We start from the raw sequence: 265,096 nt of genomic DNA on the forward strand, positions 1-265,096 counted from the left end.
GACTCTTAACAGGGACACAATTATCCTAATTTTTCTGACACAGCAAACGCTGTTCTACTTGAAAACTACCATGTGCTCTGTCAGCACATGGCCTTTCTCCATCTAAGTAGTGGCCATTAAATATTCAGAATATACCTCCTCCCCCCCACCCCAGCTTCTTGACCCTGTCCCCCATTCAAAACTGATGTGCAGTTTGAGGCTACCCATCAATGTGCACAGTAAATAGCTCACGGTCTCCAAAGAAACAATCTCTGCCAAGGTAGGACATGAGAGACGCAGGAGAAAACATCTTTTATTCCCTCTGGGCCCAACCTAAATCATACCTTTGTGGTGACAATTTTAGAGGCAGGCTGTTAATTTAGCAAGCCATTCTCCCACTTTCTCTCTTCCCTCCCCTACATGTTTACCCTCCATCAAAGATATCTCTAACCCCCTTCCTTCACCCCCAAACCAGTGTATGATGGCCAACAAATATTGAGGAAAGAGTCGTAGCCAAGGGAGAGACTCATCAAAGAGTGGCCGTCTTGTTCTGATCATTCCAAACTGTGAAGGGCTGATGTGACCAAACAGGGGCCCCTGTGACATGCACTAACAGTGGTTACATGTCCCCACCATTTCCTTTTGAGACTTTGAAGTTCCAACAACATTCTTGATCGTCTTCATTTATTCAACTTTAAACACTTAAATGCTTCAAAGAGCATGTGCATGTGCAATGAGACATTGTTAGGCTGAAAATCGAAGGCCCACCTCTCCAAGGCCAAGTTGTTTTGGGCATGATCACAATAATCAGTTTGATTCCAAGTACAGCCAGAACCAAGCAGAACAGAAAGATTTCAGAGATGATAAAAAGGGCTTAAAAAAATTAAAATGAGACAATGTGAAATCTCAATTTCTGAAGACCAATGAATTACTAAAAACAGTGAACTGGCTGTAGAAGCAGTAATGAAGTAATTCCTCTTCTGAGGGAAACTATTTTAAGGTCCCCATGACAAAAGGCAGTAAACAATGAGTTGCGGGTCATTTAAAAAAGCTCCAGAACCAAAGATTTCAAATATCTGTCCTTCTGTGCCTGTATCCTGCCCAACTCATTTCCAAAAGGAACCAGAATCAGATTCCCACCAACATAAGATTTCTAAGATGCGTCATGTTGGCTTCTGCAGAAACTGCACCTTGTGAAGTAGTCTTTAAAAATTAAAATGAGAAAACCAGAGAGTACAACGATAAGCCACTTTCTCCTCCCACCAATTTTTCTTTGATTTTCTGAGGATTCAAAACAAACACAAAATCATTCGTCTCAGATTCCTGAATTAACCTGACCTCACTTGGTGGCTAATGTGGCCAAGAGCAGATGTTTTTGTACAATTAAAACAGGAAGACTTTTTATCAGCAGGACTTTAGGGCTGTGGTTCCACTGTATCTACTATCAAATACACTAATGGTAGGCTGAAGGTTAGATCAGGAAGTGGAAACATCCACTACAAGGTAACATGACAGATGGTGGGACCCTCGCTAGACTTTAAGGTAGAGTGATTCTATTCTGGCAGGGGAAACCCACATAATCAAGTTTCACACTTATAAAAGTATCACTCTGAATTCAGGAATCAGAGGCATTTGGTTGTAGATACAATTCCATCTGTAGATACTAACTTTAAATTGAGAGAAGAAAAAACACTCACTGCATTAATATTATGGGTTGGGGTTTCTTATGCGATTCCTAAATCCACCTACTACTTTTCTGTTTTGATACAATTGACAGCTGTGATAAGAAGACTACCACAGCTGTGGCTCAGATGCGGGCTTTTCAGCTTCAGAAAGTCCATCGGTCGTGTAGCTGGCTGTCACTGCTATATCTGTTGCTTGCAGAGGCCTCAGAGTTCTGGGTTTGCCGAGTAGAGTCCTCACCATTTAAGCTCTTCCTACACACAGGACACGTGTCATGCTGCAACAGAAGGAAATCGGTCCATGTAAACAGCCTGACCTGAGAAGCCAGAGGTGCTAAACACTTAAGAAACCCTAAGAGCTGGCAGGCCGAAAGACAAAAAGGGCATGCACTCTCGCACAGTACACACTGGGCTCAAAGATGGAACACCAGCACATGTTCAAATGGACCTTGAAACAGAAATGACAGAATTCCAGGCCAGGAGCTTAACAACAACTACCACACGTCACCAAACAGAACTAACCACATACGGTGACCTGACATGGTCTACAGCAAGGGTTAGGAAACTTTTTGTGAAGGAACTGGTAATAAATATTTTAGACTTGGCAGGCCATACACAACCACTCAACTCTGCTGATGCAGCACAAAGGTAGCTGCAGACAATTGGTAATCAAATGAGCGTAGCTGTATTCCAATGAAACTTCCTTTACAAAAACAGGTGGCAGGCCCGAGACCTGTAGGCTGTGGTTTGGTAACCTCTGGTCAGAGAAGTTTCCAAACATAAGAGTGATCTAAAAAACAGTGACGGCACCAGCAGGAGTTAGGAAGGGACTAAAATCTGCTCTCCTTGGCTCTCTGTTAACCCGGGACCACCTCCCGCCCTGCCCTGCCCCAGAAGATGTGGCTGGCAGAGACAGCCCATCACACATGAGAGCCGGCTGTACTCACCAGTTCTAACCACGGCACAATACAACTGCTGTGGAAAAAGTGGTTGCAGGGTAACTGCCGGACTTCCTCTTCAACTGTGTAATCTTCTTTGCACACTGGACACTCTAAACCCATATCTGTTGGAGGAGGAAATGCCTTCTAAAGTAAGCGAGCAAAAAGAAGGAAGAAAAAACTAGTCCAGAGGAATGCGTAAGAAAAGATACAAAGTGTACCCTAGGTGGAGGTAGGAAGCACAAACTGCGCTTCACCACGGGGGAGGAGCTGGGAGTAGAAAGGGACTTTTGTGAAAAGGAGGATCGACGAACGGGCTTAGTCCAGAAAGGCCTACTTTTCAACATCAAGGCTTGCAAAAAATAAACCGGGGCTTGGATGATCTGTTAAGTAAAACAGGGAAAGCATCTTCCCAGACGTGTGATATCCTTCTGGCAGTTTCTACTCAGGAAACACAGGCAATCTGTCCACTACAACCACGGGATATATCTGAGCAATCTCAGCAGTTCCCAGTCAGTGTCTCAAGCCACTTTAACCCTGCCATTTTCCACATTTCGCGTCCTCTTTCAGAGTGGTTGTCCTAAAGCCCTCTGGACAAGTTAATTAAAAGCTGCACCAGGAGGTGGTGCTGCAGAATTGCAAAGCCCAAGGACAGCTCAGGCTCCAAGTCCAGAGACAAGAAGCCCTCTGTGAGGAAATGGCTACACACTAACCTGGGAGTACCAGGCAGCAAACTCGGGGTCTCCCAAGTCTGGCTAATGATACCAGCTCCTCCTCTCCAATGGCCAGCATGTGCTACATACATGCCCATAGCACTCAAGGGCCCGGAATAATAAGACTACCAAGAGTCACTCCTTCCTCTCCACTCTTATCTAACACCTTTACCTCAATTCCACCTTTTATTTCTTATGACTGGTCCACCGGAACAGCCTCCCAGGAAGTAGGTACCCTTGACCCCAGCCTTCAACCCTCCAAATTTATCCTATGCTTTGCAAGCAGCTCACTTCCCCTAATACTAGCTTCAGAGCACCCCCCCAGCTGGCACCTCAAAATCACCAAATTCAAAATGAAAACCATCACATCACTTCCATCCCCAAACCCCACTAGACCAGGGGTGGGGGTGGGGGGGTGGTTACAAGCCTCCACCCCGATAGATGGCAGCACCGCCTCTTGTAGTTCCTGAGCTGCAAAATCTGACAGTCATCTTTGACCCTTTTCCCTCTTTTATCCCATTAGGCAATCGGTGATGAAAGCCTTTCTTCAAAGTGATATTGAGTCTACCCTTCCCCATCTGTTAGCATTGCCACTGTCACCTGCACCCCGCCTGGATGTTGCAGCAGCCCCCTGAATCCCCGTTTCTGCTTTCTTTGCCTTCCAACTATTTGAGATACTACCTCCAGCCGAATCTTCCCTAAAGAGCACCTAAATTCCCCCAATCCTCCATTTGGGGACCTATAAAACTTGCCTGCTACCTAAAACATCCAGCCCTAACTACTCTGCCAGTTTCAACGTCCGCTCAAACAAGGCCTTTCTACCCAATCATACCTCCCATGCTCCCAAACCAGACTGCTTTCCCTGGTCCAGACACTATGCCCATGCTGACATTCTCACACTGGTTCATACTCTTCCTTGAACAGAATGACCTCTCTGAGATGGCCTATCCTGTCTTTTAAATCTTCTGACTCTAAACTGGAATTTGTAGTGCAAGAAACTCCCAGTTCGAAATAATGTTCCTTGTCACTAAATTCCTTCAGTGCTTAAAAGTAAAAAAACTGTATCTAACGTACCTGACTGTATCTGACAGAATAAATGTGAAACAAATTCTCAGCCTCCAATTTTTTTTCTCTTCCTCAGTATCATCCACTCAATACTATTTTTGATACTGTTTTTTATGTGTATCCACTCAATACTATTTTTGATACTGTTTTTTATGTGTATTCATTTTAAAGAGAGAGAGAGAAAGAGAGAGAGAGAGAAAGGGAGAGAGACAGAGAGGGAGGGAGACAGGACCCAAGCAGGTTCCGGCTGTCTGCCCCGAGCCCAATGTGGGGCTTGATCTCACCACTGTGAGATCATGACCTAATCTGAAATCAAGAGTCAGATGCTTACCTGACTGAGCCACCCAGGTGCTCCTGTACCGTTTTCTAATCATTTAGTTGAGTTTTGCTTCCCCTAGTAAGTTCTTCAAAAAATCAAGTCTTGGGGTGCCTGGGTGGCTCAGTCAGTTAAGCGTCTGACTCTTGATTTCATCTCAGGTCATGATCTTACAGTTCATGGGATCAAACCTCATGTCAGGCTTGGGATTCTCTCTCCCTCTCTCTGCCCCTCCACAACTCGTGCACGTGCGTTCTCTCTCTCTCTCACAAATAAACTTAAAAAAAAAAAAAAAAGACTAACCCTAAATGAAAAGGTAGGCCCTATCTTCCACTTATGGCACCAAGTAGCAATTTTAGTTAGGAGTGCTACAGCTTCACCTGAAGATCCTTAGTACAGGAAGGTGCTGCGATTTTGAACGGAGATCAGATTTGACAGAAGAAGTATGGAAATGAACCTACCAACTTGTTCCTGAGTTACTGTCACTGTTGGAAGAGATGTGATCTTTTCTTTGTCAGCCGGGGGAGGCCCTGTGTTTTCCAGTTGTCCTAAAAGCTACAAAAAAGGAAAAAGAAAAAGAAGAAGAAGTGGCAGACATCCTACCATCCCTGGGAAGGAGCTGCTCCAGCTGAGAACAAACAGTGCATATATTAGAAATGTTAGTTGCTCTTACTTCTGCAAGGCTCTGAGAGGCTTGGGTTTCCCCTTTCCTGCTGCCGGAACACTTGTAATTGCTTTACAATTTCAGAGTGACATCAGTATAACCCTACAGACAAACCCATCATTGCAAGGCCCACCTTTGGGCATAAAGCAATTTCAGAGGCAGCATAAGGGTTGTGATGTCAGGAGTAAAATTAAAACTGAACAAAAGGTAATACTTAACTGGTCTAAAAACTTCATTCTGCTGGAAGAAATAAAAGGGTGAGAGTATGGAAAGTAGCATCAAGTAAGCCAAGAAATAGGTAAATTACTGCCTATGAGAAGATTTGGATATAAATGACATGCTTTCTATTCTCAGCAATCCACAAGGGAAATGAAAACTATTTAAACTAAAATAAACATAAATAAGTGGAAGCGATTATATATGTCATGGGAATACCTTTTTCTCTGCTTCCTTCCCCTACTTTGCTCCATCTAGCAGAAATCCCTGCTTCAAACATGTGAGGAGACCCTCCTTTTTTGTGAAGTAGTTGTTAACAGGATCCTCACAGGACTGAACAAGAGGCCAAAAATACAAAATACTGTTTGTTACAGGAGAAGTCTTTTCTTCCTATAGAGGTGAAACCATCTTCTAGAAAATCCCTAGGACCTCGAATGTACATGGATGCTAAACTAAACCCGTAAACCATTCATCCCTTCAGTAAAATGGAAACCCACAAGCTCAAAATATTAGGGAAAGCAGAGTGACTGCCATTCAGAAAGTAGCAGAAGGAAAGCAGGAAGCCTGTGGAACCATGAGACACACTGAACAGACACCCTCAAAAGGCAGCTCCTCACCTGGGTTACAATGGCATCAAGCCCTGTCTGACCCCAGGCATAGTCCCCAGGGTTGGAGTGCAGCATCCCGCTCCTATACATGAGATGAGACAGACAGCATTAGACGGAGTGACCAGGCTCTGCCTCACACCACAGAAAAAACTGGGAGATCCCGTTCTCTCTCAGAGCTGCAAAGTCACTAGTTCTCTAAAATCAAGTGGCAAAGAACTTCTCGGTATTTTTAAGGTCAAAGAGATTATCCAGAAGTCGTCTCTTACTCTCTTTAAGGAATTTTTACTTAATCGAATAGAACATAAAATGTGAAGCTACCTAAAATACCACATGACACACCAGAGCGAAAAGAGTGACTCATTGCCTATTGGCTAAGAAAAGTTTGTCTTCTCTACGCCCATGTAGAGTAAATATAGATGGAGCTGCTTTTTAAGGAGACTTTTCCCTCTGTGACTGGCCAAAATCTGTAGCAGACTTCCCTCATTCGAAGAGGCTGCCCACGGTCCTGGACAATGAGGAGCTTTCAAGGAGAGAAGCGGCCACAGTGGTCTCTGAATCACAACCTAGAGCAATTACAAAAGGGACTCGGCAGCCCCTCTTTTTGGAGCTGCTGGTGCACTACCCTGGATGACAGATGTCCAAGCTCTTTGGCTGGAACGTGTTAAAAGAAACTAGAGGCTGGAAAATAGGGTAACTGAGTGGAAGGACCGAGGACCCTCTGAGCAAAGGAGGCTTCCGAGGCGGAGTCGGAAGTGGTATGTGATTGCCTAGACAAGAAGAAATTCCATCTTAACTTCTATCATACTTAAGTGACACTCTGATACTGAAATACAGCCTTTTATTTCTCCTGAGATACCTTCTTACTTTAAGAATTTCGGCAATTCTTAAGGAATAAAATCTTTCCATACAACCTAGAGAAGAAACTTGCAAGTCAGATACCAGCTTGGCAGGGACCATCTCATTCCCCTCTCAACACAACTCTCAAACCAGAATATGAACCAAACCCGACACATCCAGTGCCCAGACATCCTGGGGGACCAGGATGGTCCTCAGGAGACTGAACAATAAAAAAATAAGTTCTGATTAAGTTTGGGCTCAGCAAATAAAGGCAATCTAACAGTCTGCCAATCAAATCTATATACTCACCTATTCAGCTCTTTCTCTTTCTCACAATGGTACATATACCTAAAATGCTGCTGCTCCAGCAAAGTAAGACAGAAGGCAATTCGCTACTTACCAGGAAAAAGGATGTGAGGATCCAGGAATTGCAGAATTTGCAAAGAATCCTGCAAATATCTGCTGTATTATGCTGTTGCAGGGGGAAAAAAAATTAGGTAAGACAAGAGACTTATGAAAGTACTCTACAGATATCTATGGCTGACAATCAGCAACTCCTCCAAATACCATGGGTCCTCACTTACCATTGTACAAAAGGTAGCACCAGAAATCAGTCAACTACCTGGTAAAGTGCTATTTTGCTATTATGGCTATCTTCCTGAGCTCTGTGATCTTATGTATTAATAGATTTTTGTGAACTAGGCTTGAAATGAATCTGATTACATGGTGTAGTTTTCCAGCTATGTTCCTTGGACCTCTGGCAACAGTATTAGGCTGAAAAGGATGCTAAACCACTGGGATTTAGGCCCAGGCCATAAACAGTAATGCCATTTTTATGTGTTTTACACATTGGGTTTCTACATGAGATATTATTTAAAGAGCCCTGTAAAAAATTTTTTCAGAATAATTCCATTTTACAAACATTTAGCAACATACTACATTAGCCCTCAAAAGGTGTTTCAATTGCTTCTAACACAAACACAATCAAATACACACACATCTGACATTTGTCATTCTGAATACTTAAGATGGCGCATCTACTCAGTCCTTTATACTGGTGAACTGATCTTTGTTACCCAGAGAATATGGGCAAAAGAAAAAGACTGAAGAAAGATTTGTTTTGTGAATAATATGCACATTTTTCTTTCTTTCTTTTTAATGTTTGTTTATTTTTGAGAGACAGCGTGCAAGTGGCGGGGGAGAGGGCAGAGAGAGAGGGAGACAAAGAATCTGAAGGAGGCTCCAGGCTCCAAGATGTCAGCACAGAGCCTGACATGGAGCTCAGACCCATGAACTGTGAGATCATGACCTGAGCTGAAGTCGGATGCCCAACTGACTGAGCCATCCAGGTGCCCCTTCTCTTTTTTTCTCTGGCTTTATGGAGATATAATTGATATGATACATACTTTTAACCCCTTGGGTCCCACTTTTCTTATTAGGCCAGTCAATACAACAATGGCAGTAGCCAATATTAGACTCTCCCTATCCTAAAGTTCAACAGTAGATAACTAGACTATGTGCTTGTTTTAAAATAATTGTCCACATATTATTTTATGTTCCTCCTTTGAGTGTATGGACTTAGTGATTTAATTCTTTTTTTATTGAGGCATACTTCACATGAACATTATATTAGTTTCAGGTGTATAACATGATTCAATGTCTGTATATATTGTAAATGATCACCACAAAAAGGCTAGGTAACGTTCATCATCATAGTTACAACACATTTTTCTGTGTTTATAAGTTTTAAGATCTATTCTCTTAGCAACTTGCAAATATGTAATAATTATTAACTATAATGCTGTAATTACCTATAATTAGTATAAGGAACTATAATCTCTTTGCAGTTTTGACTTGCATTTCCCTGATGATATAGTCACGATGCTGTACATTACATCCCCATCATTTATTTTATAACTAGAAGTCTGTACCTCTGGACCTCCTTCACCTATTTCACCCACACCCTACCCCCTACCTCTGGCAACCACCTATCTATTCTCTTTATCAATGAGCTTTTCTTTCTCTTTTTCTTTCTTTTTTCTTTTTTTTTTTTTTACAATTCCACATATAAGTGAGATCATATGGCATTTGTCTTTTTCCATCTAACTTATTTCGCTTATCACAATATCCTCAAGGTCCATCCATGTTGTTGAAAATGACAAGATTTCATTTCTTTATGGCCAAATAATATTCCTGTGGGCGTGTGCTGTGTGTGTGTGGTATATATTTATACAAAACACATTTTCTTTAACCATATCCATCAACAGACACAGGTTGTTTCCATGTCTTGGCTATTATAAATAACACTGCAATGAATACAGGAGTGTATATATCTTTTTGAATTAAGATTTTCATTTTCTTTAGATAAATATTCAGAAGCGGAATTGCTGGATCATATGGTAGTTCTATTTTTAACTTTTTGAGGAACCTCCATACTGTTTTCCACACTGGCTGCACCAAATTTACATTCCCACCAAGAGTGTACAAGGGCTTCCTTTTCTCCACATCCTTGGCAACACTTGTTATTTCTTGTCTTTTCGATAGTAGCCATTCTAACAGGTGTGAGGTGACATTTCACTGTGGTTTTGATTTCCAATTCCCTGCTTACTGATGTTGAGCACACTTTCATGTACGTGTTGGCCATCTATATGTCTTCTTCAGAAAAACAGCTATTCAGGTCTTCTAATCCATTTTTTAATCAGATTGGTTTTCTTTTTCTTTTTTGCATTGTATGAGTTTTTTCTATATTTGGGTTATTAACTCCTTATCAGATTTGCAAATATTGTCTCCCATTCAGCAGTTTGCCTTTTCATTCTGTTGACGGTTTCCTTTGCTGTGCAGAAGCTTTTTAGTTTGTTAGCCTGTCTATTTTTGCTATTGTCGCCTTTGCTTTTGAAGTCAGATCCAAAAAAAAATCATTTCCGGATCAATGTCAAGGAGCTTACTGCTTACACTTTCTTCTAAAAGGTTTATGGTTTCAGGTCTGACAATCCATTTTGAGTTAATTTTTATGTATGGCGTAAGATAGTGGTCCAGTTTCATTCTTTTGCATGTAGCTGTCCAGTTTTCCCAATGTCATTTGTTGAAGAGACTGCCTTCTCCCCACTGTATATTCTTGGCTCCTTTGAGTTTATTTCTGAGCTCTCTATTCCATTCCACTGATTTAGATGTCTGTTTTTATACCAATACCATACTGTGACTTACTTCTTGACAATGGAGTATGAGAGGACAACTTTCAAGATTAGTCATAAAAAGCATTGTGGCTTCCTCCTTTCACTCTCTCTTAAATCACTTTCTTGGAAAAGTGCCACGTAAAGCAGTCCTGTGAAGACCCACATGATAAGGAACTGAAGCCGCCTCCCAATGGCCAGAACTAACTTGCCAGAATATGAGTAATTCTCAGTTGATCCTTCAGATGACTGCAGTAACAGCCAATGTCTTAACTGTAAGCTCATAAGACACTGGGCCAGAACCACTCAGCTAAGCTGTCCCAAATTCCTGACCCAAAGAACTTATGAGATGATTAATGTTTATCTTCAGTCACTAAGCTCTAGTGTAATTTATTATACAGCAATAGATAACTAATCCAGATTTTGATGCCTAGAAGTATGTTCTGTTGTAACAAAAACCTGAAATGTGGGAGTAGATTTAGAACCCAAAAGAAGGTATAAGTTAGGACTGTGAGATGAGTATCAGTGAAAGTTTGAACAGCCTTGAAGAAACAGTAGAAGTATCATGGCCTTTGAGGAAGTTATGAGTGAGAGCTTAAGTGAGAAAGATCTTGGAAACTGGAGGGAAAGTGATCCTTGTTATGTAGTAGCAATAACAATATGTAAAGTAGAAGTTGTAGGGGCGCCTGGGTGGCGCAGTCGGTTAAGCGTCCGACTTCAGCCAGGTCACGATCTCGCGGTCCGTGAGTTCGAGCCCCGCGTCAGGCTCTGGGCTGATGGCTCGGAGACTGGAGCCTGTTTCCGATTCTGTGTCTCCCTCTCTCTCTGCCCCTCCCCCGTTCATGCTCTGTCTCTCTCTGTCCCAAAAATAAAATAAAAAACGTTGAAAAAAAAATTAAAAAAAAAAAAAAAAAAAAAAAAAAAAGTAGAAGTTGTGGCTCATGAACTGGGTGACAGTCTAGCCAGTGAGATGTCCAGGCAAGAAGGCAGAAGGTACCTCTTGGCTTCTTCTTGCTGCTTACATTAAAATGCAAGAGAGGGATAAATTAAAGGGAAAGATGGTTAAAGTTTATTTTATTTTTTAGTAATCTCTATACCCAACACAGGCTCAACCTCACAACCCGGAGATTAAGAGTCGAATATTCTTCCAATTGAGCCAGCCAGGTGCCCCTAAAGAGGAGGATAGTTCAACAAAAAGGAGTTAAGACTAAATAATTCTGAAAATTCCCAGCCTCTCCAGATGGTTAATGATACTAAAATTAAGAAATGGCTTCCAAGCAAAGATCAAATCTATCCAGGGCATGGCCAAAGAAAATGGTTAATGAGGAAGTCTAGCATGTGGTTACCAAAATTCTTTGTTAAGGCCTCAGTAAGATCTACATAGCCTAAAGAACTATTCAATCAAACAACTGGGCTTCCAAGAGGCCTAAGGGTGTTGTATTAGTTCCCAAGGACTACTATAACAAATTCCCACAAATATACAGCTTAAAAAGAAAGGAATTTATTCTCTCATAGTTTTGGAAGCCAGATTCTGAAATCAAGATGTTGTTAGGGTTAGTTCCTTCGGAGGCTCTCAGGGAAAACCTGTTCCATGCCTCTCTCCTAGCTTGTGGTGGTTCCCAGCAATCCTTGCTATTTCTTGGCTTTTAAACACTTTAATCTCTGCCTTGGTTGTCATGTGCCTTTCTTTCCTGCGTCTTCTGTATCCAAATTTCTCTAAGAATACCAGCCACTGGATTTGGGCCCACTCTAACTCATTATGATCTCACCTTTAACTTGATTACATTTGTAAAGACCTTATGCCAAATAATACCACATTCACAGGTAGTGGGGTTCAGGACCTAAACGTATCTTTTTTTTTTTTTTAATTTGTTTATTTTATTTATTTATTTTCATCTTCAGTTATTTTTGAGAGAGACAGCAGACAGAGTGTGAGCAGGGGAGGAAGAGAGAGGGAGACACAAAATCCAAAGCAGGCTCCAGGCTCTGATCTGTCAGCACAGAGCCCAACGCAGGGCTCAAACTCACAAACTGAGATTATGAGCTGAACTGAAGCCGGAAGCTTAACCAACTGAGCCACACAGGCTCCCCTGGACCTAAACATGTCTTTGTGGAGAATACAATTCTACCCACTACAAGTACTGTCCCTTAGCAATACCAGCAGAAGCCCAAAGCAGAAAGGAGATTATCTCTGGAAAAGATATGTGGGTGTGGCTTTTTCCTAAAGGCATGAATCTCAGTAACATTCATAAGAGACTCTAAGTTTTAAAAAGAAAACACTGCCAGCTTAAATTAAAAGGTACAGAGGCAAAACTAAATGAAAAGAAGCCTCTTGGGCCCTTAAAACTCTAGTGGCAAGAAACAGACTAAGAAAACTATGCAGCTGCAAACCTGGACTACTTTTCATGGAAAAGAAAAGATAACTCACAAGGTGAAACCAAGAGCCTAGGAGGAGGAAACAAGAGCCACAGAGCAGCATTCCTGGGCAAAAGGAGAACTAAGTCCTAATCAAGGAACTGCCAACATTTATACAGATAACATCAGAACTGCTATAAATCAGTGACTTCTTGGTGCCTCTCATTTTCTCCCTTTTTAAATAGGAATCTCGGGGTGCCTGGGTGGTTAGTCGGTTAAGCATCCAACTTCCATGCAGGTCATGATCTCATGGTTCGTGGGTTTGAGCCCCATGTCGGGCTCTGTGCTGACAGCTGAGAGGCTGGAGCCTGCTTCGGATTCATTCTGTGTCTCTCCCTCTCTGTGCCCCTCCCCCGCTGTCACTCTGTCTCTCAAAAATAAACAAACATTAAATAGGAACCTCCAAACCTGTTTATTGTATACCTATCCCATCACTGTATGTTGGGTGTGTGAGGAGTAGAAAACTTGTCTCTTTAATTTATAGGTGTTCACATCAAAAGAAACCGTTCTTGAGGAACTATACCCAAGGAGCCTCATCCAAGTGTGGATTTCAACAACCTGGATTTCCAGTGGGAAAAGGCTTTTGTGGATCTTGGGAGGATGCGAGTATATTTTGCACATGGGAGAAATATAAGTAATTTGTGGCCAGAGAGTGAAATACAGTAGTTCTAAAATATGTCTACAAATCTTTAATACTCCTCCTTTCAAGGGGTGGAGTTTAATTCTCCTCCCCTTGAATGTGGGCTAGATCCAGTGACTCATTTCTTACAGAAAAAATATGGCTGAAATGACAGTGTTTGGCTTCCAAGATCAGGATATAAAATGCATTATGGTTTATTTCCTTTTCCTTTCTCTCTCTTGGATCACATACTCTGGTGAAGTCAGCTGTCAAGTCATGAGGACACTGAAAGAGCCCTATGCAAGAGGTCCACGTGGTAAGAAATTAAGGCCTCCTGCCAAGAGCTATGCGAGTGACTTATCTTGGAAGTAGAGCCTCCAGCTCCAGTTGAGTGTTCAGATGCCTAGAGCCACAGCTGATATTTTGAATATAACCTCATGAAACCCTTTACTAGAACCACTTACTTAAGCTGCTCCCAAGTTTCTGAACCTCAGAAACTGTGAGACAGTGTCTGCTAAATTCTGAATAATCTGTTACACAGCAATAAATAATATACCCTCCTTGCTGCCTAAGAACTAGAAGAGCAAATTACCGCATGCTTGAACTAACCAGTAAGTGAATAGCAGATATCAACTTCAAGAGAAAGCCTCGTGCCTTGCTCTAACGCTGACCCTGCACAAATGCTTGTGGTTGCCAGGGATGTTTTCAGCTAATGAGCTGCTGATTCCCCTTTCTTGGCTGCTTGTTTCCTGGAAGTCAGATGTTGGTTCCATATCTCTGCAGCAGAAACAGAGAGGCTGCTCAGGGTAGCTTCAGCAAGTCTAAGAGCTATTGTGAGGAGATTATCTTCAGCTGATACATGCAATATTTACACTGAATTCTGCTGTTAAAAACATAAAATCTTGGGGCACCTGGGTGGCTTAGTCAGTTGAACATCCGACTTCGGTTCAGGTCACAATCTCACGGTTCATGGGTTTGAGCCCCACGTCAGGCTTTGTGTTGACGGTGCAGAGCCTGCTTCAGATTCTCTGTCTCCCTCTCTTCCTCTGTCCCTCTCTCTCTCTCTCTCAAAAATAAATAAACATTAAAAAAAAACACATAAAATCTTCTCTTACTAAAAAAGTAATAGGTAGCTAAAATGGGGATGGGAGGGAGTGTGATGTGTGTGTTTAATCCACAGATGATAAAAAAACAATCCACAGAGTGCAGAAGGGAAGACACAGCTAAGAGGAGGTAAGAGTCTTCACCTTGTTTCCAGAGCTGTCCTTTCTCGAGGTTTTCCTCCTTGTTCTGGGGTTGTCCTTTCTGTCTCCTCTGCTTATTCCTCCTTATCTTCCAAATTTCTAATCCATCAGGCTTGGGCTCAATTCTCTGAGCTCTTCTATTTACTGTCTTGACTCTTTTGACAAATTTCACCCAGTTTTATAATTTTAAATACCATATACAAGCCACATTTCCAAATTTTACCTCCATCCAAGACTTCTGCCCACTCAACATCACCACTTGAATGTGTAATAAGCACCTAAACTTACCATGTCCCAAGCTGAACTCTTAAATTTTCTCCCCCAAATCCATTCCTCGTGTTCCCCATCTCCGCTGATAGTGACTCCAGAGTTGCTCAGACCAAAAACCTTAGTGTCATCCTTAACTCTGTTTTACCTCATATCCAATCTGTTAGCAAATCCTATTATGCCCATTGTCAAACTATATCTAGAATCCAACCATTTTTCACTACCCTCATCCAAGCCACTGGCATCTCTAGCTTACATTAATGCAACTGCCTCTTAAATGATTTCTCTGCTTCTGCCCTTGCCCTTATACTCTTTGCAGCCCCCCATTCTATTCTCAACATAGCAGTCAGAATGATCATTTTAAGACACAAGTTAGACTATGTCATTTCTCTGCCCTAAACTTTCCAATGGGTTTCCACTGCACTCAGAATAAAAGCCTTTACGGTAGTCTGCCAGGCTCTACAGGATCTAATACTCTTCTCCCCATCCCCACACCCAGCCTACTTCTCTGTGATCTTACCTCCTACTCCTCCTCTCACTTACTCTGCTCCAACTGGCCTCTTCTTATGGGCACATTCCTGGCTCATTACCTCACTTCATTTATGTCCATTCAAATGCCTTCTCAATAAGGCCTTGTGCTGACTACGCTTTTTGAAACTTTACACTCCATAATCTCCCTTCCCCTTTTTTCCCACAGAATTTACTACTATTTAGCAGTCTACTGATTTAACTTATTTTGCTTGTCTGACTTTCCCATTAAAAGCTCCACAAGGACAATAAACTTTTGACTGTTTTGTTCACTACTGTACAGTCACTACCTGGAATAACATTTGGCAAAGTAATATACAAGTGTTTGTTGAATTAATTCAATGACTCCAAGATGGAGCCCAGAAATATACTGAATGACATACACAATCTATTAAGATTAAAAAAAAAAAAAAAGAGGATTATAAAATAGGAAAATAGGTACAGAATGATTCCTTTTCAGTTATACAGACATAGGTATGATATTTAAAAAGTTCCACAAGATTATGCATCAAGGTGTAACTGTAGCTATTTCTGGGTAATGCTGCCTTTTTAATCAAAAAAATAATAATAAACCCCACCCTAATATTTTTAAATAACCAAAAAAGCTAATTTTTATTTTATTTTATTTTTTTTTAATTTTTTTTTTTTCAACGTTTATTTATTTTTGGGACACAGAGAGACAGAGCATGAACAGGGGAGGGGCAGAGAGAGGGAGACACAGAATCGGAAACAGGCTCCAGGCTCTGAGCCATCAGCCCAGAGCCCGACGCGGGGCTCGAACTCACGGACCGCGAGATCGTGACCTGGCTGAAGTCGGACGCTTAACCGACTGCGCCACCCAGGCGCCCCAAAAGCTAATTTTTAAAATGTGAGTAGTGATCAGTGGTCAGAAAACTATGGTCTCAAAACCTAGGGTTAACTTCATGAGAACTTATTTTTAAGGAAGCAAACCTTAGAAGTAATGTGCCCTGTAAAGTGATTCAGAGATAGCTGATCAAAACACTAGGCTAAAATGTAACCATAAAAAAACAAATGTTAAAGGAGTACAACACACTAAAAGACAGGTCTTACTATAATAAATGTAAAGTAATAGGCAGTAATCCCTAGGAAATCTGGAAAGTGTGATTGTGTGAGTGCTGATCTAATACAGACAAGGAAAAGAACAACTGACAAGTATAAATATTTTGCCATCCTAAAAAAATAATCTTTAAAGGTGAATAATTCCTTATACTTGTCACAATGAAATGTGAATTTCTCATTCACACTGAATGAAATTTCTCCTGAAGACTATGCAATCTCCCTTGTTTATTCTACACATACCATGCAACCACCTAATTGCTTTTGATTTCTTGTTATCAGAGAAATTCAAAGACAGCACTATGCTAACAAGCAGAAATGAGTTTTCCAGTCACTGAAACATAACACCCCCAGGAGCAAATTAATAAATTAGTCTTCTGGCACAGGTCAGATTCATTTAAGGTTAGATAAGAAGAGCTAGTCTATTCAGCACCTGATTACAACTGGATAAACTATCATTTGAAAGCTGCAGATTAGAGGAAAGAGCACACACTTTAGGCATGCTCAACAAATATCTGCAGTATGAATGAACAAAGTGAGATCTACCCTTCTTTACATTTGCAAAGAGGTTCCACTCATGTCATTGAAAAAGCCAAAGGAAACATCTCACTTCAGGCTAACTCCCTAAATTGGTGTGAGGAACACATGAATAATCCTACAAAGGCTAATTAATCTCTGAGATCTTATTTTTTTTTTTTCAACGTTTTTTATTTATTTTTGGGACAGAGAGAGACAGAGCATGAACGGGGGAGGGGCAGAGAGAGAGGGAGACACAGAATCGGAAACAGGCTCCAGGCTCCGAGCCATCAGCCCAGAGCCCGACGCGGGGCTCAAACTCACGGACCGCGAGATCGTGACCTGGCTGAAGTCGGACGCTTAACCGACTGCGCCACCCAGGCACCCCTGAGATCTGATTTTTTAAATGACAAATACTCTGTCTACAGTGGAATCAGTGGAATGAACAGGAGCCTGAGATGTAGCCCACAGAAACCCCCAGTTGAAAACCTGATGAGCAAAATAAAAAGTTATACTCCTCTCAAATCAACAGGACAAACCATCATCAGGAAGAAACCAAGCTAAAATCTAACCAAAAAGAAATCTATAAAATAACTAACTGTAATGTGTTTTCAAAACACAGGGTGACATATAATGACAACTATGGCAATGGAGTAATAATCATGTAGAACAATCAGGGTACACCTGCTAAGATGGCAGAATAATAGGACCCTAGATAATACGACCAACAAAGATATGTTGTGCTCCATTTACGTTTACATGAAGGAAAAGAAAGTGAACGAAAAACTTTCAAGTACTACTTACTGACATATTGGTATGTATGCTTTGGAAGGAAAGTTTCTGAGCAAAATATGGAAATGCCTAATTCTTTTCTTAAAAAAAATTGGGAAGACTACAGAATACTGTTAGATTTGTTTATATATTATAATATACTTATATATATAAATATATATAATATATAATATATAAAAATATATATAATATATATTATATTTATATATAAATATACTATGTATATAATATATATTTTTGAACATATATAATCCTACCAAATACAAATATCATCACTTCTGCAATATTCTGGCTTCAATATTTAACTGGCCTTATAACCTCATGCAATTTACCTAACCTCTCTATGCCTCAGTTTCTACTGTAAAATGGAGTCTCAAAGTAACTTCTCCATGGGTTATAGTGAAGAGTAAACAAAAAAATACCTGTAATGCACTCAGACTAGCACCTGGCACAAACTCTTAGTCATACTTACTACTAATGCATGTATTACATATACCTCTTAGAAACATAATTCCAATTATCCACTCATTCAACACAAATATATTTAGTATCCACTATAAAACAGACACTACTCTAAAACCTGGGAACAGAGATGAATAAAACACCACCCTAGACCATTAGCCCCAGAAGTATCTGAAAAGGTTGTAAGAGATCTATCTGGTCCCTGAAAAGATGCCAGGCTCAGACGGAACTACAGGTAACTTCTATCAAACCTTTAAGGAACAGATAATTCCTATGTTATTTAAACTATTCCTAAGCATAAGAAAACAGCAAAATTTTCCAGGTCATTTTATCAAACTAACAAAATCTTGATACCAAAATGTAATAGAAAGAACACACAAAAAATTACCACCCCCCCTTATGAACAGATGCAAAAATCAAAATACATAAATAAATGGAACAAATTAACTCCAATAATGTATTAAGAGATTAATGCTTCTTGACAAAGTAGTTTTTATTCAAAGCTTGCAGTGTGGGTTCAACATCAGAAAATCTATTAGTTAATAAAATACATTAATTGTTTAAAGGTGAAAACTATAAAGTCACTTTGATAAGATCACAAAGGGCATTTGATAAAAATCACTAATCATTCCTTTTTTTTTTTTTTTTTTTTTTTTTGAGAGAGACCAAGCGTGAGCAGGGGAGGGGCAGAGAGAAAGAGACACACAGTCCAAAGCAGGCTCCAGGCTCTGAGCTGTCAGCATAGAGCCTGACATGGGGCTCGAACTCTCAAACCACGAGATCATGACCTGAGCCGAAGTCAGATGCTTAACCGACTGAGCCACCCAGGTGCCCCTATCACTAATCATTCCTCATTAAAAGCCCCTAATAAGTTAGGAATAAAATAAACCTTTCTTAACCTGCCAATGTATATGTGAGGAACCAGAGGTATATATGCTTCACAAATAAACATGCACTCCCAGTGAAGTCAGGAATAAGACAAGGATGTCTACTATTAGATAACTTTGTTGTGATAACATAGCCAATGCACAAGATAAAAAATAATGAGGCATAAATAGGGAAAAAACACAGTATCTGTGGGTGATACAACCACAAATCTAGAGAAATCAAGGAAATAAAATGAACACTATTACACCTAATAATAGAAATCAATTAAATACAAAGGGGTTGGGTAACAAAAAGCTTTCCAGCAATAATCAGTTAAAGGGGTGCCTGGATGGCTCAGTCGGTTAAGGTCCAACTCTTGATTTTAGCTCAGGTCATGATCTCATGGTTATGGAATTGAGGCCTGCATTGGTCTCAGCACTGAGCGTGGGGCCTGTTTGGAACTAACTCTCTCTCACACTCTCTCTCTCTCTCTCTCTCTCTCTCTCTCTCTCTCTCTCCCTCTGGCCCACTCATGCTCTCTATAAAAGAAAAAAAAGTTAAAAGAGGGGAGCCTGGGTGGCTCAGCTGCTCAAGCGACTGACTCTTGATTTCGGCTCAGGTCATCATCTCAGTTGTGTGATCAAGCCCTGTGTCAGGCTCGCCACTGAGCATGGTGCCTGCTTGGAATTTTCTCTCTCCCTCTCTGCCCCTCCCCAGTTTGCACACACTCTGGCATGCTCTCTCTCTCAAAATAAATAAACTTCAAAAATAAATAAATAAATAAATAAATAAATAAATAAATAGTTAAAAGAAAGTATAAAACTTTGCTGAATAACATCACAACAGAACCAAATAAATTGAGACATGAGCTGCAGACCTAGATGAGAAGTTTTAATATTATAAAAAATGCCGACTGTCCCCAAGTTAATATATAAATCCAATGCACTACCAATCAAAATCCCAATGGGATGGGAGAGGGGGTAGAGATTGACAGATTGCATCTGAAATCCACGTGAAAGGGTAAATGTAAGAGAAGCATCAGGACATTTTTGGAAAAGGACAATAACGAAATGGACTTTCACCAGTAGATACCAAATCATACTATAAAATTATAAAAAGTAAATCAGTAAGGTACAAGCAAAGGAACATAAAGATCAACAGACCATAACAGACAATCCAAAGGCAGGTAAGTATGAAATGTATATACAATAAAGATTTCATTTTAAATCAGATGGATGATTCAATAAATTATGCTCCAAATAACTAGATATTCATATGGGTGCGTCAGGGGGTAGATCCTTAACTCAAAAAAAAAATGCATAAGAATATTGCCCCTACCCACTAGAGGTGTGGGCACAAAACCCAAGCCAAGACAAGTGCCCTCCCTGAAGGGTGATAGATGGACATATCCTCTGGGATGAATGCTGTAATGTTCTTGTAAACTTGGAGCTACCACCAGCCATCTTTCATTTTAAATCGGGGCAACTATCCAATAATGATGCCAACACAAGAAAGCAGAGGACAGAGAGACAGAAAAAAGGAGACAGCTTAAAATAACACACTAACCACTGAGATCCATCTAAGGACTTCTAATTCACATCAGGAGTTCTCAACATTGCTCCTACATAGTGATTTAGAAATCCAAGGAGACAGTTTTGTTAGTTGCAATAAGTGGGGAGGTACCATTCATATTTAGTAGATAGGAACCTCCCAAGTGCTTATCATCTTGCAAAAAATCAGAGGATAGCCAGGCCCAACAAACAATTATCCTCCAACACGCATAATCTTTGAATGTCCTGCCTGGACATTCCCTTGGGGAAAAAGTGCCTACAATTTACTGAGCCCAAACTCAACTCCATTCTACACATAAAGTATTTCACACGTGGTTTTAAAATATACTGAATTTTCAAGGAATGCAACTATTGTGAAAATCAAGGAAAAAATTATACATTTCTGCCTCCCAGAATTTTCCCAAGCGCTCTTTAACATTTTTGAAAATCTTAACACTTTAGGAGAGGACTTAAGATGGTAGAGGAGTAGGGGGACCCTAAGCTTGCCTTGTCCCTTGAACACAGCTAGATAAATACCGTATCATTCTGACACGCAAGAAATCGATTTGAGGACTGAGAGAGCAAAACTGCACAACTAGTGGGAGACAAAATGGCCACACTGTAGAAGGTAGGAGCTGCAGAGTTGATTTGGGGGAGAAAAGAAGTGCAGGTGCTGGGAAGGGGAAGGAGCCCTGATCACAGAGAGAGGCAAGAGAGAGACAGAGTGAGAGCGCACACAGGGGACTGCACAAGAAAAATGCTTCCCCAAAACCAATGACTGGGAATAGGAAAGGGGCTGATTACTACAAGTTATTCTAAACAGTGGAGCACCAAGTCTGAAGTTTTAGATGTTTTTGCCATCACCAGGGTCATTCCTAGTGGGCTTAGGGGTGCTCCTGTGGGGAAAGAGGGTGGAGACCCTGGAGTGGGCAGCGTGGTCTGAGAATCCCCTGGGTTCCATGGAGAGAAACAGTCTCCCTGCTTGGAGCTCCTTTGGGAGTGGCAGCTCAGCCTCCCCAGGGACAAAAAGAACTGGTGGCATCAACGTGCTGCCCTGTTCCCTAGCATAGGAACAAAGACACAGGTTGAGGGCAGCAAACCTTGGTGCCAGCTTTGTGCTTCACTTTACCATAAACTTTGAACCACTGCACAGTTATGGAACCACTTTCCTGGGACAAAACGTCAAACGCCAAAAGCTCTAAGACCCTCCCCCAGAGGATCAGTGAGGGTCTGTGACTGGTAGGTCCCTAAAATTTGTAGTTTGGAGTTTTGAAAATCAGCCACATGTCTGAAATAAAACACAAGAGAACTGTGCCGCCTGGCAGGCAGACACGTCAATCGCAAGCAGGGTAAAAGTAGGTTTCTGGCAGAAGCAGGGGACACAAAAGAGGTGGTTGTTTGCTCTTCTGTGAGGGCTTCCTGAAGAGTGGTGGGCACAAACTCCCCACTCCAGGGAGGAGACAGTGGGGCAAACACCAGTCCCCTCCACACTGCCCACCAGCTCACCGACTTCAGTGAACAAAACAGCGCCACTCAGTGGAGGCCATACTACTTACACCAAGCCCCCTCCCCTAGCCCTGCACCCTGGAGGTACATACTCTCCACTAGGGCAAATCATCCTGAGAATCAGTGCAAAAGGCCCTACCCCCGGAAGACCAGGACAAACCCCTTGTGTGCACCATGTCTACTGATCATAGAGTGCTGCAAAGTTTCAGCTCTAAGGGAAAATAGGATCTAGCTTTTTTTTTTTTAATCTTTTCTTAATACAGCCATTACTCTAAGGAGCAGAAATACAACAGGCTTTCACACAAAAAGTGTGAATCACACAAAACAGTCACACAAAAAGTGATTCAGACAAAAATGACAAGATGAAGGAATTCATCCCAAAAGAAAGAGCAGAAAGAAGTCATGGCCAGGGTTTATACAAGTAAGACATACCAACCAGAATTTAAAACAATAATCATAAGGATACTAGCTTGGCTTGAGAAAAGCAAAGAAGAAACTAGAGGATCCCCTACTGAAGGCATAAAAGAATAAAAACTATCAGTCCAAAATAAAATGCTATAACCAAGACACAAAACTGAATGGATGAATGACAAGGATGATGAAGCAGAGGAACAAATCAGTAATACAAAAGATAAAATAATGGAAAATATTGAAGCTGAAAAGAAGACAGAAAAAAAGGTATTGTTTCATGAATGTAGACTTAGGGAAATCAGCAACTCCTTAAAGTGTAATAACATTTGTATCATGTTATGATACAAAAGAGAGGGGAAGAGACAGAAAAAGAAGCAAAAGATTTATTGAGCAAACTATAGCTGAAAACTTCCCTAATCTGGTAAAGGAAACAGATACTGAAATCCAAGAAGCACAGAAAACTCACAATAAATTCAACAAAAGCCAGCCATTACTAAGACAAATCACAGTCAAATTCACAAAATACTCAGAGTAGGAAAGAATCCTGAAAGCACCAAGGGGGGAAAAAGTCCTTAACCTACAAGACAAGACAGATCAGGTTCACAGCAGATCTATCTACAGAAACTTGGAAGGCCAGAAGGGAGTGGCAGGATATATTCAACATGCTGAATGGGAAAAATATGGAGCCAAGAATATTTTATCCAGCAAGGCTGTTACTCAGAATAGAAGGGATAAAGAGTTTCCCAGACAGACAAAAACTAAAGGAGCTCATGACCACTAAACCAGCCCTACAAGAAATATTAAAGGGGACTCTTTGAGTGGGGGAGGAGGGGAGACAAAAAGCAACTAAGACCAGAAAGGAACCAAGAACATCACCAGATATACCAACTTTACAGGTAACACAATGGCACTAAATTTGTATCTTCTAAAAATCACTCTGAACATAAATGGACTAAATGCTCTATCCAAAGACATAGGGTATTTAAGGTACAAAAACAAAAAACAAACACACACAAGATCCATCTATATGCTGCCTACAAGAGACTCATTTTAGACCTAAAGACATTTGCAGATTGTAAGTGAGGGGATGGAGAACCATCTAACATTCATTTCGCTAATGAATGGCAAAAAAAAAGCCAGAGTATCTATACTGATATTAGACAAACTAGATTTCAAACCAAAGACTAACGATAAATGAAGAAGGGCATTAATCACAATTAAGCAGTCTATCCCTCAAGAAGACCTAACAATTGTAAATATTTACGCCCCCAAGTTGGAAGCACCCAACTATATAAATCAATAACAAACATAAAGAAACTAACTGATAATAACACAATAATAGTAGGGGACTTTAACACCCCACTTACAGCAATGGACAGATCATCTAAGCAGATCAACAAGGAAACAATGGCTTTTGACACGCTGGACCAGATGGACTTAACAGATATATTCAGAACATTTTATCCTGAAGCAGCAGAATACACATTCTTTTCAAGTGTACATGGAACATTCTCCAGAATAGATCACATCCTGGGTTACAAATCAGCCCTAAACAAGTACAAAAAGACTGAGATCATACTATGCATATTTTCAGAACACAACACTATAAAACTTGAAGTAAGTCACAAGAAAAAACTGGGGAAGACCACAAATACATGGAGATTAAAGAACACCCTACTAAAGAATAAATAGGTTAGGGGCGCCTGGGTGGCTCAGTTGGTTAAGCATCCAACTTTGGATCAGATCATGATCTCACGGTTTGTGAGTCCGAGCCCCGCGTCGGGCTCGTACTGACAGCACAGAGCCTGGAGCCTGCTTTGGATTCTGTCTCCTTCTCTCTCTGCCCCTCCCCATGTGTGCTGTTTCTCTGTCTCTCAAAAATAAGTAAATGTTAAAAAAAAAAAAAAAAAAAAAGAATAAATAGGTTAACCAGGACAATACAAGCAAGCAAATAAAAATGAAAACACAATGGTCCAAACCCTCTGGGATGCATAAAAGACTACTAAGAGGGGAATAGATTGCAATACATATCTACCTCTAGAAGCAAGAAAAGTCTCAAACACACAACCTAACCTTACAACTTAAGGAGCTAGAAAAGGAACATCAAATAAACCTAAAGCCAGCAGAAGAGAAAAGAGAAACAATAAAGATCAGAGCAGAAATAAACAACATAGGCGAAAAAACCCACTAGAACAGATCAACGAAACTAACAGCTGGTTTCTTGAAAGAATTAATAAAACTGATAAACCCCTTGCTATACTTATTAAAAAGAGGAAGGACCCAAATAAAATCACAAATGTAAGTGGAGAGATCACAATGAACACCACAGAAATATAAACAATTATAAGAAAATATTATGAAAAACTACATGCCAACAAATTGGGCAATCTGGAAGAAATGGACAAATTCCTAGAAACATAAAAACTACCAAACTGAAACAGGAAGAAAAAGAAAATTTGAACCAGATAAGAAACTGAATCAATAATCAAAAGTCTCCCAACAAACAAAAGTCCATAGCCAGATGGCTTCCCAAGGAGAATTCTACCAGACATTTAAGGAACAGTGAATACCTATTCTTGTCAAACTGTTCCAAAAAACAGAAATGGAAGGAAAACTTCCAAACTCATTCCTCAAGGCCAGCATTACCTTGGCTCCAAAACCAGACAAAAACTCGACTAAAACAGAGAATTACAGGCCAATATCCCTGATGAACATGGACGCAAAAATTCACAAGATACTAGAAAATCAAATTCAACAGTACATTAAAAGAATTATTCGCCATGATCAAGTGGGATTTATTCCTGGGCTGCAAAGGTGGTTCAATATTCGCAAATCAATCAACATGATATACTACATCAATAAAAAAAAAAAAAAAGGATAAGAACTATATGATCCTCAGGGGCGCCTGGGTGGCTCAGTCGGAAAAGTGTTCAACTTTGGCTCAGGTCATGACCTTGCGGTTCATGGGTTCAAGCCCCATGTAGGGCTCTGGGCTGACAGCTCGGAACCTGGAGCCTGCTTTGGATTCTGTGTCTCCCTCTCTCTCTGCCCCTCCACTGCTCATGCTCTGTCTCTGTCTCTCTCTCTCTCAAAAATAAACATTTAAAAAAAAGTTAAAAAAAAAAAGAACCATATGATCCTCTCAATAGATGCAGAACAAGTATCCATTCTTGATTTTAAAAACCCTCAACAATGTAAGAATAAATGGAACATACTTCAACATCATAAAAGCCATATTCGAAAGAAGTTAATATCATCCTCAACAGGGAAAAACTGAGCACTCTTCCCCTATGGTCAGGAATAAAAAAGGAATGTCTACTCTCACCAGTACTATTTAACATAGTACTGGAAGTCTTAGTCTCAGCAAGCAGACAACAAAAAGAAATAAAAGGCAACCAAATCAGCAAGGAAGAAGTCAAACCTTCACTATTTGCAGATGACATGATATTCTATGTAGAAGACCCAAAGACTCCACCAAAAAATTGCCAGAACTAATACATGAATTCAGCAAAGTCACAGGATATAAAAGTCAATGTACAGAAATCTGTTACATTTCTATACACCAATAATGAAGCAGCAGAAAAAGAAACCAAGGAATTGATCCCATTTACAATTGCACCAAAAAATGTAAGATACCTAGGAATAAACTTAACCAAAGAAGTAAAAGATCTGTACTCTAAAGACTACAGAACATTTATGAAAGAAATTAAAAAGGAAACAAAGAAATGGGGAAAAACTCCATGCTCATGGACTGGAAGAACAAACATTGTTAAAATGTCTATACTACCCAAAGTAATCTACACATTTAATGCAATCCCTATCAAAACACCACCAGCATTTTTCACAGAGCTAGAACAAACCATCCTAAAATCTGTATGGAACCAAAAAAGATCCTGAATAGCTAAATCAATCCTGAAAAAGAAAAGCAAAGCTGGAGGCATCACAATTCTGGACTTCAAGCTATTGAAGACTACAAAGCTGTAGTCATCAAGACAGTATGATACTGACACAAACACAGACACATAGATCAGTGGAACACAACGGAAAACCCAGAAATGGACCCACAACTATACAGTCAACCAATCTTCAACAAAGCAGAAAAGAATATCCAATCAAAAAAAAAAAGACAGTCTTTCAACAAATAGTGTTGGGAAAACTGGATGGCAACATGCAGAAGAATGAAACCGGACCACTTTCTTATACCATACACAAAAATAAATTCAAAATGGATGAAAGACCTAAATGTGAAACAGGAAACCATCAGCATCCTCGAGGAGAACCCAGGTAGCAACCCCTTTAACCTGAGCTGGAGCAAATTCTTACCAGACACGTCACTAGAGGCAAGGGAAACAAAAGCAAAAAGGAACTGCTGGGACTTCAACAGGATAAAACGCCTCTGTACAGCAAAAGAAACAACAAAACCTTTTAAAAGGCAATCCATTGAATGGGAAAAATATTTGCAAATGACATATCTGATAAAGGGCTAGGATCCAAAATCTATAAAGAACTTACCAACTCAACACCCAATAAACAAATAATCCAGTGAAGAAATGGGCAGAAGACACGAACAGATATTTTTCCAAAAAAGATATCCAGACGGCTGATACATGAAAAGATGCTCGATGTCACTCATCATCAGGACAATACAAATCAAAACCACAACGAGATGCCCACCTCACACTTGCCAGAATGGCTAAAATTAACAACACAGAAAACAAGAGATGTTGGCCAGGATACAGAGAAAGGGGAACCCTCTTACACTGTTGGTGGGAATGAAAACTGTTGCAGCCACTCTGGAAAACACTATGGAGGTTTCTCAATAAGTTAAAAATAGAACTACCCTACAATCCAGCAATCGCATTACTAAGTATTTACCCAAAGGATACAAAAATACAGATCTGAAGGGAAGCAGGCACCCACATGTTTACAGCAGCATTACCAACAATAGTGAAGCTATGGAAAGAGCCCAAGTGCTCGACTGACGAATGGATACAGAAGGTGAAGCACATACACACAATGGAATAGTACTGAGCCATCAAGAAAAAGTTAAATCTTGCTATTTGCAATGACATGGATAGAGCTACAGTATTATGCTAAGTGAAATAAGTCAATCAGAGAAAGACAAATACTGTATGATTTCACTCATGTGGATTTTAGGAAACAAAACAGATGAACAAATGGGAAGGGAAAAAAGAGAACGGGGGAGCAAACCATAAGACACTCTTAACGATAGAGAACTGAGGGTTGGTGGAGGAAGGTGGGTATGGGTAGGCTAAATAGGTGAACGGGTATTAATTACAGAGGGCACTTGTTATGATCAGCACTGGATGTTTTATGTAAGTGATGAATCACCAAATTCCCCTCTTGAAACCAGTATTGTACTGTAAGTTAACTAATTAGAATTTAAATAAAAATTTGGAAAACAAAACAAAAAGAATATTTATATTGACTATGTGTTGAAATGTTAATATACTGGGTTACATAACATATATTGCCCATTTCTTCACTGGATTATTTGTTTTTTGGGTGTTGAGTTTGATAAGTTCTTATAGATTCTGGATACTAACCCCTTATCTGATATGTCGTTTGCAAATATCTTCTCCCATTCCGTCCATTGCCTTTAGTTTTGCTGACTGTTTCCTTTACTGTGCAGAAGCTTTTTATCTTGATAAAGTCCCAATAGTTCATTTTTGCTTTTGTTTCCCTTGCCTCCAGAGACGTGCTGAGCAAGAAGGTGCTGTGGCCAAGGTCAAAGAGGTTTTTGCCTGCTTTCTCCTCTAGGATTTTGATGGCTTCCTGTCTTATGTTTAGGTCTTTCATCCATTTTGAGTTTATTTTTGTGTATGGTGTAAGAAAGTGGTCCGCCAGGTTCATTTTTCTGCATGTCTCTGTCCAGTTTTTCCCGGCACACTTGCTGAAGAGACTGTCTTTATTCCATTGGATATTCTTGACTGCTTTGTCAAAGATTAGTTGGCCATACGTTTGTGGGTCCATTTCTGGGTTCCCTATTCTGTTCCATTGATCTGAGTGTCTGTTTTAGTGCCATCAAATTTTTTTTTTTTTAAGAGAGAGAGCACGAGTAGGGGAAAAGGGCTGAGGGAGAAAGAGAGTCTTAAGCAGGCTCCATGCTCAGTGCAGAGCCCAATGCAGGGCTTGATCCCATGACCCTGGGATCATGAGTCAGATGCTCAACTGACTCAGCCACCCAGGCGCCCCTATCCATTCATCTATTGATGGACACTCAGGCTGTTTCCATGTCTTAGTTATTATAAATAATGCTGCAATAAACACAGGGGGTGGTGCTGTGCATATATCTTTTCAAATTAGTGTTTTCAGATAAATACCCAGAAATGGAACTGCTGGATCAAATGGTAGTTCTATTTTTAATTTCCTGAGAAACCTCCATACTGTCTTTCATACCACCTGCAGCAATTTACATTCCCAAAAACAGTGCACATGGGTGCATTCTCTTTTCTCCACATTCTCACCAACATTTGTTATTCTTGTCTTTAATGATAACAGCCATTCTAACAGGTGTGAGGTGACATACTGTGATTTTGATTTGCATTTCCCTGATGATTACTGATGCTGAACATCTTTTCATGTACGTGTTTGGACATCTGTATGTCTTTTTGGGAAAAATGTCTATTCAGATTCCCTGCCCATTTTTAATCGGATTATTTGGAGGTTTTTGGTGCTGAGGTGTATAAGTTCTTTCTGTATTTTTTTTTTAATTTTTTTTTCAACGTTTATTTATTTTTGGGACAGAGAGAGACAGAGCATGAACGGGGGAGGGGCAGAGAGAGAGGGAGACACAGAATCGGAAACAGCCTCCAGGCTCTGAGCCATCAGCCCAGAGCCCGACGCGGGGCTCGAACTCACGGACCGCGAGATCGTGACCTGGCTGAAGTCGGACGCTTAACCGACTGCGCCACCCAGGCGCCCCGTGTATTTTGAATATTAACCCCTTATGAGATAATGTTGCTTCATTTTTAATACATTTACTTTAATGGTTACTTTCTACTAATGGCAAATGTTTTTCCATCTATATAGTCAATAATGTTTACATGGGTAATAATAGGAAGCTTCTTTTTGCGGTATGTCTGAGTATGGTAAAAAGCAGGTAGGTTTCTTAAATGAAAACTTTAAATGATAATAATAATTATAGAGAGGGGGAGAAATCAACAAGGTAAGAATTAAATGACTAAAATATAGAAAACACTGATTGAGAACCAAAAATCACTGAGTTCATGACACTCACCAAAAAAAAAAAAAAAAAAAAAAAAAAAAGGCTGCATTGAGGGAAGAGAGTGCTGATGGTTAACATGTTTTGCAAGAATAAGGTCAAAATCTTCTGAAGACTGCTGAAACATTAATGTAAAATACATGTTAACTGCACTATAATTACTCTGAAATAACATGTTACTTTTTCTATTTGCTAATAAAACAGCTAATTAGGGGCACCTGGCTGGCTCAGTCAGCAGAGCAGGCAACTCTCAATCTCAGGGTCATGAGTTCAAACTCCACATTGGGCATTAAGCCTAAAAAAGGAAGGAAGGAGGGAGGGAGGGAGGGAGGGAGGGAGGGAGGGAGGGAGGGAAGGAAGGAAGGAAGGAAGGAAGGAAGGAAGGAAGGAAGGAAGGAAGGAAGGAAGGAAGGAAAGAGAGAGAGAGAGAAAGAAAGAAAGAGAGGGAGGGAGGGAGGGAGGGAGGGAGGGAGGGAGGGAGGGAGGGAAGGAAGGAAGGAAGGAAGGAAGGAAGGAAGGAAGGAAGGAAGGAAGGAAGGAAGGAAGAAATGGGAGAGAAAAGAGAAAGAAAAGAGAAAGAAAAAGAAAGAAAAGAAAATAGCTAATTAGCAGACACTGGCTGTCTGACCCCAAATCCATTCTGAACACCCTTCTCCCTTACCACCTCCTACTACAAAGGATTCAAAAGCTAAATCCACACTCTCCCAGTTTTCTTTACAGCTGGGGATGGGGAGCATGTGACAAAGTGCCCGGTGAGTGGAATTTTCTTGGCAGGGGATATAGAGGAGGGAGTGGGAGAGTAGAAAAGATTTTCCTTTCCTTTAAAAAAAAGGAACAGGGGCGCCTGGGTGGCGCAGTCGGTTAAGCGTCCGACTTCAGCCAGGTCACGATCTCGCGGTCCGTGAGTTCGAGCCCCGCGTCAGGCTCTGGGCTGATGGCTCAGAGCCTGGAGGCTGTTTCCGATTCTGTGTCTCCCTCTCTCTCTGCCCCTCCCCCGTTCATGCTCTGTCTCTCTCTGTCCCCAAAATAAATAAAACGTTGAAAAAAAAAATTAAAAAAAAAAAAAAAAAAGGAACAAATAAGCTGATACTATCCCCTTTCCCTTTCTTCTTTCCTGAGGCTTTAAGGCAGTTAAGCATGACAGAAAGATCAAGAGGATCACAGAGATCCAACCCTAACATGGTTAAGATACTGAACTATCCTACTGCCACCCAGCTACAGATATCTTGTTATGTGTTTAAAAAAAATTCTTATTTAAGCCATCATTAAGTCAGGTTATACGTTACTAAGGTAATATGATTAGCTGTAAAGGACGTATAAGAAAAGGAAGCTTACTTCTTTCTCTTTCCTCTATTAGTTAAAGGGACAATGTGATAATAGAGTAGACCACAATTTCCAATGGAATAAAGAAACAAAGCAACCAAGGAGGACTGAATCAAGCCTAATATGTTCACATTGATATTTTATTAATCTGGCAAGGAATTTTTGAGCAAAAGATATTAAAATCTGACCCCTGCCTATTTTAACTGTACATGGCCCAGCTCCAGCACTCTGTGAGAAGAGTGTATATAGCCTAGTGCCTGAAAATTCTAGGCATTAGTAAATGCTAGTTAGCTTCTCCTCTTCTCTCAGATTGCAGACAAAATATAAGGCTGCCCAAGGGCATTCATACTGTGTTTTTAAGCATTCACACAGTAGAAAGGACAAATTAGAATAAGTCTCCCCATTCCTATTTAACAACTAAAAGAATCTTCTTGAAAGAATTTTATTCCCATTACAGGAACCCCAGCAGAAACTGTGTTCATCCAGTCGGCCAGATATTATCAGCTAATAATGAGAGAAACACAAGCGGATCACATTACCCTGACACCCCAACTCTCTTATTAACTTAAAAGGATGTGTTGGGACACCTGGGTTCAGGTAATGATCTCGTAGTTAGTGAGTTCGAGCCCTGTGTCGGGCTCTGCGCTGACAGCTCAGAGCCTGGATCTGCTTCAGATTCTGTGTCTCCCTCTCTCTCTTTCTCCCCCACACACACTCTCTGTTTCTCTCTCAAAAAATAAATACAGAATTTAAAAAAAAATTTTTTTTTTAAATAAAGGATGTGGCTGGCTGCCTACCATGCTTAGATCCAATTCCTCTGGAGAAACTGGAATTATTTGAGCATCAAAATGAATAATAATTAAATAAAAATAAAATCCATGAGTCCACTCTAAAATAAACAAGTACACTGGTGATAGGGCAAGGAAAAGAACAAATCTTTTACAGTAGACTGATATCTGTAGGATGAATCACAGAAATAGAAAAATCATTATTTTATAGCTATTATGGTAATAATTCAGGCAAGAATCATCAATAGATTTTAATATCATTAAGTAAAAAACTATTAGGAACTAGATATTTAATATTCAAGTATCACTCCAGATTATTAATTACAGAGGAAAAGGGGTATAATTTTTCTTTATAAGAAAAATTTGGCAGACACTGCCTTAACCAAATGGTCATACTTAACATTACCCATGATGGGACAAGTTAACATCATGTGCCCCCTCTGTTATGAAACAGTGAGAAAGATACATCATTTATTTGATATTCTTGTCCAGATATTTAATCTGAATGAAGAAACACTCAGACAAATAAAAACGAATGGACATCTTGGGGGGAAAAAAAAAACAAAAAAAACTAAACTTGACTGAAAACTAAGGAAGGTCAAGGACACCCGGGTGGCTCAGTCAGTTGAGCATCTGACTCTTGGTTTTGGCTCAGGTCATTATCTCAGTTTATGAGTTCAAGCCCCGCCTTGGGCTCCACGCTGACAGCACAGAGCCTGCTTGGGATTCTCTCTCTCCCTTTCTTTCTCTGCCTTTCCTCTGCTTGTGCTCTCGCTCTCAAGATAAATAACTTAAAAACCAAAAAAACAAGGAAGGTCATGTGTGGATTTTCCAGCCGACAGCATGAACTAGATGCCCAGCCACCAGCTAGCACTACCACCAGACACGTACACAAATAGGTGTGCAAAGGATTTCAGCCCTCAGGTTTTAAGTCTTCTAGCTGTGGTCCTAGATATCACACAGCACAAACTATCTCCTGCTCTGTTTGAATTCCTGACTCAAAGAACTGTGAGTGATAATATGTGATTATTACCCTTCAAGTCACCAAGTTTTAGGATAATTTGTTATGCAACAACAGAAAACTAACATATACTCTAATAAGGTACAATCTCAATTTTCCTCGACAGTACCTACTTCACCTTGTTTTGGGGAACATTAAATGGGCTTATGAATGTCAAGCCTGACATGGTATGCTTCCTGCATGCTAGCTAGTATTAACAGAACTTCAACTGACACAGTTAGAACTATATTAGGGGAGTACGTGAGGTGCCTTAGGAGAGCACAAAGAAGGGTATTTGATATAGTCCTGAGGTCAGATGAGGTTTCTTAAATTCACCAGAAGATTAATTGGGTTAAGAAAGCAGTAAAAGGGGGCACCTGGGTGGCTCAGTCAGTTAAGCATCTGACCCCTCCAGTACTGGGTTCTGTGCTGACAGCTCAGAGCCTGCAGCCTGCTTTGGATTCTGTGTCTCCCTCTCCCTCTGCCCTCCCCTGCTTGCACTCTCTCTCTCAAAAATAAATAAACATTAAAAAAAATTAAAGAGAAAAAAAGAAAGAAAGCAGTAAAGGTATTTCTGCCAGAGGAAACAGATTAAGCAAAGATAAAGAAGCTAGAAACAGCATGGTGTATGCAGAGAATAAGCTTTATATTGGCAGAATAAAAGAAAAGCAGGAAGTGACAGGGAACAAGGCTGCAGAGGTTGGGAGAGTCCAAATACACAGAGGACCTTGTATGTGAAGTTATGAACCCTATGAGAATGGATGTTATACACGAAAGTGATACAGACTTGAAAGTTTAGGTATATGATCCTGCAAGGGTAATGCGGGAGAGCTCTGAAGGAGAAGGAAGAGGCAGGAGGCTAGTGCAAGAGTGCAGGCAAGTAAGAAAAGATGTGGATGTGAACTACAGGGGAAATGGCTGTGCAAAACAGGAGTTGAGAAATAGGAAATAAAGATCAGGAAGAATTAATGACTGGAGACTTGAGTGAGACAAAGGAAAGAGTCCAGGTTAATGTCTGAGTTTCTAAACTGGGTAGAGAATGGTACTTCCAATCAAAATCAGATAGAGAAAAAGGATCAGGTTTGGAAGAAAAGAATTTCGCTTCCATCTTGGTGAGGTTGGAGCATCTATAGACTATCCAGATGGGAATGTCTAACAAGAGGTTATATATTCAAGTCTTACATTGGGGGAAAGGTCAAAATAGAAATACAGCTCCGAGAATCTTTAGTATGTAATTATTAGAATTATGAGAGAACCTAAAAATTGAGAGACAAAAATTTTGCTCCCTCAAGGGACATTTGGCAATTTCTGAAGACATTTCTGGTGGTCATAAATAAATGGAGGGATGGGGGGGGGTGGTTACTACATGTAGTAGGCAGAAGTCAGGAGAGCCCCCATACGACGAAGAATTATCTAGTCCAAAATGTCAGTAAGTTCCAAATCTAAGAACCCTGCTACAGACTAAAGAAAATCAGAATAAAGAAAACACCTTGGGAAAACAAATATTTAGGAAATATCCACAAGAAGGAAAAGTCTGAGAAGAGGTAGATCGAGAAAACTTACTGTCATGGAAATCAGAGAAGTAGAGAATTTCAAGAGGGAGGAAAATGTTGAATTCAGTAAGTTAGAGCCAAACAATAAAGATTTCCGAGTATCCACTGGGTCTGCAACTAGAAGGTCACCAGCGATTTTAGTGATAGGAGGGCCAAATTATAGTACCACAGTAATAATGAGAGATGAGAAAGTACACAAAATAAATGCAGAGTCCTCTTAGGAAATTTTATTGAAAAAGAAAGGAAGTAAGATTGGGCAGTAATTAAAGCGATGGTTCTCAACTCTGGCTAAAATCAGAATAACCTCAGAAGGTTTTAAAAATTACCAATGCCTGGATCTCACTCAGAATACCTAAATCAGAATCCTTGGGGACCGGGACCAGGCATCAGTGTTTCTTAAAATATCCTCAGTGACACTAATGTACAGCCAGTGTTGAAAACCATGCTGTGGAAGTGTGGGGGGGTGGGGAGTAGCAAAGGGGAAAAGGGGAGCAAGGAGAAGAAAATGGATGAAACTAAATCTCAGAAGAAGCTGGTAAAGAATGAATCAGAAACATGGGCTGGTGGAGTTACTTTGAAAACAAAGGATACCTCATCTCAGGAGACTGGAAGGAGAAATAAAATATTAGGTACAGAAACTGGACACAGGGTTTTTGGGAGTTCATGTCTAAGGCCTCAATTTTCAAAATGAAGAATATAAGTCAGCTGCTGAGAATCAGCCTACCAGATGGGAAATCTGGAATGAAATTTGGTGAAAGATCAAAATATTTCCTGAGGGGAATGCAAATTAAAAGACTAATCAAAAGCACTGACAGTCTAATGAAGATTAAATATACTTTGCCAGTTGCAGGGGCATCGACGGGCACACTTAATGATTTTCCTCCAGCAGTGCTCAGCCATCCCCCAGGGGAGGAGCAAGGAAAAGCAGACCACAACACGGATCCAAAATTGGCAGTTTAGTGGGTGGGAGAAAAAAAAAGTACATAGGAAGTAAAATTTGAGAAGAACTAGCTAGGTTCAACAATGCAATCCACACTAGGTAGAGCAGCTAAAGTAATCTATATGCAGTTTAACTGGCACAGATTTACCTCTAACTGGCACAGATTTACCATAAATTCTCATAATGGTCTAAGATTTTTTGGTTTTTGTCCTAGACAATGCCATTAAATTAGATTTCCTATATTCTATGACTGTCCTAAGAAGAAATGTCTACAACTAACTTTGAAATTTATAAGATATAATATGAACTAATGGACAAACAGATGGATAGGTAGGTGATAAGTAAACTATTAATAATAAAACCTAGAGGTTGTGTGTGTGAGGGAGTACAGGCTCTAGAACAGCATTGTCCAATAGGACTGAGATAATGGAAATGTTCTATGAGTGCTGTAAAATATGGTAACTACTAGCTATCTGTAGCTACTGAGCCCTTGAAATATGGCTGTGTGAAGAATTTTGAGTTTTATTAACTTTTAATTAATTTAAATTGATATAACCACATGTGGCTAGTGGCTGCCATGCAGCACTAGATTTATATATCCTTGGGTTCAAGTAAATCCTGGCTCTACCACTGATCCAGGTTATTTTATTTATCTGAGTCTCAGTTTATTCTTATATAAATGGAGAACAGCAATAGCACCTACTAGTCCATATGGATTAAATAAGATAAGCAGAGAAAGCATTAAGCACAGTCCTATGCACATGGCAAACATTTACAAAATCTATTATTCCTACATGAGATCAAGCGCCAGCATCTGTTTTGCTCACCACTGTAACTCCAGTGTCTAATACAATTAGACAAGACTCTGCATTTATTCCTAGTAAATTTCATATTAAGTCCACTGCTCCAACTTGCTGAGGTCTTTTTGAATCCTAATGTCACCCAATATATTGGATATCCCTCTCCATATCTTCTGAAATTTTGATAAACAAATGTATCACCTATATATTAATCTGAGACACTAATAATAAAATTAACCAGAGACCTATAGCATTAGTTTCATCATCCTTTAGTTTATCATCACTCGTTAACTGGTAGTAGTTGAGTACAGACATTCAATTTATCTTCATCTTCATTCTTTCCATAGATCTCTATCTTAATCCATAAAGGTAAGAAGTATGAGAACCTATAAGGATTAGATTAAGCCAATACGTCTTTCACTGAAACTACCATTAAAGAGAACTTAAAAACACTCACTCACCCTTCAATAGCTGGGGATCTATCAGGACGAGTACTTCCCCGCGATCTATATCTTCGAGTCATTGGCAGCCGTGGAGGCCGACTTGGTCCCCAGAAGTCAGTATGAGTTTGGTGACCCCTCTCATTGGCTCTATTATCTTGGTCCAGTGGACTGCTACTTAGAAATGGTCTAAAGTCTGGGAAAAACATCGTGTGGTCCAAATGTTCCCAGAGCTAGTAAAAAACAGAAATAAAGAACACATTACTCGTTTCAAGACCAGAGGAAAGAGAAAATGGTAAGAACAAATACTGAAAAAAGAGAGGAATAATTTTTAACACTTTGAAATTAAGCAGCTCCAAACTAAAGAAGTATATGTTGGGGCGCCTTGGTGGCTCAGTCAGTTAAGCATCAGACTCTTGATCTAGGCCTAGGTCATGAGCTCATAGTTCATGGATCAAGCCCATATCTGTGCAGATAGTGTAGAGTCTGCTTGGGATTCTCTCTCTCTCTCCTTCTCTCTGCCCCTCCCCGACTCGCATGCATGCTCTCTCTCAAAATATAGAAATAAACTTTAAAAAATTAAAGAAGTATACGTTTCCTCAAGTCTATGGAGGAGAAAAGAGATACCTTTCAAATGCAAGCATGGAGGCTGGGGTTTACATACTAAGAAACTTCATTTCCTTCATATAGAAACAAACCAAAAGCTGGACCCCTTCCTTAACACTGAGCTCATATCCACAGGCCTCTGACCAGTTCCCCTTCTGAAGTAAAAATGTGAGCCAGAAATGATCATGGACTTCTGTCCTGAGCATAAGCAACCATTTAGATCAATGTTATATTCTTCTGTTTTATCACAAATGACATCCATATTTCTACTATATAATAATCTAAGATTTAAATAAAATGGCTGTATTTACATACACTTGTAAAAAAGCACCATCACCACAGAGTGGAGACAGAGGTCTATAAAATACTTCCCTTGGATCTAGAAGCTACATCAGAAAGGGGTATTGTCAAAGCTGTAACAAGACAGTGCAGAAATATCTGTTAAGACTGTTCTGTTGTATATACTTTTATTTTATCATTAAAAGGGTGTTGTTGGGGGTATAGGGAGAGGACCGGGGGTGGGGATGTGTGTTTGTTGGGTTTGGCAAAGGGATTATTCAACAAAGAGTGAATGGAAAAAACAAACCACCACTAAAATAATTTAAATGTTATTTACCTGTACACCAGATACTTTAAGAGTTCCATAGAACAACACTACTTATTTCACTCCATCCAACCAAGTACATAATCCTGGTCACATCCTGTCTTTTTGTTTTGTTGCAAAGTTTTAAATCAAACAAACTTATTATTTAATGTATATATAATAACAGGGACACAAAACTGCTCGGCACATGACCTTAGGTCTTAAAATCCTCACAGCTCATCTCCAGACTAAACATTTCCTCCAGAGACTCATACTAACAACGGCCTCCTCTACAAACAGAGAAAGGGTCAGCAGCACAGCTGCGTGTTAAAGCTGAGATGATTCTCGGGGCGCCTGGGTGGCTCAGTCGGTTAAGCATCTGACTTCAGCTCAGGTCCTAATCTTGCAGTTCGTGAGTTCGAGCCCTGCGTTGGGCTCTGAGCTGACAGCTCAGAGCCTGGAGCCTGCTTCGGATTTTGTGTCTCCCTCTCTCTCTGCCCCTCCCCTGCTCATGCTCTGTCTCTGTCTGTCTCAAAAATAAATAAAAACATGTAAAAAAAAAAAATTTGAAAAAAAAAAAAAAAAAAAAAAAAAGCTGAGCTGATTCCAGACCCCACTCTAGTCTCAACATACTCAATTCTTGAAATTAAACAACTCTTGATTAGGTTTGTCAATAATGTTATTTTTTGCTATTTTTTCAAGTTTACATTTTGCTTCTTGATTTTCAAAGATGTTTCCTTCCTTTTTAATTAAAAAATACACAATCAATGTTACAAAAATGCAAACGCAGGATATAAAATATGAAGTGCAATCCAGTCTCCATTCAGCCATGACCAATTCCTACCCCTAATTCTACTCTCCTACCCAGAGGTTACTTTGGTGTATAGAATTCCAATCTTTAAATATAAGTGTTCACACACATGCACACACACTCCCTCCCCCTCCCCCTGTCTCTCTCTCTCATTCAACAAATGTTTGTTTAGCATGTACTCTGTCCCAATCACTTTCTGGGAACTGTTAAGATGCAGAAATGAATAAAATTTTTAAAAGAAAAAAAAGAACCTCTGCCCTAATGGATTTCATTTGTAAGTGGGAAAAGACACTACCCCTCCCCCCAAAGGAAGACAAACTGCAAACGTTACATAAGGGATAAAAGCCATGGAGGGGAAAAAAGGCTTGCACTGACTTAGAACACACACAGTCATATCATTCTTTTCAACAGTAGCATAGCCTGGATGTTTTGTATTTTATCTAGTCTTTACCATTTTTACTATGATCTCTAGTATTTGATACATTTAAAATAACATAATAAATGAGGTATAAGAAAATAAAATATATACCCATGTAACCATCTCTTAGTTCAGGTCACTAAAGCCACCGAAACCCTGTGTGTCCCTCCCTGCCCCAACCTCCAGAGTTAACCACTACCCGTAATTTTTTATCATCCCCTCTTCTTCATAGTTTCACTAGAAATGCATATACCCCTAATAACATGGGCCTTATGGATTATGAAAGTGCTTTATGAAAGCACTTGCTTTCTTGGCTGCACATGTTGGTGCATTCATTTTCACACACACTTTATACCATACTTTTTTTTTTTTTTAATTTTTTTTTTCAACGTTTATTTATTTTTGGGACAGAGAGAGACAGAGCATGAACGGGGAAGGGGCAGAGAGAGAGGGAGACACAGAATCGGAAACAGGCTCCAGGCTCTGAGCCATCCGCCCAGAGCCCGACGCGGGGCTCGAACTCATGGACCGCGAGATCGTGACCTGGCTGAAATCGGACGCTTAACCGACTGCGCCACCCAGGCGCCCCTATACCATACTTTTTAAAATCTTTTCTCTTCTCAATAAACATCTTACTGTTTCCAGGTTTTTGCTATAACAGCCAGCGTGAACATTCATGTATGTGTCTTCGGCTACAGAGGCAGAAAAGTCTCTCCGTTGGTGGTCTATACAACTTTATATGGTCTATATGTCTTTACTTTACAAGGCAATGCCAAATTGTCTTCCAAAGTAGTTGTGCCAATTCACACATCCACCAAGAGTTTCCACTGCACCAGATCCTGGCAAGCACTAGATATCATAGGTCTTTTTTCTTTTTAGTTTTTACCAACCTACTAGATAGAAAATGGCATCTCACTGTAAGATTTTTGTTTCTGTTTTTGTTTCTGGTGTGTAAGAATAAATAGGAGGGTTTGTTTAAAATGTATATTCTTTGGCCCTACTCCAGAAAGTAAATTCAATAGGTCTGTAGTGAGCCTGAAAGACTCCCTTCAGCATATCTTATGTAGAAGGTCTATCTATTAGCAACGAACTCCCTGAAACGTTGTTTATCTGGGAATGTCTTAATTTCTCCTTCATTTTTTTTTTTAACTTATTTATTTTTGACTGAGAGAACGCACGTGCAAGTGATTGAGGGGCAGAGAGAGAGGGTGAGAGAAAGAATCCCATGAGGGGCAGAGAGAGAGGGAGAGACAGTGCAGAGCCCGGTGCGCAAGCTCACCGAATGCGGGGCTCAAACTCACGAACCGAACCATGAGATCGTGATTTGAGCCAATGCTGATGCTCAACTGACTGAGTTACCCAGGCGTCTCTCTCTCCTTCATTCTTGAAGGACACTTTTGCCAGATTTTGAATCTGGCTTGGTTGGCAGGTTTTCCGTTCAATACTTTAAAATGTTATCACTGCTTCTAGCCTTTAATATTAACCCAACCTTGAATTCTTAGGATGAACACAGTACATTGCTGGACTCTATTCTGGGGTTTTCTCCATCTACATTCAAGTGAATTGGCTTCTGATTTTCCTTTTGTGTCCTATCCTTGTCTGGTTTTGCTATCAGGTTATCCTAGCCCCATAACATGTAGTAGGAAGCATTCTTTCTTTCTTATGGAAAGCCCAGAAATAAAATCACGGAGTATTTTAAATTTTGTTAGATAGTACCAAACTACCCTCCAAAGGGCTATACCAATCTATACTCCTACCAGAGTAGAAGAGCTTACATTCTCCATACTCTTGCCAATACTATTTTTTAACAACTTTTTAAAATTTCTAATGTCCAATATGATAAGAAAAACATAAATAAGATTTCTCTAAATACTAATGAGATAAAGCACCTTTTCATTTTAAATGCCATTTGTACTTCTTATCATATCAGATTTATTTCCTTTTGTTTTCTAGGGACAGCCCCCTCTGGTAAAGATCACTTGCTTCTAGTCTGAAAAGTGGTTTACAACACAAAGTTTTTCTTGACTCCAAATTCCAAGGTAAATGCAACATTTAAATATCCAAAACTACACTAGCCTTTAATAAGTGAAAAAGTATGACCTCCTCCATGTTCTCCAACATCCAACTCACATAAACTATAGGAAATGTACAGTTCCTGTACTATACGAATAAAATTCCATAAAGTTTGCTCACAGAAAACTCTCCAAATGATCATTATAATTAATGTAAAAACTAAGTAGGGGGGCACCCGGGTGGCTCCACTGGCTGAACGTCCGACTCTTGATTTCAGCTCAGGGCATGACCCCAGAGCCTCATGTTGAGCTCTACACTGAGCATGGAGCCTACCTGAGATATTCTCTCTCTCTCTCTCTCTCTCTCTCTCTCTCTCTCTCTCTCTCCGCCCCCTCCCCTGCTCAAGCACACATGTTCTCCCTCTCTCAAATAATAATAAAACTAAATATGTGAAAATTTGAATAGAAGAAAAATCAAGCACCAAGACCATAATATCAATAATATGCATTGATAATTATATACAAATTGTTACCACATCTAACACGTGTAAAAATTCTGAAGGAACCCAAGTTCAGAAGCAGCTTCAACATCAGCATAAGGCATTTTGTTACTTGTTTGGAAACCACAAATTAGTGCAAACAAATAATATCAATGTACCTGTCCCAAAATAATAAGTGTACCCTGACCACAGAACACTGGATAAAAAATGCATTACACAAATGTATACCAAATCAACACCAAGATAAGAACAGTTTCAGGTCATTTGCCTCTGAGCAGACTTAGACAAGCATAAGAGGAAAAAAATAGCTCATATACAAAACTGGGTATTCAGAACATGGCTTACACAAGTAAAAACAGAGAACACTATTACAAAGTTTGGGTGAAACATTTAAAAGAATCACAGAGACCGTTTGTTTGACAAGTTTTGCTTGAAAAAGTGAAATGTTGGGGCGCCTGGGTGGCTCAGGCAGGTGAGTGTCCATCTTCAGCTCAGGTCATGATCATGGGTTCAAGCCCTGCGTCGGGCTCTGTGCTGACAGCTCAGAGCCTGGAGCTTGCTTCAGATTCTGTGTCTCCCTCCCTCTCTCTGCCCCCTCCCCCACTCATACTCTCTCTCACTCTCAAAAATAAACAAATATTTAAAAAAAAAATTTTTTAACTGAAATGTTATTCTGAATGGAGGTAAAAAGACAATGCTTCTGAAAATACATGGACTGAAATATTTATGTATTTCAATACAAAAAAACAGGATGTGGGGCACCTAGGTGGCTCAGTCCGTTGAACTCCAATTCTGGTTCAGGTCATGATCTCACAGTTCAGGAGTTCGGGCCCCAAGTGGGGTTTGCTGCTGTCAGTGCACAGCCTGCTTCAGCTCCTCTGTCCCTCTCTCTCTCTCTGTCTCTCTCCCCCACCTGCGTGCTCTCTCTCAAAACAAAAACAAAAACAAAAACAAAAACAAAAACCAACCCAGAATGGACAGTACTTTCCATTTAGTGCAATCTGCTATACGCTAACCATAGTCGGATGAGCACCTTTTAAAATACTATGGTCTGTTCCTCAAAAGTTAAAGAGTTACCATATGACCCAGCAATTTCACACCTAGTCATATACCTAAGAAAACTGAAAAACATATGGTCACACAAAAATCTGTACACAAATATTCATTATTCATAACAACTAAATAGTATAAACAACCAAATGCCCACCAACTGATGAATGAATAAATGAAATACTGTTTTGCCATACAATTGAAATATTATGCAGCCATAAAAAATTTAAAAAAAGAATAAAGTACTGATACATGCTACAACATGGATGAACCTTGAAAACATTATAAGTGAAAAACATCAGTCACAAAAGTCACATAATGTATGATTTATATAAAATGTCCCAAATACGCAAAGCCACAGAGAAAATAAATTGGTGGTCTTACCTAGGACTGAGGGAGCTGGGGAAAATAAGGAGTGACTACTAATGGGTATAGGGTTACTTCTTGGGGTGATGAAAAAGTTCTAGAATTAGTGGGGATGGTTGTATACTATGAACATACTAAAACCATTGAATTGTACACTTTAAATGGGTGAATTATGTGGTATGTGAATTAGATCTTAAAAAATACTAGTCCCACAGAGATAAATCAATTTAGAGTACAATTTTGAAAAAGTGTACAACTTTATGAAAATATTAAATCAAGATAAGGAATACAACCATCACCTCCAAATGTATTCTAATGCCCCTAGGTAACCCCTCCTCCTACCCCTCCCTAACCCTAAGCAACCACTGATCTTTCTGTGGTTTGTATTTTCTAGAATTTTATATTTTCTGGAATTTTATTTAAAGGGGATATTGTGTATACTCTGGCTTCTTTTTTTTTTTTTTTAATTTTTTTTTCAACGTTTTTTATTTATTTTTGGGACAGAGAGAGACAGAGCATGAACGGGGGAGGGGCAGAGAGAGAGGGAGACACAGAATCGGAAACAGGCTCCAGGCTCCGAGCCATCAGCCCAGAGCCCGATGCGGGGCTCGAACTCACGGACCGCGAGATCGTGACCTGGCTGAGGTCGGATGCTTAACCGACTGTGCCACCCAGGCGCCCCAACTCTGGCTTCTTTTACTCAATTATTTTGACATTCGTCCACATTTTTTTTTTTCGTCCAAACGTTTATTTATTTTTGGGACAGAGAGAGACAGAGCATGAACGGGGGAGGGGCAGAGAGAGAGGGAGACACAGAATCGGAAACAGGCTCCAGGCTCCGAGCCATCAGCCCAGAGCCCGATGCGGGGCTCGAACTCACGGACCGCGAGACCGTGACCTGGCTGAAGTCGGACGCTTAACCGACTGCGCCACCCAGGCGCCCCAACATTCATCCACATTTTTACATGTATGTATCAATGGTTTATGCTCAGAAGTATTCCATAATATGGTTACCATAATGTGTCTAACCTTTTACCTGTTGATGGACATTTAGATTGTTTCTAATTTTTAGCTATTAGAAATAAAGTCACTATGAATATTTGTATACGTATTTATATATGCAGATACATCTTTGAAAAAAAAAAAAAAAACCCAGCTAGTGTGTTTTCTAAAGTGATTGTGCCATTTTTATATTCAATTTCAGTTGTTCCACGGCCTCACCGAGTTATATGGTAAGCCTTTCAAATTTTAGCCATCCGGAGAGTTGTGCAGTGGTATATTTCACTGTTGTTTTAACTTGCATTTCCCTAATGGTTAATGACGTTGAGCATTTCTTTTTTTGATGTTGAGCATTTTTCTACATGTTTATTTGCCCTATGTAGATCTTTTTTGGTGAAGATTATTTCATTTTAAGAAGTTCTTTATATAGCTGGATACATTTTTCTGCATGTTTATTTGCCCTATGTACATCTTTTTTGGTGAAGATTATTTCATTTTAAGAAGTTCTTTATATAGCTGGATACATTTTTCTGCATGTTTATTTGCCCTATGTACATCTTTTTTGGTGAAGATTATTTCATTTTAAGAAGTTCTTTATATAGCTGGATACAAGTCCTTTATGAAATAAATAATCTGAAGATATTTTCTCCCAGACTGTGGCTTGTCTTTTCATTCTTATGAAGAAGAGTAGAAGTTTTTAATTTTGATGAAGTCCAATTTATCAGCCTTTTCTTTTATGGAGCATACTTTTGGGGTCATATCTAAGAAATCTTTGCCTAACCCAAGGTCATAAAGATTTTTTCCTATGTTTCCTTCTTCAAGTTATCAAAAGTTTTACATTTAGGTCTACTATCTATCTTGAGCTCATTTCTGTATATGGTTTAAAGTCTGTATCTAGGGGCGCCTGGGTGGCTCAGTCGGTTAAGCGTCTGACTCTTGATCTTGGCTCAGGTCATAACATTACAGTTCTTGAGTTCGTGCCCCATATCAGGCTCTGCGCTGATGGCAAGAAGCCTGCATGGAATTCTGTCTCTCCTTCTCTCTGCTCTCCCCCCATTTACGTGCTCGCTCTCAATCAAAATAAATAAACTTTAATGAAGTATGTATCTAAGCTCATATTTGTGTACTGTGACTATCCAAATGTTTCAGTACCATTTATTTATTTATATTTTTAATTTTTTTATTTTTGAGAGAGAGAGAAAGAGCACGAGTGGGGAAGAGGTAGAGGGGGAGGGAGGAGGGAGACAGAGAGGGAGAGAGAGAAAGGGAGAGAGAGAAAGGGAGAGAGGGAGAGAGGGAGAGAGGGAGAGAGAGAGAGAGAGAGAGAGAGAGAGAGAGAGGGAGGGAGGGGGGGGAGAGAGGGAGAGAGAGAGAGAATGAATATCCTAACAAAGCTGCACACTCAGCGAGGAGCAAAACACAGAGCTCGATCCCACAACCCAAGGATCATGACCTGAGCTAAAATCAAGAGTTGGACGCTCTGGAACCAGAAAAGGCCCTGAATAGCCAAAACAATCCTGAAAAAGAAAACCAATGCTGGAAGCATCACAATCCCAGACTTCAAGCTGTATTACAAAGTTGTGATCATCAAGATAGTATGGTACTGACACAAAAACAGACACTTAGATCAATGGAACAGAATAGACAACCCAGAAATGGACCCACAAACATATGGCCAACTAATCTTTGACAAAACAGGAAAGAATACCCACTGGAAGAAAGATAGGCTCTTCAGCAAATGGTGCTGGAAAAACTGGACAGCGACATGCAGAAGAATGAACCTGGACCACTTTCTTACACCATACACAAAAATAAACTCAAAATGGATGAAAGACCTAAATGTAAGACAGAAAGCCATCAAAATCCCAGTGGAGAAAACAGGCAACAACCTCTTTGACTTGAGCAACTTCTTACTTGAATGTCTCCAGAGGCCAGGGAAACAAAAGCAAAAACGAACTATTCCTTTTTAAAAGAATTTTTTTTAACATTTATTCATTTTTTGAGAGACACAGTGTGAGTGGGGAAAGGACAGAGAGGGAGACACAGAATTCAAAGCAGGTTCTGAGCTGTCAGCACAGGGCCCAACACGGGGTTCGAACTCATGAACAGTGAGAACATGACCTGAGCCAAAGTCGGACGCTTAACCTGCTGAGCCACCCAGGCGCCCCAAAAACAAACTATTCCCCATCAAGATAAAAAGCTTCTGCACAGCAAAGGAAGCAAACTAAAAGGCAACCAACAGAATGGCAAAAGATATTTGCAAATGACATATCTGATAAAAGGTTAGTATCCAAAATCTATAAAGAACTTATCAAAATCAACACAATCCAGTGAAGAAATGGGCAAAACATGAATAGACACTTTTCCAAAGAAGACATCCAGATGGCTAACAGACACATGAAAAAATGCTCAACATCACTCATCATCAGAGAAATACAAATCAAAACCACAATGAGATACCACCTTACAGTGTGGCTAAAATTAACTCAGGCAACAACAGATGTTGGCGAGGATACAGAGAAAGAGGAACGCTTTGCACTGCTGGTGGGAATGCAAACTGGTTGCAGCCACTCTAGAAAACAGTATGGAGGTTCCTCAAAAAGTTAAAAATAGATAGGGCTCCTGGATGGCTCAGTCAGTTAAACGTCTGACTTTGCCTCAGGTCATGATTTTGCAATTTGTGGGTTCAAGCCCCACGACGGGCTCTGTGCTGACAGCCTGGAGCCTGCTTGAGATTCTGTGTCTCCCTCCCTCTTTGCCCCTCCCTGACTCATGCTCTGTCTCTCTCAAAAATAAATAAAGGTTAAAAAAGTTAAAAATAGAACAACCCTATGACCCAGCAATTGCACTAGTAGGCATTTATCCGAAGGATACAGAAGTGCTGTTTCGAAGGGGCACATGCACTCTAATGTTTATAGCAGCACTGTTGACAACAGCCAAAGTATGGAAAGAGCCTAAATGTCCATTGACTGATGACTGGATAAAGAAGATGTGGTATATATACACAATGGAATATTACTTGGCGATCAAAAATAATGAAATCTTGCCATTTACAACAACATGGATGGAACTAGAGTGTATTATGCTAAGCAAAATCAGTCAGAGAAAGACAAGTATCCTATGACTTCACTCATGTGCAATTTAATATACAAAACAGATGAACAAAAGGGAAGGGAACCAAAAATAATATAAAAACAAAGAGGGAGATAAACCATAAGAGGCTCTTAAATATAGAGAACAAGCTGAGGGTTGCTGGAGGGGTGTTGGGTGGGGCAAATGGGCTAAAGGGGCAAAGGGGCATTAAGGAGGACACTTGTTGGGATGAGCACTGGGTGTTATATGTAAGTGATGAATCACCAAATTCTATTCCTGAAACCATTATTACAATATATTTGAAAGGCTATCCTTTTTCTCCTGAATTGCCTTTGTTCCTTTGTCAAAATCAGTTGTCCATAGTGTATGTCTGTTTCTAGACTCTGGATACTCTGTTCTTCTGATCTGTCTTCATGACAATACCACTGTCATGATTACTGTAGCTTTATAATAAATTTTGAACTCAGGTAGTATTGGTCCTCCAACTTTTTTCTTCTTTTTCAAAGAAGTTTTAGCTATTCTACATATTTGCATTTCCATGTGAATTTAGAATCTGCTTGTCAATTTTTTAAAAAAATACTTTTAATGTTTATTTTTGAGAGAGAGAGACAGAGACAGAGACAGAGCATGAGTGGGGGAGGGGCAGAGAGAGGGAGACACAGAATCCAAAGCAGGCTCCCAGGCTCTGAGCTGTCAGCACAGAGCCCGACACGGGGCTCGAACCCACATGCTGTAAGATCATGACCTGAGCTAAAGTCGGACACTTAACTGACTGAGCCACCCAGGCACCCCTTTGCTTGTCAATTCCCACAAAAAAGCTGACTGGGATCTTCACTAGAATTATACTGAATTATAAATGACATCCCAACAATATTAAGTTGATCCATGAGTGGTACATATTTCTCCACTGGTGTTCTTCAATTTCTCTAAGTAACATGTTATAGTTCTCCATGTTCAGATCTTAGACATCTTTCTGAAACTTAAAATATTTAATATTTGTATACAATAGTAAATTTTTTTTAACTTCAATTACCAACTGTTGCTAATATGTAAAAATATATTTGATTTTTGTTTTTCTTATATCCTGCAACCTTGCTAAATCCACTACCTCTAACAAGGGCTTTCTTATAGATTCCATCAGGTTTCCAACATAAAAGACCATGTCAGTATGTCTTCACTTCCAATGTGGATGCCATTTATATGTGTGTGTGTATCTCTCTATCTATCTTAACTTATTACACTGGCTAGAACCTCCAAAACAACACTGAACACGGGTGATGAGGGAAGACATCCTGGTCTTGTTCCTGATCTTAGCTAGAAAACACTTTGTTTCACCATTAATTATGACGTTAGTTGTAGGATTTTATTAGATGCTCTTTGTCAGATTAAGGAAATTACCATCTATTTTAGTTTGCTGAGAGTTTTTATCAAAAATTAATGTTAGTGAGCATCTGGGTGGCCCAGTTGGTTGAGTGTCCAACTTTTGATTTTGGCTCAGATCATGATCTCACAGTTAATGGGATCAAGCCCCGCCTCGGGCTCCACCCTGATGGTGCAGAGCCCGCTTGGGTTTCTCCCTCTCTTCTCTTCTCTCTTCTCCTCTCCTCTCTCTCTCTCTCTGCCCCTCCCCTACTCAGACGCTTACTTTCTCTCAAAATAAATAAACATTTTTTAAAAACTGATGTTAGAGGGCGCCTGGGTGGCTCAGTCGGTTAAGCATCCGACTTCGGCTCAGGTCATGATCTCGCGGTCCGTGAGTTCAAGCCCCGCATCAGGCTCTGTGCTGACAGCTCAGAGCCTGGAGCCTGTTTCAAATTCTGTGTCTCCCTCTCTCTCTGACCCTCCCCCATTCATGCTGTCTCTCCCTGTCTCAAAAATAAATAAACGTTAAAAAAAAATAAAAAAAAAAAAAACTGATGTTAGATTTTGTCAAATGCTTTATTTGCATCCATTAAGATGACTGTATGATAGTCTTACTATGGTGAATTATGTTGATTTTCAAATGCTGAACTAACATTCAAATTATGAACTAACCTTGTATTCCTGAACTGAAATAAATCCCATTTGAGTATGATGTCTAATCCTTCTCATAGTGTTGGGTTCTATTTGCTAAAATTTTGTTTAGAATTTTCACATCTATGTTCATGTTCATGAGGGGATATGTCCATAGTTTTTCCCGACTCATGGTTTTTAGATATTAGAAACCTAAACTATATATTCATCCTGAGAAAGGTAGTAACTGTTATTAGCAAGTAGGCAAAGAAGTACAGGGATCTCACTTATCATGGAAATAAAGCTTCTACTTAGAAGTAAATGGAAGGATGAATAAAATTATTGCAAACCTCAAAGCTAAGAGGACAATTTAAAGACCTATACTTTAAAAGGTCTGTCTCCAGGAAATAGATTTGTTCAATAAATCAAGGAAAAATTAGAATAGTTTTTTTTTTTTAAGAATAATAAACAACAACAACAACAAAAAAGAATAATAAACAGGGCATGTGGGTGACTCAGCTGGTTAAGCAAGGACTCTTGATTTCAGCTCAGGTCATGATCTCGTGGTTTGTGGGATCAAGCCTGCTGTCAGGCTTTGCACTGACAGCTCAGAGGCTGCTTGGGATTCTCTCTCTCCCTCTCTCTCTCTGCCCCTCCCCAACTTGTGCTCTCCCACATGCACACTCTCTCTCAAAAATAAGTAAACATTAAAAAAGAAGAAGAAGAAACATTAGAATAATTACGAGGAGCAGTAATTACGAGGAGCAGAAAGAAAAGTAAAAAAAGTGTGCTCAACCTCAAATCAACTCAGGGGTGTGTGGAATATAAGGTTTAAAAGTAAATGGATGGGGCACCTGGGTGGCTCAGTCAGTTAAGTGTCCGACTTCAGCTCAGGTCATGATCTCACAGTTTGTGGGTTCGAGCCCCGCATCAGGCTCTGTGCTGACAGCTCAGAGCCTGGAGCCTGCTTGGGATTCTGCATCTCCCTCTCTCCCTGACCCTCCCCCACTCACACTCTTGGTCTCTCTTTCAAGAATAAACATTAAAAAAATAGGGGCGCCTGGGTGGCGCAGTCGGTTAAGCGTCCGACTTCAGCCAGGTCACGATCTCGCGGTCCGTGAGTTCGAGCCCCGCGTCAGGCTCTGGGCTGATGGCTCAGAGCCTGGAGCCTGTTTCCGATTCTGTGTCTCCCTCTCTCTCTGCCCCTCCCCCGTTCATGCTCTGTCTCTCTCTGTCCCCAAAATAAATAAACGTTAAAAAATAAATAAATAAATAAAAAATTAAAAAATAAGTGAATAGAAATTTGGGGCACCTGGGTGTCTCCGCCAGTTGAATGTCCAACTCTTGGGTTTCGGCTCAGGTCATGATCTCATGGTTCATGGGATCAAACCCCACACTAGGCTTTGTGCTGAGCTGCTTAGGATTCTCTCTCTTTCAAAATAAATAAATAAACTTTTTTAAAAAATAGTAAATGGAGATTCAGAGGTTTGTAATACACTGGCTGGGCAAGAAAAAGGCCCTCAAAAAGAAATCTTAAGACTATGGTTGCAACCATGACAAATTCCTAAATTTTACTAAAATACAGAACTCAAATACTATTCATAAAGAAAAATTATGATGTACAATCCCCTATCCCCCAGTAATATAAACACTGTCATAAATAGTCTCTGGAAAGGCCCCTCCTCCCAAATGACTTTAAATTTACAGGCCATGGACTCTGGGCAACTGGCACACACTGAACAGAAAACTGGCAAGGCTGACACCAAGAATATGTTATTTTACCCTTCTTCCTTCAGTTACCATTAAGTTTGTCGTCTTTGCTTGACAACAGTGTTATGGGTGTGAACTGAGTAAGCACTGAATTATCGAAAGTTCTTTTTTGAACAACTGCTGAAAAGCTCAGGAGCTTTACTTGACATTTCCAAACCGACTGGATGTGAAGCAGGTACCATGAAATGAGCTTTACGTCTTCACACTAAAAAGTGAGACACATGGAAAGATCTGGTTGAATTAATTCAAACTTTAAGATTCAATCCAGGCTGCAACTGCTCAAAGAACCCAAATTCTACTGGTCAAGTGAGTGCAAGCCCTCTGGCTGAGACTAAGCAAACAGGTAAAGGATGGTTAACCTGGAGAAGGATGGCTTAAAATCTTAACTCCTTTTTTACTAGGTTAAATCATTTAAAATTGCCATTTCTGTAGGTCAGAAATAGAATATCGACAATTTTATTTAGTTCAATGTAATTTAATTCTACACTGTTTTTTATTATTTCGGAGTCTTCTCCACAGGTCCCAAGAGCACACACAAAGAACATAAGTTGGTATTGGAGAGTCTTTCTTCATGGAGGTAAAAGCGAAACTTATCTCACATATCACTAATCTTCTCCCCCAGCTGCCACAGTCACTACTCCTACACCCCTGCTAATTTCAGGCTTAAATTACTGAACCCAAAAGTGAAGAGGGAAGAATCAGATCTCCCATTTCCATCTCTGACCCCTTCACTCATCCTTCGTTATTCTTCTCTACCAGAGGAGTGATGTATCTTACTGGTGAGTGGCAAGAGCCTAACATTGGCTGATTCATTTCTCCAATGGATGGAGTTCACATTTTAGGACGCTATAAAAATGCAGAAGGAATGGTTCTGAATATGAATGCCTGTTCTGCAACCTCTAATTCTTAGGTTAGTCATCCTATGTAAACTAAGGATGTCGACTTGGCCATGGATCAATTATGTTCTCCAATATGGCTGAACAAGACTAAATTTTTATTTCCATCTGTCTGGCTTCTGTGGTTTATTTCTCAAGGTGTTCTAGACTCAGAGGTTAAGGGAAAAGATACAATCAATGATCAACCATCACATATAACCAGACATGTTTAACACAAGGTAATAGTTTAATAAATACAGGGTAGATGTGAGATAATATAATCTCAAAATATGTAATTCTTTTAACTACAAAGAGACAAAAAAGATTTTTGACGTGATCCTAAATAAATTTTAAAAAGCAGAAATACTCGGGGCGCCTGGGTGGCGCAGTTGGTTAAGCGTCCGACTTCAGCCAGGTCACGATCTCGCGGTCCGTGAGTTCGAGCCCCGCGTCAGGCTCTGGGCTGATGGCTCAGAGCCTGGAGCCTGTTTCCGATTCTGTGTCTCCCTCTCTCTCTGCCCCTCCCCCGTTCATGCTTTGTCTCTCTCTGTCCCAAAAATAAATAAACGTTGAAAAAAAAATTAAAAAAAAAAAAAAAAGCAGAAATACTCTGTGAATGCCTCTGAAAACAGTTATAAAGCATGCATATGAAAAATGTAAGATATTATGCAAAGAAATAAAGCTAAAATAAGGTGATGAGAACACAGGAGATTTTTTATTTTTTAAAAAATCTTCTTAATGTTATTATAGAATCTTTCGGTGCCTATGCCTCAAGATAAAACCTGAAAGGAAATGTATGGAAAAAAGGAGCTCTTGGAATAGCGGCACTCCAGATGTTTTTTAATATCTCTTAATTGTCGTTATAATGCCACATCATGTACCAAAAGAAATTTTATTCAAATAAATATAAATCAGAATGCTCAGAGCACCCCACCCTCTTGTGTATACCTGGGAGTTCTGTTTCCAGGAAGCCATCTATCTTATTTTCTGCTAATCCGAGGCAGCAGTCACAGCCACTCTTGCACTGAAGTGATCTGTTTAGGTAAGCTGAGACTCTCAGATCAGATGTCTCACTGGTACCAGGTCATGGTCAGCTTTCAAGTAATCAATGAAACCCTCATGTAGCCATGGGCTCAATTCCCCAGGTTACCACCAGGAACCTCACTACGGCAATGTCCTTCCTCTCTCCAAACTGCTAGCAACATTTTTAGGTTCATTGTCCACTGACCTTCGCGCAATACTCAAACAAAGCTCCCATTTAACTGGCAACCCTCCTCCCACCCTCACTCCATCTTTACCCTCTTTCTGTCTTCCCCACCCCAGATCCACTTAATTAAAAAAAAAAAAAAAAATCAATACCGATCTTGTTGAAAGTTTTGCTTGGACTAAGTCTCTTCTAATATGTCTAGTATTTTAAGAAGTCAGCTATTAGTAAAGGCTAATTATAGAAAATAGCCTCTGTCTTTCTTTGTACAAGCAACTCTGGCTGAAGAAAAACAGAACAAAATTGAGCATAAGTTTTTGCTGAAATATCAACTAAAATCTGGAAAAGGAAAAAAAACTTTGGTTGCTATTTATAATTTTCTACGTTTTTTTATCCAGGGACAAGAGTATAAAACCCTACAATTTATGAATACTATTTTGAGATAATTTTTCTCACCTCATCGCTTTTTTAAATACCATCTACCCTGTTTTAACTTCTCTATGAAGGAATTTTACCTTCCTTCACTCATGCATGGCGGGCACATTGGCCTGCACATCTAGCATGTATTAATTCATTTAATCCCTGTGAGGTAGATGTTATCCCCAATTGACAGGCGAGGAAACGAGGCACTGAGAGACCCTAAGTAATTTTGCCCAGGTTACATACCAGTTACATACCAGCTCAACCCAGGATGAAGCTGAGGCAATCTTGTTCCAGGCATACTACTATGTTGTCTGACCTTTCCTGCTAGAGACTGCAGCCCCCCAATCTCTCCCTTCTCCTGTGCTTGTTACATACACCCCACAATAAGCTTATCACACTCTGTATACTCTGTTTTCTTATTTGCTTCATATGTGTTTGTACTTGTTCCCCAACTAAATTATAAGTTCCTGGCAGGCAAGGCAACCATGACATTTGCTTCTTGCCCCTACTTCCAGCAGATTGCTATTTATAAAACATTCAATACATCCTTTTTAAGCTGATTGATTTAAATCCCTGGCAATTTCTATAACATTATAAAAAGAGATTTTTTTCTATTTTCTAAATTCAAAAAGGAGAAAACTGACATATTCAAGCATGATGACCAGAGAGTTCTACAGAGGGAAAGCTGGGCATAATCCTGCCCTTGCTACAACCCTAAGGGACATGAAGCCACGGGCTATATGACTCAGCAAAATTACTTTAACACCTGAAGGATAGCTCATGCCATCAATGACAGATTTAGCATTACTAAAGTTAGGAAACTGACTACCTATATTTATTTTTCTTCTTAATGCATCTCCTCCTGGTGAGTCATATCTACAAAACTGACAGACTGAAGTTTTTCCATTTCCTAAGAGAACTAACATTTAAAGAAAATCAGATGAAGTTTCTTCAGCATATGTATAATCAGTAAGTGACAATCTGTGTTAGCAGGAATAGCACACACAGGGAAAAACATACTAAAATCAGAAAGGCTTCCAGGCCTGGCAAGCATACTAAATTTTAAATAATGTTTTTTAATCCATCAAAACAAGAAAATAAAAATGGGTGTTCAAAGACATGAAATGTTTTAAAGCACACGCTAATCAGCCCATGTACTAAGGCACTTCAGAGTTAACCAAAAACCTTAAGACTGGATATTAAGAAGTACACAGACCATAAGTAAAAGAAAATACCCTTAGTAAAACAGGACTTTTACTCAAACATTTCATCAAGCTTCTTGACTGTAATTCTACAACATAAAAATCTGGGGGACTACAGGTCTTAAGAGAAATTTCAGAGGATAAAGGAGAGAAGCTTAGGGTTTTATGGGCTTCTTATTGAACACCAATTTTCCAATGCACGGCTAACAGCTTTAATTTACACACAAATAAATATCAAAAAATTGTGCTAGCTCTCTAATGCAGCTGAGCTATCTCTGGAAAAGGCTAATGTGATCCTGAAATACACACAAAAAATTCTGATTATGGGATTTAACTTTTTTTCTTTTAGCATCTGTTAGCTTTCTAAAGCCAACCAAGTTGTGTGGCAATAGAAGCAAAAGCAAACCGGTGTTTCTTGTAGGCTGAGACAGATGGTCTGTTCCTTATGCGCTACAGTCTCTAAATTATTAAAAACAAAGAGCCACTTACCTATACACTTAAAAATGGTTAAAATGATCAAAATAGGTTAAATAGGTAACATCACTTACCTATACACTTAAAAATGGTTAAAATGATCAAAAGCAAACAAAAAAGGAATTTTAAGCCAATGAATAAAGTGAAAAAGAAAATTACTCTGAATTTAATGTAAAATGGTCTTCCAAGATGCAGACTAATGCGTTATTTTCAAATCACAGTTGTCCCCAAAAATATGGACACTACATTCTATAAAGAACTATAAATTAATTATAGGTCCACCTTGAGATCTGGAGGCAAGTAAATACAGTATTCTTCATCTGGCCCCCTAATTCCAATCACACCAAACCACCACGTTCATTAGAGGCAACCTCTAAAAAGCAGTACTTCTGTGTACAGTTGAAGATTGTGCCTCGTTGTGACTTCAATTACAACTCATTCTGCCTGCTCTTTACTGGGCTGTCACATCACCAAAGCAGAGTATACAGCACTGTTGTTTCACAAACAACACAGCTTTTTTTCTCACACCACCAGGTTTAAAACAGCACAGATGAAGGAGGTTACTCTCTCTTCATCAAGGGTTTACCAAAAGTAACATGCCAAAGGCTGAACTACTAAAACACAAGTATCTTCCTGAGGGCTACTCTTGCACACATCTTTCTTATAGACTCTGATGTTCTGCTGCACTGGGAAGTGAAAATCCATCAAGATTTTAACACCCACCCACTCCCTACAGAATCCCTACAGCCAAAGGAAAACTTACCTCTGCAAAGTGTGTTGATGTGCTATTGTCTATCCGGCTGCTGCCACCACCTACAAAACTGAAGAGAAAAAGGAATGAGTACCGGTTCTATTCCTAGGAACGAGCTTCCCTCCCAGAAGCTAAATATAGAATGGTACAATGAGAACAAAGCCCAATAAGGAAAAATAACTCATCCCAACGTGACACCTACGAAGGAAATTATGAAGAACTGACTTGTGGCTTAATCTATGAAAAACATTTTAACAAACTACAAAATCAAGCATAAATCAAGTGAAAAACTGAAAAGAGGGGCCACCACAGAGTGGGAAGAAGGACCCACAGCCAGCAATGCAATTCAAATTTGACCCAGCAAGAGAAGAAAAACATTTATTCTCAAAGAGGCGAAGAACTAAAACAAGATTCTCGAAACGTTTCACTAAAAAATCATTCAACCACCAGATGAACACAACATGTAAGCTATTTGGGAATGATTAAATATAGTACTGCAAGGGGTCTGGTACGATATTTAGCACATTATAAAAGAACTCAATAAACATTTTTTCTCCTTCTGACAGTCTTCCCTATTCTTTGATTATCCTATACATCCTTCAGGGCCCATCTCAAATGCTACCTCCTTCATGAAGTCTTTTCTGAGCTCACCAACCAAACGAGGATCCTCCACACCCCTCTGCACTTTGACTTTGATTCTAAATTCTACCTTTTTTATAAATATCTAGTATTTGTCTCATCCATTTCTTATCCTTCCCTCCTTTCATAAATATAAATTCAGAGGGTAAAGACTGTATTAATACCACAAATATATGTAAAGTGTTTACTGTGTTTCAGACATTATACAGAGCACTCATCATTTTTGAAAACCTGAAACGCTGTATCTTATGTTGATAACTTGCAAATAAAAGTTGAGTTAAAATTGAATGTGGAAACAAAATAACTACTCCTAAAGATTAGGGAGAAATATCAGATCCCACTGTCCCATGAAATTTGCAAAAAAAAAAAGAGAGAGCGGAAAATGGCCAACACTTTGTGGGGCAGAGAGGGATAGAAAGAATCAGAAGAACTGCTAGATACCACTTTTACTTCAAGAGACACAAGCCTACAAACATGTACACACAGTCACTCCAATGATACAAGTCCACAAACTACAGTAGCTTTCAGTTTCAGAACACCAATCCAGGCACTGAGCTCAGCTCACTGAGGAAACAAACACACCCTGGTTAGCCTAGAACCAAAAGTGAAAAAGTAAAGCTAATGCCATCCCCTATACAGCCATGCTCAGGCCTTATTCGCTAATTAGAAGCCATTTAACACTTACATTTGTTTCAGAAGTTAAAAACACTTTTACAAAAACATTTCAAATGTAGAACAAGCCCAGAAATACTAGTACATTTATGCTAAATTACGTAAATAATTCAACTACCACCATCTACCCATTTTATTGCTCAAGCCTAGATAGGCCTCCAGGGCTCTTTCCTGCCTTTACTATCCGGTTTCAGAGATTCAAATATCCTTGGTAATTAAAGCTATCAACTCTATTTTTTTATAGTTCTGCCCCCTTGAAACTCCCTCAGCATTCCCTTTCCTTAAAATTCCTCCATATTTTAAGAGTGACAGGGCTAATCATAGAGAAGGGACAACCACATCTCCTGAGAAATGTTCTCACAAATGTTACAAATGCCCCTCTGACGAATGTCTAGTAGCATCTGGAGCCCATTATCCAGTACCTACATGTAAGGACCTCTTCTCATTAATTTTTACCATCCACTACTTACACTATAATTGCTAAGTATGCAAACCAGCAAATGTTTAGGAACTTCATAAAAGGGAATATCATGCTAGCTCTAAAATACTGATTCTGAGAAAAAGGTTTCTTCAACCATTTAAAACACTGATCTTTCAGGGGCACCTAGGTGGCTCAGTCAGTTAAGACTCTTGATCTCAGCTCAGATCATAACCATGATCTCACGGTTATAAGATGAAGCTCCACGTCCAGCTCAGCACATGGAGCCTACTTGGAATCCTCTCTCTCCCTCTCTGCCCCTCCCCTGCTTGCACGCACCAAGGCACACACTCTCTCAAAATAAACAAACATTTAAAGAATAAATAAGTAAAATACTGATCTTTTAAAAGACATAATCTTTACATCTGAGTATTTGCTACCAATAGCACTTGCACAAGATAACCTTTGACCTACAAAGGCACAAATAAAAGAATTAAGTCAAGTGAAAGCAGGATCCATAAAATTCATAGTTCCCTGCTAAAAAAAAGATTCATCCTGCAGTTGATCACCATCTGCACTTAGAACCGTACTTTGTATACAGGGCTAAAGAAACCAAGGTTACTACTTAGAAAATTTAGAAAAAAAAAAAAAAAAAAAAAAAAAGCCAATTAATTGCTTCCCAACAACCAATATGCTCCTTACTTAACACATGCACAGCATAAGTGTTTGCAGTAAGTATGTGATGCAATTTTAACAGCACAAATAAAAAGCTACCCCAAGTTAGCATGCCATTCACACAAAATTGCTACTTTCGCTGTCATGCTAATCTCCACAGGTTTAGAGCTAGTATTATGTTATTTAAAACCAAGGCTATTAGATCAACATGTAAGTGTTTGTACCAAACTTGATCTCATGCCATATACTGCCCCAAGAAGCTCCAGTTCATGTACACATATAATCGCCAATCGTTAATAAAGTTAAACTAATAGTACATACTGTAAAATGTGTAGTTTTTCCTGGTTGTGGAAGGGACCTTCAACTTTAGAGTCTGCCAACAGCAACAGTAAAGACATTATTTACTGCCATTAAAACCTCCAGTAAAGGAATTACTTACTGCCATTAAAACCTCCAAAGTCACTCCAAGATTAAAAGAAGCTTCAAATTACAGGTTCTTTTTATCCAGTCAGTATTTCTTCATTTGTCCAGCCACTGTCTAACCACATAGCCACAAAAGAACAAATGTGCCATTATGTTTAGCCAAAAAAGGCCATCATCCTATCAACGCTATTCTTTTTATTTTTTACAGTTTTATTCATATTAACCAAGATGTACTATAAAATACTGTCACTCAGAAATAGTTTCTCTTTTTACAGGTTTTAGATCTTTAATAAGACCAATTTCAAGCATTACAAACCCAAGTATTAACATTACAGTGACAAGATGGCATAGGCTTGACGGCAATGATTTTAGTAAGAACAGGGAGCTAAGGCTTCCTCAAGGCAGACTAACAGCTTGGCTTCTCTGGCTGGAACAGCCTATTTACCTTATTAGATATCTTTGTCAGTTGCTCCCCAGCCCACCAAAGAAACGTAATTCACCTGCAGGCAACAGAATGGCCACTAAAAACCACCCAATAATCTAAAGGAACACCAAAGTCTCAGAAAATAAATGAACACTTACCAGATTTACTCTGATACGGATATAGAGGTTTCCAAGGAATGCCACATACACACAATCTGAAACAGCGCCTCTCATCTCATCACATCCCAAATTTTCCCATTTTTATTACCCTTCCCCCTGCCACTTTTCCTCCCTCTTTCCCTCCCTCTCTCAGCAGAGTGTAAGTTATAAAACCAATTTCTTTCTATTCATTCAGTAGATGCTGAAAGAAAGTAATTTGGATAACTGAATGCCTGATTTATTCACGAGCTTGTACAATACCTGGAATCATCTGTCACTTCTTCAATAAAGCCTGATTCACATCTGGGACAAATATATTCCTATAAAAGAAAGGAAGAAATAATAAAAGTCTTTCATTAGAAAGCCAAGTATGTCGTTTCAGAATAATAAGCTGTACACACACTGAAGCTCTGAAATGTTACATGTACTTGCTGACTACAAGGACAGTTTTTTTTCTATCACACTCTGGCAAATAAAGAATTCCTTAAGAAATTTGCAGAATGTCTTCCTAAGAGGTTCCCCCTGAGAACTCTGAGAGGGAGAATGTCAGATTTTTTTTTTAATTTGGGCTGAATTTTTAAAAAACTGGAATCAATCCATGATCTAATATTCTCTTCAAATCTAATGAAAAATCTCCACTAAATATCAGAGCAGTAAGATTATAATATTGATAGGTACAAAACTGCCATTTTTTTGCTATAAACATATAGGAGACACAAACTGAATCACAGTATAAATCAACTGGTAGACTAGAAATTCACAATGAAATTTTACAATATTTCTATTTTTTGACTACCAATAATTCCCAATAAAACTTAACATTCTCAGGTATTTAACAGAAATGTTAATTTATGGCCACCTTGGGTGGCTTACTCAGTTGAGTGTCTGACTCTTGATTTCAACTCAGGTTGTGATCTCATAGTTTGTGAGACTGAGCCCTGCATTGGGTTCATGCTGACAGTGCAGAGCCTGCTTGGGATTCTCTCTCTCCCTCTCTCTCTCTGCCCCTCTGGAGCGCGCGCGCGCGCTCTCTCTCTCTCTCTCTCTCTCTCTCTCAAAATAAATAAATAAACATTAAAAAAAAAAGAAGTGTTAATTCAAATAACTAGAACAATTCCATTAAATCAGCCTCTATTTCCTTTGGTACCTTGAATCTTTATTTTTTATTTTTTAAGGTTTTTATCTTTGAGAGACAGAGTGTGAGCAGGGGAAGGGCAGAGAGAGAGGGAGACACAGAATCTGAAGCAGGCTCCAGGCTCTGAGCTGTCAGCACAGAGCCCAACGTGGGGCTCGAACTCACAAACCGCAAGATCATGACCTGAGCCGAAGTCAGTTGCTTAACCAACCACCCAGGCACCCTGAATCTTTCTTTTAAATAAATATCAAGCATTGATATTGATAACAAAGAATACACATTAGAGACTGTCTTATCATAGTTTTAAAAAATGTATTTTAACTCCCTATTAAAATAGATCTAGGAAAGACATTTTCAACTATTTTCTTGCTCCCTGTATTTTCTAAACCTTAAATAAACTTTGTCTTATCAGAAAGCGACGTAAGCCATATTGGGTTACTCAAAGACAGAATGGCAATTCAAACATTAAAATGCTTTCTTAAAAGAGATATAAAGAAAAAAGACCAATCCCCTCCATCAAGGAAATTAGCTGGGTGAGGATACAATCTACCAACGAAACAGTAAAATTTAATAAAATAATTGCTATAATCAATGCACACTGGGAATATAAGGAAAGGCCAAAGTTTGCCTAAGAGAATCAGGAAGGCTTTCTCTAAAACAGAGACTTAAATTATTAGTCTGTTTGCTCCATGAAAAAGGAAATTATGAGCTTAGGATCATAACAACAGAGTATAACACACATGGAATTTGGGGGGGAGTGGTTGCCACAGGAGCGTGGATAGGCAGGCAAGGGTAAGACTGTGGAAAACTTCAGATTAACTATGAACTTTAACCTGTGGATCAGAAGCTCTCACAGTTTTTTCTCGGCTACCCACATGAAGGACGAGAAACACTCACAACTGGCACACTGTAAACTACTCCAGAAATAAAATAATCTGGAAATCATATAAATCCCTAAGCCCCTCCCTCTACTCCTTCATCCTCCAACCTCCCAAGTAGCAGTAATTCTATCCCTTTGTCTCCCACTAAGAAAGTTTATCTGAGTGCAAATGAGATTGATTTCAGAAGGCTAACCTTAAATCTATTCTAAGGTCTAATGTTAAAAAGAAAGACAGGAATCAATTACGAGACACCTGGGTGGCTCAGTTGGTTGAGCATCTGACTTCAGCTCAGGTCACGATCTCACGGTTCATCAGTTCAAGCCCCACGTTGGGCTCTCTGCTGTCAGCACAGAGCCGCCTCCAGATCCTCTGTCCTCCTTTCACTGCCCCTCCCCAGCTTGCACTTTCTCAAAAATAAACAAACATTAAAAAAAGGAATCAATCACAACCATAGTGCTGGCTCCTATGATTTCCTCCCTCTCCGCTCACTCATTCCCAATGTTTAAATATCTTCTGTATGGAACAATTCCCAAATGTGTATCTCCACCCCAGACCATGTTTCTGAACCCTCTTTCTTACTTACACACACACCTGATGAGCTGGCACACCAGTCTGCTCATACTGGAAACCTGGGAGCCATTCCTGATACCTCCCTTTCCGCTATCTTCCAACATTCAACAATCAAATCCTGGCACTCCTAGTTTGAACACATTTCTCAAATCTGCTTCATGCCCCACTGCCACACTATCTTAAGCCAGGACTGGACCTAGACACAGAAATACCTTTCCTCTTAAGTGTCACAGCCTTTCCATATCTTCTGCATACTGAAGTCAGAATGATCTTTTTCTAAACATAAAAACAGCCACGTCATTTCCCAGCTTAATACCCTTTAACTATTTCCCAAAACACTTTGTATAAAATCAAACTCTTAAACATGACTTACAAGGCCACGATTCAGCTAGTTTCTATTCAACTGGCCCACATCACTTCAGGCTACTCTCCCTCCCTCAGTACATTCCAGCTACATGGGCCTTCTTTCATTTTTTCTGACTCATCAAGCTCGCCCTGCCTCTAAGCTTGCATATATACTGCATATATATATACGTATATATATACATAAACACTATATATGTACATACACATACATACATATACATACACATACATACATATACATACATATATAAAAAACACTATTCCCCTAACTGTGTGCATGGCAAGGAACTTATAATTCTTTAGCCTCCTTTTTTTTTTTTTTTTTTTTTTTTTTCAGAGCAAGTTGGGATCCAATCTCTTTATTGTCAGGTTTTGCTTTTTGTTTTTTGTTTTTTTTCCAGAGCAAGTTGGGATCCAATCTCTTTATTGTCAGGGTTTTTTGTTTTTTTTTTCTTGCCTCCATTTTAGTATCATGTCAGAAAATCCTTCTTTCATCACCAAATCTAAAGTAGTTTCTTCTTATTCTTTTCTTTTTTAATTGAAGAACAATTGACATAAGATACTGTACTGGTTTCAAGGGTACAACATAGTAACTCAATTATTTATATACATTACAAAATGATCACAATAAGCGTAGTTACCATCTGTCACCATACAGAGTTGTTACCATATTATTGACTATATTCCCTATGCTGTACTTTTCATCCCTGTGACTTATTTATTTTATAACTGTTAAGACTGTACCTCTTAATCCCCTTCACCTATTTCACCCATCTTCTGATCCCCTCTTATTATTATCCTCTACAGCACCTTTATTACTTTATAGCACTTATCAAAATTTGTAAGTATATATTTTTAAATGTTTTTTTTAATGTCTATCTCCAGTAAACTTAAAGTTTCATAATGGCAGGGTGCAGATCACTTCTGATTACCTCTATATGCATAGAAGAGACAGGTGTTCAACAAATACTGACGACACACACCCCACAAATAAAAGTCAAAGTACCAGAATCTGATATAATCAGAGAATAGGTAGAGTAAAGTAAAGAATATAAGAGCTGAAAACTTAAGTTATGGTTGGACCATGAGATAGTGGAGGCTGAGGTTTCAGAGGTAGAACAGTTCTGGGTGATCACAAAATCCAAGATATAGCAATGGGAGTAGGTGGCTAAAGGGGAGTAGGGATGAAGGTCTTCAGAGTTAAAGGGTCATCTACATTGATACTAAACTTCCAAAATGATGTTAAGAGGTGTTATGGAGAGAAAATAATTTCAAAAGGCAGATATCACAATTGGGAAGACAAAAAGACTGATGCAAGAATCATGCTGACTTAGAGTAGAGAAATATACAAGTCTTCTCATCATGATCCCAGGCACAGTTCTAGGAACCAGGCTGTCAGCCACCATAGCTCCTTTACAGAACAGGGACAAACGAAACTGACAAGTACTATGGTGTTCCTCCTATCACTAGGTACACCTTCCATTTACAGATAATCTAAATAATTCTATTTTGATTACAGGGATGAGAACCAAAACTCTTTCCAAATGCTCTGTAAATTATTCTTGATAAAAGTGGCTTGTTTTATAATTATAAAACAAATACTCAGCCATGGATTCTCTCTCCTGCAATCAACATTAGAGGAGAACTTTTTGGAATTCATAAGCTTGTCATCCTCTAATTATCAAAGTAAAAAATGTACACTTGTCTCTTGCATACTTCAGTAGTCTGTTCTTAGAACAAAGGTCTGTTCTTAGAAAATTATCTTTCATTCTCTTGGAAGCCTGAAAACCCCAGTATAACATTCTAAAGATGTTATAGTTCAGTTTCTAGATTTTCTTTTTAAAGGCCTGATAGCACTCGACTTATACTACCGTTTTTCTTCTCGAGTGACTCTAGTCACATTTCCTGACTCCCAGCTACACCAAGGTGCCACTCCTTCACTCTAAGGACTAAAACGTTGTGGGGCACCTGGGTGGCTCAGTCAGTTGAGTGTCCAACTCTTGATTTTGGCTCTGGTCATGATCCCCTCTCGCATTGGGCTCTACACTGAGCATAGAGTCTGCTTAAAATTATCTCTCTCTCTCTCTCTCTCTCTCTCTCTCTCTCCCCCTCCCTCCCTCTGCCCCCTGCCTTGCTTACACACACTCTCTCTAAAATAAAAAATATAAAAAACAACAACAAAAAGAAAAAATAAATAAAGACTCAAAGATTGTAACAATTGCTTCAAACTAATCTGGAGACATGATGTTGACGGAGGGTGGAGATGCATGAAATAAGATCGGCTTGACTTAATAATTATTAAAGCTGGGTACATGTGGGCTTCTTATACTATTATTTTATACTAGTATACTTCTTTTACTATTATTGATATGTTTAAAATTTTCCAAGATAAAGTTTTTTAAGTTATATCAGTCTGAGAAACATAGGTCAGGAAAATGGTAACCAAACCATGTACTAAACTGTGACCCAATGTAAAAGTAGATTAGAAATAATCTATTAGCTAGAACAAACAATCCTAAAATTTGTATGGAACCAGAAAAGACCCCGAATAGCCAAAGCAATCTTGAAAAAGAAAACCAAAGCAGGAGGCATCACAATCCGAGACTTCAATATGTGTTACAAAGCTAATCATCAAGATAGTATGTTACTAGCACAAAAACAGACCCTCAGATGGAACAGAATAGAGAGCCAAGAAATTGACCCACAAATGTATGGCCAACTAATCTTTGACAAAGCAGGAAAGAATATCCAACGGAATAAAGAAGTCTCTTCAGCAAATGGTGCTGGGAAAACTGGACACCGACATGCAGAAAAATGAACCTGGACCGCTTTCTTACACCATACACAAAAATAAACTCAAAATGGATGAAAGACCTAAATGTAAGACAGGAAGCCATCAAAATCCTCGAGGAGAAAGCAGGCAAAAACCTCTCTGACCTCAGCCGCAGCAACTTCTTACTCAACACATCTCTGGAGGCAAAGGAAACCAAAGCAAAAATGAACTATTGGGACCTCATCAAGATAAAAAGCTTCTGCACAGCAAAGGAAACATTCAGCAAAACTAAAAGGCAACCAATGGGAGCGCCTGGGTGGCTCAGTTGGTTAAGCTTCCGACTTCAGATCAGGTCATGATCTCATGGTTCATGGGTTCAAGCACTGTGTCTGGCTCTGTGCTGACAGCTCAGAGTGTGGAGCCTGCTTCGGATTCTGTGTCTCTCTCTCTGCCCCTCCCCCACTTGTGCTGTCTCTTTCTCTCTCTCTCTCAAAAAAATAAACATTAAAAAAAAATTTTAAGGCAACCAATGGAATGGGAGAAGATATTTGCAAATGACATATCAAATAAAGGGTTACTATCCAATATCTATAAAAAATTTATCAAAATCAACACCCAAAAAACAAATTATCCAGTAAGAAATGGGCAAAAAACATGAATAGGCAGTTTTCCAAAGAAGACATCCAGATGGCTAACAGACACATGAAAAAATGCTCAATCTCACTCATCATCAGGGAAATACAAATCAAAACCACAATGAGATACCACCTCACACCTGTCAGAATGGCTAAAATTAACAACTCAGGCAACAACAGATGTTGGCGAGGATGTGGAGAAAGAGGATCTCTTTTGCACTGCTGGTGGGAATGCAAACTGGTGCAGCCACACTGGAAAACAGTATGGAGGTTCCTCAAAAAGGTAAAAATAGAACTACCCTACGACCCAGCAATTGCCCTACTGTGTATATAACGAAGGGATACAGGCGTGCTGTTTCAAAGGGGCACATGCACCCCAATGTTTATAGCAGTGCTATTGACAATAGCCAAAGTATGGAAAGAGCCCAAATGTCCATCAACAAATGTATGGATAAAGAAGACGTGGTATATATATACGATGGAATATTATTTGGAATCAAAAAGAATAAAATCTTGCCATTTGCAACAACATGGATGGAACTAGAGGGTATTATGCTAAGCGAAATAAGTCAGAGAAAGGCAAATATTGTATGACTTCATGCATATGTGGAATTTAAGATACAAAACAGATGAACTTAAGGGAAGGGAAACAAAAATAATATAAAAACAGGGAGGGGGACAAAACAGAAGAGACTCATATACAGAGAACAAACTGAGGGTTGCTGGTAAGGCTGTGGGTGGGGGGATGGGCTAAATAGGTAAGGGGCATTAAGGAAAACATTTTGTTGGGATGAGCACTGAGTGCTATACATAGGGGATGAATCACTGGAATCTACTCCTGAAATCATTATTACACTATATGCTAACTTGGATGTAAATTTAAAATAATTAATTTTTAAAAATAAAATAAGATAAAATTGGAACAAAAAACAAGAAATAATCTATTAGGCTGGAGAATTACAGGAGAAGAGTACTTATGTTTGTGAAACACCTATGATTTCTCTTAACCAATCTGTGAGGTGAATATTATTTTTATTTTACAGATAAAAACATGAAATAAGCTGTCTGTAGCAGATCTGACTTTCCAAACACAGTCCCAACAAAATCTCCCAATGCACATCACATTTTTCTGCAACGTGACCTTCTATTCCACCCCGTTTGAATGGGGGGTGGGGGGGTTGGGGCTTCTTTGACAGAATATTGGGATATTGGGCCAGTTCAAGAGAAAGCCATTAACTGCCTAACAGCTCCTGAGCAGCCACATATGTCCAGGCTACTCTGCTGGAGAGAGAAGCCATGTGGAGAATACAGAGACATCAGACAAGAATTGGACTGTAAAAGGAAAACAACAGCTTGGACATCCAGCCCAGGAGAGCCTTCGGATGGCTCCATCATAAGGCACTATCTGAACACAACTACATGAAAGATCCCAAGTGAGAACTGACCAGCTGAACTATGTAAATCCACAGAAACATAAGAGATAATAAATTAGTGTGTTTAAGACACTGAATTCTGGGTGATTTGTTAGCCAGTAATAGAAAGCCTGAACACTGCGCAAGTGTTAAAAAAGAGCTGTGAATCCTGGTCTTTCTCTTATGTTCTTTTCATTACACATTGATTAACAATAACTATGCTTTTAGAGAAAGGAATAGAAACTATAATTTCCTGAGGACTGGATGGAAAAGTTTATAGCAAGGCCAAATGAGGCACTGGGAATTTCAGCAGCCATTCAGCCCCCTCCCTCTCTTATAGGGGAGCATTATCCTGATAAACACACAATCCAAGGTCTGAAACCCTCAACCTTACAAACTCAGAAATCTAACTTAACAGACCAAGAGATCTGTCTCTTAGGAAAAAATTCACATAAGACAAATTCAGAGGCCATATACATAAAACCTGAAATGCCAACTTACTTAATTTCAATGACAAGAGAGTTATCAAGTGGCCCATTTACTTTTACTACCAACAGTCTTTCTCAACAAGCAAGTCAGCCTGAAAAGCCTCATGGCACAGAGGAAGGAGTTAAAATCAGAGACCTACATTTCAATCTCAGGGCTCTACTAATTAGATATACAGTATTGCGGAAGTCACATTACCTTTCTGAGACTCAATTTCCTCGTGTAAAATGGAGAGGCTTGCTTCACTGCTATATATTAGAAAGATTAAGATGTCTGCAAAATACCTAATTCAGTGACTGGCACATTAGATAGCAGACATTTAATAAATATAGCTATTATAATTATTAGAGATTATAATCTTGTGCTAAATAAGGAGAGAATCAGAGCACTAAGACGAGTGGATATATAGCTTGTGCCATCATGCTACTATAGCCTAATATACCCATCACCACTCTGAGCATAAACCAGATCCTCAAAATCAAGGACCTGGGATTCCCCTCCCCTTGGGCAGTACCAGGAAGAGCACAGCTGATGTTTGCCTCTGACTTTCCTTTCTACCCTTTCACTGCTGACCTCCAATTCCCATACCTTCTTCTAAGAGACACACTGTTTCTCCTGACAGACTACATAATACAATTACTTGTCTATGTTGTTTTCTTAGTTACAATCACAGTTTAGTCTTCTCTATAATGAGATTACGAGACTGGATTTTAAGTGCTTATCTCTTGGGTCACTTCTAAAAATGGTTACTTTACAGTTTAATTTTCCCAATTTGTTTTTCAGAAGTAATCTTAACTCTAATTTGGAGGAATATCGTGAATTAAGGTAAATTTGTAAAAAGTTCAAACGGGAACCAAACACAGTCTCTATCTCTATACTCCCTTGGCCTTAGTATCATCCTGATATATTCATATACTCAGACAGAGAGTTTTGAATTTTAAGCATAAGGGGTTTATGTTGGAAGAAAAGAGGAGGGGTAATGATGCCTGGGTGGCTGAGTCGGTTGAGTGTCCAACTCTTGACTTTGGCTCAGGTCATGATCCCAAGGCTGTGGGACTGAGCTCCACACCAGGCTCCACCCTGAGCGTGGAGCCTGCTTAAGATTCTTTGTCTCTTCCCCTTACCCCCTCCCTTGCTTGCACATGCACACTCTCTCTATAAAATTAAATTAAATTAAAACAAAACAAAGCAAAAGGAAGGGGAAGCCAAGGTAATGATAAGCGTCCACTATACATCTGGCACTATGGAAATCTCTCTCCTCTGCTTCAACATTAATACATCAAATCATCACACAAACCCCACCAACCAAAATACTGCCAGCCTATATAGTTCCCACAGTCACAAAGTTTTATTAAAAAAAGTTCATTAGGTCATTTCTATCTTTTCATCTATAAAAGAGAAGTATAACAAACCTAATTACCCAGAATCATTGGAAATAGGAACCCAATGGTTTGTACCAAACTAAGCTGCTTTCTCCTTAGGGTCCAAAAGTTTATTGTATAAAACCCAAGTGAAGATACTCAGTAGCAGGTACACTTGAATAAACTGCTTTAGATGTTCCACTGCCTGTTCCATCTAAAAATACCCACAAGCAGAAACATTTTTCACCATTAATAGTCTGAACCAGGAACAACTCCCTAAGTATAGCTTAGCCCTGAGGCTTACCCACTTAGAAGAACAGCCCAAGAGTGAACAAAGCACTTGAATACTGAATAGAAAAGGAAAGGGTGGTTTTAATTCATCATTTTCTTTTCTTTCTTGTATTTCAAGGGATCAATTACCAAAAAAATGTGAGGTTTTGGCAGGACAATGAGCTACAAGCCAAGACTTATTTATATTAAATCCCATCTTGAATTAGTATCTAATATTTATTCAGAACATGAAATAGGAAGCCTTTCTATTTATTTTCTAATTCCCACAGCTTTGCTCTTCTACATGATCACTATCAGCATAGCATCTACTAAGTGGGTTTTGTTAAATTTTATCTAAAACAGAAGCCTATTTTCTGTCTTGTTTAACAGAATCAAAACGTAAGATCACAATATTTAGTCATATCCTCTTGTTCATATTCTCTTTGAGTATCACCTAGCAAATCTATTCAGAAACTCCTAACTCGAAGGATTAGGAACACAAACTGAAACACAGCATAGCTCCTAGGCCAGACCCACCACACCCAGAATTTCATGCCAGCTCACATCTACAGGTAAAAGACACTGCTTTTTTTTCTAGAGACTTTATCCATAAATCCCTTATGATTATTTCTTTTCAAACCAAGGTACACTTCCTCCCTTTTCAAAAGCATCAAGTGTACCCTAAAACAAAGACAACAGGGGCACCTTGGTGGTTCAGTCAGTTAAGCATCTGATTTCCGCTCAGGTCATGACCTTGCAGTTCATGGGTTCAAGCCCCACGTCGGGCTCTGTGCTGACAGCTCAGAGCCTAGAGCCTGGAGCCTGCTTCGGATTCTGTGTCTGCCTCTCTGCCTTCCTCTCTCAAAAAATGAATAAACAGGGGCGCCTGGGTGGCGCAGTCGGTTAAGCGTCCGACTTCAGCCAGGTCACGATCTCGCGGTCCGGGAGTTCGAGCCCCGCGTCAGGCTCTGGGCTGATGGCTCAGAGCCTGGAGCCTGTTTCCGATTCTGTGTCTCCCTCTCTCTCTGCCCCTCCCCTGTTCATGCTCTGTCTCTCTCTGTCCCAAAAATAAATAAATGTTAAAAAAAAAAAAAATGAATAAACATTAAAACACACACACACACACACACACACACACACACACGGGCGCCTGGGTGGCTTAGTAGCTTGAGCATCGACTTCGACTCAGGTCATGATCTCATGGTTTGTGAATTCGAGCCCCGTGTCGGGCTCTGTGCTGACAGCTTGGAGCCTGGAGCCTGCTTTGGATTCTGTGTCTCCCTCTCTCTCTCTGCCCCTCCCCCACTCATGCTGTCTCTCTCTGTCTCAAAAATAAGTAAGTATTAAAAAAATTTTAACAAAACACACACACACAGACAACAGAACTTTGGGGTTCTGTTTCCAATCCCATCATTACCTTCATGGTCTTCGTAAGACCTGTTTCTCCTTCTGTAAAACTAGAGCACAAATGCTGTCCTCATTGACTTGTCTCCCCCACCTCTCCTTCAGGGAAACAAGAAAGTTTCACTCATTCATGTGGCCAACTACTCATTTAAAAAAAAGATGAAAGTATTTTGAAGCATTTTGAGCATTTTGAACTCCAAAAATCTTAAATGATTGTTCCCTTGGTTATTAGAAAGAAAACCAGTACAAAAAAAAAAAAAAAAGAAAGAAAGAAACAAAGAAACAAAGAGAAAGAAAAAGAAAACAAGAAAACATCAGGCTACAGTTTTACAGTTTTAGTGTTATACAAAGATACCTATACAATTTAAATACTGTTTGAAGAGCTGTAATCCAGTTCCAGGCCAATAAAATTGCTTTGACTTATGGTCTTACTCCCTAAGAACAGTAACATACACAACTTTTACCATTTTGTTCTTTCATTCCAGGCCATGACTGAACATTGACATTATCGGGGACTCCAAACAGGAGTGGTACGTATAATCAACCAAACTTCTTTAGTGCATTGTATAACAAGGCAGAAAATCAGGTCACAGAACAAAACGTTACTTAATAAAAGCTTGATCAGATGAACAAGAAGCCAAATTTTCTAAGAAAAAAACAGACTAAACTACAAAAATTACCAGAGGAAAAGTTAAGTTCATAAAACACAATATAACCACAATAGATTTAGTTATAATGTTCTTTGCTCACACTAAAGGCAGCAAGAACAACCCAGTGGCATAGATATAAAATAGTAAATGACCCAAAAAGTTTGTCTTTAGCTCTGATGTGTACCACCAGTTTGGAGGACAACATTTATCTTCCTGCATTCAGCTTAGGCTGATAGAATCTTCTTACATAAACTGACAACATTTATTCTCCCAGAAAATACATTTGAAGCTCTACATTCCAAGCATGGTGCAGAAATAAAAGCATGCTTAGTAGAGAAAGAAAAATAACTTGGGATTAAAAACTAATGAAATGATGTACAAAGTGTATGTTATAATGAAATCACACTTAGGGAAGTAAAGGCCCATAAAACAAACTTCTCTGAATATCCTAATATTTGGTTACTTAGCCTCAAAATAAGAACTGAGCAATATTTCAGAAGAGCCTCAGTGGTTAAAAGCAGTGAATCTGAAGCTTAAACAAAACTGGACTAGAAGCACAAAGAAACAAACCAACTGTGTGATGTTGGGCAAGTCACACTTCATCAATGAAATAGTATCTAGAACATAACATTTTCAACAAATTGTAGATTCTAATAAATTCCTCTCAGCAATTTTAACGTGGAACATTTCCCAAACCATGTAGTCTATAAAGTCTATAAAGAAAAAGAAAAAACATCTGGAAAAGGCTGGATTAAATAATATTATTAAGTGTGTTGCTTCACTGAATGATTTTTCAGAACCATTAATATGCCACTCTGTGTCAGAAAAGGGGAAATGGAGGAATGGAGACAAGATGATGATTCAGTATGTAGCATTTTACCAGGATTCTGAATGCACAGTTAAGTCTCCAGGCACACGGTTTTGAGAAACACTGACTTAGACTGATTTCCAGATTTTGAGATTCCATAAAGCAGTTCAATTTTAAAACTGAAAAGTTAAGAACTCACACCCAGGACTGTCAACTTTTCTATTTTGCCAAGTAAAATCATTTTTAAAAAATCATCAGCTACTATCACTGTCATTTCATTTTAAAAGTATCAATTTAGGGGCGCCTGGGTGGCTCAGTCGGGCTCAGGTCATGGTCTCATGGTTCGTGAGTTCAAGCCCTGCGTCGGGCTCTGTGCTGACAGCTAGGAGCCTGGAGCCTGCTACAGATTCTGTGTCTCCCTCTCTCTCTGCCCCTACCCCACTCACGCTCTATCTCTCTCAAAAATAAACATTTAGAAAATTTAAAAAAATAAATAAAACTATCAATTTAAAACTAAAAATATAGGAATAAAGATTTATAATTTTTAATTTAACATTTATTTATTTTTGAGAGACAGAGAGAGAGAGATAGAGCACAGTAGAGGAGGGGCAGGGAGAGAGGGAGACACAGAAACCAAAGTAGGCTCCCAGCTCTGAGCTGTCAGCACAGAGCCCAACACGGGGCTCCAACCCACAAACCGCGAGATAATGACCTGAGCTGAGGTCGGACGCTTAACCACTGAGTCATCCAGGCACCCCAGGAATAAAGATTTAGATTACATTTTTAAAAAAATTTTTTTAACGTTTATTTATTTTTGAGACAGAGCATGAATGGGGGAGGGTCAGAGAAAGGGAGACACAGAATCCGAAACAGGCTCCAGGCTCTGAGCCATCAGCACAGAGCCCGACACAGGGCTCGAACTCACGGACCGCGAGATCATGACCTGAGCCGTTTAACCGACTGAGCCACCCAGGCGCCACTAGATTATGTTTTTAAAAGATTTTAAAAAATATTTTTAAGATTAAAAGATTTTTTAAAAGATTTTAGATTACATTAAATAAGAGACTTTTAAATAAAATAATTTAGCACTGCCCTCCTTTCTACCATGTACCCACAAAGCAATCCCAGAACCTCTGATGCAGACCTCTTTATCAAAATATAATAGTGAAGACACTCCATCAATGAGATAAGAGAACTTTACAAATATGATTAATTTACTACAGGAAATATCCTAGGACAGGAAATATCACATACAAACTGGTTGATAAAAGTAGTCACTGACCTTTAGAAAGTAAGAAAATAATGAGTTAACTGAAGAACTTTAAAAATAAAAGAAACAAAGGCGCCTGGGTGGCTCAGTCGGTAAAGCGTCCGACTTCGGCTCAGGTCATGATCTCGCAGTTTGTGAGTTCAAGCCCCGCATTGGGCTCCGTGCTGACAGCTCAGAGCCTGGAACCTGCCTCAGATTCTGTATTTCTCCTCTCTGCCCCTCCCATGCTCATGCTCTGTCTCTCTCTGTCTCCCAATAAATAAACATTAAAAAATTTTTTCTTTTTAATAAAAGAAACAAAGAAAGATTTTATAAAATAGTCCTAATAAAGAAATTATCCCAGGCCAAATTTACCTGTCACTGAATCAAAAGTCTTCAAAAAGGTTTTACTTTATTCAATCAACATTACCAGCGTTAAGATGTGTTCTGTTTCATTTAACAAAGAAAAATCTTGGCATTGCTTTATATTATGATGTCCTCAATCCTAACATTTTCAAGATTGTTCATTATCATAAAACAAGAGAACATAGCTTATAGCTTACAAAGGAGATTCAATTCAGAAGTAAAATCTTTATCCCAGTAAGAATAATTCAGTGGATATCACATGATCTAAGTGGAAAAATTACAGAACAAAATTCCTTCATACAAAATCCCAAAATACCCAAAAGCTCAAATCACTAAACCACAGAGAGGAATAAACACAACTGCTTCATTTTACAAGCAAGGAAAATTAAGGCTCTTGAAAGATTCAGTAATTTGTTTAAAGGTTAAAATAAAACTTTTTTCCCCCACAGTGCTATAATATTTTTTACACATAATAAGTTAAACCACTTATAGAAAGGTCTGATAACAGTTGTAAAAGGAGAACTAATGAATGGTTAGTTCTATAGTTTACACCAATTTGTTTATTCTGAAAACCCTATCCTTTTAAACAGATCTCAGACCTAAAATGGGCAAAAACATTTGCTCTAATCTTAAGATGTCTACCTTATTTTAATCTTTAAACATAAAGTCAAAGGGAGGAGGAAATATTTAAATCCTAATTCCACTACTCACTTATCCCAACATTTTATGAATTTCCTTACTTCTGGACACAGTCTTCCTAGTACAGTTCCGAAAATATAGTAGGCACCAATGAATAGTTCTTGAATGAATGCAAATAGAGTACTGCCATTACTGCATGATATAGTGCCTATATATTTTGATGTTATTATCAAACACAAACCAATTTCTAAGTGATATTCTTCACAGAATATACGTGTAGTCTCAAAGAAAACATCCAAACTCGGGGCGCCTCAGCAGGTTAAGCATCGACTTCAGCTCAGGTTATGATCTCACAGTTCGTGGGTTCAAGCCCCATGTCAGGCTTTGTGCTGACAGCTTAGAGCCTGGAGCCTTCTTCAGATTCTGTGTCTCCCTCTCTCTCTGCCCTTCCCCCACTTGTGCTCTGTCTCTGTTTCTCAAAAATAAATAAACATTAAAACAAAAAAAATTTTTTGAAAATATCCAGACTCAATTACACTCAGGAAGAGAATCAGACATACTTCCCTTTTATTTTATAGCAATAGTGTTACAAGATGATAAACCTATCTATTGGACTTATTAAAAACCATGGGAACTCTCAATCTGCTCATCTTTTATTTTTTAAGATTTTTTTTTTAAGTTTATTTATTTTGAGACAGAGAGCATGTAGGGAAGGGGCAGACAGAGAGGGAGAGACAGAACCCCAAGCAGGCTCCGCATAGACAGTGAGGAGCCCAATGCAGGGCTCGAACTCACCAATCATGAAATCGTGACCTGACCTGAAATCAAGAGTCGGATGCTTAACTGACTGAGCCACCCAGGCACCCCTTAAGATTTTATTTTTAAATAGTCTCTACATCCAACGTGAGGCTCAAACCCACAACCCCGAGATCAAGAGTCACACACTCCACCAAGTGATCCAGGCACCCCTCAATCTGCTCATCTTATATTGACCGTATGTTAAAAAGAATGCCAGTATAATCTTAAAACAAGTCTCCCTCATTGAATCAGCACCTACACTTGGCGCAGAATAACCAGTAATTTTAGTGATTGGTAAGGTTGAAAAATTTAGGGAATTCAACACTTTAATGATTCTCACTTATAAACATTACCTTTGACCACTTTTTAACCTAAAACATGCAAATTAAAACTAGCAGTGAAAATTAATTTGCTGTATTTTCTATTTACATGTTATTAAACAAAAAGTAATTGTACCATTATAGTTTTCACACTACACCAACAATCAAAATTAACCACAATTTTTTCAAACCAACAGGCTTAAGGTACAAAATTTCTATTGCTCAAACTTATCTTAACTAGGAATACTAATGCCTCTAAACATTCAACAGTGACCATAACAAGATCAGAACGTAACAGCTGACACTATAGATGAAAATCAGAGAACCAATTAGCTTAATAACTTTGAGAATAAAGTACCTCACACTACCACTTAAATCACAGAAGATTCACTAGAAGCAGCTAAATTCCATTCAACAAATTCCGTGACAAATAATTACTAAAGGGCATCTGGTGGCTCAGTGAGTTAGGCATCTGAACCTTGATGTGGGCTCAGGTCATGACCTCAGAGAGCAGCATCCAGACCCACACAATGTGGCATCCAGCCCCAAATCAGGCTCTGTGCTGACAGTATGCAGCCTGCTTGGGATTCTCTCTCTCCGTCTGTCTCTGCCCCTTCCCCACTTGTGCTTGCTCACACACCCTCTCTCTCAAAATAAATAAATAAACCTTAAAAAAAGGCCAATCAGCTATTCATATGTATGGTAGGTAACTATGGGAAGTTCTTCTGTTTATAAGCTGTCAGATATAAAAACAAAGCTACATTCAAAAATACAAGAGGCTCAACTCTGCCCTCCCCCTAACTAATGGTAAGTAGTCCGTTAGACCGCTGCTTTGAGTCAAACTTTTATTCATTAGTTGACACGTCTGTGCTCTGTTTTAGGGTATTTTATGAACATTAGTATCCCCATGATTTTCAACATGTACACAAAAGCAAAGAGTAGTAAAAAGAAAAGGCCTACAATTACAATTCCTTCATTCAACAAATACTTATTGAATGAATACTACGCACCAGGCACTGTTCTAACCACTGATGAACAAGGAAGCAGCAATATTAACAGTGGTGAGGAAAAGAGAAATCTAAAGGTATAAATGAAGAATTGTCTAAAAGTAAACCAAATCTAAAGGACAAACTCTGAATCTTTCAATATGTAGAAAATATTGCACTAACATAGGAAATTATAAGCAAAAGAAAAGTAGAATAAGTGATAAAATGGGAAAATGTTTTCCTGTATGACTAGAAGGCATCCCAATGAGGAGAATACAATCATCTAGGGGACATTTCAAATATCTATTGAAGTGTTTCAGCTGTCAGAGCAATTTAAAAAATGCTACTGACATTTAATGGATAAGAGGCAGGAAAACACAGGAAACTTCAGCACAAATATTTTTATTCTCAAACTTCATATGGATAGTTAAGGAGATTAAAAAAACATCTTTATGAAAGCCTAGGTCCTACCTCCATTCTATATATAAACACCAAGTCTTTCTGCATAATTTTAATATGCATTAAATGTCCAGAAAAACAACAACTGAGTAAAAGCAGAGAAAGATATACTTTATTTGGGCCTTTTCTAAGAATTGCTCACCATTCTGGTGGTTTGCATATCATGGTATTAAAGTTGCGAATACTCTTGGGGCACCTGAGTGGCTCAGTTGGTTAAGCATCCGACTTTGGCTCAGGTCATGATCTCACAGTTCTTGAGTTCCAGCCCTGATGGGGCTCTGTGCTGAAAGCTCAGGGCCTGGAGACTGCTTTAGATTCTTTGCCTTCCTCTCTCTTTGCCCCTCCCCTGCTTGCTTGTGCTCTCTCTCTCTCTCAAAAATAAACGTTAAAAAAAATTAAAGTTGCAAATATTTTTAAAAAATTTTAACGTTTATTCATTTTTGAGAGACAGAGAATGAGTGGGAGAGGGGCAGAGAGAGAGGGAGACACAGAATTCGAAGCAAGCTCCAGGCTTTGAACCGTCAGTAGAGAGCCCCATGTGGGGCTCAAACCCACCAACCATGAGATCATGACCTGGGCCTAAGTCAGAAGATCAACCGACTGAGCCACCCAGGTGCCCCACAAATATTCTTTTAACGTCTACTCAGGTAGTTGTTACGTCTACGTTTGGTGCCAACATCCAGTATATTATACATACCTTCATTATGGACAGCTGAGTACTTACATACTGAAATATGTATCATTTTATCATGAATTGTTTTCTTTTTATTTATCCTTTATCTTACAATAAGAGAATTATTTTATCTTTTAAAAAACTGTATGTGTAGGAAATTGTACTATATGAATTTCATTTCATTAAAGAGCATTTCAAAATATTTATTATCAAAAGAGGGCACTGAGTCTGATAGGTTTGAGAACCACGAGGCTAGAAGATCAGCATCACTGTAGGATACCTGCAGATCTCAGTTAACCCAGAAAGAGGTAGAAAAGGGCATGTAACTATGAAATGTTCTCTTTATTTTGAGAATATATATTCGAAGCATGGTGAAAAGTAAACATAATGGAATCTTTATTGGAAGATGGTTCTCTAGGTTTAAAGTCATTTCAAATCTAGACAACATCAGAGTGAGTGACAAAGAGGTGAATACAGGATACACTGTCTATAAGAACTTCTCTGTGACACTTGCTGAAATTGTCAAGGAGAGAGATGACCCACCTTAACAGATTTTCAAGGAAAACAAAACTAACTGGCCTATTCGGAAAAAGAGGCTGCACAATCTATTTAACATGCAAGAAAAGTATGCTCAGTTTAAATAATGAAAACCATTTCTTTTTTTTTTTTTTAATGTTTATATATTTATTTATTTTGAGAGAGAGCACTTGCACATGCATGCGAGCACACTCAGAGAAGGGGCAGAGAGAGAAAGAGGGAGACAGAGAATGTCAAGTAGGCTCCATGCTCATAGTGCAGAGCCCCACATGGGGCTGTATCTCATGAACCTGAAGATCATGACTTGAGCTGAAATCAAGAGTCAGAGGAGGGGTGGGCCTAGGTGGCTTAGTCAGTTAAGCATCTGACTGGCTCAGGTCATGATCTCATGGTGAGTTCAAGCCCCATATAAGGCTCTGTGCTGTCAGGGCAGAGCCTGCTTCAGATTGTCTCTCTCCCTCTCTCTCTCTGCCCCTCCCCCCGCACACAATTTCTCCCTCTCTCTGTCTCTCTCAAAAATAAATGAATAAACTTTTAAAAAAAAAAAAAAAAAGGAGTCAGACGCTTAACTGACTGAGACACCCAGGCGCCCCCAGAACCAATTCACTTCTATTTGATATACATGCACCTGCAGACCTCTAAGGAATTCTGACTTGCTAACAGCTGAACTTAAAAAAAAGGATTTAAAAATCTTTCAGAATCTAACCTAAACTTCTGCAAGTGAAACTGTGAGAAGAACTACCCAAAATGTTTCTACTAAGGGGCACCTGAGTAGCTCAGTTGGATAATCGTCAGATTCTTGACTTTGGTTCAGGTCATGATCCCAGAGTCATGGGATCAAGCCCCCACCCACACTCCCATCGGCTCTGCACTGAATGCTCAGAGCCTGCTTGGGATTCTCTCTCTCTCCTCTCCTCTCCTCTCCTCTCCTCTTCTCTTCTCTTCTCTTCTCTTCTCTTCTCTTCTCTCTCTCTCTCTCTCTCTCTCCCCCTCCCCTGCTCAGGCAAGCTCTCTCCCAAAATAAACATATTTTTTAAAAAACATTTATACTATGGTAGGGTCCTATTTCTCCACGAATAACTATTGCTCATTCCTACACTACCTTTCAATCCAAGACTACATACCTCCATTTCTCTGAATGCTCAGGCTTCCAAGAGGCACATACCAATATTATTTTACAGTCATATATATGAAGGTAAACTGAGAGGGTCTGGTGTTTCAGCTGTGGTCAGCTGAGTGAATTAGTATCAGAACAAAGATTGATAATTCAATTCACCCTCTCTGCCAAGAGTTTAAAGACACTAAAAGTTTAGGGGCGCCTGTATGTCTCAATCAGTTCAGCGTCCGACTCTTGGTGTTGGCTCAGGTCATGATCTCACGGTTTAGTGAGTTCAAGCCCCACATCAGGCTCTGCTCTGGCATCATGGAACCTGCTTGGGATTCGATCCCTTTTCCTCTCTGCCCTCCCCCACTCACACTGTCTCAGTCTCTCTCAAAAAAAAAAAAAAAAAAAAGACACTAGACGTTTAAACACAAAATCTCCTGAGCTCATAAAACTTCTAAGAGAGCTGTAAGAGAATGAGAGAAATTAAAACTTGAATGATGGTAAGATGAGCTATAAAGAACCTAAAAGTTAGGCTTGTTGTCTGCTTTTTGCTTTGTTTTCAAACTGGAATTTCCAGGTGTCTTACTAAGTTACAAGTCGTGTTACTACCTCAATTAATTCCCAACTGACAAAAAATGTGGATACTTTTCTTTTAGAAGTTACCCTACAGTGTGTAACTTGAGAGGAGTAATCCAATTCCTCTGGTCTCAGTAACCACAAGGAGAGAAAGTGACCCCAACAGATACAGCTATAATGGAACAGCATCACTAATTGCTGTCCTAAATAATCCCTGTCATCAGGGCTTTGGCTAAAATTATATGGTCTCAATTATCTTACTGAAAATTCTCATCAGGATCCTAAAATTAGGGAGAAAAAAAGCCACATCAGAACAAAACCGTAAGCACCATGGACACAAGAAGACAATCTCTTTATCCTTCTACACCATGGTTCTTCAACCTCCACTCTCTTGCCATTTTGGGCCCAATAATTCTTTGTTGTAGGGAGCTGTCCTGTGCACAGCATGTTAGCAGCATCCCAAGCCTCTATCCACTAGATGCCAGGAACAACTCTCCCCCTCTCTACAATTGTGACAACCAAAAATGTCAATAGACACTGCCAAATGTTCTCCTGGGAGGCAAAACTGCTCCCAGTTGAGAACCACTGCTTTACACTGTCTCCTTTATTGCTCATTATTAAACTGTGAAGAGATTAAAAAGAAGTCAGCATGGAACGCCTGGACGGCTCAGTAGGTTAAGCGTCAGACACTTGATTTCAACTCAGGTCATGATCTCACTGATTGGTTTGTGAGTTGGAGCCCCACCTCTGGCCTGCACTGACAGCATGGAGCCTGCTTAGAATTCTCTCCCTCTCTCCCTCTCTCTCCCCCTCTCTCACATGGGCTCTGGCACATACTCTCTCTCTAAATAAATAAATCAACTTAAGAAAAAGAGAAAGAAGTCAGCAGTCACAGGCTTATTCTTAGACCCCTTCTAATTTGAGTATATATAAAGAATTAGAAGCAATCCACGCCTTCTTTCCTCTTCAAAATAATATGACTATAGCATTTTCTCCCTGAGTGTACCTAAAGGTCATAAAAAGCCAAATAAACATAAAGAAACACAAAGTATTAGAATCCAGTTGGTACTTCCCAAAAAAGTACAAGGGATTTTATCTGCAGTAAGTTTAATATTTTTGTTTTTCCTCATACTGAAAAAAATCCCAAGATTTCCCCAATATATACATGCCTACATATCAGTAAGATTTCAAGGCCAGAGCTAGCCTTCTACTTATAAGAATACGTATTTCTTATTTCTAGATCCTGGCAGGGACTATATTTACTGACACTGTATACTGAAACTTCACATGGTAGTATCTTATAGCACTGGCACCTTTTTGATAAAGACCTCAGAACACTAAAGCCACTACTTTTAAAACATTGGGTATTCAACTTATCATTCAAGCAATATTTATAAGCAACTGCTACATAGTACTAGATAATCAAGCAGACTTTTTAGCTGGTGAGTCACCAATGGCAGAATCCAAGATATCTAGTAATTAAAACTTCACAGGGTACCTGGGTGGCTCAGTCAGTTGAGCGACAACTCTTGATTTCAGTTCAGGTCACAATCTCATGGTTCACAGGATGGAGCCCCCAGTGGGGCTCTGTGCTGACAGCACAGAGCCTGCTTTGGATTCTCTCCCCCTCTCTCTCTGCCCCTCCCCCCACGTGCACGTGCATATGCACACATGCTCTCAAAATAAATACTTAGAAATAAAATAAAATAAAATAAAAATAAAATAAAAATAAAATAAAATAAAATAAAATAAAATAAAATAAAATAAAAATAACCTCTCAGGGGCATCTGGGTGGCTCAGCTGGTTAACTGTCTGACTCTTGATTTCACCTCAAGTCATGATCTCATGGTTCATGGGTTCAAGCCCTGCGTAGGGCTCCACACTGACAGCAGGGAGCCTGCTTGGGATTCTCTCTCTCCCTCTCTGACCCTTCGCCAATCTCTCTCAAAAATAAATAAACTTATAAAAATAAAAATATAAAAATAAAACCTCTCCGGCCCAGCTCGTATCACTAAATTCCTTTCCAAAGTTCGGTAACACTACTAACATTACATGGACACTGCTCTGGGATCTTTGTATGAATCATGCAACTTAAATAGCAAAGTCAGTAGGCTTAGAGTTTTAAGAGTCACAAAATCTTTAAGAAATGTACTTTAAAAAAAATTTTTTTAATTAAAACAAGAACTGTACTCTTTAGCTACTCTTATTATGGAGTGGTTAGAAAGTTTTCCTGTATTAGAGTTATTATAAGCACACAACGATAATCCCTCGTATAGTACCTGGTAAAGAACCAAAGAAGGTAACATTACTTATTGACAAGAATGACATTTTATTAGAGCAAAGGTGATATAATAAGGAGATGTGAGAGAAGCCTGTTAGTTCCTTCAGGCAGAGTCTCAGAGGGAATACACTGGCAGTCCTTAATTAGACTGGTCTCTTTCCGGATTTGGATACTCTGATCTCCATAAAACACTTAAGAAACACCCTCATTTCATCAATACCAAAAGGAGTTTACTCTGCATATGATTTCTCTCACCTGTTTAATGAAAACCCTACCAGATTCCATCTCAGGTAATACTGTCTGGCCTTGATTTAAAAGAGGGGCAGGGTAATGTGCGGATGGAATGACACCTTTACATTCCATGACACAGCCCTATATGGTACTACTCAGTCATCCCTCAATGTAGCATAGTATCCCCATTAGCCTCGGCTTCACATGGTCTCTCGATAGGACATCAGGTGAGGTAGAAGCTTCTGCTGTGACTTGAAAATAATTTTAAATTACCCAAAAATACACAATGCCACTTACCCAATCATATGTAAACTTGAAACCTTAAAGGCTTTAAACCATATAATCAAATTCTCTTATTTTAAAATCCAAATTTCACTGAAATTATTTTCACTGTAAACAGGGAAATACTTTTCAGTAAGAGAAGTTCCTAAATCCATAGTCACTTCTTGAATAGAGACTCTTTGATGAAGTCTAACGATAACAGTACCATTGAATATATTTTCATTCTAAAATTCTCTTTTTTTATTTCTCCTCATTTCTTTGTATCTTTTTTCTAAACGAATCTTTTCTTCTCTTATCTGGGAGTATCCAAACCAAAGACACACAAAGCTAAAATGGATGGATCAGGGTTAGCAGTAAGACGTGTTATTTCACCAAATTTATTCAACTAAATTTGGTTTAACCTATAGAACATTAGGCATACTCCAATCTCTCTCAGACGTTATCACCAAAATTATTTTAATACAGACATTAAAGTTAGCTGGGCTCATGAATCTTTCATAGTAGTAGGTCTGACAAGAAAAACAATAAACAAAAACCTAAGGGGAGTTTCAGGGCTAAACCGTTTGGGTAAGCTATTGCTATTACCTGCACACACTTCCAAATGAATAGAAGTTCTGTACCCTAGGGGCACCTGGGTGGCTCTGTCGGTTAAGCATCCGACTTTGGCTCAGGTCATGATTTCACAGTCTGTGGATTCGAACCCCACGTCCGGTTCTGAGCTGTCAGCACAACTACTTCAGATTCTGTGTCTCTCTCTCTCTCTCTCTGTCCCTCCCCCAACTCATGCTATCTCTCTCTCAAAAATAAATAAATATTTAAAAAAATTATTTTAAAGAAATTCTATACCCTAGAAATTGGGGAAGGCAAAAGAAATGAGTTCCAAAACCTTGCAACTTAGTCCCACTGAACACCATTATGATTCTACAGGGTGAATAAATTGGCAAGAGATGAGGTGGTTCTGAAGCAGGCCTTCTTCCCACTGACTGGGTCAAGAAACCCACCTAGCACTAGCTCATTAAAAGCTGACAATAAAACTCAATAGTCCACTTCTGGTGTTCAGAAAGGACAGCACTCAGGGATGACTGTTCTTGTGATCCAACTAGCACAAGAGTAAGTACCCTTTTGAGATGCAAACTAAATCTAGACAAAGTAGAGCTTTATTCCAGAAAACCTGGCTCTGTATACCCTCAGAAAGACATCTGGTTTCCCATAACATTCGTCCAGTTCAAGAAACAACGCATGCCGACTGTATGCTAAGTACTTACAATGAAAGGAATCTCAAGTTTACATTAAAAAAATTACTTTTAAAAAACTTTTCAATGTTTTCCTATGTATATGGAAATCAGATTAGTGACTTACCAGTGTTTGAGTTGGTTTTTCAGTAGCAGAGTCAAGTTTGTACTGAATCAGATACTTACTGACCTGATCGTTCTTACAACCAACATGTTCAAGGTGACAGTCTAGGGTTAAGGATATAGAAATGGCCAGGAAACAAGATGAAACTCGCTGGCTCATCTGTGAATCAAAACCACACCCCTGACTACACTGCACCTTTTTCTAAAAATGAATGACAACAATGATTTACTAAGCGTTTCTTCCTTCTTCCTCAATTTACTCTTTTCTACTGCAGTCCAGCTACTCTCCTCAATCTGAATTCTACCAATCCTTCAAAACTCAATCTAAATGCAATCTCAACTGTCGCTTCTTCCCTGACTTCACATCACCAACGCTCCCGTATTCCCCTTCTCACTGAATTCTAAACCATGAACTATCCATCCTCATTCACCTATGTTGTTACTTTTTTCCATGTTTGTCTGGTCTTTCCAACAAAACTGTGAGGTCCTTAAGGGCAGGAACCATGTATTCCTTGGTACTGCCCCCAGGACTTTCAGCTGAGAAACTAATATGTACACCGGAAGTATTCAGTTATATTTAATTGCATTGGGTTTCAACTTACAAATCGGGTATGACAGAAAATAAATGAGACTAAAAAGTCATCAAACTAAGACTTAAAAAAACACCTACTAAGTCTTTCAAACTATCTCTTTTCAAGAGCACGAAGTGGGGACTTGAGAAGAGAAGAAATTGTGGCAAGTTAGACTGTTTTCTCATTTTTAAAGGCAAACAGCAAACAGCACTTAAACATTGGAAGACCCCAATGTTCAACAAGGCATCACATTCAGCCTGTCACTGGTCACACATACCGGCTGAATCCCAGGCTCCCTCTCTGTGGTTAAGAGAGATTTCTGGAGGCTCTGGTGTCTGCTGGCAAAAAGAGGAAAAAAAACAAAAAACAAAAACAAGCAAAAAAGAAAAAAAAACAAGGCATCGGCTCTTCTTAGCACTGAAATATGGCAAAAAGTGTGCACACACATACACAACCCAATCAGCAAGCAAAAGTGAAATACCACATAGATGCAACTATGACCCTGGAGTTATTGGGGGTGGGGCAAAAACAGAGGAAAGAAAATGCCATAGAAGCCTGAAAAGTGCCAACTTTTAGGTGAAAAGGCTAAATACCCTTTAGGCCCTTAATACCCTTAATTCACTAGACTTCATTTGTTTCTAAGAAATAAGACAAGCAGACATACTTTAGCAGGCTTTCTCACAGACTGCATCGGAGACACTATAAACACGGAGGTGAGTCCTGATGTAGCCACCCTGTCTTAAGGCTGAACCTGGATACTGCCAAGGAAAAGAACGACCGTAACTGATTCTAAAGATGGCTGGCGAAGGGCAGAATTACCATTCATCCCTGTGGGTCCCCTTGCAGTAGCTTATAACCCAACCCAAAAGAGCTGGGTTTGAAGGGTTGTAGCCGGCTCGCCTGCTGCAGAAGCACATTCTTTACAACCACAGCACTACCTCTCTAGAGGCTAACAGACAGTCTGGCAGAAAACTGGTGAAAACCAATTTTATGTCAAAGGATGCGGTCCCCAGCATTCTGTCCTGGATCTTTTTATTAAGTAAATAGGCAGGATTGGAGAAGGGGACAAGTAAAGGAGGTGATGCTATAAGACACGGGCAACAGGACAACCAAAATAACCAAGCTGCAACAATATGTCCTGCCTTCTTCCCAAAGCCATTCCCTTCAATAGTGACAGGGAGCACAGGCCGTCTGCAAGTCATTAGCACACTTGTTTTCACTTTCACAAGAACCTCGGAAACCAATGAAGAGCAAATCCCCCCTCACCTCCCCAGAGCTACCTTCCAACCCTCTTTTTCTCTCTGTGCTTGATTCCTTCCTTCCCTAGGGACAACCGAATAGGGACAATCCTCAGCAATCCGCTATTTGGCTCCACTGGAGAAGGGGGGGATCTGGTTAAAAGTGGAAAAGGCCACAGAGGTAGATGAGAAACAACTGCAGAAAGAGTACCGAGAGGGGGAAAGAGAGGTCATCGTGGGAAGGAGACAAGGTGAAAAAGAGGGAAAGAAAATTGAAGGAAGAGTTGTCAGAGAACTTGCTAAGACAGACAAAAAAATGGAGAGGAGAGGGTCAAGAGACGAGAGGAAGCGAGGGGCAGGTGGAGCATCCGAGGGGGGAAAGGGCTGGGCGGGAGCTCCGGAGCCGGGGCCGGGACGCCCGGGGTCTGTGACGAGCCACCGGAGAACAGTGAGCAGCGGGTATTTGGGAGACGGGTGTCAGAGGAATCCGGGCTGTGCAGGAAGCTTAAGACCCATTCGGGGACTTCGGGGCGAGGAATCCACGCGGAGGCCCAAGCGCAGAGGGCACGGGGCTCTTACCGGTAGTTTGGGGCTGACCTCGCCCTTGCAAAAGTGGCAGAAAAACCGGTGCGCGGCAACAGCGGCGCCCGCGCCCGCCCCGGCTGCCGAGGCCTCCGCCATCTTTCTCTTCCGCCGCGGCTGTCCGAGAGGGCAGCGGCCCGTCCCTCGTCAGGCCGCTACCTCCCGGCTGCGGTCGCCGCCTCGGCCGCCGCCGCTTCCTCAGGGCGGCCCGCCGCTCCAGCGCCCGCGTCGGTCACGTGAGTCCGCCGGGCCCAGCGAGCCGGCGGCGCGGACGGCGACCCCGCGGCCCGCCTCCCGGCACCAGAGAGGCGCAGGAAGGAGAGTCCGCCCGCCGCGGCCCGCCCGCCGGCTCTTCAGACAGCAGCTTGCAGGTCCTCCAGCCTTCCAGCGAGAATAAAGAAAGAGCGTCACCGGAAACCACTGAAACTCTGGGGTAGAGCGGCACGCGTTGTTTCCCTTTCCCTCCTACTGGTCATCCGCGCGCTGGCGTGCGAGGCCGTGGGCTCCCCCTCTGCTCCGGCGGCCAGCGGGAGCCGCAAGAAGCCACCGTGGGCTACGCGGCGGCATTAGACTGCATTGACCCGGAGGTTAGTGGGCGAAGCGGCCTTGTCTCTGGACCAGGGGACCAAGTCCGGAACGGGAAGCTGCATGAAGGGTGTGCAGAGTCAGGAGCTGAGCTCCTTGGAAGTCCTTTTGTGAGGATGCTTGCCTGAAGACGTGTGGGTGGGAATACTGAGGCAGAGAGGCAAAGACTTGATCTCTGGGGATTTGGGAGAATAAATGAACAAACCAGTGTTTGGTAGCACTTGGGATAATAAGGAAGTAATCATACTGTATGTAGAGTCAACTATGTCTGTTTCTGTTTGTGTCTACTTTGTCAAGAAGTAGAAATTTCAGAATTAAATACTGCCCTTCAGACAACATATTTCATCTATTTGAAACACCCAGTTGAGAAGTTTTCCTTTATTTTTCTAAGTTGTCATTTCCTTGATGGACTGGGAATGCCATTACCTGTTCACTCCCAGTGGGCTGTGAACAGTGGCCTTAATTCTCCCAAGCAAATGAAGTATAGATAGAATTTAAGGTCTATGACATTGCAATACCATCTACAACAATTTTTGAAGAACATTAGAATCACACATAATCCCATCAAGGTCAATTTGACATATAGTCTTCGAGTCTTTTGTCTTTTTTTTTTTTATGCACACATATTTCTCTTTTTTTGTTTTTCATAATAATTGAGTTTTCCTCTACATTTTGCTTTGTAACCTGCTTCTTTCACTTAATGAACAATTTTCTATGCTCGTACATAAACTTTGTTTTAAATGGTGGCGTAGTATTCCATTGTATGGGTGTGCCATCATTTACTGAATTAACTCCTTATTGTTAGACATTAGGTTGTTTCCAGTATATCAGTATTCTAAGGAGAAGTACAGTGACATCTTTTATTTATTTTCTTGAGACAGAGTATCTAAAACGAAATTATTAGGTTGAAGGTATGCAAGATGTTAATTAAGCCTTTTGATATGTAATGTCAAAATTGCCCCCAGAAAGTACATGAATTTGCACTCAGCAGCTCTGCTTCCAGCATAAAAGAAAAACTTTCCATCATATAGCTTTTTTCCCCCCTAGCTCTGAGACTCCTTGGTACAATGACTCAAGCAGAAATTAAACTTTGTTCTTTGTTGCTGCAAGAGCATTTTGGAGAGATTGTAGAAAAAATAGGAGTCCACCTAATCAGAACTGGCAGCCAGCCATTAAGAGTAATTGCCCACGACACAGGAACATCGCTGGATCAGGTATGTGTAGATGACATTAATTTGCTTTCATTCGTTTACCTACCTTTAAATATTGTTGCTCCTTACCCCACAAAATAGAAAAGGGAGAGAGTCTCCCCTAGGTTCAAAACAGTGTTATTGGTGGGGGCGGGGGGTGGGAAGAGATATAGGCCTCAAGGTTCTTCTCAAGGTGGCTCATCACGGCTTCTTAGGCAAATCTTTGCTCTTATTATGTCAGACCTCATTTTATTCATAATGAGTCTATTAATCTCAGTGCTACCTTTAAGGAATGAGTACAATGGAAGGAAAGTACATTGTACTTTGAACGATCAGAGGAAATATGAGCATCACAGGGAGAAATCTTGCTGGTTTCTTCCATTGACATGTGATTCTTTTTTTTTTTTTAATTTTTTGATGTTTATTTATTTCTGAGACGGAGAGAGACAGAGCATGAGTGGGGGAGGGGCAGAGAGAGAGGGAGACACAGAATCCAAAGCAGGCTCCAGGCTCTGAGCTGTCAGCACAGAGCCCGACACGGGGCTCGAACTCACAGACTGCAAGATCATGACCTGAGCCGAAGCCGGACGCTCAACCGACTGAGCCACCCAGGCGCCCTGACATGTGATTCTTTATTTATTTATTTATTTATTTTTTTTTTTTCAACGTTTATTTATTTTTGGGACAGAGAGAGACAGAGCATGAACGGGGGAGGGGCAGAGAGAGAGGGAGACACAGAATCAGAAACAGGCTCCAGGCTCCGAGCCATCAGCCCAGAGCCCGACGCGGGGCTCGAACTCACGGACCGCGAGATCGTGACCTGGCTGAAGTCGGACGCTTAACCAACTGCGCCACCCAGGCGCCCCTGACATGTGATTCTTAATAACTGTTCCAGTGGAGGGAAGGAAGAAGCACAGAGGTTCTTAGCCAGCTATCTCCTAATACTTAGTAAATTGTTGGACAAAAATTGGCAACACAAATGAGCTGTGTCTTCAGATCTTTCCTTTCTTTCTTTTGGGTCCCAACTAGGTCAAAAAAGCCCTTTGTGTGCTCATCCAGCACAACCTGGTGATATATCAAGTGCACAAACGTGGCGTAGTGGAGTATGAAGCCCAGTGCAGCCGAGTGTTGCGAATGCTTAGGTATCCCCGGTACATCTATACTGCCAAAACACTGTACAGTGACACTGGAGAGCTCATTGTTGAGGAGCTGCTGTTGAATGGCAAAATGACAATGTCAGCTGTTGTGAAGAAAGTGGCAGACCGGCTTACAGAGACTATGGAGGGTCAGTACTGTATCCACAGCTGTTAGCAAAAACATAGGTTAGCTGACTACAGGAGTGGACCCGCAGCTAACTTAGGCCATCTCACCTGCCTCTTTCCTCCTGTTGTACAGATGGCAAGACCATGGACTACTCTGAGGTATCAAACACATTTGTGCGACTAGCAGACACACACTTTGTGCAGCGTTGCCCCTGGGTGCCTGTTACTGAGAATTCAGACCCTGGGCCGCCACCACCTGCCCCCATTCTTGTCATCAGTGAAAAGGACATGTACTTGGTTCCTAAACTGAGCTTGATAGGTAAGGAATTTTGACCCCTAGAACTGTGATATGCCCTAATTGTAGATTCTTCCTCAATGATCACTAAATGAATGAATGAATCCATCGAGCAGTTACCAAGGATTTATTCTGTGGTGTAAAATGATAAACAAGTCCCTGACCTTTTGGGCCTTAAGTCTAATGTAAGAGACTTACGTTAATCAAATAACCACATAGATATGTAACTAACGGTGTTAAGTATTATGAAGGAAAAGTATGTGGTGTTATGAAAACATATAACGGGACCAGATTTATCAAGGTTTAAAACACATGCTTCTTTAAGAAAGTGGCATTTGAACTACTATTTGAAGCAAAAGTAGGAACTAACCAGTGATGTAACGTACGAAGGGGTACAGAGGACAAACATTGTTAGCAAAAGGAATAGTATGCAGTGAGAGGGAAAAAATAGGTTATTTGAGGAAGTAAAAAATGGGTCAGTGTAGTTAAATCATGGTGAGCAAAGGTAAGAGAACTATGAGATAAGGATAGAAAGGCAGGGAGGCACCTGGGTGGCTTCTGACTCTTGATTTCAGCTCAGGTCATGCTCTCACAGTTGGTAAGATCAAGCCTCACGTCAGGCTCCATGCTGACAGCACAGAGCCTGCTTGAGAGTGGTTCTCTCTCCCTCTCTTTCAAAATACATAAATAAACTTGGGGCGCCTGGGTGGCTCAGTCGGTTGAGCGTCCGACTTCAGCCAGGTCACGATCTCGCGGTCCGTGAGTTCGAGCCCCGCGTCGGGCTCTGTGCTGACGGGCTCAGAGCCTGGAGCCTGCTTCCGATTCTGTGTCTCCCTCTCTCTTCCCCTCCTCTGCTCACACTCTGTCTCTCTCTCTCCTTCAAAAATAAATAAACATTAAACATTTTTTTAAAAAATACATAAGTAAACTTAAAAAAAAAAAAAGATGAGCAGGGGCTAGATCGTGCAAGACCTTCTATAGCAACTTTTTTATCCTAAGAGCAAAGAAAAACCACCAAAGGATTTAAAGGAAGTGACATGACCTTATTTGCATTTTTAAAAGAATTTTCTGCCTGCAGAAAGGATGGGGCAAAAATAAATGTTGACAAACCCATTGAAAAATTATATCTAGAAGGGGTAAAGAGGACAGAAGTACCAAGAATGACATTTGTGTGTCTGACTTGCATATGGGGGAGGAGGATGGTCCCGCTTACTGAAAGGAAGCATTGGAGCAGGAGCAGTTTGAGGGAGAAAGATTAAGACTTAATTTTGTGACTATATGGAGCCTTCAAATGGCTTCATCATTAAGTTGAATTTCTTTTTTTTTATTATTATTATTTTTTAATGTTTATTTTTGAGACAGAGAGAGAGCATGAACGGGGGAGGGTCAGAGAGAGAGGGAGACACAGAATCCCAAGCAGGCTCTAGGCTCTAAGCTGTCAGCAAAGAGCCCAATGTGGGGCTTGAACCCACAGACCACAAGACCATGACCTGAGCTGAAGTCAGACGCTTAACCGACAGAGCCACCCAGGCACTCCAACTTGAATTTCTTGTAGCTCCTCAGCAATTTTAGCCTAGAGGCAGCTGGAGGTATCTTGGGATGGAGGGACACCTGCTCTTACGTTCAGTGATTTCCTGTCTTCATATGAGATGAGCCTCACTAGTCACCTGTTTTATTTGGCAGGAAAAGGTAAAAGGAGAAGATCATCTGATGAAGATGCTGCTGGGGAGCCGAAGGCCAAAAGACCAAAACATGGCACAGATAACAAAGAGGTAATGGGGCTTCTTGATCAGGAGTCCTCACCCTGATGGGCAGAAAGAGCACAAAGATAACAAGCCCCAAGAGAGTTGACAAGGTCCTTGGTTGAGAAGTAGGAGGATTACGAACTTCATTAAATATTGGCCAGGAATAAACTAGCAGTGTGAACTCCATTGCCGTCCCCTTCTGAGGCTTCACTTCAGTCATTGGACAGTGGTAACAGCTTATGCCAGAAAAAAGGCTGCCTGTTTTCTCTCTGAAATAAGAGGCAAGGTCATATGCTGAGAGCAGGAAGAGAGGGGTAAATGGGAGACTTAACGAAGAGTTCAGACAGAGAAAGATTAGAGGTGAGTTTAGAGAATCTAAAGTTGGGTATCATGAGTTTGTCTTGTCAAGGCACTATGCCACACGATTGGATGATTTTTGTCCAGTCCACGTAGTTGCTACTGAATAGGAAAAGAAATAGTGAACAGCTAAATCCAGTTCTTCCCCCGCAAAATTCTTCACCATATTTTCTGTATCGAAATGTTTCTCTTTAATCCTTTTCTCCTCCTCAGCCCATTCCAGATGATGGGATTTATTGGCAGGCCAACCTTGACAGATTCCACCAGCACTTCCGTGACCAAGCCATTGTCAGCGCAGTTGCCAACAGGATGGACCAGGTGATATCTGAGTGGGTGGGACAGTGGCCTGGATCAGGAACATTCACTTATTTGCCAGATGTGGCCATTGGCATGTAGCCAGAGCCAGCACAGCAGAGTGAATTCTGAATTCCAGTTCACTTTTCAAACCCAGACCAGCAGCGAGATCGTGCGGACTATGCTTCGGATGAGTGAGATTACCACTCCCTCTACTGCTCCCTTCACCCAGCCGTTGTCTTCCAATGAGGTGACTTTCGTGTTCTTGTACTAGTTTTCTGACACACCGTGGGATATTATAATTCTTCTACATAGAGCCTGGGATTAGGTTGAGGTCTGAGCCTTTGAACGAGTTTTTATTGTTTCAGGTAGGACAGGGATTCTCTTCAGATGGTAGCTGCTGAAATATTTGGCCTTGGGGCTCCTGGATAGCTCAGTTGGTTAAGCATCCAACTCCTGATTTCAACTCAGGTCTGATTTCATGGTCATGAGATCAAGCCCTGGCTCTTGCACTGACAGGGCTCAGCACTGACAATGCAGAGCCTGCTTTGGATTCTCACTCTCCCTTTCTCTGCCCTTTCCTTGCTCTCATGCATGCACACTCTCCCTGTCTCTCTCTCTCTGTCTCTCTCTCTCTCTCCCTTAAAATAAATAAACATTTAAAAAAGAAAGAAAGAGGGACGCCTGAGTGGCTCAGTTGGTTAAGCATCCGACTTTGGCTCAGGTCATGATCTCACGGTTCATGAGTTCGAGCCCCACATCAGGCTCTGTGCTGACAGCTCAGAGCCTGGAGCCTGCTTCGGATTCTGTGTCTCCCTCTGTCTGACCCTCTGCCACTTGCACTCTGTCTCTTGCTCTGTCTCAAAAATAAACATTAAAAAAATTTTTTTTTCTTAAAGAAAAAGTATTTGGTCTCTAGGGATCTAGCCTTTAAAAACCTAAACCATTACCTTGGTCAAAGTACAAGCTATTCCTAATTGTTCTTAGACTCCACTATTTGGAATCTGAGAACCTTTGTTGGTGCTCAAACATTATTTGGTCCCTTACATTTGTTTTGTTGAGTATATTCATTTTGTGTATTTCAGATTTGTTTTTAATATATGTCTTTCTTAAAACATGAAAAATTTAATGTATCAAATAACATATTTAATTTCATAACAATATGTATCCATATTAAATATAATTATATTTTCATTTTATATTACTTAAAATTTTTTGAACTTGTTACATAAAGATTTCAGGGTTTTTTCTTTTGACAAAAATTATTACGTGACCTATATTCAGACAGCATAGAAATGCATAATTTTTTTTAAGTTGTAGCCCCCCCTAAACTTTTAGGAACAATGGACATGTTCTATATCTTATTGTGGGTATAATTGTCAACACTCATCAAACTGAACCTCTAAGATCTGGACTTGTTATTATGTATAACGATACCTCAGTTTAAATATATAGTTTTGTATGATCCCAGCCCCAGGGATTCCTGTTAATAGTTGGTACTTATCTTTATTGTCACATTTATGTAGATAGATAGATAGATAGATAGATAGATAGATAGATAGATAGATAGATATAGAGAGAGAGAGAGCAAAAAAAATAGGATTTTACTTTACATACTGTTCTAAAGTTGCTTTTTTCATATGACAGTATATCTAAGCCACCTTTTTCATGTCTATATATTTAAATCTGTCTCATTTTTCATAATGGCAGTATCATATTCCACTTAGTAGCCATGCTGTACTTTATTTTAATGAGTTGCTTATTATTGTGCATTTGGATTGTTTCTAGTTTTTTACTCTTACAAACAATGCTGCTATACATTTGGACACATTTATACTTCTGATACCTAAAATTAAAACATATTTATCTCAGTAATGTCAGCAATTCTAAGTTCCCAAACCCATTTTCACCATCTCTTTTGCTCCATAGATCTTTCGATCCCTGCCTGTTGGCTATAACATCTCTAAACAAGTTCTCGATCAGTATCTCACTCTACTGGCAGACGATCCAGTAAGTCTGAATTTGCTTTCTTTCTGGTTTTTTTTGTTTGTTTTTTTCTTTTTTCTGCTATGTTTACGATTTATTTCTGCCACTGAAACCTGGTATCCTGTGGGAGCCTCATTTTCTACCTGGCCAGCTCAGACAGATAGGAGGGCTACCTGCTGCAGACTCTTGGCCAGATTTGCTCCTTTGGAAACAGAATCACTGGACTTTCCATTCAGTTAACTCTCTCTCTCTCTCTCTCTCTCTCTCTCTTTTTTAATAGCTAGAGTTTGTTGGAAAGTCTGGCGACAGTGGTGGAGGAATGTATGTCATCAGTATCCTTACCAGTTATTTCCTTACTGTTGGGCAACCTGAACTATGAAACAGAATAGTGACTTATGAAAGAAGAGACTGGATAATATTCAGTATACTAAATAATTCAGAAAACCGAACTACTACATTAGATGATAAAGAAGTAAAAAGGACTTTTAAATAACCAAATTTTAGTTCCGCAAAACCCTGACTTAAATCCTAGTAAATGAAGGTATTGAAATACTTTCATACTATAAGTGAGACCAATGTGAAAGATAAAATTGCATTTAAATTTTAACTTAGAGACTTAGGAATAAAACTAAGATCCCAGTGACCAGGCCAGAACGTTACTGACCTTAATCCTCTATGTGAAGACCTGCATAAAGCTCTGGGATCCCTAGCCACGGCCACTCTGGAGTCTGTCGTACAGGAGAGGTGAGGAGATCACCCTGCTCAGGGTTGGGGTCTGACACTTCCTTTCCACACTCCATTTGAATAAGCAATTTGATCATTCTGTAAGCAAGCAATGTAGATACATCTTGGTGCATCTTGCCCCATTTTTCCACTGGACTGTTACAGATCCCACCCACCACTACTCTTCACCCTAAATATGCTCCTGCTTAATTCCCAGTGATGCCAATTAACCAGACTTCCTAAAGCCTTTCCTTACAAATGCAGGAACTGAGGTACTCACGGGAGTCGGCAGTGTGGTCAGCAGTACCGTCACCAGTCTGGAGTTGTGAGAGAACTCCCTGACCACTGCTCCTCTCTCTGGCCCTGGCCCCACACATGGAAACAGAGCAGCCGCCATTTGTGACTCGGAGCTAAAACTTACCTATGTTGGTATGCCATTTACTCTCTTTATTCTTTTCCAGATTTGGGTCTCGCTGTGCCAGAATATTCCGTCTAGTTTTGCAAAAGAAACACCTGGAGCAGAAACAGGTAGAAGACTTTGCAATGATTCCAGCAAAGGAGGCAAAGGATATGCTTTATAAGATGCTCTCAGAAAATTTCATATCACTCCAGGTAACCAGTGGCATAATGGTCACCAACCAGTGGAGCTGGCCTAGGGTGAAAGAAACTTCTGAGGCAAACATCCTGAGCCCCAAGCAAACTCTCTGTCCAGCTGTGAGATGGAAAAAAAAAAAAAAAAAAAAAAAGATTAACCAAGACATAGTAAGGACTTGAAAAAGAATTGGGGAGCTTTAAGTGGCCTAGTTGAAAAGAGGCACAGCCAAGAAATCACCCCAGAATCACCCTTTATTCCTCAGCTCTTAGTCCCTGCGATTTGTCCTTTCTTCAGGCATTAAGTTTATTATAGATTAAATTTCTCAGCAGCATCTTCTGGGTCTTCACTACGTGCAGAGCCATGTAGTATACCCTATGATGAAACAGAATCTCAATTCTGCCCCTGATTCAGTTACATTGAGCAAAGTACCTACCGTCATTTTTTCTCATCCTTAATGTGATGGATGGTGGTAATAAAAATAATGTGGTTTAGCTTAAAGATCAAATACAATCAGTAAGCATTAGTTGCCTTCTCTTTCTTCCCCACTGAGGATGCCAACAATCATATAGACAAATCTCTTCATGTGGCCGATTTTGCCATAAACCCAGATGCTGAATGACTGGAGAAGAGAAGAGTATAAGTGAAAGAAAGGGTTGAGTAGCTCTGGATGGGACAGGCGTTTACTCTGCCAGTTCTAAAGAAGAGTCTGATTTCTCTTTTCTGTCTTTCTGTGGACAAATAGGAAATTCCCAAAACGCCAGACCATGCCCCATCCAGGACCTTCTATTTATATACTGTGAACATCCTGTCAGCTGCCCGAATGTTGCTGCACAGGTGCTACAAGGTAACTGCTTCTGGACCTTCTCCCCATTCCTTCCACCGGACAAGTCTCACCCTCATGCCCCCTTTAGCTATTCTACTTGAGCTACTTAAATAGAACCATGTGCATTTCTGTGTTTCTTCTCTCCCCTCAGAGCATAGCCAACTTAATAGAAAGGAGACAGTTTGAAACCAAAGAGAACAAGTAAGTAGCATTTTCTATTGAGTGATTACATTTTTCAAGGTCAAAGTCTTGAAGGGAAATTTCCTGTAGAAATAGAAACCAAAAGAGACAATAACCAGTCTAGTCGCATTGAAATATTGTCTTGGGTTGACATAAATCATACATTAGTCTAAACTGCTCTAATATACCCCCAGTAAAATAATTTGGCAGATTAAATTTATGAGAAACGTACAAACTGGCATTAAACAGATGAGAGGCAGTAAGAGTTTGAGGAGTGAAGTCGTATATTTAGTTAAATTTGTAAAAACTGTGGTTAGTGGGTGACAGTATCTATTTGATCAGGAACGTGGGAGATGGGGGAGTTCTGCCATAAGGCTAACAGGTAAGAGAATCTCCAAGGCTAGGGGACATACCTCAGAGTTGTGTTTGTCTGACAGGCGTCTGCTGGAAAAGTCACAGAGGGTAGAAGCCATCATTGCATCTATGCAGGCTACAGGTGCAGAGGACGCACAGCTACAAGAAATAGAGGAAATGATCACAGCCCCTGAACGCCAGCAGCTAGAAACCCTGAAGCGTAATGTCAACAAGTAAGTATCATAAAGTTCAGACCTGTGTTTCAAAATACCTTTCAGAAAAATCCACCTTGATACCCTGCTAACACTCCAACTTCACCCAAGCAATCCTAAACTCACTGTCTTCCTCCCCAGCTCGACTGGCAGAATTTAATCCACCTGTTTTCCTAAGCTAAGAACTCTGAAAGCATCTTCAGCTTCTTCTCCCTTACCACACTATTATTCACCAAGTCTGTTGATTTAAGCTCAGTAGTGTGCCTCAATCTGGCCTTTCATCTTGGTCCTCATGCAGGCCTCCATCACTTATTTTCTAGACCTTTGCCGTCACCTCTGCCTTCAAACTATGTCTTAGAGTGCCTTCAAGTCCATTTTCCATGGCCTCCGATCTTAAATATGCTCATGAACGTTCAGTCTGGAAAACGCTTTCCCTTTTTCACTCAGGTTGGATGCCAGTGAGATCCAAGTGGATGAAACCATCTTCCTGCTGGAGTCATATATTGAGAGCACCATGAAGAGACAATGACCTGGAAAAAAAGCCTTCCTCAAAAAGTCTGAGGAGATTGGAAGGAAAAATAAAGGCAGTGCCTGATGCATTCTTTACAGTGGAATATGTTGCAGATTCTTATACTGGAATGCCCTCTCCATCCCTCCTGCCTAGAATACACCAGAAAGTTTTTTAAAATATTTTTTTTTAACATTTATTTATTTTTTTTGGGACAGAGACAGACAGAGCATGAACGGGGGAGGAGCAGAGAGAGAGGGAGACACAGAATTGGAAACAGGCTCCAGGCTCTGAGCCATCAGCCCAGAGCCTGACGCGGGGCTCGAACTCACGGACCGCGAGATCATGACCTGGCTGAAGTCGGACGCTTAACCAACTGCGCCACCCAGGCGCCCCAAAAGTTTTTTAAAGTTTGCTGAAACTGTCTTAGCCCCATCACTGTATTCTCCCTTCATCAGATTTTGACAGAGGAAAGGACCTTAAATCAACTAGAGTAATCATCTATCAGATGCATCATTTCTCACCAGGAAATCAGCCACGCCTGTGTTTGAACATCCCTAGCAGTGGAAGAAACTTTTTCCTGAGTAGTTCATTCCATTCTCAAATTACCCCTGTTCTCTATTTTGTTAAATTGTAATCTTACATACACACAAACACACGCACACAGTAGGCGATGGGCCAGCAGGTGGATTGGCCCCAGCATTCACAGCAGAATCTACAGTTTGCCATCTCCAAGCTTCTAGCACATCTGAAACTGTGTAAGACACAGCACAATGCCTGGCATATGGTAAACACCCAAGAAGTCATTGCCTTCGTCTTCTCCATGGTTTCTTAAAAGTAGCAATTCTAAGTTTTCTCTCAGTACCATGGGTAGATGATTCATCTCAATGTAATTTGTCCCAGTAGCTTCAGTTCATTTAAAGCAGGTAGGTGTCGTTACAATCTCTTTAGTTTCCTCTTACCAGTGTCCGTTCTAATTCATTAAGATTAATGAATTAGTCTAATTCAACAGTCAATTGCCAATTCATTGCTAGCCATTATACTGGATATAATATACAAAGATAAATATGATACCGTCCCTGCCTTCGAGCTACTCACCATCCTTTACTGAGCACCTGTCAGTGCCCAGGACTGGGCCAGGCTCTAGGGATACAAAGATGAATATGCCAGTATAGCCTAGTGGGAGGAGACAAATAACAAGGAAATAATGAGGGCTCTAGTAGAAAAGTATTTTACACAAAGAGGTAAGGAAAGGAACCACAGAGAAAGTCACAATCTCTTTTGAATGATGAGGGTTTGCCAGGTGGAAGGGGAAGGGGGTCCCAGAGGGAAGCAGAGCTTGGTTCCAGGAAGAACTGCAAATAGGATGTGACTAGAAAATAGGGCATAAATCCTGCCAGAACTGAGGCTGGAGAAACGGGCAGGAGCAAGGGGTGGTGGGTCCTCGCTATACTGTGCTTAGTAGGTTACCTTCTGAGCCATAGGAAGCAAGATGATTAGCTTTGTGTTTGAGAAAGATCACTCTGGAAGCAGCCTAGAGAATGAAGTAGGGGAAGGACTGTTTTGGAGATGGGATAGTATCTCAGGCAGAACATAAGGAAGGCTTGGACTGGAACAATGGAGGCTGGAGAGAGAGACATGGATTTGAGAAAGTTTAAGGAGGTAGAATCCGCTGCATTGGGTTGGCATGTGAGTGAGAAGAAAAAGGGAGGTGTCAAAAATGTTTCCTGAGTGTCTGGCGAGGAGTCTTACGCAATTAATTCGTGGTGGCACCTACTATGGGAGGTAGGTGCGCGCAGAGCGACCGCGGGCGGCTGATGGTTCAGCCCTTGGCCGGCGGGATTGGACACGTGAGTTGAGAAATCAGTCTGGGATCACTCTTCTAAACAGAGAAGAGGGGAAGAAAAGGGAAGCTGAGATTGAGAGGTTTTCTTCTTTGTCTCTTAGTAACTAACATTGCACCCGTGGCTCATCCCCCAGGGTTCTGCCTAAACGTCCTGGGGCATTTGGCGGAAGCTTTCTAGGTCCCGACCCTGCGAACGCTAGACCAGCAGAGGGCGCCAGGTGGGCCGCGGCCCCAACCCCAGGGCGGCGTTATGGCCGCCGCGCGGGTGCTGCTGCTCCTGTCCGGGCGCGCGGAGTCGCCGAGCTTCGCCCAGAGTGTGTGTGGCCTCCTGGGCGCCGGGCCAGGGCTCGGGCCGTGGCCCACGCACTGCGGCTTGAAGCGAGGACGACTCGTCCTCTCGGACGGGCCATTCCTTGGCTCCTCGGCCAGGCTTCCGCTCCAGGTCGGGGGAAGGGGGACCCGGGGGAGGAGGGGGCCCCAGGAGGGGGGGAGCGGAGCAGGAGTGAAGAATCGAAGGAGGAGACCGGGGTCGGGCGGGAGCTGGCGTGAGAGGCCTGGGGTACAAGTGTCGCCCCGACTCAACCTCCTGCCCCATCGCGCGCTGTCGCCCGACTTTTGCCCCAGTTCTGAAGCCTTAACCCGAACGGCTCCCTCCCGCCAGCGACCCCCTTTCTGCCCTTTTGCGGCCCTGGACCAGCAGCTCAGGACTCCGGGGGCTGAGCTGCCCAGCAACCGAGGTGTGGATCTGGGTGTGGCCGTCCTTCTGCAGTCCAGCGACCAGTCTGTCTTGTTAACGCGCAGGACACGCACCCTCAGCGTTTCTCCCAACCTCTGGGTACCCCCAGGTGAGTGCCCCGAGGACAAGATCCCAAGTCCAGGGAAGAAAGTGGCCCTTCACCCAACAGTGTTATTCCCAGTTTCCAAAGGACAGAGAAACAGGCCCAGAAATGTGGTCGGTCCCCTTTTCACGAAGGATCACAATGGCATCAGCGCCCATGGGAGGGAGTAGTGTAAATAGTGTGTGTGGGGTGGGGGGGGGGTGTCCCCGGCCAGGAACACCACCACTTACCTATCGGTCCCACTGTTGTCGCAGGTGGGCACGTGGGACTTGATGAAGAGGTAACCGGACTGCTGGCCCAACCTTCACCCTGCCCTGAAACCCGAGACTGGGGCTGCCTTGGGTGTGGGCCGAGGGGCTTGGAGGAGTCTGGCACCTGCCGCTGTGACCTGCCCTTTGTTGCTCCCAGCTGTTGGACGGAGGGCTGCGAGAGCTTCAGGAGGAGACTGGACTACAGCTGCCCCACGGCCAGTTCTCTTGGGTCCCTCTGGGGTTATGGGAGGTGAGACAGGAAGGTGGCAAAGGTCCCTTCCTATTTAACTAAGAGCCCTTAACAATTTCTTCTTAGTCCTACCTGCCTTGGCCCAGGGGAAACATTGGGGACCGGGGGGAGGGAATTGGAGTCCCCAAATCCACAGTCTCCACCTGGGTCCCTCCTGCACCATCTCGACCCTGCGCTTCCTCAGCTGTATTTACAGTCTCAGAAAGAGACAGGAAGTTCTCACTTTTGCTGTATTCTTCTCTTAGTCTGCCTACCCTCCTAGGCTGAGCTGGGGTCTCCCCAGATACCATCACATCATTCTCTATCTACTCGTGGTCTCCTGGGAGTCACAGCAGCAGCTGCAGGTAGGGCTGGTGGTGCAGGAAGGAAATGGGGGCTCAGGAGTCCATGCAGACTGGTTCTGTGACTAAGATGGGGGGGGGGGGGTCAGAGATAACCAAGAAATCCAACAGCCCCTGTCCCTGCCCCAAGTCTGTCTCCTTTCCACCTGTGGGTAGGCTGCAACCAAGAACAGGCCTCCCAAGAGAGAGGCCATGGCTAAGGGACCTACATGTCTGGCCCCAGGCCCGGATCCAACCAAACCCAAGTGAGGTGAGCGCCTTTATGTGGCTGGGACCAGAGATAGCAGCTGCCGTGGCTGCTGCAGAGGATGGGACAGAGACACTCACACATCTTCCCCGGGACCTACCACCCTCTGTCCTGTAAGTAAGAGCTTCTGCCTCACCCCCCAAATACCAACACATACGCCTTGAGAAGTTCCACTTCTCTCCCCTCCTCAGGAGGGAATGTTGCGTGGTGAGAGAGATTGAGGGAGTGGGTTGGTCAACTGATCATGAAGAGAGCACACAAGATCAAAGACACTGTCCATCCGAGTCCAAGGGTTCCTGCTCCGACTGGTTAGCACGGACTCCCACTCTCCCGAGGGTTCAGGTCCTTTACCCCCCCCTTGAATCTGTTCCTTCCTGTAAAATGAGGTCAACACCCACCCACCCACCCAGCCCTCTCCTGCCATGGCGGGAGGATTCGGTGAAGTGGGCTAAGCCACAAGGCACAGCCCAGACAGGAGCTGTCACCATGCAGTACAGTGGAACTAGGGGAGGACGAAAGAGCTCGACCCCTGGCCTTGCCCACATCCACGCTACTGCGGACGACCCCGACCACAGCAGAAGGCAACGAGAGGGTCAGCGCTGGGACCAAGTTTGCCCTCAGGCTCTGGCTGCAGCATCTGGGCAGGTAAGAGTAAAGCACTTGGCCCCGCAACATTGGGCCGAGGGCTCCACGGGGGACAGGAGGGAGGAGCTGCTCCTGGAAGTCCTCTGGGGGACACCCCCACCACCCACCCCCACCAGGGCCTGCAAGCAAGAACGGAACCTGGGACCCCTTCCCCCACTTGCCCCAAACCAGGGATCTGGAGAGTGAGGTGTGGAACTCCCTCCCCAACCCCCCTCCGAGACATTCACAGAACATTCACAACCTTTATTGTGGATAAGAACTTTGCTACAACTTTGGGAATAAAAAGTAAAATTACAACGTAGGTCTTAAGCCCCAGAGGAGCCTGAAAAAGGAGAATGGGGACAGCATGAAGTCCTCCCACCTCCCAGAAAAGGTGCAGAATGAGCCAGACCTAACCCTGGGGCCACGGGCCTTTAGAAGCTCATGGCCCAAGCTGGTCAGCATAGGAAACACTGTGCACTTAAATATATAAATAGAGAGAGACCCAGGCAATAGGCCAGGCCCTGCTCCCAAACCCCTGGGGATCAGAGCTAAGGCCTTATCTCCTCCGCAGTCACACTGGGAAGTAGGAAGCAGGGGAAGTCATCTTTGGAGTATTTTGGTTTTTCTTGTTTATGTACAAAAAAATCTGCAACCCAAAATAGAGTTCTCTGTCCATGTGTCGGCCTGTCTTAGCTTCTCCACTTGTCTGTCTGGCCGAAGAGAATGGAATGGACATGAAGAGACCATGGATGTGGGGAAGGAACAGAACCATAGGTTTGGGGAAGAGAGGGCTCTAGAGAACAAGAGAAAGGCCCCTGCCCTCCACCCCACCCCCAGGCTCTAGTGGATTCAGCCCTTCCCCCAACTCACACCCCATCACACACGGGGGCCTCCCCGCTGCCTAGGTTAACATACCCAAAGGAATGTGCCAACCATCTAAAGAACATTTCCAAAAATAGAACCCAAATGTCCTTAAAAAGAGGTTAAATATTAACCCTTTGGGTGCTGGACTTGTCAGGCAGAGATAAGGCCCAAAACAGGCATCCATGAAGGTCTTTCTGGCCTTTGGCCAAAGCCCCCTGAGGGGTTGGAGTGGCCAGGGGTCTGGACCCCACAGCACACTTGCTCAGTGAAGTTTCCATAATCCAAGGGACTCAGTCCAGGGAAATGATGTCTGACCGGCATCCAGTCAAAGAGGGACCCGAGGACAGGGGTCCCGCATGCCCCTCCCTCAAGGCCCCCCCAGGGGCCACAATGCTACTGACGCGGCCTGGAGGGGGTGCTGGAGTGGTGCTGCGGTGAGAGCTCCCCAGTGTGGGGGCGAGTGGGCCCAGGAAGTGGGAAGGGGTCCCTCGGTACTGGAAGAAGTGGCCAAGGGCATCCTGTTCGTCTAGCGAGGTGATGACGGAGGGACCATAGTGCTGGGAGGAATCAAGGGCACAGTTTAAGATTTTCTCCTGACTTCACCCGGCCTCCCAGTCACTCATCTCAGAAATAGCCGGGGATAATTCAAATCCTCCGGATCCCAAGGTACCCTCTGAGAAGCAGGAGAGATTCTCTTTCTTTCCCCTGCTTCCCCATACCCTACCCGATTCCCTGCCCTGAGACAGCCTCTCCATCTTGCTAGGTTCTTGGCCTTGTGGGCGTCTGAAATGTGTGGAATGTCCGGCCGGGGCAGGCATGGCGCTCAACTGCACGTGGGTGTGGGGGGGAGGTTGTGTGTGAATAGTCAGGGGCAGGATTCTAAAAACTCCGGAGACAGGACGGTAACAAGGAATCAAAGAAGACATGGGTGAGAATCTGAAGAAGCACCAGTGGGGCCTGGGAGGGAAATAAAGTGCCCACACCCTCCTTAGGCCCCCCAGCTCCCACCTTCCCTCACAGAGAGGCAGATTTAGTTCTCAGGGGAAAGTGAGGGGGAGGGGACCCGTCAGTGCCTAGATAGGAAGCTTCAGAGATCTGAGATCTTCATGGGACAAGGGACCACTTACCTGACTCTCAGTCTGAAGGAAAGAAAATAAATCTAAACCTGGTAGGAAAAGAAAAATCAAAATCAGCCTCCTGTCTGACCCCTTCACGGCCCCCCCCCAAAAATCCTTTGGATTGTAGCCCTTTGCAAGACAGCCAGAAGGCTTTGAAAAGGAGCAGGGGTTCTGATCTGCTTTCAAGGGCACATGGGGCAGGGCAGAGCCCACCCTGTGGTCAGTGTCCTACCTTGGATATCCGCCCCCAGTGGGAAGGCAGGTGGGTACTCATGTAGTGGGAGACTGGACAGGAAGTCCCCGCCCAGTGTACCCACGGCAGGGCTCCGTAGCACCGAAGATGGCTGGTGACCAGATGTCAGGACTCTGTGAGGAGAGAGGAGGAGCTGGGCAGCCAGCGAACGACAGACGCCCTCACCCAGCTCGGCTTCCTGAGTCCCCTCTCTGCCCTGGGGTTTGTCCAGTGATCAGAAAGCATTTCTGACTTCTTTCTCTGCCCCTTCTGCTGCGGACTCAGCCTATTTCCTCATACCCTTTGCTTCCAGGTAGAGCCGGAATGGCAGCCGAGGTGACAGGACAGTGCTTTTTGGTCGGGGGCAGGTCCTCCTCATCTGATGAGCTCTCTATTGTCAAGTCGATAACTTCAACCTTCTTCTTACTCTCTGATGGATTGCCCTCTTGGACTGGGCTGTACTGGAGGCCTGTGGGTGGTAAGAGGACTGTGTCTCAGAGAAGAGGCCATCCAAGACTCAGTTCGGCTGGGGGACAGGGGGTCACTCACCATCCAGCCCATACCCTGGCGGGGGGCAAACCTCAGATGCCTCCTTCTTGGGTTTCATTGGGCACCAGGATCCATCTTCCATGAACTGTATCTCATCACAATCCGAACAGGAATTAAGTATCTCCATGAATAAGCTGGGGGGAAGGGGAGATACGGGAATTCATGAGGCTGGGAGATAGCTGGGAACAGTACCCAGGGAGTTCTGGGACTCACCTTCCTGAACCTCAGTTTCCTCATCTGTGAAACAGGGATATTATTCACCCCTACTCACCTCTCTTGAGTTGTCAGAATCAAGTAAAGTATGTAAAAGAGCTTTGCAAACTTCAAATGCTACGTTTTCAAAAAAAAAAAAAAAAACATTCTAAGCATGTGTTTCACATAGTACTTGTGACAAGACAAAGGAACAGAGATATAGAACTTCATAAGTCTTCTCGATGAGGGCCATAATTTAGGCTCTGGAAGGGGGTTAGGACTAGCTAGATCTGCACATCCAAATCTTCAAAAGAACGTTTTGCCACGCTCAGTGAGAGGTCAGGTAGTTGTTATAGGTGTTATATTGTAACAGTTCAATACATTGACGCCGCCACTTACTAACAATTATAACTTTGAGCAAGATAATCTCTCTAGGCCCCAGCTTCTTCACCTGTAATGACAATATCCATCTCACAGGGTTAATTATGAGGATTCAATGAGATGAGATATGCAATGTGCTCAGCATGATACCTCATGCAATAAATCCTCAGTGGTGGAAATATACACAGTCGACCCTGAGCAAAACGGGAGTTAAAAGCACTCACACGCAATCAAAAATCCATGGACATGACCTCACACACAATCAAAATTCCATGGACAACTTTTGACTCTCCAAAACCTTAACTACCAATAGCCTACGGCTGACCAGAAGCCTTACCAATAGCATCAAGGGTCAATTAACACATTATTTGGTATATTATGTGTATTACATACTGTATTCTTACAATACAGTAATCTAGACAAAAGAAAATATTAAAATCATCAAAAAGAAAAATACCATTTATATTTACTGGACTGTATTAAAAAACCCCATGTATAAGTGGACCTGTGTCGTTCAAGGGTCAACTGTATATTATAAAGAGGATAAATTATACGTATACACATAAAGGGGTGGATAGGTTAAGAGCTGGGCTTTGTGGAGGGGAAGGAAGCCATCTTCATCTGTCGATGGGGGGGGTTCCTAGTGGATGTCGAAGGTAAAAGGAAGCAGAATGCAGAGCGGCCCTACCCATCAATGATAAGAGATTCATAAGGAGCCTTCTTGTCGCACACAGGACATGTCCACGTTGGCTTCTTCTCATTCATCTGTAGATAAAGGGCAGCATCGAAGCTCTGCAGGTGGGCGCAGGTGAGGGCACGACAAGGGACTGTCAGGCGCATCTTCCCTAGCTGGGAGGAGACAAGCGCTCTGGTCACAGTCCCTACATCCCGGGAAGCCTCACTCTAGTAGCCCCAGGAGCCCTCATCTGGGTCCAGAGTTTAGCCCCACCCTCCTCCCTTCTCATCTCCCTTGTACCCACCGGGCACATGAGTGACACCCGGAGACTTGTGGTGGCCACCTCACTGTCCGGGTCAGCGGTCAATTTCTCCTTGACTGAAACAAGAATGGGGCCAGAGCCATGGGGTCAGCAAAGCTGGAGATGAAGCCTGGGAGGTGGTGAGGCCAGAAGCAGATGGTTCTGGCTAAGAGGCAGCTGGGCAGAGTGCCTCTGGGGACCCATGGGATGTCACATGGGGGTGGTCTTTGGAGGCCAGTGGAAGATCACATGAAGACTGAGTGTCAGGGAGAGATTTCCCCGACCCCAAAGATGCTTAAATATAACTGGGTGACACTTTGGCAGAGATGACTTAGAGGGAACTGAAACATCAAAAGAGCGTTAGATTAGATGATCCTTAAGACTCTTCCCACTCTCAAGCAGCCATATTCCAGCAAGGCTGGAGGCAGGGTCTGTGAGGTGCAAAGCAAATGTATAACTGAGAGTGAGAGGGTGTCACTCAGTGCCTGGGAGTGGTCTGACTTCTCAACCATGAAGATCGGTAAGGGGATGAGGGGAGGGTTAGGGTTCACATGAGAGGTGAGGTATATTGTCACAGGTCAGGTATGGGTTTGGCGATAAAGGCTGGAGGACCAGGAAAACTTGGATCCAAATCAGAGTGGTAAAGAGGGGCAGGACATTACTCACTCAGTGCCCGAGAGTGGTCTGGGTTCCGGATACCCTTTGCTCTGAGTTTTTGTAGGAGGGTCCCTGCAGTCAACTGCCTCACCAGGTACACAGACAAGGAGTAGTTCTACTTGGAGGCAGGGGGAGGTAATTAGCCTTTGCTCTGCACATCATCACCACCACACCACCACCATCATCACCATCATCATCACCACCACCACTCCAACCCTTTGTCCCGTGAGGACCAGAGACAGCGGGTTAAGACAGAACGACCCATAAAGAGGAAGATGTTTCCCTAAACCCAAGACACTGGATGATTCCCCCTCACGCCCTGCAGGCTTCTCCAGGCTCCCTGCCTCAGCCTTGCTCACCCGTCCAAACTCAGATGACCAGTTGACCACGATGGTGTTGGGAACAGTGGCCGAGAGTCGAGCCAGGGGTGTGATGTTGATGGGGCGGCTGGGCCTCTTGGGCTCAGCCCCATTCTTGGTAGGGGGAAGATAACCCTGGAGAAAGGAGGGACTGGTCAAGACATCTTATCTCTCAGGTTACTCACGTCTTGGAAGGAAGGCCAGCTCACTCGGTGACCAAGGAGATGGGGGCCCATTTGGTGACTCCCAAACCCAGAGCACTATCTAGGGCTGTGTGTGGGGTTTATTCCTGGGGAGGAAGGAGAGCTTATTCATTGGCCAGGGAAATAGGAACCCACTCATGAGTTCCTGAGCAGAAAGAATAGGGACGCCCCACTTCTTCCAACTCTCAGCTCTGAGATCATCACTCCAGAGAAGTCTTCCCTGTCCTTTGGGTTGAATGAAATGTCCCTCCTCCAAGTTCTCCATCAGCCCTGTCTTAGTATCCTCTAGATTATATTGATCCATCAGTAAACTGAGTCCCTATGATGTACCAGGCACTGTGCTAGGCATGTCTCTTTCATAATAGGTTTGCAGTTACCATTCAAGAACTGAAACAGGGAAGAGAGAACTGCTAGAAGAAGGGGAGAACATTTACCGGCAGGGGGCACAGTTTCCCATTGACCTTGACAAAGAGGTTGGGGGGGAAGTAATCTTCCTGGGGGCAGCTGGTCTCACAGAGACAGAACCTGGTAAGAGATGAGAAAAGATGAAACAGCAAGGGAGGCGGTTTCTTGAGTTGCAGCTGGTGGAAAGGCAGGGGACCTCAGTCATTCAGTCATGGATCCCTGTAGCCCTCAGCATCCGACAAAAGTCCCAGGGTTGGGGTGGACACAGCAGAGCAGGGCCATCCTCTAGCAGGATCTATCATACCCTTATTTCATTCCCACCCCCCAAGAGGAGCCCAGCAGGGAGGGATGGAGAGGATCAACTCACCTTAGCTGCACCTGTATAGTGTAGTCACATTTGGCTCCTGGCAGAACCTCTCTGTGACAAGAAGGAGAGGGAGACATGTCAGGATGTGGCCCCCGGAAGGCAGGGCTGAACAGAGACACAGAAAGTTAAATGTCCCAGGGACAGAGAAGAGACACACCAGAGAATGAGAGACAAAGCAGGTGCAGAAGGATGGACAGGCAGAATGGGACAGAAGAGGAGAATGTCAGGGGGCAGAGTCCGGGGGTAACACCCAGGATGCTGGGAGAGATGTACCTGGAGGTGAGAATCTGCTGCACTTGTTGGGGTGTGAGGGCAAAGGTAAAGTGTGCCTCTTCAAACCGCTGGCTGGAAGTGGACGCTGGGGACACAAAGGGGCAGTTATTCCCCAGCCCATGCATAGGCAGCCACGGAGGCTGCCCCCGTCCCAGGCTGCCAATCCCATGGAACTAAAGCCTAAGAAAGGCCCGGGCAAGAGGCATGGAGTCAGGAGGAAGGCGGAGGAAGATAGAGCCATACCGAGGGTGGTGGGCCGGATGAGCTCCCCATAGACTTCATAGAAGGGCAATGGTTTCATGGTGACGTCAGGGTGCACGGGCTGGGGCAGAGGGGGGTGAATGTCCACTTCACGCTTGGGGCCCAGCAGGGGGCCAGGGGCCAAGAGGGCCGGGGGAATGGGAGCTAGTGGACCAGGGGAGCCGACAGGAGGGGTGCCGGGGGGCAGAGAGAGCAGGGAGAGATCAGAGGGCCCCAGGGTCTTCCGGGGAAAGCGGCGGCGATATAGTTCTTTGATCTTCATCTGGACACTGGGGGCACAGCTGGACTTGAGGAGGTGCAAGGCCTTGGCCAGGAGCTCGTGCTTCCGTCCACTCTTGTTCCGGCCAGCAAAGCCGAGCAGCACCTGAAGCTCAGACACCCGGAAGCTCATCACCATGTGCTGTGGACAACACAGACACTTGAGAATCCTGCTGAGGATGCTGGGTCTGAGCTCCCAAATAGGCAATGCCTCTTTCCGCCCCCCGCACTCATCTGAGAGACACTCCGCAGCCAGTGGGTTACTGCCAGACAACCACCCTGGCCAAAGGGACACCTCAGTCCCATTTCAGCAACCCTCAGGTCAACCTGACCCCCAGTCCCCCAGAGCTGCAGTAACCCTACCTCCCTATGCCTGTAAGTTGGCCAGGTGGCGCAGGGGGCAGACAGCAAGTCATCCACAGGCACACCTCTGAGTCCACTACGGCCTCCTATCTCCATCCCCGCCTTGAGCCTAGACACTCCTTTAAGCTGCTTATCTCCTCTCCTGCTCTTTCTCAGAATCTCAGACCCATCCTAGCTTCCTGGGAAGAGGCTAGGAGACAGGGAGAAGGAGGGGGAGGAGAGGATTCAGGCCAGACAGCCCCACAGGGAAGAAAGGGGGCAGGTGGCTGGAGGATTGTGCCCCATGGTACGCCCCTCCCAACACCTCAATCCACCTCAGCTGTTTTCCCCAAGCCTCTGAAGCTTCTGTGGCCAGGGTTTCCAGGTCAGGGTTCAATGACTGTAACTCCCCCAAATCCTTTCTAAGCATCATTTACATAACCACTGCTCTCTCGGGCCTGTTTTTCAGGGAGGCAGATGACAAAATCTTGGGGCAAAGGGCTTCCTAGTAAATCACTGAGTCCAGGCTGCCTCCTTGTTTACCTGTTTACTCCATCTGCCAGGAACTAATATCCTGTTTCTCTCCTACATAGAGAACGTTAAGTGATCCCCGCCCCCCTGCCTAGTGGTGGAAGAGGAGAGGGCAGAACTAAGCAGAGGCCCAGGGAGGATGAGGAGAAGCCGTGGGGCTCCTGAGCCAGGGTGCAGAATCCAAGTTCCCCTAAAGACAGCTGGGCCCAGGGGACTAGACTTCAAGCCCGCCAAGGAGTATGGCTCCATTTCAAAAGGCAGAACAAAGCCAGGAGGCAGGGGGATGAACCCAATGGTTTTTTAAGGTTCTGTGACATGTCCTCGGATATGGTTACCCTCAAAGACCGTGTGGCAGCAGGAGGGCACAAGAAGCTTTCTCCTTAAAGGACGCCCTCCCGTGAATCTCTGGAAGACCTTGGCATGGGCAGGCCTTGCTAGCCTTCCACAATTCTCCCGCTCACGGGGGGTTTTATGGTTTTGGACCCCTTTTGAGGAGTGTGATGAAAAACTTGTTCTTATACCCTTCTCCCACCCTTATTTCCTCGGTACCGTTTTTATTTCTCCATTTCCATTAGCTTTGTCAAGGACCCCCCCACCCCCGTTCCTATCGCATAGTTTCACACTCCTCTACGCCTCGGCCCGGCCCGAAGCTTCGATTCACCCAGGCAGCACCTTCCCCTCAGCCTCCGGGATGCTTCGGCCCCACCCCTCGATCCAGGCGCTCGCACAGCCCCGCCCCCTAGGTCTCAGCCGCCTACTGGTACTGCCAAAGGCTCGGAACCCAGGAGCAGCCCCAAACCTCCATCCTCTCCGCCGCACCTCCCCGAGGAGCCTCCCGTGCATCTATCTGCCCCCCAGTCCCATCCCCACATCTGCCCCCTACTGTCGCATCTCCTGGCCTCGATCGGCTCGCCCCCTAAGCCTCTACAGCAGCTTTTACCCCTGGCCCTTCTCCCACCTCTGCCCCTACTGCCAAACCCGACTTCTACCCCACGTCCCCGCCCCCTGAGCCTCGGCCCCCAACAGCTGCAATTCCCCTCGGCCCCACCCCTACATCTGCCCCGCGGCCCCGCCCCCGGAGCCCCGCCGCAGCCCGGTCCTCGCCCACACCCACTTCTCTCCCACCCCCAGCAGCCAGTCCCCGCCACGTCTCCAGCCCCCTCCCGAGCCCTCAGCACCCAGTCTCGGTCGCTCCCCTGACTCGGCGTTCCGCCGGGCTCAGTCCAGATGGGGATGGGGGAGGGGGCCGGTACCTTTAATTCGCCCAGCTCCGCCATCTTGAGACATCGCAGGCGCCGGAGCCCGAGCCCGAGCTCAGGCCCAGGGACCGGCGCGCAACTCTCCACCCCGGCGCCGGCCGCAAATGCCGCCTGCTCCGCCCCGTCCGGCCCCCTTACACCTCCCCTTCCCGGCCCCGCCCGCCCGGCTCCGGACAGGCCCCAGCCTCAGCCCCTCCCTCCGCGGCTGGACCCAGCCCCTGCACGTCTTTGGCCCCAGTGCAAGACCGGAGGGAGCGGAGCCTGAAAGATCGCGGGGTTCCCGGGGGTACCGAAGAGGAGGCGGACCCGAAGTGCCTGGGGGAGGGGGCTCTGCCACGCCAGAGTTGGGAGGGGTGAGCTTTTAGAGAGCCAACACTACTTGAAATATGGAGGGAAAGTATCGAGAACTGCTAAATCTAAGAGAAATGGGGGAGGGGTGAAGAAGTTGGAGCGAATACCCTCATCTCTCTCTCTACAAGTTTAACCAGCTAAAGTCAAGAGTTCTACCAACTCGGGAAATGGGCGAGATCTGATCCATTCCGGAGAAGCTATGACTAGTTGTGACTAGTTCAGTTCCAGACGGCTATTCTCAGTACTTCGCCCCTACCCCCACCCCTCCACCAGCCAACTGCAGTGTTGCTCGTGGTTCTGCCGTAGGACTCCGGCTCGGCAGCAAAAAGTTTGGTTCGATGAGCGGGACTTACCAGCACAGTTGCAGGGAGCGGGGAGGGGGCTCGGGAAGCTCGGAGGGTGGGCTGGGGAGGTGGGGGGAGGGGGCCCCGCGCCGCTCCCGCGGTCTACAAGGCTGGAGGTCGGTCCGGCAGCTGGACGCTGCAGCCGCAGCTCCGCCCGGCCGGGAGCTCCGCCCGGCCCAGCACTGGGGCTCGGGCCGCCCCCTCCGGAGCGAGCCCGCCAGGGCTGCCGAGACTGAGGGAGGGGGCGGAGTCTGAGGCGGGAGAGGGAGGGACTCCCAGCGGGCGCGGAGAGATTAACTCCTCGAGTGAGTGGATCCGAAGGTAGGACTTTCTTGAATCTCATCCTTCTCACTGTTGCTCTGACCCCTTGCCCCGGTGTACCGGGGTGGAGTCATGCTGCAAATAAGACCGGGGCGGAGGGGGACCGGGATCTGCCTGCTTAAAGAGGTTTGTACTTGGAACGAGACTCTTCTCCCTGGGGGAAAGCCTGAGCTACTAGAACCCAAAGTGTACCTGAGCCCTAACTCTCCCTGTAGCCCCTCACCCCCTACCCGAATACGCAGACTGTCACCAGAGACCCCACGCCCTTGGTGTAGCTGAAGGTAAGCAGCGGGGAGGATTTCTTACCCAAAAAAGTCATCTCTCTTCCCCTCTCTAAACTACTTACTCTTCTTCAAAGCCTCTGACCTTTCAGAGACTTCCATGCTCAACCAAGCTAATCACTCATGCAGGTACCAAGAAAGCACCAATTTTAGGGCCATTTACCCAAATTAGATACTGGGGGAACTCATAGCATATTATAGTGAGTTGGCTGGGACCTAAGCGACAATGTCATTTGTTCAACAAACATTTGAATGCTGTTCAGAGGTCGTTAGGTGCTGAGGACATAAAAAGCCTTGCAGGACCTCTCAGTCTAGCAGCCGCAGCAAGACAGTTAAACCTATAATTGGCAAGGGGCGGCAGCGAGGCTCAGTCAGATAAGAGTCAGACTCCTGATTTTGGCTGGGGTCACGATCCCAGGGTCATGAGATGGAGCCCCGCATTGGGCTCCACCCTGAGCATGGAGCCTGCTTAGGATTCTCTCTGCCCCTCTCCCCTACTCGCACTTGCTCTGTCTCTAAAACAGACAACAAAAAACACCCATAATTGGCATAAAATAGTACTTTAATAAATAATATAAATAATCCTCTCATTTAGATTAAACCTTCAGTATAATCATTCCCATGAGACCCAACCAAACCACAAGAATCAAGGTACCAGCCTACCAATATCCCCCAGATACCTGTTGAATTGGACCATTACCGACTACTTTGTGGATTTCGTTCTTAGGGAAGATGTGCACCCTCTCCTGACACTCAGGTTCTTTCCCTGCTGTTTGCTGCCAGCAATGGTAAGACCTCAAGCTGAACTCAAGCTTAAGTGCTTGGTTCTAAATTCCAACTGCCCCTTGGAACAGTTGAGTCTTCATCAGTCCCTGAGCTCATTTTTTGTTCTGCTCAGTCATATAGATCAAAAGTTACTATGGGGACACTTGGGTGGCTCAGTCTGTTAAGTACTGACTTCGGCTCAGGTCATGGTTCTGGAGTTCAAGCCCCGCATTGAGCTCTGCACTGACAGTGTGGAGCCTGGTTGGGATTCTCTTTCTCTCTCTCTCTCTCTCTGTCCTTGTCCCTCTTGCGCATGCTGTCTCTCTCTCTCTAAATAAACTTTTTTTAAAAAGTTACTATGGACTAGTTTGTATCCTCTAGAATTTTCAGTGATTTGGAGGGGAAAATTTTAAAAAAGAGAGAAGGGGGGGGCGCCTGGGTGGCTCAGTCGGTTAAGCTTCCGACTTCAGCTCAGGTCATGATCTCATGATCCGTGAGTTCGAGCCCCGCGTCGGGCTCTGTGCTGACAGCTCAGAGCCTGGAGCCTGTTTCAGATTCTGTGCCTCCCTCTCTCTGACCCTCTCCCATTCGTGCTCTGTCTGTCTCAAAAATAAACGTTAAAAAAAAAATTTAAAAAAAAAAGAGAAGGGAGGATTCTTTGGGAGTCATATGTTCATTATCCTGATTGTGTGATGGGTGTTATGGGTGTGCACATATGTCAAAACTTATCAAATTGTACACTTTAAGTATGTGTAGTTTACTGAATGTCAATTATAACTCATTAAAGCTGTAAAAATGTAAAAGAAAAAAAAGAAACTCAACCATACCTTGAATCCTAATGGTTTCCTAAAGAAGGAATCTCCTTTAATAGTTAATTTGAGGGACACCCGGATGGCTCGGTCGGTTAAGCCTGCCTCTTATCTGTGTCTCCCTCTCTCTCTGCCCCTCCCCCACTCACACTCTGTCTCTCTTTCTCTCTCTCAAAAACAAAATAATAAATGTTAAAAAAAATTTTTTTAAATAGTTAATTTGAGGTTGGAAGTTCCAGCATCCCTACAGGACAACTGAAAAGTAGGAACCAGGATGCCCGATTTTGATCCTGTATGCCAGCTCAGTAAGGACAAGAATCTTTTCTGAGATGTTCACTCTATTCTGAGCCTGGCCCGTAGTAGACTCGTTCAATGTCAGTTTAATGAACTAATGTTATCAGACAGAGGAGGGAGACTACAAATCCAGACCAAGTTCCAGACGGAAGGCATTCAAAGAAACAGTCTGACCCTATCGTGGCAACCAAGCTTCACCTACTCTCACCCATATACCCCTACATCTGACGCCTGAAGAAGGGGGATGCAAAAAGAGGAGTAAGAAGTCCCTACCTAAGCCCCATTCAGCAGACAGCCTAGAAGGGATAGGGACAAACTTAGGACTAGAGTTACTTTGGGAAAGAAAGATTTATTTTTGAAATCAAGGAAAACTTCAGGGCCTGGGGTCGTTGGGGTAAGAGTTTATGGGGTTGTACAGAGGGACACCATTTGGGAAGACCAGGGGCTGGAAACATTCCATCCTGTGTTAGCATATCACTGACCATTCCCATAACTCAGCCATCCTGGGATCAGCTCCCATTACCGAAGCTGCTTCCTGACTCATACTTGAACTTAGCCAAACCATCTCCCCCTGTCTGGACACCTCTCTCTCAACAGTTTCTTCATTCTTCCCACCCTTCCCACCACTCCATAAATAATGATTGTAACAGTCCTTTGAGATTCTTTGGTAACTCAAAGAAAAGAGAGGTTCTGTTCCCCTTAATGGAAAGGACTCAATCTTTCAGATGCTCTTCCTCTGGCAGCTGTACCCTCTCTTTCTCCATCAACCCCTCCGGTCTCCATTCTTCACGCCCAAAAGCAGTCCTGTGCCCATTTGCACAAATCCTAAAGCTGACCCTCATCCTCTCTAGGATGTGATCTACACCCCGCTGCTCTCTTCTGGCCCAAACCCTGGAGCCAGGCCCTGCAGCCCCCCTGTGGGCCCCTGTCTTCGAAGCAGCCCCTCCACGCTCTCCTCTCAACCCAGGCAGGCTGTTTACTGCCAAACCGTGGCCTCCCACCCAGCCTAACCCAGCAGGGGGTAGGCTGGGAGAAGGACCAAGGAGGGGGCCAAACGCAGTTCCAGATTGGGGAGGAATTTGCTGCCTCTCCCACACCTAGCAGTCTGGCTGGTGGAGGGACACGAAGGGGAGGAGACCCACGGGAAGTGGCCAAGAGAGATCCACGGTTTTCAGTCTGAGAACAGAACTGGAGGGAAGAAGCCAGCTCTGTGTATCCCTTCCTCCCTTCCCCAGGAATCAGACTTTTAACCCCTCTTGGTACCTGGGCAAAGAACACGGACCATGTGAGCCCTGTGCCTCAGATCTAGAAGCCCGGTTTGACACACCATCAAATATTTTAGATTCGACATCTTGAAGAAACTCCAGGTCTCTCAGTCTCTCCTCCTTAAAAAAAGATAGTGGATGCAGGAATCACAAGATAGAGAAAAAAGATTAGAGACAGATTTGAGAAAGAGAAAGAGTGTCGATCTCCATTTTCACAGAGTGCTATTTTTCAACCTGTGGGTCTTGACCCATGGGCGGATGGACGTATTTTGAGCAATATTTTTTTCAGTGGAGAATAACAGCAGAGAACATCCTAGAAAGAAAATAGTAAGGGTAAATACTATTTCAGGTTAGATGCGCCACGATGTAGTGTATTTCTTACTATGGATCATAATTGGGGGCCATTTGTGATTTTTAAAAAAAGTTTCCTTCCCCCACTCGCCTTTGAACAGAGAAAGCAGGGACACCCAACACCACACCGCCTCCTGCTTTATTTTCCATAGAGCTGGCCTCCGTGCATCTCCTCTGGTCTCATGCCGACTCCAGGCTTCAGGTTCTCAGGTCTGGGGTCCACAGTGTCATGTGGAGCCCCACCCATGCCATCCCCATGCCTGGCCCCACCCTCCAAAGCCTGATGGAGCCTCTGGAAGCCAGGGATGCTCTTACTCCCTGAAAGAAGAAATTCAGGAGTGAAATGCACACATTTCCATCTCCTCAGCCTCCTCCCACCCACGCCAAGATGCTAAAAGGGACGTCATCTACCTGGACCGGAGAAGATGCACAATGGCAGCAGGAAGAGCTGGGGTGACTACCCTCTGAATGAATGATGTGCAGGTGAAGGAGAGATTCTGGGGTTCACAGAGTCCCACCCTGCCACTCTGCCATCGTGGCTGTCTTTCCCTGGCGTCTCTAGCCCGGGGCCTTAGGAGAGCTACTCAACAAGTCTCGGTCCCCATCCCACGTTGGTCCCCTTCAGTCTACTTGCCCCCTGCCTCCCGCCTCTACCCAGTGATTCCGCAGATTGTGTCCTCTCAACTGACCTCGCTTCAAATGATCTACACCCCACAGGGCTCCCTAATGTCAGCCACCACCACATGGGGCAAAAAGAGACTCCAATTCCCTCTCTTTTCTTTCCCAAGTCCTTTCTCCAGGCTGCTTCCCCCATCACCCTTGACCCACAACTCACAACAGAGAAATCAGAAGAAGTCGCACACCCCTCAGGGCCCCGGCTGCCTCACTCTTCCTGTATGCTGAGGATTCGCAGCAGAATATTATACACATCTTGTTCCATGTAACCCTGTAAGTGACAGGAAGGAAAGAAAAGGAGATGAAAAACAGAAAATGGGGAGAGACAGATAAGGAATCGTTCTGTGCTTTAGTCGAATGCTGTTTTACTATGTCCCCTGCTTTATAGTATGTGACTTCTCTACAGCTGTTTCCTTGTCTTTCCAAGGAGATAATGATGTCTACTTTCCGGGACTCCTACGAGGGTTAAAAACTATGATTATAAAGCAGAGCACAACAAATGTTCGATTCTTTGTAGTTGTTATTCTTCCTAAGCAAGGAGCAAGCCACCCACCTCTCCTCCTTGGTGAGGGATAATTTGGCTCAGGATGAAACTGAGAAAGGGCATAAGGGACAGGAAAAGGCCTTGCAGTAGATCAGAGAATTGACGAGGAAAGGCAAATGCCTCTCCCCTCACATCCATGCACAACCACTCTTGATCTGCCTAATGAGATCTGGAGACCTGGCACTGAAACATCTAAAGTCCAGCTTTCTGGGGCGCCTGGGTGGCTCAGTTGGCTAAGCAGCCAACTCCTGATACTGGCTCAGGTCACGATCTCATATTCGTGAGATACAGTCCTGTGTCGGGCTCCACGCTGAACAGTGGAGCCTGCTTGGGATTCTCTCTCTCTCTCTCTCTCTCTCTCTCTCTCTCTCTCTCTCTGCACCCTCCCCTCAAAATAAATAAATAAACATAAACAAACAAACAAAGTCCAGCTTTACACAAATGACAGGTATGTGCAGGTAGGAGGAGGGACCCCAAATGCAATGCCCCCTGCCCGACTCTCTGTCCCTAGACCCTCCCGGGCTCACCTGAGCGGCATTCATCAGGTGCTTCCTATAGGCGGAGATGATCTCTTCATGGTTCTTCTGGGAATCCTGGGAGTGAGCACCGGTGAGAGATTTATGCACCCACCCCACACCCCAGCACACCCACCCTGACATGTCACCACCACCCTCCCTCCCCACAGCATGAGGAACAACAGAATGAAGTGGTTAGCTGTGCCACGTGGTCTCCCTCGGCCCATCAGTGGCCCAACCTGGACCCCCACCTGGCCAGGCCTCTGCAATTCCCAGAATCTCTCCCACGCATACCTCACTGCCATGGGCCACCCACCCTCTTCCCTAGTGGTGTCCATTTCCCTGAGGGCCAAAACATACCTGCAGCTGCAAGGCAAGGCGAGCATTTTCTCCCCGCACTGCCAAGACCTCCTCTGAAAGCTGTTCCAGCTTCTTCAACAATTCCTTGATCTAATAAATAAAGGTTAATTAAAAAAAAAAAAAAAAAAAAAAACTTTTAAAGGGGCGCCTGGGTGGCTCAGTCGGTTGGGCAACCGACTTTGGCTAGGGTCATGACCTCACGGTTCATGGATTTGAGCCCTGCATCGGGCTCTGTGCTAACCGCTTCCTCAGAGCCTGGAGCCTGCTTCTAATTGTGTGTCTCCCTCTCTCTGCACCTCCCCTGTTTGTGCTTTGTCTCTCTCTGACTCTCAAAAAATAAATAAATGTTAATAAAACAATTCCTTGATCTGAGGCCAGAAGGAAAGAAAGGGGACCAATGAGGCCCAAGTCACTTCCCACCCTGACACCACCCAGGGTCAAGGTCAGCTTTCTTTTATTGGGTATAGAATATGTGCCGGAAATTTTACACGCATTGTCTCAATTCATACCCAAAACAGCTCTTCTTCTGTCCCAAGAAGAACAAGACTTCTCTGAGAGAAGTGTGACTATTCACATTTTGTAGATAAGGAGACCAAGTTAAGTAATTTGTCAAGATCATACAGCTAATAGGTAACGAAATAATGATTTGAACCAAGATCTCTTTGAATTCATTGTTGGTGCTCTCCACTCTGTACCGAATCCTGATCTACTCGTGGCTGCTGACCACTGAGGGAAATAGAAGTGAGTTTTGTTTTTGTGGTTTGTGAGGCTGCGGCACAAACTTGGTTAATGGTAACCAGCGGTAATAGAAACGGCAGTAGTAGGGACACTAAACATAGCTCGCTTTTATTTACTGAATGCTTACCATTTACCAAAAGTTGTTTTGAGTATTTTAAATATACTATCTTATTAATGTAATGCTCATGAAAACCCTGTTATTGTCCCCATATCATAGAGGAGATTATAGATGAGGCCTAGATAAGAGACTTAGAGGTTCAGATAACTCACCCAAGATCAAGCAGTAAGTTTTGAAGCTGAAATTCAAATCCAGACGATGCCAGACCCCACAATTTTCTTTTGCACGTTTGTCTACATGCATCTTCTCCTTCAACACCAACAGAAAATTCCTCCTTTCTTTACTTAGCCCCACCCACACTGATTCCTATTCTGCGTAACAGTCCTTCTCTTGGTATGCACTCTACGTTCCAAAAAACATATACGCCCTATATTTTTAAATCACTCTACCTTTGACCAGACACACAACCTTTAATAAGACAACTGATCTCATTCATTTCATAGGCAGTTCTAAAATCACTACATCCATTTCTAAATTGATTTTTTCAGATTCCTCAAACACGTCTCCTAGAATCATGGAGACTTGACACTGACTACTGGAGTAGTCGCTGGGAAACTCCGGTTTCTAACGCGGGGGTTTTCAAACTTTTTAATTTGCATGGGGGCTCTCCCTGTTGATGGCAATCTTAGGTAGAATTCGTTGGGACTGAAGTGGAAAGGGGAGAGGGAAGTGTTCCAGGCTAGCCTACTCTTCTAAACCCATCGGCCCCTGAGTCACCTCCTCCGAACCCCAGCAAAACCACAGCAACCCACCCCGACGGACCTCAGGCCTCTTGCTGGGCTGATACAGCATCTGCACTGTTGAAGAGACCCGTGCTAATAAACCTTAGCAGTCCAGGGCCTGGACTAGCTCTGGCCTGGCCGCCCTGCTTCTAACCCCGAGTCCCACATTCGAATACCTAAGCCCCCTCCTCTCTTCTATCTATACCTTAACCTTACCTCCAATCTCAACCCCAAATCCCCGAGAGCCCGGAGAACACAGCGTGGTCCTTGCAGATGACGGGAGTTCGGTTCAGCGGTATGAAACTGACTAAACCAAGGCTGGTGCGTGTCGGCGAACCCTGAGCCGCACGGACACCTTCCCCGATGGCTGCTTCGCCCCGCTCACCTTCGCCTCCTTGTCCCGGCAGGCCCCGATGAGATGCTCCACCTTGTCCCTGAGCACCTCGGCCGTCTTCTCAAACTGCTGGGAGCGCCCGCGCAGCTCGGCGGCCTGGCGCTCCTGCTCTGCGGCCCGCGCCGCCAGGTCCCCGCTGCGGCGCCGCTCCTCCGCCGCGGCCTCGCGCAGCCGGCCCATCTCCCGGCACGCCGTGTTATACTTCTCCAGGAGGGCCTTCAGCTCCTGGCCCCAAGCCTGGGCCTGGGCCACCAGCGAGCCCCGCGTTTTCTCGTGCTGCCGCAGGCTGGCGGCCTCACGGGCCCGCAGCTCGGCCACCTCCTCAGTGGCCTGGTACAGCAGCTTCTTCAGCGTCCCGATCTCCTGGCTCTTCCCGCTCATCGTGGCCTGGACGGCCCGCAGCTCCTCCTCCAGCTTCCCCAGGTCCTGCTCCAGAGCGGCCACCTGGGGGGAGACTGGGCCCTGTGAGAAGGTGCCGGGTGGCTCCCCGCGGGGGCCGGGGGACCCGCGCAGCCGCCGGTTTTCCTGCTCCAGCCGGGCCAGCGAGTCTTGGGCCTCGCGGTGCCCGTCGGCCAGGGCGCGGATGCAGGCCCGCAGCTCCTCCAGGGGTTCGGCCGCCGTGCGCCCCGCGACGCCCCTGCCCACCACGTCCGGCGGCAGGTCGTCCCACAGCCCGCGGAGGCCACTGCTCTGGGAGGCCAGGCGCTGCCGCAGCTGCTCGGTGGCCTCCTTCTCCGCGGCCAGTTCATCTGTCAGCAGCCCCACGCTGCGCCGCAACTGCCGCAGCTGGTCCTGCGCCTCCGGCTTGGGGACGAAATCCCGCTGCAGACGCTGACTCAGGGACTGCGGCTCCCCCTGCAGCCGCTGCCTCTCCTGCCCCAGCTGACCCAGCTCCCCCAGCAGGTTACTGTTGCTCAGCCGCAGGGCCGCCACCTCCTTCTCCAACCGTCCCTTGGCCGGACCTCCTCCAGGCACCTGTCCCCTTGCGGGGGCCCCTAGAGGCTCTCCGCGAGCCCCAGGAGCCCCTGGCCGCCCCCCTTCATTCTCTTCGGAGGTGGTCTCTGGGCCGGCGTGCAGGGCTCCCTCTCCGGGCCGGGCAGCGGCGTCAGGGCTCACGGGTAATCCCGCCTTGGCCCTGTCCAGCCTCACCAGCACCTGCTCCAGCCTGGCCTCCATCTTCTCCCAGGCGGCCGCCGCAGCCTCGGCCCGGGGTGTCCCCAGAGCTCCCTCCAGGACCGGCCTTGACAAAACCCCTCGGGCGGCATCCTTTTCTCGCCACACCGCGGCCAGCTCCTCCCTCAGTTGTAGCAGGAGCTGGTTCACGTCTCCGGGGCCCACTGGTGCAGCCGCGGTGCCTGCTGGTTCAGCCCCTGGGGCCCGGGGCCCCTCTTTCTGGCCAGCACGTGGCTTGTCGGTGTGATCAGGGCCAAGGGCCTGTCCACCGCTGGTGGTCAGCTGCTGTCCTGTGGCTTTCCCAATGGTCTCAGACCTGGGGCTCTGGGGTGGCCCCTGTTCTTCCGGTTGGGCCCCTCCAGGGGCTTCATACGGGACCTCCCCCGAGACCGAATCCTCTGCTTTCTTAGAAGCTAACGCCCGTTTGGCTGCAGCTGCAGCTGCTGCCTGCTGCTGCTTCTTTAGTTCTTGAATGCGCTCGGCCAGAAGGTCCAGGGGACAACCCTGCTCCATGCCATCTCCTCCAGGCCGGAGACTAGAGCCCTGCCCTCCTGGAGTCCCAGGCTGTGGTGATAGGAGAAGCCCCAGCTCCTGCACCTGCTCTCGAATCCCGTTCTCCAGGCCCAGGCAGGCTGCAGCTCGAGCCTCGCTCTCTTCCGTCTTTCGCACCAGCTCCTGCTCCAACTGAGAAACCTTCCTCTGCTCCTCTTCATACTTCCGCCTCCACTCATCCGGGCATGGGTCTTCCTCCTCCTCTTCCTCGGGCTCCGCTCTCCACGGGCTCTGGGGTGGAGAAACCACCAGAGACTCTGATGGGGAGGCCTACATAAAAAAAGGAATAGTGAAGTCGGGCAGCTAGCCCAGCCCCCGGACGGCCTTTCCGCTCTTAGACTGTCTTGATGCCCCGAAGACCACTCCCTGGGAGATATCCCAGTGAGATAGCCTGGGGAGGGAGATGGGGAGGGGAAGGTCAGAGGCAAAAGGCACTTAGGGTCTTACCTGGGATGTAAGATCCAGATGTTGAGCAAGCCCCTGACCTATACAAAAAAGCAGGGGGGGGGGGGAGATGAGAGCAGAGATAGGTCCTCTTCCAGCCCACACTTTATCTTCAGACTTTTTCTGAGAGGAACAGTCCCTCGATGCAATAACCTTCCCACACATGTCTTCATGGTGCCAGGAGCCACCCCCGTTGAAAGGGTCCCTGACTATCTAGCATCTTCGGTTCACCATCCCAGAGATCGGCCAGCTCATTCATTTTGTCTGCTCACTTATTTATTGGGCACTGTGTCAGGCACGGTTATAGGCACCAGGACCTCACTGGTGAGCAAAACAGCCAGTGGCCGGCCTAGTGGGGGAGACGGAGACTGACCGTCAAATCTCACGAATAGATTTACGATCACAACCCATAAATGCTAGCGATAGTACCAAGCAGAATTGCCTTCAGCGAGACAAGGCTGCATGAAGGGACTTTGTGACCATGCTTTTGAGAATTTGGGCTCATTTCACAAGTAGCAGCAATAAGTAAATCAACATTCCACTAGCTAGTGACGATAGAGGGATTCTTTGTCCAGGAACAAACGGCATTCTAAGAAGCTTCTGGGATTCTAAGGCTATCCGGGAGAACTTCGAAGTTACGGAAGGGAACCTGCCTTACCTCCCTGCCGCCCCTGCCGGAGCAGGGCCTGCCGGAGCAGCCTCCACAGCTCCCTGTCCTCCGAGCGTACAGCATAATGCAGAGCGTCGTGCCCCTCGTTGTCCACCGCCCCTGCGTCTGCCCCGTGGCTCAGGAGCAGCTCGGCCACCTCCGCGCTGCCTTTCTCACAGGCCAGGATCAGAGCCGACCTGTGGGTTGGGACAGATCTGGGCATAGGCCTTCCCCAGGGAATCCAGGAGTCCTGGTTCCAGAAATTCCGCTCAGAGTCAGATCTCACTCGGTGCAGCAAGGAGAACCACAGACCAGTGCCAGCCAATGACAAAGTGTTCGAGCAGACCAGAACTGTTCAAATGCCGTTCCTTGGAGGTGCAGCATCAGAAAGCCGGGGGCCAATTTGAAGGGCTCTGTGTTCATCTACTTTCTATATTGAGGTGCTGCATGACTTCTTTATTGGCAAAAGGATCCCATTGCTTAGAAGATAGTTTGAAAACCAGTAAATTAAGCAAATGAACCCAGAAGCATCGATTCCACTCCTGGAGTCATCTGTGCCAGGAAGTCATCTGTGCCTTCTGAGCAACTGCTCAGAAGGAAGGAGGTTCCCAAGAAAACAGAGACTAGTCTTCCTTCTTCCCCAAAACACAGACACACAGACGCGCGCGCGCGCACACACACACACACACTTTGCCCAGGGGCTCCTTTCTAGAGTGGTCAATGTCTGGATTTGGGAAGGGGGGTGGGGAAGGCTCACTTGGCATCCTTGTCCGTGACATTAACCTGGGCACCTCTCTGCAGTAGCTGTGAGCAGATAGCTGCATGGCCACCCAGCGATGCGATCATCAGGGGTGTACGTCCGTCCTGCACAGATTGTGGGAAGGGAGGGGAGTTCATGAGGATCCAGGGGGAGCCAGGGGCTTGACAATTCTACCAACTGCCCTCTCCCGACATCTCTCCAGAAAAAAGCCCAGATGCAGGGGCTGAATACTCCTTTTGGGTGAGAAGTCCTCCAGGAGATAAGGCCTAACCTCTCCATGAAGAAGAGGAGGAGGAGCAGAGGGAGAAGGAAGAGGAGGTGTGTGCAGCCGCGGTCATGGAGCTGAGCCAGTCAAGCTCTGAGAGAGAGAGAGAGAGAGGGAGGGAGAGAGAGTAGCAGCCTCCCTGCGAAGGTCACCGCCCAGTGGACACTCACATTATCTGGGACGTTCAGGAAGGCTTCGTGGTCACACAGCAGGAGAACACTTGAGGCACAGCCAGAGGAGGCTGGGGGAGGGATGTTGGGTTAAGAAGAAGCAGGAAAGACACCTAGTCAGACTATGACCCAACATCGCCGCCAACCATTTCAGCAGTCAGCCCTGGCCTGCCCTGCTCCCCAAATGTTGTCTTCCCTCCCCTTCCGCCCGCTGGTCCCTGCAGCCACCCCATTTCCCACCGGTCCCCTGGCACATACCTGCCCAGTGCAGCGGACTACGATTCTCTGCATCCACAGCATCTTCGTTGGCACCATGCTGCAAACAGCCACAAAGGAGAGCAGCATGGGGCATGGCGGGTCCACTCTTATCACATACCCCCTCTTAGGGCACCAGCTTCCATAGTACTATGGGGAGGGGAAGGAGGACCGTGGCTCTGGCCAACTACTAGGCAAGCCCAATCCACCCCTGGTGGATGATAAGCAGCCTTGAAATTCAGCCCTGGGTCCTAAACCTAAGGCCCAAGAAAAATCAGATTATAGGCAAAGAAGCACGTTAGGGAAAATGACACCTGGGTCCATGCCTGGGACTTTAGGATCATAATTGGGGAACTTGGAAAGGGCCAGGAAGAACAAAAGCAGAAGAGCCATTTGCCCCGTGGCCTGTTGAACTGTGCCTTTTGGAGACCAGTTTCTAGATTGTCTGCATGTCGTTTCATCTATGTATCTGTCTTAGTGCTCCTAGCCTGCAAGCTCCTTAAAAACAGATGGTAGAATTTGGGGTGGATGTGAACACCTCTGTCCTCCGGCCACCTGCCCAGCCACTCAGCAGTTGGCCTCCGCAGGGGCTCTGCCAATGGCATGTGAATGACGGGCAGGCAGTCCCTGGGAACACAGCTCTATGACCGGCCCTCAAGGGCAGCATGAAGCATGGTGTCCGCACATAGTAGGCGTTACATAAAAGTTTGTGAATTAATGAATACGTGACTATCAGCTCTCTTGCTGATGAGAGGGGGATGAGAGGGGTCCATTTGACCAAATGTTGCTTGTGACTGTAAGACAAAGTTAGAAGATTCTAGGCCCACTTCCTCCCTTCCCACAAGTAGTATCAAGAGATTTCTGTTACCTGCAGCAGGACTTTGACACATTGTGGCTGGCAGGAGATGGTGGCCAAGTGCAGGGCAGTGCTTCCTGGAAAGAGAAAGAAGGGGAGATGGAGGGCGGGTGGCCCCATGCAAGCCGATGACTCACAGGGAGGGAAGGCAAGAGACGCACAGATAATCAGGGGGAGATTAGAGAGAGAAGCAAGCTCTCAGCCCCATGGGGCCAGAAATTCCTGTTCCCCCAGTGCCTGGTACCTGGCAGAGGTAGGAGTAGGGGTGAGGTAAACCCAGAGAAGGGTTTGCAGAGAGGGGAGCCCCTGGAAGGATGCTGGCCAGAGCCGGTGAGGAAGATGTGGGGGCCACAGTTAGAACTTCCGGCAGTTGGTGTCCCCCCACCCCTCCCACCCCCCCCCCCCCCCCGCCATTGCTGCTGTAAAAGGAGAGGCCAACAGCTTGGCCCAGTGCATGGTCTAACTCACCATCCTCGTTTTTGCTGTTGATGTCAGCTCCATTTGCCAGCAGGATAGTCAGACATTCTGTCAGGCCTTTGGAGGCTGCCAGATGAAACCTGCCAGAATCAAGGCCAAGGGACAGAAGGATGAAGGGACCAGTAGATGAGGGATGCGGGAGGCTTTGTAAGCACTGCCTGCTGTACTCCTTCACCCCCAGAGCCAATCCCCACAACAGACAGGGGAGTTCCCCGAGCCTGACTTTCTGAGGAAAAGGCTATGTGGCTTACTGTCACAAAGGCAGAGGAGGCTGGGAAGCAAAGACAGAAATAAGAGCTACAGGTCTCAAGCAACCTAGACTCTTGCAGGGGTGTCCAGGGAGCGCATAGCTAACCACCTGTTACTCTGACCACATGGGCCTTTACAACTGGGACTGTCCTAGAACAAGGCAGCCAGAGAGCAGAGCAGCGGACTGGACATTTGAAGGCTCACTTGGGCAGAGACAGGGATAATGTCCCTCCTGTCCGGATCACTCTGTCTAGCTATGTGATGCTCATGGCTACCACTTGGTTCCTAATGGCTCAAGCTTACACACCCTCCTACCCTTGCAATAAATAAACGTTGTTGTTAGAAATACACCGTTTTCTGTTTGTTTCATGGGCTTCCTGTCTGGTTTTTTTGTTTTGTTTTTTGCCAGTTTTGTCAACCTGGGTTGTGAGATTGGACTCAGGATAGCTTCTTCTCTCACCATGTGTAGCACTCGATCCATAGCAAACCCTGACCAATACGCTTTCCGATTAAGACAAAAAGGGCTCTGAGGCTGTAGGCACTCCCTGGTCCTACCTGATCTTGGGGTTTAGGACTTTCAAAGGGAACCACATATCAAGGGGAGGGAGGGTGCTTTGGAGGGGCTACTCACGAGGACTGGCCGCTCGAGTTCAGCTTGGTGGGTCGGGCCGACTTCCTCGAGGCCAGGGAGGCCACGCGTCCCACATCCCCCCGCTGCACTGCCTCCAGCAGCTTCTGGTCGCGGCGGTTCCATTTCTCCACCTGGTCCAGGGCCACAAATGGTGCGAACAAAGGGGGTGGGGTTGGAGTGGAAAAAGGAAAGAAGGATGACAGGCAACAGAAGAGAGACATGGCCGAGGTCCTTCCAACATGCCACAAGTCCCTCAGCCTAGATCATTCCGTGCTGTACTGAGAAACCACTGCTGGTTATTGTCGGCCCTGTAGACTACTGGGTTTACGGTCATGTTCGAGTACTGGATGCAGAGTATTTCAGATGTCTTTTTTTTTTTTTTAAATCATCATATGTGATTATTGCTGTCAGGTGCACAAGCTCAGAGCGATCCTAGCCACGACGACTTTCCCTTTGGCTCTCCAGGTCTTGCCCGAGCAAACTGAACCACACCAACCACTCCCAGTTGGGCTCACGTTACCGCTCATCTCCCCACGCTGCTTTGCTTCTTGTCCTCAGATTTCTGCGACGCCAAGGCACCTAGCTTTACACCACGGCTAGGAGTCCAAATACCCAGCCATACATGCCATCTCTACCCCTCGGCTTTGGGCCCCCAACCTGGGAGGGGAAGCAGAGTTTCTGTTTTCCCATCTCATTTCTATGCCCTTTCCGTCCCCTTCCATGGCACAGCCACCCAAAGGCAAAGATAGGTCTCTAGCTAGGCTTGAGGAGGCAGCTCCCGTCCCCCTCCCTCCCCAGGCCTCCCTCCTCTTCACCCTGGCAGGGAGCAGCTGTCCCCGGCAACAGCCACACCTGCATGCATTGTTCCATCATTCCCGCTTGACTTTTGCAGGTGGCCGGGTAATTACAATAATTGAGGTATGGCAGGGCGTGAAAGAGAGAGAGCTGTGTGGAAACACCCAGGGCTGAGAGCACAGAACAGCCTGATTGGATCCAGAGAGGGGAAGGGATGCAAACATCTGGGATATGGTGAAAAGGGTCCTGGATGCACATTTTGTCAGCAGGCCCGAGTTCGGGGCCTGGTTCGGCCACTTTCTCACCTTTGGGACCCAGAACAAGCGACGGAACACCTCTGTTTCCCCATCTATAACGTGTGGGAAATAATTACTACCTCATCACGCTGTGAGCATTAAATGAGCTAACCTCATATGAGGTATATAAAATCTCTTTGTAACCTGTAAAGAACCCTACGAGCGAGCGTATGTATTCTTCTAACCAAACAGGAAGTGGGAGGGGCTGGGGGTGATACATTACATTTTATGAGGTGTAATCGCAACAAGAAAGAGGCTTTGGGAGGAGGTGGAAAAAAATAGGGTCTATGGCAGCCCAATAACTCATTTTGGGATACTATTTTCATAGCCAGGGCAAACTATGTTGCAAAAGCAGGAGAGATTTGAAACGCCCACGACGTAAGAGTGATCTCAGGCTAGCACAGCCCTTGTGACTCCATACAGTCTTTTTCAAGTGCTGTTTCAATTAGCCTCTCAACATCCCTGGAAAGCAGGCAGGGCTGAAATTATTTGATCTGACAGCAGAAGAAACTCAAGCACACTGTCGCTGGATAACTGTCCAGGGTCACACCACAAACTAGTGGTGAAATTGAGATCACAACCCAGGCCACCTGACGCCCAATGCTGGTCCTCACCACCAGACCACACGCACTACTGTGGAAGAGGGTTTACTTATTTCCATGTACGCAGTCTAAGGCGGCCTCTGGGGCAAAGCCACCCACCCTCAGACGCTACTCCCTGCACAGAGAAGAGTCTCCAAACAGGTTAAGTCTCCAAGGGCAAAATAAACAAAGTGTCTGCTCCATATACCAACAGACTCTGGGATGTAGGAACATGTTATCCAATGTCCCTTGAGGACGAGTTACAGCCAGAAAAAGCAGAAAGTTAGAATTACGCCTCCACCGCAGGACACTGCCATCAGCTGATCTCAATCTGAAGTCCTCTGCTTAAAATCCTGATTCTAACACGTTCTGTCCTTGTGAATTTAGGCATGTAACGACTTCTCTGAACCTCAGCTTCCAAGTGATATAATGTGCTATAAAGCACCTAGCACTATGCCACATAGTGGGTGCACAATAAATGCTAGTTCCAATCCCCATCCTTCCTAGCCTTGCTGGGCACATTTTGGATGTGCCAGAAATTCTGGGTTCAGAATTCTCCATACAGGGGAACGGGAGGCAGGGATCTTGCTCATATCAGCCAATGCATAAGAGCCAGGCTGTAGAGATGGTGAAGGTGGGTCTTAGCAACATAGACACATTTCTTTCCACTAGAGAGCTCTAAATCCACCTGATTTTTTAAATATATATATTTTTAAAGTTTTATTTATTTATTCTGGGACAGAGAGAGGCAGAGAAAGGGAGAGAGAGGGGATCCCAAGTAGGCTCTGCACTGATAGCGCAGAGCCCGACCCAGTGCTTGAACCCACGAACCATGAGACCTTGGCCTGAGCCAAGATCAAGACTCAGATGCCCAACTGAGCCACTCAAGCGCCCCTAAATCCACCTTGTTTGTTTCCTATAATCTTGTTACCCTAAGAAGAATTTAGAATAGGTGGAAATTCTTCACGGCCAAACCTCTGTAGAACTAGGATGAAGGACAGAGGATGCTTCCATATTCCAAGATCCAGTCCACTGCTCACCCCAGCTCCTTGGACAAGAGGCACTGGGTTGCCATCACAGCCTCAAGGGAGCAATCACCACATTAATCAGCAGACTCAAAAACAAGGATAAGCTTTGTATTTCTGTAACCAAGATTAGGGGCCTTTGTACAAGTAATTGTGGCCTTACCTTATCTCTGGCTGTGTGCCCATAAGCATCCTACTGAGATGGGACACACCAACAGGAGAGAGAGAAAGACTGGCTATGTGTGTAGGACAGGTGCGTGGAAATGGAAAGGCTGCCTTAGAGGAAGCAGGAGCTGACTCTCAAAAAAAAATTTTTTTTAATGCAATTGACATTCCTCTAAGCTGATTCAGTGCCAACTGTTGAAAGCTATTTTTTGGTCTACTTCCTACATAGGCAGAGAAAGCTAATAGGTAAGACTCCCTCAAAAAGCATCATCTATCAATCAGACTAAAATAAAACGAGACCATAAGAGTCGGGTTTTTATTTGTGTCTTTGTTTTGCTCTTTATATTCTGGATAACTTAGAATAACTTTAAAATGATCACTGATCTTCGCTCCTGATCTCAATCTAAGGGTGCGGGGATCTGGCCCTGGACCCGGGGGTGGGAGTGGAGACAGGCAGGGGCAATCCTCCGGTGAGACTTGGAAGCCAGGCTTTGGGAGTGGCCAGGAAGGCTTGTTGCATTGTTTCTCTGACAAACATGTTCAGAGTGGTTAGCCACCCAAGGAGTGGAGGAATTTATCATAAGGGTGAGGAAGTTTCAGGAGGAAACAATTTGCAGCTGACACTGGCCTATTTTTTAAGCTTTTTGTGATCCATCCTCACCAAGGCAACTGTTTTCTTTCCAGCTAGATAGTTCTAAATCCACCCAATTCACTTCCTATGAGCTTGTGACACTAAAGAGAGTCGAGAATGGGTGGAAATTCTTCATAGCCAAACATCTGTAGAGCTGGCGTGAGGGAGGGATGTTTCCAAATTCCAACATTCCATCCATTGCTTACTCCAGCACCTTGGAAAGGAGACGCTGACCAAGGATTGGAGAATCAGGAAAAATGAAATAATTTCCCCATTCCTAAGGAGCAGGCCGACTGCACAGACCGGAAAGGGAAGGGCAATGTGGAGGACTTTCAGTGACTAGGGAAGAGTCCGTGTGAATCAGAAAATCATTATCAGTTAAGACGGAATCTGAGTAGCTTCAGTTTCTGGTACCTATCCTAGTCAGCCAGTAAATGCATTTTGATTGGCTGATCCATGTGTGGAGATGACGGGAGAAGCAATCACAAGTGGGACAAGGACAGGCCTCAACAGAGTTCCTACTCTTGCCTCATAGCTCACTCACGTCCAGGCTTCTGTGGCCTGCCCTTGCAGAGCGAGCTGAGCTGTTCTCATGTTTGCTCCTGAGGGACACCACTAAGTCAGGTTAGGCTAAGTAACATTCCCACAGGTCGCTGGCTACTTCACTTCTAAATGAGCCCCAATCCCAATCTCCACAGAAAATGCCATCCCCCGATAGGGGGTCTCTCTATAAGAGATCTTCAGGGAAGAGGCAGCTACGTCCTCTCTGTGCCCCACCTTCTGTAATCGGCCTCGTGTTGTTTTCTGGGAGAACATGGGGAATAGAGTGACTTCTACTGGGAGCTCTCAGAGAGCATCCACTATACCCTCTTCTCCTATGGTCACCTTTCCCCAACTCAGTCCAGGAAGCAGAGAGCACAAGGCCTAAGCAACTGAGTAAGGGTTCTCAATGAAGGAAGATTCTGGGGAGAAACAGGCAGGAGGTCTTGACTGGTCCAAGAACCAATCTGATAACCAGACACTGCAGTGAGCTGGCCAGGGTGGATTCTGCAGGCAACTTACCCAGTTTCTTGGGGAGCTGCCAGACAAGTATGTCTCCTCTACCAGTGCCTGCCAGGCTGGGGGACTGCAAGATTAACCCACAGAGAGCAGGCAGAAGGAGGTTGGGGCAAAAGGGGGAAAACTAGGGTTGACAACCATTGGGCAGAGAGGGGCAGGGAGCCGAAGGGGGCAAGGAGGAGGCTGCTGGTGTGGGAGTACCAATTGGAAAGAAGTCTGGAGCGATGTTGGAGAGCCACTGGTGCTGATGAGATAGCAGGAGTGGAAGAGGCCGGGGGGCGGGGGGAGGGGGAGATGGGAGGCAGGGACAGAGAAGATTTTGAAGCAGGGCTAATGGAAGGCACTGGCCTGGGAGTTTGTTGGGCCGAGAGGAAACAGCAAGGATAGAGCCATATGAGAGGGCAGGGTTGTAAGGACAGATCAGGGCTGAAAATGGGGCTGTGGGGCAAAACTTGGGACATAGAGTGGAACTTGGGGCTGAGCAGGGGCTGGGGATAGAGCAGATGCTTGGTGTTCAGTACTGTGAGAGAGCAAAAGTAGACACGGCCTTCAGGGAGGGGCAGGGGCTGCAGGAAATATCTTAGAAGTTGAGGGTGTACATGCTAGGAGGACAAGAAAGGGCCAAGAGAAAGGAACTTGGGGGAGGGCAGACGTTAGGGAAGGCAAGTCGGCGGCTAGAGGACCAGGGTCTTGGGGAAGGCAGGGCTGGCGGGCTGCATTGCGGGAGTGGAAGAGCTGGAAAGACCGATAAAGAGAAAAGGCGATGGTGCATGAAGATGGGACTCAGGACTTCTGTCACCACAGGGCTTGGACCCCAGCCCCATCCTCCCGGACATTTTGGCACCTACCGCCACCTGTGAGCTGGAGCAGGAGAAGATGCGCTTCATGGCCAGGGCCAGAGCCACGGGGGGACGGGGACGCGCGGAGAACGGGGCTACAGGTTCCCGAACCCACGGGACTCGGCTGCGGCTCTGCAAGAGACAGCTGTCAAAAGCAGAGTGGGACCTGTTCCAGGACCCGCCCCAGGACCCGCTGGGTTCAATCAGATACGAGAACCCGAGAACTGGCCTTAAAACTCCGCCCCTGGCCCTGCCCTACTCTGACGTTGCAAAAGCAAAAAACCTGCAGTCTTTGGCTGCGACTTGGGCATGGTCTCAAACCTCGCCCTCCCAAAGCAAACCCGCCTCCGGCTCCAACCCACTCTATGGCAGAAGGTACCACCGGAGCTCAGGCTAAAACTCCGCCCCCAGCCCCACCCCTCCGCAGTTTCAGGCTGCGGCTCCGCCCCCAAGCCCCGCCTCAGCTCCGCCCTTTCAGGCGTGGCTTCAGGTCTGAGCTTCGCTAGGTCGGCTGTGTTCTTACCAACTGTCGCGTTTAACCACTGGTGACGACGCTTTTATTATATCCAGAGACATCTGGCCTGCTTAATTACCTCTGCTTCCTTCCCCCATTCCCTGACCAAAAACCCAAGCACAAAAGAGGCTTTGAAGAGAGCAATTTGGAAACCGCAGGAGAGTGTGGTGCAGAGCAGAGGATTGAGCTGGGATGATTGCATGACCCTCCGCAACCTGGGGGGAAAAAACCTGAGGGAAAGGAGATCAGGCTTAATATTGTAGCAAAATCTGTAAGTTAGAAAATAGCAGTGGGGGGGCGCCTGGGTGGCGCAGTCGGTTAAGCGTCCGACTTCAGCCAGGTCACGATCTCGCGGTCCGTGAGTTCGAGCCCCGCATCGGGCTCTGGGCGGATGGCTCAGAGCCTGGAGCCTGTTTCCGATTCTGTGTCTCCCTCTCTCTCTGCCCCTCCCCCGTTCATGCTCTGTCTCTCTCTGTCCCAAAAATAAATAAACGTTGGAAAAAAAAAAATTAAAAAAAAAAAAAAAAAAGAAAATAGCAGTGGGGGAGGAGAGAATTCTTATGTTAAGTAGCTCCCATTTGAAATAAACCCCACAAAACTGTCTAAACTATTTCCACTGCCCTTTAAATTCAGATTCTCAGCAATTCTTGAATTGTCAGTTGCAGCTAACTGGTCTGCCCATGTGTCCTTTTGATAAGGGATAGGAGCAGAAAAATGTTCACCGTTAGCCCAGAAGGCTTACCTATAGCCTACATAGTTTCAATAAGAATCAAATACCAGCTCGTTGCTACATTCTTAAAGGGAGGGTCTCATGACTGCCTATAAATCTCACTGATCATTAATATTGAACTCAATGATAAGCACCAGAGAAAACTTGCAAAAGTACTTTTCGGAGTAGAAATTTGAAGAAGGCATTTTTATGATCTAATACTCCTTGCACATCCCCTCCCCCTTGAGCACTAAGCATATAACCACCAGCTTCATTCACACAGCAAAAGAACAACTCTTTCTGCTCCCTGTCCGTGTTACTAAAATAAACTTGCTAAGTTGCAACATACAACATCTCAAGAATGCTTTCTTGACCCGTGTGCTCAATGATTCTACATTTTTGGTGGCCCATTCGGGGACAAGGGAGTGAATTCAGGAGCTTGATGCAACTTTGTAAATCTTTGTTACCCCCGTCTTTGTTTCTTACCTGTTTTTCTTTTTCAGAGATGTCCCGAATAGTATGACCCTTCAGAGTGTGTCCTGTTGCCCAGGTGCTCAGGAGAGGAACTCTTGCCCATAGCTACACAACAGAGAGGGATGAACTCTTGCCACCAGCTGGACACTATTACATCAGCCCTAATGGCGTTGGTCTCAGAAACCAGACTCTCCTTGTTTTTCCTGTTCTTTTAACCAATATATTCTTGTTGGGCATGGGATGGCCACATATGTCTTTAGGATGGCCACCAATCTCAAGACTTCCATGTAAAGTTTCCTCCTAAATAACCCGGTGTGATCCCTTGATGAGCGTAAAATCCAAGATATGTAAGGCTGTGTGCTTCCTGAAAGGGACCGGATGAAGCGATTGATTACCCAGTTGGGGCACTCACCCAACGGGGCACCGAGCTCTTGGGACTGGATCATGGATAAAGCTCACAACAAAGTTACCTGGGGACACCTGGCTGGCTCAGTCAGTAGACCATGTGGCTCTTGATCTCATGGCCATGAGTTCAAGCCCTATGTTGGGCATGGAGACTACTTTAAAAATAATAATAAGAAAAGAAAAGAAAAAGAAAAAGAAAGTTGCCCAGAACACGTAGGAGTTCCATACTTTCATTTTTTCATACTCTCATTTTGTCCTTACCCATGGGCTGCTTGGCATGTTCCATCCTGCTCTCAGATTGAAAATACTTCTAGTTTAGATATATGACAATTAATATGATATAAAATAGCTGCCCCTTCTTAACAAGGGCCAAGACTTCTACCCCATCCATTAATACCAGATCTAGAGCTTAGGGTACTATTATTGGTCACCAAATACTTTGGCTCCCCCAAAATGGAAAGAGGCAGCCCCAATCTCTGCAGCATTTCAGTCCATTCACCAGCACCTATTGTAGTCTAGAATGAAATGGGGAAGGGAAGGGAGGTCAACATGCCTTCTTGGGGAGTACAAAGGTGTCAGAGCAGTCAAGAAAGAGGGACGCCTCCCCCCACTCTGAACCTCAGGAAACTTTGGCAATATTCCCGATGGGACACCATTCGGAAACCAAGGGGGGTTTTGGTAATGGACTCATAGTTAATGTACTTTCCTCATTTGTTTTGTGGGAATTCACTATGGGATCAGCTTCCTCAATCCCAAAGGATTACCCTTTGGGCTGTCTCCTAACACACTGGAGTCAATTTGGACAACAGGATTTAAAGAAGCATCTCATCTTCTGTGATAATGGCCAGCCTCAATATTCTCTGGAGGATGATGAAAAATGGCCCACTTAAGGACCAAAGATGGCCCTTAAACTTCAATACTATTTATCAATTAGACCTTTTTTGTCAGGGAAAATGACCAAAATCCCATATTGTCAGGACTTGATGGCCCTGTACTAAAATCCTGATCCGTCCATACTCATTTAGCAGGGCCCGAGGACACCCCTCTCCCCACCCTGCACCCCTCAATCCACCATCGGCTCAGCTGCCTCAGGCCCTTCTACTTCTGTTTATCCATCACTTGCATGTGTTCTGTCATGTTCTCTATGTGCTCCCCTTGGTCTCTCTTGAAAACAGGTTGTTGCCAAGATCGCGCACATATCTTCCTCTTTTTCCTGAGTTACGCATCTCCTCTCTGTTTGCTTCTTCTTTTTTGGGTCAGGTCTGGAATATATCTTGAGAGAACCGGATGAATGTTGCCTGAGTCTTGTTGTATGGGGGAGGGGGTTCATTCCTGGGTTAATGGCTGCGGTAATTGGAGCCAGTCATCTGTGGTTAGTCTACCTCGAGACCTTAAGGAATATTCCCAAGGAGATGCCAAAACTCCTTTTGTTTCAGGAAAGTTCCCTGTCTTCTCTGGCCTGACATGGACTACCTGTTTTCAGTCTGTGTTGGTGGAAAGAAAAGGTGCTTCTGTTTGTCTGTCCAAGCTGATAAACTTTAGGACCGGGAGTCCTCTTTCTCTGCCCTCTGGGCTTTTATCTGCCTCCAGTCTTGCTGGTGCTACCTCACTTCCTCTGCCTCCACCTCCACCTCCTCCTGTTTCTGCACCACCATGGGCATGGTTTGCATAATTGGCTCTTGTAGCATCCTTTTTGTCTCTGGCTCCTGCCATTGGCTCCTGCTCCTCCTACCCTTGCTGTCAAGGAGCAAAGAGCACCCCTCTCCGGATTTAAACCACCCACTTCAGATTTCTCCACAGGTGACCCAACTAAAAATTGACAGTGGGGAACAAACCGACTTCTAGGTTGATCCAGGCGCAACACATTCTGTATTTAAGCTATGTTAAGTTTGTTAGTTTAATTAAGGTAGACATGTCTTTAGACTTATCAGCATTAAATACAAAACTTTTATTCTACCAATGATTGCTAATGGTCAAATAAGCTCGTGTTATTTCTGTTGCAATCTGTCAGCACAAGGTGGGTTACAATGGCAGTTAATTTTGTCTGTCTCATAAAGTTCTCACGGGCAATTGTTAAAATAGCTTTCGAAATCTTTCCACCTAAAGCTTTAAAGTGTTGCTAAATGATAAATTGGATTGAACTATTTTGGTATCTAAGTCTTTTCCAAAACTGAGAAAATACTTATGCTTTGATTACTGAATGTAGGCTTAAATGCTTTGGCTTCTTATCACAGAGAAACTGAGGATAATTTGTATCCTCATAACATACATACATACCATGTCTTCGTGAACATACTTTATGCTTTATTGAAAGATTGTGCTTTGGAAACACACGTTTTTAGAAACCATGAAACAGGGGTGCCTGGGTGGCTCAATCAGGTAAGCGTCTGACTTTGGCTCAGATCATGATCTCACAGTTCGTGAGTTCGAGCCCTGCGTCGGGCTCAGAGCCTGGAGCCTGCTTCGGTTTCTGTGTCTCCCTCTCTCTCTGCCCCTCCCCCACTTGCACTCTGTCTCTCTCCCTCTCAAAAGTAAATAAACATTAAAAAAGAAACCGTGAGGGGTGCCTGGGTGGTGCAGTCGGTTAAGCGTCCGACTTCAGCCAGGTCACGATCTCGCGGTCCGTGAGTTCGAGCCCCGCGTCGGGCTCTGGGCTGATGGCTTGGAGCCTGGAGCCTGTTTCCGATTCTGTGTCTCCCTCTCTCTCTGCCCCTCCCCCGTTCATGCTCTGTCTCTCTCTGTCCCAAAAATAAATAATAAAAAACCTTGAAAAAAAAAATTAAAAATAAATAAATAAATAAAAAAGAAACCGTGAAATGTATTCACGAATTTCAGATCTAAAGAATTTTGGTGTTAACAGACAGTTCACAATTAGTTACTACTTAATTTTCACTAGGTGAAACTAGGAGACTAAGGTTTCTAAGAGTTAATATTCTGCTAAATGTAATTAAGACTGATGGAAATAAGCAACTCTGTATGTGGAAAATAGGAAATATATGAGAAAGACAGAAGAAATGGAAATACATTTTGTTGAGGGGAAAAAAGATAATTTTGTCCTAAAACAAGACTGGTTCTTTATCTGAATGAAGAAGAAAGTTGAAGAAGGTTTGTGAAGGGAGATCTTTGGAAAATACTTTTTTACTTTTATCTATACCCTTTTTAAATTTCTATTATTATCATTTTACATGTTGTTTTCTTACCACCAGATAATAATTCCATGCATTTCATTTTTCTTTCTTTTTTTTAAGTATGCTCCTAACTTATGACCTTGAGATCAAGACCTGAGCTGAGATCAAGAGTCAGACACTTAACCAACTGAGCCACCCAGGTGCCCCTCCATGAGCATTTCTTTCTTTCTTTTTTTAAAAAAAAAATTTTTTTTCAACGTTTATTTATTTTTGGGACAGAGAGAGACAGAGCATGAACGGGGGAGGGGCAGAGAGAGAGGGAGACACAGAATCGGAAACAGGCTCCAGGCTCTGAGCCATCAGCCCAGAGCCCGACGCGGGGCTCGAACTCATGGACCGCGAGATCGTGACCTGGCTGAAGTCGGACGCTTAACCGACTGCGCCACCCAGGCGCCCCTCTTTCTTTCTTTTTTAATCTTTTTAAATATTCATTTATTTTTGAGACAGAGAGAGACAGAGCATGAGAGGGGGATGGGCAGAGAGAGAGGGAGAGAAAGGATCCAAAGCAGGTTCCAGGCTCTGAGCTGTCAGCAGAGTCCGATGAGGGGCTGGGGCTTGAACTTGCCAACTGCAAGATCATGACCTGAGTTGAAGTCAGACGTTCAACAGACTGAGCCACCCAGGCGCCCCAGCATTTCTTAAAATAACACAAAATATTGCTTCAAACTTCTAATGTGCTTTAGATATGCTTGGTTCAGCAGAAAATAGTCCATCTTGTCTTTTGATTTTATAATCCTACTGTCTTTACAGACAGAACTAGTTGCAATACAACGGTCTTTTCAGGCTGAGCACTTAGTGATTGCTATATATTCCTTAGTTTGGATAAGTATCCAACTTTTGTCATTGAGAAATTGTGTTTTCTAGAAAAAAAAGGAAGCCATATAGGGGTGCTCCGGGTGACACAGTCAGTTGGGCATCTGACTTCCACTCAGGTCATGATCTCAAGGTTCGTGAGTTCAAGCCCCGCATCAGGCTCTGTACTGACAGCTTGGAGCCCAGAGCCTGCTTCAGATTGTGTGTCTCCCTCTCTCTCTCTGCCTCTCCCCCACTCATGCTGTGTCTCTCTCCATCTCTCAAAAATGAATAAACGTTAAAAAATTTTTAAAAAAAGGAAGCCATATGTTTATCAAAAAACATCAATGCAGGCAGCTGTAAGAATGAGATGAGAAAGAAAACCCCAAGGGTTACATGTTAGCCTCTGAATAATCTCATAATCTGGTGATTGGATCAACTTGTACAGATCTGTGAAGGTCCCCCTTTGTCTCTCTCTTCTGAGTTTTAGTGTTGTGGAAGGCATTTCAGAGCCAGACAAATCCAAGTTTTAATCTCACATTCACCACTCATGTAGTTGTGTGACATCAGGAAGTTTGCTTAGCCTGTGTCTCAGTTGTTCACTTCCGCGATGTAGACACTACTACTCTCCCAACCCAGTTGTTGGGTAGATGAATGTTGTGGAGGTGTGGAGCCTCTCCTAGGAAGCTATTCCTGACAGCCTCCTGCCATACGGTCTCCTTTAATCTCCCACCTGTACTTGACAGATGATGTCTATCACGGCAAAGATGGACAGGGTATGGCTCCTGGTCTCAGAAAGCTTACCATCATCATTCATCCAGAAATCCTCTTATATAAGGAGGTTATATAATACCTTTGCTCCCTTAGGAAAGAATTTTATGTATGGTCAGGACCAAGGTTGAAATGAATGGGTTTGAAAAGCACACTGGTACAAGATTGAAATTCTGCTTTTCTCTTTGTTAAGAAGACAAGTTTTCTTGGACTGTTGGTCTACTCTTGATAAGAAAGTGTAAACAAAGGTTTTTTCTCTTTTCTCTTCCCAGAAAACCAACACTTCTGTGTTTTGTCTTTATCAGGTCTTCGATTACTTAAGAAAATTAAAACTTCTCAATGTTAAAGGAGCCAAGTTTTGCTAATGACTGTATAGCTTCCTATAGAATGCCTTATTGCCACCTTGGTTCAATGTAAACATTAAATTTATAATGATGTGTAATCCTATGTAGATATGTGCTTTAAAACTTTCTAAGGTTTTGGGGCGCCTGGGTGGCGCAGTCGGTTAAACGTCCGACTTCAGCCAGGTCACGATCTCACGGTCCGTGAGTTCGAGCCCCGCGTCGGGCTCTGGGCTGATGGCTCAGAGCCTGGAGCCTGTTTCTGATTCTGTGTCTCCCTCTCTCTCTGCCCCTCCCCCGTTCATTCTCTGTCTCTCTCTGTCCCAAAAATAAATAAACATTGAAAAAAAAATTAAAAAAAAAACTTTCTAAGGTTTTGAACAAACATCTTGAGATTTAAATGGTAAATGAAGTCTTTCTGACTAATTAGGCTTGTTTACTTGGTATGTCACGAATTCTGGAAGCAGTGTCAGATAGTGGTAAGCCTTGGGTTCTGTTGTTTGGGTAAACGCTATAACTGTTCTAGAAACTGATGTGGGAAACAAAGTCAGAAGGAAAAAATTAAATATCCTTACAACTTACAGCTCATTGACAGGTCCTTGAGACAGGAAGAGTGACCTTCCTCTAGGAACTCAACTGCCCTGATACCAATACAAATAAAATTTTGGATCGTGAGGAACTTGTTCTGCGAGTGTTCTGCAAGAGGAGCAAACATTTGTAATAAATTTTAACTCGGTAAATGAGCGATGTCTTGCAATACGAGTGGTACGTGACACCGAAAGTCACATGATCACAACGGAGCCAATGGTTCTTCTTTCCGGAACGAATTATGCTCGCAAACCTAGGTTTGACTACACTTTGCTAGAGGCAAAAGGCAATCTTAGCTTAACATTATCCCAACCTCCAGGATCCTGCAGGTCCCCCTCAATTTTTTTTTAAATGTTTATTTATTTTTGAGTGAGAGACAGACAGAGCACGAGTGGGGGAGGGGCAAAGAGAGGGACAGAGAGAGGGGTGGGGGGGACACAGAATCCAAAGCCGGCTCCAAGCTGTCAACACAGAGGCCAATGTGGGACTCAAACTCGCAAACTGCAAGATCATGACCTGAGCCAAAGTCGGAGGCTTAACCGACTGAGCCACATATAAAAATTCCTTTGGAAACTTCCTTTATCTCTACCCCCACCCCCCATCACATACACACAATATATGTTAGCAGTCATCCTCCAAGCATATGGCCCATTGATATAAATCTGAAGGGTCTCATGACTAAGGTTCTATTAGACAGTGATAAATGACATTTTCCTAACAATAGCTAGCCCCTCAAGGTCCTGGAAACCTTGCTTCCAAATTCCTTAGAGTCTTATGCTATCCCTAACCCCCTCCCAACTTATAAGGATATAATCAGTCACCCCTCACAACACTAGTGCTGCTCTTTGTACCCACATGTCTTGTCCCCGTGCTTTAATAAAACCACGTATTTGCACCGAAGATGTCTGAGGAATTCTTTCTTCTTCTTTTTTTTTTAATGTTTATTTATGTTGAGAAAGAGAGAGCACACACATGCGCAAGTTGAGGTGGGAGGAGAGAGGGAGAGAGAGAATCCCAAACAGGCTCTGTGCTGACAGAGCAGAGCCCTACGTGGGGCTCGATCTCACAAACCGTGAGATCATGACCTGAGCCAAAATCAAGAGTTGGACCCTTAACCAACTGAGCCACCCAGCTGCCCCTCAAGAATTGTTTCTTGACCACTTGCTCCGAACTCCAGCATTTCCACAGAAATGTTATGAAATTATATGAAATTCCTTAAAGTTTCATATTGTCTGGTATAAGGTCATCACTTGACATTCTAATTACTAAAGTGTTATGTGTCTTAGGAACAACTGAATTTCCTTGTCAGTTGCATTGTGATGAACTCTCATAATCAGATCTTTAACCATGTCCATGTTTGAGTCTTTTGTCATTTATAGTTATTGTTCTGAGGCTCTTACAGAATAAATCTTGTCTTCAAGGAGATTCAGAAAAAGGACTTTTAACAAATATAGGTTTTTGGTATCTTTAAAATCGTAAAACTGAACTGGGTAAGAATTTCCAGATGGGAATTTGGGAAATGGGAAAGCTGCATTCAAACAGAACAAAATTAATAACATAGGACTGAATAAACTGAGGAAGATAATTATAGGTTTTTATGACTGTTATTTGAAACATTGCTGGTTCTCTAACATTTGCTCTTTTAGATTGAGGAAGTTTTCTCTTAAAATATCCATGACTTACAGTAATATAAGATATTCTTTTGTGAACAAATTGAAGCATTTTTTCTCCTTACCTAAACCCTCCAGAATTCAGAAACTCATAATAAATAATCTTTCTTCCACGGCAATGACAGTTATTGCATAAATTCAGTAAGAATCTGTTCTTGTAACAAGACACCATTGGAAACAATGGTTACAAAATGTCATATTTGAGAGAAACATGCATAGATAGCTTTAAGGAATTAAGGTTGACTTTATGGAACCAATAAGCCCCCTTGGAAATATTGCCCTGATACCTTGCTTACAGAGTTCCCAGGAGTAAAGGCTGTCACTTCCTTGCAGATGCAGGAAACCTCGGGATATTTGGGGACCTCCGGAAGAGGAATACACCCAAATCTACAGGTACTGCAGGCAAGTCTGATGACAACTCTTTGGCTTGGCTCTGGCCTCAAGAGGCTATTAAAATTTCAATTTAAAAATTCCTTATAAAAATTTCCAGCAAAGCAAATTAAAAAAAAAAAATCTTACATGATCAATCACTATTCTTGCTGAGCTTATGTAAATAATTAGGCCAAGTTTATTAAAACTGGACTGGTTTTACAAACAAATTAGTCTTGATTCGGCTATCTCTGGAAATAAGGGTGAACTTAGGGAGAAAAATTGTGTTTCAATAACACATCCTTTTGGATGTTAGATTCTTTTTGATTAATTGTCTTTAAATGTTTGTTGTTTACTTAAGCTAGACAACTTGAGGTAGACTTCAGAGAAATTGCCATAATAGCTCATATATAGACAATCCTCTTTCTTATTATTCTGTGGGGATAATAAAAGAGACCCCATAACAGCTGGACAGGGGCGCCTGGGTGGCTCAGTCGGTTAGGTATCCGACTTTGGCTCAGGTCATGATCTCAAGGTTCATGAGTTCGAGCCCTGTGTCGGGCTCTGTGCTGACAGCTCAGAGCCTGGAGCGTGCTTTGGATTCTGTGTCTCCCTCTCTCTGCCCCTCCCGTGCTCACACTCTGTCTCTCTCTCTATCTCTCTCTCTCTCTCAAAAATAAAGAAACATTAAAAAAAAAATTAAACCGCTGGACAATGGATAGACTCCCCAACAATTTTGTAACTCAGTAGTTAACGTCGGTCAATTCTATGTGGCTAGGATAGCGAAATCACTCCTTAAAAGTCAAAGTGTATCCCACTCCATGGAGTTAACTATGGACTTATGGAGATAGTGGATGGCCCCACTTTTCTTACGACCGATTGTATGATACATTTGGGGATGCCCATATTACCAGACAAGTCTTCTCCCACTTGCTAGTGACTCCTGGTGATTAGGATATTGTTAGGGCTAGACCTAAAACAAAGCTTCTTAATGGTTTTATCCCTTAGCCATATATATCCTGGAAGCCACCTCTATGGATGTAAGATTACAAGTAGAGGCTTTAGTCAAGTATACAGTGGCCACCTTTAACCAAACCCAACATGAAGTCACCCCGATACCAGCACATACAGGGATATTTCTACTGCTAAAAAAAAATGTTTCTCTCTGGTCTATGGGACTCTCCAGAAGCCTTTCTTTTATCCTCAAACTATCAAAATTTTACCTGAATATGCCAACCCACAGATACGCTGTCAGCTTAAAGAAGTTACAGAAGATGAGCCCTTTGCCTTTCGACCACCTTAAAGATTTAAGGACCGAAAAATGGTTAAGGCGGGGGGGGGGGGGGGGGGGGAGGGGGTGGGTAGTGATGAGGGATAGAAGCAGAAAAATGTTCACTTTCAGCCCAGAAGGCTGACCTATGGCCTGCATAGTTTCGATAATGATCAAATGCATGCTTGTTGCTACATTCTTAAAGGGTCTCACGACAGCTTGTACATTTCACTGATAGTTAATATGGAACTGAATGATAAGCACCAGAGAAAAAGAAGACATGTATGATCAAATGCTCCCTGCACATCCTCTCCCCCTTAAGCACTAAGCATACAACCATCAATGTCAGATAGTAAAAGTGCAGCTCCTTCTGTCCACACGTCCTGTCCCCGTGCCATGACATCTCAAAAATTCTTTCTTGGGACACCTGGCTAGCTCAGTCAGTAAAGCATGCAACAGAATCAGGATTGTGAGTTCAAGCCCCACCGTGCTGGGCCTGGAGCCTATTTTTTTTTTTAAAAAAGATTTCTTTCTTGACTGTCACACTCAAAGATTCCCCAACGCTTTTTCTTCCCGGTGGCCAGAGCCAACCCACTCAAATGTGGATTAAAGCCCACTCCCCTTCTCCAGTCTCATCACTCACTAGGTTCACAAACAGCCCACTGCTTAGGCTGTTCTAATCCACTAAGTTTCCCTTCCAGACTAGTAATTAATCCTCTCTGGAATGCCTTCTCTTACACTTGCTGACCCCTCAGGCCAATTATGTTTTTTCTGTAAGATTTCCCTTACAACCCTGCCACCCCTGCCCAAAAAATATGCTTCTTGTGCGAGATACACTTCTAATACTTACTGCTATGTTATATAGCAACCGCCTCTCTGTATTTCCATTGTTTCGATGTTCGTTTCTCCTAGTAGACTGGGCCCTTTGATGGTGAGAGTTGTGTTTTATATAGTTCTCATTGCCTGGCACGTATTAGGTGCTTAATGTCTGACAAGTGAACAAATGAAAGATGAAGGAAGGAATAAAGAAGCAACCCTGAGGGTCTCCTGGGTGGCTCGGGTCATGATTTCGCGGTGTGTTCGTGAGTTCGAGCCCCGCTACAGCCTCTGCACTGACAGCTCAGAGCCTGGAGTCTGCTACAGATTCTGTGTCTCCCTTTCTCTGCCCCATCCCCGCTCACACTCTGTGTGTGTGTCTCTCTCTCTCAAAAGTAAATAAACTTTAAAAGAGAAGAAACCATGAGAAGAAAGGAAGGAGCACTCCTGTGTCTGAAGAGAGTCTGTTGTTTTCTACAGGGGCTTCTCAAGCTGGCTCTGCTCCACAGGAAGAGGTTGGGGTTAGAGAAAGTCCCACTCGAAGGCTGAAGGATAGAGAAGACAGGGATCTCTAGGTGGGGAAAAATATTTAAAATGCTCTCTTAATCACAAGGACAAAGAATTAGATGAACCAGTCCTCAAAGAAATCCCACTAGGGGTAAAGAAGGGAGATCTGTCCACATAACCATGGTCTCAGTCCCAGCCTCAGAAACAGCATGCTCCGTAAAGGTTGATCAAGTGATAGCCTGTATGAAGTGCACGGGGGGTCACCATGGACTACTCCTGCCACAAAATAGTTCACCAGCTTGCCACAGAATTTTCGTCCCTGCCTATTGGCCAGGCTACCATATTCAGAGTTCGGCAACAGAGGGAGAGGTGTGGTCTCTAGAAGGCTATTGCTTAAGTGCACATGTTCCTTGAGGGTACTAGACCACTGGATCTCTAAAAAAATCAAATAGATTTGATTTCTACCATTAGAAGTTTCTACCATTAGAACCTTAAGTTAATTAGCTAATTATCGCCTTAATGGGCATGAGGGCTTATTTCAAGGGGGATGAGGCATAGGATAAGATTCCGTGGTAGGAGACAATAGCACATAGAAGAAATAAATCTTCAGGGCCTGTGAAAGGCACCCCTAGTCTGGGTCACCAGATTAGGAACACCAGCTGGTGCTTCAATACACCTTCTCACTTAATCCTCACAATACACAGTAAGGTAGATTATTTTATAACAAAGTATTTTTAGAACAATAGTTAACCTTTATTGAGTATTTAGTATATGCTCACTTTACTTGGATTATCTCATTTGGTCCTCACAACCCTAGTAAGTCTAAAGACAAGAAAGCCAAGACTTAGCAAAGTTAAATCTGTCCAAGGTCAAACAGCTTTTAAGTGGTATAGCTGAGATTTAAAGCCAAGTCTGTCTTCATTCTCGACCACTGTACTGTTATCTTACTGTTATCTGAGCCTCGGAGTAGTTACGACTGGCTTGAGGCCACACAGCTAATAATGGCAGACCCAGGGTTTCGATCTAGGCCTATGTGCCTACCAACCTACACATTTTATACTCTATAATCACATATGTAAGGTGAGGATTGCACCTTACTCCAGTGGGAGAGTCACAGAAAATATTTCAAGTATGTCATAACTTTGCCTTCCAGGAACTCAACTGTATAAGGTCTCGGGTGGTCCAAGAATCTACCTCTCACCATTCCTGAGCAGTCCATATCCTAGGGAACTCAAAGAGAACCAGAAGTCATTTGACACTGAACTTTATTTGTTCTGACCATCTGATATACTGTTCACCCTGCTGGGAAACAGAGACAATGCCCTGTGCAAAAGGCCGGAAACATGCCAAAATAAACATTGAGGCCAGGCCTCGAGAACAGCCTTGGAGGACAAGTTCTGTGGCTGCTTGTCAACTGCCCAATCAGGTCTCCTCTCTTCTCAGCTCTCAATGGGTGCTGATTCTTCAAATGGCTGTCAGAGCCGCACCTTGGAGACCAGTAACAATTTCTTTGATTACAAAGAAATATAAGTCACCCAGTAGTTGGTGAGAATCTAATTATCTCTACTGGCCATGACCACAAAAAATGGTGGCGTGGCCCAGAGACGGAAATTGGGAATTTCCAGTAGATATCAGGCAAGGGCTGGCAAACTGATTCCACCAGAGAAGCCCTACAGGAATGACTGCAGTTGCCCCAGAAACATGTGGCTATTGGTGCTACATAACCAGTGCTGAGCAAGTAAGGGCTTGCTCCCCAGAGACCTCCTGCCACCCACTTGGGCTTCTTGGTTAATGCAGGCCTGACTCGTTTGGACCCCACGGAGTGGCTGCATCCCAAAGCTGGTGAAAGGGATTCCCACCATCAAGAAGAAATCCTCTCCCTTCTCTCTGGTTTCCATAAGGAGGCCCCAACGAGGGCTCAAGAGTGTGTGAGGTCTGAGAGAGGAGAAAACACTGCCTAGGGACCCAGCTCTCTCCACTGGCCATGACCGAGACAACAGGACCATTTTCTGCTATTCCAGGACTAGCCACCTGGGGGCACCCGGCCCTGGCTTTGCTCCCAGGGAAGGCTGCGAGTTGGGAAACCCTGGCCCAGCAGGACTGGGGCAGCTCAGTTTCCCAGGCACCTGAGGGCGGGCCAGCGCACCACAGAGTCTCAGGTTTCAGGGGGATGGCAGTTGCCCGTCTAAAGGCTTCTCTGTTCCTTGGAATTGTACAGAATGTCTCTTGTGGCTTTTCCTCCTCCCTCCTTTTTTTCCTGTTGACTCTCCCCATCCGGCGCTCTGAATCACCCGACTCCACAGGAAAGCAGCAGATGTTGACTTTACTTTTTGAAGCCAACATTGGCTCCCTCCTGTGGAGTGGGGAGCAGGCAGGAAGGTGAGAGGCAGGGGAATGGAGGAAAATGGCCCCCATCTTCTCCAATTTTGAGGCAGGATATAGGGGGAATCTGAAAGGAGTCAGGGTCCATAGGCGAAAAATTCTTGATTCCTGGGATAAGGGAAATGGGGCCCCAAACCAAGGCCCCGGTGTTGGCCGTGGAACCGGGATGGTGAGGGAAGCACAGGGTGAGAGTGTTCCTGGTTTTGGTGTCAGCCCCTCTGGTCTGAGGTAAGGCCTCATCTCTTGCCAGCAGCATCCTCATGACTCAAAAGTCAAGTCAGGCTGCAGGTCTGGGGAGACAGTCTAGAAGCTTCTTCTTGTCCGAGCCCCCAAACCTCAGCTCTTATGCAAGTCTTTTGGAGAAGCCGCCAAGGAGGACTTTCTAGGGCTTTATTCTACATTCATTGCTCCAATTTCTCTTCTCTTTTTTCTTCCTCAGGGATTTTCTTACGGGCAAAGAAGCCAAGCTGTAGAGGAAGAGATAAGAGTCATCGCCAAATGTCCTGCCTGGACATCTTGCCAACAGCCCTCAGACATATCTGAAGTCTTCACTTCTGTTTTGCTTCCAAAAATGAGATTCTGATTTATTTTATTTGGCTTAGCTTAATTCAACCAACATTTGTGGAGTATAGTGAAAGAGCTCCCAGCAGGACACCCACAGCCTGCTTAGCGGCCCATCACAAACCCGGTTCTCCCTGCTATAATCAGGGAGCCCTCAACTCGTGGGCATCACACCCCCTACTCCCACTGAGGCAGTGCCTACCTTCCAAAGGCAGAAGACAAGGAGAGCAAGCAAGAGCAGCCCTCCCAGGACACTGCCAATGAGAAGCCACAGGGAGATGAGGACAGGGCGGGTCTGAATCACCTCCAGCAGGCTCTGTAGGGGAAGGAGACTTGTTTCACACTTGTGCCCTTTTTCCCAGCTAGGCTCACCCACATGATAGCAAAACCTCGAAATGAAAGAATAAAAAGAAAGAAACTGAGGCAGGAATAAAGGCAGTGGGACCCCCGCCTCCTGATCGATCACTTGTGACACTTCAGCTGCTGCCTAATGAGGATGGTCTCAGTTATGAAAAAGTCCCCCCTCCCCCCGCGCCCTTCTGCCAACCCCACCCTCACTCTTTGCACAGCTCTCGGGCTCCGGCTCCAGTCCCACCTCACTCCAACGAGAGGCTTCAGGCAGCTGTAGGACACTGCCCTCCTTAGCTCCCAGCTCAAAGGTGCTGACCACCGTCAGGGACTTGAATTTGGCCTGTGGCGCAAGTGGATGGGAAGACAAAGGGAGCCATCATCAGGTGGTGTGGCTCTTGGAACCCCAATGGCAAAGATGAGGCCAGTAGGTACAACTTCCGGTGCCTTCCAGACCAGAAGAAAAGGTTGGAGACCAATGGAGAGAGAGAGGAAGGGTAACAGATGGAAAGCCTCTGGTCCTTCATATATGGTGTTGGCTCTACCCAATATTAGTTAACTCCCCTTCCTTTGGCTAACCCCTAGCCCTCCTTTAGGTTGAAGTTTAGAGGTCAACCCCTCTTGGAATTAGGGAGGTATTTCCTCCTAACCCCTATCAGCCTGGATTAGGTCATAATATTCTCTTTGCTTCTCTTTCACCACTGGACTGTAAGATCCTCAAGGTCAAGAGCAGTGTCCTATAAATTTATTGATTTATTTTGTGTGTGTGTCCTATAAATTTAGATGTCTCCAGTGCCTAGTGCCTAGCACCGTGCTAAGTACATACTGGTTTCTCAATAAATCTTTATTGAAAAAAAAAAAAGTAAATGAATGAAAAAAGGATACCAAAGAGCAATAAAGAGAGAATCAGACTTAGGGAAGGATGGTGTCTCCAACATAACTTTCCTATAAAATATGCCGTGTGCTATTCAAAGTAGATAGCCCTTAGTACCACATAGCTGTTATAATTAAGGTGCCATTTCCATGCTCAGAAACTCACACTGACTCCTGACTGTCTATCATATTAAGTTCAACTTCATCTCCCCAGCTTTAGAGAACTTGCATAACCTAGATCACTTTCGGCTATATGATCTTGCCTTCCATTACCCGCCAATACATATCAGGCATGTAATAATCAACTGTTTATTCATGCATTTAACAGAAATGTATTAAGTCGCTATAATGAGTAAGGCATGGTGACAAATGTTGGGGATATTCTCCTCAGTGTCTGCCAAATACAGGTCCTTTTATATAGTAGGCACATGGTGGATTATTAGTTGATTGAATTTAGGTATCCTATAAATGTTGATTATTGATAGAGCACTAAGGGATGATAAACAGGAAAATACAAGGAGAATAACTAGCTTTAATGAGTCCATCTCATTCATTTGTTCCTTACAACCTCATGAAGTAGGTATTATCTTCCCCATTTTAGAGAGAAAGAGTAAGAATCAGGGAGATTAAATAACTTGCTCAAGGTCCAATAAGCTAGTAGGAGGCAAAGTTGGAACTTGAACATGAGTCAATTCCAAAACCTATGCTGAAGTTCCAGGCCGTAGCGGAAGAGGAAAATAGAAGAAAAGATTTACCCTCCGGAAAAACTCATTGTGAACCAGCCTCAGTAGTCCAACAGAGACCTCAGTCCCCTTTGCCAGCCGCCCAAGATGGCACCTCACGACTTGACACCGAGTGTTGCTCCCATTCTTCCAGAAGAGAGAGACAGATCAGGATCTTGGGATGGAAAAATCCCTTGCTCCCCACTCCAGGCTCCGCCCCCGTCCCAAGGCTCCAAACACTACCGCTCCCCACTGCATTCCCATTCTGGACACCTTCTTCACCTTCTTGTGAGCCATACCAGTCTGTTTGTGTGATGAAACTCCTCGGGGTGCACAAGGGGTCCTGGGGGCTCGGTCAGGTTCTGTACTGTGCAACTTGCCTAGAGGGAGATGCAAGTTGAGCCACCCTCTTGATGGTGAGAGGCCAGCCACTCCAGGGTGGCCAGGAGCATGCTACCCATGCTCCGTGGTTCTTCCCTGGGCAATCCCTCTCTTTCTCCCCCAAAGAAGGCACATGTGTAAAAGAAAGGCCTCCCAGAGAGAGGAGCCCTGATGGCAGTGACCCCAACAGAGAAGGAGCTGGGTAAGTTCACCAGATCAAGGTGGCAGGGTTCCATGCACCCTTAGCCTGGACTCACATTGTTGGTGATGAACTGAGACAATGACAGGAAGTAATTGCCCCCATGGGCCACAGCTGGAAGGAGGGCTGAGATGATGAGGCCACTGACCACGTAGCAGCCAAGGTTCTGAACCTAAGAGGAGGATTGGAAGTGGGAAGAGGTGGGACACAGAAGACCTTTCCTCATCTGTTCCTCTTCACCCTAGATGCCACTGGAAATCGAAGAGAGACTCTTCCCTCCTTTGCCCAGCACTCCTCCCCCTCCCCCTGCTCATGCCAAGGCCCCTCCAGCTTCTCACCCTAAGAGTGGTTTTGAATTCGGGACCCACTGGGAGGGGCCCATATGGGTGAACCTCATAGCGGTGCAGAGTGGACTCACTGCGTGGACACCGAGTCAGGAAGCACAGGGTCACAGCCATGACACAGACACAGGGGCACATGATCAGCACACAGACATGGATTCAGGGAAGGCAGGGCCAGCACGTGGATAAAGGGATGGGGGTACATAAAGAAGACAGAAATGGAATGTGACGTAGACCTGGTACAAACTTTATGGTTGCACCCCCTACCCTTCGCCCCAGCTCCAATCCCTAGGGCCTAGAGCCAAGCCCTATACCTAGGAAAGTAAGATGCTCAAAAGGTTCGACTTGAGTGGGATTCAGGGCAAAAAGATGGAGCAGCCCCAAGGGTTTGCATTTGGGGAAAACACTGAAACACATGGAAGGAAATGGAGAAAACACAGAGTAGGGGTCTGGGGTCAGGACGGACGGGGTCCTAGTGGGGAGCTGAGCCATACCTGGAGAACAGGAGGCGGGGCTCGTAATGAATGTAGGCTGAGGTCTGGGCTGTGTTATCTTGAAGGGTCCCGTTTCTCTCCAGGCTGTTGCTGTAGGGTTGGGGGAGAGGCTCACGTCCCAGCCCACTCAAAGACACCCCACTCTGGAGGAGACGAGTCACTGCTGTTTCCACCAACCCCCTCCCCCTGCAAGACTCCACAGGAGAGGCTGGGAGGAAGCTCCCCTTGTTCCCACCTGGTGGCAGTCAGCCTCACGAGGACCTGGCTCAGGAGGAAAGAGCAACTAAACTCGAACTCCAGCAGAAAGGTCACCTGGAGGCAGGTGGTTTGGGGTCAGGGCATGGTCCTCTTGATGGGGCCAGCACAGAAGAACAGGAGGCCTCGTGGGCCTCCTTCCCTAAACTCCCAGGACCCGCAGGTTCCAGCCCCTGTTCTCTCAGAACCCCTTTCTCATCCTGGGCCCCTACTCACCTTGGCTCCAGCCTGAAAGACAGGGTGCCCCACACTGCAGAGCCGGACATGAGGGGAAGGGGCTGTGCATTCCACCTTCACGGGGCTGTCCCTCTGAGGGCAGAGGAATGTGGCGGGGGCTGGAGCTGAAGCCGTCAAGTGTCTCCTGCCCACAGCCTCTCAACACCGAGCCTTTCTCCAGAGCCTTTTGCAGCCTAGGCCAATACCCCAATCTTCCTCCCCCTCCTTCCCTGACTCCTCCCAAATCTCCTCCCCCAGGTACCTGAGGTGTGAAACTGGCCAGGTGGAGGTTTCTAGAGAAGCTCAGGTTCAGGCTAGTGTTGTAGGCATTTTCCTTCCTGTTCTCCAGAGTTGCTGATACTAGCACTTTCTGCCGACCTCCTCGAACCACGAAAGGGTCCTTCCTAGGAGGGGTGGATAAGGGAGAGCCCAGGAGTTGAAAACCTACCAAAGGCATCACTTCTACTCTTCTGGGCAAGAAACAACCCTCCAGCTCCCTTCAAGCTCCTTCTGGTCTGTCTCAGGTCACCCTGGTTTGGCCAGTTCACATCCATCCCACCTGGAGCCTCTGATGTCCATATCAGCACGAAGCACCAGATCTGTGACACATTCATTGTCAGGGCCACAGTCCTTAGAGAAGGGAACCTAGAGGGGAGAGAAGGGGCTGAGGCCTGATAGGAAGGCAAGCAGAAAAGCATGGAATTAGGGGGAAAGGGAAAAGAAAAGAGCAGGTGCCCGGGTCAGATGTGGCTGTGAAATTAGGTCTCGGCCCTCCGTGTCTCTTGAATTCACTGAGAAGGGCAGTACTGGGACCCAGGGGCAGGGCAGGGCTTGGCATCGCTGACCAGCTTTCGTATAGAGGTGGGTGAGCCCTCATCCAGCACAGGTCCTGGCTTCGTGGTGTTGTCCAATGCAAAGGTCACAGTCAAGGCCACTGGCCGGAGGTAATCTGAGGTATCCTAAGGAAAATCAGAATCAAGGATTATGGGGAGCCAGAGGTTAGGGGTACAGCCCAGGTCCCCATAAGAATGTGATTGTTACAGTGATCAATTACCGAACACCTTCTATGTGCTGGGTACTGTCCTGAGGCTTTATCAGCACTATTACCTTTAATTCCAGTACAACTCCCACACTGTAGTTATTATTAGTATCTCCTCCTTTCGGGTAAGCAGGGAACCTGTGGGGTGCAGGTTATGTGACCTGCCAGAGTTCACGAGTGGTGACCAGCAGAGTGAGGCTTCAAACCCAGATCAGCCTGCCTCCAGAGTCTGAACTTCCTCACTGTCCCAGCTTCAGCTCTGGCTTTCTTGCCAGACCCAGCAGAAATTCCTCCTCCAGCCAGCCTGCCCCTCACTCCCAGGCCCCGACACAGAGCCAACTAGACAACTAGACAACTCTTAACAAGAACCTGTATGTGCGTGAATCTGATCAAGAACCTGCACTTGTGTTATTCGGATCAAGAACCTATATGTGTATTTTGTTTGAGGCACCTGCCTCAGTATTATACACGGTGCTTGCTATGGATGCGTCCCAATTATTTATTTTACCTATGCTTAGAGCCTTTGTGTTGCCTTCCCCACCACCTGACTCCCTCTCTCCCAAAGCCAGTGTCCTCTTGAACAGTTTCCAGATTTCCGTAGCCATACCAAAGCCGGGATGTTTTCATTCGTTTGGATGCCAGTATTTATGGATCTCTAACTACATAATTTCTTTCTTTCTTTCTTTCTTTCTTTCTTTCTTTCTTTCTTTCTTTCTTTCTTCTTTTTCTTTCTTTCTCTCTCTCTCTCCCCTTCCTTCCTTCCTTCCTTCCTTCCTTCCTTCCTTCCTTCCTCTAACTGGGGCCAGTATAAGATCCCAGAGGCTGATCTGCAAATCAAGCTATTTGTCGTTGTGTGTGAGACCCTGTATTCAGGGTTGGGTGACTTTTCTAAGAGAAATACTGGGAGTGGGGAGGGGGTTGGTCGCATTTTTTTTTTTTTAACCTACCTTGGGGTAGCAGGGGAAATCCTATTTTTTACAATATTTTTGTTTTTCTATTAACCTTTCCTTTTATCCTTGAATTTTTACTAAATTTCCTCCTGACTTAAAAATCTTGTTTCTAATTTGGGAATTTGAAATCTTGGTACTTAATGTTATGCCATTTTTTCCAAAGAGTTCAAACCACTTTAATACCAGAACATGGTAAAATATTTGCAGAGTCTGTCCTGTCTTCCTGCCCATCCTCACCAGCACGTGGAAGCGCAGCTGCTCACAAGTGACGTTCCCAACACTGAGCCGGAGCCTCCGAGGGGACAGCCTCTGGCCTGAGCCGTCAAACACAGCACGAGCCCCTGTGGTCCACTCGTCCAGTGACGCTGTGAACCGCAAATCTGGATGGGGCAGGCAGGAGCGAGGGTGGAGAGGGGTCCAGGGACCAAGGCAGGTGGGCTTAAGGGTTACTTAGGACGCTCCAGTCACTCACAGAATCGGCGATCCCAGAGGCCAGGGGTGCGAGAGGTCACTCGGAAGCAAAGGGCTGCAGACAGGCAGGCTGCCTCCTGGCCTCGTCGGCTGCAGTCCCTCTGAACCACACTGATGGCCGGAGGGGTCACCTCCAGGGAGGGGGCCAGGTGGACAATGGGCCGGGAGCTGGGATCAAGAAATTCTAGCAGTAAGAGGAAAGCCCTTGGAGAAAGGTGATCCCCAGTGCTTGCCTCCCAGAGGTCAAAGGAAAGAATGAGAGGCTAGATGTACGTACACGTGTCACCTCCCCGCCGGAACCTTCAGGCAGAAAGATAATAGCTAACACTGAATAAGCACTTGCCATGTGCTAGGCACTGTGTTAAGATCTTTCATGATTATTGCATTTAACTTTCACAACAAACCTATGAGGTAGATTCTGTTCTTATTCCCGTTTAAAAATTTTTTTTAATGTTTATTTATTTTTGAGAGAGAGAGAGAGAGAGAGAGAGAGAGACAGAGCATGAGTGGGGGAGGGGCAGAGAGAGAGGGAGACACAGAATCTGAAGCAGCTCCAGGCTCCGAGCTGTCAGCACAGAGCCTGATGCGGGGCTCAAACGCACGAACCGTGAGATCATGACCTGAGCCAAAGTCGGTTGCTTAACCGATCGAGCCACCCAGGCACCCCCACAAGCCTTTGCTTTTATCAGTTAGGTTATGTTGTCCACAACCTCCTGAGCTAGGACTGCTCACCTAAGCAAAACGGCTGCCCCTTGGGCACCCACAGCCACATCTACCAGGTCATCTCCATCCAGATCCAGCCGGCCATCCACACTCCGGCCGAAGTAGCTGAGGGCCTGTGGCATGGAGATAGCAGCAATCCTCTGAGAGGAAGAGAGGGGAGACTGAGCAGGGACTCTCACGCCTGGTGACCCCGGCCACCCACCCAGCACACAACAAGGGGTAAGAGAATAAGAAGGAATAAGAGACACTAGTCTGTACTTAGGAGTCCCTAGTACAGCAACCTGTACCCTACCCTACCGCCTCACCTTTTTGACTACTGATAAAAAAGCACTTGTCCAGTTTGGGTCTCAAGGCCAGGGAAACAATGATGAACAAGGAGCACACCCCCCTTCTCCTTCCTCCCACCCATGCCCCTGCTTTCTCTGCACGCTCCTGACCTGGGCGGGACGGGGCCTGATCCCACTCTGGGCACCATGATACAGGTACAGTGCTCCATGGTGTCCGTCCTCCAGGGGCGCCCCCACAGCCACATCAGCAAAACCATCTTGGTTCAGATCAGGAAGGGCACCCATGGCAAAGCCAAACCGAGCATCCTGGGGGGGTTCTGGCTGAAGTGTTCCCTGGAGTGTCAGCAAGGACTGCTGGTGGAGGGGAGAAGACAGAAGACGCTGATCTGGTGGCCCCAACCTCTCAGCCAGCCCGTGAACATATGTGCCTTCCCTCCCTCCTTCCCTCCACCGCCCCCACCACAGACCCCAGCAAGTCTCACCTGACCCACAAGATACACATAAACACGGCCCGTCTCCTTGTTCTGGGGTCCCAGGAACATGGGGGCAGCCACAAGTAAGACATTGGTTGTTCCATCCCCGTCCGTATCCAGTGGACAGAGCTCACTGCCAAAGTAGGAGCCAATCTGGGGAGTGGCGGGGAGCGGTGACCCCAGGGAAAAAGGAAGGTGATTGTGGACAAGTGAGAAGCATCGGCCAGCCTGCCAGCGTGGTTCTCACACCCCTGACAGACTCCGCCAACCAGAACTCAGCAAAGATTTTTCAGGATCCTCTCTTGGTCCTTCCCATTCCTCCCCCACAGCCTGAAGGCCCCTCAGGATCCAAGCGTCCCACCCTCTCTTGGATGCCCTACCTGCTCCCCCTGGAGGCTCTGGGCAACCCTCACAGCCCCATCTCTCTTAAGCTGGAAGGCGATGACCTTTCCTCTATGTCTAAACCGAGGAGCCCCTGAGAGAAAGAGGCGGCGTCCACCCCGCAAAAGCATGGAGGAAACAGAGTAACCTAGAAGTGGGCAGGGAATCGGGTGAAAGGGAAAAAAGATGGGGTCAGAGTAGGAGGGGTCCCTAAAGGCACAGGACAAGGTCCCAAGGAAAGTAGCAGATTGGTGAGAAACTGCTCTCATACCCCCCCACTGGGGAAACAGTTCCTCCTCACCCCCTAATTCCCTGCAACCCTCTGCTACTTACCTAAGTAGGCTGCATGGTTCTGCAAAGCAGGGGGGAACTCATCTTCCAGGGCCGTCCGTGGGGGGAAAAGGCGGTGACCTTCCTCAAGCCATAACACAGAGCCCCCCCAGTCATAGGCCCCCACCATTCCAAAGAGAATCCCATCCTGTATGGCAGAAACAGATGGGGTCGCTTAAAAAGACAACAGGAAATAAAGAGTAAAAACTCCAGGAGTGAGAGGGTCACTAAGACTATGCTGGGGGCAGTTGGAAGGCATGGGAAGGTCGGTATGGACATTGGTTAAAGGAAGAATCTAGAAGAGCTCTGGGTTGAAGTTGCCTGAGTCTGAGGTGGAGAGGAGTCAGATGTTGAGAGGGGTCAGAGTCTGTCCAACCTTCAACCGATGAGTAGAGAAACCAATCTGAGACATTTCCAGCCCAAAAGAGCTTTCGTTTTCTCCACGGGACCCTTGAGCATGAGAAAATATCAAGGCAATATCAGGAAAGACATTTCTTTGACTCATTGAACTCACCCCAGAACCCTGCCTACACCCAGAACTCCTCCCTACCCTGTCCCCCATTTCTTCAGGGAAGTCATTACCCTCAAGCCCAAAAATCCGGTCTCCCAGCGCGTCCACAATGTCCGTCAGTACAGCTTCATCTGTGACGTTGAAGAAGAATCTCTCATCTGGATCACTGGCAATAGTTCTGATTTCCCGCAGGAAAGAGCTGGGGTCTCGCTGTCTCCGGAGGTAGTGGCCAAGGACCTGGGGTCAGGAGAGCAAGGTGGGGTCAGTTAGCTGTGGGGAGTGAGGTGTTACAGCTGGTACACAACACAGCCGACTAGAGTGAAAGAAGGGAAAAGAAGAGGCTGGCCTTTGGGGAGTCATTAATGCCTATCTTCTTGAAGTTCCCCGTCCTCGGTGTCACCATCCCCCCTCCATCCTTCCAGATCTGGAGTAGATTCTCACCGCAATCCCATAGCGGGTCACTCTCCCAGCCTCACAAGCCTTTAGGGCTGCAGGAAGTTCCTCTCCATCATGTGACTCTCCGTCAGTGACAACAACCAGCAGCCTAGCCGCCTCTGGCCGGCCCCCGCGGGATGGACTGAATCCTTCTGTGCTGAGAAGAGAGAGAAAAGAGTGAGGTGTGATCACGTGTATGCAGACAGACACACACACACACACACACACACACACCACTGTCAGCAGTTCACTGTGGTCAGGCATCTTGCCTTTTAGTCCACCTCCCTGACAGTGGAGACTGGCACACAGGAAGGGCTAAAATGTTTGAATGTCATAGAGCATGGGCAGCAGCATATCCTCAATGCAAATAAGTATGAATGCCATTCGTTCATAGATTCATTCAGCAAAAGTTACATTTGGGAGAGGACAAATATCCAGAGAATGTGGAATAAGGGAGAGTGGTCAGGACAGGGAAGTCTTCCCAGAGATGAGTTCTGAATCATGTTTGGCAAGTGGGCAAGGACATAAGTGGTGGAGAATCTGAGGGCCAAGATCAAAGCGGGAGGGCAGGGATAGAGAGAGTTCTGTCTACGGAGATAAATAACATAAATCAGGGATTTGGAAAGACACAGACGTACACTTTGAAGAGAGTGACGAGAAGGGTATGCAGTGATGGTCAGCTTAGCCTTCCCCAAAAGTGCACACAAAGAAAAGCATGCAAGAAATTTTGGGATGGACACAGTGGACTCCAAACCCTCCCCTAACCTTTCTAGGCCCTCCCCACTTTGGCCTCCCAGGCTCCCCTTCCCAATGCCTCACCAGGCCACCAGGATTGCTTGGGCGGTCTTTGTTTCTCGTCCCTCTCGCCGACTCAGGTTCCTGGCTGCCCTCACCACTTCCTCCTTGGTTCGGAAATCTCCCAGGGACCACTCGTGCACAGGGCTCTCCCCATACTGTACCAGTCCCACCTGAGAATAAAGCGTGCACTCACATGGAATGTGTGTGCTGAGGGAAAAGATAGTATGTGGGGGCAGGGAGATGGGCATTTGGATACTACTGAAGACAGTACCTACATTTACCTCCTTCTCTCCCCGTCTCTCCCTGTCCAAGCCCATCCACATTGCCTTCTCTTACCTGTATCTGCTCCGGGTCAATAAACAGTCTCCCTACCAGTCTTCGTAGGAAAGTCTGAACTTCAGACCAGGGGTAGATACTGTTGGAGCCATCCAAGACGATGACAACATCCATGTAGGTGGGACAGCCTAGGAAGAGGGGTATGCTGATGGGGAACAGAGGGGTAGAAGGATATTGGGCACGCAGGCAACAAGGGAAGAAGTCACAGGAGGGCACATTCCATTCAAACAATTATTTGGCGCTTCCGAACATGCAAGGAAGGTAGTATACCAGGCCCTGGGTAAATGCAGAAATGAATAAAAGAGGACACGGGCATACATACAACTTACTAAAAGAAGAAGAAGTAGAAAAAGAAGGAGGGAGAGGGGGGAGGAGGAGAGGAAAGGGAGAAGGAGAAGGAGAAGAAAGAGGAGGAGGGAGAGAAGGAGGGGAATTAAGTGCTAGGTAGAAACAGAGCACCACTCTATGCTTTGGGAGAAGAAGAGGTCAGTTCTGATTGTGGGAATCAAAGACGTAAGCAATAGAAAGATGTCTGAGGAGAGGAGAGCATTTGCCTGGAGAACACTTTAAAAGGACACGGAGGTATAAAAATAGATGACAAATAAAATGAGGAGGGAAATGCTCTGGCAAAGGCATAGGGTGTGGAGGGTATAGTGAGAGGTTTTTTTTTTGACATTGGTTAGATCAGTTCATGGAGTCTTGATGCCCTGGCAAAGAGTCTGAACTCTTTTTTTTTTTTTTTTAATTTTTTTTTTCAATGTGTATTTTTAAGAGAGAGAGAGAGACAGAGTGTGAGCAGGGAAGGGGGAGACAGAGAGGGAGACACAGAATCCGAAGCAAGGCTCCAGGCTGTGGGCTGTCAGCACAGAGCCCCACACGGGGCTCGAACCCACTGGCTGTGAGATCATGACCTGAGCCGAAGTTGGACACCCAACCGACTGAGCCACACAGACGCCCCCTGAATTCTAATCTATTAGGAAACATGGAGCTTTAGGCACATTAGGTAGCAACGAGGAAAGCGATGCAGGCCCCCTGTCCAGCATCAAACCGTGTTGACCCATCTTTTTCCCACCCTGCACCCAGTTCTGGGGACTGAGTCCTTCGGGCCCTTCTTCTGGCTCACGTTGTGCAGTGGGTGCCAGGCTTCCCTGGGGCTGGAACGAAGCATCCACATGGGCACATATCCCAGAGCTGAAGACAGAGGAGCCACAAGCACGAGACCAGAGAGGGGCACAAGCCTGGGGAGAGTTGGGAGAAATATTACTCCCAGGCTTGGGAATGCTCTCTCAGCACACACTCCTAGTCAAAGGAGGCGCTGAAACCACTCCCTGGGATTCCCCTCCTTGCTTTCTAGGGTTTTAAACCTCTTGACCCCTCCAGATAGACTAGGTCCCCTTACCATACTGCTCTTTTCTCTGCCAAATCCTTCAGAGACCCCACCACCACCCTTTCGTTAGCTCACCATGAATCCCCCATCATTGTCTGTCTCTAGTAGAGACATTCCGAGGTGCATATTCATAGCAGGATGAGATGAATTTCCCAGTGGATAGTCACCTGGTTGGAAGGGGGTGGAAGAGAATGAGACCATGGGGTCACACATGGGGTGCTTGGGTTTAGGGTGATTAGGAGAGAGGATGAGATCAGGATCAAGTCAAAGATAGGGAGTGTGTGGGATATGGGGGTAGGGTGAGGTATAAGGGGTCAAAGCTATTAGTGTAGCAGGTTAGGGGGTAGGAGTAGAAGAGCGAGGCATCTTCTTACCCAAGTGGCCCTTGGCACATGGGGCACTGTGGGAGCCCCCTATGGGGCAGCGATAAACGTCCCCCCTTCTGTCGCCTGAAGGCCCATCCCAGGGGGCACCCACCAGCATCCTGGGAGGAGGACACGAGTATCAGCATTGTGTGAACATGACCTTTGAGACAGGCTGGAGGGAAAATGCATGGGTGTAGCAAGCCTGGATCCCCAGCCACTTCTAACAGTGGCCTTGCCATCCGCCTTGCCTCCCCTTTAAGAGCTCTACCACAGTCCCAAACCCTCTGGTTTCTTCCTCACCATCGACGTCCACCCCCAACATGTTGCAAGACACTGTATCCAAATTCAGCCTCGGGTGGCCCTGAGAACACGCGTGGGCGGTGTACATCCAGGTTAAAGGGGGAGCATAGACCTGGGGGGGGGGGCGGCAGAAGCAGTCAGAGTGGTTAATGAATGCCCAGAGAGGCACAACCAGAAAGAAGCGCAAAGGGAATACTTATATCTCAGTCTATATCCCTGTTTCTTACTCAGAAGTTGTCCTGGCCTCTGTCAACATCATGTACTCAGAACTCCAAGCAAGGATGGTCTCCTTCCGGTATTTGGGTCCAGATGTCTAACCTGTGGCCCTCTGCCATGCTGGTGCACAGCTGTATTTCCATTCCCACCTCTGAAATCTCATTCACAGACATGTCTGGAAGGGTCAAGTTCCTCTTTTCCACATCATTCCCCCTACACATCCTCCCCCACAAGCTGTAAGAGTCAAAGAGGGAGAGGGCCTTTCTGAAGCCCAGAACAACTATGCCTTCCAGATTCTCCCCAAACCCAGGACTTCAGGGAGGACAAGAGGAGGCTAGGGAGTACTGCATGGCTAGGTCTCTCCTCTTTCTGTCTCTTTCTGACTCCCAGTGTCGTTGCCACACTCTCACTCTCTTTCTCCGGCGTCTAGGTCTCTGCTTGATTCCAGTTCTGAAAACCTCAGTGGTAATTAACTGGGTGGGGCTACTCGACTGCCCACACGTATGGTTTGCCATCCATCCTTACCAAGAGACCCGTCACCCCAAAGTTTCCCACAGCCCGCTTCTTTTCTAACTCACCCCCCCCCAACTGCCCCCTGCATACCTGTATTTCTTAAATTTCAGCCCACTCTAAAGACCCTCCCCTGACTCATATCCTGGCTGATTCTTCCCTGCAACCCCAATCCCTTTAAAATCAGAGCTAGAATGGGGTGCCTGACTGGCTCAGTCAGTAGAGCAGGGTCGTGAGTTCAAGCCTCCCATTGGGCTCAGAGTTTACTTAAAAATAAAATAAAATAAATTTAAAGAAATCAGAGGTGGTATTTTAGGAAACAAAGATTACAGGGCACTGGTGAGGAAAAATTCCAGGCCTACAGTCCCTCCCATGGTCCTTCCCTGACTAGGTCTTGCTTTTTCCTTTCAAGCAACCCCCTCAGGCCACCCCTGTCACCCCCACCACCCATGGCTGTAAGCTCTGTCTCAAACCATGCTCCTTTTCAGAAAGGTGTTTTCTATGTGAGGTTTTTTTGTTTGTTTGTTTTTTTGTTTTTTTGCATCCAGGAAACTGGCAGAGCCATATGACCAGCAACTAACTCACTGGTTAGATAAACCAAGAGTTCTGACCACACATTTATGCCTCAGGCTCCAGAGACCACCACGGGTAGAAGGAGGTTGGCAGGAGGATAATAGGAATCAGATTAGCCACGTGGAAGGTCACATCATATTTCTTTTGGGACCACTTACTCTTGCAGGGCTTAAATATTTTAGCCAACTGGACCCAGAGCTGACACAAGGCCCTGCCAGTCTCAATACCGAAGCGCTCATAATGTGTGGGCCTAAGAAGGAATGCCCCCGCCCCCCGCCACCACATACACAAACACACACGAAATGCAGAATGTGTTAACCTCTCACCCTAACCCCCAAAGATGTCAGCTCCAAAGGTCCCAATGCCAAACAACCCATTCCACTTCCACCGGAAACCAAGAAGTTAACCTCCCTCACCTGTCAGGAACATCACGGGCAAGAGCAGGTGAAGGATGTCGGCGAGTCCCATGCCTGGTTGTTCTCCGTGTGAGAAGTCCTCTGTGCCTCTGTCCCTCTCCTTTTCTGTTTTCTTTACTTTCCCTCCCATCCTGCCCCCTCCCACTGGCAGCTAAAAATAAAATTGGAAGGAATGGGAGGAGTGATGGTGGGGAACTCCGGGGAGCCCCAGACCAAGGAAAGGACCGAGCCATCTCAGCCTATTTCTCTGCCCTGGTGCTGCCCCCTGGAGGCATCGTGTCACTATCCAAAGAACACAATTCTGGACTTTCTGCCCTTTATTTTTCTTCCTTTTTCTTCTATCCTTTGTGGTTGCCAGGCAGTAATGCTTCCCTCGGGTTTGGAATAGACAGTAGGCATGGGAGGCAGATACTTTTTACTTCTTAACCTTATTTATCTCACCCCGGGAAATGGAAAATGAGAGAACTGGTAACAGCGATATCGTTTCCCCTCCCACCCAGGAGTCCCAACATGTGAACACAGCCAGCCCACAAACCAAACCTTGCCAGTCTCACTGTTTGTGACTCAGCCTATGTTGCCTTGTGGCATCACAGCTTTTGGAGGGACCAGGAACTATGAACCGGTACGGGGTATGCTTTATGGAACTGGCACAATTACTTTAATATTAGACCCCCTCTTCTCAACGAGGCTATAAACTTCTAAGGCTGGGACCGTGAAGTTTCCGAGCTTTTTGGATCTCTATCCCTTAGTATTATGCCCCGCATCGTGTAGGTGTTCAGTGAAAGTCTAGGTGAGGATGCCAGTGGCTAATCCCACAGAAAACCCAAACCACAGGAACAGGAATTAGAGGCCTCAGATGACAGAACACACAGGACCAGACCAAACATTGATGAGCAAACTGATCTTTAATGTGCTGACCTGAAAGGCCTGCTCTCCATTGTGGGCACAGGCCACAGCTATTTACACAGAATCACTGTACAGTATTTACAGCAAGATGCCAGACACAGCATCATTCTGGATAGGCAAAGAAGGGGTGGGAACAGGCTAGGGAACAAAGCCCTGAAATAAAAGTGTAAGTGGAAATCTGCAGGTGTGAGCAGAGGGAAGGGCCAAGTCATGAGGGAGGCCGGTGAGGTAGACATGAAGGAAGAACCATTGCACCATCTCTGGTGCGTAAGGGGAGAGTCCACTGGGACAAAAGTCTTTAAAATTATGATCTGGTGGCATTTGAAAGGGATAAAATCTGCTACAAGTCACTTTTGTGAGGAAAAAGATGAAGGCAGTTAGAACCTCACAGACCACACCTTCTACCTCCCCTTACCAAAAAAGAGTAATTCTGCTGCTGCTTAAAATGCCCAGGACAGCAAACGGAGAAGGTAAAAAAAAAAAAAAGAAAAAGAAAAAGATGTAGAGACGGAATCTTAAATAGACTCAGAAGAGACAAAGTAAAAGGGGTCAAGAGAGACACAGACATTGCACCGGAGGAGGAAAAAACAAAAACTCCGGAAGATCTGAACATCAGAATCACCCCGTTGACTTCATAAGTCACCTCTCCTCACCTCACCTTTCCCAAAGCTCCTCTCTCTTACCCCTGAATCCTGGGATTTTCACTTTAACTGAGGAGGAGAATTAGAATGAGACTGGTATACTGGGGACGATCTAAGATTGCATCTTACCAATTCAGATCCCCTCCTTATCTTGTACCAGAATATCAGGGCTTGAGTCTTAGCCAAGGGCAGATTAGGGTAAGAATAGACAAAATGGAGGACACAAGGCCACAAAGCCCCACAGTCCCAGGGCCACAGCGCCAGAGGCCTAGTTTGTCCAGTGGAATGAAGAGATCACAGGCATTTCTGACCACATCCAGCAGAAGTGGGGGATGACCTCGAAGGATCCGAGCCAAGAGTAGGACTCGGAGCTGGAGCTTGAGAGCCAGATGAGGCAAGCCTCCTCCTGGAGTCCCTGGACCCCCAGGTCCTGCATTTTCAATTCCTCCTGGGGCTCCTCCTCCAGACCCCTTCAGTCGCCGGCTACAAGCTGAAGACTCTTGTTCCATCAGTAGGCGAATCTCATAGGCATCACGGCTCAAGTTCATGATGAGGGAAAACAGATAGTACCTGGGATACACAGGCAAGAAGAGTCAGTAAGGGCAGACAGTAGCCACGAAGCCCAACAAATAGAACATGTAAACATTTTTTTCCCCCGTAATGCAAAGGGATTATACATTGGGACACCAGCAGTAAGTGCTATTAGCCACTATTAAGAATGTCTTCCCAGCTTTCTGTAACTAATCAGCGTTTATGCGTACCTTAAGATCCTGGCTTAACATCATGAGCATCATCAAACCATCCAAATTCAACCTCAAATCTCACTTGTCCACTTGGCAAGCCATTAGCACACACACATTTGACATGAACTATAATAATGCAAACGTTTTGAGAGAATGAGCTTCAGTTGTTTCAGAAACTCAGACACATTATAGATCTTTTAAATCCCATCCTTTTGTTAAAAAAACAAACAAAACAAAAACAAAAACGGAGGCCCAGAGGTGTTCAGCAACTTGCTAAATGTGTTAGATTATCAATTCCTTAAGAACAGTCGATGTCTGGGGCACCTGGCTGGCTCAGTCAGTAGAGCATACAACTCTTGATCTTGGGGTCGTGAGTCTCAGCCCTATGTTGGGCATAGAGATTACTTAGAAAACAAACACCGAACAGTCTGTTTTTGATTTTTAATCCACTATGACAACACTGGTCTATGCTCAATATAACTGCCCTACCTCTAAAACACATCCTGAATCCAACCCCATCTTTCTCCCTTACACGCTACCAGCACAGTCTCAACCATCGGCACCTCTTGCTTGAACTACTACTTTACTCATTTAACTGGTCTCTCCATGGCCACTCTTGCCCCCTGCCCCCAACAATCTAATTTCATCACTCCCCTTCTTAAAACTTTCCATGGTTTCCTTCCTGCCCCATTTAAGATGAACTCTAGACACCTTAGGCAAGCTTTCAGAACTCAACGTCTGACCCTGCCTCTTGAACAACATCTTGAATGTTTCTTGCCCTCAATCACTATGCTCCAACCATATTAGTTTCTTTCTATCTTTTGATCTCATCAAGCTTGTTCCTGTTTTAGGACCCTTATACTGCCTCATCCATCCACCCGGAATATTCTCCCTCCAAAATCTTCACCTGGCTAGTGCTTCCTTGCTCTTCAGGCCTGAGCTTAAATGGCACCTTTTCAGAGAGTTCCTCATTCTAAGGTAGCGAGCCTTTTACTCTCTACCACACGACCATAATTTAATTTCCTGCACAGCACTTAACTACTCATATTTTTATTTATTGTCTCTTTATGTTTGTCTCCTCCCATTACCATGTAAGCTCCACTGGAGCAGGGACTCCTTTTATCTTTACCCTTGTACCCTTGTCTAGACTAGTGCCTGGCACACAGTAAGAGCTCCATAAATATTTGTCGAATGAAATGCATAAACATGGCATATAAACTCTTCTAGGGAGTTGCTTTTCCATAACAGTCCAGCCATGCCTTCACTCCCATCCTTCATACACTATAAGCCATGTAATAGCTGTAAATCACTGATAAACATGAGGAGAAAAGCAAGACATAAATGGAGATGGAAAGATGCTAACGTTATATAACACAACAAACAGAATCACAGGAAACAAAAATAAAAACAAATAAAATGATGTGTATACAGATAATTTTAATCCCAAATCATATTTCTCTCCACCTTCATTACCCGCCAGCTCCTTAGTCCAAGCCAACATCATCTCTTGGCCATATTAGGACATCTCCTCTTCTGCCCTACCGCAATCCACCTTCCACATTGCAGCAAGACAGATCTTCTTTAAACACAATTTGAATCATGTCACATCCCTGTTCGGAACCCATCGTACTTGGGATAAAATTTAAACAAAACGAAACCAAAGAATCCTACCCTTGCCTAAGAGGCCTTGCACGAATGATCTGGCCCCTGCATACATCTCCAGCTGAAACGTACGCCCTTCACTCGATACTGTTCATCATGCTGGCTTCCTTTCTATTTCTCTAATTCCACAAAATATGTCCTGGTTTAAGGACTTAGAATATGATATTTTCTGTTTGAGAAGGTCTTCCCTGCCACTGTTGGCTTTGTCTAACTTGTACTCAGACTTCAAGTCTAAACTAAAACATTACTCTCTCAAAGAGTTCTTCCTTAGCCTTTCAATTGAAATCGGCCCCCCTTGTTATATATCTCATAACACTCTGTACACTTCCACAAATATTGGGTTTGGTATTTGTCTTAATATGGCTCCCCCCACTAGACTAGGAGCATAAAGAGAGTGGGAACCATATGTACTTGCCTCTTTGCTTTATTCCTTAGCCCATAGGAAGCACCTCCTAAATATTTTTAGAATGAATGAATGAGCAGGCAGTGAAAGACATAATCTGTGGTATAGACAGAAGCACAATGAAATCAATATAGTATCTTAGGCATCATCATGGAGGAAAAATCTGCCTTCCATCTGCCTCCATTCACTATCCTCTGATAGTTTAAAATCTAAATGAAGACCGGATGCCAAGTGATCAAGACGTGTATATTCTAGGAAGACCCTGAAAGATCTTTCACAAAAGGCAAGGCAGGCAGTACAGGGAATACAAAAGGTCTTGTAGGATAAAAGGATATCAAACCTGAATGAACGCTGGGCCCACTTCTCCTGATCCACACGGGGAGCTAGTCCAGATTTTCCAGCCCACAGGACATTGTCACAGGCGAAGTACAAAGCTCGATTGAGGTGACTAACAGTGATGCAGAATCTCAGGACAACATCTGATAAGTGCACAGCTCGTTTGGCTGACTCAAGGGCATCTGCTGAGTTACCCAGTCGTAGAACTTGTGGGGATTAGCAAGGAAAAGCAAGGATTTGGAAGTAGAGGCAAAGAGAGAGTGAGGCACAGAGAAAGAGAAAAGAAGGTGAAAATGGAGGAAGTGATAGGAACAACATTTTTTTTTTTAAAGAGGAAAATCAGTTCAAAAAACTTTTTTCTTCAAATTTTCATCAACTCGTGTCCCAGTTTGGTGTTCTCAGACCTGCCCCATTCTCTCCAATCCTTCATTAGCCTCTTACCCCTCTTCTCTGATCTCAATCAGGAGGCCTGCAGAGGATAACTGCAGAGCCAAAGGAGGGGCAAGAATGGGCAGAGGAGGTCAAGAACAGGAAAGAGGGACTGAGGGAGAATAGCTGGGGATGGAGAGAGTGTTGGAGTAATAAAAGCAAAAGCACAGTTACTTACGCTTTCTTCCTAGACTCAGATGACTCTCCAGTTGTCGAATTTGTTTCTGTAACTCAGGACTGGCCCCATGTTTTTGTAGTGCATGGCCAAGAAGGGAGCAGGCATACTGAGCCGCCCTGGAGGAGAGGCCAGGCAACGTAAGGTAGAGAGACCTCCCTAACCTACCCCTCAAAAAGTCTTCCAAGAGGCAAGTAATGACTTCCCTATTCCCAGTTTGAGACCATTCCCTGTCCTCCTGTATACGCCCGTATCTTACCATTTCTCCTCCAGGGCAGGGGAAGGGAAAAGCTTAAGGATAAAAAGGAGACTAGAAAGGGCTGAGGGACACCACTTGGAGTTGAGAAAATAAGAGGTTTGACCATGATGAAGTCTGAAAGGGACTCTGAAGGCAGCAGGGGATCCATCACAAGCACATCCGTGTGAGAATGTATGTGATACGTAAGGGAGTGGGGGGCAGACGGAGAGCAGATTATTCTTCAGAATAGGTGAACTGGTAGATTTCAAGGCCCTCTAGCTGAATCGAGACCGGAAGACAGGGCGGAGGCAGAGGAGTTCCCGGATAACAGCAGGGTGAGGGGACAAGGGAACGAGAGCCACTCAGCTCTGGGGGCAGAGTCTGGCTCTCCGTCGCGGGGCGAATGCTCCTCACGCCACCACCGCCCAGTGAGTAAAGTGTTGGTCTTATGTGGACATGGCAACCCTTCGCGGCCTCCCCGCTGGCCCACTCGTGCCTCAGTTTCCCCATCCTTCCGGTGAGCAGAAACGAATCATCTCACGGCCCGCTCAGATCTGCTCCTGGCTGTCCGTCCGGGCCCCCGTAGCCCGAGTTGACCTTTTGTGACCCCCGTAGTGTGAACGGACCTCGCCTCACGAGGATCTTCTTCTGCCCCCACCCCCATTCCTATTCGGGCCGCACCTACACAGCCGTTCCCGGGCCTGGCTCTGAGCACTGAAGCGAACCCAGGCGTCCATGACAGCGGCAGTCCCGGCTCCGCAGCCCCGCGCCCGCCCCACTTCCCGCCCCTAGTCACGCCTCCTGGACGAGCCAACGGTTGCTCGCGAGGGACAAACATCCTCCGAAAAGAAAATGAGTGGGGCCGGCCTCGGAAGCGGAATTTCAGAATGGGAAGCGTTTGTCCTGGGCCAACACCTGCCGTGTTTTTGTGTGTGTGGTGGCCTCTGTTTCCTAAGCACGTCTCAGGCGGCACATTCTTCTTTAAATAATCTGGACTGGGGGCGGGGCTTGCAAGAGCAGGGGCGGGGCGAGAAGGCGCAGATGCCAGGTCGCCTCGGCGGCTGGGATAGGGTTGCCCCTCCCCGGGGATGCTTCCAAAACACCCCCAGCACACACACACACACACACACGCACGCACGCGCGCGCGCACACACACACACACACACACGCACGCACGCTGCGGCCAAATCCAGGGCTCTAGAGGCTGAAGAAGTCTATGGGAGTAGAAGCTAGCACCAGATCCCTGCTCCCCGCAGGACCCTGACGGTTGGCCGGTGACCTCCAGAATACAGATGGAGAGTCTCCAGGGACAGAGGCTTTAGTGGACGAAATTCGCACTAACCAGCTAACCCTTCCTAATAAGAAGGGCGAAGACTCAGTGGACGAAGCTAACCTCTTCATACTCACCCTCCATCCCCTCACCCCTTTCCCTTCCAGACCACCATGTCTATAGGCAAGGCACCCCTCGGGGGTTAGCTGCGGAGGAGGAGGTCTGGGCGGGATCAGTAGAGGTGGTGGGATCAGAGCTCCTCACCTTCTCAGCTGCAGCCAAGGTCTGAGTGGGACTGACCATTGTACTGTTTCTTTGGCTGTAGGGAACCTGACCATGCTGTGGTCAGTGACTCGGCCACGACCCAGCCAACTCCATCCTTCCCCTGTGCAACTCTTTGCCCAATTAGCAGCTGCTGACTTGTCACCTTTGTGGCCCCTAGATGCCACTTGGAATATCACTGTTCAATGGCTGGCCGGGGACATTGCGTGTCGGACACTCATGTTCCTGAAACTAATGGCCATGTATGCTGCAGCCTTCCTGCCTGTGGTCATTGGACTCCACCGCCAGGAAGCAGTACTCCACCCGCATGGACCCCACTCAGCTGGAAGGAAACTTCTGGAGACAGCCTGAGGACTTAGCTTCCTGCTTGCCTTGCCCCAGGTGAGTGACTTGGGACTCAAGGCTAGACTGAACAAGAATTTGGGTATGCAACATAAACCTTTGGAGTCAAGACGTGTGCTTGGCCAGTGGTCACCCAATAATCCTTAGAGTGGAGTCTGTTGTTTTGCCAATTAAGATCATTGCATGTTGGGGCGCCTGGGTGGCTCACTCAGTTAAGTGCCCAACTTTGGCTCAGGTCATGATCTTGTGGTTCGTGAATTCAAGCCCAGCATCAGGCTCTGTGCTGACAGCTCAGAGAATGGAGCCTGCTTTGGACTCTGTGTCTCCGGCTCTCTGTCTCTCCCCTGCTCAACTCTCTCTCAAAAATAAATGAACATTTAAAAAAACCCGATCATTGCATGCTAATCTGTATCTCTGTTAAGAGCCTACTTCTTAAAAGCAGTACCTGTATCTATGACTCCTTCTTCAGCTTTGTTTTGCTATGCTTGGCTCCCACCTTTTTGCATCTCCCCAGCTTCACCTTCTTCAGGAGATTATTGCAGAAAACTCTAGGGATTGAAACACATATGGGGGTCTATAAAGAAGACAGTGGGGGCGCCTGGGTGGTTCAGTTGGTTGGGCATCCGACTATGGCTTAGGTCATGCTCTCTCAGTCCATGGGATAGAGCCCTACATCAGGTTCTGTGCTCACAGCTCAGAGCCTGGAGCCTGTTTCAGATTCTGGGTCTCACTCTCCGCCATTACCCGTTTGTACTCTCTCAATCTCTCTCTCAAAAATAAACAAACATTAACAAAAAAAAAAAAATTAAAAAAAGAAGACAGTGAAGCCAGGGGCTTTGGGTAAAACTCTGTAGTACATTTACTCATCCATTTAAAAAATTATGTGCATTACTCCTAGGTACACTCAAATGCTCTATCAAGGATTGAGCAGCAGAGTCCTGCCTTCAAGAAACTTAGACTAGTGCAGAAAACAAATTAGTATGCAATTGTAGTACAGTATGCAGTCAAGCATCATGCTAAAGGTAAGCATACGGAGAAGCTAAAGAACAATGAGGGTGTCCGAAACCACTTTTGGACAGTCAGGGAAAGCTTCTCAAAGACATTAAAACTGATTGTTTTTGACTTGTTAAGAGAGGTGTTAAACAAGTTAAATAAAGCAGGGAATGGTGGGGAGGTGGAAGGCAAAGGAATTCAAAGTGGTTGCTGCTAAAGTTGAGGGCTAGAAAATGGGTAATGAGCCTGGATGGGAAGGAAAGCTCGATTACAAATACTAAGCTTGTACTTTATCCTGAGTGGAGAGGCACTAAGGTAAAATGTGGAGAGTGAAATAATCAGATTTGTATTTTTTATTCTAGCTTTATTGTGAAAACTGCAAAGAACGCTAGAAAGAAAACAGAGCATGTGAACTTGGATACAGTTATCAAATCTCAAATATTGACAATGAACTAGAAATCTAGGGGAAAAAAATGAAATATGAAGCAATTCCTTTAAGACCAAAACCTTTAAGACCCCCCCCTGAGGGGAAGGAGTAGAGCAGCATTTCGGAGACCAGGATTAGGATTATATGTGGAAGGGCTGTGGAATGATAATGTATTATAGAATCAGATTTAAAATCTGATCCCTAAATCCTCAAATATTAGAAATGTAACTACCAGGGGCGCCTGGGTGGCGCAGTCGGTTAAGCGTCCGACTTCAGCCAGGTCACGATCTCACGGTCCGTGAGTTCGAGCCCCGCGTCAGGCTCTGGGCTGATGGCTCGGAGCCTGGAGCCTGTTTCCGATTCTGTGTCTCCCTCTCTCTCTGCCCCTCCCCCGTTCATGCTCTGTCTCTGTCTGTCCCATAAATAAATTAAAAAAACGTTGAAAAAAAAAATTAAAAAAAAAAAAAAAAAAAAAGAAATGTAACTACCAAAAGTTAGTCTGACTATAGTTCTAAGATAAAAAATATTGCTTCCAACAATATGTTGCAACAGGACCTCTGCTACCCAGAGCTTTAAAAAGCAGCATTGTTGCCTTAGTGTAAAAGTTTAGTTTTTTATATGAAACAAATTTTAGATGTGGACTGGGAGTTAGAAGCCTGTTTTTTGTTTTTTTTTTTTTTAAGGTTTATTTATTTTGAGAGATAAAGACAGCAGAAGCAGGGAAGGGGCAGAGAGAGCGAGAGAGCGAGAGAGCGAGAGAGAGCGAGAGAGCGAGAGAGAGAGAGAGAGAAAGAGAAAATCCCAAGCAGGCTCTGCATTGTCTGGGCAGAGTCAGATGCAGGGCTCAATCCTAGGAACCATGAGATCATGACCTGAGCCGAAACCAAGAGTCAGATGCTTAACCAACTGAGCCTCTCAGGCACCCCTAGAAGCCTGTTTTTTTTTTTTTTTTAATTGCATTGTTTTGTTTCTTCTGAGTCTAGGCTCTACTACTAGCTATATCACTTTGTCTAAGTCACTTGAAACCAGTGGGCCACAAGATATTAAATAGGAGTTTCATCCTTTGTAACAGACATTCTGACAACCGCAGTCCCCATTTGGTTCAACGGCAAACTGATTAACATTATGATACATGTGCAAAAGGTGGTATTTTTGGTTCCAAGTTAGTATCCTCTTGTATAAATTCTGCATTGCCCACATGTTGTATTTATTTATGTATTTATTTAAAAGTAGGGTTTTTTTTTTTAATGTTTATTTAGTTTTGAGAGAGAAAGAGACACAGTGTGAGTGGGGGAGGGGCAGAGAGCAGAAAAACAGAATCTGAAGCAGGCTCCAGGCTCTGAGCTGTCAGGATGGAGCCTAACATGGGGCTCAAACCCACGAACCCTGAGATCATGACCTGAGCCGAAATCGGACGCTCAACCGACTGAGCCACCGAGGTGCTCCCCCCCGCCATATGTTGTATTTAAAATATCAGTCCTAGGGGCGCCTGGGTGGCGCAGTCGGTTAAGCGTCCGACTTCAGCCAGGTCACGATCTCGCGGTCCGTGAGTTCGAGCCCCGCGTCAGGCTCTGGGCTGATGGCTCGGAGCCTGGAGCCTGTTTCCGATTCTGTGTCTCCCTCCCTCTCTGCCCCTCCCCCGTTCATGCTCTGTCTCTCTCTGTCCCAAAAATAAATAAACGTTGAAAAAAAAAAAATTTTTTAAATATCAGTCCTGCCTTCAAGGACTAATATGTCTGTAAAAAAAAAAAAAAAAAAAAAAAAAAAAAAGTGGGTCAAGGGAGTACTGGAGTAGTTAGAAATTATCTTTGTAGGCTCAAGTTTCCACAAGTTGAAAGGAAGGTTTCTATAGTAGGTGGTAAATTGCATATAAAATACGGGAAAGGAAAAACAGACCTAGAACTATGGACCAAACTTCGTACAGGAGGCTTGCCTATTTTTAAACCCTTTTCACAATTTGCTAGGCATGGTACAAAACAAAACAAACCAAGCAAACAAAAAAACCCCAGAAATATATGGACTCAAGACAGGGAAAGAGGAAAGACCACTCCCCTAACTAGCTCGGAGGAGCTGATCAAACCCAAAGCCATTCATAAAATTGTCTATGGCTGATACTATTCATCTTTCCTAAAAGTCCCTCATGCCTGCTGAAATCACTTTCCCAAATGCCTTAGACCCAGGAATCTGACACCCACTGAACTTGCTTTATCAAACAGTGACTCAATCTGCCTTACCTGAACCAAGGTACTAATCCTGAAGCTCTAAACTGAAAAATACTCTTTATGGATTAAAATAAAAACCTCAGCAATTTATCAAAAAGGGGGAAGGGCAGGGGCGCCTGGGTGGCGCAGTCGGTTAAGCGTCCGACTTCAGCCAGGTCACGATCTCGCGGTCCGTGAGTTCGAGCCCCGCGTCAGGCTCTGGGCTGATGGCTCGGAGCCTGGAGCCTGTTTCCGATTCTGTGTCTCCCTCTCTCTCTGCCCCTCCCCCGTTCATGCTCTGTCTCTCTCTGTCCCAAAAATAAATAAAAAACGTTGAAAAAAAAAAATTAAAAAAAAAAAAAAGGGGGAAGGGCAGCCAATAGCATTTGGAAGAATGTTACATTTTATTACTTAGCATTTTTTCACTGTTAATAGTTATTGTACATAACACTATTACTGAAGGTCATTTCACCTAGTGGCTGCAAAATGGCCTGAAATTTTAGCAGCACCCATTTTATACAAAATTTCTTTTTCCACAGAATTGATTAGACACATCAGAAAAATCATTTCGGCTAAAAATGTTGATGTGGTAGAAATACCCTTTTACAAAGTGCAACATTAGGATAGTACTCGAGAAGGCAAGATTCTTTAAGTCCCAGGATTTAACGAACTGACTGATGAGCTCCACAGCTGAAAGGAATATTTTCAAGATTCTAACCTTTTAAATATGGCACTACGGATGAACCAGTACTCAGCACTGCACAGCTCTGCACAGAACGAAGGATGCTGGGAAGACAGTGTGACTGGTGGTGGGAAGGGGGAAGGAGGACCAGTTCTAATAGTCCTCAAACTCCACTCCAGCTGTTCCTGTTCCACACCGTCCGCCAAGCTGGCCCAGTCTCCTTCATCCAGTGTGTCATCAAAGGCAGTTTCAAGGCTCGATGGCAAGAGACCACCGATAACCTCTTCACCTTCTGTTGCCTCTTTCTGCTGCCATGGACTGCCATGACCGTCTGCTATACCTTCACCGTCTTCAGTGGGTCCAGTTCCCGATGAGGAAGGGGGACCACGATAAGACTCCAATCCCCGGGCCCTAATCCATACCTTAAAACTATGGCCTCTAGCCTTACTTACTGATCTGATAGCTGTTACCAAAAGTAACTTCATAACCATATCTCTAGCACCTGATGCTGCAAGTATTTGCCAAATGCCTTCAACTCTAACAACCTTCTAGCTATCCTCTGGGGTTGAGTTAGCTGGGTACGGAGTAAGGAGAAAGATGATCAGTATTCTCCTTTAGTCTTGGATACCATCAAGTCTTCAAGAAGACTTAGTAGCTTCATGTAACACAGCACCTCAATCAAAACCTTTTCTCCAGCATGTCTGTCATAATCCTTGGGGTGGGGGGACAGGAGGGAAGCATATAGTCCCAGTTTGGGAAGGGAAGAGGGTTTATAGCATTACCTATTTGCCATATTTTCTTCCTTGTATTGGGAGAGCTCCAGCTCACGATCTCTGCCACTCATCCATTCACCCTACACTCAACTCAGAAGCTGAGGGGTTCTGAAATTGCATATATTTTCTAAATTCCCAACCCCTGCCGGTGAATTTGCCCTCTGCTGCTCCTTAGACAATTGTTCCCATGTTCGTCTGCGGGCCCTGGGACTGGCCCTAGTTGTCTTGCTGACGTTTGTCCTCTGTTGGGACACCTTATTACCTGCTAGAACTGTGGTACTGGTTCTCCCCCATCATGCTAACTGAAGTCCCTCCCAGCCTCAGCCACATCCTTTTCCTTTTTGGCCTCTTCAGTGTTCCTCTGGATCCTCTCCTCTATGGAGCCTTTACCCTTGGCTGCTGAAGGCACCAAGAACACAGTAGAGACTCCTCCAGGGAAAAAGGCTCTGAGAGAATGCCCCAACAGGAGATTCAAGCCCTTAGACAGCTGGAAGTACAAACAAATGTGGCAGCAAGGACAGAAGAAACAAAAGAGACATTCCTGTAACATCCATCTGCCCAGGACAGAGTATACAGAAACAGAACATTATTCTTTAATATCACAAGAACACCTCACTTCTGCCCGTGCTCTCTTAGCTTCCAAGAAAAAGAAATACCGAGCAGTGTTCTCTACTTTGACCCTAGCTGAAACTTGAAGACTAGATCTAATGTAAAAAATCACACAGAATCGAGTCCCTAGAAGTATCTCCACAGTGACCCATACTGCCTTACCGTAAATAGTTCTTCAGAGCTTGCAATGTTAGAACAGAAAAGTAATTTTAAATGTACAAAACAAAAATGGGACATTTATTCATAACTCAAAAAAAACCCACAACCCACTAAGCAAGTAGAGTGAGAGTTAAATATAAACACGGGGATTTCCACCCCAACCCTACTTCTCCAAGGCTGTATGGTCACAAGGAATCTCTGGAGAGAACATCTGGACAAGAGAGGACCAGTCAGCGCCGCCTCCGGTCTGGACTCCTGCTGCGTCTTCGGCCACCTCTAGGGAAAAGGAAGAGTCCATCAGAGGAACATAATTCTATGTCCTTATTCTGTTTTGCTCATGTTCCCTTCACCAAGATAGTTTGCCCTCTCCACTTTACCTCCTCTTGCCCTTGGGTGGACCCCGAACAAAACACCAGTCCACACTGATCGGCTGTCCCATCAGATCCTGGCCATTGAGTCCCTCCATAGCAGCCTGGGCCTCCTTGTATGTTTCATACTCAACTAGAGTATACCCCTAGGACAAGTGAAAAAACAGAGATCAAAACCTTCATATTCCACCAAATACCACTATTTTATTCCTCAAATCTAGGCTCATACTCAAATAGAAAAATATGTAAACTTTAAACAATGAATGTACACCATATAACTGTACTGTACAAAATGTCTGTTTCTATCTGTCTCTTTTCTGTGTCTAACAAAATCAATTGCCAACCTCATTTTATTTCTTGGCCAATCACAATGGACAACTACCAATGCTGTCAAAGGTTATGGGGGAAGAGAACAATAGATTGTTATTTAGGATACCTTCAGGTATCCTGTACGCCGGTCCAAGTTGAGGTGGATGTTTTTTATTTCTCCATACTCTGCAAATTTGTCATGGATGTCTTCTTCAGTGGCTTCCTCGTGTACTCCAGTGACAAACAGAATCCAGCCTTCAACAGCTGTTGGGGAAGGGAGGGAGAATGAGCACACCAGAGAAAAACTTCAAACAAGATCACAACAGTGGAGTGAGTGCGGGTTTCAGAGATTGGTTAAGCTATCTCTGACTCCATTCCTACTTGGTTTTATTTCACTGGTCCATAATTCACTACAAACACAGAGCCCTACTGGCTACATTTCACTTACAGCGCTGTGGTCCGGGTTCATCACCATCCTGCTCCACGCTGTCATAATCCTCACGCATCCGCGCTCGAGACCCTTCTTCTATAAAGAACATACAGGAGATCACCGGAAATCTCTTCTCCCACTGTTCCCCATGAGTCCGAATAGGGACCCCGAAACTCGTAGCTGTCGCCACTCTAAACCCATTTTCCCGGCACAACACTCACCGGAGCCAAAGCCGCGGCCCTTCCGTTTCTTCGCCTTTTCTTTCAGTTTGTGGATGCTCTCTGGAGCCCCAGAAGTGAAAGAATGAATAACAAAGATAACAGTTACTTATAACAATAGTCTGTCTCCGAAAACATCATCTGAAGGCAGTCCCATCACCTCCAGTCCCATTCCCTTCCCGGTCCCTCCCCCATTCCTCCCGAAGGGGGCGCAGTCTCTAATCCAACCGAAACCTGGTTCCCCGACTCCCATCCTCCCTGCCGGGCAGGAATTGTTTTCCTATTACATCCTTCTCTCGCACCTTCCCCGCTTCCCGCAGCAGCCTCCACTGTCCTCACCGTCCCCATCCTCATCCATGGCGAAATCCTCGCCCCCGGCCTCATGAAGATCCAGCACGTCCGCCATCTTGCCTCCCTTCTTACTCTCGTCCGTGCCGCTCAGGCACTAGGCACCTCGGGAAACTGTCGCGGAGGGGAAAGGTCGCTAGTCAAGTTGACCAATCAAAAGCTAAGTCTAAGTCCCGCCCCCGGCGCAGCGAAAATACGCAATGGAGGCGGGCCTTGTTCGGGAAGATGCCGGAAGTGTTCCTGTAGCCATCTTGAGCAAGTGGTCAGCTGAACAGAGTGGCACTGTAAGGGACAAGGTAACAGGTGGCTGCAGGCAGTGCCCTATTAAGTAGGGCAGCCGAGGAGAAATACTACTGCCAGCGAAGCACAGCCGAATTTCTTTATTAGAGGATTGTGTACCGTCTCCTTGGACTCCGTACCAAATGGAAGTTTGAAGAACGTTTTTTCTCTCAAAACTTCTAGACCTGTATCCTGCTCTGAAGAGCAGCTGGATCTGTGATGGAAACATTTTAAAAATAGTTCAGTCCATAATGCTGGGAACTGAAGCTGTTTCTGGCTCGTACTGCAGCACCGAATTTCTCTTAACACTAACAGACCTAGTTGTCCGGGAACTAGCATTGGTGACACGGGTGTCAACTTTATAAAAATTTTTTTGTTGTTATAATTTTTTTTTAATTTTTTTTTCAACGTTTATTTATTTTTGGGACAGAGAGAGACAGAGCATGAACGGGCGAGGGGCAGAGAGAGAGGGAGACACAGAATCGGAAACAGGTCCAGGCTCTGAGCCATCAGCCCAGAGCCCGACGCGGGGCTCGAACTCACGGACCGCGAGATCGCGACCTGGCTGAAGTCGGACGCTTAACCAACTGCGCCACCCAGGCGCCCCTGTTATAATTTTTTTAAGATAAACTCTCAAACTCTTCCCACCACCTCTGGGGATTAAAAAACAAAACAAAATCATGGCTTTAAACAAAATGGGGGCTTTAACCTCTTTGGGAATGGTGCGTGTATTTCATGTTTAAAAACCTAGGCGTTGAAAAAACAAACAAACCTAGGAGTTGAGGCAAAACCCATAATGCCCCCAAATTCTGGAATCCTGATGTAAACCTTTAACAATAGTGGACTGCAGATTCATTTATTTATTAATTTTTTAATCAAGCCATTATGTGACTTTAATATTAGAGAAAGTGTGGGCAATACAAGGCAAAATAATCTCATTATCAACAATCACTTTATAAGTACATTATGAAAGTGATAATTGCTACGACAAAGTGTAATGGCAGTACAAAGAAAGTTTCTAATAGGACTGGGAGTAAGAAGGGCTTCCATTTGAACTGGGCCTTTAAGGCTGGGTAGTTTTCCAGGCCACGCAGCTGTACTGAGAATAGGAGACACTAATCCATTCTCCACAGTAGGTAGTGTGATCCTTAAAAAAATCAGCTGGTCATATCCCTAACAAAACCCTTCCTTGACTTTTTCACTTGGGAATAAAATTTGAACTGCCTACTCTGCCTATTTACAACGACCTCCATTACCATTCTGCCTTCTTATTAAGCCCTCCCTACGTTTTCCCTCAATTGTGCTGTCTCTTTCCCACCTCAGGACTTTTGCAACTTTCTGTTCCTGATGCTCTTATTCCAGCTCTTCACATGGCTCATTCAACTTCATCCTTTAGGTCTCCCTAAAATACTACTTTCTCTACTTTCCTGTCCTTCACTCTTGTTTATGTCCTTCACAGAACTAGCTTACTACCTTGTTTACTTTCTGACTCGTTTATTGTCTGAATTCCCATTAGAGTGTAATCCTTATGGCAGAGACCCTTAATTACAACGATATCCCCAAAGTTTAGACCAGTGTCTAGCTCACAGTAGACATTTGATACATGCTTATTGAATGAACAAATATCAGAATGGCAAGAAATTGTTTGCCTGATGCTGTGTGGCTAGGAAATAAAGCCAGAAGTACAGGTTAGGGCCAAAATGTATGCCATGCTAAGGATATTGAAATTTTATCCCGTAGGCAAGAATTTCTGTACTTCAAGTATTTGAGTGTTCATGATTTTTCACAACTGTAAATAGCCCCCATGCTGTTTCTTGATTAGTGTCTCTCCTTATGTAGACTGACTTTTTAATTAAACAAATTTGCACTAAATTTAAATATCACTGCCATAAATGTAAAATCTGTATTTTTTTCTACTACAGTTTCAGATTAAAATATCAAATAAGTAAAAATGAAAAATGTTTGCCCCTCTACCACCTAAAATCATCTCAGGTAATACCAAGGGTTCCCATATAAAACTTCGGGGAATGCTGTTAAGGACAAGGATAGCTAAGTGATGGTTTAAGCAAGGTAGTGGTGCACTCCTAAGTATTTTAGAAAGAAATCTGACAGTAGTTGAGAGGATGTTAAGAATGAAGGCAGAGGCTGGTAAGGAAGCTATTGCAGTGGTCCAGCCCAGAGATGATAAAGGACTGAACTAAGGCAGTGGATATGGACAAGACAGATTAGGAAGTTTATATAGGAGGTAAACTCAACAGCAAGTGACTGATTAGATCATGGTAAAGAATGGACCTAAGGTTCTAATTTAAGTAACTGGGTAGATAATAATCCTAATAACAGATTTGGGGAGTCAAAGAAGAGCATGTATGAAATGGCTTTTATTTTGAATATGTGACTTCAGAGAGCTTGTGTCATAAATTCAGGTGGTGAGGGGCACCTGGGTGGCTCAGTCGGTTGAGCGACCGACTTCAGCTCAGGTCATGATCTCACTGCTTGTGAGTTCAAGCTCCACATGCAGCTCTGTGCTGACAGCTCGGAGCCTGGAGCCTGCTTCGGATTCTGTGTCTCCCTCTCTCTCTGCCCCTCCCCTGCTTGCTCTCTCTCTCTCTTTCAAAAATAAATAAACATTTAAAAATTTTTAAAAATAAGATAAATTCAGTTGGTGATGTCATGGAAATAAAGATGTAAAAGCTCAAAAGGGTGAAAGAGATTGAGAATGGTGTATAAGATAGAGTTGAAGTCACCATGGTGAGTGAGTTCGCTAGTGGAAATGGGTAGAGCTTGAAAAGAAAGGGTCAGTGACAAAATCCAGGTTCCTCAAATGTCTGAAGGGGAAGCAGAATGCCTTCCCCCAACAGTACAATCTTATTTCTGCCACCCAAAAAATACTAATCAAAATTATCTTTTAGTCTGTTTATAAAAGAAAGGGTCGTTTTAGAGCTCCTCTGATACATATGTCTTAAGAAAGAGTCAATCTGGCTCACTAGACAAAAATCTATTTTTAATTGTATAAAATTATACATAGAAAATACATAGAAAGTAGTAAAAAGATAAGTAAAATCTTTAACAATGAAAGTGGACAGATCAGGGAACAATTTTTCTCCAGTTCTTTGGGATCTTAACTGGTTGTTACTTGAGAAAAATAATCCAGGAGGTGCAAAGGAGAAGTTCTTCCCACAACTCACACCCCTTCGCACTTCTCAGAGAAAGGAGCATAGGAGAAATGAGGGTTTATGATGTCTGGATTATAAATATCAATAAAAACTGGGTAGACATACCTGTTATTTAACATAGGAGCCTCTACTCCTACCCTACATGTGCTTCGTGGTATACAGAGATGGGACTTGGAGAATTCCAGGAGGTCCCTTTCAAGCACTAAAACAGTTGCTAGATTCCTTACCACTGATCCCATATGTACTGATCACCAAGATGATTTCAAAAGCAAAAAAGCTGATTTTCATCTTATCCCTGTCTGATCCAAAAGAGCAAATTGTGGCCTATTTCCTAACCTATTTCTAAAAACAAAGTGTATAATCATAGAATGGAAAGCCCAATTTTGCAGAAACAGGAAACGTCCCAAGCACATTTTAGAAAGTGCACTGAACTATAATATAGTATAAAGGAGTTTATAGAAACAAAGGGAAAACACATCTTTGAGAGACCTATAAAAAATTCTCCCAAAGAGGAATGCTTTAGCTGTACTCCAGACATTTCTCCCCTATTTCACCCAGGAGAGAGATTGGGGGTGGGAGGCGGAGAGTCTTAAAAACACAGTTGATCATGTAGTCTCTTTTCCCTCCCGCAGTCTCCCCAGGGTTCCAGTTAGGAAGTGCCATAATGCCAGTTGCAACTAATTTTCTTGATCAACTCCTGCCCTAATAACCAACGTGGAAGAAGAGGAAAGAAAAGAGAGAAAACAACTGTGAATCTATGGACATCAAAGGTAGCAAACAGCAGCAACTTTGTGGGAGAGAGAGGAACACGGCCCTCACCAAAGAGGACAAATAATGTTTCCAAAGAGCAACATGAAGGGAAGAGACAGAGTTGGGAAATATGTTTTCCCTCCTACCCATTTCTGCAGACAGGAAGGTTTAAACACAGGGCTCAGTGAAGCTGGGTGAGCAGAGAGGAGTGAAGAGGGAATATTGGAAGAGGCTTCAATGCTGATCCCTTCTGGAGCAAGAACACACCCGGGAAGCTAGTATGGTATCTATGCCCCAGAAGCAACTTAGGTGATAAACACCTAGTTTTGTGTTTATAATTCCTCTCTTCTTCCTGGGAAGTTTCTCAGGAATAATTTGAACAATGAGAAAGCAGCTGTCTACTTCCTTCCAAATTAATAAAGGAAGTCTCAAAATGAAGTACCACTTGGAGGCAGAGGAGGAGTAAGGGAGTGGCGGGAAGCGGTTGGTGGGAGTCTAGGCAAGGAAATGTCTAGTCACTGGAGGAACAGCTCAGTACTAAGTAGGCCCAACTCAAGATAAACTCAAGCCAAAGCCTTCATACTCGTACCCTGTTTGGAGTCCAAGAGAAAGCAGGAATGAGGTTGAGGGTGAGGGTGGGGCACACAGACCTTATTCAAACTGCCTGTTAGATTATAAGAACACTTTGTCAATCATTTTGTGCTATTGAAATGACTACACAGAGCTGGGAGTATAAGCACCAACAAAGCTCTGAAGACAGCCTGCTCTTTTTACAAAGTGGAATGGGGATGTTTCAAAGGAAACTACATCCAAAAACTAGAAGAAAAGGGATCTCTCAGCAAATTGGGATCTGAGTGTAGAATTTATACATATACATATATATATCTATATTTTAAAGTATAAAATTGAGAAAGTATGTACAGAAATCATACTAAGTCTTAGAAAAGACATTATCAAAAAGAGCCTGGAGAGGATGGGGAGTATGTGCATGGACGCCTAGCAGTTGGAGGAATGCATATTGCCCAACTGCCCAGCGGCCAGCAGGAGAATATCTTTCTTCTCCTTGTGGAAGCGCAGCTCCTTGCCTGCCAGCCGAGCTTCGTCCAGCTCCCGCTCAGTAGAGGCCAGCTCTCTAGACAGTGCCCCTGGCACACTCTGCTCCCGGCTCACCCAGTCCAATGCCATTTGATGGCGAATATCATCATCCAGGGCCCGGTGTGAATAATGAGCCAACACTTCCTGCAAGGGGAAAGGAAAATGAAGGTTACTGACAAAGTCAAGGTTCATACCAAATGGACCCAATGGGATGAGGAACTCTTAGCCTTGGAGTCCTAACTGAAGTCAGCACGTAAGTCCTTTAAGGAGATTCTTAAGGGAAACTTCCCCGTGGGGGAAGCAAGGCAGGCAAAAGAGCTACAGTTAAGATCTAAATAGGAAAAATGTTAGGAATGAAGAGGGTACTTTGAGGCTTTCAGGATTCACAACCTGGTAACTATAGGCCTGCTTATGTCTAACATAACAGCCACCTCGAAATAGTCCTTCTGCAAGACTCCTCTCACAGACAGGGTCTCTTACCTGCCGAGAGCACTGTCTCTCCCTCATGGCCTTAAGGCTGCCATTCCAGTGCAGCAGCTGAAAAACTGTCATTAGTTCCTGGAGGAAGAAGACATGAAGTGCCAGAACAGTGATTTATATTGAGGGTTTGCATCACAATTACATGGGGGACCTTTTACAGAATGTATTTACGTAAGCATCTCTTATACCAACTCTGATGTGCCCTTCAGGGAAGGAAGGTATTTATATATTGAAAAATATTCTAACCTTCTCTCCCTTCCCTTCCAACTGATGATCAATGAGTTAGGGATTAGAAGGAAATATAATTAATATAATATAATATAATATAATATAATATAATATAATATAAATGCAGGTTGATCCATGTTATGAGAGCCATAGTACCTGGAACTCCAACATTGACTTGCCCTTGTTGGATTCCAGCATGAATCGGAAGGCACCAATCCCTGTGTTTGGGTTGTCAGCTTCCTCCCTGTTGCCCTGTAACAGAGGAAAGGAAAAGACAAATAGATTTTCAATCAGGATTATCACCTCAAGCAGCACTGTCCTGTAGAAATATAATGCAAGCCCCCAATCTAATGTAACATTTTCTAGTTGCCACGTTAAAGTAAAAATAAACAGGTAAAATTAATGTAAGTAGCATGTTTTATTTAAGCTAATATATTCAAAATATAATTTAGCTATACTTAGCATACAAAGTTTTCATGAAATTTTTACATTCTTTTTCTTATACCAGGGTTTCAAAATCTGAAGTCTCTTCCACATTTACAGCACATCTCGATTCATACTAGCCACATATCAGGTGTTTAACAGCTACATGTGGCTGGTGGCTATTCTGCTGGTCAGCATAGACCTAGAAGACTCCAAAGTCATCACACATATTAACTCAAGTGACAGAGGTCAATCTGATTTTCCCTATCTTACAAAGAGGGAACACTGAAACATAGAGAAGAACCCCGATTTAGCCAAAATAACAGAATGAGTCCAACACACAGGATTGGACTAGCCTAGAGGATAATTGGGCAAATGCATTTTCAAGGGAAACAGTAGGAGCCATAAAGCATAGTAAATTCTGGGTAGCAGTTTAGCCTCTTAGACATTTGGCTTGTGTGTTCCAGTGGTTACATGACCCTGTGGGGATAGAACTAAGATTCATTGCCTATGCAAACAAACAATACGGTATAGACTGGATCTCCTACTAATCTTGAGGCCTTGGGGAAGTCATTTAACCTCTCTGTTCCTGTTTCCTCATCTGTAAAATGGGAATAATCACAGATCTATCTCCTAAGATTGTTTTGAGAATTAAATAAGAAATTATTTAAAAAGGGATAAATGTGGTTTTAAAACTCCAATTATATAAAATGTGGTACATTATTATACTAGACTTGGTATCCAGTTACACAATCCAAATCCATTCTGGTACTGGCTTTGGTTTAGTGGTACTTGATGGCGGTTTAGTATTACTGGGGATAATTCCAGACTCTGGGGCTGGCTGGGACTTCCAAAATAAGGGCAGCTGCTATTTTTTTTTTTTTGGTGACCTTTTTGTCAGCCTGATCTAGGAAAATAAAACCAGGAGACTTCTGGGAACACAGGGACCCAACTTTCTCCTTCTACTTCCTGACAAGTTGCCTGATCTTTCTAGCCCATTCTGCACCACCATCCCTGCTCCACGCCTCCCAAGATTCTGCTCTCTTTGAGAAAGGGGACTAGGTAGAAGTGAGGAGCCAGTCAAGTTATATCCAAATTCAGTTTATTATGGGGCACTTCTCCATGGGGCTGTACTGTATATGTATTATAATAATTCCATGTGCTTAGTAAGTATACCATATGTGCTGGCTTATTTGTTTTCACTCTGCTAGAATCAACAAGAAGTCACACAAGATCAACCCATATTATTTTGTGGCTTATGAGAAGCATCATGCCAACCAGTAGTTAATCTTCATGGTGAAGCAAAGAACACAAAATTTGGATTTAAAAAAGAAAAGCTACAGAGAGGAAGGAAAAAGGTAACCTTCACTATTAGCATTTAGGGCCCTGAAGCAATTAACTTGTTTCATGGTTGCCTATAATCATTCAATATGGTACCTTATTCAGTACCTCCAGAGTTTTCCATGATATAGTACATAGAAAGTAATGATTATCTCTGTACAGCCAACAACAGAAGAAGCTGCGGGCAGAGGAGCCCATCTATCCCAGGCCTTGCTCTTGGACAGAGCATGAGCAGCGGAGGGGCAGAGAAAGAGAGGGAGACACAGAATCTGAAGCAGGCTCCAGGCTCTGAACTGTCAGCACAGAGCCCGAGGCAGGGCTCGAACTCACAAGCCATGAGATCATGACCTGAACCGAAGTCAGACCCCCAACTGACTGAGCCACCCAGGTGCCCTGAAATCAATGTGATTTGGAGTATGGCAATTCCACTGGGAAATTAATGAGCAATCTATTAAATTCTCAGTTTTGAGGGGTTAGGCAAATAGAAATATTGGCAGAGAATAAAAACAATTTGTTTCCTAAACACTTTGTAGTAGACACTGCTGGTGACTTAGCCGACATCTGTTTCCTTCTTCCTTACTATAGAACCTTAATCTTGTTCTACTACCTACCATCTCCCCATGTATCTCCCTCAGGGAAGAGTGATTTTATCCTCTAATTTCAGTGGGTAAATCCTAACCCATTTTGCTTGTAATTGGTTTTAAGGTGGGAATTCTGGCCATTAGGAAGTAGAAGGGAGGTCTACTGGCGGGTTTCTGGGAGAAGATTCCTTACTACTAAAGAGGTACTAAAAGAAGGTCTCAGGGCACCTGACTGGCTCAGTTGGTAGAGCATGCAACTCAATCTCAGGGTCTTGAGTTCAAGCCCCACATTGGGTGTGGAGCCTACCTACTTAAGAAAGAAAGAGAGAAAGAAAGATGGTGTCTTTCTGTCTTTGAATATGGTTACATCTGTATTTAATATCTGAAATTCTGTAGTCATCTTGCACCCTTGCATCTGAAGGGAGCCAGCTCAAGGACAAAGACAGTATCTAGAGGATGGCTGAATGGAGAGATGGAAAGAATTTGGCTAGTAGATGATGACATTCTTGATCCATGGAATCAACCAGCCTTGAAATCTTCTCTACTTCTGGACTTCCTGTCATGTTAGAGAGTAAATTTCCTTTCTTGGTGTATTCCCTTAAGTCAGTTTGAAGTAAGATTTTTCTATTACTTGCATCCAAAGGCATCAAAACAGGTAACACGTGCTAAGTGCTTAAATATATTCTCTTCTATCCAGTAATCCTACAGGTATAATTGTTACAGATGAGGAAATTGAGACTTAGATTAAGTAACTTGCTCAAAGCCACATAGCTAGTAGAACCATAATTTCAAAATGATGAATTCAGAGTCCATGCTTATAAGCATTGCTTTCTATAATCCAAACCAGTGTTTCACTTTATAATATATTAGGTGACTTAAGAGTGATAAGTGTACTTTCTTAATTTAATTGGCTTTGATCAATATAAAAAATTGTTTTTATTCCTTGTAGATACTTCTGACCAGGGCAAAGAGAAATGGGAGGAAATCAGATGGGTAACAGAGGGAAACCAACTTATTATCTAAAGTGTTCAACACTAATAAATACACAAACAGATAACTGAAGTGGTTTAGTATATGTAATTACATCTTAACTTCAAAGAGAACAGAAACAGAAAATTGGTCAGACTTTCACCCTATCACCCTATCAGTGAACTTGCGGGAAGGAAGAGAGAAGGCAGTGTTCATTTCCAGGATGCACACCTAAGCTAGAAAATTCTGAGTCAACTTGGGTTCCAGTCTTGGCTCTACCACTTTCTAGCTACATCCCTTCAGGCAAAATTTCACTTCTATGTTTTTAGTTTCCTTATCTGTAAAACAGGGGTACTAATAGTTCTTATATCTCAGAGCATTATGGTGATGATCAAATGACATAAAATACACATAAATCCCCTGGAACAGTCCCTGACACAAAGTAAATACTCAATTAGGATTAGCTGTGATTATCATCATCATCATCATCATCATTTGAAGGAACATTCTTTTGAAAGAGAGTAAAAAAATTACCCACCCCATTCGTGGAAAGGAAAAAAATAAAAACTAAGACACTGTATTATAAAGTGTTCTTTATTAATAGGAGAGGTCACAGAGATGAATGGCAATAAGAAAAGTCATAAAAATTAAAAAAAAAAAAAAAAAAAAAAAAAAAGAACAGTGAAGTAAGAAGGGAGTAAGGTCTTAAACCAAAATTGGGAAAAGCAAAATTCAAGCTCAGGTTTTATTTTGAAATATCTCTAAAATTCCACAAATCTTGAATTAAAGGTTTCTAGATACCAAAGAGATACAATGAAAGAGGCAAAATACCAACAAAAACATAAACATACACATAGAATCAGTGATTGAGACATAGGGAGCATGTAATATGCAAGATCGACAGAAAATAAATTCCTGTCTATACAGGAAAGAAAAGAAATCCCGCTCTGATTCCCAGTGATTTACAAGACTTCCCAGCCAGCCAGTTCTCCCATCCCCCACTTTCTTTTCTTTGAACTCCCTGTAACTTACATTGAAAGATGCCAGGGCCTCAGAGACACTCTTCTCAATGAACTCATCAGTGATTCTTCGGGAAGGGTGTTCATTAAACACAGAATTCATCAGTGCAATCTTTGCAGCACTCCGCCGGGCCTCAGCTTTTGTGGGGCAAAACTAGGCAGGACAGAGAGAGAGAAAATATGTATATATGTGTGTCTGAGAGAGAAAGGAAGGAACAGTGGGAGGGAAACATTAGGATAGAAGACACTTGGGTAGTCTTTGGAAAAATCAGTTTGTGCAGTACACCCTCCAAAGTTTGTTTTGTAAAATGGTTGAGGCATTTGGAAACATAATTTTGATTCAACATCCTGAAGTCATTAAGGAACTGGAGACGGCTATAGCTCATACCAAATTGAATGCAGAATGAGGAAGGCTGCTGAAGTCAGCATATAACCACTGGATATAAAAAATACGCCCGTTTCAACTGTCAACAGAATTAATTACTCAAAAGCCAGAATCTGGCCCCTGTTAGAAATTTGTATCTTGCTCTCCTGTTCCATGCACAGGCAAGATTTCTTTTCATCCCTCTAGATAAGCTAGGCATAGAATAGGTCTTCTCTAGGTTGCTTCTGCACAGGAGGCCTCTAGTCTCTACCAGAAGCGCCCATCCAGGATTCTTGGACTTCACTTTTGGCTGTGAGCAGGCAGTTCCCCCAATAACGCAGTGAGTCAATGAGCTATCCCTGAGCAGAGCCCAAGGTCTGAAGAAGGAATGTGTAGTCTTTTTCCCCCCAGGGGAAGCAAGGAGGAGAGGGGTAGCAAGGAGAAGGAAAGCTGACCTGAACAAAGCAAGAAAATATTAAAAGTTAATTCATGTTTTTTACATTGTCTCCAACATAGGTATCATAGCCCAAGGCTGATTTTCAGAAGTCTTAAATCACTCAACCTCAAATCCCCATAGTATTTGTTTATATAATTCATCATCACTGGCTGCCTCAAAGGCCTGTGTCTCCTGTCATTTATGATTAGGGTCAGAGGAAAGGAAGAAAGTAATGTTATGGCTTTTAAAAGTAGACCAGGATATGTTCACTACTTAACCACCTTAATATCAATAACTCCCGATTTTCTTTAGCTGACAGGTGTCTCTGAGACAGAATATGGAGCTTGGTACATTAACCCTAAGTTGTCTTCTGCAATTTCTCCATTCCTACTTCTCTGTTCACTAGGCTGCTGCTCATTCTATAGTATGGTATTGTTCCTGAAAGATCATCCATCCATGAAGAAAACCACCAGGAGAAATTTCACCTGCCAAAGTGGGTATAGAAGACACAAGCTAAAACAGGCCAAGATAGATAGTACTGTTCTTTGGGGGGAAATAACAGAAATCAAATGACTGTAATGATCCAATTATGGGCATCACCATAAAATTATCAAATCTTTATTTAACAATAAGATGAGGTGAGAGAAGGAAGGGGAGACCTTATTCTCTAGGAGAGAAAGAAGAAACATTAGTCGTCCTGAGCATATATTTATTTCTCTGAAATTGTTGGGGTTCTGAGGGGAAAAAAATTAGTCACCTTATTTGAAATGAAGCCTCTTCAGGACTTTTCTGTTTGAGGCAGGAACTGAACTGCAATGGCCCTGTTTCATGCCACAGATTTATTAAATGTCTACTCTTTGCTGTGTGCTGAGTGGGTGGTAAAGATCTAAAACTGACTGAGAAAGAAGACAGACATAATCTCTACCCCCATGGAGCATAATCCACTAGGTGAAATAATTATGATATGTCATGATAAGTAACATGATAAGGGAAGTTCAAGGTGGCACATAGCAGGGGTTATACCTTTGTCTAAGGGTTATGAACAGAACAAAATGTCTATTATCTTCTCTAAATTCCTATTCAGACTCTATATTGACATCTCAGAAGGCTACCTTCCTATGGTCGATGTAAAAAATCCATCTTTGATGATAACATTCACACTAGTCAAATTTCTTCTTGCCCTATAATAACAACCAGTCTCCATCATCATATATCACAGCTCTTTTGTATAATTGTAGAATGCTAGCACTAAAAAGACTTTAGAAATAATCTAACCTATCTCCTTCATCTTATAGATGGGGAAACTGAGGCCCAGAGAATTTACCTGACTTGCCCTGCTGGCGGCGGGAAGGGGGGGGGGCGGGCAGGGGGGATGAGAATTTGGATCTTCTAATTCTTAGATGAAGACTATTTCCACCACACATAATCCCTCCACTTTGGCCTCTTAAAGAACACAAACATTGCTTTCTTGAGTAATTTGCCTATGAAAAAGTACTGGGATAAGGAATATTACTCTGTGTTCTCAAAAAGAGATGGCAGGAAGTTGGACAGATTAGAACATGGGGCAGGTGCTGGTAGTCTGGATATACTAAGGGCGCATTCATAACTGCTCAAATTCAAAGTGGGTGTGAGTTTTCGTAGGCTGAAAGAAAAGCCACTGAGGCTCTTTTGTAGTTAAATGAGCCTCAGATGCTGATCAGAATGATCTGCCCAGAATTGGTTTCAGGTCCTCAAATATGTGATTTCTGACAGAGATTTAATGGCCAAAGTGATGGAGAAAACCACCACTAGCACCTAAGCATTTCTCCTTGCTACTGCCACCTTGGAACTCTTACCTGGAAGCTCCCAAAGCAACTTCCCCCGGGCAGAGTGACGTAGCAGACATAAGGAGGGCTGTTGGAGGGAACCATTTCATAAACCACCAGAGCCCCGTTCTTCAAGTCTGCCCCACGGGACTGCTTCATCTGCCAGAATTCCTGAAGTGCCTCCACCACATTCACTGCAAAAGAGAAGCAGTTAAGTTCAGCAATGAGAACACCTCGAAAGTAGTTCTGTGCTTCCATACAGTATCTGTATCCTATACTGACATGAAGGGTCTGACCTGCCCTAGCTCCTTACCGCTTAAAAGCATTTAAACTTCTAAACCTAGACTCTGATTAAGGCATTTGCACAGGAAGACCAGAGGATGCCTGGCCTCCTACACCACCTCTCTAGTTCACATTTTGGTTAGTCCTAACACCAAAGCAGAATAACTTAAATATTGGAGGCAGAGTTTCCAGGTCAGCAGACCATTATCCCCACCTGATGAAGTGCAAGTAATCATTCCACAATTGGTCAGGTGGCCTAGAGTAATAAACACCAGCACGAGAAGTGCGTTTACTGAATGCTTCCTGTGTGTCATGCACTGCCTTAAGTGCTTTACCTATTTAATCACAAAAACCTTATGAGGCAGGTACTTCTATTATCCCCATTTTACAGATGAGTGAAATGAGACATAGAGAAGTTAAATGACTTGCCCAAGGGTATAATAGCGAGAAAATAGCAGAGCAAGAATTCAAACCCACGCTGTCTTGGTTCCAGAGTCAATGTTCCTAAACCTCATGTGATACTGCCACTCAAGGAAATGTGGTCCTTCTAGCCATTCTCAAACCTGTGCTTCTGGTGAGCAAACCCATAGCCAGATTCCTTTTCCATCTTGGAATTTTATATGTTATACACACACACACACACACACACACACACACACACACACACAGTGTGTGTGTGTGTGTGTGTGTGTGTGTGTGTGTGTGTGTGTGTGTGTGTGTTTGAGCATGAATTTCTCTTCTGAGGATTTCCCTAGGTTTAAGTGGTTTTTGGAGGAACTGTATATTGGGAGACTCTCCTTCACAGGTCTCTTGTGGTCCTTTCCAGCTTGCTGGGTATGCCAAGATTTCAAGGACTTGGCTGCTCTTTACTTGGGCCATTTCTCAGGATTGTGTTTGCAGCAAGAAACCCAAGGGATGAGGTAACGTCTCCCTCTGGGACAAAGAACAAGCCTGCTTACTGCCTACGATGACATGGCAGGTTCCCGCAGCTCAGCATTCTTCTTCTGTAATGTGACCTATGGCCTGTGCAAGCATCCACCTGAGCCCTTCACGTCAGACTTGGGAGGCAAGGGGAACTGATGCAAACAAATCTGATGCTTATGCTACCTGTTGTATTATGAGCAATAAAGTCCTTTGTCTCTGACCCAGAAGTCTCTTGACTTCTGCCACTTCTAGCAAATAGTAGCCAGCTAATGTATTAGGGTAAAATCAAACCCCAGACTCAAGACTGTGTTCCAGAATAGTTCCCCTCATCCCCCCATAATTGGGCAAAATCATTGCACAAATATGTATGGAGAACCTACTCTGTGTTAGACTATGTGCTGGATGCTAGGCTACAATAGTGAACAAAACCATACCTGTTCCTCTTCCTTATGCAGTTTACAACCTAAAGAAGAAGTGAGAGGGGTGCCTCAGTCGCTCAGTTAGTTAAGCATCCAACTCTTGATTTCGGCTCAGGTCACGGTCTCATGATTCATGGGATCCAGCCCCACATCAGGCTCCTGACAGTGTGGAGCCTGATTGGGATCCTCTCTCTGCCCCTCCCCACCTCCCCTGCTTGTGTGCTCGCTTGCACATGCGCATGCTCTCTCTCTTAAATAAGTAAACTTAAAAAAAATTAAAAACCCCGTCCATTAAAAATAATAATAAAACAAAGAGGGAGGGGGTGCCTGGGTGGCTCAGTCAGTTAAGCGTCTGACTTCGGCTCAGGTCATGATCTCGTGGTTTGTGAGTTCAAGCCCCGTGTCGGGTTCTGTGCTGATAGCTCAGAGCCTGGAGCCTGCTTCGTATTCCGTGTCTCCTCCTCTCTCTGCCCCTCCCATGCTCATGCTCTGTCTCTCTCTGTGTCTCAATAAATAAACGTTAAAAAAAAAAAAGAGGGAGAGAAAGAGATTAACCAGATATCTCAAGCAAATGAAAAATCGCAACTGTGATCAGTGCTATAAAGGAGTCTGGTAGATGGGAAAGGTCATAGGGACTTCTGACCTCATGGAGAAGGCCAAAGAAAGCTACCCAGCCAAGGTGATATTTAAGTGCAGATATGAGTATGAATTCACTAGGCAAAAAGGTAAGAGAAAGAGTTCTGAACAGAAGGAATAACACACACAAAGGGTCTGTAGCAGCAGAGAAGACAGCAAATAAAGGGAACAGTGTGGCTCAAAAAGTGAGAGCAAGGGAAAGGGTCGTGCAAGATAAGATTGCAAAAGGAAGCAGGAACCAGACCAAAGTGGACCTTGCAGGCCACACTAGAGTAATGGCTTTGTCTTAACAGCAGTGGGAAGCCACTGAAGGGCTTAAGACAGAAGGAAGGATGAGATCAGTTTTCCTTTGGAAAGAATCACTTTGACTTTAGGGTTCCAGACATTACAAGTGGCTTTAACAAAAGCCTCATAATAATAAATGATCAAATGCCTTCTTCAATATCTTCCAACATGACCACTCTCTACTCTCAGTTACAAGGACTCATTCATTCTTTTATATTGTGTTAGTTTAGGTCTGCCGAGGAGAAGACACCAAGATGGGATAAACATGCAAGGGATTTATTGGAAAGGAAGTAGGAGAAGGGAGAGGCTTCAGACCCAGATTGAAGGTCTGACAGCTATGGAAGGGGGGTGGGAAAGAAGGTCTGGATATGAGAGTTGCAGCTGGCAGTGCATTTCCAAGAAAGGTTTGGCCAGGCCAGTGGGAAGTCCCCAAGCCAGAGAAATCCCACATTGTACCAACATGTGCCTGAGTTAGTGCCCCTGCTGGGCTCGGTCACTGACTGAGGGCAGCCTGCAGGATGTGTGGCCTCAGTGCACATGAGGTGATGGACACAGAGGGGACAGCAGCTTAAGGCTGCCAGTCAGTTATGCCCCTGCAGCAGAAGATATGAATAGCACATTTTCATGGCTGCCACACACACATTAGGCAGAAAGTGTGAGCACTTAATATGTACATAGCTCTCTATTCTAAGCATTAGGGACGCAAAGGTGAATAATACAAATCCCCAGCCAGCGAGGTGTCTCAAACCTAGTGGCCAGTAATAACTGGTATTTCCCTGCTCTGCAACTGAAGCAAGCACTCCCTGCACCAGCCAGAGCTTGAAAGCCGCGCAAGCTCTTTCCTAACACCCTATATTTAACTGACTTTTTAGAATGTTCATTCTTCCATTAAAAGGCAGCATTAAAAGGAAACTCTGTCTTTCCCACCCTTAGTTTTGGCAGGGCTCTTCAGAGGTCACTGCTGCCCAGAAAGCTTAGCCATCTTTGTTCTTTCCATTGAGATCTTTTCAGCCCCAGTTCCCTCTTTGAGACAATTTAGCACAATGCGTTGGGTGACAGCTCTCCTGACATGCAAACAACAGGGAGAATATTGAAATAAAGAGAAAGGGGAGGAAACCATTGTAAACGGGAAGATCCTATGAAAAAGCATATGTCCATTCTGATATCCAGTTAAATCTCTCTTGGTACACAGTGCAGAACTAGTTTTTAACGATTATTCAAAGCCAAAGGAGATAGGGAGTCTTATGTCAGAAATGGATGAAATGGGAAATTGGGCAGAATTAAACGATCGGGAGAAAAGCAATGAACTGTGATCTGCATTTGAAACACCTCACAGGCTCTTTGATTTTTAGAGCTGACAGGGACTTCAGAGATCTAGTCCAATTCAGGCCACAGAAGGGGAAATGACCTGCTTGAGGTCACACAGCTGTGACAGAGCTAGAGACTGAATGTGTAAGACATCCTGATGCCAATTTGGTCCAAGACCCGGTCCATGGTTGAGCCTCATGGGAATTCACAAGCTCCCTAAAACCCACAATGAAGTCACGTGTGTGTGTGTAGAGTATGTGGTGGGGGAGAGGGCGCCCATAGGTTTTATCAGATTTCCAGTGAGGAACCATGCATCTAATGGTTTACATGAGGATGCTTAAAGAACTGTGATGTGCGAGGGTTAGCAATGACCAAGACGTACACATCTGACACCTACAATTGCTTTTTAGGAGTCACTGGAGGATGCTGGACTAAAAGAGACAAGAAAGACCAAGATAGGTACATTTAAAAAAAATTTTTTTAAATATTTATTCATTTTTTGAGACAGAGAGAGAGAGAGAGAGAGAGAGAGAGAGAGAGCATGAGTGGAGGAGGGGCAGAGAGAGGGAGACACAGAATCCAAAGCAGGCTCCAGGCTCTGAGCTGTCAGCACAGAGCGTGACATGGGGCTCGAACTCACAAACCCATGAGATCATGACCTGAGCTGAAGTCGGACACTCAACCGACTGAGCCACCCAGGCACCCCAATAGTGAGGTATATTTAAGTGTTTGTACCATGATGTTGAACAATAACAAAAAGAATAATTTTGGTTTTGGTCCTTAGGAGATAAAATATTAATGTTGAAATGGGATGAGAGGTACAGACTGTACAACTGTCATACAGTGAAATCATTAAACCAGAGTGAAACCATTAAAACAACACATGAAATTACATGAAAAAAATTTATATCATAAAAATAAATACAATGTTGTGGTGAGAGAGCACGAATAAATAGCTAATGCAGGGGTGCCTGGGTGGCTCATTTGGTTAAGCAATCAACTTCGGCTCAGTCATGATCTCAAGGTTAGTGAGTTTGAGCCCACATCCGGCTCTCTGCTGTCGGTGCCAAGCCCACTTTGGATCATCTGTCTCCCTCTCTTTTTGCCCCTCCTGCACGTGCATGGACACATTCTCTCTCTCTCTCTCTCTCTCAAAAATAAATAAACATTTTTTAAATAGCTAATACAATTGAGAGATGAATGAGAAGATTCTCCCTGATCATACAGGATGGCGAGAATAGGCTGGCCCAGCTTAATTCACATTATTTTGAAGATAGGGAAGCTGGTTAACAATATCCCATCTGATGCTTCCTATTTTCAACTTGTAGAACATGCCCCTGAATAGCCGATAGTGCATAAACTCCTTGGAAGGAAGGGATTGCAAGATGACAGTGACTTTAGGAGAGGACTATGGTAGGCTGAAAAATGCCCCCTGCTAAGATGTCCGTGCTGTGATCCTTAGAACCTGTGAATGTCACCTCAGGTGGCAAAAACTTTATAGATGTGATTAAGGATCTTGAGATGGGGTGATTAACCCAGATTATCTGGGTGGACCCTAAATGCAATGACAAGGGTCCTTCGGGAAGGAGAACTGATGAAGCACAGAAGAAGAGAGGGCAGTGTGAACACAGAGGCAGACATCAGAGTGATGCTGTCACAAGCCAAGGATGCTGGCAGCCCCCAGAAGCTGGAAGAGGCAAGGTCACAGTTTCTTCCCTAGAGCCTTTGGTAGGGGTAGGGGAGCACAGACCTGCTGACACCTTGATTTTGGTCCACTGACACCGATTTTGGACTTCTCACCTCCAGAACTGTGAGAGAATATATTCCTGTTGTGTTAATCCCCCAGATGTGAAATAATTTGTTAGAACAGCTACAGGAAATCAACACAGGTCTAATCCAGCATCCCCCAAATTGGAAATACCCAGGCTTTTAACTCCATAGTCACTTATCAGCGAAGAAGCTGTGGTTCTGAGGAAAAGGAATGACGACCAAACAGAAAATACCACACAAGATTCATTCGTTCAACGTAGTGGAGTAAGTAGCTGGGCAGAACGTCCAATCACGTAACCATACTGTGATATCAAGGGAGAGCAACAATTTCAAAGATACAGGTTTGAAGGGGGCAATCCAGAAGTTACAGAGCAAGGAAAGTGATTGGTCATTCAGTCAATCATGCCAGTTTTAGAGACTGCCAGCTGTCCACATCAGAAGGGGAGTACATGCCATGCGTAAAAAGGGGCAAAGGCAATGGTAATGCTACCAACACCCATCATCTGCAGTTTTCAAAGGGTTTCCAAATGCATAATAATAGCAACCACCATTGAATCCTAACTGCGTGCTGTGTGGTTTATGCTCATTACCTCATTTAATACGCACAAAACTATCAAGGTAAGTGTTATAATACCCATTTTTCAAACAGTGAACAAGCTGGGGCACCTGGCTGGCTCAGTCAGAAGGGCAAGCAATTCTTGATCTTGGGGTTTTTAGTTTGAGCCCCACACTGGGTGTAGAGTTTATTTAAAAAATCAGATCTTGAGGAGCGCCTGGGTGGCTCAGTCTGTTGAACGTCTGACGCTTGATTTTGGCTCAGGTCACGATCTGCTCTCTCAGTTAGTGGGTTTGTGTCCCACATCCTTCCAGCTCTGCACTAACAGTGGGAAGCCTGCTTGGGATTCTCTCTCTCTCTCTCTCTCTCTCTCTCTCTCTCTCCCTCTCTCTCTGCCCCTCCCCCGCTTGTGCTCTCTCTCAAAATAAATAAACTTTGATAAAAGAAAAACATTAAAAAAAAAAAAAGTGAACACGTTAAGGAACAGGCCACAGTGGCAGAACCAGGATTTAGAACCAATGTTTGCCTCACAGCTAACCCTCTTTCTGGTGCACTATCCTGCCTTATTGTACCATTAACCTTCACACATACTCTGTGAAGTGGACTGTGAGCTCCATGAAGATAGGGACTCAGTATCTGTCTTGTTCACCACAGCATCTGGTGGTCAATAAATATTTGTCCAGTGAATGGAACAGATGAGCCCTAGAGAGATTAAGCAATTTATCCAAGATCACACAGCCACTGTTTGGCAGGGCCAGGTTCTCTGATTCCAAACCCTGTGCACCACAAGCTGATTAAAATCCTACAGCATACTGAGTTATGTGTGTATCTTGGGTGGGGATTGAGGGTGGAGGGGGGGGAGAGGTATAGGACAGATGGGTGAAATAACAGAAGAGTTTTGTTTTGGTTTTTGTGTTTTTAAAACAAATGCTGAGGTCCCACATGCATGCTGGTAAATCTAAAGACTGTGACTAGAAAAGGTGATCTGGGAGCAGTCAAGAAGAAGGTGAAGGATATGAATTGAAGATGATACAGTAAAGCATTCCTGGATCAGATAATGGCCTGGGCAAAGATCAAGGTGAATTATATTCAGGGGAATAGGGCCAGCCCCAAATACCGGGCCATCAGTCACAAGGGTATGTGGGTACATACCCTATTTTTTTTTTTTTTTTTGCCTATTAATCGAAGCAGAATAAGTGATTCCATGTGGTGAAGGACTTCTGAGCCAAATCGGCAGAGAGTTGGCTTGCCTGAAGCTGAATTATCTGCCAAACTCTCCCAAAGTACTGGCTGGACACCCAGACTGGAAATGAGAAACTCGGGAATAATGAGGAGTGTGGTGGGAGGTAGGGAGGTTGGAAGAAGGAGTCTGAAGCCTGACTGATTGCTCTTTGTCAGTAAAATCCCCTTGCTTCTTCATCCTGTCTAAGGAAATGAAAAAGTTTTTACAGTACTCTCAGTTTAGATGCCAAACCAGAGGCTTTCCAAGTAACACCAACAAGAAAGAGGGCACACTCCTCTACAATTCTAATAAATGCCTGTAGGTTTCCAAGAGGAAGGGTTCATTTTAGGGTGATTGCCCCTTATGCCCAGAGGCAAAGACCTTCCCTTGGTCTCAAATAGACTGGAAGCAGCAGCAGGACAATAGCTGATGGCAGTTCCATCACGAGGCCCTGTTAAATCTCAGAATTAAACTAGACAAACAACTATATCCCATCATGATGAATTTCAGAAGCACATGCATTTACATTCCCAGCACCTAGCAGAGTGCCAGCCCCAGGGTAGGAGTTCAAAATGTTGAAGAACCAAAGGAAACTGATGGTAAACGTATCACTAGGCAACATAGAGCAAAATGGATCTAAAAATCTGATTTCATAGGAATCTTTGGATCTACACTGACAGAATCTAAGAATGGGAGAAAATGAGACGTGTTCTTTCAAGGATATATGAACCAATAAATTTGAGGTAATATTCATCATTTTAAGGTACCCATCATGTGTCAGGTGTGCAATATCTCATTTAACCCCCTAATAACCCTTGAGGAAACTGCAGCTTGGTGAGGTTAAGTCACTTCCCCCAAAACATAACTGGCAAGTGACAGAGATTTAGTTTGGGATTTAACCCACACTTGTCTGCCTCTGAAACCCGCGTAAGCTCTTTTCACTACACTTTCATAGGGAAGTGGAAAAAAGGCATTACAGTCTACAAAGAAAGCCCTGCAACCTTTCTTTGCATTATTGTTCAACTAGAAGGTTAGAGATATAGTCACTTTCAGCTGAGGCAGGATTTAACCAAGCAGAAAAAAGTGATGTCTCAGAAACTCCAGACCTAAATTCTGTATCCCACACCCTTCACTATATTGTGTTACTTGTTACACTATAAATCTGGAGCTCAAACTCAGGAAATTCTGTATTGATTAAACAAAAACAACAAAGAAAATCCTCACAGTCCCTTTCTCAGAAACCCTAGAAATTAGGCATCTGTAAGATGAAGATTTCTAATGGAAATAGGGTTTCTGCCTGGCTCATTTCCACAGAATTTAACATTGAGAGAGCCAAAGCCTGGGATTTATCCTCAGTTTCTGGGAAAGGGCCAGGAAAACAGAGCCAGACAGACAGAGAGGCCAGAGTTGTGAGGCTCCGTACTTAAAAAGACACCAAAGTGAGGTACTAAGTCACAGGAGGCTGGTATGGGCTCAATGGTATGGTTCCAGATTTAAAAGCACAATTTTAAGTGACTTGTGAAGGCACTACCTAATTCCCCCAGCAATTCTGAAGCTGCACTGGAAATTTCAGGGTGAGGGGTAAGTAAGAAAAGAATTCAAAAGTCAAGGTTAAGGAGATAGATGGAGGGGCACCTGGCTGGTTCAGTCATTGGAGCATGTGACTCTTGATCTGGGGGTTGTGAGTTCCAGCTCCATGCTGGGTATAGAGATGACTTAAAAAATAAAAATCTTTAAAAAGAAAGATTAAGTAGGTGGGATAAATTAATGGGGGGGGGCAGGAATTGCAGAGATCACAGAAGAAAGGTTGAGAGGGTGAGAAATGCCTTGGATCTGAGATAAAAGATAGGATCCTACACAATGGGGACGGATCCTCAAAGGCAAAGAGATGTTAAGGTATTAAGCTACAGGAAGAATTCCATTTCTGAAGGAGAAAAGGTTGGGAAGAAAAGAGGGTTGTTATTTGTAAAAAGGGGTTCCTGGAGAATATAGTAGTACCTCAATAAAGAGGAGGCGGGGAGAGGTGTGTATAACTGAGAGAGAGAGAGAGAGAGAGAGAGAGAGAGAGAGAGAGAGAGAGAGAGAGTGTGTGTGTGTGTGTGTGTGTGTGTGTGTGTGTGTGTGTAGCCCAGAAGGAAACTCCCCAAAAGGAAATGCATGTGAGGGCTCTGCGCCAGGAAAAGCGATCCAGAGGACTATGGGAGCAAGGCTCCTCTACAGAGGGTGTCCCGCAGGAGGCCAGAGCCGCAGACTCACCTCGGCCATAGCCCTGCGTGTGCTTGGCGAAGCTCCTCACCACGGCCTCCACGGCCTCCCGCAGCACCGCGGGGCTGCCGGCGGAGCCCGGGGGCAGCGGCAGCCCCGGGGCCCCGGACAGGAGCAGGGGCGGCGGGGGCGGCGCGGGGGGCGGCGGTGCGGGCGGGGGGCCTGCCGGGGGTGTGGCGGTGGCAGCCGCGGCCCCAGTCACTCCGGGTCGAAGCGCTCGCAGAGTGCCCCTCCCGCTGGTGCCCACTCCGGGCTGCAGCCGCTGTGCTCGCATCGTCTCCATCCCGTCCGCCGGTGGAGCAGCGGCCCCGACCCTGCCAGCCTGGCGAGCTGAAGGTCCCAGCCACCCCCCGCCAGCGAGAGCCCAGGGACTGAGGCGGTGCCGCAGCCCCGCCGTCAGTCAAGCGGGGGCGGGGACGAGCCAGGTCCTCTACGAATCAGCAGAGACTGGGCGGGAGCTGGAGGGCTCCACTCCGCCATAGGCAAATTAGGGAGGAGGGCGGAGGTTCTGAGCAACCAATTGCAAAGAGACAAAGCGATACTCTGTTTAAGGGAGAAGCTTATCCTGGGCGCTTCGTTGGGAGTCCTGTGGGGAGTCCTGGAAAGCAAGTCAGACCCCGGGGGCGAGGCTTGGGTGCGGGGAAGGCCCGGATGACAGGCTGAGGAGAATTGTATGTAGACAGAGTGAGAGGATTCTTAGGGATCATTTGTCCAACGATTTCATTTCATAGATGTAGATGAGGAAACAAGACTCAGGAGTTACTCCCCACTTCTACCTTTCCAAGATCACATGCAACGGGTTGGGAAGCTAAAACAAGGAAGGACATTTAATGAGCATACACTTACTCTACGTCAGACACCATGCAATGCACTTTAAGTGCAGTGTCTTACTTAATCACAATGACTAACTAGAGTTTATTATTTTACAGATAAGGCAACGGACACTCAGAGAGGCTAGATACATTGCCCAAAATTAAAGCTAGGAGATGGCAAAGAGGGATTCAAACATCGGTCTTCTGATTCCCAATACTTTGATCTTTTAGTTATACCACACATCGTTAGGTAATTTTCTGACTTCACCTATTCTAAGTTGGGAGAAACAGTAAGGAAGAGTGGAATGGGCCGCTCCCTTAACCTCCCATTAGAGCGAGGAAGAACTGGAAGATATGCAGAAATCAGAAAACCGAGAAGCCTAAGGGGACAGATTAAGACAATTACCCTTGTACATGACCTGTCAGGCTGGGTTCCTCTGATTACTCTTACACACACACACACACACACACACACACACACACACACTACACATCCTTTGTCAGTAGACCATCATGCCATTTTTACCTAGGTGAAGCTATACTTCTCTCCATCCACCCCCCTGCAGTGGCTCAGGATGGGGAAATGAAAGTCAGAAGTAGAAAAAAAAAAATGGATGAAACGCACCAGTGAGATGAAAATTAGACCCCCAAGGAATAACTGGGAATAGTCACAAAATAAGAAGCTTGAAAGAGGGGCAGTTAATCTACTGGGATATATGTGTTGATGGTGGAGGGAAGTACTTTTTGTAGGATATACTTTTGGAGAAATCTTAAATTAAAGAATTTGAAGATGGACATAGGGGAGACTGGGCAAGTGAAAGTCTGCCAAACGCCTTAAAACCTTCAGGACATGGGACACTATTTCTTCTGCAACCACAGTTGGTCTGTTGGTCTCCTGCAAAGAAGGTGGCTGTAACCTCTAAGTATCCCCTAGATCATTATAGATATGCTTAGCATCACCCTCCATCCCTGTTCCTCATTCCCCACATCCCACACCCTCAGGCAGAAGTGACAAAACAGAGACTTCTGAACACATTTATTTGATATGTCAAGTGGAGAGAGGAGTGATTTAGGGCTACTCCCCACTTCTACCTGTGGGGGTGTTCATAAGCTCAGACAGACAGATTGCATCGTAGAGCCCATGACCCACTCCCTGGGAAAATGAGACAACCTGTTGATTGGTTAGGGGAGCTAGATGGGAATAAAAGGCAGGAAGTTGAGAATAAAGCTGAGAGCAAGAAGGGCAGCAGCAGAACTGAGGCTGGGGATTGCTGCAGGAAACCCCTAAGGAAAGTGAAGAAGATATCCTGAAAAGTGGTTAGGGCTGGAAGCAGGGTGTGAAAGGAGCCAGGCCTGGAGAGAGAAGCAACACCTACACAAGGGAGTGGGATATTCAGGAAGAGGGCAGAGTGTGCAAAGTCATGAACGAGCTGTGTTGCAGGGCATACATGGAAAGCAGGGGATTGCTTCTGCAGGAGGGCAAACAGATTGGATACTACCCATAAGTAGGGGTTCCCTACTGCTTCTGAACAAATGCAGGTGAGTTTGGGACCCACTTGGGGCCCTAGCACAAGTGGCCCTGTGTGTGCCATTCCTATGGATGGGTACACAAGTAATTCCCATATGCATGTGAAGTGACCAGCACATGAATGCATGTGTCTATATGCCCAGTAAATAGAGTACTTACCCTTCTCTGTGAATAAGAGTACTGTGCTTGTGGACACTTTCTTACCCATGTGTGCGTGCACCGTGCCCGTGAGCACATGCAAGAGACCCCCATGTCCGTGGTGTGTGTGTGAGCTGGTTCTCCCACCTGTCCCATCAAGGTCCTGATCCCCACCCTCCTTGACTCCTCTCACTCGTCTCAGCGCCCTGGCTCCCCTGGCCCGCCTAGACTCTGGAAGCCCCCTAGCAGGCGGATCTGCTCAGTCTGCATCGAGTGGCGCCTCACCAACTTGCGCTTGGTCCTAGGAGAGCCTGGCGCCCCCGCCTGGGGAGGGGCGGGCAGCGAAGGCGCCCGACCTCCGGGTTGGGGGCGAATGTCGGGGATGGGAGGGTGGGGGCTGACGTTGAGCGGAGGCAGGAAACCAGGCCGCGTTTGCGCGATGTGGTCCAGGAGCAACGTCCCCGAGCCCCTCCGCTCCAGCAGCCCGGGACTCCGCCTCCGTCCGCTCAGGGGAGAGACGGCCCCAGGCAGACTCTCCTGGGACTGGCGCGGCGAGGGCGCCGAGCCGGCTGGAGGGAGGGTCAGCGGGGAGGCGCTGTATCGGCGGCGCTCCAGGGACAAGCGGCTGCACTCCGGCGAGTCGGGGCAAATATTCCCGGGAGTATCGAGCTCCACCGGCTCCATGCGGCTCAGTTTCTGCCTCAGCCCCGCAGGGGGACCGGACTCCTGAGCTTCTGGCGCAGTGTTTCGGCGAGAGAGAGGACCCCCACCCGTCACTTTCTCCGCCCACGGAGGCGGGTCCTCCGGGCCTTCAGTGCTGTGACGTCTGGAAAGACGGGGTCGACCGGTCAGGGTCAGGCCGTTGAATTCGGCGGTCAGGCGCTCGATCCCCGGCCTCCCTTCCGCGGGCGGGACAGGTTGAGGAGGGGCCACTAGGCCCCAGGGCTCGGAGTTGAGCCTTTTGAGTGGTTTTGGAGGGTGACGGGGTGGTTTGGGGAGCGGCTCAGAAGGGGAGGGGTCATCGGGGGGTTTAGGAAGAGGGAATTCGAATACGTCCCGCTTCTCCTCTTCTTCCTGAGCGCGAGGGGACAGCAACCCCCGTCCTCCTCCACCTCCTCCTCCTCCTCCACCTCCTCCTCCTCCTCCACCTCCTCCTCCTCCTCCTCCTGCAGCCTGCAGTTGGATTTCCGAAGGCGAAGTGCAGACCCCCGGGCTAGGAGGAGCGGGAGCCGGGTCCTCCACCCCCGGGGACGGTGGGGAATTGAGATACTGCCGTGTCTTCTTGGTTCCCGAGGGAGAGGTGTCGGTGGTGATGATGATGACCTCCGTGCCCTTGGCCTTACAGGCGTCCAGCAGCGTGGCAAGGGTCTCACGGTCCCCGCGGTCCAGGGCGTGGACAAGCGCCGAGGCGCCCGCGTGATCTCGCACTGAGGGGTCTGCACCGTGGGCAAGGAGCAGCGAAGCCACGGCGGCGCCCCCACCCCCGGCGCAAGCGTGCATGAGCGCGGTGCGCCCCAGGCGGTCTGCGATGTTGGGGTCAGCGCCTTGCTCCAGGAGGTAGCGTACCATGCGTGCCTTGTTCTGGGGGTCGTCGTAACGGGCCCGACAGGCCGCCATTAGCGCAGTCTCACCCTGGGCATCACCCTCATTCACGTAGGCGCCTCCCTCCAGAAGCAAACGGGCCAAGCGTAGCTTACCCTGACCCACGGCCCGAAGAAGAGCGTGGCCCTCGGTGTGCAGCATAGCTGCGGCTGGGGCGAAAGCACCAATGAAGCCGGGACGGGGGCCCGCCGAGGGTGTCTAGGGGCGTGGGGGTGGTGGCTGGCGGAAGCCTGAGGGCTCAGTGGCGAAGCCAATCCCTGCGAGAAAGAGAGAGATCTTATTGACGGATTCAGGCAGGGAAACTGAGGCACCGGTGGAAAGATACGGCGTGGGGAGATCTCTACGGCACGGCACACAGTCCTTCCTCTAACTCATGCCTTTGAGCCGCCCCCTCCCCCCAGCGCATGCCTGAGGAGGTGGGAAGGGTGCACCCGCATTGAAGGACGAGCGCGCGTGCAAATGCGTACGTGCACGCGCAGGGATACCGCACCCCCACCCTCACCCCACGGCTTATCAGACCTTTCCAGCATCCCCCTTTTCTTATCCGCACTTGGAATACCCCTTCCTAGGATGCTGAACGCCGCCCACCCACACACATGCACCCATACATTCACACACATAATTCCCATTCCTAACCTCTTTTAGGTTGCCACAGCCCCAAAAATTGAGTGGGGGGAGGGAAGCAGCTTGCATTTGGGACCTAAAACGGGTGGGGGGAGAATTGGGGGTTTCTTTTGCCCCTGCTATGTTCCCCATCACTCCTTGCTCTTTCCCTCCCAGGCTGTGCGCCCAAATAGATACCTGAATGTCCGCAGGATCTCCAAGAGGCCAGGACTGAGGCCAGGGCCCTGGGGCAGCCGGGGTGGCGGAGCCGGGTTCCCGGGGGCCCACATGGCGTGGGGAGGGGCACCTGGATTCCCTTGGTGTCAGTATCTGCGCCCCGGCACCGGATCCTGGTCCCTCCTCCCGGTGCGCCCCGGGCACGGCGCCGGCTCGGGAGGAGAGAAGCTGGGGGGGGGGGGGGGGGGCGGAGCTCTGCCTTGCTATTTATAGCCTGGTCTCTGCGGGTGGGGGCGTCGGGCACCAAACCGTTCCCCCACCCATGCACACAAAAATCCTCAAAACCTAGAGGCTCCAATCCTGACTTCTCTTGCTGAGCCGACCTCCCCTCAGCCCCAACAAACCTAAATGTTCCTCAGGAGACTCCTCCGCGATCCAGACTGGGACCATCCCAATTCTTCCTTGAGCAGAGCCCCATTTTCCGCGTTTGATGTGTTTATGCGCGCCTGTACGCCAGATCTGACCTGCTACCCACAGCACATGGCACATTGTGCAGAGAGGTGGAGAGAGGCGATTGGAATCCACAGCCGGAGTCCATACTGCACAGAGAGAAGCAAGAGATCTGGTTGCCTCCTTGTAGTTTACATGTGAGGGGGAGCTGGAGCCAGACAGCGGTACATCCTCACTCCACCTCCTCCTAAACGGAACACACAGCACAGATAAACTTGAACCTCAGTTCCCTGGTACAGACCTCAGATAAGTGTGAGGAAAGTGGATGGATATACGGGGTCATTTTTAGGTACACCAGGGGGCATTCCCAGATGCCTTCCTCCCCACATTCTTGGAGGGGGAGAGGGAAAGAGAAAAGGGGAAGAGAGAAGAGCGACCCTTGTAACACATCCTTTCTCACTGCATCTCTTTACAATCAATCTTTCTTAGACTGTCATTATTTTTCCATCTTGCCTGAAGGTCTCTGTCCAATGGCTCCTGATGTCTTCTCTCTGCCTATCTGTCACAATTGTAACCCGTCTCTCTCTGCTGTCTGTCTCTGCCTCTCCTTGCCACCTGCCCTGTCTCCATGGTTACCATAGCTTCCATCTGCATATTTTAGGAATGAGTTTGTGTCCAGCTGGAAGGCATCAGGGAAGTGGAAGATGAGGGGAAAAAAATCCCAAGGATTTGGAAAACTCACCTGAGATCATTCATACTGGCGGCCACCAGACACAAGATACTAAAAATAATGTTCCTGGAGAAGGAGGAAGAGAAATATTGCTGGGAAGCTACCCATTTTTATTAGCCACCATTTACGGGACGCCAACTATGTGCCAGGTACTTCATATATATTATTTCCAATCTTCACAACAATGCTATAAGGTAGGAATCTCCTTTTTATCTCCTTGTTATAGGTGAAGAAACTGATACCTAAGTTAAGCAAGTTCTTCAAAACCTCACAGCTCTGTTTCTGTCCTATTCCAAAGACGGGGCACTTCCCACTGGATCTACAGCCTCCCAAGTCAAGAGGCTTCACTCCCAGGCCCATTTTCTCTGACATCTGGGATAGTCTTCTTGACTAACTCCTAGATTTTATGTCCACTCTGAATTCCTTCCGTGTGTGTGTGTGTGTGTGTGTGTGTGTGTGTGTGTGTATGTGAATGAAAATAGGGCTCCTCTCCGCCTCCCTCCCACCAACCATGCCCCCCTTCAGCAAGGGCTAGGAGGAGCTGGAAGGCAATAGAAAATGTAGGAAACACTGGGCTCCTTCCCTGCCTCCCCAACTCTGGTTCTCTAATTCCTAATCCTTCCTTCCCCAAACTTTCCGCTCATCTTCTCACAGACATGGCAACAAACCACAGGGGGAAAAAATAATAGAAAATAAGTATTCAGTGGTGGTGCTGGAGGGAAGCCGTGTAGGACTGGAGGGAAGGCAGGAGTGATGGAGGGGAGGCCGAGCTGTGAAGCCCCAGTCACAAAAAGAGCGATCCCTAAGGAACAACCCTTTCATTTCTCTGTGGGAGCTTTCTCAACAGTGTCCCTCGGCGAGTTCTAAGCGTGAACTCTCGCTAGCCAGGAGCTCCGCCATCTGAGATGAGGTCGGAAATAATCAAGCCCTGGTTGATTCTGCAACCCTCTCTCCGCGACACGGCGGGCTTCCCAAGCCTGGGTTCTGGCTGACTCTCCCCCTCCTTCCTTCTCCTCGGCTTCAAGTGGGCGGATCTCCCTCCTGGTCTTCTCCTAGATTGGCCGGGAGAATTGACCAATGGGAAGCCCTGGGAGGCGGAGCTAGGGCGCCAGAAGCTAGAGGAAGACCTGCAAATTTCAAGTTGGCTGCGACGTGGGCTCCGCGTGGGGGAGGGGCAGCAGGTAAGGCTCCGTCCCGGTAGCGCTGACCTGGTTCTGTCCCACACCTCCCGAACTAGTTCGCCAGGGCCACGCTGCGAGATAGATAGACAACGCATTCCGGCAGCCTGTTGGATCAGCCCCCTCTGGTTTCCTACTCTTCTTTCCCTTTCTCTTCAGGGCTCCCATTGCTGTACCGATTATACAGAGAACTGCAGTTTTCTTTCGTGCATAGGGGAGACAGATTAAAGCACAAAGTGAGAAAATTCACTCTTGTATCTCTGACTTTTTGTTACGGCATCAGCTTCCCCCGAATATTTTATCATTATTCCCTTGTCTAAGAGTCTGACAAACTCCTGTTATCTATTAAGAATCAGCTGAAATATTGTCTCCTACCTGTAGCTTTCTTGGACCACCTCTTCTTCCTTTTTTCTTTTTTCCTTCGTAATTAATTGTTCCCCAGTCTGAAGGTAACGTTTTATGCGTACCTCTATTAGAGCACTTAGTGTGTGGTCTCTAATATTTCTCTGTTCTTCTGAGAATATAAGGTTTTGTAGGCAGGTTCTTGTACTCAATACAAAGTGCCCAATAAAGGTTACTTGAATGGAATTGATTGCGAAGGCCGACTTTAAACTCCTAGCATAATTAGGGAACAATTAATAAAAGATGCAATAAAATACAATACAGTATCTAATTAAGATCTCTTAAATTAGTGGTTTGTAATTCAATTGCTCCCACAGTCCAGAGAAAGGAGAAAGCTAGGAGGACCGGGATGGTGAAGGGAGGCTTGATGAATCACCAGGTCTCAAGTTTGGAAGAGCCCTCAGAAATCATGTATTCATCCATCTATCCATTCATTCATTCATTCATTCAAAAAATATTTATTGAGCATCTACTATATGCCAGACACAATGCTAGACAATGGGGATCATAGTGAATCCTCTACTTTAGACATGCGTCCTTCCTCTGATAAACCATATTTAGTAAATTGTTACCCATCTTCTACTTAAACATCACTCGTAAGAAGACTCCCTAGCTCACTTTGCAGGTCATCCCATTTTTGGATATTTGTTCTTCAGTTAATATCCAACAAATATTCTAAACAAATATGTAGCTCAACGAAATGCCTTCCTCACCTCCATTGTAAAAGAAGGAGCACTGTCCTGGTGGTAGCATTCTTAAAAATAAAGAAAAACCATCCCCTTTGGTTTCTTTCTTTCTTTTTTTTAATGTTTATTTATTTTTGAGAGAGACAGAGAGAAAGACAGAGTACGATCAGAGAGGGACAGAGAGCAGAAGACACAGAATCTGAAGCAGGCTCCAGGCTCTGACCTGTCAGCACAGAGCCTGACATGGGGCTCAAACTCACGGACTGTGAGATCATGACCTGAGCCAAAGTCAGTCCCTTAACTGACTGAGCCACCCAGGTACCTTCCCTTTGGTTTCTGATTTAAAAAGTAATATACATTTATTCTAAAAAAATTGGAAACACATAAAGGTGTAGATAAAAATGTCTATTATTTCATGACCATGATCTAGGGATAACCGTTATTATTATATTATTATTATCAATTTCTTTTCTGCACGTATACATGTGTGTGTTACATAAATCAGGCTATACCACAAATATAATTTTTATCCCATTTCCCTCCACTGTACATAGTGAACATTTTTTTTTGCCTTTAAGTATTATTTGAAGTCATTTTTCTTTCTACATGATAGCCTAAAGTGGATATTTGATTTTTTTTTTAACCATTCATTTTTTTGTTGAGCCATTTAAGTTATTTCAGAAGTTTTGCTACCATGGATAGCTCTTTGATGACTAGACATGTTTACATGTCTGACTATATATGTGATGACATCTTTAAGGGTACATTTTTTAAAGTAGGATTACTGGATTAAGGATATGAACATTTAAAAGGCTGTTGCTCCCCTGAAATACTGTGTATAAAGACAATCCTTCCAATGAGGTATGAGAGTGTCCCATCTCAAAAAAACTGTGGCAACCTGATTATTCTTTAAGTGTTTGTCAATTTGGTAGGTGAAGAATGGTTTTGTCGATCATTATTTTATCAATTGCCTATTCATGTCCTTTGCACATTTATTCTATTGGTATGATTTTTTTCATTTGCATGTCCATGAGTTCTTATATAATAAGAGTATTAACTCCTTGTTTTATTTATCAGAAATATGGGAAACCCTAAATATTAGAGTGCCCTAGGCCTCAATCTCTGGATCTCTTCTTTTCTCTGTTCACATCCACTCCTTTAGGGATCCCACCCAGTCTCATGGCTTGAAATATTTGTATACTGACAACTCCACCAATTTAAACTCCATTGGTATAGCAGTTTTGTTTGTTTTGCTCACTGCTATGTCCCTAGCACTTGGAACAGTGCTTGGCATATAACAAGCACTCAGTAGATATTTTTTGAATGAATTAAGATGGTATTATTATTATTATTATTATTATTATTATTCCCATTTTACAGATGAGGAAACAGGTTTAGAGATATTAAATAAATTGCTGTAGGTTGTATAACTAGGAAATGGCAGAACTAGAATTCAAATCCATGTTCTTAACCACTACACGTACTGCCTTTCTTAAATTTGATGTCATGGTTTTTCTGTATTTTGTTGAAATCTGCTTCTTAGTAACTTCTACCACAATACAGTTAGGCATAAATGGGAATAAGTGTCATGTATATGAGATGTTGTTGTTTGGGGGAAGGAGAGTGCACAGGTGAACTCTAGGGAGGGTTGACGATAAGAAAAAGCAATTTGGGACCAGATTATGGAAGACCCTAAATATCCTCAAGAATTTAGATTCAATCACAATCTTAAAGAATAGAAACTCATGGTAGATTCCTGACCTGAGGGGGTTGAGATGGATGGTTCAGTTTCCCAACCAACCACCAGTTTATTGCCTCAATTAAATAAAGTTTTTTCTTTTTTTCCTCTCTTTTTTTTTTTTTTTTTTTTTTTACCCACATTCTTGGAGGCCACTTGGTTATATGTGGAAATGGAATTCAATGTGTCTAACCTCAAAGCTCACAGCTTTTTCTTGACTCCTTACTGCTTTGCAATCAAAACAGCTCCCGTCCCCACTGCCAGAACTGGGTCTGTCAAGTGGAATTATACCTAAACCAGCTGGTTAGTGTCCTTTCCCCTGAAAGGGCCTGAAAACATGCTTACAAATTCTTACTTCTTCTCTAGTGTCCATTAGCAATCCTTTCTCTCCTAATAAGTCCTTTCAATCAGATCACAATTTAACCTATTAGCTAACTTCTTATTTTTTCCTCACATTTTTTGTTGGACCTAAAACTTTCCAAATTCCTCAGACACACATTTTTTCACCCTCTCCTTCCTGCTACATATTGTTAATCTCACCTACTACTCTGTTGGTATATTTTAAAATTTTTTAATGATTATTTTTCTCTTATTACAAAAGAAATACCTTTCAGTATAGAAAACAAATGTTAAAATACACATAACCCCTCAAAAAGCAAACACCCATCACCTCAAATTAACCAATATTAATTTTCAGTGTATAGCCTTCAAAAACAACTTTTTTTCCATCATACATGAAGAAAGTATGTATGTGTGTGTTTGACAAAATAGATTTCTTTATACACATTTCTAAATCTTTTTTTCACCAGCTAATCTTTTGTTGAGTGCATTTTGTTGAACTATATATTTCTTGTTTAGAGTGTTTTTTGGATATTAATTGAAGAACAAATATTATTAATTGAAGACTTGCAAAGTGAGCCAGGGATTCCTCTTACTAAAGATGTTTAAATAGAAACTAGATAACAATTTACTAAATATGGTTTATCCGAGGAAGGATACATGTCTAGAGTAGAAGATTCACTATGATCCCCATTGTCCAGCATTGTGTCTGGCATATAGTAAATGCTCAATAAAAATTTGTTGAATGAATGAATACATGATTTCTGAGGGCTCTTCCTAACTTGAAATCTTGTGATTCATCAAGCCTCCCCTCATTATCCCAGTCCCCCTAGATTTCTCCCTTATCCCATCATATTAAGGGCACATACTAGCAGTGTAATTTAATATTGTTGATGTTGGGATGCCTGGGTGGCACAGTCGGTTAAGCGTCCGACTTCAGCCAGGTCACGATCTCGCGGTCCGTGAGTTCGAGCCCTGCGTCGGGCTCTGGGCTGATGGCTCAGAGCCTGGAGCCTGTTTCCGATTCTGTGTCTCCCTCTCTCTCTGCCCCTCCCCCGTTCATGCTCTGTCTCTCTCTGTCCCAAAAATAAACGTTGAAAAAAAAAAATTAAAAAAAAAAATATTGTTGATGTCGAACTTGGTCACCTGACTGAAGTAGTGTTTGTCCACTTTCTCCACTGTAGAGTTATACCGCTCCCCATCTTTCCAAAGCTGAATTGGACAAAATTCCCTATATATAGTCCACCTTTAAGGAGTGGGAAGTTCTACTCCCCCTCTTTAGGGTGGAATCTACATAATTTATTTGGAATTCTACACAAGAGGTTTGTCTTTTCTCCCCCACGTATTAACTTATTTAATCATTTCTTTCTATCAGTGTGGACTCATCATATTTATTTTATACTTTGGGGTTATAACTTAATACTACTTTATTGCTCAAATTCTTCTTTGGCCATTGGGATCTCTTCCAGTAGACTCTTATGCCTCTTTGACATAGCCTGCCAATGTCTGTATGTTGTTGTTTTGAGTGCTTCTTTACTTTCTGGCACTAGAAGATGCTTCAGGCTCGCCTTGGGTATTTCCTGCCCCAGCCCTTAGAATCAGCCATTTCTCCAAGAAGCCCTGGGTCTTTTTTTGTTGGAAAATGGTCTTAGAAACCAAGATCTGGGTGCTAGGTGTGCTCTTTGTCACTGGGATATCATTTCTTACAAGTTTCATTTTCATTTGGTAACTTTACCCCCCATCCTACCTGCCTCTGACTGGTCCCTTAAGATTGATGACAACAGGCAGAGTTCTGCTACTTCTAGTAACAGAAGGAACTTTCGATTCATCAGAGTTTATCACTGTGGGGTGGGCTGCCTTGGGGGAGAACAGACACCCTCTCTTTAAGAAAATGCCACTGTGGGTGCCTGGGTGGCTCAGTCAGTTAAGCATCCGACTTCGGTTCAGGTGTCATGATCTCCCGGTTTGTGAGTTTGAGCCCCGCATCAGGCTCAGAACCTGGAGCCTGCTTCAGATTCTGTGTCTCCCTCTCTCTCTGTCCCTCCCCCACTTGTACTCTGTGTCTTGCTCTCAAAAATAAATAAACATTAAAAAAATAAAATAAAAAAAAAAGAAAATGCCACTGGAAGTGAAATGATTAACAACTTACAAAGTGGAGTACTAGGTTGGGAGGGCTTTTGGACTAGATGCCTCTACTGGTCCTTCCAACTCTAAGATTCTAAGTGCTCCTAAGTGGTATTACAAAAAAATAAATTGATTGTAATGGTTCTCCCCACCACCACCTCCCACCACTTATCCTTATCCCCCATAGTAGATGCTTAATACATGTTTTGCTGAAATTCACTGCATTGGATTGAATTGGGGCCTGGTTGGGTGTGGAAAGCCAGGGAGAGAAAGAATTCAAAGATTAGATGGCGATATGCAGACGGTGACAAATATCAAATTACCTTAGGGATGGAGGGAAGTTTTATCCAGAGGTCTAATCACTTTCCCTTTTGTGCTGGAGTTACACTACTTTGCAGTTATCTGTCCTGTTGGGACTATGTCTCATCCACGTCTGTATTTCTAGAAATACGCTGCCTGGTACAATGCCTTTCCTATCAACATTTGTTGAATTACACTGGTTTTTGGGGGCCCCAGGGGAAAAGACTGAGTGTCTTGCACCTCCCTGGCTTCCTATCATTCTACCATACTTTTCTCTTTGTTTTTGTCTTTATCAGGTTTTTCTCACTGGATCTCTGAATACCCAGGCCCCCTCCACCATGGCCAGTCGGGGTGGGGGCCGGGGTCGTGGCCGGGGCCAGCTGACCTTCAACATGGAGGCTGTGGGCATTGGGAAGGGGGATGCTCTTCCCCCACCCACCCTGCAGCCTTCTCCACTCTTCCCTGTGAGTATCTGCCCCCCTTCCTGAGACTCCCGTGTGCCCCTGGCTGACTATATATAATCCAGGATTCCTTGTGGGCCATCATAAAACTCATCTTGCCCCTTTCTGTCTCTGTGCTTCCAACTCACATGGGATGTTTCCCAGGCAAGGTAGTTTCTCATACTCCCAGCTCCCCAGCTTTCAAAATACTGTATTGTTCCCCACATTTTTCTTGGCCCTCTGTTCAGTGGGAGCATTGGATTGAACTGGGGGGGGGGGGGGGAGAGAGACCCTTCTAGATTTGTTCTCTAGTGTTTTTTCCCTGAACTGACCACTGCCCCTGCTTCCTTAGCCCTTGGAGTTCCGTCCAGTGCCTCTGCCCTCAGGAGAGGAAGGGGAATATGTTCTGGCACTGAAGCAGGAGCTACGAGGGGCCATGAGGCAGCTCCCCTACTTCATCCGGCCAGCTGTCCCCAAGAGAGGTCAGTTGGAACGCTAGCATCGTGTTCCGAGTGCCTTTCATGAGCAGTGCCCTGTACACAGCACTCTGCGGGCCAGAGAGGCCAGAAGCAGCACAGGAAGCTCGCTGTCTAACTGGGGAGATCGTAACAATTACCCCTGCATTTGAAGTGCATTATCCGTGGTTTGTTCTGAGTCTCACACACGGGTCTCTGAGAAGCCCTCCTAAGCTTAACAGGATTACAAAGAGGTCAGGGAGACCAGGAGGGACTGGAGAAGGGGAGTTGCTGGGAGGCTTGGGATACTGGATATTTACCAACAGGTGTGGAAGTGCAGGGTTGGAGTATATTGACAAACAGAGCTTTCTGATTAAAGCCTTAGGAGCTGAAGCTCAGAGGCATGAAAGACCTGCCTGGTAGCCCCATTAACAAGGAGTAAAGGGAAGACTGAAGCCCTAGTCTCTTGCTCTCTAGTGTACTTCCACCATATCACACTACCTCTCAAAATAGCCATGCCTTTGGGTTAAGGGAGATGACAAAACATTGTAATTTGGGGTGGCAAAGGGACAACATCGATGAGTGTTGAAGGTCCTTGTTAAAGATGATCCCCTGGGCTCTGAGCTTGGGGAACAGACAGTGCCTGAGTATTGAGAGGGCTGGGTCCTCAGAAACAACCCTGTTCTAGGGCTCTGAAAGGATAAAACTTTGACCCTTGGCCTCTGACCCCTCAGATGTGGAGCGTTACTCAGACAAATATCAGATGTCAGGGCCGATTGACAATGCCATCGATTGGAACCCTGGTAGGTGATGGGCCCTTTCGTTGCCTGCCCTTTCTTAAAATCCTTGAGATGCCACAAGCCACCAGCCCATCCACCTTTCTGTGTCCCCTCCTCCCCTCTATACAGTATTTACACACTGGAGCCCTAGATGTCCTCCCAAACACTCTCAGACTCTACCTGAAAACCTATCAAATAGCCCCCATTTCCCTGGAGGCACCCAAGCCACAGTTTTGTTCCAAGTAACTTTGACCCAATCCCTTCCTTCCTCACCATTATCCTGACTCTTACTTCTCCTTTAAAACTGGTTATTCACAGGAGACCCCAGGCAGGGTCTTACTGACTTTTATGTTCCCACTGTTCCCAGATTGGCGACGTTTACCCCGTGAGTTAAAGATCCGAGTGCGGAAGCTACAAAAGGAACGTGAGTATATCTGGGGAAAGGAGGCAGAAGAGAGATTTCCTTCATCAGCTGGAGGGCCAAGGCTGTTGGTGATCTTGCCTGCCGTCCCAGTTCCTGCCCATTCCACCCAGTATGGTAGCTGGGTGCCATGTGGCCACATGAGGGCAGCAGAGTGACATGGTCTCTGCAAGAGGGTGGGGTGGACCGCTAACAAGGAAGTTTGCTCTCAGATGATTCACCTTTTGATTCCCTGACCAGGGACCACCATCCTAATCCCCAAGAGGCCCCCCAAGAACACAGAAGATAAGGAAGAAACAATACAGAAACTGGAGGTGAGGAGGAAATGTGCATAGAGACCACCTGGGTCCCAGCCCCATTCCCTGTCCTTTGGCCCATCTGTGCCTCATTCTTTCCCTTCTCTGAGCTGAGTCCGAGTTTCTCCTTCTGTTCATCTTTACATCAGACCCTGGAGAAGAAGGAGGAGGAAGTGACTTCAGAGGAAGATGAAGAGAAAGAAGAAGAAGAAGAGAAGGAAGAGGAAGAAGAAGAGGAGTACGACGAAGAAGAACATGAAGAGGTGAGAGGGCTCTCCTTCCACCCTCAGTTCCCCTCTCTTTCTCATGAGCTCTAGGGAGTCTCAATTCCATCCACCAGGGTTGTTCTCCTCCAGAGGGTTGGAGAGCCAAAGGAGATGTCCCCCCAGGGGAGAGCGCCCTCCACTTCATGTGCCCCCAGGCTCTTCTCAAGAGCAAGTGGCAGCCCCAAGGGACTTCCCAGGCCTGGAATGGTTTAAGGGTGGGAGGAGGGGGACGGCTGCTGATACACTGGGAGGAAGGAGAATGCTGAAAACGTGCCTACTTTGATTTCTTTTTGTTCTGTTTCAGGAAACTGATTACATCATGTCATATTTTGACAATGGAGAGGACTTTGGGGGTGACAGTGATGACAATATGGATGAGGCTATATACTGAAGAAGGACCCTGAACAATATCGCAGACCTTCACATCATTCTTGATTGAAGATACAGAAGTAACTGTCGCTATTACTTGGTTTTGTGGACAAGCAAATCATTTGCTTAGAGTCCAGATAAACTGGCCCTGGAGGTAGGAATGGAGAATGATGACAGATAGTTCTCTTTTCCACCCTTCCCCTCCTTCTACCCTTGTGTCACCTCTGATAGCTTGGGGGGAAAGGGCAAAGGACCAATGTCTTAATTGTACGAAAGAAGGAGGGGTCAAAGAAGAACTGGGCTTTTAGAGCTGAGACAGCTAGCTGTACACGTGCCACTCCCCGCACTTTTTTGTAGTGGAAGATAATTGGGGGTGTATGCAGTTAGGAGGAGCAAGGCCAGTTTTATATTTTTAAATAAAATGTTTTTAGCTGTCTGTCTGTCTGTCTGTCTGTCCAGGGTGAAGCCTGATGGGAGAAGCCTGGCGAAAAGGAGGGAATGGCCTAGTTGGGGCATTTTTCCCTTGCCTGTTAGAGTCCAGTGTGACACACTGGCATTGCAGCCTTCCTGTCCTCTACCCCTTCCGTCCCACTCCCGTGGCGGGACACATACTCCCAATCTAGCCCTGCCAAGGAACATTCAGGAACTCATCTATGAGGCTGTGCGGAGTGAGTAGTAGAGAAGAACGGCCCACGCCCTGTAAGACCAGCCGGCTTCTGAGCCTCTGGTCCTCAGGCCACAGGACATGATCGTCTCTTGTCACGTGTGTTCAACAGGGACACAGGCCCTCTCTTTCCCACACTTGACCTTGATCTCGTCCTTGTTTACAAGGAAAGATTACAGCTATTTTTGTGAGAGAGAGTCGAGAAAGCCAGGTGCGGGGAGGGAGTGGGGAGGAGGTGCCGATTCCTCCCCAGCGCACACCTTCTTCCAGACCCGAGGGATCCCACTTTGAAAGATGTGTCTGTGCAGACGGAGCCACCATTCTCCACTTCCTGAAGCTGTTTGTGGCTGAGTTGCAGTATCTCTTTTGGTTCTTCCTTTGTGGAAGGTAGTTAGTCTTTCTCACTCCCTTCTTGGGGTGGAGGGGGTAGGCGGTATTGCTTTACAGGAAGTAAGGAGGGTGGGGTGGAGGGGAGTGACTTAGGGACACTCACAGCTCAGCTCTGAGAGATGCTTCCTCACCCACTCGGCTCTCCCTGGGGTGAGGTCACTTCCCTAGGCTCTGATTGGCTTCTTAGGAAGCCCTCAGTGAGCTGATTGGTTCCAGACAGTTGGTCCATGCAACAGTCACGGGCGAGCTGCGTGTCCAGAATAGGAACTGAATAAGGAGGCAGGCACAGATAGCTGGGATGCTGTCATAGCGACCCTACTAAACATTTGAAAGTCATAAGGAGGGGATGTGGGAAAGCCTTCAAGAAATTGTCCAACCATATCCAGTCAGGCCAACTGAATTCCATACAGCATCAAGTGATAGAGACTGGCAATCTCATGTAAGGCATTTCTTACCCCCATTGTAAAAACTAAGCAGGAACTGTGAACCTATTGAGGGAAAGCACCTTGAAAGTCAGGCTGGGGTGCCGTAATAGGTGTTAAGGTAGAGGCAGCCAAGAGAACAGAAAAGGAAACAGGAATTGAAAGAGAACATTCCACAGTTATTGAGCAATTTGTGGTGATTGTTGTGTTTCTTTTTCTAGCTCTCCAAGGTGCTGGGTGAGTGGAATGTGTGGGGGAGGGGCCAGGGGACCTGTCACTGGGGTTTCCCATAGTCACACTTTAGCCTGTGATTGTTGGTGGGGAGAAATCAGCAAGAAACAAACATAAAAGACACTGAAAAATCTCCTTTACTCTCCCGCCCCTGCAGCCGCCCCACCACATATACCAGTCCTACCTGATCAGCTATATCTGTGTCTGTGTTCGGGGCACAGCCATGCCCTCAAATCCCACCTAATGCCAGCTTAGGACCCTGAAAGAGTCTAGACAAAAGACAGTAGAGGAGGATTGGAGCGCACTCCTGCCCCCACCTCTATGTACAATACATTTTTTCCCATTTCCCGGGAGAAAGGAGGACAAAGGTTGGAGTGACCACTTGGGCTCAGTTGTACTGCCTCACAAACAAAGTCAGAAAGATCAGACCATTCTTGGATTCTTTCCTAGCTGGCATCCTGCCACTCCTGGCAGGTGACCTTGCTGAACAAATGAACAAAGCCAGAGACACGGGATCTAGCAGCTTCCCCAGATTCCAGAGCCGTTCCAGGCAGAATTTGACTGTTTCCATTGACCTCTCCCCTACTTTCCATACGGGCAGGCTGAGGCTGAAGCCTGAGGTCTAGTCACCAGTCAGGACTGCTCTTTCTCTGCAGGACCACCTGAGAAGCTAGAGATTGAGGCTCCGATTGCAAACATTTAGAGAGGGCCCACACAGTGCTTGCTCAGCGCTGTGCTACCTGCCTGCCAGGGCCTGCTTATGTTGAACACATGGCTCCCCCCACACAGCCAGGCCTGTGCTGGCCCCAGGCAGAGTGGGTTCTCCAGCAAGAATCCTATCCTCCCCTACCCTATGTTCCATCCCTAGCTTCTGGTCCCCTCCCACCTTAGGCCGGAAGCTTAAGAGTTGAGTCTCCAAACTTCACAGGGACTCAGGTGGTTTGAGGGAGGGCTGGATGGGAAACCTGGATGCAATGTGTAGTTTAGAAGATGGGGGTGGAGACCCAAGGGATTGGAAGATCAGATGTCAGGGGGACAGGGCACCCATGGTTTGGCGAGGAAAAGACAATGACTTCCCTCAATTCATTTTTATTGCCGTTTGGACTTTGAAAGGAGGGAAGGGTGGCCTGCAGGCGTAGGCTGGCTGAGAACTAAGTCCAGGGGATAGGCTGCCGACTCAACTGAGCAAAGCACTGGTTATGGTTATGTGTTTATGGAGTTACAGTTTATGGAATTTCACCACTCCACAGTCTTGTGCCCTTGGGAAAGTCATGACAAGCCTGTAAACCTCAGTTTCCTCATGCGTGAGACAGAATTCGGATTAGAGAGCCGCCAGGAATCCTTCAAGCTGGTGTTGACCCACCTGCACGAGTCCAAATGGTTTTGAGAACAAAGGTCAGGGCGTGTCCAGCTGTTGCTGAACTCATTCCATCCTCAGAATTCCCCCACCTATTTTCAGCCTGGGCAAGCTAAAGATACCTCAGGCATCCAGCCAGTCCTTTCCAAGAAACTGCCTCAGCCCCAGCGGTAGAAGCATCAGCAATTCTATCAACTATCGAGGGAGGTGACAACCCCTACAGCAGAGTTCAAGGTCACAATCTGCAAGCCAGGACTCAAATGAAGCTGTTCAACCGAGAAGTTTCTGACAGAGGAAGGGGCTGGTTGAGCAGGTCTTCATCTCCCATCATATCATTATGTCTGGCTGGAGGAAAGAGAGGAGGAATGAGCTAGACAGGAATAGCTCAGTTAGCTAATCTGGCCAGACCAGTGGTGACCCCCTCTCCATTGAACTTTCTCCTACAGAGCCTATTTCCTCAAGGTCACTTGGGACCAGAAAGCCAAAAAATAAGAAGTTCTAGTTTCCTAGTATCACCTCAGAAAGATCTTTGCTTTGGGGTGCCTGGGTGGCGCAGTCGGTTGGGTGTCCGACTTAAGCCAGGTCACGATCTCGCGGTCCGTGAGTTCGAGCCCCGTGTCGGGCTCTGGGCTGATGGCTCAGAGCCTGGAGCCTGTTTCCGATTCTGTGTCTCCCTCTCTCTCTGCCCCTCCCCCGTTCATGCTCTGTCTCTCTCTGTCCCAAAAATAAATAAACGTTGAAAAAAAAAATTTAGAAAGATCTTTGCTTTACCCCCAACAGAACTTAATTTGGTATTTTGTATCCTAACGAGAAGGGATGTTTCCCCGGTCGCCATAATGGGACTCAATGGAAAGACAAAGCTCCAGTTTTAACTGCAGGACCTGAAAGGCCAAGTAAGGCCCAAGGCTTTTAAGACCTTTTGAAGGTCCCAGGATTCCTCAGACCCAGGCCTGACCAACACGGGGAGATACTATGCCTCCAAGACCTCTGAGTCTGGTACTATTCTCCATTCTCAAACACCTCCTCCTCCCTGGATCCCCAGCTCTAAGCTGGGCTTCCCCAAACTGGGACCCTACCTCTCTCTGAATCTTCCCCAACCTGTGACTCCATTTCCCCTGGTGTATAATGGTCAATAGAAAAATATCCAAATTCTGTCTTTGCCATTCTTTGTTACATTCAGGGCAGCATCGACAGTACTAGAATAGGAGGGAGATTAGTTAGACCTGTCTTTGCCTTGCTAAAACGGATGGGGGGGACAGGGTCGCCTGGGTGGCTCAGTTGGTTGAGCATCCGACTTCAACTCAGGTCATGATCTCGCACTTTGTGAGTTTGAGCCCCGCCTCAGGCTCTGTGCTGACAGCTCAGAGCCTGGAGCCTGCTTCAGATTCTGCTTCAGATTCTGTGGGTGCCTCTCTCTCTCTCTGCCCCTCCCCTGTTCACACTCTCTTTCTCAAAAATAAACGTTTAGGGGCACCTGGGTGGCTCAGTCGGTTAAGCGTCCGACTTTGGCTCAGGTCATGATCTCACAGTCCGTGAGTTCGAGCCCCGCGTCAGGCTCTGTGCTGCCAGCTCAGAGCCTGGAGCCTGCTTCATATTCTGTGTCTCCCTCTCTCTCTGCCCCTTCCCTGCTCATGCTCTGTCTCTCTCTGTCTCAAAAATAAATAAACATTAAAAAAATAAATAAATAAATAAACGTTTAAAAAATTAAAAAAGGTTTTAAAAAAATGATGGGGGGAACAAACTCACCTAAGTCAGGGACACAGATCTGGGGTATTTCCCATCATGGGGAGAGAACAGATGGAATCCCATTTGGACGGGTTTGAAAGACACCCTGGTACTCATCCTCCTTCTGCTCAGCTATGGCAGCAGATGCAGCTATTCTGGAAAGGAGATTCCTTCATCTAAAGAGGTCAAGGTAACTCTTTTACTTCATTTTTCTGAGGCATGAGTGGTAAGAGGAAGTGAAACAAAGATGGGCTCAGTGGAAGAAAGGGCAAATGCTGACCAGCCCTTTTCTTAGCCCTCCGCTTCCTGGCCCCAAGCGTCAATCCTGACCCCTAGACAGTCTTTCCTGCAGTCTTTCCTGTCTGACCATAGTTGGCTGCTCCTGGCCCCTCACCTCTCCCTTACTTGGCCTGGCTCCTGTTTTGAGACTTGCTCTTCACCCTGAGCCACCACTCTAACACCTGTCCAGAGATCTCAGGGATGTCTACAAACTTCCCAGGAGCTGGACTGGGCCAGGTCAGGACGTGTGACTTGGGGCCAGAAAGAGCTTATCACTCAGACTCATTGTCTTTGATATTCTTTTCCTCTTGTTGACTTCTCTCCATGTCTGTCTTTGCCTCATGTCTTTAGCATTGTGATGACCAACTTGGGTTACTTCTGGGTGATGTAGCGAGGAATATTGGAATTGCAGAATACACACGGTATGTCTTCCAGAGGGTCCATATTACTTTTAAGATTTGGTAGAGGAAGGTAAAATTATTGTTATGCTAAAACTACACAAATATATGGGGCAGTATAAATCAAAATTTGCACTTTTTCAACATAAAATAGGTACTTTTTTTGGCCAACATTTTTGGCTTCCAACAGGCTCCTTTAGAGAGTTCCAGAAGCCCTGGGGAAAAGGGTTCATTCTCCCTAATTTTAGCGGTCCCTCAGAGGAAATATTTGAGAAGCTCTACGTAGAGGTAACAACTTTAAGCCCCAACACCAGTCCGGAGTCAGACAGGGACAAAGGAGTGAAGCAGGTGAGTGTAATACGATAGAGCGTGATGCTAACTGCAAACGAGAGCCTGCCTGGTCCCTTCGGTTCTAACAGGTTGATACCATGAAGGAATGTGGACTGGTTGTTACCAAATATAATTGCTTTTTTTTTAATTTATTTTTTTAATTTACATCCAAGTTACTTAGCATATAGTGCCACAGTGATTTCAGGAGTAGATTCCTTAATGCCCCCTACCCATTCAGCCCATCCCCCCTCCCAAAACCCCTCCAGGAACCCTCTGTTTGTTCTCCATATTTAAGAGTCTCTTATGCTTTGTCCCCCTCCCTGCTCTTACATTATTTTTGCTTCCCTTCCCTTATGTTCATCTGTTTTGTCTCTTAAAGTCCTTATATGAGTGAAGTCATATGATATTTGTCTTTCTCTGACTAATTTTGTTTAGCATACCCTCCAGTTCCATCCACGTTGTTGCAAATGGAAAAATTTCATTCTTTTTTTTTTATGTTTTATTTTTTATATTTGAGAGAGAGCGCGTGAGCAGGGGAGGGGCAGAGAGATGGAGGCAGAATCCAAAGCAGGCTCCAAGTTCCGAGCTGTCAGCACAGAGCCCAACACGGCGCTCGAACTCACGAGCAGTGAGATCATGACCTGAGCTGAAGTCGGACGCCCAACCAATTGAGCCACCCAGGTGCCCCAAGATTTCATTCTTTTTGATTGCCAAGTAATACTCCATTGTCTATATATACCACATCTTCTTTATCCATTTATAATGCTTTTTAAGAGAAGCCAGAACAGATTTTGGTAAAATCTGGTTATGAATTGTTTACCACCAATTCAAATTTTTAGGATGAAACTGTATAGGTTTCTAAATGGCTGCAGGCTGATTCCACCAGAGGCCCCCTGGTTTGCTGCTCCTGGCCTCAACCAATGTTTCTTCTAATTTCCAAAGATATACAAGGCTCATCTGGGCTTCCAGGATCTCAGATTCTGTTCCCAAGAGTTCAGGGCAGTGAGGTGTATGAGGCTGCAGGGAGTTTGCAGCTGTCCCGCAAGAGAGCTTGAAGACGTAGGACTGAAGAGAAGCCTCTGGGTGTCCCTGGCAGGCTACTCCTTTCTCTAAGAAAAGCAAAGGAACCATTGGCCCCGGCCTGAGCATCCTTTCCTTGATCTACGGGGATATGGAGCTAAAAACATCTTGGGGTCGTGAACAGAAAGCCAAGTTTCCTCAGAGTTGGAAGGTAAGAGAAGGGTGAAAAAGCAGGAGTAGAGTGAAATGGGAGAAGAGGAGACAAAAGTGGACAGGTGAAGGAGGAAGTCAGAATTTAGACAGGTGAAGTGGAGAGGGTCTTCAGCCACAGAATCATATAAGGGAAGCACAGTTCTCACGCCCCTGAACCCCCCACCTCCCTTCCCAGCAACTGAAATCCTTCCTCTGTCTATCTGTCCAGAAAGTTAAAAATATCCAAGCTAGGCACCCAGCCCAGCCAGGACATTTCCGAGAACCTGTTTACTGACGATTTGATTGATTTGGAGAGGTAGCAGCTCCATTGCCCCAACAATGAGAATAGATCTTGCTTGGCATCCAAACGCTTGAGGCATGTGAGACCCACAATCCTGCACCTATGCTCTGTCTGGTCTCTTCTCCCATCATCACTCCCATTGCCTGGAGATGGCCAGTCAACTGGGCGTCAGAAAAATCCCAGCCTTCAGAGTCTGTTCCTTCTTTTCTCCTTACAGAATGGACCCAGGAAAGAATACAGCAGGGTCAAGCCAAGGGAAACCTCAAGACAGGACGGAAATAGGCTAAATTGGGCCTCACCAGAGGGTTCACCTCCACTAGCTTTTGTGCCACTTGGTCTGGTCCACCTCAGGGAAAAAAAATCAAATGAGATGCATTACCTTTGAATAAGGAGTCTGAGAGTTCTCTGCAGTGTCGCAGTGTATGCCCGTTGTATGTTCCTCGGTTTCTGTCTCTCAACGGTGGGAAGATTTCCCCTGAAGTTGTGTAGTGAAAAGTTAAGAAAGCTTAATTTCCAGAAGGTGACAGAGTTAATCCAGAGGCCTGTGAAGCACTCTGGGTGTATGAGAGAGAAAACTCTAGTGCTCCCTGAGCTATATGAGATGCAGGGTGTGCAGAGGACCTGGTCTGGCCTGGAGGTGGGAGTCCCAACCTCTCCCCTACCACAATTAACTCTAGGCTGAGTCAGCTTCTATACAGAGACTTCTCAGACTGTTTTGTTCCCTTAATACAGGAAGGAGGAATCAAGGGGAGCAAAGAGAGAACGGGCCTTATTTCTGCTAGGTCACAGAGGAAGAACGATTTTGAAGACATGCCTGGGAGTGAACTAATCAAGACTAATCAATTGTGGTGGACGTGGCTCCTCTTTTATTTTATTTTTTTTTTAATTTTTTTTTTCAACGTTTATTTATTTTTGGGACAGAGAGAGACAGGGCATGAACGGGGGAGGGGCAGAGAGAGAGGGAGACACAGAATCGGAAGCAGGCTCCAGGCTCTGAGCCATCAGCCCAGAGCCTGACGCGGGGCTCGAACTCCCGGACCGCGAGATCGTGACCTGGCTGAAGTCGGACGCTTAACCGACTGCGCCACCCAGGCGCCCCCCTCCTCTTTTATTTTAGATAACAAGCACTTGTTTGCCTAACACTTCACGTATTTAAAAAAAAATTTTTTTTAGCATTTATTCATCTTTGAGAGACAAGAGTGTGAGCGGGGGAGGGGCAGAGAGAGAGGGAGACACAGAATCAGAAGCAGGTTCCAGGCTCCAAGCTGTCAGCATAGAGCCCGACGCGGGGCTCGAACTCACAAACCACGAGATCGTGATCTGAGCTGAAGTCAGCCGCTCAGCCGACCGAGCCACCCAGGCACCCCACTTCATGTATATTTTTAAAATCCTCACCATAATCTTCCGAGGTAGGTATTATTATTATTTCCCACTTCACAGGTAAACAAACTGTAGCTCAGAAAGCTTAACCAAGTTGCCCAATCTTGTACAGCTTGTTAAATGGTGGAATTAAGATTGGAATTGAGATAGTTCAACTCCACTCTATATTATTTCTCCAGGAAAGCTGATCCCTGAACTTTTTCTAGGCTCCAGACTCGCATCTTGGGCCAGGACCTGTAGCCCTGGAGTTGCAGCCTCTCTGCAGAGTGTTTTTCAACTCAGGAAATGGTGGTAGATGAAGGGTAAGAACAAAGAATGAGACACAAATTTCTGCTCTTCTAGCCCAGGACTGTTGAGATCAGGGTGCTTGGGACAGGGGTTGTGACCATTGGAGGGTCAGTAAAAGATTTTCCTTATCTACCTTTTGTATTCCATCGCCTAGAGATAGTCCAAGGAAAGAATGCAAGGAGTCTGTAGGCTGTTGAAAGAACTGGGCAAAAGACACTCCTTCACCCCACTCCATACCCTCTAGTTCCTATGTGATTGTTGACCAGGTGCTCGGACTGATCTGTCTAAACTTCTCCCTCCCAGTGGCTCAACCCAAGTTACAACCTTGTGTTTCTGGTCTGTTGAGAGGTATCAAGCTAGCCAAGGACCCTGGTTATGGAATACTTGCCCCTTCCTTGTTAATTTTACTTTTTCTAGCTCTTTTCTCCCTCTAGATCATTTTCTTGCTGTCTTCTCTCAGACCTTCATATACCAGATTGGACCTAATGAATAAATGATACTAAGAACCGGATCTCCTCTAATGACTGCACGTGTAATTAAAAGGCACATGAGAAGAGCACGGGCAAGGAAGACCCCAAATCTACCCAGTTAAGTGGAGAAGCAGCTGAGCCAGTACCCAAGGAAGTGTACTTAAAGGAGCCTACATGCAGAAAATGTCCTGAGGTAAGGTAGAAAATGTGTGTAAAAGGCAAAAGAAAGTCGAAGTGCAGCCTTTTGTGCTCTAAGGGAAGGATGAGTTTCCTGTGAGTGAACAGCTAGCTGCCTTCCTTCCTCATATTTTGCTGCGCTGTTCCATACGGTTGTCACTAGTCACACGGAGCTAATTACATTTAAATTAATTAAACAAAAATAAAAATTCAGCTCATCAATCACACCACCACATTTCAGAGCTCAGTTGCCATACGTGGCTAATGGTTACCATTTTAGTGGGCATATAGAACATTTCCATCATCACAGAAAAGTTCTATTGGGCAGTTTGAATTTGAGGCATTAGGAGAAGATGCATAGGTTCTGGTTGTTTGAGAATCAGATCTCTAACAGACCTCAGGTGTCAGTTATCTACCCTCTCCCGGTTCTCCCCTTCTCATTTCTTGTCCCATTAGACAGGCTGTTTACACAAACAGCCAGGCTTTCTCTCCATCTCTCCCTCCTGCCCTCTGGCCGGCTCATGTCCTTGCTCCACCCCACCAGTCCCTGGAAAACAAGCTGCACGAAAAACTTCCATCAACTTTGACCTAGTTTCCTGGTCAAATTCAGGGAATAAGGGAGGAGACGCCAAACTCTTGAAAAGGTGAGAAAAGGAGGCAGCCCAGGTAAGAGTGAAGGAGAGAGTCACCATGGCAACAGGGAGCCAGAGGCTGACACCTTGGGAAAGAGAAACAGCCAGAAGAGAGAAGAGCTCCTGAAAATAAAAGACTGATGAAGGAAGATTGAAGTGGGAAGGAATCTTTTCAGTCTTTTTCTTTTTTTTCAACGTTTATTTACTTTTGGGACAGAGAGACAGAGCATGAACGGGGGAGGGGCAGAGAGAGAGGGAGACACAGAATCAGAAACAGCTCCAGGCTCTGAGCCATCAGCCCAGAGCCTGACGCGGGGCTCGAACTCCCGGACCACGAGATCATGACCTGGCTGAAATCGGATGCTTAACCGACTGCGCCACCCAGGCACCCCTTTTCAGTCTTTTTCAATTCACACTGATTTCATTAACTTCCAGGAGTCTGAGGTCTGTAATTAGCATGTGGAAGTCCGCAGAAAAGTCACCCCCCAAATTCCTAGATAAGGACCAGATCTGTCTGCAAAGGTTTAAGCCAGAAACCAGGCAAGTACGTTGACTTCTGAGGTTTCAGGGTTCTCATACCCATCACCCCTTTAAGAATAAAAATCATTTCAATTAGAGGCGGACTTGTGGTATCTACTGTAAGAAATAGGAACTGCAGAAGCATATCCTAAGGGATGAGGGAGGGGTTAAATACTCAGCAAACATCTGAGTTATGATTATGTGTTTCTTCTATAGGAACTGTGCTAGAAGCAGCAGAGACAAAAGATGGTAGCTGCCTTCAACCAATACTCAGAAGTCTAGATCCTTAAGTCCTGAATGATTATCATCTTGTAACTTACTATATATGAACCAGGTTTAGCTGAGAAGAAACTTCAGCATGAGACCAAATTATAAAATAGGGAACCATAACCCTTTCCTTTCAGGTCTCTCACCGATCTTATTTATTTTGAGAGCTAATTTTATTTTTTAAAAGATGTTAATTTCTACACCCAATGTGGGACTCAAACTCACGACCCTGAGCCTCATACTCTGCCAATTGAACCAGCCAGGTGCCCCAAAAGCTCATTAAAAAACATTTTAAAAAAATCTTTAAGGGGCGCCTGGGTGGCTCAGTCGGTTGGGCGGCCGACTTCGGCTCAGGTCATGATCTCGCGGTCTGTGAGTTCGAGCCCCGCGTTGGGCTCTGTGCTGACAGCTCAGAGCCTGGTGCCTCTTTCCGATTCTGTGTCTCCCTCTCTCTGACCCTCCCCCATTCATGCTCTATCTCAAAAATAAATAAACGTTAAAAAAAATTAAAAAAAAAAAAACCTTTAAGTATCTTCAAGTAAGTCCCAACATGGGACATGAGCTCATGATCCCAGATCACCCTCCACCAACTGAGCCACCCAGGTGCCCCTGAAGAGCTCATTTAAAAAAAAAAAAAAAAAAAGTGCATGCACTCCAAAATCCAAGGAATTTCATTCTGAGTTATCTACGGGTGCAGAAAACTAGCCTAGACCACCAGAATATCCCACTACAGTTTTTAGTTAACTGGAAAGAAGACTAAATGTAGCTAAAATTCCTTCCTTTTGCACCCCAAACCCCACCCCTGGACTACAATCATTAGGGTCAATAGGGAAGCTTTTCTCCACAGGATTTCCAAAAATGGGAATCACTAAGTAGGGGTAAAGCTCCTTCAGGCACACTTTCCAGTAACTTCAAACACCACCTCACAGACAAGAAAACCATTTTTGCCATTAAAAAACTTTATTTTTATTTTTTACAAAGAACATCCCCCACTTGGGGTGAAAATATATCTGGTTAAGTACAAAATATAGTTTTTATCATACAAAAAGATAAACATTTACAAAACAAAAAAAATGAAACCGCTTTCAGCCCACATACTTTCTCAGAAGAAGGTGGAGCTCAGTGCTCTGACACAGGACAGTGAACAAAGTGCTAAGGCTGAGGGGTCCGACCAAGTGCTCAAGGGCTGCAGTTAGAGAGGACTGTCAACATGCCGGGTCTCCTAACACTGCAGGGAGCTCTGGGGGCTGTGGTGAAGGCGGCCTGCTCAGTTCTCATGGCAATGTCTGGAAGCTCTGATCACAGTGTTGGCGGCATCTTGATCTACAGTTCCTCGGAGGGTGTGGAGAAGTCACAGTGGGCGACGCTGATAGCAGCAACCCTTCTCACATAATTAAGAGTGTTAGAATTACAGAATTCTGTACACTGGGACAAAGCCTCAAAAGTGAGGAATAACACTTTTTTTTGTCATTGTGCTTAGCCCTAGAGACGTAGTAGACCAGTTTTAGCTTACATTTGAGATAGGGAAAAAAATTTTTTTCGAAAGGAACTAAAGTGCCAAGAATTATCACCTCAGAAGCAAGTCCAAGGAGTCACATGAAAAGAAAAACACATTCTCCCATATGAAAATGTTTGCAACAGGAGAATACAGTGCAATAGGCTCAAAAAATGGCTTTTAAGACCTTTGGTGGGGCATGGTTACAACTGCGTTAAGCCAGATTAAAGTACATTCGAAGCAAAGACAACCTTAGAGCTTCTTTTTAATTCACATGGGAAGCTCTTCTCCAGAAGTTCAAACCACATCAAGTTCTGGAAGGTTTTTCTTTCCTTTCTGCTGTAAGTGTAAAACAAAGGGCAACACTGATTTTAAGAACCTTCTTGTCCCAAAATTTTGGCCATAATTTTTTTTCCTTTTCCTAATTTGCTAAAGTGGCTCTGCTCCACATGGCACAAGAGTTCAAGATACAGAATCCCCTTCAAAAACCCCGGGGAAGACCATGTCAGGAGGCCATTTCTACCCCTTATTCAAACTTACTAAAAATGCCTTAATTTTCAAGATCTGAGAAAACAGGATGGGCCTGAATTTTTGTAGTGTGTTTTTAAACCCATCCAGCAAACACTCCCTATCACAACCTCTCCCTGGCTGAGGACGAGCGTGCACCATTTTAAGGCCCAGGAGGTCGCCTGCTGATCACCTCCTACACTGGGAGTCAGAGGCTGGGGTGGACCCATACCCCAATGGAGAGACTGTTGAGTCTCTGAAAAAGTAAGAGTCCAGGAAGAGAGGCAGAAAGAAATAAGTAAGTACAGCTGCTTCTTTTCTTCCACGTGTTCACTGCACATTGTTGTTGAGAATGCAGGGATCCACCTGGGGGTGGGGGAGGCAAGAAGGGAGAGAAAGAAAAGACCATTTTAGTTTGGGTCAGAACTGACAGAACCACCCAGTTTAGCAATACCTCCAACTCAACTTCCTATGGAAGGTTTAAGACAAAACGTAGTGCTAAAATGATAATTCTCACCTCTGTGTAGGTAGGTGGTGGCATGAACTGGAATTCGGGAGCGTACATAAAAATAGGGCTGTCTTGAGGACTGTCTGTGTCATCTAGCAGAGGAGTGGTGGGGCTCTCCAATCGGTGATCTTCAGGAATGATATCCATATAGCAAGGAGGAGCTAGAAAAAAATATAGGCATAAGAAGTCTGGCTGTGAAACACCTGACCATCACAATTTCACAAACCCAAGCAGGCCAAAGAGGAAGGATGGACATTATTAGGTCTGACTCACCTTCTGGGGTATCGGGGATGTTTAGATCTACCCAACTCATCTCAGAGCTGGTTCGGCTGGCCATGCTGGATGTCCGGCTGCTCAGACCTGACCGGCTACCAATTACGAGGGGCAGATCAAGGATGACTTTCTTGGAGCCGGGGACGCTGACATAGATCTAGAAAGGAAAAGGACAGTTTGTTAGATTACAGGTCTGGAGAAACCACTGCTATTTTGACAGAAGGATAATCTCTCTCTGACTCCACCCACTCACCAGTAAGGAGTATTCAACTCGAAGGATGTTGCAGCCCAGGATAGAAGGCCTAATCTTCTGCACCCGAAGGCTCTTGCCACGCCACGATGCACAGGTTCCTGAGATGATATGATTGCCTCTGACCGATGACAGCTTCTGCGTCAACACTTTGGTTTGGCCATTGGCAAGGTAAGTGTGGCGGGCTACTATGGCAGCTTTGGGGACCACGATGCGGGAACATGTATTCTCAAAGTCAGCATGGATAGAAATCTCATCACCTAAAAAATGAGAAAGGTGAAAACTTATTAGCTGATGCTTGGTGCAATTAGTGACTTTTCTCCTATCCCTAGCCCCTCCCTCACTCCCAAAACCACAGTCCCTGTTTTATCAGTCTACCATTTTAAGTACTAGGTTTTTACCTTCACAGAATCCTTTTCTGTCAATTCGGGCAGAGACAGACACTCGCCCATCAGGAATGAACATGCAGGAAACTTTCTTCTCCTTTTTAGCAGACACAGGGGCCTATGTTGAATAGGAGTAAAAAGAGGTTTTGAGAATTCTAGAGATCCTTTTTTTTTTTTCTCCTTTCCACTTCCTTACCTAGAACAGGCAACTTTCCTTCCCACCTAGGTAATTTAGGACTGAATTCCCTGAAGTGCTTCAATCTAATGCCTAAGACACTTAATTTATCATCCCCGAAACCCAAGAGAATAGGACTTTAAAATGAACCTCACCATTAAATCAGGAGTATTGACATCCACTAGATCCATCACTTCGAAAATTTTCTTGGTCTCTTGAGTGGGCTGGCTGGGACGATCAAGAAAAGCCTTCACCCAGTAGTCTACACACCCATACTTTCCTTTGAAGGATGTTCCCAAAGGCCTGTCGGGGGGGAAAAAAAGAAGCGGTTAATCTACAAACGCTCTCCAAGAACAGGAAGTGACCAAAGGCTGGGAAGAGTGTGAGAGATTAAAAAGTCCAAAGATGCATTCAGCAGACACCTACCCCTGAGGAAGCTCAAAGCCGAACTTGTACTCGTATTTGTTTCCAGGTCTCATGATCACCATCTCATTCTCACCTGAAAAGAAGGAAAAGCGGGTAGCCCGTAAGTTTCTTGTTACACTTAAAATGCAGTTGTGCGATAAGGAGTTCCTGGGCAGCAAGCAAGCCTACTGTAGTTCCCCCACTCTTATCTGGCATATTCTTAAATGAGATTCTGACGCATTTTGTTGGGCAAAAAGTTACAAAGCCCTGCAGTGATGACAGGCTACTATCATCTCAAACAGGAAGCAAGCAAAGAATAAGCAACTTATGCATTAAAAAAAAAAATCCTTAAATAGCTAAGGCAACACCCCTCAGGATCACCTTCAGATCACAACACTGTAGGAAACTGTACAAATCACCATTTTTTAAGGAGTCTGCAAGTCAAAACTTAAAAAAAAAAAAAAAGAAAAAAAAAAAGGAAGCAACACGAAATTCAAGCCGCTCAACCCGAGCAACTTGGAATATTTAGCAAAAGCTCCAACTGTCCGTTTCAACTCTTCCCGAATCAGCTTCCACCCTCCCGGCAGACAACGGGGCCACTCACCTGTGGGCTCGTCTTCCAAGAGAAGCGTGTCTTCGTAGCGCAAGTACTCGGAGGTCTGTTTGCACTGCTGGGATCCCTGCATCCACAGGACCTTCGCCACTCCGCAAGCCAGGATCCTGACAGCTTTGACTCGAGTGACTTCACAAACCTCCACTACCACCCGGCCAGCCACCTTCTCCCCACTGCCGTACACCTTTTCAGGGTCGTTAAAGACCACCTCAAAAGATTTGATCTTCTTGAACATCACCATGATTGGACTGGGTTGGCTTAACAGTTAAAAAACGGGGGAGAGAAAGAACAACAGCAAAAGTCCCAAATCCAAAAATTACAGAAAATTAAGGTTATCTCACTCTCCAACTCTCCACTAAAATCTGATGGAGATGTCAGGAAAACGTAAGCTGCGGGTTATGCCAAGGAATTTCCAGAGAAAAATCAGCTTTTTTTCCCCCCTTTCCTCCAACAGCTGGAGGAGTGCTCCGGAGCTCGGCGAAGCCACTCACGAACCTGGGCCGAAGAGAGCAGTGTACAGTTGCTAGCGTGAGCCGGAAACTGTTTTATATAGTAGTCAGGCACCGCAGGGCCACGCGAGCGCTGGCCCGAAGGCTCGTGCTGCCCTCGTGCACAGCCCTCCCATTGGCTGCCCGGTCCTTGTTTACCGGGAGCCCAACCAATCGGCGAGGTCGCAGCGGCGCGTGGACACGGTGTGCGCCTGGCGGGGAAAATGGTTGTTGTGCGCCGCCGCCTCGCCGGGAGGAGGGGGCGGAGGGGCTGCGAGCGGCTGCCCTCCGGCCCAGAGGAAGCGGGGCCTCTCTGACCCTAGAATTTATCGCGGGCTGGTGGCCATCGGAGGGTGGGTGCAAATGCTTCTGGCCTGGGAGCGGCGTTTGCGGCAAAAGGAAAATGTGCTTAGGTGGGAATTTCATGCCTAGCCTTAGCCAGCGCAATTAATTTAGGGGCGACTGTTTATTCCCGGCTCACAAGTCGCAAGTCCTGTGAAAAACAATCCCTTCACTCCAAGAATACTTCAGATTTGGGGCGGAGGCCAGGGAGCGCTGGTGTTACAGTTCAGGAAGAGACCCTTTGTCCTTCTCTTGCCCCGCGGCTCTGTCAGCACCCAACCGACTGTGAAAGAAAAGGAGAACTTGCCACAAGTTGTAACCCCCCTTTCAGTCCTCAGTGGACAAAGGGTATGCTCGGCCTTCTTCCTGCCTCTCTAGCCCCTCGGAGCCCCGGAACTGCGTGCCTGCGCTGTTCTCACTCCCTGTACCCTCTATTCTGTTCTCTGTGTTCTCTGGAGCGTAGAAACAGGGCGTGTTCACATCCTGTTGGTTTTATCCACCCCCCCCCCCCCCCCCCCCCCCCCGTCTCTTCAGTTTCTGCCTGCAAAGTTGAGGAACATTTTGTTTATGTTCCCCCCGGTTACCTATTACTCCTTATTAAGGTGTGCTCTCTGGGCTCTGATTCTCTCTCACTCCCTACTTCTCAGGAAAGGAAAGGGGGGGGGGGGGGGGAAAGACGTTTCACTTGCTTCGCCTTCCTGAATTCCTTGCGCTCCTTCTTGTCTGCATCCCCTCTGAAACTCCTAAATCAAAGGTACGTTCCTAGATCTGTTGCTCACACTGTTCACAGCCTTGTAGTTAAAAGTTCTCTTGTTTGTAACCAAAGCGTCAGTGGAGAGATGGCTGTTTTCCTGCTTGAAGGCAGAGTGTTCCTATCTTTCAAAAATGTTCTTCGAAGCCCTTCAGAAATCCCAGTAAGGAAACAAGACAAAAGGGTCACCGGGACACTATATGTTCAAGATAAAAGAGACCCTGACTCCTCACTCTGTGTCGTCCTTTGGCTGCCACATAGGTTTCCCCCCACCCCACCACTGGGCCATGAGATGACTTAGGAGGTGACTCCTGAGAAAGTACTCGAAAATGCAATCAGAAAGACTTGCAGCAATACAGGGATTTCCCCCCACACCTTTGCTTCGATTCCTGGGCCTCCCTCATGTCTGTGTTGAAGTATCAGGAGATTATGACCTCATTTTTTTTTTTTTTAAATGCTAGAAAGAGGAAGATAGTGCTTCCAAAACTGAGATGGGGAAGTAAATGAGAAACATTAGGATATACAGAAATCCTATTGTCAGCAAAAAGAAGGCTATTCATCGCTGTTAAGGATCCTTCTTTCCTTCCTCATACACCATAACTGGGTTGACACCCTAAGGCTAACAAGTTACAACTCAGCACCACTATTAAGCAAGCTCAACACTCAGGCATCAAAACTCTGTTGGAAATCACACACACCCCATCAACCCTCAGGAACAAAAAAGGGAACATGTTGATCCTTGGGGTGTGTGGGTTTGAGGTGGCACCCTGGTTTAGAAAGTTAATCAACAAGCGACTTGTTTTCCAGGCTGTCAACAATATTGATTGAATTATCAGGAGTAGGCAGGGTAGGACTCTCACCAAAATAATTTTAAAAATTCAAAACTGTGTCTTCTGGGAGAACTTTTAGTTTGATGGGTATGAAAGTGTACATAGATATGAAACATCAAAATGTTTAGGAAGAAATACATGAGCCAAGTGCGTGGTATGTAGCTACATAAATTCTGAGGGGCAAGGAGGAGAGGTGGGTAGAAATAGACCAGGATGTTGTTGATTCAGGGCGTGTTAGAGAAAAGGGAATGCTGGTATTTATTTGGGCACATCTGTGAAGGGCTGAATTTTTTGAGCTTTTAAAAATCTTCAAGCAATTCTCTCTTGCTCTAAGTTTCTCTCTTGGGCTCAGTTTTTTTTCTTTCTTTCCCAGTTTGCAGAACTCAGTACAGACCACTTGTTTGCGCTGTGCTGTGCTTGGGTTCCCTTCGGGGCCAAAAAACAATTTAGCCTTGGCAGTAAGCAGCTGCTGGCCAGGCCCCTGGCCAAGGCGTGTTCTGAAACGAAGCCCTCTTGGAAAGAGTTGTTTACGACCTTTCACCTTATAACCCGGTATTCTGATTAAAATCTGCTCCCTGAGTCTTCTTTCTCAGTTCCTGCATCAAAGAAAGAAAAATCTTGTAAGTTCCTGTCCCAAAAGCAGGGGGCATACAGTGGTGGGGTGCGGTGGCGCAGTGGGGGAGGGGAGGGCAAGTCTAGGAGGAACAGCAAAGTAGGGCTAAGTCCAGGAGTTTTGCAAGTTAGATCATCTTTACCTGCACCTTCCCCACCCTCTTAATCTCTGTGCCAATAAAAAGCCCAATGGTGATTGTTGTTTGTCTTACTGGCCTTAGTTGAGTAAAGCCAGAGCTCTCAGGGAGGGAAGTGCCCTTCCTACTCTGTTCCAGCCAGGGTCAAAGTGCTGGCTGCATTGCTCTCTTCCTTAACTTCTGGCCTGATAAACACTTAGAACCCTAAAGTTCCTAATGGAGGACAAATCCCTTTCTTTGTCACCTCTACTCTGTGAACTTGCCTTTACCCGTGTCCATCAGGCTTTCCTACTTTTTTCCCTCGGCAATGTTAGTTTAGAGGCAAATAAAGGCCCAAAGGAAGTGTGGGATTCCAGACTGCTCAACTGTGGAGCATGCCTCTGGGTCAGGAATAAGAATATATTAATAATTGTACAGCGTCTTGAGTTCAGAGTGCCTTTTTTTTTGTCATTTATCAAGCACCTGTCATGGACCAAGTCCTTAACATAGTTATTTCAATGACATTTTATTTGTAAGTGCATCTGTCATCTTGTTCCAGAAAGGACTTAAGGTTAGATTATTTCATTGAATTCTCACAATAACTCTGTGACTCAGGGTTGATTAAGTCAGGCTCAGAGGGTTAAGTAACTTGCCTTGAGGTCACAAATTTTGTAAATAGAGCCACATCTTGAACCCAAGTTTGTCTGGTCTAAAGTATTGAACTCTTTCAGTTTTCCTGCCTCTCAGTACCTTAACACATTGGTTGTAGTTTCTTTTGGTTTTTTAAGCTTATTTATTTTGAGAGACAGAGAGAGCGGCGGGGGGGAGGGGGGGGCAGGAGGGGCAGAGAGAGAGAGGGAGAGAGAGAATCCCAAGCAGGCTCCACACTGCCAGCGCAGAGCCCAGTGCGGGGCTCGAACTCAAGAGCCATGAGATCATGACCCTAGCTGAAACCAAGAGTCAGAAACTTGGTACTGAGTCACCCAAGTTCCCCAGTGCTTTAACCCATTGTATCTTGTATCTTGTTTAATCCTACTGTAAAGGATTCAGGGCAAGACTCATAACGTTTTAGAGTCAAAGGGGACTCTAGCAGTCTTTAAAAAACAAACAACAGTGACAAAACAAAAAACAAGACCGAGGACATAAAGCTAATAACTGGTGCAGCCATTCTCCAAACCCTGGATTCTAAACACTTAACGTAGAGCTCTTGTCTCTACGACGCTTGGTGAGGGTTCTTGTTTTTTTTAGTTTAGATTTAATTATTAAAAATTCCTGATCTGGGGGCACCTGGGTGGCCCAGTCGGTTAAGCATCCAACTCTTGATTTTGGTTTAGGTCATAATCTCATGGTTCATGGGATCAAGCCCCATACTGGGCTGGGCACTGACAGTATGGAACCTGCTTGGGATTCTCTCTCTCTCTCCCTCTCGCTCTGCCCGTCCCTTGTTCATGCTTGCTGTCTCCTTCTCTCTCACAATAAAATTAAAATAATAAAATAAATAAAATAAAATAAAATAAAATAAAATAAAATAAAATAAAATAAAATAAATACAAAACGTTTTCTTCAAGGTTTCCAGAGTGGTTTTTTTTGGCCTTATTGTCTTTGACTGCTGTATAATTTGAAAACTGCCATCTTTTAAAACTTTAAGAGTTCATCTTGACTTTTAGACTTTCTCCTTTTCTGGCAACTTTTTTTTTTTTTTATTTCTTTTTAATGCTCATTTATTTTTGAGAGAGACAGAGACAGAGTGTGAGCAAGGGTGGGGCAGAGAGAGATAGAGGAAGACACAGAATGTGAAGCAGGCTCCAGGCTCTGAGCTGCCAGCACAGAGCCCGACACAGGGCTCAAACCCACGAACCGTAAGATGGTGACCTGAGCCGAAGTCAGACCCTTAACTGACTGAGCTACCCAGGCGTCCCTCTGGCAATTTCTTTTTTCTCTGCCCCCTGAAAGCTTTTCTTGAGGACTTGTCCTTGGCCCTCTCCTTTTCTTCCTTTACATTTTGCTCCTCAATTTGCCCATCTGTATATCACTTGTGTCAAATTTATACTATGCCTTTAGCTTGTCTCCAGAGTTGCAGCTGGCATCTCAAATTCACCTTGTCCTGGGGCACCTGGGTGGCGCAGTCGGTTAAGCGTCCGACTTCAGCCAGGTCACGATCTCCCGGTCCGTGAGTTCGAGCCCCGCGTCAGGCTCTGGGCTGATGGCTCAGAGCCTGGAGCCTGTTTCTGATTCTGTGTCTCCCTCTCTCTCTGCCCCTCCCCCATTCATGCTCTGTCTCTCTCTGTCCCAAAAAATGAATAAACGTTGAAAAAAAAGATTTTTTTTTAAATAAAAAAAAATTCACCTTGTCCAGTGTAGAATTCATCATCTTGCCCCGCTGTGCTCAAATTCAGGTCTTCCCTTTAATACTTATAATGGAACCATTATATACTCATTCCCCAATGAACAAGGTTTCAAATCAAGGAATTGCTTTTGATTCCTACCTCTATAACAGTCCCCACATCCAATCAATTGCCAAATTCGGTAGAGGCCATCTTCCCAGTGTTTCTAGAATTTCCTTCTTATTTATTATTTCACTGACTGGCAGTCTGCTTCGTGTTCTTGTTACTTTTGCCTCGATTGTTTGAATACCTTGTAATGATCTTTCTGCTGTAATCTGTAGACCACGACTAGATTAATGTAACAGAATTTTATTCCTGTCTGTTTCTGTGATGCTCCAAGATTCATTGATTACTGAATCAAATCCAAATGCTTCAACCTGGCCTTCACAAATTGACCTCATCCCAGCTTTCCAGTCCATTTCTCACTACTTCCTCATGAATGTACCCTCTACCTCGGCCAAACCTGAGTACTCAGTGTTCCCCTGATACATCCTTCTCTGCCTCTGTGCCTTTGCTTATGCTTTTGTCTCTACCTGGAATACCTGATCTTCCTCCCCCACCTCTGAATTTTGAAGTCCTATCCACTCTTCCACAGACAGCCAAATGACTTTTCCTCTCTGAAACCTGTCTTGATTCCCAATCGCTTCATCTTTCACCTTACAACCACCCAGAATTTCGCTCTCTTTTGAATGCTCCATGGCACAAATGTTATTTATATTTCTCATACAAAACCTACATGTAAATTTCCTTTTCTGTCCTAGATAATGATTTCCTAGAGAGCAGGAACTCTGTCCTCTTTTATCTTTGAATCCTTCATAGCATCTAGCAGAGTACATTTCATAGAGTTAGTATATTATTGAATACAAATTTGAATTGATAGACTGGAGTGTACCTCTAGAATACAGTATACCACTAATCAGAACCTAGTATTGTTTCTTATCAGTGTTAGACTTTAAACTTCAGTTCTCTCTGCTATACTGTAACTTATATAACCAGTCCCTCCTCAAAGCCTATGGCCCAATCATGTGTCAGGGCAAGGGTGGTAAGGAAGTGAGAGGCGATGGTTTGTTTTTCTGGGGAGAAAACCGGGCTATGTTGATATTTATAAGCATGAAAGAGATGGGACATTGTGTGCTTAGCCGAACTTCCTCTTTTCTAAGAAATTTTTTCTTGCACAATTTGGTAATCCATTTGGCTCAGCTCTGCCACCCAGTGGGTGAACTAATGTACCGTCCAGATCTTTAGTCCAAGGATTGTCTCGAATGCACGGAAGCTTTTCTGAGACCTGAAACCCTGAGTAACAAAGATGATTCTTTGATTGTGAGAAGAAGGAACAGAGGAAGGAATATGATATTCGTGACTTAGAGGAAGAAACTGTATATTAAACCAGTTTTCTTTTTTTTTTATCCAGACCGACATTTAACAATACTTTGTTAACAGCATTTTAGAGTGTACATAGAGCTACTTATACATGTGCATTATTAAGCAATTGCATAAACATTTGATTCATTAAATAAGCAGGCAGATATTTTTCAGAAGAGAATATTATGATTCAGAGAGCTCAAGTGATTGCCTAGAGTCACACAGCGAGGATAAAATTCATATGACATATGGCTGAAAGATTTCTCAAGTAGTGCATCTCTGATCCTTAAAAAAAAAGAAAAGAAAATTCAGGGGGTACCTGGGTGGCTCAGTCGGTTGGGCACCTGGCTCTTGATTTCAGCTCAGGTCATAATCTCAAGGTTTGTGGGATCAGGCCCATGTTGGGCTCCACGCTGCTTGGGATTCTCTCTCTCTCTCTGCCCCTTCCATGCTCTTGCACACTCGCGTGTGCTCTCTTTCAAAATAAATAAACTTAAAAAAAGGAAAATTCATCTCCTTTGTAAAGATTTCTATGATTGCTACAAGCAGATTTAATTTCCACCTTCTTTGTATCCCTACAGTATGTTGGACATAAGATTCTGTATATTATGAATATTGATCATTTATCTTATAATTATCTGTTTGTCTGTTTCTTTCCCTCTAAACCAAGTTCCCCAAAGGTTGTCTTATGGGCTGCACAATTTAGGTGCTTCAACAATTCTAAGGAAGGTTAAAAATCAATCAATAGGATTATTTTAGCTTGATCAGCTAATGTGTACTATAAATAGCCCAACCCATTCCTTGTCTTTCTGGTTCTCATTTGTTCTCTAACACTGATGGTGTTCCCCTGAAGCTGTAGCCTTGGCTGTGGTGGATGCAGGGCTGTATCCTCCATGTAGAGAAAATAACACCATAGCAGAATATTTTCTGTTTCAGATGCTGTAGTTTTACCAAAGGGCCCTTCAATTCTTGGCTGGAGTGAGGTGGGGTGGGAGGGCAGAATGAAATAGCTGATCGATTTTTTTTTTAATCTGACAACTCATTTCTTGGAGGAGTTAAAGAAAAGTGCTATATCAAAGACTGTTACATGAAGATATGGAATATAAATACAGTGGAATATTACTCAGCCATAAAAAAAGAGATCTTGGGCGCCTGGGTGGCCCAGTCTGTCAAGCATCTGACTCTTGATTCAGGCTCAGGTCATGATCTTGCGGTTCACGAGATCAGGCCCTGTGTCTGGCTCTATGCTGCTAGTGCAGAGCCTGCTTGGGATTCTCTCTCTGTTCCTTCCCCACTTGTGTGAGCTTGCTCTCTCTCTCTCTCTCTCTCTCTGTCTGTCTGTCTGTCTCAAAAAATAAATAAAACTTAAAAAAAGAGAGATTTTGCCATCAGTGAAAACATAGATGGACCTACAGAGTATTATGCTAAGTGAAGTAAGTCAGAGAAAGACAAATACCATATGATGCCACTTATATGTGGAATCTAAAAACAAAACTAATGAATGAACAAACAAGGAGAAACAGACCCATAAATACAGATGGTTATAAAAGGGGAGGGGGTGGGGGACGGACAAAATGGGTGAAGGAGTGGGAGGTCCAGGCTTCCAGTTATAGAATGAATAAGTCACGGGGATGAAAGTACAGCTTAGGGAATATAGTCGATGATACTGTAATAGTGTTCTTTGGTGACAGGTGGTGACTACCCTTGTGTGAGCATAGCACTTACTTATTAACTTGCTGAACCACTATGTTGTACACCTGAAACTAAGACAACATTGTGTGTCAACTATACGTGTGTGTATGCATATATGTGTATGTATATATGTAAATACAAAATATTGGTTCTTTGAACCAATAGCAGACAATGATTCCAAAATCATTAGCCCTGTAGCAAAGGCAGAGTTCAGTTATCTTGCCAGATTTCTCTTTCACTTTCTCCAAGCCCACCCTCCATTCACAAGTTTTATCTCAGGAAACATATGTAACTTATTTCTTCCTATTGGGAAGGATGATGAATAATTTGGTTTGGGAGTAGGCAGAAAAATTGAGGAAGGCCTTTTATTTTCTAGTGGCTTTGCCTTCTTTCCTTTCCCTAGTGCTGGTACAGTTTCCTGGCACTGATTTTTGAGAACTGTAATTACTGGACCACAGAAATTATCTTATTGAGGGCTTACCAAAAAACATCAGTCCTCATGCCTCACTGAGGCGTTCAGTAGAGTCTCTTCCAATTCTTGTAGCCTGTTTATCTAGTATTTACTTTATATTTCTAGGTGATATGTTTCTTCTTTCCATTCTTAATTTAGAAATAGTAGACATAGCGTTGACTTTTTTGTTACAGTAATTGAAATGTCAGCTTTCACATCATGTTGTATACCTGCCTTCTCTTTCCTTTCACCTCATCCTCCTAATATGTATATCACAGTTTTGGCTGTATCAACAGCCAGTGTTTACATTATTGCCTCTGCGTAAATAATATCCTCTGTGGACCCAGGTAGTATATTTTCATTGTTTCATGTCTTGAACAACCCTTTGTTTGTTGAAAAGTTATAATCATTTATTTAAACAATTTATTGGTTTAACTGTGTACCTATCTTCAGTTTATTCCTGAGATTCCTGAAATGCCTATTCTGTCAAATGTTTATTAGAATTTTTTCTCAAATGACCAACATACCTAATAATCTAAGAAATCCATTTTTCTTTCTCAGGGAGACTTGCCCCCGCCCCACCGAGTAATTCTTTCTAGTCACCACTGCCACCTGCTGACTGTTGTTGGAAGAGAAAGATGGAACTCTGAGGGGCAGGGCTGATGCTTTTAAGCCAGAAAATGGCCTTTTCTAAAGGTAGCTGACCTTTGGAATGACTTCATCTGAGGAAGGAATGAAATCATGAAATATTCTCTTTTCCTTGATCCATTATCCTCCTCTTTTCCTTTTCTAGAAGAAGAAAAGTCTGTTCTAATCTTCCTTAGGTTTTCTTTTTTGTTGTTCTGTTTTCTAATCTTTCTTTTGATACTGTGATCATTCTGAGCCTTTGTCTGATCCAACAAAGGAAAAGGGGAAGATGGGCTACCTGTTTTTAAGAAAAACTACAGCTTGAGGTGCCTGGGCGGCTCCGTGGGTTAAGTGTTTGACTCTTGATTCTTTGGTTCAGGTCATGATCTCACAGTTTGTGGGTTCAAGCCCCGCATTGGGCTCTGTGCTGATGGTGCAGAGCCTGCTTGGGATTCTCTCTCTCCCCTTCTCTCTGCCCCTCCCCTGCTCTCTCTTTCTTTCTCTCAAAAAATAAAATAAAATAATTTTTTTAATTACAGCTTTATTGGGTATACTTGATGTATAATAAACTACACATATTTAAAGTATATAATTTCATGGGTTTTGACATACATATACTCATGAGATTGCTGCCACAATCAGGTTAATGAACTCTCAAAATTTCCTCTTGCCCCCTTGTAAACCATCCCTTCCCCCTTCCCCCTTTTCACCCATTCCCAAACTATGTATTAGTTTGCATTTTCTAAAATTTTATAAAAATGGAAGCACACAGTATACACTCTTTTTTTGTTTGGCTTCTTTGCTTGCATGATTATCTTGAGATTCATCATGTTGTTATGTGTACTAGTTTATTTCACTTTATCGCTGACTGATATTCTGTTGTATGGATTAATACATCTGTGAATGGACATTTGGGTTGTCTCCAGTTTCTAATTTTGTTGGTTATTACAGAGAAAACTGTAACGAACATTTGTATGCAAGTCTTTGTGCTGACATGTTATCGTCATTTCTCTTGGGTCAATACCTAGGAGCGGAATGTTTAGATCATATGGTAGCTGTATGCTTGGCTTTAAAGAAATTGCCAAACTGTTTTTACAAAGTGGTTGTACCATTTTACATTCGCACCAGCAGCTTGTGAGAGCTCCACTTCTTGCCAACACTTGATATGGTCAGTCTTGTCAATTTTAGCCATTCTAGTGGTTGAGTAGTGTTTTCTCATTGTGACTAATTTGATTTGCATTCCCTTCGTGACTAATGATGTTGAGCATCTTTTCATGTGCTTATTCCAAGCTACCCATTTTTAAATACTCCCTTGTAATAGGGCTAACCTTAAGTTTGGGCAAAGGAAACAGTGTTACATGACAGGTACCATGAAAGAATCTCATTTACCAGTTGGCTATGAAATTCTTGACTGACTTGAAATTCCCACACCTGAGAGATAAAGTTACTCTTTTGAGTTAAGAGAACCAATATAAGAAGCACTTTAAAAAAAAAATGTTTATTCATTTTTGAGAGACAGAGACAGAGCGCAAGCAGGGAGGGGCAGAGGGAAAGAGAGAGACACAGAACCTGAAGCACACGGGGCTCAAACCCATGAACCAGGAGATCATGGCCTGAACCGAAGTCGGACATTTAACCCACTAAGCCACCCAGGCACCCCAGGAACACTTTCTAAAAAAAGAGTTTTTGAGGGAAAATGCCTGTGTGATGGGACAGCCTTGGACACCACCATCTCCCCCATTCTCTTCCATTAGAACAGATGGTTTTCTAGATTCGCTACAGGTTTCAGAGAGTGTGAAGACTGTGATTTGAGGGAGTGGCAGAGTGGCTGTAGTGCTTAGAGGATACAGAGAGGAGGGAAGAGGGGATAAAGACATGCAAAAAGATTTGAACTGGCAAGCCAGATAACACACCCTGCCTGGTAAGCCCTGGGGGTATCCAGGGGGTTTATGGTCAGGTGGGTGATACTGAGAGAAGAGGAAGAGAAGCGTGAACAGTGAAGTCAATAGAACAACTTCTAGTCTCAGTTTTCTCTTCTACAAACTAGATCCCTTCAACTTTGGGCTTTTGTTCCTCCTCTCCCCAGCTCTCCCTTTGGGCTTCTGATGACAAAAGAAAAAAGTCGTCTGTGCCCTGTTGGCAGCCACATCTCCACTTCCTTGCCCACCTCCACACCCAGAATCTTTAATGGCCCTCTGTTTCCTTGACAACACAGCATAGTGGTTAAGAGTTAAGGCTCTGGAGCCCAACGCCTGGGTTCAACAATTATTGTCAATTAATTAATTACTGCTCTACCCTTTATTAGCTGTATGATTGTGGGCAAGTTGCTTAATCTTGTTGTACCTCAGTTTCCCTATATAAAAGTAAAGATGAGACTATTACCTTCCTTAGAGAGTTGTGAGAATTAAATGAATTTATGTTTTTAAAATGTTTAGAACATTGCCTGATAGGTTTTAAGCTCTAATAAATGTTAGCTATTAATTTAAACTCCTTGGACCCACTTTCAAGATGCCTGCTAATTTGGCCTCTGTCCATCTACTGTTCTATGCCTTTACTTCCTATCTATTTCATTTGAGTTTTGCTGGTTTCCTCACTGAATCATGAATCTATGCATAACTCCAGGTGGTTTCCATTGCCCCGGCAGGTCCTTAACAATTCAAATCCTACCCAGTCATCAAAGATCACTTCAAATCCCATCTCTTCTATTCCCTCTTCTTTATTATTTCCTTAGTTCGAATCAACTACCTTCCCATCTGAATTCATTGTACCACAGAATGTAGGGGATAACTGCACACTCATCACTCCTTCATGTGAATCAGTTGTGTCTCCCTAATAGCCTGTGAGCATCCTGAGGGCAGAAATAATATCTGATACTGCTGAGCTGTCTTTCAATGGAGTGAATACATTGCTTGTACTCCATTTCAAGCATGTGTAAAGAGATTCGGCATAGGCCACCGAAGAGGGTGTGAAGAATTCATAGCTTTAGTAACAGATCATTTAGGGGCGGGATGCCGGCTTCTTTCCTATCTGTGCCATCCTCCAAAGGGTCCAGACGATCCTCCTAAGATCCCGACGACCCCCACTTCACTTCTGAACCGAGAAAGCAGGACACATCTTACCCACTTATATTTGTCAAATAAATTCCATCTTTAATCATTTCCTCCTCTTTCCATTTTCCAAGAGAAAATATCATTAGATCTTTGAATCTCTCATAGATAGTGATCGCGTGTTCCTCTCTCAATTCTTTCCTCTGAAAAGTCTAAATCCTTAAGTTTTCTACTGATCATCAGGACCCCTATAACGTCGACAGTTGTTGGGGTGATTTCAGGAGTAGATGGAGTACAACAGTTCGCGGATCATGACTGGGACTGGGAAAATGGACAAAGAGCCCCCACAGAGGTCTAGATTGCAGAAGCTTTGCCCAGAACCCTTATTCCGTGATCATTTCAGCCCGGGACTGCAGCCTTATCTGACTCTGGTTAAATGGCATTATTTCACATGTCTGCTGGTGACCACTGTTTCCTTCCATGATTCTTTATGTTCTTCTCTGCCAGCCTCTATGCCCACATCATTTCCAACCCAATCATGGGGTTGCTGGCCACGTTACTGAATGCAAAGCCACAGAACAAAGAGCCCACTCCAAATGAGTGGGGCTAGGAGGGTTCCCGAGGAAAGAGGAACCCCGGCATCCGAGGGGAAGAGGTGCAGCTTTTCTAAGTCCGGCAGGAAGGCTCGGGCATCCTCCAAAGCCGCCTGAGCTGCCACAGTGAAGTTCGGGTCACCAGAGATCAAAACATCAAAGACACAGGAGTGGAAATAAGCGTCTTCAACTGGCAGCCCTTCCTTACACAGCCGTTTGGCGGTGTCAATGGTCAGAGCTCCCCGGCGGCTGCGCTCTGAGCGAGAGAGTCGCTGACTTGGGGGGCACCCCCCAACACAGAGCTGTAGGTCTTGCTCAGCTGAGAAGGCCCGGGCCACGTCCTCTGCTACCTTGATGGAGAAGGAGAGCTGCCCAGCTGTCTGCCGGATGATTATAGTTGTGCCAATATAGGCGGCTCGGATCTCCACGTGGTTCCCAGGGTTAGCAGTTCCAATGGACAGACTGGACCCCCCGGGTCGGTCACCTCCATTGATAGAGCCATCTTCAAAGGCTGCCGGAAGATTGTCCACCTCAGCCTGGTAGACCTTCTGATCAATGCATTCCTGCATGTTCTTAAATATAATGGTGAGCTGTGAGGGCAAGAGGGAAAACTGTTCATTTTGTGCTGAGTGCTCCCACCCCTCGGCAGTCAGGTCTCACCCACAGTCAGGGACTTGATCTCGGCAGAGACTCGAGGCTTGTCGTGGCCCTCGCTCACTCTGATCCCTTCTCTGGTACTCCAGTATTGCCCCATCCCTGCTCGACCCCTCCCCCTCCTTTTTGGCCTCAATCTCAGCAACTCAGGAGAAGACAAGGTTTCCCTTCGGTAACTTCTCAACCTAGGGCTCCTCAGCTCTCCTCTCAACGTTCTCTTGTGCCTTCTGGATTTGAGTGAAACTCCCAGCGAAGGAAAGTGACTTAAGGAAAGAGTGCTGGGGGTGGGGGGAGGGGGGGACGGTGGGGGGGGGGGCAGGAGATGTAGGGGAGGTGGAGGAGGAAAGGGAATAGCGAGCATTGCTGTGCCACAGTTGGGGGTGGGAGGGAGTGGTACCGTGGGCGACCATGAGAGGGTCTGGAGTTGCTGCTGAGTCCCTGACCTTCCGGGTGGCGGTGGCGTTGGCCCCCGATGCCACGGGGGAGCTGGTGGCCTGGACAAAAAGGAAGTCATTATCCAGCAGGGGCCAAGCTCCTTGAACACGGCACGTGTGAAAGTGGTGGTGAAAGCTGCGCACGTGGGGGTCCCCGAAGGAGGCGCAATGCAAGAAGCCCGGGGGACGCCCGTGCAGCCGGGAAAACTGGCCTTCATAGTCACAGGGGTCCGGGGCTGGGGGGCCGGAGGAGCGGGCGGGGCCTGCGCCTGGAAGGGCGGGGCCGCGGGCCGGGGGCGGGGCCGTGGGGCCCTGGCGGGAGCAGTTGTGCTGGATCATCAGGTCTTCGATCCCGTGCACCGCGGAATGGAAGGCCAGGTCCCCGCGGCAGGTGCGGGCGGTGCGTCGGGTGCAGAGAGCGTAGGAGCGGAGGGCTCGACAGAGGCCGCCTGAGCCCACCCCTCCACCTCGGCCCCCTCCTCCTGCTCCTCCTCGCAGGGCTCCCGGTGACCTCCCACCTCTAAGGCTCAGGGTGGACGATACATACTCAGCATTGCAGCGGAGGATCTTGCATTGAGAATGAGCTGAGGACAAAGGCAGAGGACTGTGAGACGGCCCCCGGGTCCCCCCCGTAACTCTCCCCAAACTGGTGAAGGGGATTCCAGCTGTTTCTAAAACCCAACTGATCTCCAGCCCCCAGCCCCCTAGTCCTGTGTTCACTCAGTCTTGCTAAAAACGTGTGAGCCCGTCAGATCTCTTCTCCCTGTGGATTAAGCGCTTTTCCAGGGCTCTTCCCCAAAGCGAATGGGAAATTAAAAAAATATCTGCTTGAGAGTCCGGCGAGTGACTGGAACCCCCCAGCGCCCGTCCTTTCTCCTCACACGGGGTCACCTGCCCACCCTTGCACAGCAGCGGACCCTCCAGGTTCCCCAGCCCTTCCCTAGCCCTTTCTTACCATGTCCACAGAGGAGCAGCAGGAGGGTGAGAGTGCTTAGAGTTGGGGGGCTGCCATGGGGGGACCGGCCTGGATCCCCCATACCTATCCGGCCAGGTCCCCCCAGGCTCCGGCTCTTTCCAGCTGATGACCCTCCTACCTAGTGAATTTTGACCGGACTTCCTGTAAGGGACTGAAAAAAGAAATTTGGCCGGGCATGGGAAGAGAGAAGAGTTGAAGGTCATTCAGGATGATGTGCAGAGAATCTGGGAAGATCAGGTAAAGGACTAGCGGCTGGAGTTTGGGGAGAATGGGTCTCCCCAAACAGTATGTGTGGCTGTGAAGCCTCTGTGCCCTGCTCTTGTGGCCACTTTCAGGTCCCTTATGCAATACCCTGAGGTGGGGGTGGAAGGAAGGTTGACTAGACTGCTGGTGGGGGGGGGGGGGGCGGGTAGAGCAGAGTCCACTGTATTGCCCCACGCTAAGCTATCAAACAGCAGAAGTGTCAAAAATAGAGGGATCGTGAGGATGGAACAGACTCCAGTCATCCCAGTGGGCTCCTCAATAAAATTAGGATCTGGAAATACTTCAGAAACATACCTCTTATTTGCCCTCCCCATCTGGGGAGGGGGGGCACCCTCCAGGGGTCATTCATTTCTCTTCCTCCTTTGTGTCAGAAGTTTTTGCAAGGAGTGAGGGTAGTACACACACATCTCTCTCTCTCTGGAACATCAGTATTCGGATGAAAAGGGACTGATCTCTTTTATCAACTGAGAGAGCTCAGACTATATAAAATCCTCTCTCATGGAATAGTGGGATGCAAACCAAGCATGCAAATCAATATTTGTTTGTGCTGAGTCCACAGTTCTTGTATTTTTTTTTTTTTTTTTTTTTTTTTTACTTTTCCAAACCTGACTGAAGAACCACTCTTTTCATTAATCTTCTCTGCAGAAGTTCTCAGGCCTCTGATGAGGACAGGCCTTGGGGAGGGGCTGAGTTTCTCCTGCCAAACTCCCCTTTCTCGGGGTAAGGATGTGGACTGAGGTAGGAGTCATGCAGGAGGGAGAAGAGGATGGTGAGACTACAGTGTGGGCATAAATAATTTACAAGAATAGCCCCCAGCCTCGGAAGGCCGATGTGAAGGGCACTGCGGAGTAGAAGCAGGGTAGAAGGGTATCAGCGACTAATCATCTGAGGCTAAATTTGGCTTTGGTGAGAAAACCACAGAATAGGGGATATGGGAAACTCCTAAAACTTCATCAGAAGTCTGAGGCAACAGGGTAAGGAAGGAGCTAAAACAGGCAGAGGAGAGGTGGAAGACTAAACTTCAAGAGGCCAGTGGGCAGCAGCCAGAAAGAAATAAGACAGGAGGAGAAATGGAGACAGGCACCTTGGTATGAAAGAGATCCTAGCTTCTGGCCCAGAGACATTCAAGTAGGTGTTGCAATTTTATGAAAGCCTAACTTCATTCCAAAAGCTTATTAAAGGAATTGCAATTTCATTTTGACTTACTGTTTCCAGGGGTCAAACATTACTCTGATATCCAATCCTCCAGCCATGACTGCCTACTCTGTCCGTCAGCTCCGGCCAGGGGTTCCCCCGTCTCTTTCTCCATGTCTCCCCCAGGTCCCCAGACCGGCTGCAATCTCACTGAGGTCAGGGAACCAGAGAAGGTTTGGTGTGGGGGGAAGGTGGAGTAAATGGCTGGCCAGAGTACTGGACAGCTGAGCGGGGGAGGGAGGTGGCTACTGAGTTGACTGTTTTAAAAATAGCTAAGTCCAAAATCCCAGGAACGTTAGTGGGGGTAGGGTATGGGGTGGGGGGAGAGTAGGAGGATTAGAAAGAATATGGAGTATAGGGTGCCAAGTGGGGAAGGGGGGGGAGAGAAATATCATAGGCAAGTCAGATATCCACTTGCAGGTTATGTGACTCCAGTCACTGCCTACTCCAGGCAGCCCTCCAGCATTCTCAGTAACCAGTTCCCGGCCTTTAAAAACTAGAGTGAGAAATTACATACTTTTCTTTCACCACCCTCATCTCTGCTATATTGAATATTGCATTTAGTTTCTACAGAACATATCTAGGAGGTAGCTGCCTTTAAATGAGGTCTATAGCAGAGGCAGTTCACAGCCCCTCCCCCTCTGCGCAGAGTATTTCAGAAGGACGAAAAAAGCCAGCTGTCCAGAGAAGAAATCTGAGCTCTGAGTTGCTTAGGACGAGGGTTTGTTTCAGTCGACTGGTCCAGATCCTTGCAGCTGTCTATCCCCCGACCTCCTCCATTTCATTCCCTTAGTTTATATAGCAATGCCGCTTCCCTCCCTCTCACTGATACAAGCACAAAACGTAAGCTCCTGAGTTGTTAGGGGAGGAGGCTAACATAGGCAAAGAGGGCAAGAAGGAATAGGGATAGAATTTTTTGAGGATTACTGATCCACAGGGGAGGGGGACTTGGAGAGAGAAACTGAGAGAAAAAGAGATTCAGAAAGATACTTTTGTGGAGTAACATAATCTTGTGACCTTTTAAGATATTGCAACCAAGGATTTAGCCATGTCATATTTTTGCAGCCCTAGGCATCTGGGGTCACCATCTCTTATACTTGCCAAGCGAAGTGAACACAAAGGCCGTCCAAATAGTGCTACTAAGGCATTTGATTAATTGATTTTGCATCTAATTCAGCATCTAGAGATCTACACAGTATTCTCTTTTTTATGCAGATATTTCTTTATTATTATTATTTTAAGTTTATTTTTGAGAGAGACAGACAGTGTGAGCAGGGGAGGGGCAAATAGAGAGAAAGAGAGAGAGAGGGAGAGAATCCCAAGCAGGCTTCACGATGCCAGCACAGAGCCCAATGTGGGGCTTGAACTCATGAAACCATGAGCTTATGACCCAGGCTGAAAACAAGAGTCTGATGCTTAACCAACTGAACCACCCAGGTGCCCCTATGCATATATTTCTGAAAAATTTAGATTTCTCTCAACTACATGAGTCCCTAGCCCAAGGATTTCATTACAAAAATGTAAAATGTCCCCAACCAAACTATTCAAGTGATTTTAAAACACAATCCCAAGTGGGATCCACTCTAAGGACAAAAAGAAATGCAAAAAGATTTTCAAGTAGTGATATTGTTGGTGGCAGTGTTGATATTGTTATTCTGCAACTATCACGGGTGAACTGCGGAATAAAACAAACCAGTATTAATGACAGTATCTTTGTGAACCAGGAGTTTTGGTGTAGGATAAAGAGATACAGATTTATCATTGATGAAGTTAAATAAAAATTCTGTAATTCTGAATTTAAATTGGAAATATAACTGTGAGCTCAAGGCATATTCTATCCTAAAACATTTCCTAGCTTTATGGTGAAAAGGCCTAGAAACAGTAACCCAGTAGCAATGACACCCCTACATTTGAACTGAGCTTTCTAAACACCATTTCGCACTGAAAGGAACTCCTTAGGGAAATGGATGATTTCAGGTATTGTCCAAGATAAGCAAGGTAGCCTTCAAAAACTATTAGGATTGGGGGCGCCTGGGTGGCTCAGTCGGCTAAGTGTCTGACTTCAGCTCAGGTCATGATCTCATGGTTCATGGGCCTGAGCCCCATGTCGGGCTCTGTGCAGACAGCCCAGAGCCTGAAGCCTGCTTCCGATTCTGTGTCTCCCTCTCTCTCTGGCCCTCCCCTGCTCATGCTCTGTCTCACTCTCTCTCAAAAATAAATAAACATTAAAAAAATTTTTTTTTTTTAACTATTAGGATTGTATCAAAAGGACTCAGAAGCAACTAGAGTAGGTCCACTGGCCAAAGATGGGACAATTTGAGTGTCAAAATGGATACTATTTGCATATTTGATATGTTCAACCATCATATTTGTAGCAAATATGTTTAAATCAATGAATTCCCAACGATACTTAAAAACACAAACTCATTACTGGAGAATGCTAGGGCTCAACTCAATATTTTGAAACCTGCTAGTAACTGGAAAGAACCAAGCATTCATCCTGTTTTTCCCGTGGGAATTCAAGATGAGGGGGAAATTTCTCTTTGTAGAAGTTTTCCAGCGAATAAATGAAGAAGGAATAGCATAATTACAAAATCACCATTTGGAATGAATGTATCTAGGCAATGATCAACCATTCAGCATGAAAGGAGAGACAAACATTATGTCCTCCAGAGCATGGGTGGAGTACAAAATGCCACCTATTGAAGCAGCCTTGCAAAAAAAAGCCCTTTCAGTCTGAATCTGATCTAGTGTAAAGATAACTACTAATTCACAGGGAATACAGGAGATATAAATGATACCTCTGAGGCGCAAATCCAGATTGTGGGAATACTCTGAAGGAAAATTACTTTGGCTTTCTAACAAGTTGAAGAAGAACGAAAAAGAAAAGGAGAGAGAACTCATGTATTAAAAGAGACTTAAGAGACATCAAACAGTTGCAGAGTGTAGATTTTATTGGATTCTAATGCAAGAAAGCAAATAAACAAAAATTATGAGACAATTGGGGAAATTTGAAGGCTAATGAACAGTTAATGGATACTTGATTTATAAAGTTGTCTGTGTGATAAGCAGTACTTTTAAAAAAGCAAATGCTTATCATTTATAGTTACATCTTGAAATATTTGCGGATGAAATGATAAGATAGCTGGAATGCTTATAGGTCGGGAGAAGTGATAAAATGAGATTGAAACATGAATTGATAATTGTTCAAAGTGGGTGGTGGATACTCAGGTATTCATTATACCAGACTCTTTCTTTTTGTAAATGTTTGAAAATTTCCATAATAAAGCTTTAAAAAAATTTTTTAATGTTTATTCATTTTTGAGAGACAGCCAGCAGAGGAGGGGCAGAGAGAGAAGGGGACACAGAATCTGAAGCAGAATCTGATCTGACAGCTCAGAGCCTTGACTCAGGGCTAGAACTCACCGACCAGACCACGAGATCATGACTTGAGCTGAAGTCAGATGTTTAACCGACTGAGCCACCCATGTGCCCCCATAATAGAACTTTAAAGTCAGAAATTATCTGTGAGCCCATTGAGTGTGTGTGTGTGTGTGTGTGTGTGTGTGTGTGTACTCAGTTGGTATTGGAGCAGTTTGACCATCATCCTTGTCAAAGCCTATTGACCAAACACCACCCAGAACAAACCTGTAGTCAAAAAAGTTGGGCTTACATGGCTTGCTGCAGCAAGGTAAGAGTGCTGTTATTATGGGATGGGCCTCTTCTAGAGTTCGGGCCTCTGTTGGATAACCTTTTTTTTTTTTTTAAACGCTTATTTTTCGAGAGACGGAGAGAGACAGCGAATGGGGAAAGGGCAGAGGGGCAGAGAAAGAGAGGGAGACACAGAATCCCGAAGCAAGCTTCAGGCTCTGAGCATAGAGCCCGACGCGGGGCTAGAACTCAAGGAGCAGACCGTGAGACCTGAGCCAAAGTCAGATGTTTAACCGACTGAGCCACGCAGGGGCCCCGGGATAATTCTTAACTACAGTTTAGCCTAGTGAAGGCCAATTTGGGATTGAATATTGTCAAGACACAGAGGCATTTCAGTAATTGGGTATCTAAATTTTTACACTTCAATTAATATCCAAGTCTGTATTGCACGATCCTTCTGTGTTAGGAAGTAACTGCAACCAGAAAGGAAGTAGAACCAGTTGGATAACAGCTACTAATTTGCATATTCTTTGTACTGGGATGAAAAACCCACCTGTGGCCAAGAGGTGAGCACCCTTTTGAAAGCACAGACAAGGTTAAATGACAGGAGAAACACAGCAAGAAGCTGTGGGTTTTAAAATAAAGGAGACTTGGAAATGGGTACAGAGAATTGTCACGAGACACATTAAAATGGACCTACCTGGACAAATGTACCCATCATAGTAGAAATGGTTTAAATATTTTTGAACATCTGCTGGTGCCACATGCTATGCTGAGTGATCTGCTGATAGTATTTCGAATCCTTACAACAACCCTGAAAGGCAAATTTTATCCCTGTTTTATAGAAGACGAAGCTCAGACCATCTTGTCCAAAGTTGCCTAATTCAAGTCCAGATTTTTCTGACTCAGAAGTCAATATTCTTTGCATGATAGCGTCTTCTGTGGGTTCACAGGTGACTGAACTTAGATGGAGAAATGGAAAAAAAGAAAAGATACAGATTGAGACACGATGCAAGAAATAGTTGACCAGAGAAAACAGTCCTAGATCTTCAAAGTTGAGTGCGGGCTAAGAGAATGAGCCCCTCACTGAGTGGTAAGAAGAGAGACAGGCTGGCGTCCAGCTTTTATATACCTAAGGAGTTAAACAAAATTCTAGTGTGTTTAAACACACTGAAACTTCTTAACTTCTAGCAGTGTGCTGAAAACATAGAAGTTAATCATTTGACAGCCTCTTTTATTTTGTGTCAAATGAAAGAAACAACTAGGAAACAAGTTTTTTTGTTTTTTGTTTTTTGTGGTTTTTTTTGCATAACAAGATACTATTTCAAAATTCATTTCAGATAATCTCAGGGATGGTCACTAGGTATTCAGTTATAGTATAAGGGCCTACTTGAGGAAAGGGCCTTCACCGTAGAGGAAAAGTTTGCCTTTTTTGTCAGCTTGATGTTTTTCTTTCTTTCTTCCTTCCTTCCTTCCCTTCTTTCTTTCTTTCTTTCTTTCTTTCTTTCTTTCTTTCTTTCTAAATTTTCTTTTAAGAGGCAGTGAGAATTATATAACTTGTTTTCTTTCTGTTTCTCTTTTTGTTTTAACTGTTTAGAGAAGCTCAGAGGAAAATATAATGCTCATAGTATTTATATAAATTTGGGGTTTTGTTATATAGTTTGTCTTTTTTTATAGCTTTTGAATTTTCTATTTTTATGTTACTTGTTGTTTGTTACGTTTGTTTTTGGTTACATGTGAGGCATTGTTTACCTTTTTGCAAGTCTCTTTAAATCTCTTTTGGATAAATTAAGTTAGAATAAAAGCAAATCAAATATTTTTGGAAGTGGGAATTTAAATTTAAGTTAAATAAAAAGGCATTCATTTTTCATAGCTTGGAATTCTGCCGTGTTACTCATTTGGAACTATTATGTAAAGACATACTCTTTACTTTGTAAAGAATACTTTATCTACACATTTGGTGTTTTCATCAATTCCTGGAAAGGTGAAGAAAGCAGAGCTTGTGTTTCCCTGCATTAAGAACAGAGCTCCAAAAATAAAATGCTTCTCAAATCAACGATTGCAGGCTGATGCAGCAAAAGATGGGTTTCTTTCGGATGAGTTTGTTAAGATGCTGGCAAGTGTGAGATTATTTTTGGATTGAGAGTTTATAAATTGGTGGCTCCTCCTTTGAGGGGATCACAAACTCCTTTTGAAATCTAATGAGACATATAAGCCCCATCCCCAGAAAAATGCTCCAATGTGTGCTTTGACATATTAACTACAATTTCTTAGGGGTACATAAGCCTCCTACTAGGGGGCTGGGACAGACATGACTCCTCTTTACTGTGAAAGCACTGAAGCCGGGCCACCAGGCTTCACGGAGGAGCTACCCCTTTCCTGTGGACAGTGGTGAGAGCAAGGTGGGCACTTGAGTGAGGCTGTCAATAGCCAGCTCAAAACAGGAATAAAACCATTGGCAAACAGATCCTGCTCTTCTGACTCTAAGAGAGTGATTCATGGCGGCCTTGAAGCAGTTCTGTTCTGGCCATCAAGTAGTTCTGAAAAATACTTGAGACTATCCATTACAGTATAGGCCCTTCCAGACTTAGTTTGGTTTAGTTGGTTTATATTAATTTGTATCTTGAGGTCTTGTAGAGGGGGAAATGCTCTATTAACTATTTGGATAAGAACTGAATTCTGTCACCATAAAGCGTTTTTATGCTTTGTGTTTCCTTATCTTCAGGTGAAGAATTAGACACATTATTAAGAAACCTTCTTTTTTACTGTGGCCTCAATGTTTGTGGAGCCTGCCATCAGTGGCTCCTGGCCTCCTGGGAGCTGCAGATCTTCTAGCATCTGAAAAAAGGAATATTCTCCTGATTGTGAAGGTGCATGTGAGTAACTGATAAGGGTAGAACAGAGGGTGAAAGTAATGAGAGAGGGGCGCCTGGCTGGTTCAGTTGGTTAAGCATCCAGCTCTTGATTTCAGCTCAGGTCATGATGTCACCGTCCATGAGATCATGAGATCCAGCCCCATGTCGGGCTCTGTGCTGACAGCACTGAGCCTCTGTTCCTCTCTCTCTGCCTCTCCCCCCACTTGCTACCTTTCTCTGTCTCAAAATAAATAAACATTAAAAAACGTTGTAAGAGGGGCGCCTGGGTGGCTCAGTCGGTCGGCTCAGGTCATGATCTCGCGGTCCATGAGTTCGAGCCCCGCGTCCGGCTCTGTGCTGACAGCTCAGAGCCTGGAGCCTGTTTCAGATTCTGTGTCTCCCTCTCTCTCTGACCCTCCCCCGTTCATGCTCTGTCTCTCCCTGTCTCAAAAATAAATAAACGTTAAAAAAAAAAAAACAAAAAAAAAACGTTGTAAGAGGAGACTGGGTGGCTCAGTCGGTGAAGCGTCCAACTTGATTTCGGCTCAGTCATGATCTCCTGATTCATGACATCATGAGATTGAGCCCCCACCCGCCCCCCCTCCACCTCGGACTCTGCACTGACACAGGGATTCTGTCACCCTCTCTGTCTGCCCCTTGCCCACTCACATGTGCACAGGTGCTCTCTCTCTCTCTCTCTCAAAAATAAAAATACATACATACATACATACATACATATTAAAACAATTTTTTTAAAGAAATTCATGAGAGAGATTAGGGTTCAGTTGTGTGGCGGAACATAATAAGGTGTGTCCTGGGGATCTTGAGTATAAAGTAATCTTTTTGGTTTCCTTGCCTTCAGTGTTTCTCAGTAGGGGCCCTAATGCCATTATGAGAGGGACAATTCTTTGTTTTGTGGAACTGTCTTGCCCAGTGCAGGACAGTTAGCATTCTTGTCTCCCCTTCCCTGCTAAGTGCCATCTGCATCCCCAGTCAAGGTAAAATTTGAAAGTACCGCCACAAATTTCCAAAGCCCCACTCCCACCCCAAAGGTGATACCACGCTGGTAGAGGAATCCTTCTAGATATTTTCAATCCCAAGTGGTCTCACACTACCATGACCTCAACTGGCTCAGTAGAAGTCTTTTCGCCTTAAGGACCATCCTTGCTTTAGATCTAAACAGTTTATTTTTGTGAGCTCAAGGACGTGACCTTCCCTGCACTCTCTCACAGAAGAGATGATTGATTCCTTTTCATTCACATACTTGGCTTCTCTCTGGAGCCTCCCAAGGACAGGGCCACACAAACACATACCTCAGCCCCATCACCTGTAGAATGTGGACTTCAAGCCCATGCTGTCAAAGCTCTAGGGATTTCCTACACCCTAGTCCTAACCCAGCAGCTCTGCTTTGAGCTGTTTTACATTTTGGGATACGGGGTATGCGTTCATTAGGAAAAAAGAGTTCTATTGCTTAAATGGATTAAAAAACCAACAGATTATATGTTTTTTAAGGTATCTCTTTTGGTGCCAAAGTCCTTATATATAATTACATCACTTCCCTGTCCCCTCACTTGAGTAGAACTTGGAAATTGAATGGGCATAGGGGACATTTATACTGCTAGGTTACACAGCAGGATATCTCCTCCATATGTCAGACATTATTCCAAATTATCAGAGTCCATGATATACTACAAGGTGAGCCTTTAGTCTGTGAATTACTACCCCTTTAGGTCTAGTTGCTGGATTTTTAGTTATCCAGTGGTGACATCCAGCTAGACTGTTCCTCAGAAGGATTTGGGGGGTTTCTGATTGACTCCTGGACTCCAGCAACATAGGTTCCTCTGTCTTCTGAAGAGCTCTTGACATACTTATTAAAGTGTTGCAGATAAGTCAAATAGAACTGGTAGGAGAATTTATCATCAGGAACATATGGTAATTAGGGTTGAGGATTGATGCCTTGTGTTTTGTTTTGTCCCCAGACATTGACTGCTAATTAGGCAAAGGTTTCTCAGTTATTTGGGCCTGGACTTTAGCCACTGCTATACCAGGAATAATGGTCTGTCATTCTCACCAAATGTTAGATTTCTTCTCCTTCCTTTGTTCCATCTTAGATTTGGACTGTGTTCATTAACCAAAATTCACTTGGATCCTGGTGCCACACCAAGGAACATTCTCAGCTAGTTGAGACTTCTTCAAGCATGGATTGAGCACCTAAAATTCGCTAGAAATGTTTGTTAGAATTAAGGCCTTCTAGGAGATTACAGTCTTCCCATGGAGACAAATATACACAAATGAAAAATAACAAATGCAAGATAAATATAATATAATACTTACTGGAAAAAGGTACCATCCAGTGCCGAAGACGCAGCTTATAACTTTGGCTGCATATTATAATCATCTGGGGAGGATTTAACAAATCCTGCTGCTCAGGGGGGGTGCCTGGGTGGCTCAGTCGGTTAAGTGGTCGACTTTGGTGCAGGTCATGATCTCACAGTCTGTGAGTTCCAGCCCTGCATCGGGCTCTGTGCTGACAGCTCAGAGCCTGAAGCCTGCTTCGGATTCTGTGTCTCCCTCTCTCTCTGTCCCTCCTGTGCTCACCCTCTGTCTCTCAAAAAATGAATAAATATTAAAAAAAAAAATACTGATGCTGAAACTATACCCCAGACCAATTAAGACAGCATTTCTCGAGGTGGAACCCAACCACCAGGATTTTTGTTGTTAATATTCCCTATGTGATTTTATGTGTGACTAAAGTTGAGAACCACCAGTCTACAGGGATGAGGAAGACAGGAAAGTCCATTTAAACAGGAATTTCTGTGGACAGTAGGAAGAGTTGAGCTTGATGCCATCTGGCATTATGTGGGAAAATCTGAGTCATAAAAGGGTTAGGAGCTCATATGGATCTTAAAGCTCTAAGTAAAAGAGAATCTCAATTTGGTGAGGAGCTATGACTTCTAATGCTGGCCTTGCTCCTGATGTGGGGCAGTGTTTCCAGCGTTTCTTCACTCCCCTCCGGTGGAATTAATTATACTTTGTCCCATTCAATTCTAGTTTTTGTTTGTTTGTAAAATCTTTCTCCTTTTTTTAAAACTTAAATTAAACTTTTTTGTTTCTTTATAAAAATTTAATTGTGGTAAAATACACGTAATATAAAATTTACTATGTTAACCATTTTTAAATATACAGTTCAGTAGTGTTAAGTACATTCACATTGTGCAACTAAATCACCAGAACTTTGTATCTTGCAAAACTGAAACTGTACTCATTAAACATAAACTTATTTCTTTTGAGATAATTATAGCTTTTTAGTGCAATTGTAAAAAATAATACAGAGAGATCCCACGTACCCTCTGCCCAGTTTCTCCCAATGGTAACACCTTGGGAAACTATAGTACAATATTACAATCAAGATGCTGACATTGATACAATCAAGATAAAGGACATCACAAGGATCCCTCATGTTGCCATACCTACTGCCCTCCCATTTCCATCCCTACCTTAACATTAGTAAAACCCAGTCCGTTCTCCATTCCTATAATCTTTTCATTTTAAGAATATTATATAAACAGTCATAATATGTATGGCTTTGAGGATTGTCTTTTTTCTTTTCTTTTTTTATAAGAGGGCTTTTTAAAAAAATGTTGATTTACTTTTGAGAGACAGAGCATGAGCGGGGGAGGGGGAGAGGGACACACAGAATCCAAAGGAGGCTCCAGGCTCTGAGCTGTCAGCACAGAGGCTGATGCTTGATGTGGGCCTCCAACTCACGAGCCATGAGATCATGACCTGAGCCAAAGTCAGATGCTTAACCAACCGAGCCACTCAGGTGCCCCAGGATTGGCTTTTTTCACTCAGCATAGTTCTCTGGAAAGTCATCCAAGTCATGTGTGTATCAGTAGTTTATTCCTTTTTTATTGCTGAGTAGTATTCCATGCTATAGATATACTGTAGTCTGTACCACTCATTTGTTGAATGACATTGGCTTTGTTTCAAGTTTTTGGATATTATTAATAAATCTGTTATAAACATTTGCGTACAGGTTTTTGTGTGAACATTAGTTTTATTTTCTCTGGAATAAATTCCCAGGAGAGCAAACGCTGGGTCATATAAAAGTTGCATATTGAGGGGATTTTTTGGTTTGTTCATTTAATAAACGGCCAAACTATTTTCCAGAGTGGCTGTACCATTATCCATTCCCAGAAGCAATGGATGAGTGATCCAGTTCCTCTGCCTTCTCATCAGCATTTGGTGTTATCATTTTTTTGAATTTTAGCCATTCTGAGAGGTATGTAGTGATATCTAATTGTGGTCTTAACTTGTATTTCATAATGGCTAATAATGTGGGACATCTTTTCATGTACTTATCTGCTACCTGCATATTCCCTTTGGTGAAATGTCCTTTCATGTCTTTTGACCATATTCTCATTGGTTGGGTTTATTTTTATTGTTAGGTTTGAGAGTTCTTTATATATTCTAGGACTATTGTCCTCTGTCGTGTATGTGGTTTACAAATAATTTCTCCCAATCACTGACTTGTCTTTTCATCCTCATAACAGGGTCTTTTGCAAAGCAAATGTGTTTACTTTTGATAAAGTCTAATTTATCAGTTTTTCCTTTTATGGATCATGCTTTTGGTGTCAAATCTTTGACTAGCCCTAGCTCAGGAAGAGCTTTTTTTTTTTTTTTTTTTCCTTTTCCTAAAAGTTTTACACTTCACATTTAAGTTGGTAATCCACTTTGAGTTAGTTCTTATATAAGGTATAAAGCTAAAGTTGAGAGATTTGTCTGTTTTTTGCCTATGGATGTCCACTTTCTTCAGCAATGTATATTAAAAAAGCTCTTACTTCTGCACCTTTGTAAAAAACAATCCGTTGGGCATATTTGTGTGAGTCTGTTGCTGAGTTCTCTGTTTCATTAATCTGTGTCTTTCTGCCAATACCACACCACCTTGGCTACTGTAGTCTTAGATGTCTTGAAAATGGGTAAGGTGATTCTTCCCACTGAATTCTTCTTCAAAATTTGTTTTAGCCACTCTAGTTCCTTTGCCTTTCCATTTAACTTTTAGAATAATTTAGTCTACATCTGCAAAAAATATTGCTAGGATTTCTCTTTCACTGTCTTTTTTTTATTGTGGTAATACACACAAAACAAAGTTCACAATTTTAACCATTTTAAAGTGTACAATTCAGTGGCATTTAATACGTTTAAAGTGTTGTGCAGCAATCACCACTAGTCCAGAACATTTCCATCACCCCAAAAGGAAGCTCTGTACTCTTCCCCAGTCATTCCCCAACCTCTGGCAACGACCAGTCTGCTTTCTGTTTCTATGAATCTGCCCATTCTGGACATTTCATATAAATGGAATCATACAATATGCGACTTTTGTGTCTGGCTTCTTTCTTTTAGCATAATGTTTTCAAGGTTCCTCCAAATTGCAGCGTGTATCAGTATCTCTTTCCTTCTTATATCCAAAGAATATGCCATTGTATTTATATACCATAGTTGTTTCTCAACATTTGGGTTGTTTCCACTTTTGGCGACTGTGAACATCATGCTGCTATGAATGTGCATGGATAGGTATTTCTTTTGAGTACGTGTTTTCAGTTCTTTGTGGTATAATTACTTTGGAGTGGAATTACTGGGTCATATACTATGTTTAACTTATTGAGGAACTGCCAAGCTATTTTCCACAGCAGCTGAAACATTTTACATGCCCACCAGCTCCAATTTCTCCTCATCCTCACCAACACTTGCTATTTTCCAGAGTTATAGCCACCCCCAAAGTGTGAAATGGTATCTTATTATGGTATTGACTTGCACTTCCCTAATGATCAATGACATTGAGCATCTTTTCATGTGCTTGCTGGTCGTTTTGAATATCTTCTTTGGGAGAAATCCCAGTCATTTGCTCATTTTTCAGTTAGGCTGTTTGTCTTTTTGTTGTTCCGTCGTATTCCCTTTACTCTCGAAGGATATTGTCACTGGATATAGGAATCTGGGTTGATCGTCTTTTCTCTCAGTGCTTGGAAAATTTTGTGCCACTTCTTCTGGCCTCGATGGTTTCTGATGAGAAATCTGTCACAGTTCTTCCCCTAGCAGTAAGATGTCATTTTTCATTGCTTTCAAGATTTCTTCTTTGATTTTAGCTTTCAGCAGTTTGACTATAATGTGTCAAATTAATGACATGAATTTGTTTAAGTTTATCCTCTTTGAGGTGTGCTTGGCTCCTTGAATGCATAGGTTTATCCCTCTGCCATATTTAGGGAGTTTCAACCATTATTTCTTTCAGTGCTTTTCTCAGTCCTGTTCTTTTTTTTTTTCTCCTTCTGGAAATCTGATGACATAACAGACCTATTTCTATAATCCCACAGTCCCCAAGACTCTGCCTTTTTTTTTTTTTTCATTTTATTTCTCTGTTGTCTAAGTTGAGTAATTTTTATTGTTCTATCTTCTAGTTCACTGATTCTTTCCACTGCCCCCTCCATTCTGCTGTTGAACCCATCCACTGAGTTGTTTTGTTTTGGTTATTGTATCTTGTAAAAACGTTTACTTATTTATTTTGAGCCAAAGAGAGAGAGTGTGCAAGTGAGTGAGCGTGAGGGAGGACAGAGAGTGAAGGAGAGAGAGAATCCCAAGCAGGCTCCATACTGTCAGTACAGAACCTGACTCCAGGCTAGAGCTCATGAACTCATGAACATTTAACTGAGCCACCCAGGTGTCCCAAGGTTATCGTATTTTTTAGTCTTAAAATTTCCATTTAGTTTTTCTTTAAATCTTCTATTTCTTTGCTGAAAGTTTTCCTTTCTCTACTAGGACTTTCTTTTCTTTCTTTTTTTTTTTTTTTTTCATTTTTTTCACGCATGTTTGTAATTGCTTGTTGAAACATTTTTATGCTGGCTGCTTTAAAATCTTTGTCAGATAATTCTAATATCCGTCATCTAGGTATGGTCTGTTTTCATTCAGTTGAAGATATTTCTCATTGGTATGATGAGTGCTATTTTATTAAAACCTGGACATTTAGAACTCTGGATCTTATTTAAACCTTGTTTAAACCTTTCTCTGACACTACTCAGGCAGTGTAAGTAGGGGTGAGTGTCTTGTTACAGCCAGGTGAATATATGTTTCCAGTTTCCCCACTCAGCCTACATTGACACCTGAGGGGAGGGGCTTCTCCTTACTGCTTAGGTGAGGGCAGGAATTTTTCAGCTGCCCGTTGGCTTCCACTGACACCAACCTGGCTGGGAGAGATAGGAAAGCCTTCTTAACCCTCCCCGCATGGCCTCCACTGACAGTGGGGGGTGGAGGTGGCCTTGTTGTCACTGGGTGTTGGTGAAAATACTGACTCTCTACCATGTCTCCTCTGGAACCAATCCAGCAAAGAAGGCAAGGAAAACCTCCTAAAAGGCCTGGGGAAGGTAGAAGTCTAGGCATCCCATTCAGCCTTTACTAGTGTGGGCAGGAGTGAGCCACAGTTCTTTCTGCGGTGTTTGGCTGGAGTAGAGCAGTTATTATCTAGAAGTTTTCTATTTTGCTAGGCTACCTTCCTGGCCCTTTGGCTAGAAAGAACAGGCTTTTGTTGGTTTTGTTTGGTTTTGTTTTCCTTTGTACCTCCTGGCATTGCCAGGTTGCTGGCTTCTTCAGCACCACATTTGGAATACATGAGACAAAAAGAAAACCCAGGGAAGTCACCAGTGTGTAGTTCCTTCAGTTCTGAGGCTCTTTTCTCCACCTTTCAAGTCTTTCATATTTTGTTTTACGTGTAATGTCCAAGGTTTTTAGATGTATTAGCAAGAGGAGGAATTGGGAAAAGCGCATCTAACTCAGTCTTCTCTGATCCTTTTATTCACTTGTTTATTTCATTTTTCATTTGATTGTGAACTTTTTTTTTTCAAGTTTATTTATTTAAGTAATCTCTACACCCAACGTGGAGTTCAAACTCACGACCCCAAGATCAAGAGTTGCATGCTCTTCTGACTGAGCCAGCCAGGTGCCCTTTGATTATGAGCTCTTTATTTATTTTTTAAATGTTTATTTAATTCTGAGAGAGACAGAGCAGGAGTGGGGGAGGAGCAGAGAGAGAAGGAGATACAGCATCTGAAGCAGGCTCCACCTACCCACGAACTGGGAGCTCATGACCTGAGTCGAAGTCCCCTGCTTAACCGACTGAGCCACCCAGGCGCCCCTGATTATGAGCTCTTTCGGTATGGTTTTGTAACTTCAGTAACAAGTGTGGCACACGATCTGTAAATGTTTGAAAAAAGGAAAAAAAGAAATAGAACCTGAAGTGAAGTGAATGAATTACACTCCTCCCCCATCTGCCCGTAGGCGTATGGTGCCAGGAAGAGGAGGTGGCCTAATCCTGTTCTGAATGATGAGGCCTCTTGGGGTGTTTTGATATTGAGAAAGGTGACCAGCTTCCAGAGTTGATACTCTTTCGTAGGTTCTCATGTGTTACCAAAATTTACCAGCAGGCGGCAGAATAATCGATGAAAACGGACTGTTGTCCAAAACACAACGAGGTTGATTTCCTCCGACGTGGAGAAATTCTACTAGCCTACCCTCCCACCCCCGCCCCCAGGTACGCTTGCAAAATGTTGCTCTGAAAGTGAGATACTTTTTTTTCACCCTTGGAGCACACGTTGCTGTACAGTGGGAACAGAGCTGGAGTAAAAAGAAGTGGGTTCTGTTAGGCTTCACGGTGGCATGTGACAACAGGATTACTGGTTTTTGTGAAAATCAATATCTAGCATTTAGTAAATCTTCTCGCTAATTTCTGGCATTTAAACCCACAGGAAGTTAGGGATTGGATGACCAGAGAATGATTGCTTTTCTTAAACAATATTTTAATGTTGATACTTTAAAAGCAAAGCCAAACAACATAAAACCCCCACAAACCCCCCATGTCCTACCACCCTTTTTTTCTGTCGGGCCCTGCTGATATGGGCACATCATTGGTGACTCAATATTTGAATTTACTTTTTTATTCACATTATCAAATGTATTTTCTGAGTTAGCATGGAGGGGGACTGCTTTTAAAAATTTCTGTTTGAACTCACGTGCAGAGAGTTAATTACATTGTAGTCATCTGACCAAAAAAGGCCTGAGGGAGGCTTTCATTTGTCTCATTCTTGTTTTTCTCAACTTTTTATTTTTAAAAATTTCAAACCCGCAGAAACCTTGAAAGAATAAAATCAAGAGCATTCACTTACCCCTCACCTAGAGTCATTGTCAACATTTCGTTGCATTTGCTTTCTTTTTTCACTCTCATATAAAGTTAATTTGCATACATTGATGGGTATCGTTTTAAAGGTTCCCTCAAGTGGAGGCTGCACCCCAGTTTTCTTTTTTTCCTCCTTACTCCTGCTCTCCTTTCTTCATATTAAAATTTTTTTTAACTCCAAACCCACGCCCTTCTTTTAGTCTCCCACCAGAGTTAAGTTCACGTCCTGCTGACCACCAAGGACCAGTAGGTCCAGTGGCTCTCAATTGTCTGTAATATTTGTTTTGGCCAACAGAATTTGGCCTAAGTTCACAGAAGAAAAAAAGCTGCAGTAGGACCAGAATCTTCTGGAGTTAATCACACGACAACCTTCATATTTCTTAAGGAAAAGTTCCTGGTCAATTGGGGCAAAATTCCAACTGGAGCTCTTTACTTTTCTCCTCATCACAATTCAGGAAATCTCTGCAACTACGTGAAGCTGAGAGGTTCTTTTGTGTCTCTGCGTCTCTTCCCTGATATTTGTCTCTGGTCTTAAGAGAGGATTGTGATCCTGTGTATAAGATCATCCATCCCTCAGCTCTGGGAGACAGTCTTCGGAGTTCTCTCACAGGTTTTCTACTTCAAAAAATAAATGGGAAGAAGAAATTTAGACCTGAGGAAGGTCCAATTTTGGGGAATATTAAAACCGAAAGCGGCTAGAGTAATACGCCAAAGAACAAGGAGAAACATGTACACAGAACCATATACTTTCTATCAAAAACGGCTGTCAGCCTCCCTGGTGGTCTAGTGGTTAGGATTCGGCGCTCTCACCGCCGCGGCCCGGGTTCGATTCCCGGTCAGGGAAGAATGTTTTCATTTTAATATTCCACAGAAGCCTTTTAAGAAGTAACATTGTTTCTCCTAGTCAGTTCCCCCAACCCTCCAAAGCTGAAATACAGGAAATGAAGAAATATACATAGTAAAAATTGCTCACAAGTCTACCACCTAGTAAGTGTTGACATCAAACTTTCAAAACAGAAATGGAATTATGCTAGTCATAAAGTTCTTTTTAAAATTATATTTCCAACACTTGCCAGTGGAAATATTCTTTACTAATATGATATTTTCTTTCAATTTAACTTAGTTTTTGAAAAGGTAATATATTTACATGGTTTAGGATTCAAATATGTAAAGGATATAACTGATAAACCTGATTTTTACTTCTGCCATCTAATAAGGTAACCAATGTTGTGTTTCATAATTATAATGACATAAATATTTTATGGAAATGCAAGTACATACATAGCTGCCTATATATTTAAATATGCTCCCCACCTTGCACAAATGATAACACTCTACACATGCTTTTCTGCACTTTGTCTTTTTCACTTAATAATATATTTTAGAAATAGTTCCAGATTAGACATGAAGAGTTTCCTCATTCTTTCTTGTGGCACATAGTATTCCATTATATTGATGATATTCCACAATTAACTGAACCAACCTCCTTTTGATGGACACTTAGGTTATTTCTAATCCTTTGCTATTACAAACAATGCTACCATAAATAATCTTGTACATTTGTCATTTTGCATGTATGTGGAATAAATGCCTAGGAATTGAAATGCTGGCTCAAAGGTATATGCACTTATAGATAGATATTGCCAGTATACCTTCCAGAGAGTTCGTGCCAATTTACACTGCCACCAGCAGTGTACAATGTATATAGAATTAAAAAAACAAAACAAAACATGTGAGTTTTCATCAAGGGATTTAATCTATCCTATTTCTGGAATTTTAGGATTCCCCCTCCCCCGCCCCTAAAATTTTGACTTTACAGATAACACTTTGATGAACAGGTGTGTAGACACACCTTTGTGTTTATGCCTAGATATTTCCTTAGGATAAATCCTTGGAAGTAGAATTACTACCTCATACCATATACTAAATGAATTAAAGAATTAAATTCGAGAACTGAAGCAATAAAAAGCTAAGAAAAATACATTAGTGGATAATTATGTTGCTATTGGGCAGAAGTCTTTTCCAAGATAAAAAGCAAAGACAGAAATCATAAAGAACAAAACTGATAGATTAGACTAGATAACAACAGGAAACTTCTGCTCACCTAAAAATCCTATAAATAATATTAAAAGACAAGTGACAAACTGGTATAAATCAGTAACATCAATATAATATAAATAATAGAAAAATAAACTAATAAAAATAATTGGTAAGTATGAAAAATGATCAACCTCAATAGTAATAGAATAAATGCAAATTAAGACAAGACTTTTTATCTGGCGATTTCGTTAAGATGAA

At 44.3% G+C, this 265,096-nt stretch overlaps 13 protein-coding genes, 2 long non-coding RNA genes and 1 pseudogene across 50 annotated transcripts; 5 read left to right on the forward strand and 11 right to left on the reverse strand.

The window, feature by feature from the left end:
- Nucleotides 1-272: 272 nt before the first annotated feature.
- On the reverse strand, nt 273-86,460 carry RNF115 (ring finger protein 115). Of its 4 annotated transcripts, none has more exons than XM_086718024.1 (10): nt 86,068-86,157; nt 59,332-59,390; nt 58,387-58,438; nt 55,674-55,731; nt 36,554-36,765; nt 7,419-7,490; nt 6,191-6,263; nt 5,155-5,248; nt 2,609-2,724; nt 273-1,939 (listed from the first exon to the last, which is right to left on the reverse strand). In XM_086718024.1, exons 2-10 carry the CDS (start codon nt 59,339-59,341, stop codon nt 1,808-1,810), a joined length of 819 nt encoding a protein of 272 aa, XP_086574150.1. In that variant the 5' UTR covers nt 59,342-59,390; nt 86,068-86,157; the 3' UTR covers nt 273-1,807. The 4 variants fall into 4 exon arrangements, with proteins under 4 accessions (XP_086574150.1, XP_086574151.1, XP_086574152.1 ...); XM_086718025.1 differs by lacking the exons at nt 58,387-58,438; nt 86,068-86,157 and adding exons at nt 56,751-56,864; nt 58,505-58,603; XM_086718026.1 differs by lacking the exon at nt 86,068-86,157 and adding an exon at nt 56,751-56,864 and having other exon boundaries at nt 59,332-59,350.
- On the reverse strand, nt 65,287-70,369 carry LOC147578307 (uncharacterized). The gene is made up of 2 exons (XR_015255055.1): nt 70,072-70,369; nt 65,287-69,845 (listed from the first exon to the last, which is right to left on the reverse strand). It is a non-coding gene; the product is annotated as an uncharacterized LOC147578307 (long non-coding RNA).
- A 42-nt stretch (nt 86,461-86,502) lies between the features above and the next one.
- On the forward strand, nt 86,503-97,285 carry POLR3C (RNA polymerase III subunit C). 6 transcript variants are annotated; one of them, XM_086718023.1, is made up of 15 exons: nt 86,503-86,657; nt 87,766-87,869; nt 88,875-89,130; nt 89,241-89,426; nt 91,086-91,174; nt 91,718-91,822; nt 91,938-92,048; nt 93,728-93,808; nt 94,065-94,116; nt 94,468-94,528; nt 94,969-95,119; nt 95,845-95,946; nt 96,077-96,126; nt 96,543-96,692; nt 97,119-97,285. In XM_086718023.1, exons 3-15 carry the CDS (start codon nt 88,980-88,982, stop codon nt 97,198-97,200), a joined length of 1,371 nt encoding a protein of 456 aa, XP_086574149.1. In that variant the 5' UTR covers nt 86,503-86,657; nt 87,766-87,869; nt 88,875-88,979; the 3' UTR covers nt 97,201-97,285. The 6 variants fall into 6 exon arrangements, with proteins under 6 accessions (XP_086574149.1, XP_086574145.1, XP_086574147.1 ...); XM_086718019.1 differs by having other exon boundaries at nt 86,508-86,657; nt 87,703-87,869; XM_086718021.1 differs by having other exon boundaries at nt 86,508-86,657; nt 87,703-87,869; nt 91,956-92,048.
- Nucleotides 97,286-98,639: 1,354 nt separating this feature from the next.
- Nucleotides 98,640-104,656, forward strand: NUDT17 (nudix hydrolase 17). Of its 8 annotated transcripts, none has more exons than XM_086718032.1 (9): nt 98,640-99,029; nt 99,160-99,467; nt 99,687-99,870; nt 100,119-100,144; nt 100,273-100,365; nt 100,611-100,709; nt 100,930-101,066; nt 101,364-101,598; nt 101,715-104,656. In XM_086718032.1, exons 2-9 carry the CDS (start codon nt 99,276-99,278, stop codon nt 101,898-101,900), a joined length of 1,152 nt encoding a protein of 383 aa, XP_086574158.1. In that variant the 5' UTR covers nt 98,640-99,029; nt 99,160-99,275; the 3' UTR covers nt 101,901-104,656. The 8 variants fall into 8 exon arrangements, with proteins under 8 accessions (XP_086574158.1, XP_086574159.1, XP_086574165.1 ...); XM_086718033.1 differs by having other exon boundaries at nt 98,643-99,029; nt 101,451-101,598; XM_086718034.1 differs by lacking the exon at nt 98,640-99,029 and having other exon boundaries at nt 99,194-99,467; nt 104,108-104,656.
- Nucleotides 101,827-111,692, reverse strand: PIAS3 (protein inhibitor of activated STAT 3). 3 transcript variants are annotated; one of them, XM_086718031.1, is made up of 14 exons: nt 111,513-111,692; nt 108,401-108,818; nt 108,158-108,242; nt 107,885-107,935; nt 107,547-107,637; nt 106,910-107,044; nt 106,560-106,665; nt 105,897-105,970; nt 105,605-105,765; nt 104,344-104,477; nt 104,095-104,263; nt 103,795-103,928; nt 103,572-103,609; nt 101,827-103,001 (listed from the first exon to the last, which is right to left on the reverse strand). In XM_086718031.1, exons 2-14 carry the CDS (start codon nt 108,813-108,815, stop codon nt 102,735-102,737), a joined length of 1,860 nt encoding a protein of 619 aa, XP_086574157.1. In that variant the 5' UTR covers nt 108,816-108,818; nt 111,513-111,692; the 3' UTR covers nt 101,827-102,734. The 3 variants fall into 3 exon arrangements, with proteins under 3 accessions (XP_086574157.1, XP_025767942.1, XP_086574156.1); XM_025912157.2 differs by lacking the exon at nt 111,513-111,692 and adding an exon at nt 110,803-110,949; XM_086718030.1 differs by lacking the exon at nt 111,513-111,692 and adding an exon at nt 109,040-109,060.
- Nucleotides 111,693-114,302: 2,610 nt separating this feature from the next.
- Nucleotides 114,303-131,709, reverse strand: ANKRD35 (ankyrin repeat domain 35). 4 transcript variants are annotated; one of them, XR_015255056.1, is made up of 14 exons: nt 126,137-126,926; nt 125,248-125,336; nt 124,792-124,856; nt 123,927-123,984; nt 123,669-123,739; nt 123,231-123,337; nt 122,483-122,670; nt 121,828-121,865; nt 119,647-121,650; nt 117,684-117,773; nt 117,336-117,401; nt 116,425-116,535; nt 115,681-115,907; nt 114,303-115,551 (listed from the first exon to the last, which is right to left on the reverse strand). XR_015255056.1 is itself a non-coding variant. In XM_086718029.1 (14 exons), the coding sequence occupies exons 1-13, from the start codon at nt 131,573-131,575 to the stop codon at nt 116,473-116,475; spliced, it is 3,009 nt and encodes a 1,002-aa protein (XP_086574155.1). In that variant the 5' UTR covers nt 131,576-131,709; the 3' UTR covers nt 114,303-115,551; nt 116,425-116,472. The 4 variants fall into 4 exon arrangements, 3 of the variants coding, with proteins under 3 accessions (XP_086574155.1, XP_086574154.1, XP_086574153.1); XM_086718029.1 differs by lacking the exon at nt 115,681-115,907 and adding an exon at nt 131,537-131,709 and having other exon boundaries at nt 126,137-126,267; XM_086718028.1 differs by having other exon boundaries at nt 114,303-115,907.
- A 13,480-nt stretch (nt 131,710-145,189) lies between these two features.
- On the reverse strand, nt 145,190-161,432 carry ITGA10 (integrin subunit alpha 10). 5 transcript variants are annotated; one of them, XM_086718040.1, is made up of 30 exons: nt 161,215-161,430; nt 159,500-159,611; nt 159,209-159,318; nt 158,910-159,001; nt 158,571-158,685; nt 157,448-157,575; nt 157,133-157,281; nt 156,320-156,470; nt 155,950-156,115; nt 155,744-155,817; nt 155,371-155,515; nt 155,037-155,185; nt 154,666-154,809; nt 154,334-154,534; nt 153,906-154,036; nt 153,175-153,341; nt 152,940-153,082; nt 151,559-151,672; nt 151,273-151,358; nt 150,976-151,117; nt 150,714-150,806; nt 150,478-150,554; nt 150,243-150,332; nt 149,746-149,824; nt 149,466-149,579; nt 149,127-149,207; nt 148,861-148,974; nt 147,480-147,575; nt 147,087-147,200; nt 145,190-146,790 (listed from the first exon to the last, which is right to left on the reverse strand). In XM_086718040.1, exons 1-30 carry the CDS (start codon nt 161,342-161,344, stop codon nt 146,725-146,727), a joined length of 3,573 nt encoding a protein of 1,190 aa, XP_086574166.1. In that variant the 5' UTR covers nt 161,345-161,430; the 3' UTR covers nt 145,190-146,724. The 5 variants fall into 5 exon arrangements, 4 of the variants coding, with proteins under 4 accessions (XP_086574166.1, XP_025789645.1, XP_086574167.1 ...); XM_025933860.2 differs by having other exon boundaries at nt 154,334-154,537; nt 161,215-161,429; XM_086718041.1 differs by lacking the exon at nt 161,215-161,430 and having other exon boundaries at nt 154,334-154,537; nt 159,209-159,371; nt 159,500-159,565.
- Nucleotides 161,433-162,102: 670 nt separating this feature from the next.
- Nucleotides 162,103-167,565, reverse strand: PEX11B (peroxisomal biogenesis factor 11 beta). 2 transcript variants are annotated; one of them, XM_025933287.2, is made up of 4 exons: nt 167,429-167,565; nt 166,513-166,628; nt 165,910-166,111; nt 162,103-163,331 (listed from the first exon to the last, which is right to left on the reverse strand). In XM_025933287.2, exons 1-4 carry the CDS (start codon nt 167,482-167,484, stop codon nt 162,926-162,928), a joined length of 780 nt encoding a protein of 259 aa, XP_025789072.1. In that variant the 5' UTR covers nt 167,485-167,565; the 3' UTR covers nt 162,103-162,925. The 2 variants fall into 2 exon arrangements, with proteins under 2 accessions (XP_025789072.1, XP_025789081.1); XM_025933296.2 differs by lacking the exon at nt 167,429-167,565 and adding an exon at nt 167,244-167,408.
- Nucleotides 167,566-168,096: 531 nt separating this feature from the next.
- Nucleotides 168,097-173,345, forward strand: LOC112865199 (gonadotropin-releasing hormone II receptor-like; annotated as a pseudogene). The gene is made up of 2 exons (XR_015254121.1): nt 168,097-168,680; nt 173,124-173,345. The product of XR_015254121.1 is annotated as a gonadotropin-releasing hormone II receptor-like (transcript).
- A 1,197-nt stretch (nt 173,346-174,542) lies between these two features.
- Nucleotides 174,543-176,335, reverse strand: RBM8A (RNA binding motif protein 8A). 4 transcript variants are annotated; one of them, XM_025935023.2, is made up of 6 exons: nt 176,150-176,335; nt 175,814-175,873; nt 175,611-175,685; nt 175,290-175,426; nt 174,863-174,999; nt 174,543-174,761 (listed from the first exon to the last, which is right to left on the reverse strand). In XM_025935023.2, the coding sequence occupies exons 1-6, from the start codon at nt 176,214-176,216 to the stop codon at nt 174,716-174,718; spliced, it is 522 nt and encodes a 173-aa protein (XP_025790808.1). In that variant the 5' UTR covers nt 176,217-176,335; the 3' UTR covers nt 174,543-174,715. The 4 variants fall into 4 exon arrangements, with proteins under 4 accessions (XP_025790808.1, XP_025790806.1, XP_086574174.1 ...); XM_025935021.2 differs by having other exon boundaries at nt 175,611-175,688; nt 176,150-176,328; XM_086718048.1 differs by having other exon boundaries at nt 176,113-176,326.
- A 3,082-nt stretch (nt 176,336-179,417) lies between these two features.
- LIX1L (limb and CNS expressed 1 like) lies at nt 179,418-199,156 on the reverse strand. The gene is made up of 6 exons (XM_086718046.1): nt 198,760-199,156; nt 189,132-189,295; nt 186,510-186,650; nt 182,320-182,415; nt 181,936-182,013; nt 179,418-181,599 (listed from the first exon to the last, which is right to left on the reverse strand). The coding sequence occupies exons 1-6, from the start codon at nt 199,049-199,051 to the stop codon at nt 181,357-181,359; spliced, it is 1,014 nt and encodes a 337-aa protein (XP_086574172.1). The 5' UTR covers nt 199,052-199,156; the 3' UTR covers nt 179,418-181,356.
- A 1,445-nt stretch (nt 199,157-200,601) lies between these two features.
- ANKRD34A (ankyrin repeat domain 34A) lies at nt 200,602-204,127 on the reverse strand. 3 transcript variants are annotated; one of them, XM_086718045.1, is made up of 3 exons: nt 204,033-204,127; nt 203,485-203,548; nt 200,602-203,105 (listed from the first exon to the last, which is right to left on the reverse strand). In XM_086718045.1, exon 3 carries the CDS (start codon nt 202,987-202,989, stop codon nt 201,445-201,447), a length of 1,545 nt encoding a protein of 514 aa, XP_086574171.1. In that variant the 5' UTR covers nt 202,990-203,105; nt 203,485-203,548; nt 204,033-204,127; the 3' UTR covers nt 200,602-201,444. The 3 variants fall into 3 exon arrangements, with proteins under 3 accessions (XP_086574171.1, XP_086574170.1, XP_086574169.1); XM_086718044.1 differs by lacking the exon at nt 204,033-204,127 and adding an exon at nt 203,650-203,852; XM_086718043.1 differs by lacking the exons at nt 203,485-203,548; nt 204,033-204,127 and adding an exon at nt 203,650-203,852.
- Nucleotides 202,378-205,847, forward strand: LOC147578309 (uncharacterized). Its single transcript, XR_015255061.1, has 3 exons — nt 202,378-202,803; nt 204,048-204,241; nt 204,740-205,847. It is a non-coding gene; the product is annotated as an uncharacterized LOC147578309 (long non-coding RNA).
- Nucleotides 205,848-205,858: 11 nt separating this feature from the next.
- POLR3GL (RNA polymerase III subunit GL) lies at nt 205,859-215,037 on the forward strand. Of its 2 annotated transcripts, XM_025934745.2 has the most exons (8): nt 205,859-205,989; nt 211,872-212,039; nt 212,368-212,497; nt 213,205-213,273; nt 213,617-213,673; nt 213,911-213,984; nt 214,116-214,229; nt 214,537-215,037. In XM_025934745.2, the coding sequence occupies exons 2-8, from the start codon at nt 211,914-211,916 to the stop codon at nt 214,621-214,623; spliced, it is 657 nt and encodes a 218-aa protein (XP_025790530.1). In that variant the 5' UTR covers nt 205,859-205,989; nt 211,872-211,913; the 3' UTR covers nt 214,624-215,037. The 2 variants fall into 2 exon arrangements, with proteins under 2 accessions (XP_025790530.1, XP_025790532.1); XM_025934747.2 differs by lacking the exon at nt 213,205-213,273.
- An 11,547-nt stretch (nt 215,038-226,584) lies between these two features.
- On the reverse strand, nt 226,585-230,784 carry TXNIP (thioredoxin interacting protein). Its single transcript, XM_025912426.2, has 8 exons — nt 230,247-230,784; nt 229,664-229,736; nt 229,393-229,540; nt 229,078-229,180; nt 228,680-228,936; nt 228,427-228,583; nt 228,163-228,314; nt 226,585-228,011 (listed from the first exon to the last, which is right to left on the reverse strand). The coding sequence occupies exons 1-8, from the start codon at nt 230,494-230,496 to the stop codon at nt 227,976-227,978; spliced, it is 1,176 nt and encodes a 391-aa protein (XP_025768211.1). The 5' UTR covers nt 230,497-230,784; the 3' UTR covers nt 226,585-227,975.
- A 10,618-nt stretch (nt 230,785-241,402) lies between these two features.
- Nucleotides 241,403-247,274, reverse strand: HJV (hemojuvelin BMP co-receptor). 4 transcript variants are annotated; one of them, XM_086718051.1, is made up of 5 exons: nt 247,085-247,272; nt 245,594-245,765; nt 245,186-245,222; nt 244,602-244,698; nt 241,403-244,140 (listed from the first exon to the last, which is right to left on the reverse strand). In XM_086718051.1, the coding sequence occupies exons 2-5, from the start codon at nt 245,673-245,675 to the stop codon at nt 243,514-243,516; spliced, it is 843 nt and encodes a 280-aa protein (XP_086574177.1). In that variant the 5' UTR covers nt 245,676-245,765; nt 247,085-247,272; the 3' UTR covers nt 241,403-243,513. The 4 variants fall into 4 exon arrangements, with proteins under 4 accessions (XP_086574177.1, XP_025768219.1, XP_086574175.1 ...); XM_025912434.2 differs by having other exon boundaries at nt 244,648-245,222; nt 247,085-247,274; XM_086718049.1 differs by lacking the exon at nt 245,594-245,765 and having other exon boundaries at nt 244,648-245,222; nt 247,085-247,274.
- Between the last annotated feature and the right edge of the window lie 17,822 nt (nt 247,275-265,096).

The sequence above is a fragment of the Puma concolor genome, chromosome C1 (genome assembly GCF_028749965.1).
Source record: "Puma concolor isolate L17-30 chromosome C1, mPumCon1.1.hap2, whole genome shotgun sequence".
Lineage (NCBI taxonomy): Eukaryota > Metazoa > Chordata > Mammalia > Carnivora > Felidae > Puma > Puma concolor.

Coding starts and splice junctions, on each gene's coding strand:
- PEX11B (XM_025933287.2), bottom strand. CDS start 167,484: ATGGACGCCTGGGTTCGCTTCAGTGCTCAGAGCCAGGCCCGGGAACGG. Junction 166,629..167,428: donor GCCCGGGAACGGCTGTGTAG/GTGCGGCCCGAA, acceptor CCTCTCCTCCAG/GGCGGCTCAGTATGCCTGCT. Junction 166,112..166,512: donor TCTGAGTCTAGGAAGAAAGC/GTAAGTAACTGT, acceptor AATCCCCACAAG/TTCTACGACTGGGTAACTCA.
- RBM8A (XM_086718047.1), bottom strand. CDS start 176,194: ATGAGGCCGGGGGCGAGGATTTCGCCATGGATGAGGATGGGGACGGTG. Junction 175,427..175,610: donor TGAACCCGGACCACAGCGCT/GTAAGTGAAATG, acceptor CTTCCCCAACAG/CTGTTGAAGGCTGGATTCTG. Junction 175,000..175,289: donor GGCGTACAGGATACCTGAAG/GTATCCTAAATA, acceptor CACTTGTCCTAG/GGGTATACTCTAGTTGAGTA.
- POLR3GL (XM_025934745.2), top strand. CDS start 211,914: ATGGCCAGTCGGGGTGGGGGCCGGGGTCGTGGCCGGGGCCAGCTGACC. Junction 213,274..213,616: donor TGCCATCGATTGGAACCCTG/GTAGGTGATGGG, acceptor CACTGTTCCCAG/ATTGGCGACGTTTACCCCGT. Junction 213,674..213,910: donor GCGGAAGCTACAAAAGGAAC/GTGAGTATATCT, acceptor TTCCCTGACCAG/GGACCACCATCCTAATCCCC.
- HJV (XM_025912434.2), bottom strand. CDS start 245,675: ATGGGGGATCCAGGCCGGTCCCCCCATGGCAGCCCCCCAACTCTAAGC. Junction 245,223..245,593: donor GCTGCTCCTCTGTGGACATG/GTAAGAAAGGGC, acceptor CTTTGTCCTCAG/CTCATTCTCAATGCAAGATC. Junction 244,141..244,647: donor ACGCCACCGCCACCCGGAAG/GTCAGGGACTCA, acceptor TTGCCCTCACAG/CTCACCATTATATTTAAGAA.
- LIX1L (XM_086718046.1), bottom strand. CDS start 199,051: ATGGAGACGATGCGAGCACAGCGGCTGCAGCCCGGAGTGGGCACCAGC. Junction 189,296..198,759: donor CACGCAGGGCTATGGCCGAG/GTGAGTCTGCGG, acceptor TCTCTTTTGCAG/TGAATGTGGTGGAGGCACTT. Junction 182,416..186,509: donor AGGCCCTGGCATCTTTCAAT/GTAAGTTACAGG, acceptor CCTCTGTTACAG/GGCAACAGGGAGGAAGCTGA.
- RNF115 (XM_025927965.2), bottom strand. CDS start 86,169: ATGGCGGAGGCCTCGGCAGCCGGGGCGGGCGCGGGCGCCGCTGTTGCC. Junction 7,491..36,553: donor AGATCCCCAGCTATTGAAGG/GTGAGTGAGTGT, acceptor CCCCTGCAACAG/CATAATACAGCAGATATTTG. Junction 6,264..7,418: donor TCCTCACATCCTTTTTCCTG/GTAAGTAGCGAA, acceptor TCTCATGTATAG/GAGCGGGATGCTGCACTCCA.
- TXNIP (XM_025912426.2), bottom strand. CDS start 230,496: ATGGTGATGTTCAAGAAGATCAAATCTTTTGAGGTGGTCTTTAACGAC. Junction 229,181..229,392: donor TCAATACTCCTGATTTAATG/GTGAGGTTCATT, acceptor TATTCAACATAG/GCCCCTGTGTCTGCTAAAAA. Junction 228,315..228,426: donor CATCCCCGATACCCCAGAAG/GTGAGTCAGACC, acceptor ATTTTTTTCTAG/CTCCTCCTTGCTATATGGAT.
- ITGA10 (XM_025933860.2), bottom strand. CDS start 161,344: ATGGGAGGGAAAGTAAAGAAAACAGAAAAGGAGAGGGACAGAGGCACA. Junction 150,555..150,713: donor TCTTTCAGGCTGGAGCCAAG/GTGAGTAGGGGC, acceptor ACCTGCCTCCAG/GTGACCTTTCTGCTGGAGTT. Junction 150,333..150,477: donor GTGAGGCTGACTGCCACCAG/GTGGGAACAAGG, acceptor CCAACCCTACAG/CAACAGCCTGGAGAGAAACG.
- ANKRD35 (XM_086718028.1), bottom strand. CDS start 126,357: ATGTCTCTCTTCTGTTGCCTGTCATCCTTCTTTCCTTTTTCCACTCCA. Junction 123,338..123,668: donor TCCTGAACGTCCCAGATAAT/GTGAGTGTCCAC, acceptor CAATCTGTGCAG/GACGGACGTACACCCCTGAT. Junction 117,402..117,683: donor GCCTTGCCTTGCAGCTGCAG/GTATGTTTTGGC, acceptor GCTCACTCCCAG/GATTCCCAGAAGAACCATGA.
- POLR3C (XM_086718019.1), top strand. CDS start 87,723: ATGACTCAAGCAGAAATTAAACTTTGTTCTTTGTTGCTGCAAGAGCAT. Junction 91,823..91,937: donor TTGCCAACAGGATGGACCAG/GTGATATCTGAG, acceptor TCTGAATTCCAG/TTCACTTTTCAAACCCAGAC. Junction 93,809..94,064: donor CTCTACTGGCAGACGATCCA/GTAAGTCTGAAT, acceptor CTTTTTTAATAG/CTAGAGTTTGTTGGAAAGTC.
- ANKRD34A (XM_086718045.1), bottom strand. CDS start 202,989: ATGCTGCACACCGAGGGCCACGCTCTTCTTCGGGCCGTGGGTCAGGGT.
- PIAS3 (XM_025912157.2), bottom strand. CDS start 110,826: ATGGCGGAGCTGGGCGAATTAAAG. Junction 108,243..108,400: donor CATCCGGCCCACCACCCTCG/GTATGGCTCTAT, acceptor TTGTGTCCCCAG/CGTCCACTTCCAGCCAGCGG. Junction 103,610..103,794: donor ACTGGGGGCGGATATCCAAG/GTAGGACACTGA, acceptor TTTTCCTACCAG/GTTTAGATTTATTTTCTTTC.
- NUDT17 (XM_086718032.1), top strand. CDS start 99,276: ATGGCCGCCGCGCGGGTGCTGCTGCTCCTGTCCGGGCGCGCGGAGTCG. Junction 99,871..100,118: donor CAACCTCTGGGTACCCCCAG/GTGAGTGCCCCG, acceptor CTGTTGTCGCAG/GTGGGCACGTGGGACTTGAT. Junction 100,710..100,929: donor AGTCACAGCAGCAGCTGCAG/GTAGGGCTGGTG, acceptor GTCTGGCCCCAG/GCCCGGATCCAACCAAACCC.